Here is a 246,920-nt window from a genome sequence, read left to right as displayed (position 1 = left end):
TACTGTAAATGGACAGCACTCCCTCACCCTTTCCCTCAGGACAAATTCAGCATGTGAGAGTTGCTGCCTGGCTCGTCTCGGTCTCCACTGACCCAGCTTGGGATCCATCTTCCTGGTTCCATGTGGTCAGAGGTTGCCCTGCTCTTTGGAAAAGCACAACAAATGCCTTGTGCCACTTACCCTTCCTCTGGTGTCTAGCTGTTCTGCTGCTCTGAACTGGACTTGTAAATACCCTCAGAAAGTTAATGTATTTAAATGCTGAAGGAGAAAGTTTGATTTTGTGGCTTTGAGACAAAGCTTTTCTTGGAGAAGTATTTCTGTGCACTTCTACTGACAAACGTCTGTCAGCACTGGAGCAAAGTTTTCTCCACTGCTTTGTCTGCAGGGATAACTCGTAGATGTCTCCGTTGTCGTAACAACAGCTTGCTTTTCCCCGCAGCTCAGTTCAAGGCTTAGCTGTGTGCTCCTCCGTTAGGCTTGTCTTACACCCGACTCTGTTTCACTTCCCAAACTCTCCCCTTGTGGCACACAGAAGGGTTATTTGGTGAGCTATGAACTCGAGGAAGCCATGAAGCACAACTGCTGTTGTTCCCAAGGAGCGTCAGGTGTTCTGCAAATGGGGATGATTTGTGTGAGGAAGGAGAGGCTGGAGCAGGCACAAGCACGGTTCGTTGCCAGCTGTCACTGGGCAGCTCCTCGCTGCTCCCTCCTCAGTTCCTGCGCCTTGCGCACACAGTACTCTGCCCTTCTGGGAGCAAATTCCTATTTATAAGGGTGCCCTACTCATTCTCGCCCCCCGCTGATGTCCTGCGTGCCTGGGTCTGACTCCTCTGTCACTTCCCTGAGGTGGTGACTGTGTGGGCCAAGAGGGACCAGAGCTAAACCAGGGCAGGACCGTGTCCCTACCTCTCTTTACGTTGCATATAGCGGTAATTCCAGACCTGTCAGATCAGCCCTGTGGCTTTGTCTGAGTGCTGCACAGTTGCAAAACTGTTCTCTGAGCAATATAACAACAAGCTAATGCTGGCTTCTCTTCCTACAAAGCCAGCTCTCTCCTGTGACCCTCTCAGCAGTATTCCCAGGTACTCTGTGTGCCCAGAGTACGGCCAACATCCCCGTGCCACCTCCACCTCCTGCCCTGCTGTACCGAGCAGCAGGCGAGCCGGCTGGCTGCTGCCAGGAAGAAAGTGGGGGGCAGAGTTTGCCTCTTCCCCCAGGTGGGCACCAGTTTGGGTCCTGTTCCTGCCCAACCACCCGTTTCCACGAAACTTAGAGGAACTTAGCATCCCTGAAAACTCTGTCTCGACCAAATCTGATTAAATCAGCCCCAAAAAAGCTGGGTGTTGGAAAGGACTGGCAGATGGGAAAAAGCAGATATAATGCACATTAGTAAAGTCTGTTCCCTTAGGAACTGCAAGAGGTGATTCCTCAGTTTGAGGCAGGTGCAGGTATAGCGGCAGAGAAGCGTTGTCCCCTTGTCTGTTGATGGATGGACTTTCTGCCCCAGGCAGCAAGGTGTAGTTTGTGGCCTCTCCAACTTGCTGAGTGTCTGCCGGGAGCCACGGGCTTTCTGCTGGATTTATGGCTCTGCAGACAGTTAATGTCTGCCCCTATTTTTGCAGAATTATCTCTGTGGTTTCCCAGAAGAGGGTGGCCTGGGGCTTAATTCTGAATCCACCTCACACTGGCTAAGGGAGGAAGATTTGGTGGCTCTCCTGGAATGGTAGTGACAGGAGTCCAGGTGTCTGCTGAGGGCGCAGCCTCTGCCCATGTGGCTGACTGAGGCCGTGGGGCAGTGGGCTCCGCGTCCTCTTTGCTTCTCAGTGGTGCTCCTGGATGTTGGAAATGATCTGCTCTCTCTGAGTGTATCTGTGAAAGTCTGTTTTTGTTAGAGCAATAATCAAGACTTAAAAATAGAGCTAAGCATAGGTGATTGACTTATTTAACGTCTTGAGCTTGTCCTCGCATAGCTGGACAGGAGGCACTGCCCAGCGCAGGTGCGGTGCGGGTGGAAAGCTGGTAGTGCCCATCTCTTCCCATCCATCTGTCTGGGGTGCTGTAGATACCAGCTTCCTCCTCCCCTGCGGACACGCACTGAAGGTCCCTCGCTGGGATCAGCCTGGGTGTTTAGGCATGGCCCCTCTTCTCTCCGTCCGTGCCCCTCTCCTGTGGCAAAATCCGTTACTACGACAGGGTTCTGTTGCATTTAAATTTGCACAAAACAAATTTTGTTATGAAATTCCCTATTGCAGGGAAGACTTATTTATTTATTTCTCATGTTCCTTCCAAGTTTCTTCCAGTCTCTGCCTGATTCCATGACCAGCTTGTCAGACACTCTGGAGACGGACGTTCCCTCTCCTGGGAGGAGAATCCTCTCTTGGGTGTTCCTGTTTCCCTACAGGTAGCAAGTTCTGTGGGCAGCAGCGGATTGTTCCCTCCCACAGCGACTGTTCCCCTTCTGCAAGACCCAAGTGCAGTGAGGGGATGTTGCTGCTTTAATCGTAATCTCCGAAGGGTGATGTTCCTCAATGGCAGGCACTAAGATTTACTTAGTACTGCGGTCAGAGAAAGAAACTTGCTTCCATCGTGGTCTGGATGAAACGCTGAGAACTGATCAGTATTAAGATAAATATCCGTTAGTGTATTTGAATGTCTCTCCTGTTGGCATGACTGAGTAGCTGGCACCCACGCGATGTAGATGTGAGTGCTCGCTTTCATCTGTCTGGTGGCAAATTTAGGTGTATCTGGAAGCTTTTTTTTTTTTTTTTTTGTAGAAATGATGGCTAATTTTTTAAAATGAACGTAGAGGGTTCTTGGATGCTGCTGCCCTGGTGGAACGCCATTTCTTTTTCAGGATGTGCCCCAGTTGCAGGGAGATGCTGCTTTTTTGGTGCCTTTCTTGTCAGGATGATTCTTTTGGTTTCCAGAACACCCAGTGCATTTGCTCTAATAATCTTTCTCCCGATCCTCTGTCCTGGTGACTCTGCCCTCTCCCGGCCTTGTGACTTGGTGTCTCTCTGTTACGGTATGGCCTGACCTGCATTTACGCCCTGCCACACCTTGAGTTCTGCTCAGAGCACCCGAGGTACTGTCTTTTGCAAATTTGAATTAATAATTAATATAAAAAGCTTGAAAAAAAAAAAATCTGAATTTTGTTACATAGTGTAATAACTGTTTGTAGATACTGTTCTGAGATGTAGGAATCTATTGGTGATATAAGAGGTTTTGTCTGTAAATAATCAGTTTAGAGTCCAAATGATTTTAATAAAGAGAATTCTTACACAATAATTCAATAAATTTTAATATACAACCTGCGTGTCATGCTTGTGTTGCACAACGATGCAATTCCCCAGAATCTATTTGCCTCTTTTTTTCCTCTGAAGTGGAAACTGTGTGCTCCTGAGCACCAGGACCCAGGAGCTGTGCTGGGAGCGTGGGGCTTTTCCCTCCTGCCCCCTCCAGAGCCTGCGAGATATCAGCTGCATTTCTTCGAGATGACCTTGTGCCACCTTCCACTGATGGCTCCTGCATGGCTGTGCTTCTGCAGTTTCCAGAGCTCAAATACCGTCCCTGCCACAGGAGGGGGAACCTCCCTGCGCAGATGAGTGTCGCATCTCCTGCAGCAAGAGCCGGGCTGTAGCTGTGAGGGTATGGGAGTGGGGGGCAAAACTGTTCTGCGGCACGTTACAGCTCTGATTGTGGTTTTCTGTGGTGGGTAAGTGGGGAGTGGGTTACTTGAGAGACAGTTTATGTTGATGGCTGTTGTCTACCAGTGGTCCTAAATTAGCAAAACGACTTAATTCTTAGGCTAATAGCACAGTTCTTCCAAGTCATAAAGCTGGCTCCTGGCCCCTATCCCCTTCCCTTCCTTCACGAGCAGAGGTTTGGCTGCAGTCTGCTTCTCCCCCCTCTTATCTATGTAATGTCACTGCTTTAGTCTCCTTTTCTGTACGTGTGTATTCTTGCTGGCCTTTTAGGGGTTACAGATGGCTCATCCCCTGGGTGCTGCCCCTGTGCTGGCTCAGCACCCAGCCTGGTGCAGCCTCTGCCCCCTCCCTTGTTATTTTTAGTGGGGGGGAAGGCAGGTGAGAGGAGAGGGGCACATGCAAGGGGGGAGAAGCAGCTCCGGGAGGCCCCGACCTGGGTTTGGCAGCCTGGATCTGCAGCAGAGCTACTGCTAAGCAGCCTTAACCCCTCTCTTCAAGGCTGGGGCTCAGTCTCTGCAGCCTCCACAAGGAAACCTGAGCTGTACACCACCAGGGCCCCAGCGAGGGGGAGGCCAGGGCTCGCCTGCCCGGCTCTGGTGCGAGGCTGCAGTGTGTGGCGGCGGCGGTGGAGGAAGAAAAATGGGATTTTTATTGTGTGTGGCCATTTGCTCCTTGGTGCCGTGTGGGTGCAGGGATGCTCAGGTCCCACCGCGGTGGGGCAGGGCTGCAGGGAGGATGCTGCTGTCGTGCTCCCCATGGAAAGGGAATGGGGGATGTATGGTCGCCAGCCCCGCGCTGCGTCTGCCTTCGGCTGCATGTGGGCATTGCTGGGGGAGGCTGAGGTGGCTCAGGTCGGACAGTGTGGCACACGGGTGGGTTTGGGGGGCCTGTCCCCTCCGCCAGGCACAGGCTGGGGATGGCTGTGCTGGGCAGGTGATGGTGCCCCAGCAGCACAGCTGGGCCAAAAGTCCCACCAACACAGTGCTGGGAGCAGTGGGAAGTGCCAGGAAGCCCCATGGTTTCTGGGTCTGGGGACAGCGGAGCAGAGGGGAAGGATTTCTCCATTTCCATCTCAGTAGAGCTGTGAATTTCCCTCTATAAATAGTTGCTGTGGAGACTGTGGAGCTGCAGCAGGCTGACAGACCTGCTGCCAGGGAAGCCGGGGGGAGGCAGGGAGAGGCCAGCCGTAAAGTGAATCCACCGCAGCTGTCCTGGGTCTCCTGCTATCCCAAAGCCAAGGTTGTTCCCAGAAGGGGTGCTGTGATCCGATACCCTGCCCCACTCCTCACCACGTCCATCCAGTGATGCAGAAGAGTTTGGTCTGCTCAAGGACACCCCTCCCGGGCAGCACAGACTAAAAGGAGAGCAGGACCAGCTGGTATCTCACTTTGGGGAGCTGCAGAATGAGCCAGATGACAAAGGGAGCAGCGTGCCCTGCCTGCGAGCTGCTGCATGGTAAGTCTGCGCAGGGCCCCCGGGGCTCGGAGCCCCGTGCGCTAATGGGGTTGCTTTTCCACTGCATGTTGTAACTTGCAGGGATGCTGCACTCAGCCAGGGCTTGCCAGGTCCGTGTTCGTGCAGCAGATGAAGGTGTGTGTTGTTCTGGTGAGCTCTGTGTATCCAACAGTCCAGGCACTATAAGGCACAAGCAGAGGTGGGCAGCTCCGTACGCGATTCCGTGCAGGTCCGGTGGGGCTGTCCAGGGCCAGAGGCAAAGCACTGCTCCCTGCCTGTGGCTCTCACAGACCGGTATGTTTTTGGGCTGAAGTTCTCTGTCCTGGTCCAGACCTGCAGCAAGCCAGTAGTTCTGCACAATGTAGCTTTGAATAACAGTTGTTTTTAACGTAAATATGTCAAGCGATGAAGGACTTTAAAGCATTGTTTGTCCTTTATCACAAAGCTTAGAAAAGTACATTTCGCTCTCCTATACGAAGTTGCATAGCAACGCTCCTCATCCTGTGCCAGTGCATCCATCTAACTAGGGGGGGTGGAGGTAAAGTCCTGCACACCTAAGGATGGACCTGCCTCACCTCTGCAGCAAGAAGGATGCCAGGGCCTGTTGAGCTGCCCAGAAGTTCCATCAGCACTAGTGCTAGGATGTGTTTTACACTCTTAAGTCTGTCTTTGGGCCCTACTTTCCCACCAAAGTCTCCTATTACCATAAAAATTCACCTAGAAAAGATGCTGTTGAACTCCCATCTCCACACACTCTTGGGTTTTCCTTTGGTGAGCAACATCATAAAATCTAAGGCTGTTGCCCGCCTCTCAGATCAGCCCCTGCTGTCCTAATGGTGTGGGTCACAAGGGCTTGGGTAGATTTCGGTGGTGCAGGAGCTTGCGAGGTGACTGATACACTCAGTCAGTGCACAAATAAGGAAAATCTTGATTTCACCTCTGTTTCATAGCTAAGACGCTAGTAAGTATTTGCTGGGGAAAAAGTGCCCATGGTGATATGCAGCATCCTGGAGGTTTATGCCATGGTTAGAGGTGTGAAAGTATAAGGAGGGGAAGGGATTTTGAGCTCCTTTCAGACTGCAGTACGGCCTTGGGTGAATGGAACAAGGTCAGCTCTGGCAATTTGGGTTGTCCGTGACAGGATCGGGGTCTTGAGCCCAGTCTCACCCTTAATTAGACCCGTGCTGGGAGCTTGCTGGATGTCCAAAAGCAGGCTGCGTCTCTGGCTGCTGTGCTGGGAGAGGACTGTCAGCATGCGGAAAGAAACTTTAGTCTTTTGAGGAAGTCACACTTCTGTCTCAGCACCTGGAGGATGTTACTGTCTCAGAACATCTCCCCGTCACATGGCTCCCGCTGCCACCACCACTGCCAACCCACTATAACTATTTCTGAAAATCCTCCAGTGCAGATGAGCTCTTACCTTTAGAGATCTGATTTGAAGGATTTTAAAGGTCAATATTTCTACCCATGCTAGTGGTCTACTGGGATTATTATCCCCTGTCACGAGCTCTGGCAATGTGTGTTAACCTGAAGCTTCGGCCGTAGAGCAAGTGACACTTCCAAGTTACGAAAAGCTGTGTTGGGAGTACCCCAGCTTTGGCAGCTTACGTCTGTATTTCCATTAGCAACATGGGCTCTGGGCTGCTATTTCAGGTGACCGGTGCTGAAGCCAATACTACACCAGTGCAGCGAGGCGGGGGGACAGCAGTTGCATCAGTCTGTCTGCACTGTCTCCATGTTTGTACCGTGGGCTGTCATAGTAACAAACCCTGGGCACAGCCTCCCCCTCCGCCACAGCCTCTTGCTAGGGTGTCACGGGATGGTCAGTGATAAACCCGGGCTCTGGCCCAGGGCTGGGCTGCAGACAGATGTGCAGCACTGCAGTTCCCAAAATGCAGGTCTCCTTTGCACCCATCTGGAGCATGAAGCTCCTCCTGCCAGAAAAAAACAGGACTTGTCCCCTTCTCAGCCAGGATGGGGATGGGGAATGAGTGTTTCCCTGGCTGCGGCCACAGGAGGGGATCCCACAGTCACTGCTAAGCCCCTGAAAATCCACACGAGGCACAGGGAAACCCGAGACTCCCACCTGGCCCTGGCCCGGCTGCACACCGCCAGGATCACTGCCCATCCCCAGCCTGCCAGCTTTCCGTTTCTGAACTCTTAAAATAATCCCTGCCTCTGTGAAGTGCCAAAAGCATTTGTACCAGCCCGGCTCCAGGGGCTGACAAAGCAGATTGGAAGGAAGGGGGCGAGGGGAGAGCAGGGGTAGAAGAGGGAATGGGAGCCATGCAGCTCAATGTGTGCAGCATGCAGCGGAGGTATGGCTGCCCTGCAGTGCTCCAACTCTCTTTAAAGGAGTAATACGCTGAAGATCACACCACCCGATCCCCACGTCCCGGTTCCCCACTGCCTGCATCCCGTCGTGCCAGGATCTGCTGCGCCACTGAGCCATGGAGGAGCGGATGCAGGAGATGCCAGCAGCCCAGTGCACAGGTCAGTCCTTGAGCGTGCGGCTGCAGAGCCAAGATCATGCCAGGCTCTTCCCAGGTCAGAAGAGGCTGCCAGGACCTGTCTGGCTATTCCTCTGGGAGAACGGCTGTCCTCAGCTGCTCTTTCAGTCTAAAAGCATTTAGAGATGTCAGTAATGTCTTTTGGCGATGGTCCCCGCAGGAGGCCATCACCCTGTGAGGAAAGGAGATGTGTTCAACATGCGATACCAGGCTCTGCGCAAGCTGGGCTGCGGCACCTTTGCCACCGTCTGGCTGTGCCAGGACATGAGGTGAGGGGCTGACAAGCTTTTGGGGAGGTGGAAAGGGGTGGCTGATCTGCTGGGCAGGACCTGCCCCTCTTGCAGAAGCAGCAGAGCGCAGCTGCTTGCCCAGGAGCACATCAGCATCCCCCCAGCACAGGGTAAATCTGGCAGTGAGACTGGCGAGGTGCAATGAGCAGAGCTGGTCCACGGACACCAAAGAACATAAATGAGGCGGAATCAGCCCTTGCTCTGCATTTGCTCTTCTCGTTTAGACCCTGTAGTATCTGTGGTCTGCCTTTTTCTCTCTGGTCCCTTGCTGGTCCCTGGGGAAGCTGCACTGCCAGATGCCAGCAGCATCACCAGGAGGGATGCCCACGGGCCTGACGTGCTGCAGACCAAGGGCAAGGCTGCCTGCAGGAGGGCAGCACCCACCCATGGAGCCCAGGGCTGGGTGACTGGGAGAAAGGGAGGTGCTGCTGCTGGTCAGGGCTGCACTGCATTGGCTGTAAGCTGTAATTTGTTTCCCAGGAGGAAGAAACACGTAGCTGTGAAGGTTCTGAAAAGCAGGGAGAGCTTCTCTGAGGCTGCCCAGGATGAGGTCGCTCTCCTCCACTGTGTATGTATATTCTGAGGCTCTGTGGTTTGCTCCGTGGGGATGGCCACTGAGTTCAGGTCTAAGTATTAGTCTCATCATCCCTTCTCCCTCCAGGTCTCAGTCTGAGGAGCTAGATGGGGAACACAAAAAAACCCAAAAAAGTTAGCGTATTTGTAGAAATCGCCTTGGCTCAACGCTGGCCTCTGAAACAGGCAACTTCTCCTTCCTCCTGTCATACTGGGACAGGCTGGCTGTGTCCCACTTGCCCTGTCAGCCCATTTATTTCAGCCGAGACCAAAATCCAGTAAATAGGAGGAACCTGCAGAAGGATAAGGTGGATAATCAACAGAAAAAGGTGGTAATGTTCTTCAGCAGGAGATGGGAGTATGTCCACTGTATTTGTGTCGTTGCCAGCTCAGAGGCCATTGCTCTATCGCAGCACTGATACTGAAATAAAAAGAAATATCTGGAAAAAAAAAAAAGCAGGATATAGCAAAAATATAATAAACGTCTGAAGTCAGAAATCTTCCTCCTGCCTTTGCTAATGGATGTGGTAATTAGGTGCCTGTACCTGGGTCTCAGCTAGTTGACTTTGAAGATGGCTTGACCTGCTAGTTCTAGAAAGCTCATGGTTACAGTTCTTCGAGTTTGCCTAAATACAAAGTTACATCAGCTTTAGATGAATAAAAGCCGTTAAATTTTGCTTTTCAAATTAATCTGAAGCCTTTCTCCAACAGGTTTGAGAGGTTTAGTTCGCACCTGTAAATTTGTGGGCCCTATCCAAAGGGACCCGAGCCAGACTCAGTGATGCAAGAGGAAGTACCAACTGGCACTAATTTAAGTAATCAGAGGGCTGCTTTTCTACACATCCGCACAGTCCTGCATACAGACCAAGCCTTACCCTTGATTTATTACTAATTCTCTCTGAAAGACATGCCTTCCCATTCAGCAGAATGCAGCTGGTTCCCAGGGCTGTTCCCGCCAGCACAGGGTGGTCAGAGCCTGCAGAGCTGCCAGGAGAGGTGATCTGGTCTCCCCCGCTTCCAGGGCTGCTCACCTCTGTCATGCCAGCACAGACATCCTGGCGCTGGTGCAGGTGGATCTGGCAGCTGCGCTACGTCCCAAACCAAAATCCTGACAGTTATGGCTGTGAAAAGGGGAAAAAAAAAGAAAAAAAAAAAGTATGAATCCCTGTACCAGGATCAGTGCTCTGTGGGAGCAAACTCCTGACAGCAGTTGTGTGGTGCTGGGCAAGAGCCGGGTATCGTAGCACCCGTGCTTGGGCAGACCGGGGGTTCGCCCAGTCGAGCACCCTGGGCCAGCAGCAGATATCCAGACAGGTGTATGCATAAGCTGAGCACAGTGTGCTGCTCCCACTGAATGCTCCTCTGGCCTACAGCAGTTTCCAGCTGGACATTTCTTAGGCCAAGGGTGATGTGTGTGTCCAAAGAAGGGCAATGAAACTGGTGAGGGGTCTGGAGCACATGTCTTATGAGGAGAGGCTGATGGAACTGGGGTTCTTTAGCCTGGAGAAAAGGAGGCTCAGGGGAGACCTTATCGCTCACTACAACTATCTGAAAGGAGATTGATTGCAGAGAGGTGTGAGTCGACCTGTTCTGTTAAGTAACAGGTGATAGAACAAGAGGAAATGGCTTCAAGTTGTGCCAAGGGAAGTTTAGATTGGATATTAGGAAGAATTTCTTTACTAAGATGGTCACCAGGCATTGGAATGCATTACCCAGGGCAGTGGTGGAGTCCTCATCCCTGGAGGTATTTAAGAGTTGTGTAGATATAGTGCTGAGGGATATGGTTTAGTGGTGGGCTTGTCAGTGTTAGGTTAATGATTGGGCTAGACGATCTTACAGATCTTTTCCAATCTAGGAGATTCTGTGATTCTATGTCTGTGTGGGCAGTAATTCTCAGTAGATTTACCTTCAAGACACTTGCCCTGCTTTCCTGTGAACCCATGTAGGCTTCATCATCCTCAGCCCCCTGTGACAAGAACTGCCACCAATTACTTACATGCCGCATGAAGAACCTTCTCTGATGCTTTGTTTTTGTACCTCCCAAGTGCTAGGTTTGATGCCCCCTGGTTCTTCTAAGAAAGATCTGTGTTCACGCCCTCTGTCACCACTCCATATCTTATAGATCTCTGCAGTACTCGCCCATAGCCAACTCTTTTTCAGCCCAAAGAGACCTACTTTGCTGGGTTCCTGCAGACAAGGAAGCTGCTCTCTACCCCAGTAGGACAGGTAGCCTTTGAGTGCTGAAGACAACCACAAGGTCTCCGCCTCTCTGCAACCCCTTGCAAGAAATTGCTGAAGGGAAGGTGTGGGTTTTAAAAGGCGGTGTCCCAGCCTTCGACTCTGGGAACAGGGCTATCCCCGCCCCGAGGACAAGGAGCAGAAGCTGCAGAAGAGCAAAGGAAATGGACAGTCATTGCTTCTGGGAGCAGGGAGACATGGTCTTGGGGGAATCCCATTCCAGCACAAGCAGGAGTCCTTTCTGGGCCTGCAGGGTATAGAATAAGCAGCAGGAAGTGTGTTAGACACTATTAGCAGGATTCGTTTGAGTTATTTGGGCACTGTGAGGGTGCTGGTCCCATCTGGTCAAGAGCTAGACAAGATACAGAAACTCATTCCTCGATAACAGACTGCTTGTGTGTTTGCAGCCTGGTTTTCCTGATGCTGTTTTCCTGGGATTTGTCATGAAGTGCCAACTGCTGGAAGAGAAAGTCTGCAGAACAGGATAAAATGGGTGCAACATGTCCTTGTGCATATATATGTCTCTAATTGGAGCTTTCTTGGAATCCTCCCCCTCAGGTGAGCAGTATGAAGAAGAATGACCAGGCAGGAGAAAATATTGTCTGTTTGTTAGATGACTTCAGAATGATTGGAGAGAACGGCTTCCATATCCTTCTGCTGAGAATCCTGCAGCTCTGGGTCAGCAAAGCCTGGGCTTGCCTCGGAGAGTCGCAGGATGGTGTAAAAGTGAGCGCTGTGCTCCCGTGAGGAGGATGAGCAGGGCAGTATCTGGACCGGGGCACACAGAGGTAGCCGGAGGGGAGAGGGTGGACAAGGAGATATTTGGCTGCTCTGGTGAAGGGCAAAAGGCTGGTGGTAGCAGCTTCTCTCTGTTAGTTAATCCCTGACTCTTTCCTACATGTGTGCTTGGTATTTGAGGCGCTGGGTCCCTCCCTGCGATGTCTGATGGGGAACTACGCAGCCCAGGGACTGCCTTTGCCTTTTGTGAAGAAGTCTTTACAGCAGGTGAGAACTTAGCTGGAACTAGGCGAGGGCACCAAGGGACTGTTGGCTGGGGGACATGCCATAGTCTTCACCATGGGGTCATCAGCCATGAACTCCATGACTGCATCTGCAAAGAAAGGGACAATACAGAGTGAGTGCCCAAGGTGTGCTTTTTTTTTTAAGGAAAACAATAACTATTTCTTTTGGGTGTAAGAAGAAAAAATGTTAATTAAAATGCAGAGTGGGAAGTCATCACATTCCCATTAATCCAGGGGCACTGTGTGTTACTGCCCAAGCCTGCAGTCTCATCAGGTTTGGGAAGGAGTCAGGGCCACCACCATAGAGTCAGCAGCCTGCAGACCTGCACCGGGGATTCAGGGGTGGCACTTGTGTTCCCATCATCTGAGTAATCATTGAGTAAACTCTCCAGCAGTTCTGCTGCTGGCAGGAGTAGCAGGGGGACAAACAGCCTGCCATAGTTATGCTTCTAGTGGGCAAACCATGTGTATCTCTGCCCTGAGAAGTCCCCTCTGGCAGCAATGCCAGACCATTGCCATTCACCTCGGCATCCAGTCGCAGGTAGCACTGGCAGGTCCAGCAGCTTTCTGCACGGTGCCACCAAAGGCTGCTCGAGGTCTCCCTCGGCACTGATGTCTTTCCAGGGCTTTCTAAATTGCTGGTTCGGCTGGCTGGTCCTCCCCCCCGCTGAGGTTTTCCTGCTCAGAGCCTTTCCTTCCTTCATCCCCTGTAAGGATGTGGTGTGCAGATCAAACAGATCATGAAAACTGAGTTTCTTATGTGTTGGCTGGGAATAGCTAAGGAGTGGGAAAACTGAGTGAGGCCTCAGAATAGTTAAAATTACATTTTGCCTCTCATGCTGAGATTTATCAGAAGTCTGCACACTTGCCAAGATGAAGATTTGTTATCCTGATTCCTGTGCCCTTCTAGGGACACTAAGAAAGAAAACTGCTTACTCCTTCATCCTATTTTCTGGAATAGCCTCTTCTTCCTCGGAATAGCCTCTTTTTCCTCTAAAGAAGCTCCACTAACACCTGAATAAGTCACACAAAAGTGTAGTGGCGTTAATCTCTGTGCCCCATTTCACACCCAAGCCTTTCGCTTGATCCATTCCCGTATCTGCTTTAATTGTAAAATCTCAGAATTTGTTTTCCCCCTTCAGACCAGCACTGGGGCAGTATTTACTTCTGATTCATTCCAGTTTAGCTATTTAAATCTTTCCCCGTGTTTCACAGTTACCATTTAAGGTTGATATTTCCCTGGGGCTGCTGTTCATCCCAGAATAGAATTTGATAGTACAGAGAATATTTGCCAGCCCTTTATGACTGACCAGAGTGTTTAAAAAAATATATAAATCTCCCAGCAGCGTTTTCACTGTTATTGATTTCCGATAGCAGCTGTTTCTCTCTGGTAGGCGTTGTTTATCTCTCCCCTGTGACAGGCCAGACTCTCCCGGCTCCATCGTGAGCCATTCTTTCCCTACATGGCTCTCCTGCACTCCCCTGAAGTCCTCTCTACACGCACTTGCTCATCGTCTCTCCCTCCTCCTCTCTGGGTTCTGCTGCACCTCCTTGTCTTTCTTTGTACGATGGGACGCCCTCCTGTGCCATGTCACTGTATAACTGGACCCCAACATCCATTGGGGTGATAAGCAGCAGGAAGGCACGGTAGTCTGAGGACATAACAGCCATAGGAACAGGAGTATTTTTTCAGGAGAAAGTTCAGCTTTGTGGTGGTAATGCCTCCTCGGAGCCCTGTCCTGTTTCCATCTTCCTGGGCTCACCCATCCGTGCTGATATTTGTGTATTTTCACGCTGCCTTCTGCTTTGTGTCACCCCCAACTCCTCCAAACAGCCCCTTCCCTGCTGGGCTCCCCAGATCCATCTCGCTCAGGGTGCTGGGCACGTGGGGCTCCAGCGCCTGCTCCTCCTGCCCTGTGGTGTAATGAAACCCCTTGTGCCCGCTCCCACAGGGCCACCTTGATGTCACTGCTCTGCTGGCTGCACCTCCAGCTTAGTACAGGGCACTCACTACACAGAAACAATTTCTTGCAGATAGTTATCAATACCAGAACGTCGGCAGCTTGCATACCCACTGTGCCCGAGGGCTCCGACAGCTGCTGGGGCAGGGGAGGCGGTGGGGACCGTGGCGTTGCTGAGGTGACTTGCTGCCTGCTCACCCAGGTGCTGGCAGGGCTGCACTTCCTGCACAAGCGCTGCCGCATCATCCACGCAGACATCAAACCGGAGAACGTCTTGCTGTACGGACGCGACAAAAGCCTCCAAAGGCTTCTGCCCGATATGTTCGATTGTGGCCAGAGAACAGATTTGAGGCTAAAGGGACCAGGTGAGCACTCTGGGCCGGGGGAGGGGGGGTAACAACAAAAGAGACTTAGGATTTATTGCCAGGAGGGAAACGGGGTGGCAGCAGGTACAGACATCTTAGGAAAAGTTCCCATTTCCTGCAATGGCCACTGCAAAACAGTACAGCCAGCTTGTGCTGCTGAGAGGCCTCTCCTATCTCTGCTTAATGTAAATATCATGTTGAGTGGCTACAAGTTACTCAAGGCACCTGCAGACATGAGGTCTTGCAGGTAAGTTTGTGTGGACAACTGCGGGCATCTGTTAACAGCCCCACCACGACCTCGGAGCTCATTCTTACAGCTTTAGGTACGGGACAGTCCCCTTGTGTCTGGTGTTTTCAGCCACTGAAAGGTTTACATACAAATGGTTTGATCAGAAAGCTGTACAACACTTCTGCTCTTTATTTCCCATGTTTCTGAGGTTTGTGGGGAACTTGAATGTACTGCTAATCTTCAAGGCCTTCCGAGACATAATTTATTTGCAGGGAATGGTGCAAATACCAAGTAAGACGCAGGGCTGGAGAGTTTCTTGACAGATCAGCTCATGTCCCAGCCATGAGACCCTTTATATTCTCCTCACACAATGTTCTCCCACGATTGTTTCTCCCATGATGGTGCTGTTTTGCCTCTCAAACTCTGGGGCAATCGGGGAATGCTAAATTAGTGACTGCGTCTTGCTTGGAGCAGAAAGACACAGTATTAGGCATAGATTGACAGCTCACTGTAAAGCAGTAAACCAAAAATTACCCTTTTCTGGGGTGATATGAAAATGTAACCTTTGCGGTGCTTGCCAAGCAGGCTGTGTCCAAGGTTGGTGACAGCCAGGATTGCTGAAGGCTAAGGAGGCATTACAGATGTTTTGTCTGACTGGCACTGGGATGTTCTTTCCTCTGAGCCCACAGTAACCTCGGGGCTAGAGGAACCTTGCAGCAGGACAGGAGCACATAGTCACACTGCTCCACTCGAAGCTACGGTGCTCCCAAACATCCTCTCAGATTTTTGACTGCAGAGCAGCACTTCCTTCGTGTTTCCTCAAAAAAAAAAAAAAAGAGGTGGTGATAAAAAGCATTTTAGGAATTTTTAGGTTGAAAAATTTAAGGGCAGGCATACATCTCTCTCCTGTGGTGACGCACATCTGTTGGTTTGGGAAGACCCGATTTCTCTCTCCTCTCCACCTAGGTGGTGATCCTGGCAATCGATTGGAAGAATCTGATTTAATGGGCATAGAAGTGAAAATTGCAGATCTGGGCAGCGCCTGCTGGACAGTGAGTCTGCTCCGAATCTCAGTCCCATGACGATGCGGGATGCCATGTGCTTCTTTCCATCCCACCCTGGGTGTCTGTCCTTTTACAGCTGAACAGCTATTTCAGTATGCTGAAGAGATGCTGATTTTTTGGGGGGTGTGTGTGTGTTATATTCAGCACTCCCAGCTGAGCTGGGCCCTGCACTGCTGGAGACACCGTCAACTTTGGACGTTTCTTCAGCTTGCTGTTAGTCCCTACAATTAGAAATTCAAAACCGTGTTCTGTGTGAAATGTTGGGAAATAGTCACCCTGGTGTCACTGGGGCTGAGAACACGCCTGCTATGCCCTGCACAGAGTTTAGCACACATATGCAGTTCTGCCCCCCAGCATCCTCCTCACTGAGCGGAAAGCTCGTAACCACAAACATTGTCATTACCCGTTGACGGACACTAACCAAAGGGAGTTTGTTTCTGTTTCAGTACAAGCCTTTTTCCAAGGAGATACAGACCCAGCCATACCGTGCCCTGGAAGTGCTTCTTGGATTGGACTACGGCACTCCTGCAGATATCTGGAGCATGGGCTGCCTGGTAGGACAGGGGACAACCCTGTGTGTGCAGGGGAGGCGACTGACGCTAACAGGCCAGGGCAGTGTCCCCTCAGCACCCACCTCTACCTGCTGCATGGGGACCAAGACTTCCTTGCTGAGGAAGGGGCTGTTTGCACTCATTCACTTTGCATTGAAAGAATGCTGCTGATAAAGTTCACTCTTAATTAGTTTAAGCTATAAGGCAATTCACACTCCACGTATATTAACTCATAGGCTTGACTGAATCAGGCGCATATTGCTTTTCAAAGGTGCCTTTTCACCATGGCATGGATCAACACAGTGTGAAATTTCCGTACTTCAGGATCAGTTTTGTGTGATAGGAAGGGAAATTGGTACTATCAAAGTTAATGGGGGGAAAAAACCTTCAGGTCAGTTAGTGAATTAACAATGCTCCTCCATTTCTAGGCATTTGAAATGGCAACTGGTGAGCGTCTATTCGATCCTCAACCTGGGAAATACTTCTCCAGAGATGATGGTAGGGCTCCATCAGTTTTATTCATTTCACTGATGGAAGTGTCACAATCTCTGTATCTAGATGTGTTTTCCCTCCCTCTGTCTAGATCATGTCGCTCGTATTATTGAGCTCCTGGGAAGAATTCCTCCTCAAATTGCTTTCTCCTGGAACAAGTCAACAAAATTTTTCAGCAGACCAGGTAAGAATTGGAGAGAGGAAGTTTAGTCTCAAAACCTGACACACTCCTAACTCAGCTCACACAGAACCCCCCCAAAAGTTATGTTACACAATGCAAGCTACAAACAGGGACATAACGCAAGTGAAGGTTTCAAAGAGCAGTAACACTTCCTGCCCTGCCTACCTTTGCAATCCAGGAGCATTCCAGGGATGAATGCAAAATCCTGAAAAACAGTCATAGCAAACACCCAAGAGGGAAAACATTTCCATTCTTTCTCCTTTGGATTTGGAGAGAATGGAAATACAGACAGGAAACACCTACACTGCAGGAAGGCTGAAGAGAGTGCGTAACTGGCTGGATTTCACCCGTTCACTGGCAGAGAACAATGATGATCAGGAACAGGACACTCATATCCTTCCATCCTTCCAACGTGGCTGCTATATTTAGTCTTCTGACCCAACCATAACGTCTCTTCTGTTTTATTCTCCCCAATTCCTTTCCCTTTGACTCATTAGGTTTGAAATCCTTGTCTTTGACTTCAAGGCATCACATGACTCCATCCTTGCACAATTTAGTCTATCGTCCTCTTTCTCTGCTCTCACGCTCACCAGCCACTCAGCCTCAGCCTATCCACAATTCATTCAATATTGAGTGCTAGTACCACACTGTAGTTCAACACGCACCTCACTGCACGTTCACATCCTTTGCTCACACATATTCCTTCTATGGTGCTCAAAATAAGTCAAAACTAGTTCTTGTTCTGTATCCATTCCCCGTGTGAACCAAGCTGGCCTGACTACAGATGCTTAACCTGAATCGCTACATTTATACCACGTATTCCTGCGGACAAGGATAGCTTTTTGGTCAGTAGTGGCATTCTTCTAGGCCCCACGGAGCTAGAAGGCACAAAACAAATGAAACATTAGTGTCTTCGAGTGCCAGAGCTCGCAACGGCCTGATGCATTCTGGGTTGAATGCGCACAGGCACAGGGAACAAGCAGCAATGGCTTTAGCGTAGCTGCTTTGGGAACACTTCATTTGCTCTTGGCACATTCTCATCTAAGAAGTACTCAGCAATAGGGAAACTCCAAACACGAGCTTGGAAAGATGATTTCTGAGAAACGCCTGAGAGCCAAACCTGCAACGGGCACTGCAGGTGAAGCTTACAGAAAGGAAGACTCAAAGGAGAAGGAAAAAATCCTTCAGGATGCTTTGGATGAACTGTACAAGGCGAGGAGCGGCAGCCTCTCAGTCTTGCAGGTGTAATTAAGGTACTGTGCTTACACTGTCTTTGCCAGGCGCTCTTCTGCGGATCTCCAGGCTTTCCCCTCGCAGCCTCCCCACCATCCTGGCGGACAGACACAAGTGGACAAAAGACGCGGTTACTCCCTTCGCCACCTTCCTCCTGCCCGCGCTGCAGTACGCACCCGAGCGCCGCGCCACAGCCGCCCAGTGCCTGCAGCACGCCTGGCTCAGCGCCCCGTGACCGGCCCCGCGGGGAAGCGGGGACCGCCGACCCCGGAGCTCAGCGGGCCCCTCGAAGGCGCCCGTGCCCCGCCGCAGCGGCCAGGGCCGCCTTCCCGCGGGGGTGGCGGCGGCGGGCCCGTGCTGGGTGCCATGGCGAGGGGGGTGGGGGTGGTAGGGACAGGACTGCGCACAAGATGGCGGCGGGGCCGGGCGGCCCCTCAGGCGTTGGCGGCTCCTCCGCCTCCCGCGGCGCGGCACGGCACGGCCGCTCTCCCGCCGCCCCCGGTAGGCGGCACGGCCCTCCCGAGCGACCCCCGGAGCGGCCTCCAGCTGTGGTCCGCAGCTCCTCCCGCACTCGGGCTCCGTTCGCGCCTTCCTTAAGCGTCCTTTTACTTCGTCTAGTCCGCACGCGGCGTTAATTGGAAGCAGCAATTAACGTCCTACGGTCTCGAAGGCTGTTTCAGCGGCGAGTAAGGCCAGAGAGGGCCTCTCCGCGCCCGCCCGACCTGCCGCGCCCCTCCACCTCACGCAGCCATCCCCGCGCTCAGCGCCCCGCCGCCCTTTGTTTGGGGGCTCCGACGACGGAGAACCGGCCAGCTCCAGCCTCCACCGCTGCGCCGGCCCCTCTGCCCGCCGGTCCCGGCCCCTGAAGGGGCGCGGAATGCGGCAGCCCCGGCGCGTCCTGCCCCCCCCCGCCCCGCCCCGCCTCGCCTCAGGAGGGCCCTCCGGGCACGGGAAGGGGGGCGGGTGAGAGCAGCCGCCGGAGCACGGCAGTTTCGTGGCGCGGCACCCGCGCTCCGCCCGGCCTGAGGGGCCCGCGGCGGCGAGCTACCATCTCGCGCGCCCCATGACGGGACCCCAACCCTGCAGACACCCCCTCCCCCCGTGGAGCGGACGTGCCGAGCGGCAGGCCCCGCGCCCGCACCGCCGCGCATGCGCGGACGGGGGCTGGGTGGGTGTGCGTTCCCCCCTCATCTCCGGCCCGCGCACGCGCAGCGCAGCGGCGGCTGCCGCCCAGGAATCCCGGCCGCCCGCGCCGCCCCTTCTTTCTGCCACGTGTCCCGACGCGGGAGTTACCCCGCGGAGAGCGGCGCCTCGGCGGGGGCGGCCGCGGGCCCCGTCGAGCTCCGCCCCTCGGCACGTAGCGCGTCTGGGGCCGGCAGGTAGTGTCGCAGCCCGCCCGGCTGCAGCGCGTCGACTCTGGCGGCCACCTCCCGCCGACTGGCAGCTCCGCCCGCCAATGGGACGCCACGACCGTGGGGCGAGCGGCGGGGCAGGCGCGCGGTTGCCAATGCGGAGGGAGAGCGGGCGGGGCCGGGCGCCGAGACCACCAATGGTCAGCGTGGGTGGGCGGGGTGTTGGCGGCGGCGGGCGTCCCGGTGGGGCGGGGTGTAGCGCCGTGGCAGCCAACGGGAAGCGGGAGTAGGCGTGTCCGGGGCGCCCCTGGCGCCGGCGCCGGGGATCCCCGTGCGCCCAGTGCCGTTTCCGCCCGGCCTGAGGAGAAGCCGCCGCTACTGCTGCCAGGGGGAGGGGCTGGCGCCGCCGCTGCCGCCGCCGAGGGCTTGCTCCCGCCGGCTGCCCAGGAGACGCCGTGGCGCTGAGCCGGGCCTAGTGCCGCGCGGGGGCCCGGGGAACGGGCCGGCCAGGTAGGCGCGGGCGGGGACCGGCCGTGCCCGGTGGTGGGGCGGCTGGCGGGAGGGAATGTTGGGGCGGTCGCGGGGGGCTCCCGCAGCGGGCCGCGGCCCGCCGCTGCGCCCTATCCTGCGTCGGGGGCCTGGGCGTCAGGGCCCCGCTGTGGCGGTGGGGTAGTGACCCGAGAGGCCCGGCTTGACCCGACCCGACCCGGCGGGGCAAGCCCGGCCCGGCCGTGCGGGCCATCATGGCGGTCCCGGTTGGTGCGCTCCCGCCCGCGGCGGCCGAGCTCGGGCCGGCGGTGGCAGGCCGGTGCTGGGGCCGGGCCCGCCCGCGGGGCTTTGTCGGTGGAGGCGGTGGCCGGGGAAAGCCCCGCTGTAGGCTGGTCTGCTCCGCTCCCCTTTTTCCCCTCTTATTGTCTCGGGGGGCCTCGGGGGTCGTTGTCCGTCTCGGGGCAACCTCCTCCGGGCCGCCGCTGCCTGCCCCCGCCGCCGCTGCCCGCCCCGAGCCGCCGGCCCCTCCGGGCCTCGGGGGAGGCGGTGTTTGACCTGCATTTTCTGCTTTCTCATGGTGCCCGTGCAGCGTCTTCCCCCGTAACCCCCCGCTCCCGCCGCCGGGGGCTGCAGCGGGGATCCTCCTGCATTTCCCTGCCCGTCACGCGTGGCCGCCGCGGGGTGGGTTCCTGGCCGCCCTGCCCGGCCCCGCTCCGACCCCCCGCCGCCTTCTCTCCGACGGTACCGGCAAGGTCACTGTCGCCCGGCGGCTCGTCCTTGGGTGCCGGTGACCGGAGTTCACCGCCGGGTCGGGCGGGGAAGCGGCGGTGGGGGGGGGGGAAGGAGGCGAGGTGCGAGGCCGCGTGGGGCCCTGTGCAAGCGGGGAAATGGGTGTACTGGCGGTGCGGGGGGGGGGTGTCCCAGCCGCTTCTCGGCCCCGCGCTCCTCTCCCCGAAACTAGAATCCCTCGGGTGGGCTTTTTTTTTTTTTTTTTTTTGAGGGGGTTGTTCTGCGGGTCTGTAGAGGGCACGGGGTGCTGCAGGGCTGTGGTGGCGGCTGCGGGCTCTGGCCATGATGTAATGGGAGCGTTGAGGGTACAGCTGGGCTGGGGTGAGGGGCAAATACCTCTCCTGGTGTGAAGGATGTAGCTGGGGCTCGAAGAACTCTATGTTGGGTGTCTGATGGTGTGCTGGTACATCGTGGATTTCAGACGGTTCTCCCTCACCCTGACTGGGTGTTACTGCCAGAACCTAAACCCAGAAAAGGAATTTCCTATTTCTTCAGTAGAAATTGGAGATTCTCCCTTTTCACTTGTGTAGGAAACACTAGGATTTTTTTTTTCTCTTGTGGTTGACCCAGGAAGTCATCTTGTTGCCAGCCTTCTGGTTTTTTTTTATTTTTTTCTCTAGAGGTGCAGGGAGGAGGGTGTTGCTTTGCTCTGGATCCTGTGGGTAAGCGTTGAAGGCAGTGACAGCAGCTGCTGTTGGCTCTGGAGCTCTGGTTGCTATGAGAGAAGCTTCAGTAGACTTGGCTGCTATCTCCAGGGAAGGACAGCAGAGCAGCCTCCATTAGTGTGGTGGTGGAGAGATGGCTGGCTCACATTCAGCAAAAGGCTTTACTTTTTGGGCCGTTTCCACAGGTCCAAAGCAGAAGTGGGGGTATGTTTTGGTCTGGTGCGACAAAAACCTACAAGGTGGGTTTCATCGTTGTTCTTGATTTAATGCAATTGCATTAAAGTGTTGGCTGGAAACCGTGAGTTATCCTTTCCAGATATTTTGGTTCGTGTGAAAAGTAGGACAGCGAGAATTGATATGATCTTCCTGTTAACTGAAGGCTGCAGTCGTGTCTCTTTTGAACTCCAGTCTCCTTTCCAGCCAGTAACAGAGCCAGATGCTTTTCTTATTGTTTGTGTGTCTCCTTCCTCCCCTTCCATCGCCTGGGCCCCACTTGCCTTATTGACTGGAATTTCTGCTGTGTGCAGTGGGTGTGTGCAGCAGACACCAGCCTGCTAGTGCTGAGAAGGGATTTTCCATTCACAGACCAGGGAACAGTCAAAATAAAGGCTCGGCTCAACTTTGGGACTGCAAACAGAAAGCAGGGAGAGGAGTTTCCCTTTACTGCAGAGTAAAATATATCCTCTGCGCTTCTTAGGCTGTTGTATGTCAAAATGTATAGCAAATGCTGCTCTGCGGTGGAATAGTGGGGTGAAACCTCCTGTGAATAATGGGGAAGATTCCTCTTTCGGTTGACTCAAATGCTTGATGAAGGAACAGTTTGCAGGAGGCCATTTTTGACGTGACTATGTACTGTAGAATCTGCCAGCTTCTATCCCCACACTCACTCTACTTGACTGCAGTAGCTTTCTTCTTTCTTTTTTTTTTTTTTTAAAGGAAGAATGAGTGCTTTTCTTATCTGCTTAACTAACCATTTGGCACTGGCTGCTGTCTGTATGATATTATATTGTTGACTTGGAGCTATCTGTGTATTCCAGTGCATTTGTTAAAGATGAAACTGTTGGTTGAGGTACGCAGTGTGGGAAATAGGAATACGTTAGCATTAGAAAACAACTGCCATCTTCGTACACTAACACCTGTAATGGGGAGCCCCTTGCCCCTGGCCTGAGTTACCAAACTCAGAATTACTATGAGCTTGAAGCAAAAATTCCAGGACCAGAATAACGTGAGAGAGATTAAAATATGCTCTTAAATCCGCTTGACTGGCAGCAGTCCTGTGGTAGATGCCAAACTCCGAGTAGCTCTTATATTTGAGGATCTGTAGCACCCAAATTGTTTCACAAGGTGGAATGGGCGACTTTTAACCCACCTAAAATGCATCTATCACTGGGGCTGAATGTGGTATCTTCTGCCTAGCACAGAGTGACATGACAACAGTAATGGACTTAGGATTTTGTGAGTACACAAACTAGCTCCTCAGTTTAATAAAATACAGCAAGTGATCTTCATGGCCCCTTAGTCTTTGTTTGCAGCCTCTCAAACCAGGACAGTGTGTTATATTGGGGAATTAATCTGCTGCCTCGCATCCTGTTGAATAACTGGCACCGCTTTGACAAGGCCCTGGCTTTTCGTTATACTGTCATATCCCAAGTGACCTGAAAGTAATATATGTTAGCTAATGTCTGTGATTTCACCACCCCAAGGAGAGGCAGTGAAATCCCGTGTACGTTTTAATCCTTTTTTAGAAAGAGGACTTAGTTACAACCAGATCTTTTTTTGAAAAGTAATGTGTCAAAAGTTGAAAAAAAAACATAGGAAAGAGATGACATCGAACTGATATCTAAGAGTGTGCAAAAGCCTGTGCTCTTGGGGGGGGTGAGAGGTGGCATTTTTTTAATTCAAACTTCCAGGTGTGAAGCATGCAAGGGAGAAGCAAGTGTGTGATGTCCCAGCCATGTAATTTATGAGTCTGACCAGTCTATCCTTTCTCCCATTTTGGGTGATTAGACTTCTATAAACTTATTTTGAATGATGTGATGAGATAAAAATGTTTCTATCTATTCTGGCAATAGTAAAACAAACATAATGAGTGTTCAGAGGTTTGAAACTTCAAAAATCATTGTTCTCATAGCAATATTACTGTATTACAGATGCACATTTCTGTTTTTGTGTGTGTAACTCTGAAATCTTGCCAGTGAAATTTCATGTCATGTGCAGTATATAAGAAAGGTTGCAATAGGCAAAGTTTTTTTATGTATACAAGATGTAGTAGCGGTACCGGAGTTGAAAGCATTAAATGTCTGTTTAAATGTATAGCATGTGAGATATTAAATTTCAGTTGCCTCTATGAAACTTTAGCTGCTATTTGATTTAAAAATAAAGACTTTGTTGCGTTTTACTGGTCTGTATAGTTTTTTCTCCTCCAAATTAAAAAAATAAAAGCTATGGATGTTAAAGCTCTTACAGATTCTACACCCAGTCTTTGGCTTCCATGACTGACTTGTGGCAAGAGTTAGTGCACAGTAAGTTTGCACTTACATTGTTAGAGGCAGTTTTGTATAAATCTGGCTTAGCCTACACCTTTTGCTTATTTTGATCATGGAAAAAGCCCCAGACCATAATGCAGCAAGAGTTCAACATCTTGAAACTGTGGGAGCTATTTTTTTTCCACTTTTTCTCTTTTCTTAATTCTTTATTGAAGTTGCTGGGGGTTTCTTGGGGTTTGGGTTTTTTTGTTGTTTTTTTTTTTTTTTTTAGGGGTGGTGGTGGTGCTTTGTTGTTTGGATATTTTTTTTTCCACAGGATTTGCTATTTTTGTGGCAATTTTCCAGTATTCCTGTAGCAAATAAGCTGAGCGGCAGCCCCTGTCCCCGCTGAGCAGGGGGAATGTGCAGTGCTCCTGGCCTCCCCGCTGAGCTCACGCAGGGGTGGGACTTACTAAGCTGCTGAAATCGCAGCTAATGCCCACTGAGCATGCTGAGAAACAGTTTTTCAACTGCTCCTAGTTTAAAATTTTTTTCTTCTATAATTAGTAAAGATGCTTTTTGTCTCGGAGGATGATCTACACAACAAATCAGGAGATTCTTGTTCATCATCCCCCTTCCCCTCCAGCCGAGCTAGTGGTGAAGTATTATTTTCCTGTAACAAAAATAGCTAAAGGGATTTTTCCCTCACTTCAACTGTTGAGTCTGAACTTGAAAAGCTGTAGCCCAAAAGAAGAAATCTGGAGCAAATAATAGCCCTAATGCTAGTTTTTGTTGCCACAAGCCCTATAGGAGCGTCAGTGTTGTTTAAATTGTAAATCTGCAACTTTCTGATGCTTAAATCTAATTTAAATGCTTAAACAGTAGAACAAACAAATAATATTTTTAAATAATAAATTTGAGAAAGAAAAACTTTCTTGGTGAGTTTCATTTTCTTCCTACCAAACACACACAAACCCCAATTATTTTAATGAGCAATATGGGAAATACTCAGAAAAGGGTACTGATATGCTCAGACTTCAAGGTGAAAGAATGTGGGAGGACTTGTCAGCAGTTTGACTGGCAAGCTTTTTAGTGAGCAGAAGTAATTTCTTTTGTGGTCAGGAGTCTAATAGACCCACATTCACCAAACATGAAGAAAAAAGGGAGAAGGAAGAGGGAGGAACATAGAAGAGTGGCATTGAGAAATAGTCAGGAATTTGGCTTTTAGAGTGAAGTTTAGAAGTGATCTGTTGTTTATGCTAAAGTTTAATCCTTATAAACTTGATAACGTAGACAGGTCTTGCATTCCTTCTCAAGGGTCACAGAAGGGCTAAGTTTAGCAAAGGGGAGGTATCCCAAGCAGTCGGATCTATGCAGTTTTCAAGGCAGCAAACTTTTTTGCTTATTCATCCTGTTCTAAGGGAACTTAGTTGTTGTTTTTTTTTTTTTTTTTTTTTTCACTTACAAGCAGCCTTTTGAGACAGAATGTGAGTTAGTTTTAAAACCAAAATGCTTAAGCCCTAAAATATTTCAAAGTAATTTCAGAGTAGAAAGGTCATGGTGCTTTTGATGTGTTCATATTTAGACCATGATTACAATTGCAATCATACGCATTGACAAGAAGATATTGTCTGGATTTGGTAGCTGCTCATTTAGTGACTCAGGCTTATTCCTGTTGTCCTTATGGAGCTCATACCATGGTTTTCTTCGGCAGCCTTGCTGATTTACAGGACAAAACTTTTTCGGTGACCATGCCAGCAGCTCAGAAAACGGTTTGAAGTTCTGGTACTGAGAAGAATCCTCTTGACTTTGAAGTGAGCGGTTTGAAATGCAAGTTGTTGATAGGGAAGGAGTATGAGACCTGGTCATCAGACTTTTTAACAGAACGTGCCTGCTGATGGTGATTCAGTAAAAGAAAAAAAAAAAAGGCAGGATGCAGCTTGGAGTTTTAAGTTTGTTGGTGTCAGATAATGTGGTCTCTTGGTTTTGCATAGACTTTGAATCATGAAAATAAGTGGCAGAAGGATTTTTGAGGATTGAGTTGCATGGAAATATTTGGATAAGGAAGACTGGAGGAGGGAAAGACACAGCTTGCTTCTGGGAGCAGAATATGGGAGCTGCAGAGGTGATAACTGGTAGGAGGATGGGACCAGGAGGACTGAGACTTCTCATCACAGCTCCAGGTAGTGCAGAGAGCGGGAGCAGAGGAGTATTTTTCAGTGTGGCCCTGTTTCCCAGCTGTGCCTCTTCCCAAATTACGTCTTTCTGGCAATGCTCTAGGTCACTCTCTAGGACCGGTACCCCTTCAGGATGCCAATGTGGAAGCTGCTCCCAAGGAGCAATTCTCGAATGTTTTTATTGGAGGGAGTGAGGAGGTGAGAATGTATCCTTGCTTGTAGGCAGGAAGGAATACACTGGGAAAAGTTTGAGAACCAGTGATTTAGGAAACTGAAGTGCCCTGGGGGTTCAGCATGGAGCCCTTAAAATAGTTAGCGTGTCTCAACCTGAGTTGCAGTGTCAATTTATAGATACTTGGAAGAGTATATGAGCCTTTTGCATTCATGTGGTGTTTAACTAAAGACACTAGAACAAATTATTTCCTGTGTTTTGGTGGCATTAGGTTGGAATAACTTATAATCATGCTGCAAGAATGCTCTTGGTAATGTGGCTGTAGATTAACTTTTGCCACAGTAAAGATCTGGAAGCTTCCTGTATAAATACAGCTAAAGTGAACCTTTGAAGGAAAGACAACTGCTTGATCAAGTTAAGTAGGCTCTGCTTGACTGTAGAGGAGACTGGCTTTCTGATTCAAAGTTCTCTTGCAGTTTCATGAATTTCAAGGATGTTGGAGTTCAAGATGGCCTGGAGGTTAATAGGGAACAAAGATACTTGTAGGGTGAAAGTCAGGTTCTGAGCTTGCCACAAACTCGCTTTGTTGTGCAGTTCTTCTAATATCCACCTCAGGGTTTGCTCATATGTGGGAATTTGTGTGTTAAACTGGAATGGGTGTTTGTGAAGCACTGTATAGCGTTTGCACAACTTTGTTCAGGTTTTTGGTGCACACTAGTGATACGGTTCCATGGCAATTCAAGCTGACCTGATGTGCTGCTGCAACAGTCCTGCTCTTCTTCCCACCATTGCTTTTGCCTCTGTTCTGGCACATGCCTGCCCCAGTGGAGAACTATTCAGGAAGGCTACCATGAAGAAAACAAATGCATTTCATTTATGGAAGTAAGAGTTTTCTGCTGGCTTCTGCCTAAACTGCTCGACTGTGGGGTCAGCTTAGCACCAGTGCAGAAAGGGATGGGGAGGCTGCACTGAAGCTGTGCCAGCTGAAGTCAGCCTGAAACTATTGCAGAACTGCACCCTGCGAGTGAGGTTACTCAGGGTGAAGTTACACGAGACAGCTGAGTACATCCAACAGCTCTGCAGCTGAATGGGGGAAGTTTTGCTCCCCCTTCCTCTCCCACCCAACAGGGAGTTCTGCCTTTTCTGTTTGCCAGCTCTGGTTCTCGCTGGATCCCTTTTCTGAACTCCTCCCGCTTGCTAACCCAGCAGAAAGCTATGTTGGGGTTATTTGATGTTTTGGGTTTTGCTGGATTTTTTTTTTGCCAAGATAGTGAACTGAATTGGCTCACCAAGAGATTTGACAAGCATCCAGAGCCCTCACAAAATAAATAGGGGAGAGCGTATGGGTGGAAGCGCAGAGGGTGCGGTGGGGACTGGAGAAGGGGAGCAGGGTCTTCACCTTTCAATGGCAGCACACAGTGCTGCCAGCTCAGGCTGTCCCTTGGAACTTCACGCTCCTTTTAAAGGAGAGTGAGCCACCATCCACCATGTGGTGAGCAATCTGTGAAATAATGTGGGTTTTTGCCCTTGGTCACTGTGCATTGAGTGCTTTCTTTAGACAAACCTTTAGTCCCCTGCTTGAAAATTGGCAGTGCAGTCTTTCCTTCGTCTGCTCTCATTTGCTCAGGAAGTTGGTCAGATAGGAATTTTAATGTAGGCTTGATCTGTGATGGAGGAATGGTGTTATAACTTACACATGGTGCTTAACTTTCAAAATAGCAAATTCTTGTAGGTATACTTTTGTAGACAGTAAATACAGTAGAGAGCTGAAGTGATATCTCATTTTGGAAGATGGCAAAATGTTAATTAATGTGCAAGTATTCAAATCTGTGTAAATAAATGCACCATGCGATGTTCCTTATCTTTTTTTTAACTTGGTAATTAGAAAGTCTTCATTTTGCATTTACTTGCCAGTCATTATGACTTGTGAGATATCCAGGCATGCAGAAAATTATTAATTACTGAGGATACATTGTCAATCAAATTATAAAAAATATAGTAGTAAAAAAACCCCATAACATGAATTCCATCTAGCTTTGCTGAAAATATATAGAGACACAAGTGTGACTGGAACAATGCAAAAATTTAATTCAGCCAAGGCCGGTTGCAGCAGAAACCTGAATTCTATTTCTTTAATATGGAAAACTTGGTTATAACAGCATATATTTGAAATAGAGCAATTGTCTCTATTGAAAATCCCAGTGTGTGCTGCTCTGTGTGCTCCCTGTGAGTTGAGGCTTTTAGTTTCATACCTGGTGAGACTATTTGGTCTGGTAAAACTTGAGGCAGCATTTTGGCTATTTGAGTTTGAATAAAGTTCTTTCAACGCTAGCATGTCGTGACATCTCCAAATGCATACTGGTGTGCAAAAAAATCATGTTGGGCATGAGCAGTGTGTCTCATAAGCAAGAAATCTCATCTGTTGTGAGGGTAATTTTTTTTTTTTATTTAATGAAAATCTTCACAAATAGCCCCAAATCAATCACATTGCAATAAAGGAACTAAGCAGATTGAATTTGCTGTGTTATGCATCACGGCTGATAGCAGTTGTTCTGACTTTGCAGTGTGGTAGCTGATTACCTAGGCGAGCGGTAGGGTGGCACACATAGGTAGAGTTCCCGTGTACTTCATCTGAGCGGTTGTGTTCACTCCCTGCCCGTGCACCCAGGTAAGTGCTCAGGGTTGGGACACATCCTTTATCTGACAGTGGCTGGGCAGAAAGTGGGAAGTTTTACTAAGTAATAGATATTGTGTTTTGAGTTATGCCATACCAAACCTGTCTCTTTAGATAAGTGTCATGTCAGTACAAAGATCTCTGAGGTTAAAACAATGACTTGTGAGATATGTCAAGGAAATACCTTAATGCTACCTTGTGATGGTCCTGTTTGGAGAGGCTGTTCTTGGGTGGGAGACACTTGGATGCCAAAGTCCCAAGCTGATGGCATCCTTTATACACCTGTGGAAGCAGCCGTTAGTGCTGCTGGAAGAGTGGTGCTTGTTACCTTTCCAGCTTAGCTCCTGGAAACACATGGGGTAAGTCAGAGAAATTCAAGAAGCCAAGCACAGAAGTGCTTGCATCTGACAGCACAAGTCCACTGTTTGGTGGATTCTCTTTGGCTACTGTGGGTTCAGATACAGAATTTGTACAAAGATGAAAAATTCACAAACTGGAAAAAGACTTTCCCCACAAGGTGCCAGAGAATGTAAGAGTGAAATTAATGTGTCACCGTTCCTATTTCCTCCTGTATTTCTAAGTCTTACATACACAGATAGCAGTAATAAATTAATAAAGAATAACGTGCTAGTGTATTCTAAAAGCGAGACTATACATTGAAACCTGCAGTCATTAGTTAGGCCTTTCTTGGGCATAGCTTGAAACTGGTCAGCAGAAATTTGTTGAATCACACATGGAGAAGATGACCTTGAAGGAGCAGGGAGAATTAAATGGCATGTCCAAATGTTGATGTGACTTCTCTGGGTTTTGCAGAACTGTATGAAAATGTAACCAGGATCTTTTCAGTGAAATCCTTTGACTGAAAATTCCTCCTTCTTTTCAAACCGTGTCACACAGTGAAGATGGATGGGGGTGATTTAGGAGCAGGCTGTTCCTGTGAGCAAAGTTTGTAGCTTTCTGTTCTTCTTCCAGTGTGAGTTTAAGGCATCACTCCTTTACTGAGCGATAGTGAAGTAGGCTGTTCCCATGAGAGTTACTGTGTTGGGGTAACATTTGCAAGGAATTCTGATATTTTCAGTTTTACATGAAGAGAAGGTTGTGAGGGAGGAAATAAATGGCCTTGACACATATTTGAGAAATGATGGAAACTTTTCAGCATTTTGTAAAACAAAGTTACCTAAGTTGTTAAGAAAGTTGTTGCTGAAATGGTATGTGGGTTTAAAATATAAAAATTCATCTTGAACAATGGGACTTGCTACGGAGTTCTGTTAGTATTGAGAAGGTGTAATTTAGCTTAGGTTAAAATCTCTCTGGTTATATACATCATCCCTGCTTTTTGGGAGGCTGCTGCTTCTCACTCGGGATGTGTGCATGGGTCCTTAGCCTGTACCGGCCATGAATGAAATGAAATGAAATGAGTGAAATGGCTACCATGGTTTAAATTTTTTTTTTTCCACCCAAATGTTTAAGATGCAATTTTACCAGGACAGTTTGTCCCTAGTCCTTTTCTGGTTAATTCTATTGGTTTAGCTCTAGTTTTCATGTGTGTGGCTCAAAACACTGCATGTGACATCTCAGAAGTAGTATTCTGATTTTACTGATAGGAAAATTAAGGCACAGAAAAGAGATTAGCTTACATGGACATCTTATAGGCAGCGTTGAGGTAAAACATGGATTTTTTTTTTTTTTTTTTTTGACTCCTGGTCTAGTGGTGCAAATTGCTTCTCTTGGACTTTTTTAGGTAGCTGTCTCATCCGTGCCAGTCCTCACCTCTGCCCCGTGTCTGTATTCTTTAGTGCTGTGTTGCTTCTGCATATACCTTTGGTTTCTTTCAGTAAAGCAATCAGTGGCTTTAATACTGATGTTTATAGGTGTGGTGGGGAGTACATTGTGTAGTGGATACAGGTGAAAAAAATCTCATGTGTGAGTTGTTGATGGGGAAGTGTGGTACTATGAGCCAGGGTACTTTCCCTGCTTGTTTTCACTAGCATTGTAATGCTACAAGATAGTTTGGGTTAAGAACAATGTTGCTACTGATTTGTGGCCATCAGGACTGATAAACTATGTGAAGGGGCCTTCAGAGTATCTTGGCAAACTGTGTTTGATGCTTAGTGCACACAAAGTCTATCTGCATTATTCAGGAAGATAATTCCTGTCTGTGCTGTTTTCCTCCTGTGTTGAGATCATTCTCCTATCCAACTGTTACCCTGCTGAGGTCTTGATAGTTCTCAGTTTTTCCATAATGACAAAATCAAATTAGCCCTATGATGACTGATACATGCAAAATTCCTCTCGGTTAAAGCATGTTGCCCTGAATATTTTCTGGCTATTCTTTTCTTAGAATTCATCATCTTGTGTTTGAAAGGGAAAGGAGAAAAGATGCAGATTAGGAAACGCTGGTGTTTAAGGTACAGGGAGGAGCGCATAGCTTGCTTCTAGAATATAATCTGTCCAGCTGTGACTTAGTCATCTTCAGCCTTATATAAAATGCATCCAATCTAAATAGTTGAGCATCTCCCTCCTGAATGCGGCAAACCAGTCTTTTATGCTTATGTGAAGCTGTAACAGGCGCAAGCCATCTTCTTAGGAGTGCCTTCATACTTGTGAACCTGCAGCATCCATCATGCTGTCAAGCCTCATTTACTCATGTGATGGTTTTGTGCGTGGTGTTTTTTTTTATTTATTTATTTTTATTCTGATCCACATTTTTTCCAGGTTTAAAGAGGTTCCTTGCTGTTGGCAGGGAATACAGCACTGATAATCCCAGACAGAACAGCAAAGAACGTAACATGAGAACAAGAGTGACTCTCCTAAGTCAGACTGAAGGTTTTGTTCACCTTTGACACAGCCAAAAATTGATGCTTATGGAAGAATGTAAGATGAGAGGATCACAGGATCTTGGCTAATATCTCTAATTTCAGTGTAGTAGTTCATTCTGTTACATTAAATCCAGCCCTGTTCTCAGTCACTTTGATTTCATACAGCTATTCTTTAAGGAAAGGGGCATAGCTTTGACTATTTTGGCATGTTTTTGTATGGATAAATATATGTCCATGTTAATCCTTTGTTTACATAATTATGGAGGGTTTGGAGGGAGCAGGGAGATGCTTGTTCGTGACTGAAGTAAGAACTGGTAAGCTTTGTAGGAACTGGCCTGTGTGAGTTGAAAGATTCTGTGCTAGTTAAGGGGTGATGGACATCCTTACTTAGGTAGTCAAGGAAACAGGTGCTGTGAATGCATTGTTAAATAAACATTTTGATAAAGATAGGTGCTGATAAATCTTACCATTGTGAACATGGAAGATAACATTTAAAATTATATGGATACATTTGCCACTAATACATGTTTCATTAAACTGGGGAAGCTAGTATCTGAAGTCACCTGTGTATGCAGTGGAAGAACAGTTTCCTTTGGAGGTGTAGTTAGAGCTGGAGCTTCACTTGGGTAGTTTGAAGCATTCTTCAAAGGCTTTCAAGAAAGCGTTTGATGTAGCTTTAGCTTTAAAAAAAATATTTTACACTTTTTTCATAAAAACTACAAATGTACTGTGCTCACTGTGAAGTCTTAATGGCTTGAGTTGATGGTGCCTGGGGACCTCTAGACTGCAGTCTGTTGCATGTTTTTAAATTTCCCCCAAAGAATTGTGGAAATTCATATGCTGGTTTTTAGGCTGTGCTTGACAAACATGGTCTAGCCCGTTTGTAAGCTGCGATGCCAAGTGTAGAAATGACTAGGTGAGATTTTCCAGTCTTTGTTAGGTGGAAAGTCAGATCATCAGAAGGTTATTTTTGGCCTTAAAATGCATAGTTACACAAACACTTAGTGGCCCTGGAGAAGAAATGAGCAAAGCACTGAGCAACCTGATCCAAGTTGGCCCTGCTTTGGGAAGAGGAGGGGGTTTCAGTCAGTTAACCTTCAGGGGCCCTTTCCAGCCTGGATTATTCTGTGGAAGTTGGACTGGGTGTAGGAGGTGGGGGGGGCATGCCTGTTTTGGGTGGAGAGGGCAAGAGTTAGGAGGAAGAAGGCACGTTACTCTGACACTAGAAATGGTTGTGCTGGAGAAATTGCATTAGCAGTGGAGGTTTAAAGTATCTGGAATAGTAACTTGGAAAGGACACACCTAGCTGTATAGAAGGTTGTGAGATGAAATCAGCTTTTAATTTACTGCTCTATGGAATATTTTTATCTGGATAGCATAAAATATTTGATAAAGCTTCTGTCAGAGAGATGCTAGTGGGATAATAAAGTATGTTGGGGTAGCTCTGAATTGTTTTGCCACATTTCAACAAAAGATACGAATCCATCCAGTTGCAAGGTGATGCATTTGTTAGGAAAACTGCAAACCCACCTATACATTGTGGAACAGCATTTTGGAAAGCAGTAGCTCAAAGGGCTTTAAGGTCTTTACAGGTAGTTGCCTCTACATGGTACTTGGGCCAGTATTTTATTTAGAAGGATTAATGTTATTCTTGAGCATGGGGGGGGGGGGGGGGGGGGGGGGAAGTGGGGGAAAGGAATGTGAAGCAAAAATAAGTAATTTTAACACAGCAACGTTGAGACTGATACTGGAATTGAATTTTGGTTTCCATGCTTCAAGAAGAATGGCAGTGTATTTGGAGAGAATTCAAAGGACAGCTGCAGAAATGATCCAGGGACTGGAAAATAAACCTCATGATGCGAGGCTTAAAGGAGCTCAACTTACTCAGCTTATTGAAAAGACAATTGAGAGAGGACTTGATCTTTCTCTAAAAGGACTTGTGAGATTTGCTGACAAAGGCATAACAATATCAACTGAGGTTAGACAAATTCAGTCTTGAAGTACAGTTTCTTAGCAATGATAATAATTAAGCATTGGAAAGGTTTACAGGGAAGGGGAAAAGAGCCAATGTTCATCTTAGTCTTTTAAAATAGGCCCAACTAATTTCTTTCTGGAGAAAATATATTGGTTGGTTTTGTTTTGTTTTGTTTTTTTTTTTTTTTTTATGTTGATAATACTCCTTTCCTGACACTGGAGTTTAAGAATCTTTAAAGATTTCATACCATGATCAGTTGGCAGAAGTCCAGATAAATGCACTTGCAGTCAAAGCCAAGATCATGAAATGAAGATGAATTTAGAGGAGAAATAGTTAACCTGGTGCTTTAATACTGCCTTGCATAAGTCACATAAGATGTGAAAGGAACTCTGAAATTTAATGCTTTGCGGCTTGCATCGTTGGAACTCAGTTCTTTCCCATACTGCGTTGCTTCAGATGTTTAAGATATGGTTAAGGCTTTCTGAAAGCCTCTACAGAGGAACCCTGATGTAACTGTGTGCACTCACTGTATTCAGATGAGCGTTTCTGAATTCCAGTTGACCGCAGCAGAAGTCTGTAAATCTTTTTCATCCTTTTTTAGAAACAGTATTAAAAAAATTGCACAATGGCAATATGATTACAATTCCTCTGAGAGGCAGAGTAAGCACAAGCTCTCCTGGTAGGTTTCATTTTTAAGTTCATGTAGGATATTTGCTGTCTCGCAAGTTAACTGGATTTAGTCGGAAAGTTTATTTGTGTTTGAAACAATATTAAATAATTGTCAGAAGCAGTATTGTAATGGCACTTGTTTGCAGGTTTTCATGCCATCCAAATGAGAGTACTTCAGCAATTCTGCTCCTCCCTCACTTTGTAAATTCACCCTGGGAACCGAGTGACTCAGTTTGGTAATGGCTCCAGATTGTGCTACTTTTTATTTGCATTTGTCCATTCCACCACTCCCTCGATGGCCGCTGAGTTTCTGTATTTCCGTAGATTACCTTGTTCCAGATGCCTTTGCAGACATACAGAGCTCTTAAATTCCCTTCTGGTAGCTCTCAAGATCTGCTGCTTTGTGCAGGCAGAGCTCTGGTCAGCCCTGCCTGTGAGCACGCTCGTCCTCGCCTGCGCAGAGGAGGATGTGGAGCTACCTGGGCTGCTCTCGCCTCTTCTCCTGCGCGGCTGCATTCCTGCCTCTCCTCTCCTCCTCCGGGTCGGGCCAGGGAGGAGCTGCATCGCTCTCACCTCTGCAGCTGTGCAGTAAGGAAACACTGCTGTCTCCTGAGGAAGAAGAGGCAGCTCAAAACTCTGTGGCTTTTTGAACGTTGAGCCTATCGATTTGTCAGATAAATTGAGCTATTTCTGAGCTGAGAAATAGGTTGTCTAGCAACTGCAAGTTTCCTTGCTTAGGGCTAAAGGGATAGCAAACTGCAGAAACGTGTTGGGGCACTACACAGTGTAAAGCAAAGGCCTCCAGCTTCAAGATCTAGTGCAGCAATCCCTTGTCCAGACAGCCCTATCTGTCTTAACCTGCAGAAGCGACTTGCAGAGAGTGCTGCACACAAAAGAGGTTGTGAAGGCTTAGCAGAAAGAAATCTCCCCCCTTCCTTGCCTTCCCTCTCTGCTGTGTCATCACCCCCCTCTTCCCAGCATCGAGAGGCTGATGGAGGTGACCTAGCTGGTGGAGGAGGTTTGTCACCCTTTTCATTCAGCATGAGCAACTCTCACGTTTCAACCTTAGTTTCATCGTGTGGTTGTACATACCTGTGCTTACCTGTGTTTGCAACAGTCATGAAGATGTCCTCAATATATTACTCTGCTCATAATTCAACATTCAAACCCAGTGGCTGTGGTAGCAGATAGCATTTCATTATTGATGTGTTACAGAACCACTTGCTCAGCATCGTTTTCGTGTGAGCTCCACAACCCGCACTCTTGGCCAACTGTTTGATGTCAGTACTCCTGTGTTACCACCCACATGCAGTTAAGGTGGTTGATTACAGTGTTGTGCGCTTATAGAGAAGCTCTTCTCAAAGGAAGAAATTACTAATTTATCTGCAAGTCGCCAGAAATAAATCTGGTTTAAGGGACTTTTGTCTTTATTCAGTCACCAGTTTTAGGTGTTTGCTGATTTCTGGTCATCTGCATTTACTTTGAAAATGCGTTCAACTGGATTATCTGCTTTTCATCTTGTTAACAAAAAATGGGCTAGTCAAAAAGTGACCATGGCTCTCAGTGCTGTCTGTACCGCTGAGCTTTGCATTTCTTGCCAGCAATTATGGATGAAGCAGCTATTTGTGAGTTTCCTGAATAAGTGTCACACCTGTGGTGTGAGAGCAAGTCTTTGATTGTCATGTTTTACCAAAAACATATCAAAACAACTTATCAACTTACATTCCTTAAAGCTGGATGGTCCAATGTATTGTTGGCCGGTGGCTTATTCTGTAAATCTGACTACTGTAACATTGCAATTGAGTGAACATCCACTGTGCACAGAGGATCCGACGTGCAGAGCCGGAGCATGCCATGCTGATGTGTTGGTGGTACCTGCATTTTGGAATCAGCCAGTGCCAAAATACAATATAACATAAGATGCAAGTAAGCCAGAAAAGTGAATTGCAGTAAAGAACATCTCTTGAACATAATTCAGCAGCATCAAGCGGGTAGAAGCTCCAAAAAGGGAAATAAGACTTTTTGGCTGATGTATGCTGCCTTTGGGCCTTCATGATTGCTCTGCACCACTGTCCTACTGACTCTGTCTGCACCCTCACAGAGTTTGTGCTGGGAAAAGTAGATCTGCAGGAAATGTGTGAATTTTCTAGGGATCCCAGAACCATCTTAAATGACCAAGAGTGCCACTGGGCCCTGGTGCCTGGGAAGCGCCACGGTGGCGTTTCCTACAAAGACGTCCCTGAGAAGGGGATGGGGTAAGGCAGTGCAGCAGGCTGAACTTTGAAACCTGCCACAATGGTGGAACATTTGCTGAAATCCTTACTAACCGTGTCAAATGCACTGGATTTTAAAGCTTCTCAGTGATTACATAGCTCAATTAGTAAATGTATCCGACTGTCTCGCTGTGTGCGGTGCGGGTTGCAGGTGTTTTCGTAGCTGGGTTTCCCACTTGAGGTACGTCGGACAAGCCGGTGTTTGTTGGGATGCGGCACACAAGCATTACACAAGCCTAGAGTAGCTTCCTTACAATGCGGAGAAAAATGTATTTGCATGATCTCCAGCCCAGGTGCAAGGCTGCAAAACTTGCTGGTCACAAACCACAGAGGCCAGGCTGGAGCCAGGAGGGCACTCGGTGATGGTTTGATCGGGGGTGGGGGTGGGGGGAAAGGGTCAAAACGAGCCCTGTAATGGGAAGCAAGGCTGAACCTTTGCTTGGGAGCCGAGGCTCCATAATTGCCGCGCTGTGTGATGTTGCCATGGCTGCCCAGGCTGTCCCTGCGTGGTTTCCTGGTGTGTGAGAGCGGGGCCGAGGCTGCTGGCGAGCGGAGAGCTGCTGTACGTGTTTGGGGAGCTCAGGCGTGCGCTGGCAAGCCGCGGTGACGGGAGGATCCCCGCCCGGGAGATTTGAGGCTTTGAGCTCAGTCTCTTCCCCTGTCTCTTCCCTCCATCAGATCAGAGGGCGAGCTGTGATTTTTGCAGGACTTTTAAAACCCCATTTTACTTCTTTCTCTCTATCATAAGGTCCTTCATTCTGCCTGAAGCCATGGCCACGCCAGGAGCGAGGGGGCAACATGAAATGGAGGGTCCCAGGGGGCACAGAGGGAGGCCTGAGGGGGGGGATTTGCTGGGCCTGGATGAGCTCCGGCGTGTTTTGATCCGAGATTCTTTGGCTGCATTGCCATCTGCATAGCCTGTGAATAGTTTTCTCTGGCACAGACCTTGTTCCTCAGTGTTGCATCATCTCTGGGAGAAAGGCCAGGTCCGGAGCCCCAGCACAAAGGCTTTCTGAGGCTGATGAAGCTTGTTCTGTGTGCGGAGTGTCTCTCTCCTTCCTGTCGTCCTTTTCCACGGCATTCCTGGAGCAGCCTCCATCCGAGAGCCCCTTCGTCAACAGCTGCTTTATCTCCGCCGCTTCCTGCACACCTGGCTGATGCAACGTCTGCCTTGGAAGCCGCTGGTGGAGTCTCCTCTGGAGCTGGGTTGTTTGCCCTGGCTGGGAGTGGCCAGGCAGGCAGCCGTCATCACGTGGGGGCCTTAAATAGATGTATAAAGGACGTACAGCCAGACCTGCCAGGCAGAGAGTATTTAGTGGGATTACGGAGAAATCTTTTTTTTTTTTTCCCAATTCTAGGACTGGAGGTTGCAATCCCACTCCTGGCAACTTGTTTGTGGTTAGCCTGCCACTGGTTGGGACGCTGCTCCATGCCAGTAAATTCTGCTGATTCCCCTTATATATTCAGTGACTTCCCGTGACTCTGGACTGTCCGGATTCTCATGGGAACTGTAATTCTCTGGGTTTGGATTTGATCCTAGTTATAGCCCTTTATTGCTCTGTTTCCATCTGACCTTGCATGTGATACAGGCTTTTCTCTGAAATCCCTTCAAAACACAATTTCAAGGTCTCAAGGTGGTGGGGATTTTGGGGGGATGGGGTGTTGTGTGACAGCTTTTTTAATTTAGGGTTTGTCTACTTAGGAAAGTTTAATCGTTACACAGGTACAACCATTCATGTGAATACTGTTACATTCACAAGCAACAAAATCTAGAACAAAGAAACGCCCTGGTGTGCTAGGATTAAACCAGTGTCATTTACATTATTTAAATTAATCTTGAGTCTTATTTTAACCGTAGCCATTTTCTGGTGTAGGGAAGCCTCTGAAATTGAATCTGGAAACGTAGGATTTATATGGACAAGGTGTGGCAGACTGACAGTGGTGCTTTCCAGTATTGCTGTTCCTAGTTGTCTGCTCTTCCCTGTAGCAGAAATTTATTGCCCCTACAGCAGCATCTAAAAGGGAATATGTATTTTACCTGCTTCTGCTTTCAGTCCAGTCTTCTTGGCATCAGCTGCACTTGATGAGACATGGCAACGTTTCCTTCCTGCCAGCTGTTTTGGCGAAGGCTTAGAGGGTTCAGTCGCAGCAGTAACATCAGCTGCCACAGCTGGATTCACTGGAGTTTAGTTGTCAAGCCCTTAATCTCAAAATACTGATTCTGAACCTTTTTATTTGCAATTTTTTTTTTTTTGTGACATACAGACATTTGTCTGTTCTCCTTCACCCCGTGGGAAAAGAGTGACTGTCTCAGAGTATAGAACCAGCACAGCAATTGGGATGTGTTCCCCTCACTGCAGAATAGTTTTCCCCTGTGACTGTCCCAAATCAGAAGTTTGTAGAACTGAAAGAGGCATGTTTTTCTTCTTTCCTGTTTCATTTACTTTAGTAATTTTTCTATCATTGTTTCTGTGGGATCTCATGTTTAATTCTTCTTTCTTTTGTATTGCTGTATATCTTTCAGGAAATAATAGAAAACAGTATTTGCAAAAATAAGCATTCAGGGGGTCACCTTCCTTTCATTTTTGAAAATAACATTTTAAGTGCATCGGTGTTTGAAGAATTTGTCATCTTCACCAAGGACTTGTTATGTTGTGAGATAAAGGCAATGTAAAACAAGATTTTTGGCATAGAAGGGGGCCAGCAATTACTCTTTCTGAGTCTATGGGCTTTTTCTGAATTTCTCCACTATTACCATTATTCTTTGAGTTTTATTTTGATGATTAACATTTTTAAGGTTTTAGCATTTTTTATAGGTTGCTAGATTATCAAAGTATTGTCTTGTGAAGTTTTCTTGAAGATTTCCTCTGTTTATGGCCCTTCAAGTTGTGAAGACCTTGATATGAAGTTCTTGGTTGGGATAGTCCTTTTCCCTTTACATTGAGGTTGTTATTCCTTTAAAACATCATCTCTGTCGCTGTCCTGCTCAGCAGACTGTGTGTGCAGACCATGCAAATGCATCTAGGTCCCCTCTCATCAGTGTGGGGTGCAGGCAAAGTTTCCTGGTGTCTGCCTGCCACCTCTCCATAAACGTACCTCAGAATAATTTGGTCTACTGCAGATCACTGCTACTCTGTAATTTGCTTCCCCTTTCTAATTTGGCATGTATTTGTTTATGGAATTATCCTCATGTATGACTCTTCAACCAATTTCAAATCAATATAAATTAAACTTTCCAGTAATGTTTCGTGATGCAAATTAGACCTTTTAAGAAAGTCCAAACAAACCCTTGTCTGATGTCTCCACCTCCAGAGTCTATTGGACTGTAAAGAATGGTTGATTTGTCCAGCAGAAGGTATTTCTGGAAGCAAAGTCTTATCTGCCCTTCCTTTATCTCTTATTACATTTTTTCTTGTATTTGTTATCATAATACCTGAAATCCTTAGTGATTCCAAAAGAAAAACACAGGAGATTTTTCTTTTTTTTTTCTTTTTTTTTTTTTTTCTGCAAAACAAATTGGTTTTGAATAACTTCTTGACTGCTGAAGCAGCAGCAGAGTTTTGAGGTTCTTCTTTTTGCTTTCCTGAGTAATGTCTGCAGTCTTGGGTCAGTTGCTGAGAATATTTGACTGTGCATTTCATAATTTCTCTGCTTGATGGTTTAATTTCTTTCAGCTGCTCACTGTCATCATTTGTAGTCCTTTAGGGTGTAGTTTGCAGAGGAATTTAACGAAAATTGATGTTTTCTTCATCAGAAAAAGTGATGGAATCCCATGGATGGACATGATGAAAATTGCCTTAAAATAGCTTAAACCTAGTTCAAGTAAATTTAATCAAAAGATTTTTAGTTTCCAGCTGTTTACCAAGTTTTATCAAAATCAATTAACCTTGCTTGAACCTCAGTTTTAAAGGCGGTTCATGTAGCCTTCACTGAACTGCTTTGTCACGCTGACTTCAGCTAAGTAGGTGTATTCATAGATGTGTTGAGGTAGTTTCTAGTGCTTCCATAAGATACTTTAAAAATAATGGGAGTCGTTAATATGATTTCTTATCTTGTATGCAACAACTAGACTGATGCATAGACCCACAAATACCAAAAGCTGTTTGAAATCACCCGTGTGCTGAAACCAGCAGTCTCGCCTTCCCCTGATCCTTGACTCCATCTCGTGCAACATGATGAGCAGGATCAGGCCTCGCTGGGTTGCTGCTTTTTGACACGCTTAATTTTTAAAAGTTGTTGTTCTTGTTCTAAGAGCTTGTCGGTGCTTTGTCATGGTTCTCCAGTTCCCAGAGAGCAACATGAACTCTGAACCAAATGTACAAGTGTTTCTTTTTGCATATAGTTACTTCTGTATAAAACAGGAGAGAGTTTTAGGAAAGCTCTGACAGATAAATCTTTAACCATTGCATTATATTTGTCAATAATTTGGTTATCACGGTATGTGTATGTAGCTGGTAATGAATACTTGGTTGCCTGTTATTTTGATCCTTTCTGTTATAGACTAGGACTGAGTTCTCCCAGACCCGGTAGGATGGATGGATCGTACCTTGCTTTGTCAGTCAGCTAGCAGATGATCTATGGTACTAATGATAATACTAAATACTCGTATCAATTTCATTTTTTAAAACCGGCACAGTTGTTTCCTTGCTGCTTAGTGAAACCAGCTTGTTTTCAAAGCAGACCTAAGCATTTATATTGGTAGATCGTGGCACAATTCAAATACTTTTAGGAGTCTGTGTGTTTTAGAATAAGTTGGAACTAAATGACTTAAGGATTAGTCTGCTATGCCCCTGCCTCTGTGTAGGTGTCCTCGTGGAATAGTGCCTCTGAAATGCTGGGAATGCGATGCATTTTTGAGCTAGCCTTTTTAAACACAAAAACCCTTGATCCGGTTCTGTTTGCACTAAAGGTGCTTGCCCTTCTGTGAGGATCTGCCCTTGACATGAGGTTTATGGGTGTGCTGGAAAGAGTGGGCAATGCTTGCTTGGACTTCGGTGGACTGCACATGTATTTTGGGTGGCACTAGCTGATGAGACAGGACATTTTCAGTATGGTAATTGAAGCACTTCATGTTTACATTAGATGTCCCATAGATATTTGGCTATTCTGAAATTTACAGGGGAAAAGGTGAATGAATAGGATCCATAAGCCTGCTAACACTTTTTATACTGCTCCACTTGCAGAGAGGTTTGCTACTGATGCAAATGGCAATGTAAGTATGAACTGGTCAGAATTTGCTGGCTCTGTCCCAGACGAGGTTGATGGAGAGGATGCCAAGGAAGGCTGCATGGCAGAGCTGCTATTTCCAGTTTGACACCAGCTCTGGCCTATGGCAGCGTGAGATACAGGAGAAAAGCGTGCTTTGAATTTTATGACTGGTAATGGCTTGGGAGCATAAAGATATGCAGCTCATTATATATGGAGCTTGTCCTATATAGATGAACTGCAGGCCCGTTGCCAAATAGAAAGAGGAGGAAGGTGTGTATCATTTGGATGCTAGCAATCCTGGGTTGTCAAAAGTCTTGGGTCTGCATCCAGTTTTGGGAATTCAATAACTGCAGGTGTAAGGAGGGATAAAGGAAGCGCTTGTTTGTGCTTTGTTATCTGTGAACAAGAGATACGTGAGAAGTAGCTATTGTCAGTGCAGGCAGAGGGGATTTCCTTGTCCTCCCTCCCCTGGCACATGTTGAAATTGTATATAGTCAGAAGAGGCTTTTCTCAGTTTGTCCACGATGTGCTTTGTACCAGTGGTTACCTTCTTATTGTTCTCAGCAATGCATGAGACAATGGATGCACAACGTTAAAATATTTCAAGTCCTCTTTGGACACACTCACCGACCTGCACTGATATTGCGGAGAAACAGGCTGAATCTCTCTGTCCTCCCCCTGCTTGGTAACTGCTTTCACCTTCAGCCTGTGACCATGGGAGGATGCAGGGAGAGTGCTCTCCCCCACCTGGGATTGTCTAACACCACCCAAGCAGCACTGAGTGGTGGTGGAGCCAGGGCATCTGAATTTAGGTAACAAGTGCAGTTTGTGAGGCTGTGCCCAGGGTTTTCATCTGTGAGTGAATTTTTCTTGGCTCTTACAAATACTTTTGTAGAGTCTGTCACTATGTGTTGCACACCACGGGTGCCCAGAGGTGTCTGTGAGGCTAGGGCACTAGTGAAAATGGGAACAACTGCATCTTGAAGGAGGAAGCTCTAGCGAGCTGTTAGACTGACCATGCTTGGTTGTCCCTGTTAATACTGACTTTGAACACCACGAGTAATGAAAAAAGTTTCCAGCAGTAAATTTTCTGGATCTGCTTTATTTGTAACATGAACGGCAGTGGTTTTGAAAGTGAGCCAATGCAGCGCTGCGGCTGTTGCATCCTAAGCAGAGTTTTGAAAATTAAATTCACTGTTAAAGCAGGTGTTGCCTAACCTTCGCTTGGCCAGCTTAGATTTATTACAGTCCTTTCCATCAATACAGGATGTTACCTGAAATAATTGAATAGCATATATTTACATTTTAGCTAAGGCAACCACTTATGGTTTTGTCAGAAAGTGGGTGAGTCCCTTGGTGTGCTGAGTGAGAATTGGGGATCCCGGTGCTGGGGTGGCTGTGCGGGTGGATGCTCGTCTGGGCTGTTTTGATGATATTGGGGAAGACCAGGTGTCTTTATACTGGTATGACTGGTTAAGGAGGCAGGTGTGTAGATGCCAAACATGGGGAAAAAAATATATCTTTAAATCCTGCATTTTCAAAAGCAGTTAAATATTATTTACCTGTTGGGCCATGAAAATTTCTGTTTCCATTTGATTTCAAGAAGAATTGTATCACAAGGAAGATAGATTTGTGCTGTGGTCCAAAGCTCATCAAATTTTCATTAAGACTTTGAATTTTAGGAAAACTTCTTCCAGTGGCACTGGAGAGAACTTGGTGTGACTTTTCTCTGATACAGCTGTGTATTTTGGGGGGGAGGGGGGGGAGTAGGAAGGAGCTTGGGGATTGTATATACAGGAAATTAGCCAGTTCAATGGGTAAATGTTTTGATCTCATCCCCAGTATTTTCTGTGCCAGCTGTTTTGGGTGTTACCAGGCCAAGTTTCATGAAGGACCAGACTGTAATCTAGCCTGAAGGTAATGTGGTCTTGGACAGCACTTGAGATTCATCTCAGCAATTCATTTCGAATGTTACATTGTCAGAGTTGAAAGTACACATAAAACAGCAGCAACAAATAGCAAAATCTGAGCATGGTTGATGGTTGGGCAAGTACTGCTGCGTCAACACAAAAGCGACTGAACTGGAATTTGCCTTGTCTAACCTTTCTGTTTGGTATTTCATGTTTCTCCAGTAATCTCTTTCCCAAAAGTGGGAGTAACTGTTGTACTGCAACAGTCTGGTATTTGTACAGAGTTGATGGAAAGAGGGTTTCCTATGTGAAGTGGCTGAAAACTTGTCCCAGTTACCCCAGGACTGGCTGGATATCCTGTGATTTTCAAGTCCAGAAGCTGCACCTGAAGTTCTCCAGTTCTGCTGAGTCACAAGCAGGCAGGAGGCTGGAATTTGTCCTTATGAAATGTCAGGCTGCTGCCAGCTGGGTATGGTCATGGCAAAAGCAAGCGATTGAAGGCGGGGGGAAATCTAAGCAAGTATTTAAAAATATTAGGGGGGGGGGGAAGGTTTCTGTGTCCCTTAAAAGGGGGAAGGGTGCTTCAGACACTGAGAAACCTGTCCCATTTCTTTTAACTTTTTGCCAGAGCTTTATGTGGCTCGGTTAAAGCAGGGATGGATGTCTGGAGCTTTTAGCTGTATTTTAGCAGCATTTTGTCTCGTCTGGTGTCAGTGTTACAAGCATGAGAAAGGATAAATGAGACACTTCCTAAAGGTCCTTTTATCTTTCTTTTTATTTTCCCCAAAAATATACTCAAGGACACCTGGGCTGTCTTGGGTTTGAGCTGTGTGTGAGCTGAGTCCTGCCCGCTTTCCTTTTCATCTCCCACCTCCCCGCGAGACTGTTGCTTTGGGGCATAACAGGGAATTGCCACAGACCACTTGAAATCTTTACGTGCTACTTCTGTAATTTGCTGCATGCCGGTCATACTATCAGAAAGATTTCTCTTAGGGATGTATACAGAAGGAGGAAATTAGTTCCTTGTGCTAAGAGAAGTGGCCTGCCTTTTAAGACAGAAAAAGGCAATATCGTATGTGGCATTTAAAATTTTTGGCTCTCTCACTCTTCCTTCGTTTGCTCTTGTAGTGAGTGTGTGTTTTTGTGTTTCTGGGGGGGTTATGTGTCAAACAATGGCTGGACTATAGTGTCTAAAGTCAGTTCCCTGTGAGAAATTCACTACCCGCAGGAAAACTTGGCTCGCGGCCTCTCTGTAGCCCAGGAGGGTTTGCTGGCAGAGCCCCCGAGATGCCGGGGAGCATGTGACGGCCGGCTGCGAGCACAGGCTGCCTCATCTGTGCTGCCGGAGCCGGGGGAACACTATGGAAAGTTATTCAAGGCTGCCCTTAAAGTTTAACATCCAGAGAGGGCGGCTAAACCGTTGCTGTTTTCCTTTGGTTTTGTAGCTGCCTTTGCTGTGCTGAAATGCAGCCTTGCTCTGTACCATGGGGGGTTTCTCTAGAGCTGCGTAGAATAATAGGTCCTTTATGAACCTCTGTGTTATTGAGGTTATTTACATAACGAGGAGCTGATCCCGTTTTACCTCCGTCCGCCATCCGACCCTCAGAAGTTCGAGTTTATTGGCGATTTTGCTGGCTGCCTTAGCAAAATGCTGCAGTCAGCAGGGAAGGAGGAGCCTGGGCACGGGCTTCCCTGCCGGCCCCGGCACGGCCGGCGGCTGCGCCCCGCCATGCCGCCGTGACTCACCCCGGCTCCCCGCTCCGAGCCAATGGCCCCGCCGTCTTCCTCATCACAGCGGCCTATGCGCGAGCTCCCAGACGTCTGACGTGGCTCTGTCGCGGGGAGGTGTCAGCTGGGATTTCGGAAAGTCGGGGCCCGCTGCGTCAGGGCTTGCCAGACTGAGTAATCTGTGCAGAATCCAGGACAGGCCTCGCTTGCCGAGGGGAGGCCATCGGTGGTATGGGCATAGCCACTCTGCTGGTCACGCTCTCCTGTGCCGTGGGCCCAGTGCATGCAAATACAAGCAGATCTCAAGGGTGAGGTCTCAGCATAGTTTACCTCGGCTCTGTCTCGTTGTCCTCCCAGAAGGGGCTTTGCCTGCAACTTGGTTGGGGAAGGAGTTAGGAAATGCTGATGGAGGGCTGTGGGTGATAGGTGACAGCTGCTGCTTATATGCAGAAGGAGCTAATAGATTGCTTATCTGATAATTAGTTCTAAGTTTAGTTGGGGGAGGGGGGAACTGTCATTATCGGCTTTATGGCAGAGCAGCTTGTTGCATGACAATCCAAGACTAAAAAAAAAAACCAAACACCACCCCCCCCCCCAAACTACTACCAGCTACCTCTTCCCTGGCCCCACATATGAAAATGAAATAAAAATGATGCAGCGTGTCACTGATGGAAATCTATTTCTGCTTTTATTTTGCTGTGAAAGCCTTCTTTAGGAGGTATACAGGGAGACCTCATCCTGTAACGGAGATGCAATGCTTTTTTCTACCCTGGTAGGTTTCCCCATGTCCGTGACGTGTTGGCCGAGGCTCTGCGGCTCCTCTCCGCCCTCGGAGCGGCCAGTCGCTGCCCTCTGGACTCCGTGATCCCCGACGGGCGTCATGAGCATTGCAATCCCTCTGGGAGTCACCACACCAGATACGTCCTACTCCGACATGGCTGCAGGATCGGAGTGAGTGTTACCCCATGGAGGAGGAGAAGGAGGAGGGGAGGGTGTCAGAGGGCTGCCCTGGCGTGGGGCTGCCAGTGCTTTCTTCACTCAGGAGAAAGGGGGTGCTGCTCCACTGGCTGTGTGAGAGATGAATACAGAGACAGACTCTGAGTGTTTAACAAATGCAGTGTTATGGAAATTGGTAAGTTTGACACAGGAGACAGGGAAAAGGAGAATTCCACCAGTATGAGGCACTTAACCATGGGGTTTATATGAGCTTGGCTAGTAAGTATACACTGCAGTCCAGGCAATCGTGTATTTGCTGTACCCATGCTTGACGTTGGCAGGGTACAAGCCAGCTCCTTTTCCAAAAGCTGTGTTATATGAGGGGTCAGTGTGCTGAGCCTCCCTCTCAGTAGAGCTTACTAGCTCAGTCTCAGTACCGATCTTACATGACTGATTTCTGGCCCCTTTGGAGCTTGGCCAGAGATGTGAGACAGCACCAGCCTATGTAGACACCTTCATTTTGTTTGTGCCCCTGAGCAGGTTCCAAGAAGCACACCTCAGTGGGCAGTCTTTCAGGATCCCCACCACAAAAGCCTGTGCAGGGCTCTCGCCACAGTCCTGTCTCTGAGGCCGTTTCTTTTAAAGGACTTTACGATTCTGCTTCTGCAGGAGTCAGGAACATTTCAAATCCAGAAAATATTGCATTGTGATCTTTTCTCAAAACCCTTGTTAGAATGATGTCAGCTCAGATGAGTACTATGTGTTTGTCAGGGGTGAGAGGGAGGGCTCAAGTTATTTCTGTGTGCTTCTACCTCCTGCTTTCCTGCATCCTTCTTTTACAAAGGGCATTTTGGAGACAGATTTCCCCCATGTATTTTTTAAAGGTACCTACTGTGCAAATACCTGCATGTCAGACTGATCAGTGTAGAACAGATATTGCTTCAGCCTCTATTAATTTTGAGCTGTAAGAGCCGTGACTGCTAGGGTATGAATCATTGGTTTTCCCTTCCATCTTGCCCTGATTTGACTATGCACAGAGTTTGACTACACAGTTGCACTCTCTGCAAGACTGCTAATGCTCTGTCTGTCTTGGCGCTGGCTCCATTCTAGGCATTCTTCTTCATGATGCTTCATTCTGTCCTAAAGCCCATATTTTTACATGTTGTTTTTAAACAGGGAGTCAGAATCTAGTAAGTCACTCATCTGCAGTGGATATATGATCCTTCACTTTCCAAGGTTTAACGTTTAGTATTGCTTGTCACCATGCTTCTCCCACACCAGCTCTTTAAAGACTCAGCATGCAGGAATTTTAAACTGTTTATGACAGGAGAAAGAGTGCTAAATAGTTTACTCATGTACTAGGCACTTTGCTTTCAGAGCTGAGCATGGTAGAGAGGAGAGCCAGATATATCTATGCATGTCCCTTGTAACATTTAAATATCAAAAAGACTGTCTGTAAACCTTCTGCAAAGCATTTTCTTTTTCCCTGGTTGTAAGAAATTTGTAGGTCCAACTTGAGGCTAGGCTGGAGTGCTTTGAAAACAGGCTTTTGAAGATTTCTGAATTCGTTTCTCTGTCTTCTAAAAATTGGGAATGCCAGGACTTTATTCTTCAGGCTTTGGATTGATGCACTGTTACTTACTGCTGAAGTGTCCTTCATGAGTCTGTTCAAAGTTAAGGCTATCCTTCACTTCTCCTTTGAAACTCAACTAGTTTGATGCATGAAGTCTGGTGTACCTGAGCTTCTTGTCTCCTATAAGCGATTGATTTTGAAGATGTACATCATGAAGGCAGTGGGAAGCTAAAAGGAAAACTAGCTGGCCCTCTTCTCAGGCTGAGCTTTCACATCTTCCCTTGGCCTCTGATACAGAGGGGAGGTGAAAATGCTGAAGGGTGTTCGTGTTCATTTGAGGGTGACATGGAGTAGCTTTGCTGTGTTTATCTGACTGCATAATGGAAGTTGTTGAAGCTTCTTGGCGGGCTGCTGCTGAGGAAGCTTAGGCCCCAGCGTTGTTGCCCCTGGACACCGTTGCACCAACAATCTTGAAGTTTTATTGCTAATGTTTGTGGCAGCATTGCTGGTATTCCAGGCTGACTGTAGTTAGGAATGTGGGTGACTTGGACAGAGGACAGATCTGCTGCTTAGGCTCTTTTCCTTCTAATAATGTTTCTGAAAATATGGTTAAACCTGCATGGATTTAGCTCTGTACCAATCTGGAAGTCCTAAAGGACTGTTGCAAAGATACAGCAAATCTGAATTATGTGGGAAGCTCTACACAGTGTCTTTTATTAAGTATATCCTCTGAGAGGTATCATTACCTATATCTCCTGCTTTTGACAATTTAGCTGGTTGTAGTTACATTGAAAACAAACTGAATTTATCATGTCATGCGCCTAAATCCTGAGCTACAGAAGTGAAGTTTGCATAGTTTAAGGTCTTCTACTTCCTGCAGTTCTTTGTATAATAAGTTATTGCTCTTTTATGTTGCAAAGAGAGATCCACCTTACTCCAGAATAAGCCAGAAGCTCAGAAGGTTGGTGCCTTGGAAAGTATATCAGGTTTAGTGCCAGGGTGGGGCAAACTTCAGTGCAGCAGAGATTTACAGAGCTAATAGGAAGTCCAAAGGCCATAGGGGTTAGTGTTCTTGGGCGGTGCCTAAACACTGCCCCACGCGCGACCACTGGCCATTGGGGTTTGAGTACTGCCTGATTCACACTGACAATATAGGACGCACTGAGAATCCTTCAAGATCCCACCAGAGCAGTAGAGGTCCAAGGTAATGTCTTCCTTTCCTGTATTTTTCTTTTCTGCTTGTTCAGCTCCCTGCCAAAATTTTGAAGAAGATTTCAGCTGCAGACACAATTCAGTAATATTCTGCTGTATTCTGATACAGGCCCTGCTTCTAATCTGCACGGAGGTTAGCTGACTTGTATCTCCTGCTTGTAACAGACAGTGTGTTTCCTTGCTGGTATTCTGTCTGTAGCCTCATTATCTAATATTCCCTGCATTGAACTGCAGCTGTCCCTTCTCTGAGTAGGGTTTCTGCAGCTTTCTGCTAAGGGATATACCTTTCATTTTTAGCTGATTTTTTTCACCACCATGTGGTAGAAAAGTGCATTGTACCTCAGCAGCAAATTTCCTGGTCAGCACATTGCATACCATGTTGCTGCGTGGAAGGTGCAGGGTGAATCTGATTTGTCTGTGGCCGCTGTCAGACCAGGTCTTGAATTTTGTTGCCTCTTTGTAACAGGAATCTCCAACTCCTGGTCGTTGCTGTCAGGATAGCTGCAGGTTTCACGCAGACTTTATCACAGGATGTTGGACTTGGCTAACAATTAGTATCTGAGGGAGAGAGAAACAAGCACAGATACAGGAAAGCTGCTTAGCTGCTATTTGAAATAAGCTGTTGCAGAGATAACATGGCAGTACTGTTCAGTGGCTTTGAGATTAGGCTGGCTGAGTTCAGATGTGAATGCTGAACTAGACCCAACTTCCTCAACTATAAGGAAACTAAGCTTCTTACATGCTAATTATCTTTTTAACTTCCCAGATTGAGACCCAGTTTAATGAGTTATCCAGGGTGGCCCTTATTCAGTTGCTTCCCTGTGTTGAAAGCAGGTTCATCCTGTACAACTTCTGCACACATGATGCCTGGTGAAGTGCGTAATAACACCTCAATTTCAGGAAGTTTCTTCATTTTGAGCTCATGTGTTGTATAGAAAAGAGCAGTGAAATATTGGCACTAAAAAAAATGATGTTATATTGATGGGTTTTACTTCTGGCCCTTTCTGCAGCCCAGAGTCTGTGGAAGCTAGTCCAGCTGTCAGTGAGAAGAATGTGTACTCCAGCCACGGCTATGGGGCCACCCAGAAACACAGCTATCGCGGGCTGCCTTACGCAGTGAGTACTCTCTCTGCAGTGAATCAGCTCTTTACTGTCTACTTTACTCTTTTCTCCTTGTTCCATAGTTTTTTGTCTGGTAAGCCTTAGGAGTTTTGGCTTGTTTATTAGGGAACACTGAGTTACAGTTGAGTTCTGCCATACATTTTGCATTTGTGTGTTTATTGCTTGTGAAGTGTTGCATACTCTATAGTAAGCTTTATTAGTGTTCTAGGTGGTAGAGTTTTAACTGAATATGAATGAAGTGTGAATATATATGAATATATGATATTTTCCTGGTGGTAATTTTATGCCCCGTTTGGTTTATTGTGCACTATTTGTACTTGTTTCTACTGCGCAGATTTTCATATTGGTAACTTAGAACTATGAGAAACAAGGAACAGTCAGGAAGAGTGGGAGCGTGGCTTGAAACAATGGGATGAACAGGATGTCACAGAATCATTGATGTTGGAAGGGGCCTCTAGAGATCACATACTGCAACCCCCCTGCCGAAGCTGACTCTGCTTGGGCAGGTTGCCCAGGACTGTGTCCAGTTGGGTTTTGAATATCTTAACAGACAAACTCCACGACGTCTCTGGGCAACCAGTTCCAGTGTTTGACCACTGATGTCGTCTCGGAACGGTTAATGTTGAAATAGCCTAGTTGTTTTCATAGCTTTTGAATTTAATTCATTGGAGCAGAAGAAAACTATTTACATCTTTCAGAGCTATTGCTTTACCTTCTTGGTAGATTGAGGAATTCAGACTACTGTTTTACACCAGTTGTTAAATGATAACCTGGGAACTGTGGATTTGGGAGTTCAGTTTCTGGGCATCATATCTTCACGTTAAAAGTAGTACTGCAAATACTCGTTTTCAGGATCATAATTATGGAGCCCCTCCTCCTCCGACACCGCCAGCCTCTCCTCCTGTCCAGACCATTATACCTCGTGCAGAACTGAACGGCCTGCACTCACCTGATGAGGAGAACTCCGGGGACAGTGAGAGCTCCTCAGAAGGAGAATCAATTCCCACTTGGTGCCATTGCAGTGTCTCCCAAGATGGTTTCCTCCTCAAGTGTGAAAAGTGCAGGTAAGCTTTGGTGCAGTGCAGATCTGGACTGCTCCTCCTGTTGACTTCTTATACCAAACCGTGTCACGTTTGGGCTGTGGAACGGAGTTCCTTTTGCTAACTGGAGTGTTCTTTCCAGTGCTTTACCTAGTATTGACCCTCCTCCTTTGCGTTGTCAGCCTGACAAGTGTTGGTGGCACCAGGAGTGGAGATGAGGATGTTAAATCGATGTTCTTATCATCCTGGGCCCCACTGAGGGCACACATCTTGTGACATCCTGTTGAATTTCAAGTGACTTTGCTCCTACAAACCAGCTTCAATTGTGCATTCTCCTTTGGCAGAGGAATGAGCAGGGGGAAGGTGATCAGACTCCGCCGCCGGAAGCAGGACAACGTGTCAGGTGAGTTTGAGGTTGTAATTCTGATAATGGTGACTTTTGCTTTCTTTCTGCAAGACCTGTGTCTTTTGGCTGTTGTAATCATCTAACTGTGATCAGTGCCTACTAATGTTCTTTGCCTCCTAACCACTGGGATTTTCTTGTCTCCTTCTGCCTCACCTCAATTAGCTCTTGGGAAAATCAGATTATCTTGTGAACAGAAAAGGAAAATGTTCATCAGTGCTGTTCTGTGAGATATCAGGAGTTTGGGCGACCTGTTCCCAGTTTGGGTGGGAAAACTGAGGTGGTAGAGTTTTCTCAGGGAAGAGCTATGCAGGGTCATCAAGTCATCTTGATGAAAATGGGCATAAGGGTAACCTGTTCTCTCTGGGATGAATGAAAATGTTGCTAATGAAGCACTCCTCTTTGTAGGTGGGGACAGCAGTGCAACTGAGAGCTGGGATGAAGAACTATCTCCCTCTACAGTGCTGTACACAGCTACGCAGCACACCCCTACAAGCATCACTCTGACTGTCAACCGCGTCCGTAGAAGCAAACCTAAGAAGAGAAAGAGGAGTACAGAAAAAGCTCGCACTGCTCCAAAGGCCAAAAAGATCAAGGTATGTGGAGTGAGACAAAGTTGCTGTAGTTCCTGCTAAATGCTGTGGGATGTATTCTTGAGAGCAGGTTGACAAGCTGGCAGTAGACAAGAAACTTTTGTCCTGTAAGGAATTCCTCTTTCTGGTGTAATAATGGGATGCCTTGTATTTGTGACCTGCTGGAGTATGTGGCTGTTGGTTTAAAAATTACCCTACTGAAACTCCACCTTTGTTCCCCAATGCTGTCCATTCATGCTCAGAGCTTGGACTCGCATATTTTCCCTTCTGCTCCATTAGGATTTGGGGAAATAGCTGTTGGAGTCTTGTCTGTTTGTGGCAAAGGGGCAGTCTGTGAAGGGAATGAAAAAAGAGGGGAGCGTGGCATTTCTTAGCAGACTATGTTAAGGAATCTGGGCTGCAGAGCTTCTTGGCACTGTTCTCCAGGCACAGAGATAGTGCCTGTGTGGAAAACTATGTAGGTAGTGATGAACATTTGTTGAGGGATGACTTTACTGTCTTGTTTGTGAGGGTTTGGGAACTGAAGTAATTTTGGGTTGCTTATATTGGAATGCAAGTGTGTGAGCAGCTGGTTCTTTCCCATCATCTGCTAGTTTTACTATGTTTTTCCCCAGGTTAGGTTTCCCTTGAAGGTTCTTCTAGTAGGCACTGATTAAATAAAAAGACTGAGAGCAGGAGCCATGTGAGGTTTTTTTGTTGTGAATCAGCTTGATTCTGTTGCTGGCCCTTTCTTCTGTCAAAGCAAGTGAGGTTAGTCAGGGCAGTTTTGGTTTTGATCTTGAGATTTTTGCTAAGTATAAGGCGGGCCTTTTCATTTCAGAAATTGTGGTCATCAAGCTTTTCAGCAGTTTCCACTGGATTTGCATTGCGGAGCCTTTTTGTTCAAGTCCGTTGCTTCTTGTGTAGGTCTTCCTGTAATTCTTGCTGTCTTTTGTTAAGGGTTGGTCTGTTGGAGTAAGATCTAGTGCGGTTCTGGCTTGCTAATTCTGAGGAAAGGTTATATAATACTTTTTGGTTTTTCTCTCTCCTTGTTCGGGGGACAGGCGTTTCGAGAGGGCTCACGAAAGTCTCTGAGGATGAAGGTGAGTGGAACTGAGAAGCCTATACGATGGTGGTGGGTTTTTTTCCCTTTTAACTTTGTGCCTCTCTTGGTTTGCCTGGGGAATTTCTGGTTGTGGGACCAGCCTTGGAATTATCCCAAGCCTTACCATGCCCTGCCAGCAGGCCTATTCAAAAGGGTATCACAGGAATTTCACCTTGAACCTTGTTTTTGCTTCAGATAGCTCATCACTTTCTGTAAGCAAATGTTATCTAGTTCCAAGAGATATGACTGATTCATGACACCTGGGAGTGGGGTGTTTGATGTAAGGGATGTAGAACTGGTTGTGGCCACTCTTCTGTGAGGTCAGTTATCATTTGATTGCATCAAAGATATTTTAAGTTTGGGCATCAAAGTAGCACACAGGTTTAATGTTGTGTGTCCCTAGCAGTGTTGCCTTGTTTCTCTTAACATCCTCTTAATCTCCATAGTATGCAAGTGCCTTGAGAGGGTAAAAGATGCATGAAAATGCTTTTAATATATATAATGAAAACAAGGATTGTTCTTCAATGTCACATATGTGTCAGTCCCTTATGAAGCCAGTTAAGTTACTGACCTCTGGAATAGCATTTGTTGAATTACTTCAACTATTGTCAAGTAATGAATGAAGCTTATATTTTTTTTTCTACCGTTTTTTTTTTCCCCTCCATGACAAGATGGTATAAACAAATTACCTGATTTTGCCCTCTCTTCTTTACAGTGCTTAGGACTTGCAGTTTTAACCCTTTGGGTATTAGCTTATGCTTTACATTCAGTTTCTTCAAACCTTGGTGACCATTTAGCTAGAGGGTTCAGGGGTATTTTGGGATCAGTCACTGCAAAAATTAAAATGCAATCAGCATCATCTAGCATTATGTTGGACTTGAGTGTGTTGATTGTAGGGCAAGCCTACATGAGATTTATTTGCCTTTGTATGTTCTGTCCCTTTGCTTTTTTTATCTATCTAATTATTTTTCCAAAGTAACTTAAAAAAACTTTTTTCTGGCCATGTACTAGCTTAATTTGTATGTAACAGTGCCAAGTACCAGTTCTCAAGAGATCTTAGTCCTGCACAGAATTCTCCATAGATTCCTAAGTGGCATTGTTGTACAGTGTTTTGGAGGATGCAGGTTCTGAAAAAAGTGTCCTCATAACCAACGCTTTCTTAGCTTGGAATAGATTTGCTTTTTTTGTAGCATATCCGTATGCTCGGAGCACTGTGAGTAGGTTTTTCCTTTTCTATGCTAGCCATTCACCCTTTGCTGTTTGGTGCAGAATTCCCCTTCTGAAGCGCATGCCTTGGATGAAAACACAGCTGAAGGGTGGGAGAATCGAATCCGACTCTGGACAGATCAGTATGAAGAAGCTTTTACTAACCAGTACAGCGCTGATGTACAGAACTTGTTGGAGCGTCATCTAAACTCTAATAAAGAATATGTGGGCAAAACTGCTATGCTAGACACAATCAACAAAACAGAGTTGGCCTGCAATAATACTGTTATTGGGTCCCAGATGCAGGTAAGAGCCATTGTGACAGCAGTGGGGTAGGTCAGGTCTTCTGGTTTCTAGACATAAGGCGTGGGCACGGGTGAGCAATATCGTAGCTGGTCCTGTAATTTCAGACCAATAGGCACAGACTTAATATAAAAGGGAACAGAAGAGATGCCAGTACCATGACAGATTCAGAAACACTCACATTCAACCAAATCAGTGTTGCTAAGTTGGAGATATTTTGTACAGTTCTGTGATATGGTTCACAGGTATTTTACTATAAATACTTTTGGTCACTGAATGGCTCGAGGCAGAACCAGATCTATCACTTGCTGGAGATAGGAGATTTCCTGCTTTCCAGCTGAGTTTTCCTGTCTTTTTTTTTTTTTTTTTTTTTCTGGCTCATGTTGTGTGGAAAGCTATTTTAAGGAACCTTTCAACATTATTTCAGTATTTTGAATGACTGTTTGGACTCTGGTAACTTTCTAATGCTGCACAACTACAACTGATTTTAGGAAGCTGTCTCTCCCTAACTTGTCTCTTTTGAGATGTGCAGTGATTGGTGTCTTGCCAGCTTTATGGAGTGCATGTAGACAAGGAGAAACAGGAAAAGGATGTGTTTGTGTGGTGTATGTCCTACTTACTACTCTTATCAGCTGATGTTTCATCTGGTCCGTGTTTTATTGAACAGAGAGCAGCCTTCCCACTCAGTTCAGGCTTTGTGGGGCTTCCTTGTCCAGGAGAATGGAGATAGGTGCAACTGAAAAGGATGGGCTCCAAAACAGATGTGGGGCACCTCTTCTGTAGAAGGGGAGCAGAGTCAGAAACCTGAATATCAGGTATATGTTTGTGCTTGAATCATTCTTGTTTATATCAGCTGACTCACCACTCTGTGAAGTTCACGTGCTCCCTCCCACCTTTCCCTCTGCTTTCATGTAGGTGAAGCACATCAGGCAGAGCACAGATATTGCCAGTAAGGGAGAGTGCAGAAAGAGGACTTTGGACCCAACTTCCTTCCACTCTTGCCTCTAGTTCTGCAATAATAAGACTTCTGTGGGGGTTGGGGAGAAACACTTCTACTTGGCTATGTGAGTAGTCTTCCTAAAGAGAGCAACTGAGGAAATACAGGGAAGAAAAAGTTCTGCTTCTCTAGAAATCTTAATATTTTTCTGAGTCTAAATGTAAACTCATTTATCTCCTTCACATGAGTTTTAGGAAAAGTCCTGAAATAAGTAATAAAACAAATGCTGTTTCTTTTGATCACCTTCTTAGAGTACAGCAGGACAGATGATTCCGAAAGATATCATACATAAATGTGCTTGTTCTTGTCATGCTCTCTTGCCCTCTCCCTTCCCTGTACAGACATAGGTTTTCCCACAGGGAAAAGTGGCCAGCATTCCAAAGCAGAAGACTCCAAATGTGATATATCCCAAAGAAACACAAAGATAGAAAGTTGCAAAACTTCATAGAGAGCTTCAGTTACTCTAAACAAGCTGTAGGTAGGTACGTATCATTGCACATGCTGGGAACGTATAAAGGGACTTAGTGGCTTTGTAGTTCGTCTTGGATACTGAGGAAGGACCAGGTGGCTGTCCTAGGCTGCTGCTTGTCAGCCTTTATGTCCTTGTTTTCTCTGCTCAGCAGATAGCTGTGGAGAGTTGCGAGGAAGATATCCTGCACAGGTGTGGAGCGTGTGGTCTCTCATCCTAAGCTTTCTATTTTTGTTCCACTCATTTGTCTCATTTTTGTTAGACAAACTGAAAAAGCTTCTTGGTTTGCATCAGTTGTGTTTTAACTAGATATCATTACTGGACGTAAAAATAGCTTTTCTGGGAGATAAGGAAATTGGTACTTTGAGCTAGGAAAAAAATTAGGGAGGTTGTGTCAATATGCAGATAGCAGCTGTGTGTAGAAGATGGGTATCTTAACTGCTCTATTTGGCCATGAAGACTCTATAGAGAGGAGAAGGGAATAAAAATAAAATGTTTTATATGCCCTGTATACTCTCACAGTTGAGAGAGTTGTTTGGCTTGGGCAAACAATGATGCAAGTGTATACTTATCAAGAGAGAGAGAAGAAAGTGTGACATAAAAGCTTCCCCAAGCCAGGAGGAATAGGGAAAGATGGGTTAAGAGTTACACATTCAGGATACGGGATTTTGAACATTGGAATGTTTTCAATAAACCAGTTCTCAACTGTCCTAATGATGCAAAGGGACACTTATGAAAATATGAAGCTGTTCAGTGTCATGAATAAATTCATCTTCGTGCTGGCTACTGCCAGATGCTTGACAAACTGAAAGCTGTGAATCACTTTTCTGCCTGCTGTTGCCAAACGAAACCTAGGGTCAGTATTTGCCCTTTGTTGCCTCTGATAATTGCTGACTTGAGCTCAAAGCCCTGATTGATTTCACATTCTGAAGTGAAGAGCAAAAGGGCCTTTTTAAAATAAAGCCACTGAGTATTATGCAGATGTTGCTCTGCAAACATACCAGAACAGTTTTGTCTGATTAGCAGTCAGCAATCCCTAGCCTATGACACGAATAAAATCATTTGTTCTTTTCACACATGAAAGCATGGCAGCTAATCCTCTTCATATTTCTAAATTCAGAGAATGAAAACAAGCTGAGCTAGGGTCTTACCGGAAAAGCTATGAGATCATTCCTGTTTTACTAAACTCATATAGTTAAGTTTGACAGATGCAGAGCTTCTCTTTCCTTCATGGGCTCTCTTCTCCTCCCACCACCCCACCTTATCCCACCTGTGTTCCCCAAGCTGTTTTCCAGCATGAGGTGAACAGTAATACAAGTCAGTCATAGACCAAAGGTGAGACTGAAAGCTACCAGACATTACCTTGCATCTCTGAAAAATACTAAGAGAATTTGATAGAGTAGTAGAATACTTTAGGTTGGGAGGAACCACTAAAGGTTGTCTGGTCCAACCCTCCTGTGTAGGGCCAGCTTATATGAGAAACTGATTATAACCGCAAACAAGTGGTAGTATAGAAACAAAATTATTCACGCTTGTGTCTTAGGCCTAATTTACCTACTAACTTCAGATGCTTTCTCCTTATCTCCTTCTGTTACACACTGACAAATTTATTTATTCTCTGTTACCACAGTTGGATAGTACAAAGCGCATCCTATTATTTTAAATAATTTAGTCACTACTCTCAGCAATGTAAACAGTCTTATCCTACAGTTCACTTACGTCATGGGTTTGTTGATGAGAAATCAGGGCCAGTAGTGTGGCTTCTTAGTCTGGAAATAACATGCTTTTTTTATGCCAGTTCAGTAGATTTGGGGAATCCTCTCTGAGCTCCTGTCAGGACCTGAGATATGAAGAGATGAACAACACCCTGCAAGGCTTTTCGGTCTCCAACACATACATGCAGGTTTTTCCAATTGCTGGCACAGACAGGGTATGAAAAAGAGATATACCCCATAGGCAGGATAAATGTAGCACTGGATATATCTCTAAGAGGAGATCTGAAATAGCAAGACCATTATTTCCATCTGCATAGGTTTCAAATGAATATTTTTATAAAGCTATCTTTATCCTGGACCTGAGTGAGAGAAGTCAATAAATAGATCTTACTTCACTGGCTGATCCAAGATCTGCAGTATAATGCCATATTAAAATAACTAAAGTAATCTTCTTCCCAAAGAGGTTTAATTCACAGAGCATACAAGATCGCTATAAAAAAAAAAAAGGAAATATGTAGTTCAGTACTTTCATATGGTCTATATGCAGGGTTTCGTTTGGTTCCCAATGCTGAGTGCTGCCTTAAGGCATTAATTTTCTTTTCAAAAGGTTAGAACGTCATGCATTCTGTCATTGTCCAGACCAACCCTCTTAAGCTAGTGTGATTTTTATCTGTTTGAGCAGACTGCTCAGTAGCTGTTTCTAACAAGAGAGTTTTAACAGGAAAAGTTGGGAGCCTGCTTTTAATAAAATCTTGTGGTTTACTTCTGATTTAGATAGATAACTGTCATTATTACTGAAGTAAGAACACTTATGCCTCAATTCACTGTGGAAGAGTATCAAAACTGGGTCCTTATGAGCAATGAATAGCGTGCTTAGGAAAGAGCAGGCACAGCTCTTGTGGTGAGGCACACAATTTTTACTTGCAGAGAGGTTCAATCTGTTAAGCAAGAGAAGTACTTTGTTTTTATGGAAGAAGTCTTTCCTTGGCCCTAGTACTTATAATATCCCTTCCATTAATCCATAAAATGTGTCATATTTGGATGTCTGTCCTTAAAGAACGTTGTGGTTTCATATTGTCAAGTCACATTGTTGTGAAAATCCACTGTAATAGAACTGTAGACTTTAAATAAAGAAGATTCAGCAAATTGTCACTACTTAGTTAAAAATGTATTTCTTCATGTTAAGAAAAAAATAAAATAATCCACAGCACTAGTTGAGCAGGCAGATGAAGAGAAGTTTCTGGATGGATATAGAAACTGCCAGCTTAACTCTTTGGTCTGTTAGCTAGAATTTACCATCCTCTGCAGAAGGAAAACTTGTGTTTTTTCTCTGAATGTGTGACAACCCACAATTTAGGGAAGATTTGAATTATTCAGACTGTGAAAGTGACCATAATTGCAGAGCAGTTCCCTGTTAGCAGCAACTGACAGGTCTGGTTATGCCTCCTAGCTGCAAGACTGAAATACTTGGTCTGATAGATTTGTGAGATTTACTGTTGAAGGAAAGGAATAAATAATCTTTGCTTTTGATAAATATTATCAAGGTCATTGGTCATTACTAAACTGTTACAGAATAAGCAATATATTTGCCTGGCAGAGTTTCTGTGTATTGCTACTAGAGTAATTGTTCTTTTTATGTAGATAAAATTTCTTCATGAGTTAGAGGCCTTTGCTTTAAATTCTCATACTTTGCTCTGGTTTTTTTTTTTCACAGCTGCAGCTGGGAAGGGTGACTCGGGTTCAGAAGCACCGGAAGATCCTGAGGGCAGCAAGAGACTTGGCACTAGATACCCTTATAATTGAGTATCGAGGGAAGGTTATGTTACGACAGCAATTCGAGGTCAATGGGCATTTCTTCAAAAAGTAAGAGTACTATGAAGTGATTAATATGAGAGCGTCATGGCACAGAGAGACTAGCGTCTCCATGGGATAATGCACACTTACGGGGCCCTTGTCAGCTGTGCCATCCATAGAGATGTGAAATCCAAACATACACCCTCAGCTTGATGCTCTGCTTATGGACCAAAAACCTCTGAAGTAGACCTGTTAAACTGTGATAATGGAAGTGCATAAGTGTCCAGAGCAATAGCACAGATGGAAGCACTGCTTCCAGTGGAGTGAGGGATACCTGTTATAAGTGCCACGGGAATTGAGTATTTTGGGATTGAGATGTTCTGTTACTTCTCCAGGCCATATCCCTTTGTGCTGTTCTACTCCAAGTTCAATGGTGTTGAAATGTGTGTTGATGCCCGCACCTTTGGTAATGATGCCAGGTTCATCAGGCGTTCCTGCACTCCAAATGCAGAGGTAAATTCTCTCTTCACCGTCACCGTAATTGCAAATACATGTTTTACATAGGCTTAGTGCATTCCCTTTTTATGAATATTCAGACTTAAAATGCAGTAAATGGGGTAAATTGTCTGCGTCTCTTGCTTGTTTAATGGCTTATACTTGGAAGATGAGAAAGTTTGGGGACATGAGGTTTTTCTTTGGAAGGAAGAGGTTTCTTTTATGACTTTCCTTTGGCTGCAGAATGATGATTGGGGTAAGCAGGTGGTAGTAAGTGTACATGGAAAAGCACAGGATGAGATGAGCAGTGAAGCAGGCTTTTCCCTATGGAGAATTTAGGATAATTATTCATGTAATAGATAAGAGCTACTTTGCAGAAGGAGGCTTCCCTCTTGAAAGTAAGAAGTGCAACTTGTGGAGATGTTAGTTTCTCTCTACTTTGTTTAACAAGGTTCGTCATGTGATTGCTGATGGGATGATCCACCTGTGTATCTATGCTGTTGCCACCATTGCCAAGGACACAGAGGTTACCATCGCCTTTGACTATGAGTACAACATCTGGTGAGTCCTTCACCTCGCCCAGGAGCTCTCCACTGCCCTCCTGGACTGGACATCTTCCTCCAGCCCTTTCCTCGCATTCTACATTTTGCTCCGTTTTCTACTGAATTGCATTTTCCGGCTATTCTGTCCAGTTCTGCTGGCATATTCTCCAATAGAGGCCATAAGGTAGCCTGCTGTCCTTGCTTTGGCACGTGGTGAGATGTTTAGTAGGAGATGCATTGAATGTCTCTGTACAAGGGTTGAGAAATGAAGAGTGACACGAATTATGTTTGTGTTTTGGAGCAGCAACTATAAAGTGGACTGTGCGTGTCACAAGGGGAACCGGAATTGCCCTGTGCAGAAACGTAGCCCAAATGCTGCAGAACACCTACCTCCACCTGTTTTAGGCACACTGATCGGGGCAGAAACACGCCGGCGAAAAGCCCGTCGAAAGGAACTAGAAATGGAACAGCAGGGCATTGCATTGGATGAGAACAGCAGTCAACAAACAGAGGAAGTTCCTGAGGGACCTGCAGCAGTCAGTGACAATGAGGTAAAACCCCTGACACTTTGTTAAATGTATTTTTATCGTTCACTGATGCGGAATCTGATCTAATAGAGCACTGAGATCTTCAGAACAGAAACTGCAGGAGGGCTTTTTTAAACCTTTAGCACCTTAGATTACCATGGGAGTCATGATAACTTTAAAACAGTACTGGATTTTGTTTGACAAACTAAGTCTGGGCTTCTCTTTCAGGTGGCAGAGAAGGAGGAGAAACAAGAAGGGGAGAAGGAGGAGCCTGTAGATGAACAGGGAACCTTGGTGCACAACCGGCGGGCAAGTACCTTTCTCAGTCTGCATGTCATCCCCCTTAGAATTTACTTCATGCAGTGGCCAGCATGTTCAGTTGGTTATTTCACTTGTTTCAACACAAATTCCAACTGTCAGTAGTCTTGAGTAATTTGAATTAAAAAAAAGCAAAAAAAAAAAAAAAAGGAAAAAAAAACCACACAAAAAACCAGGTTAACTCCACATCACAGGATTTGTGTTAGGGTACTGTAGATTAGAAGGTACACAACAGATTTGTTTCCTGGTTGAAGGGTTTAACTGTTACTTTCAGGGCTATTCTACAGTATAAAACATACCATTAACGAGGCAATCAGCAACAGATTCAAAAAAGGTAATTGCACCCTTTTTATGTTCCTGCTGCCCTTCCTTATTGCTAGTACGAGAATTTATGGAGCCATATGATGAACCAGAACCTGATTCTAGTTAAAACTTGACCCATTTTTCTGGGTTAGGTTTGTTAACATATGTCTGTTCCCTCTTTGGTTTCACAAACTTGTTACCATGTGGGAAAAGGGGAGGATCAAGTAGCAAAAGTTGATTGAGGGGTAAACCACCAACAGCACTGTTTGGCACAAATTAAAAAAAAATCATTATGTTCTTTATTGGTAAATCCCTTTGTGCTCCCAAATCGTTGTTTTCTTAATCAGTCTTCTTGATCAAAATATTTCTTAGTGCTCATGGATCTTTGATAACACAGGGTCTTCTCAGCTGCCTTCTGTGCTGAGTAGAGCTGGTTGGTTGTTGGTTTTTTTTCTTGTGCTTTTTATGGCACCTGTGATTGCTTCCTGGATTAGAATGTTTTACGCATGTCAGTAGAGCTGTTCTGTCTCTACTTCATTCATTAATTTAATTGGGGGGAGTTGTTTAAAAAAGCCCAAACAAAACAAAAAACTAAATCAGCTTCACCCTTAAAACACCAAACCAACCAACCAACCAAAAACCCAAGGAAGAAAAAGTGCTCCCATCCTTCCTACCAGCCAACAAATTTATTGGAGCTAGGAGTTCCCTGTTTTTCCTTTGTTAGCCAAATACCTTAAGCACCCTTCTTTCTCTAGTTGGAGATAGGGATGTGTAAATTTCACAGAATCACAGAATTTTCAGAGTTGGAAGGGACCTCTAGAGATCATCTAGTCCAACTCCCCTGCTAAAGCAGGATTGCCCAGAGCACATTACTCAGGACTGCATCCAGGCGGATCTTGAAAATCTCCAGAGAAGGGGACTCCACAACCTCCCTGGGCAGCCTGTGCCAGTGCTCTGTCACCCTCACCGTAAAGAAGTGTTTCCGTGTATTTGAACAGAACTTCCTGTGTTCTAACTTGTGCCCATTTCCTTAGAATGCTTTAAATGTTAAGATAGTGCAGCATATTGGAGAGCTGAGGGCCACCCAGCAGAGAGATCCTTGGATTATCTCATGAATTTTTTTTTAGAACAGGCAAGATAAAGCAGTTTCTATTGAAATCTGAAAAAGAGCGTCATCCATCAGACTGGCCTTAAGCTTGGAGGAAAGATTTCATTTTAACACAGGGAAGCTGAACTCTCTCTGGGACAGTATAGTTCAAGAAGACTAAGTGAAGTGTTTCCCATGAGCCTGTAAGCCCTGTTCCTGTATGTTGCACCAGTTAATCTCCTTTAATGAGATTTGGTTTTCTATACTTGGCACCAGATAAATACCTGTATCTATAGTTTTCCCAGTATCTAATTTTTGTCTGTGTGTATTGGATATTTTTGAACAGAAAACTGTAAAGGCCAGGCTGCTGTAATTGAGTACTGCTGTGTGCTTCAAGATACTTTTTCCTCCGTGACAAGTCTCAGAAGGCACTTGACCCCACTTCTTAAAATTCACTTGATTCAGCCTGGGTTTTGCCGGTCACTGTAGCATTATTGTGCTGGGCCTTTTATGTGCATAATTACCAATTATTTCTGACACAGCTAGGTGATAAGATTTCCTGTTCTTTCTGTTTACCTAATAAACACCTTTGTTTTGCCCCTCTATTCTCGCATGTTCTGTTTTTCTTATCTACTATGTAAGCTGCTCAAACAAGAACTTTTATTTTTTAACTGGGTGATCTCCTAATATCAGGGAAGGAATGAATCTGGATCATTTTAGTCAGTTTATGTGGTGTGTTTTACTTGCTGCAAATTACTGATTCACTTACTTCTGTTGCCTCTGGCCTCTGTTTCCTTCTAATGTTTGGTCATTAGCAGTAGCTCTGTTTGTTTCCAAGTAATCTCTTCACTCTATTTATTCTTTCTTACGGCTTTTAGTTCTTAAAAATTATGCATTTCCTTGTGGCTATTTTATAAATATAACTCAGTGTTATCTAAGTGGTCCTATTTAAGAACAAAGTCTAGTTCTTCTAGTTACTCTATGAACACATGATTATGTTGTTGTTATTCTGGGAAATTTGCCATGTTGAAAAATGCAAATATCTGAAAAGAACTGCTTCTCTCTGTCCCCTTTCTGGCTCTTGTCATTGCTATTTGGCAGTTGTTCTCCTTCCTGTGCTGCATCCCATGTCTGTTCTTGCCTCCTCCACTGTATGTGCATAATTTGCAGTGCTGACATAAATTTACTCTTGTGTTCTAGTCACGGGAAGACAGGAAGGTAGAAGCCATCATGCACATGTTTGAAAACCTGGAAAAGAGAAAGAGGAGACGAGAGCAACCGTCAGACCGTAACAGCACTGATGCTGAAATCAACATAAATTCTGAAGCTCCTGAGCTGGAGGAGATAAAAACGGAGACTCCTGAAACTGAAGATGGAAGTTCAGCACTGAGTGCTGCTGCTCCAAATGTTTCTAACAGTAACAACAGTAGTGGGGTGAACACACGACGGTCTTCACAAGTAGTGGTAAGACGAAGATAGGCCTGTTTAATAGCTTGTACCAAGCTCAGATGCAGCATATCTGATCATAAGATCGTTCAGGTTGGAAGGAACTTCATGGGGTCTCTAATCCATTCTGTGTGAGGCAGGGTCAGCTGTGAGATCAGACCAGGTTGGCCAGGGTTTTACCCAGTCTTGTCTCAAATAACTCCAAGGGTGGAGATTGCACAGCCCCTCTGGGAAACCTCTTCCAATTCATGACTGTTCTCATGGTAAAAAAAAAAAAATGCCTTGTATCTGGTCTGAACCTCTCATTTCAGTGTATGTACATTGATGCACCACTGCATCTTCTTGGTGGCTTCAGTCTGGATGTAGGAAGACTGCTATTAGGTCCTCCTAAGTCTTCTCTTCTCTGGGCTGAATAAGTCCAGCTCCTTCACTGAATGGGCCCCTTCTGTATTGATGTGATCTTAAGTTGGATGTGCAACTGCAGTGATTGAGGAATTGTTTTGCTTTTTCTTTGTTTTTTTGGCCTGGTCTGCTTTGGATGCATGTGTTGCCATTATATGGCAGGGCCCAGATATTTGCCTGGAATGATACATGTCAGCTCAGATCAGGAGTAAAAGCAGTTACCTTGAGACAAGTGGCAAGTTTCATACTGCTGCTTTCTTCCTTTACACCAGGGCTCTGGTTGACCCCTTTAAGAACACAACAGACAAAATGATAATGTGCCAGCATTTTAGAAGGGTCCCCAAAGCCATCTTATGAGCCAATGCAAACAAGGTCCAACCAGATTTTGTGAGTCGGGTAGTGTCAATAAATCAATCTCAATCCTTGATCCTGTATGCAGAGAAAAGGAATACTCTTAGAGGTGCTTGGACTAATGACGGTTTATATTGTAGGATGCTGTCCCCGAAAAAACAGTTACTAAGCCAGCTCCAGCAAAACCCTCCAGGCCCCGACCAAAAAGTCGCTTCTCTCGATACCGGACCAGTTCAGCACAAAGACTGAGAAGGCAGAAACAAGCCAGTTCCCAGCAAGCTGAACTCACACAGTCTGTCCCAGAGGAAGGAAGCACTGCCAGCTTGGTAACTGCAACAGATGTCAGCAATGTAGAAGGTCCAGGAGAAGGCAGACAGTTGACAGGATCTGACCCAACTGCTATCCTGGCTGCAGGATCTCAGTCTAACCGAGCTGCAGTAAAGTACCCCAAAACTAAAAAGGTAAATATGTTTGAGTGTTAAAACTGGAAAGGGGAAAAAGAGGTTTTGTGTGGCCTTTGGGGAAAAGTTGGCTCAGGGGAAACAGTTCTTCAAAACAGTTGGAATTATGTGACTTTCTATGTACTATATTATTTGTTCTGTAGTGGCTAAGAGCCCTCATCATGGTTCAGAATCTAGCTGCTCGGCCCTGTACACACAAAGATCAAAAAAAGAAATTAGCTGATCTTTACAGCAAGTCTACATAGACCTTAGATACCAAGAGGGTGGTACAGGTGCAACAGGAAGGGTCTCACTTTTGGGTACGGCAAAGAGTCTAGAAAGAGGCAAATTATACAGTTTTGTGTATGTGGGGAAGAAGCTGCTTTCAGCATGAGGGGCCTTGGGAAAGAAGGGTTGGAGGGGCTTGGTACCATAAAGAATTGGGTGATAAAGGCTGAGTCCTGGGTGAGGGAAGCAAAAAGCAGGTATTTCAGTACTGGTGTGGAGGGTAATGAGAAGCTTGGGAGATGGCTGGCAAAGGCCATGAGGACAACAAGCTGTTTGTGTTGGTCCTGCAGGGGAATGAGGTTCTAATAGAAAGATGGGGAGAGCTGATGTGTTTGGATCTATGCACAGTAAGCTAGCAAAAGCCTTTGGCGGCAGTGTGCAAAAGTGGTTGTTAAAACTCCGATGGGGTAGCTGGCATTTAAAAACTAGATGCTGATAATTTGGAAAAGAGCACTGCATTTTGGGTCCAAAAGAAAGAATAAAGAAAGAATGTTTATTAGAAAAGGTTGGATGTATATGATCTCAAGAAGTTTTCTGCATATTCCCAGTGTCTTAGGAGCAAGGAGAAAAAGACTGTCAACCAAGAAAGTTGCCTTAAATCAGGCAGCATAGAGGTGTAGTGAGACTTGCTTAAAAAAAACAACAAAACCATCTCGAAATTCAGTGTGTTGCATCTTGTGTAGATAGTAAAACAAAGGTTCTCTTGTGTATACCAGCAAGAGAACAAAGAGAGAAAAGTGGAGCCATTATATAGTAAAGATTAGTTGGAATTTAAAAATAAATGTAGAATGGAGTAAAAATGTGTTAGGTGTGGGAATCTTTGGGATGGGGTGGAATGTCAGGCTGGGGGGTATTTGTTTAGGACAAAGCAGAAGAGATTAGCTTTCAGATTAGAGTTGAAGACCAAGAGGGAACCTGAGTGCGGACTGTAATGTACAAGCTGGGAGAAACTTGCAAGGGAAAGGAGGAAAATTTGCAGAAGCCAGCAGGCAGCTGCCACATACTGGGCATAAGTCAGCCATTAATACATTCCAGCTTGCAGCTAGAAATTAGTTTTGAACAAGGTGATCAAGTTTTGGAAGAACCTTCTAATAAGATTAACGGAGCATAAAATTGAGCTACTTCTGTAAAACTGGATTATCTGTTATTGTGCCTGCAACAGATGAGAATTGGGTTTGATGCAGAAAGTCCTGGCTCTTTTCCTTCATCTTGAGGAGGAGGGAGGTTTTAGAATGCGGGCTGACCTGAGCATCACTTCCCCATATGCCTTTGTGCCATATTGCCTTTCTTCTTCACTTATGCTAGCTGCATTGACATGTACATTTTCTCTTTCAGTATCTTGTTACCGAATGGCTGAATGACAAGGCAGAAAAGCAAGAGTGCCCTATTGAATGCCCTCTACGCATTACTACAGACCCAACAGTTTTGGCAACTACCCTAAATATGTTGCCCGGTCTCATCCACTCCCCACTAATTTGTACCACACCTAAACACTACATTCGTTTTGGTTCACCTTTCAACCCTGAGAGGCGTCGAAGGCCGTTTCTGTTGGATGGAATTTACAGCTCTTGTAAAAAGGTATGTTTGCTCATGTCTTACCTTCAGGGGCTATATACTCATCAACTACTTACTGGCACCCTTGTAAAGTTGTTGTGTCCTCTTTGAGCCTATTTCCATTTATTTCTGCTGAGCTGGCCTTGCTTGGTGTGTCAATGCAGTCTCCAGGCTATGTCTGCTGACCCTCTCCTAGCTGGGGTTCAGTCCTCATTCTTGCCTTTTACCATGGTAAAAGTCACTGTTCTGTGACTCTCCCTGTAGAAACATGTACTTTCAAATCTGCGGTGGCTGTTTTTTATCCAGCATAAGTGATTCAAGGAGTTTTTAACTGTTGCCCTTAGAATGTTTTACATTACTACTTCACAGTCAGAGGATGGTTGGCATTATGGGGATAGGACAGTGTAGCAAAAGACCTCAAGAATACAGTGCTTCAGTCAAGATCTATTGTCTTTGGCAAGCCTTTGTTGTTTAGCAAAGCTTTGAGTTTGGCTGTTCCCAAGAGCAAGCCCACAGCTCTTTGTTTGGGATCATAGACTGTCTATCTGCAACAGATACTTGTGGCTGTGCAGGAAGCCTGAACTGAGCCCAGCTGAGGATTTCATTCCTCCAGAGATGAGATGGTATGTGGCCAGTAGATACTAGCATTTACCCATCCACAGGGAAACAGTAGTTCAGGTTAGTTTGCTCTGTTAGATTTCTATCAGAATCCATCTTGCCTATCGTCTGTCAACTTTGCTCAGAGGCTCTTCCAGTTCCTATGCAATTACCTGAGAACAATTTTATGGGAATCCTTTCTGATCTTCCAGTCTTAGTAGCTTTCAAAGTCAGGTGCCATATCCTAGTTTCTTTGCCTTCTATTGAGGGAGTTTTTCAGAGAGAAGCTTTGCACTTTGTTTCTACCTTCAGCCAGTTTGTGTCGTGCACTAACAGGCACCTAAAAAAAAAAGCTAATGTCTCGCTTGGGTCTTTCCTTGGTAGGTAAAGCTCTTGATCATTTGTATGTACTCATGTGAACAAAACCATGTTTGTTTCCATATCCCTGAGCAATCTCTCCATGTGTCTTTAAGCTGAAAACTGCAAGGTTGGAGCTGTTTTTTTGAACGCTTAACAGTGACTTTGAGCTTCAGGGAACAGAGAAGAATCCAGAGCAGAACTGGCAGAGTTATTTCGAGTTCTCTGCTTGGTGCATTTGCTGTACAACTAGCCAGCAAGCTCACAATTCAGTGGAAACTGTTATCATGGAATAAGTCTTCCAATCTTTTGCTACCTTTGGCTATTTTCTAGTCGTATGATGATTCTCACTGCTGGAGAGGGAATGGACTAGTCTTGCTATGGACAACTTCCATTCAGTCCACATCTTCACTGAAGGTGTGTCCAAAACTGGATGTTGTGTTGCAGCTGGGGCATTTTCAGTGCAGAAAGTTGCTCCGTGTCTTGTAGCTTATACCCATTTTGTGCATCCCAGTATGATGCCTGAGTTTTCTTTGACGGGTTGATTTAGACTTGTGTTCACTTCGTGATTTACTGTGTTTGTTAGAACAATCCATTAGTTTTCTAGCCTGTAATTTTAGAAGTGATTGCTTCTGGCTTTATATGGTACTTTGTTCTAGCCTGTGCTGAGCTGTGTCCTGTTTTCCCCATCCGTTTCCCAATTTGGTAGGAAAGTCTTGAGTACTATCTTCTAGCATGTTCTTGTTTCTGCCAGGTTGGCATCATCTGAAAAATTAAGTACACTGCCTGTCCCATTATCTAAATAATAAAATACTGAAAGCTTCTGTGTCCAGAACAGATGTTGCAGAAAGTAATTTGTTAAATATCTACCTTTTGAAAGTAAATAATCGATAACTGTTCTAGTAAGAGTTTTCATCTACTTTGTAGGAGTTCCCCAGCTTTTTAATGAAAAATGCTTTCTAGCATTCAGTGTTTTTATCACTAACAGTCTGGAGATGTAGAAAAAGTCTGCTTCTCGTGTTCAGGAATGTTCAGAAAACTCTCACATAGAAGACCTCCTTTTCAGCCAGCTGAGGTCTGGAAGTGGTCCAGAACTTGATGACATTGCTCTCTCAAGACCTGATCTTTCTGTCTTGTCTGCTTCTGACTCCTCAGTCAGGAAGGTTGATTTATAAAGGCTGGTGAAATAGATCACATACTTTCTTGGATTGTCAGCGGGCCTTTCCTTCAACTACTGAGGACTGTGCCAGAAAACCTCAGCTGATGACCTCAGTTTGCATCCAAAGCATGCCAATATCTGAACCTCGCAAGGAAACTGAACCGTATAACATGCTCACATTAATCACACATTGTACAGTGACTTGGCTGTCAGATCAGTTGCCACATTTGAGGTAGTTGTGCTCCAACTGGCTGGCACTTCTCACTTTTCCTGGTGGCCGCAGTGGAATCCATTGAGATATATTTGAACAGAGAAGAAGCATCTGCTGTACAGTAGTGAAGGCCATCAAAATAGATCCTGTCACCTGCTCTTCATCCTCACAGTGAAGGTTTTTTTCCACTTTGAGGATTGTGGCCACAGAGTTTCTGATGTACTTTCGTGATAGCTTTGAGGAATCATAAGTCACATACGTGTATCTCTAATACCTATTGCTGGCATGCAGATGAACTGTGGATTACTGAAAGCTAAGCTTACAGTTTTAAACTTCTCTGGGAGAATAGAAGGCTGATAAAGTCAGCCCTCTGGGTAAACTACACAGATGCAAATTACTGTATTTATATTTTCAGCAGTTTGCTGTCATTTTGCTGAATCACCTGGGTGTTTTCCATTACAATATGGCAGTTATTTTTTATAGTAAAGTGAGCAAAGGTTTCCTGCCTGCCATCAGGAGTCAGCTTGTATCAAGATATAGGGCTAGCACACCCACTGCAGCAGCTGATTTGCTGAGACTTCAATTCATGTTCACTTGCATGAGATGTGAAACATTCTTTATTGTCCATGTTCAGAAGACCACTGTGACTTTAATCTCTTTTATTAGTAGCTGAAGAAAAGATTTGTCTTTATTATTCTCGTTTTAGCCCCCTTGAAAATTGCTGCTTGCACTGCTTGCATTTTATCAGATTTATTTTTTTTTTCTCTTTGTCTCTGGCAGCAAGCACAGTCCTGGAAGAATTGTTATGTGATTAAACTCAAACATGTCTCTGCTGGAATTATTAGAGCAGAATCTATGTTAACCTCTACTATGCCTTGGCGGAGCAGGGGGATAGTGTGTTTGTGCTCCTGGGCAGGAAACAGCTTTTTTTGCAAAAATGAAGGTTTTAAGATAGTTCATCATACCTATCTCCCTTTTCTTTTAATTAAGATTGCTTTTAGTAGTTTTTAGCTGCCCAGAGTTTGTGATTTTATTAATTTGTAATTTGTTTTTCACTTATCTCTCTGTTATTGCTGAAGACTGCTGATCCCCAGAATACATCTTATCAAGAGCACACAGTCAGCCCCATCACAGTAGGTGTTAGACTTGGCGCTAACAGCTGTGTTCTAACGGGTTTCTGTCTGAGCGCATGCAAAGGAGGTAATATCAGTGTTCTGAGCAGTCTGCCCTGCTGCATACAAGTGTAGGAGTTTTGAGTGCATCCTGCAAGATTACATAGAAAGTACTGGAGGGGTTGCACGTTTATGTAGTCTCGTTCTGTTTCAGCGCTGGATCAAACAAGCCCTGGAAGAGGGGATGACTCAGACCTCACCAGCTCCGCAAGAGAACAGAACCCAATGTCTATACCAAAGTAATGAGAGCAGCAGTTCTTCCAGCATCTGCAAAGATGACACAGGTAAGTGCTCAGCACCATCAGGGCAACGTGGGCGCTTGAGTGAAACTGGGGAAGCTGCTGAATAACAAAGGCAGCTGTACAGGATGACATCTTAATGGGTACTGATGCTTGATGGCACAGCTTTATGGCAGGTGAGAATGTTATTTTGCCATTCATTCAAATTCCAGCAGACCCATTCTAGCTGGAGCATGTGTAAAGTTTCAGATAATCACTTTATCTTGCATCATCAACCTCAGTGGCGTGTGATCATTTGTTCAATAGAGGGGAGAAAAAAAAGAGTACAATATCATCTCTTTTCAGCAGGATGCTGTTAGATGGACAACTAAATATCTGCTGACTATAGGAAGATATAGCAAAGTCTCACAGGCACGTATGTAATAAGCGAATGATTAAGTCTCAAAGATGGAGAAGCTAAAATCTGTGAGTAAAGCAGCAGAATGGTTAAATATTGTGTCTGAATCTTTCTACAGAGAAAGAGGGTGAAGATCTGCCCAGTCAGGGACCAGTTTTCCAAGACGACAGACAGGAAGCTAGACAACACAGAGATAATACAGAATTGATTATTGAAAAGTTAGATGAATAAGAAATGAACAGAGTGCCAGAACCAATAAATGCACGTCCCCGAGCAAGACCTGAAGAAGCAAACAACTGAACTGCAGAATTAACTGAACTTTTTTTTTTTTTTTTAAACTGAGCGTCAAAAAAAGATATTCCAAATAGGGGTAGGCCAGAGGGGAAGACATTAATCCTTTGTGGGAGTGAAATATGTCTAAACTGTATTGATGTAACCTATAGGAAACTATTAGGTTCAGGTATTGAAAACTGCGCTGTCTGTGGTTTGTTCAGAGTGGTGACAGTGACATGTCCTCTGACCCCTCTCCTCCACTGTCCTCTACTGTTTTTTATCCCATCCTGGCTTCCTTTCCCTTAGCTCCCTTTTGTGCTTATTTTCTTCTAGTTTAAATATTTCCTTTCCTTGTTCACTGTATGTTCCTGATTATGCATTATCCTGTTATAAGTATCTAGGCATGTCCCAAAACTGGTATTGAAGTACTTCAGAGGTACTTCAGTTTTAGGAATCTTTTGTAGTCATATTGGAGACTCATGGGCTCCATTTGGGCTGGGAGTAGGGGGAAGGGAGACAGTATGGGATGTGTACATGGTTAATGGTGCAGCCCTGTCCTCAGCTCAGTTTGTTTTTTCAGACTTGCTGAGTCCCCTGAAGAAGTGGAAGTCTCGCTATTTGATGGAGCAGAATGTTAAGAAGTTGCTGAGGCCGCTGTCTCCTGTCACCCCTCCACCTCCCATCCCTTCAGTTCCTGGTTCAGTGAGCCCACAGCTGGCTACACCCTGCTCATCGCTGCCAGGAGAGGAGGAGAGTCGCAATGGTTATGGCATGATGTTCTCACCAATTCCTTCTCTGGCTGCTAGTCGCTGCAATACTCCACTACAGTTTGAGGTAAATCCAGCGGGAGACTGGAAATGCAAGAAAAGGAAGAACTGGAATATTTTCACCAGAGATAGCACTAGGGACACCTTTCTTTTTGCGTATGTGGCTATATTCCTGAGCAGCATCATAGTGTCAGACTTAAAAGCACTGCTGTCTTTCTCCTCTACTCCACTTCTGGCCAAATGTCCTGCTCTATTAAATGTCAAACCTTGCTGCAGCCCAGCCTCCCCTCACTTCGTAGCTATCAGTAACAGTAGTCTAATTCTTTTCTCTGTTTCTCCATGGTAGCTCCCAAATTTTGCAGACTTTTCAGTCTCCAAAACAGTGCTCCACTTCTCAAAGGCTGTCTGACATCCTCGGCTCCTCTTTCCCTAAACAGCCTTTAGTAACCCCAACTATAGTAGAAATACTTTACATCAGCTTCCACCATATTCTTTGGTTTTCCTTTCCCTTGATTGGGTAGAAGGAAAATACCTTACACATTTGATTTCTCGATAGTTTCCTTTTGCAAAAATTTGCAGAAGGCCGTGTAGGTGCTTTCTGTTGCTCTAAGCTCTGTGGGAGAGTTATCAGCACCCATCCAGCTAGGACCTTCCACTTTGTGTTGCTGCTCTGTGCTTGTGAATAGGAATCATGCTGTTTCCAGTTTTAGTTTTATTTTCTAGTATGGCATATTTTCATTTAAAAAACAGAACTCTTCAGGCCAGCTGCTTGCACTCTGCCAGTTAAAACCATTGAAAAAATATATTGTGCAGTGACAGATTGCTCCATACTGTTTTGCAGGAATCCCTCATCTGTTTTGCAACAGGGCAAACAGTCCTTTGTGGTATTTTTAGTTTAGTGTGCTTTTGATTATTTTCTTTGACAGCCCTTTCTTGTAAGCTGTCTGAGAGGCAGATTTATAGAGGTTAGCAGGGAAGATTGTGGAGCATTGAGGAGAGAGATGAAAGACTGTTTCAGACACAGAGCTTGATTGGAACTGATCCTTAACCTTTGCTTTGGTTGAGATGGCAGATCAGGGCAGCATTGTCTTGGACCTCCATAGTCTAGAAACTCATTTCCAGTCCCACCTTAGTGTTAGTTATTTCTGTTGCCATGTGTAAGACATGGGGAGCCTGGATTTCGCTGGGCATCTATACCTTACTTGCCCTTTTTACACATTTTTTCCCCTCTAGTAAAAGAGTGTTAACAGCTTGGTAGACCATAGGCTTCTTTGTTCACACTCTTGTATTTCTCTCAATTCAGCTTATGAATAACATCTCTATTTTAGTGTCATGTCTGTTTCATTTAGTCACCATCAATTCTAACTTCAGCAAATACGTCTCACTGTGTATAAAGCTTTATACCTCAGTCCTGTGGCACTGTAGGAAGAGAACAGAAAGATCTTTTTCTAGTATAAAGTCTATGAAAGTTCACTATAGTGTTTGAGGGATCTTAGTTGCCTTTTGTTTGGGCACAATCAGGTTTTCCATTTCTCCCATGTCCTCATACTAAACACCATAAATGGTTTTCTCTATATTTCATGGTGCAAACCTGACAGCATCAGAAATATAAAGAATAAGATGTTTCTTAACATTTATGTGCTCTGTTTTGGCTACTGAGTTGTAGCATGAAGCACAGTAACTCAGTCCTGTCTCTGTGCTTCCAGGAACTTTAAAAACGACTTAACTGACAGAGTTGCCATCCAGGGTGGGGCCAGTTCCTGGGATAGATTTTGTTTAGACTAGCCGTTGCTAACCTCTGTGCTTTTTTTTTTAATTTATTTTTATTTTGATTCTTGACTTTCTAAGTAGATGAATAACAAGATGCTTTTCCCTCCTCTAGAACGTATCCTCCCCTGAGAGTTCCCCTGCGCATAGGCCTGAGTCCATGTCACCCGAGGTAGTTATCACACCATCTCAGTCGCATTTGAGTCCCGGAGCGTGTGTGCTTGTGTGTGTATCTGAGGACATGGTGGGAGGGGAGGGATGAGAAGTGCAGAGATGGTGGGGAATAAGGGTGGAGCATCAGTCACAATAAGGCTGAGGAGAGTTTTCAGGGTTATCACGAGAGCAAACGAATTTAAGACTGGAATTTATTATTCACTTGTTGACACTGGTGAGAAACAGGCAGTGTGAAGACCTGGTATGTCACAGCTACTGAGGTGAAGGCAAGAGGTCTGGCGACCCTGGAAATACCATAATCAACTTCAGCCCCTGGCCCAGCAGATAAGTGGTGTGTGATACTCATTCAATAGCAGCAGAATGACTATGGTGGAAGAAAAAACACTCACTAGAGGTTTGACTTATGAGGACACAGTGGGGCACCTGACCTGCTCTTCAGCCTTGATTTGTCACCTTGCAGACTTAAAATGTTGAGGACATGCCAGAAAGTAGTACTTTGTTTACCTACTGGCCTGTTGTAAAATGTGAGTTGGAACTACCTTGCTCAGAGGCTGTTTCATAATAGAAAATACACACTCCTCTCCAATGCGGCAGATTATTTGGAGCTGTAATACAGCAGAGGAAACATTCTCAGCAGCAGCAGTAGGGCAGAGCTGATGCCTGGTGCTGCTGTTTTTTTCCCTAAACACTATAGTCCTTCAGAAAGGATGAAATCATGTCAGTTATGCTCATTGTCTGAGATCCTGACATATTAACACGGTGAAGGAGACAATTATGCTGTTGCCCTGGAGGTTTTTTGGCACTTAAAGTAGATAAATGGATATACCATTGTGTCAGTGCCTAGTGCTCCAGAAACTGTGACAGTGCAAAGATGATACCATTATGGTTTTGTTAGAGAATGTAAAATGTAGAAATGCAATATAAATTAAATTAATGTACTATTGTTAGAGATTTCCAAAGCTCACAATAAGTGAAAACAAATGGCTTGGAGGTCCTGGGCATTTTATTGTTAGGAAGTTAGTAGTGGCTGACTTGGGACAGTCAAGAACTTGGCTAATAAAACAGCAAATGGACAGCAGATCTTTTCTGTTCTCTCCCCATAATGAACCTATGTGTTTACATCAACTTTGGGACATATGAGGCAATTGAAAATGCTTCTTCATTGACTACCCTGGGATAGTGCTGAGCCTTATCTTCTTGCTGCAGTAAGAGTGCTAAAGGGGAAAGGGCATCTCATACTGGACAGCTAAACTGACTATCACTTAGTCTCAGCCATTCCCCTGTAGAATGAGCAGAACAGTGCAGGAAAGGACCAGAGGGGTGATCAAAAAGGAACCAGAAAGCAGTAAGCTAGCATTGTACAGAGTACTTTCTGACTAAGTTTCTCTCCCCACCCTTGCCTGACCCTTTTCCTGACTTCCTACCCCGCTCCTATATCCTCCTTGGATTTTCCAGCTCTGCCTTCGATCTGACCTGGATTCGAAGGGTGGGTACCTGGATTCCGGTGCAAACACCTGCCCAGAACGACCATCACTGCTCAGCTTTGGATCCTCTGATCTGACTCCACAACCCTCCATAAACTCTACTTCAGAGATGAACTTCCCAGGGAAAAGTGGGGAAGCACAGATGCTGCTACGAAGCTCTGATCAGGCTTTTCGGACAGAGTTTAATTTAATGTATGCCTTCTCCCCATTGAACGCTATGCCACGTGTAGATGGATTGTTGCGGGGTTCTGCTCCTTTGGGAGAGAGGAAGCCAATGAATTCGGAAGGAGGATGCTGCAGCTCTCCTGCCGATGGATATTTCAGCAGACACGAGTCAGGGCTGCTTAAAGAGACAGTGCATGGATCCATGTCTCCCTGCAGCGAAAGGGCTTGTGAGGGCATCAGATCTGCTCCCCAGAATCCGCCACAAAGGAAGAAGGCAAGTATTCTTGTAAAGGAAACTCTTTAAGATTGTAGGAACCTGAGCAGGAACAGTCGGCACCATGGGAAAGACAGGGAGGGGAAAGACAGGGAGAGCAAAGAGAGCAGAATACAACTGAAATGTAGGCTGGACAAGTAATTCAGGCATCCAGTGCCTGGATGAAAACAGTCTAAAAGTTGTTAAAAGAGAGAGCTGCCCTTTAGGCAAGATTTTGATGTGGGGGGTGGATGCAAAAGACCATAATGAAAATACCTCTTCTGGGAGCACAGAATGGAGAGCGTGATGCTCTCGCAGTTTTCACAAACAGTTGTTAAACTGAGACAAGACACAGTGCAACTGTACTAATTGGCGGAAGTGTTCTTTATCAAGGGTCCTTACTAGGAAAGAAGGTCTAATGTTTCAAAAGAAATTAGAAGGGATTAGAATTTTTCCATTAATATGGAAACATTAACATTGCAACAAAAGTAGATGAAGGTTGTTACTTAAGTTTTAGCTCTTGAAACTAAACCCACAGGAATAATGTTTAAAGAAAGCAAATGTGTTTGGTTTTCTAATAGCAGACCAGTGACCCTCATGGGACTAAAACTGAGTGAAAATGATCAGAGGTTGCTGTGATAAAACTCATGGGACAAATAAACATACACTTGTGTAGATGGGTATCGGTGCCTTTTCTTGTACTTGGATATTTTTTTTTATACTGCCAGTGTGGTGACTCAGGTCACTTGTGTAAGTGTCCAGCTGGATGGAATGTCTGATTTCCATTCCATTTCTGGAGGGGTTTGATTTTTTCCTTTTGTTTTCTTTTAAAGTTACACTTACCTTAAAACCTTCACATGTTGAGTTACTTTTGGAAATACCCTGTTCAAAGCCTTCTATACAGGCTTTGAATCATAGTTAAGATCTTCAGCAGAGCTGCTTTCTGCAAGTACTTTATGGGGTCTGTGCCTCATAATAACTTTTAAGGGAAGATACAGTGAAAGGTAAGTTCTCAGTTGGAAATACTTGTGTATTTTTGGTTCTGCTGTCCCTTTGTTACAAGACTGCATTATCTGGGATCTTTTGGTCTGTGCCTTTGACGAATCTGAGACTGCTTTGCACAAAATACACTATACCTTTGCTAAAAGTAGTTTCTTTACGTCATAGTGCTGGAAGGTTGCAATACTGGCTGCTGAACCATCACAGCAGGAAACGACTTGAAGCAGGTTAAAATTCTGCGTCAGACTTTACCAAGTTTTTGGCATTAATGTAGCTGAAATGGTACAGGTGAACAGGACTGAAGATACCAGTTCTGTGAAAGAGGCTCTTATTCTCTGGTTTTGAGATGTACAGATTCTGATATACATTTTATATAAGGTCACAAACCAGAGAGAGGGAGCAAAGGATGTTGAGAGGAGGATACGGAGGCTTGATGCTTGAATATGCAAGCATATACTGAAGTAATGTGAAATTCCAGATTGTTAGAGAAGCAAACTAGCTGGATATGTCTGCTGAAGCACTGGTCATAAAATGTGGGTGAGCATGGCAGGTGATGAGTGATGTAAATTTGTACCGCTTAGCTCTTTTTCTAAAGTGCCTGCAGATTCAGGAAGATTTTATAATCCCAATATAGCTTTTGAAGTTTTATCTGCAAACCCAGAAAAATAGATTTTAAAAATGGCGCGTGGGCCTGTTCCTCCCCCTATCCTAGTCTGTTGCGTTCCCTGACTCATGACTGTATTTTTCTCTCCCAGGTGTCTCTACTAGAATATCGCAAGCGGAAACAAGAAGCCAAGGAGGGAGGCGATTCAGTGCGATGTACGGGGACTCCTACTCGACAGGGCAGCAGCGGTTCTGTGACTGACACAGATGGCAACAGCTTGCCAGGCTCCATAGTACGAACCCCATCTTCCCCACAGAGTGGCTTCTCCCCTTCTCATCCCTCCCTGTCTCATGTAGAGGACGTCAGCCCACCAGACTCGAGGGGGGCTAGTTCCTCAACATCACTCAGCAAATCCCAGGAGAACATCAGCAGTAGGTGGTGAGTGTTATCCTTCCAAGCAAGCCTGAGATTGCTCCACAGAGAAGGACCAAACTCTCTAGGGGGCATTTCCATAACAATAAGTGCAGTTGGATGGATTTTGTCGGGTCTCTTGGCATTGTTCTCTTCCGTAATTGCTGAACAACCGTGAAGGATACCAGCAGCCTTCTCAGCCTGCCCTTTAGTTCTTGATTTAGATATCACAAATCTGTCATGAAAGATATGAAGTTAAATAGTTGTCTCTCTCTTCTACCAGTTTCCTTTTAAGGTCTCATGTTTGAAGGTCTTACTTCTGCAATGAAAATTTAATCCAGGTCTTTTCTCTCTGAACCTCCACTCTGTTTGGACACGTATGATACAAAGTGAACTCCTGTTCAGAAGGAAAGCTAACAGAGCCCTCTGCAACTTTGCATTTGAGAAGCAGGGACAGTGAAACAACTCTGGCTTTCCTAATGCCTTGCTTATGTGGCTTGAAGAGCAGTTATCAGACTGCAGTCAGTGGCTTGCCAAAGGCATGGAAAACCCACCTTTATCGTGTTACCGTGAGAAGGTTTGATAAGGGGAAAGGCTGGTCTTCAAAAACTTTTGAACCTGATAGTAATGTCTGGTCCAAAAAATTAAGTACCACAGCACCGAAATGTTGTATTATAGTGTCAATGAAGCAATGGTTAGGGTGTTCTGCTGATTGGAGCTATGTAGTACACTGGCTCTGCTGCTTTATATGCAAGTGCTGTTCGTGCACACCACAGGCAAAAAGGCAATTAATTTCTTAATGCTGATTCTCCACATATGCATCTGTGTCACTGCTCATGTAATGGTGGGGGGGTGGCAAGGGAAGAGATGCTAAGCAATGCTGAAGGCAGTGAGAAGTTGAAATGTTGAAAGTGCTTGAGAAATACTGTTTTGGGTGAATTTGCAGGAGTAATAAGATCTGTTTCCTTCCCTTTTCCATCACTCTTCAAGCAGAGATTAATAGAAATAATTTGTCTCATACCTCTCTGACAGTACTCTGTCTACCAGATGACCTTCTGCCAGATGTTGGGACTAGCCACAGCTGAGGCAGTCAGCTGATGATTAGTTTGTAATCATTATTTTGTAACCAAATATTATTCTGTGCAAGTGTTGATATCCTGTGCCCTTCTCCTCCTGTGCGGCTTCCTTCTGCCTGCAAAAGGGTGAAAGAAAAACCTAGCTAAATGAAAAAAAACCTAGGGAGGGATGAGGGGTCAGTGTGGCAACCTTGCTCTGGTACCATGTTTTATGTTCTGTGAGCTCCATCTGCTGTACCTCAGCAGGTGCTCTGGCTTCAGTTTCTCACGTGGTTTCATGAGTAAGTATTGTGTGTGAATAAAGATCGTATTGTTACGGGACACTGGATATAGAGTTGAAACCATGCTGATACATTTTGAAATGGGATTAAGCAATTTGCTGCCTTTTAAATTCTTGTTCTTCTGTGTTTTAATGGGCAAGGCTAAAAAATGTACAGTCACCTACTTTTAAAAAATATATTAGGAAATGCATGTTACCGAGTTAAAGTTGTGACCCAATTTCATCTTTAACTCTGAGTGCTTACATTTCAGATACATTTCCAGACATTCACAATAATATAATATTAGGGACAGAAGAAAATGGTGGGAACTAAAATTACGTGCCTTAATTTTTAGTTGTCCAGATTTTTGCTGAATTCTACAATATTTGCCAATAGCTTTCATTTAAAAAAAAATAAGTTTCTGTCTCTTTCAGTTGCCAAGATACAGCCATCACAATGTAAACAGATGTGCTGCTGCCCAGTAAACCCAGCCTTGCAGAAAACTGTCTCCAGCAAAACAATAGCAGCAACGAAGGTGTGAATTCACCCCCTCACCCCATTCACCTCCATGAGGTGTGAACTCTGGCCCCTTCTCCCTTCTGCTTCATTGAGGGGTGAACTTCAATGTCTGGGCTATTTATTAAAAAAAGCACAGTTTTTAATATCTCTTTGAAAAGAAAAAAATAAATACAGAAATCTGTTAATATGATGTTAAGCTGCATACTTAGATGGTATGCAGTACATTAAATATTTTACTAAATATTTAAATTCAGGCATTTTTAAGGCGCGTGTTCTTCAGTGTCTAGGGTAAAGGCATTGTGAATCCCTGATCAGGGTGCTACTTATCTTATAGGTTGAAACTCCGATTTCTAAAGAGATTTGGATGGTCCTGTGCATGGTAGATTGAATATTGACCCAGGGGCTTGGGGTTTGTCTGTGACACAGTTTTTCTTCTACAGATTGGCTTTAGGAAAGCCACTTCACCTCTGTTTTTCACCCTCAGACCTAGACACTCGTAATATATAATGGAACAAGATCTAGCACCAATCTTGAGCAGAGAGTTTTCACATTACAAAATAAATGGGACAAAGTAGCATTAATGGGCAAAATGGCCAAGCTAGCTCTGCTCTGGGAGCATTGCATTGTCTGACTGTACTATCTTGACACTGTATTATCATAAAGGTATTGGGTTTGCCTCTTTTTAGTTTGAATAAAAGTAATTTATGCAAAATAACTGCATTTAGTTTTAAAGCAATACCAGGATTTTCAATATGCTGTTGAATCTCACAACATTCTTTCTGGGAGAAGGTGTCCTGTAATCAGGTGGTCTACTAAACTGGGTGTTTATACCATGTTTTTGATACTAGTAAAGATTTTTGTATTGCTGGGGGCAGTGCTGTCCTGGTAGCTGGTGACTGGCAGTCTAAAATCCCACAGAGGAGGCTCTTTACATTGCAAAAGCAGTTCAGAAGTTTATTCCTCATCTGTCAAGAGAGTTTGTGTCTCTGATCACTCCCTTCTATGGTAGGGGTTTGCATTTGCACATAACATCATACCAGTGTATTTAAGCAGAAACTAAACCTGTCCTGTGATTATACCAAGGACCCCACAGCCCCCTTGTGCATTGGTCACTTTGCTCTCAGCTGCATAATAGCAATCCTCAGCTGTTACCGGGTTTTTGTTGCAGGATGGTCCCAACGTCAGTGGAGAGGCTTCGAGAGGGCCGAGGCATACTTGAGAAGGTGCTGCGAAGTGGTGCAAAGGTAGCCCAGAGAACTGAATCCTCACCTACCTGTGACAGTGCTGTTGAGAGAGATGCAGGTAGGAAGATGAAACTTTTGAACACTTGGTTGGTGGGAAACAGTGGGCTCATAACTTTGCAAACTTGTCTATGAAGTTAGTTGTACCTTCATCTTTAACTATATCAATGCCTTCTGCAAGCCATACTTGTTGTTATTTAGATATTGCCTGAGCCTATATCCCTCTTCTTTTAGACCTGGAAGACCTCCAGGTTTCTGCAGGGTTTGGATTCAAGACTACCTGCATCTTGGCCCTGGCAGGGACAGCTTCTTTGTCCTTGGACCAATGGGCTAAGCAGCATTGCCTCAATTGCCCCTATGTACGGGTGACGAAAGTGCTATCATTTAATAATTCTAGTTGGCTGAACATCCAGATAAATGTGTTATCACACTAAAATGCAGGTATAGGCTTGAGGCAGTGCTAAGAACTAATTTAGCTTCCAAGCCTTACTTCAGCGCTTTTTGAAGTTACTTGATTCCTTGAGTTACGGTATTTGTCAGTTTTGTGAAATGCACCTTCTTACTGAGATGAATTAAGTTCCTTGTTGATGTTCCTTTCTTGTCCAAATAAAGTGTTGTCCTCACCAAGTAGCATGTGGGGTCAGTGACTATTTGTAACTTGAGCTGAAATTACGCCCTTCTCTTACCTATCTGTGGTCTGAAGGTGAGATGTGACTTTCTGTGAGATGAGCAGATCACTTCATCATTGCCTAATTTCTCAGCTGTGAAATTGAGTTATTTTTCTTTTATTTATTTTGCAGTCTCTGTTGAACATGGTTGGTTTTCCCTAACAGATAGTGCCCTCAGAACCCTTAATCTCACTTGGGACTTATAGCGATGGATCATCATATTTAAATAACTCTGTCCATGTGTTGCCATCAGTCCCTGCTTTCTCATAGCTGAGAACTGTTGTTAGAGACTCATGGCTGGTATGGGTAGAGCTTGTTGATGGTCAGTAATAGGGATGTGAATCTATGTGGAAGCCAGAACCAAGTCGTGTGTTATTTTAGCCATGGAAAGACTAGAGCCTCTAACCCAGACTAGCAGAGTGCTCTTTGGTTAATTCAGCAGCAACAGCAGCTTTTGCCTTAGGGGTATCTCATTTCTGAGCATTTTAGGGCAAGTAGCTATTTACTTCACTCCAAATGAGACTTTTTCCTCAGTTGCAGTTGCAGTTTCCTCAGGTGCAGTAAGGACCACTTTCTGAAAACTGGCCTCTCTTATGGGGTTTTGCTATCTTTGTACACCTAAGCACATCTCCTTTCAATGCCTTTTCTTCATGTAAGTCTTGAGAGGGAATCCTTTACCCTATCAAAAATTTCACTGGTTTCATGGGTCCCCACTGTTTCCTCTCTCTCATACCAGTGGAAGTGGCTTTCTCAGTTGTTTCTTTTAGAAGGGTAGGCAAAATCCAGACTCACAACAGGCCTTTTGCCCACTGTAACCTGTACAGCTCTGGCTTTTCAGCCTCACCCAAGGATTAGGCCAGAGTTAAGACTTTCAGCTACTTTGATCCATTCTTGCTTGTTACATAAAACCCATCCCACTCCAGGATGTGAAAACTTAATGCTCTAGCTGACAAAAGTCTTTTTGTCTCTTTCATCCTAGCGCAGCAAAATATTTTTTTCTGGCAATTTCTTCAGTAGCTTGTTTAGATTCTGTGAGCCACCTTACCTCCCCAAGTTGCTGCTCTGCTTCTTAGTGAAACAAGTGAGTGTCTGAGTCCCTGCCATTCCTGGTATCACCTGTAGGAGTTGTGAAGATACACGTTTACTTGGTGCTGTAACGGATAATAATATGAGGGGAACTAAAAAACCCAAACTCGGATGGTTTGCTAATGGGGCATGTAGGAATGAAATGGAATTTGGGTGCATGCCACACTTGAGAGAATTGCAGCTGCTTTCAGTTAAAGCTGTCACTTCATATATGCTCTCGGTTGACACAGGCCAGTACTGCCAAGAAAAGCAGTTCTTCTTTATGTCCTTACTTCTGCAGGTATTAAGAAATGAGGAAGGGAAATGTTGGCTTTATCTTTTAAGTTTACATAGAAAAAATTCAGGAAAGTTACAGTTTATTTAACCTTTGTAATTTAGAGTCTTTCAATAGTCTTGAACTTGTTGAGGTTTTTGCTGCGAACAGGCGCTGCCAGTAAATTGTGTAGCCCTGCTGGTGTGCCTGGCCTTTTAAGAAACAATTCCTTCCAGAAATCTTTAGATTTCATCTGATTCTCGTACTCCACTCCAGTTAATCACAGCGATCTCCTGGATTGAACAGTTAGTCTCTTCTGTGTGTGACTGCTTGACAAAACATGCCCCAAACTTCCAAGTTTTGCCTTTCTGCAGTGCAGTACTCGGAATGTCACCTACAGCAAACAGCTACTTGATGCATTGGATGTCATTTCAGAAAGGGAAGGTAGCACAGGACACATGCTGGAAGCTTCACTCCCCGGTCTCTGTGCAGGTCCTGTGCTCTGAGGAATGAGGCTTCTGAGCTTTGTCTGAGACAAGACAACTCCATCCAGATTCCTGTTCAGCTAAGCCAGCAACTGTGATGTAGCACACAGAGAGGACAACTGCAGCAAAGCCATGGGCACTGCTGACACTGGTGCTTGTGCCAGTGCATCTGGTGCAAAGCCAGACCTGTCTGGCAGAAGTACAGAGCAGGCTAAGGCAGCGTGTCCTATTTCATGGCTGAGATGCATCTGTCATATAAATTAGATACTAATACCAGTGCTGTTTCACCAAGGCATTTCAAAGGTGACTGCTGAGAATCCCAGAGATGCTGCAGCTAAACAGCTCTGTCTCATTAGACTGCAACATAACTCTGATGTGAAATTTTCTAGTCCCACCAGTTTCACTCCCTCCTAAAGAAAGCAGGATCGCCACCTGAACTCCATGGTTACTGTAGTAGCAACTGAACACCACACGTGGCAAAGTGGCTGGGTCACTTGCAGTACTTTTTGCCTATGCCAGTTCAGGTTCAGTTATTTCGTAGGACAAGAAGCTCGCCCACCCTCTAAGATCCAGGCGCTAGACAGGCTCCACCTGTTAAGAAGCAGCTTATTCCTCTTGATCTCTTACGTAGCTAAAGTGGATCAGTGTGTACTATGCTGCTGTTACCACTCAGACCTCAAAGCATTTTCATCATCTTGGCCTGTTTCTGAAACAGGCGTTTCTGAGGTCTAAGAGTAACTGGAGCAGCTCAATTGACTTGTAAAGTGTAATCCCCAAAACAGCAGCAGGGGTGCTGTCAGCCTTGGCAGCACGGGACCTCAGTCTTTGGCAGTGTCTGGATCTGCCTTTGAGGAAAACCTGCAGCAGGATCCTGCTGACAGCCATCTAAGAAGGGACAGTTTTACCTCCCTGGCTGTAACTGTAGCCAAGTGGATTCCTATGACCAAGGCTGAGTGGAGAATTGCTGAGCCCTTAGAAACTGTCTTCTGCCTCGCGTAATCCTTCTGAAGAGCCAAGGGAGCCCAGGCTGTGTCTGTGCAGGTGAGCTTTGTGCTAAACCAGGGAGAGCTGGGGCAAGGGAAGCAGCGGTTCCTAATGTGTGGCTGATTTATGCGTGTTAAGGTTTTTTCAGTTGCCTTGTGTTTGGATTCTTCAGCTTCTGAAACATTGATGGCTGGAGAAGCTGCTCGTCTCAACTGTAGCTGGATGGAGAACAAGGCGGGTGGGGTGTGTGCAAGTGTGTCATTTGAAAGGGAAGTAAGTGCTGTGGCCTCAGTCCAGAGGATGAGGTTTAACATCTTGCCTGTACCTTGCAGACACAGCAGAAGGAGACACTCCAGAAGCCCACAAAGGACCAGCAGTTTACAGTCCTTCTCGATACAGCTACCAGGTAAATTATTTCATATATTATCTGCCCATTCTGAAGTAAAACTTTTAACTGGATTAGGGGGGAAACTGGGTTTGGCTGCCAGTTATTCCTAATCCTGCTATACTAAGCACCTTTGGCATGAGAAGGAGGTAGGAAACAGGGAATTCAGTCTGACATACCTTCTTTTTTTTTTTTTTTCCCAACGACTCGTTCAGCTCCTGCAGTCTGACAGTCCCCAGGCAGAATCGCAGACCCTTCTCCAGCAGAGTTCCTCACCCTACAGAGGACACCTTACTCCCTCTCCTGGATACAGTTATCGAGCAGCAGCACAGAGGACAGCACACAGCCTCTCTCATGGTTCCTCAGAAACATCCCTCTCCTCCACCTCTTACTCCAGCCCTGCCCACTCGGTCTCCACAGACTCCTCCGCCCTGTTTGCAGGGAATTCGGGGTATTACAGCAGCCAGCAGCACTCTGGCAGTGTCAGTGGCAGCCTCCTGAAGAAGAGCTGCCCTGCTGCTGCCAGCCCAGCACAGCAGACGGCTGTGGACTCTCTTTCCTCCGAGTCAGGCTCCCAGCCCTGCACAGGCGCGTCGGGCTCCACCTCTGCTCCCCAAAGTGCTAGGTCACTACAGTCAGACTTGCGGACTATCAGTCTACCGAATTCTGGGCAGTCTGTTCTCTACCAGGGCTCCCGGGGGGCAGTGATTTCCAATGCACAACACTATCCACACCGTGGGGGAAGCAGTGTCCATCAGTACAGACTTCAGCAGCTTCAAGGTTCTGGAGTAAAGACTCAAACAGGACTTTCCTAGGGCTGTCTGGACTCCAGGAGGACAAAACTGCCCATAGGTCCTTCCAGTCACCTCTGGAAGTGGCTCCTGGGCCAGTGTTGGGAGCTTGCACCTGATGCTGGGGTGCCAGGGGTCAGAGGCTGAGGTCTGAAATGCACGGGTGAGATTTGTGAGCAGTATTGGCCTCTGGCCTTGTAGGAGAACGCAGATTTCTCTGAGGCAGAGACTGTAGCAAAGCTGTTCCCTGACGCATGGGTACATTGCAAAAAAAAAAAAAAAAAAAAAAGAAAAGAAAAAAAAAAAGCAAATGGTTCAAGTGCAATGACTGTGGTGCAGCCTCTGTCTCTTGTCCGTGCCCATGGCCATAGTCACTCATGCAGTACGGACATCTTTTTGAATATGAAAGCAGTTTAAAGAAAACATTGGGGGAAGTTGAACTCCAATCCCAAAGCTCTCTTTATAGGTCAGGTTCTCAGTGCGTTCCGGGGAGGGCTTTAATCCGTTACGATCATTCCAGTCACAAGCAGACGAGTGCACACAGCTGCCTTTGGGTCTGGGTCATGGCTGCCGCAGTCGGAGCTTTTTCCAGGAAAAGAGTCTCCGCAAATGTGAACTAGCATGGGGAGGGGGTTGGAGTGTGTGTGCCTGTTGCTGCAAAGGATCTGGGATGCACTGTCGCGTGCTGCTCTGACGGGGTGCGACCGCCACGTCTGTCGCAGGTCTGTGAACGGGAGCATTGCTGGGGCGGTGCTGCCACATGCTGCCGTGCTGGGGCAGGGGGTCTCTGGCTGCTGGTGTGCAGACACGCTGGGGGGTGACCAGGGGCCTGATTAAAGTGATGCTGCAGCGTGTGAGGGGCTGCCTGACTGAGGAGCAGGGGGAGCTGCAGAGAGATGGTGGTTAGGTGTTCGGTGGGGACCCCACTCTGTGCAGGATGGTTTTCCTAGGTGCCGTCACCCACCGAGTGTGGCAGCAAGGCCAGCCCAGACACAGTGCGCTGTCTGTTCAATTCCATACGATTGCCAGCTTCTTTCTCACTTGTTTACTGTAATATCGGGCGTGTTTTTATTTATCTAATTTTATATTCAGTTATAACCATAGTAGGTTAGCTAATATACGACAGTTGTCATCCCTGGTGCTGCAGTGGAACTTCTCCTTTCTCTTGGATAACATAATGCTGTGAGTCTGTCTCCCCTGTCTTTTCAGATGCACAGTCTTCTTCCTTTTTTTAGGACTGTTACAGGTTTCTCTAATTCACAATTGAAATCAGGTGTTTGTTCAACCTAGGGGAGACTTTTAAAATATTGAAACAAAGAGTAACTTTCTCACACTGTCTGGCTGTGAGCGTGTTGGGATGGAACTTGTCACCCCGCAGTTGGGTGTCTGTATACTGTATAAAATAGGTGTAAACTTCACTCGGCTTAGCCCTGGGGGTGCAGCCTCCCCGTCCCTGCTCTGAACAGCACGGGGCAGGCAGGCTCTGCCCTGCCGGGCAGCAGGAGGGAGCCGGGGGGGGGGGGCTCTGCCCAGAGGCTCCGGCACCTTTGGGCACAGCAGGGGGGCAGGAGGGAGGGACCCTGGAAAGCTCTTTGAAAGGTGGGGGCTGTAGCTTCTTACTCTAGTGGAGTTTTTACACCGTGCTGTAACATTTGAACTTTCACAAGAGATGTAATAATTTTGATAATAAAAATACTTAACTTGAAAACTGGTATTTTTGAAAGTCCCTTTGTGTTTCCTTACCACCTTCAGTGCTGGTGCCCAGGTCGTGGGACAGGGGTATGTGTGTGCATGTTCGTCTCTCTTTCCTCTCCCTGCAGGGTAAATGGAACTTAGCAGGAGCAGCCCTGCAGATGTCCCTTTTGCCGGCATTTCGGGTGAAGTCAGGGGCAGCTCCAGGAGCTGCAGTTCCTGAGAAAGGGGAAATTCCCCAAGCTTCCTGGCTGGGTCTGTGAGATTGTGGCTGCACTGCTGCTCTTCTCGTTCAAGCTCATTTGGGGAGGAGATGGTGTGGAGGTGTGGTGTGGAGGATGTCCCCTGCACTACTGCACTGCTTCAAAACCTGGTTTCTGGTGCATTCATGCCCGGGGCTTTTCATTTTCATACTGTTTGCCTTTTCCTTAGGAAGCCTGAGGTGGGCTGAGCCTGCAGCAGGGCCTACCTGGTGCCAAGTGCTGATCCTCAAAGCTGGTAAGTCCGAGGTGCCCAGCGCCTACGGTGTTTGACCACCCTTGGGGTGAAAACATTCCCCCTGCAACCTTGTGGGACTGTGTCTGTTGTGTCTCATCCCTGTGTGTCCCCCAGAAGAGTCTGACTCCTTCTCTATGCCTTCCCCCAAAGCAGCTGTGAAGCTGTGGGCACCAACATGTTCTCCCCTTCTCCCCTGGAGCCCCATCCCTCAGCCTCTCCTCTGTGCCGTGTGCCTGCAGGGGGCTCGCCTGGCCTGTGAGTGTGTCCCGTACAGGGGAGACCAAGCTGGCCAAAGCCCTCCAGATGGCCGAGAGGTCTCCAGGCTGCCCTCACACTCGCACAGCCTGGAAAGCTGTCCCCTTTCCTCTACCAGCACGTGCTGTTGCACTGACGAGCCACGTGAATTGTTTTTCCATCAAAACACAGGAATTTGCTGAATTTCAGGAGACTCCTACCAGCCTGTGTCAGCCTGTGAGCCAACAGACCTCCCGCAGTGCACTGTGGCTACAGGGAGGTCCATAGAGGGGCAGAAGGGGAGGGTTGAAACACTCCTAGTGATAGACAAGACCCCCCCACCCTACCTCCTGCCTTGCCACGGGGTGGGACAGACCTTTCCCTGGGGACTCTCGCTGGCCCATGCCCCCCTCGTGTGCCAGCCTGCGTGGATGGAGGCTCAGCCCTCCGGGGAGGGTGCAGGGGGGGTGTTCCCTACCCTCACTTCTCCAACCCGTGTAGCTGTGCCACCACTGGTGACCACACTGGGTCCTTCAACATCCTCCTTGCAAACCATCTCATCTTTATCAGCAGTGCTGGGAGGCGCCCATCCCAGTCCCCCACACCACAGGGCTCCGAGCTCGTCTGGTTTGAATTATATTTTTCAATAAGGTTTTGTGAAACACTGTATCAAACTTTGTACTAAAATACAGATATATTACAGCTACTGTATTCCTTTCTCCACTGATTTTCTTCGTTTGTTTTTTCCAATTCAGCCGGCAACAGCACTCGCAAGCTGGCAAGACCCCAGGCGCTGCGGGGTGCGGGGGGCTCCTGCTGGCCCCGCTCCAGGGAGGACACGGGCGCTGCCGGAGGGATGCGGGCACCACCGGGCTTGTGGCTGGCAGAGGCCGTTGGCAGAAGGAGCACCGGCACCCATGCCGTCCCAGGTGACTTTGGCTCCCGACAGGTGTTTCGGCATCGTTCCGTCCCTCACCGCCGCCCTGCAGGGCCTCGGGGCACGACTTACCGGCTCCCACCAGCCCCGGGTGTCCCGGCTGGCCGGTGGTTCCTGCAGAGCCCGTCATTGCCGTCTCCCCGCAGCCTCCACGTGCCGCAGCCCTGCCTGGATGCCTGCGGATGGGCAGCGGCTCCTCTGCCCAGGGCTGCCTGTCCTGGGGCCACAGTCCCGCTCTGCTCCCTGCGCCCAGCTTGGCCACGCTCCCCGGCCCGGTCCAGCCCTGTCAGGGCCCCCATGAGCCCCCGGCCCGTCGCTCCCCGGGTAGCTGGGTCCTGGCCCTGCAAACAGCCCCCGGCTACTTGCACTGAGATGCAGCCAGTGCTGAGGACTTTATTGCATTGCGAGGGCTGCGGCAACCCGAGCCCCCTGTGGACAGGACCTGGGGGAGCCCACACACACCGGTCCGGCCAGCAGAGCCACAGCCGGGCTGCGGCAGTCCGTGACAGGGAGGGTGCTGGGGGTGTCGGTGCCGGCTCCTGGGTGCTGTGTGTGCGCGCGATTGAGGATGGGTCGTGCTGGGAGGTTGCCGGGCTCAGCGCTGTCCCAGGCAGCTGCCACTGGCTCCCTATGGGCCATTGCCATGTGCCGGCGAGGTGCAGCCAGGGGACAGGGCCAGGATGCCAGGGTGGGCACAGAAGTGCCTGCGTTGTCCCCCCCCGGCCACACCGTGTTGCAGGGAGAGCTTTGCTGTCACCAGTGGAGATAAAGCACCGTATGGGGATGGGGAGGGAAGGCGTTTGGCAACAGCCTGCGGCTGGCTCAGGGAGGTGGATGGCAGGGGGTGTGTGGGGGTCCTCTTGCGCCCACCCGGGGAGGGTTTTGCATGTTCAGCTGCTCCCACTTACCAGGGCTTACATTCAGCGGTAGCACAAGTCGGGTGTCCCAACAGCTGGTGGCAGCGAGGCCCCTGCGGTCCCCACGCAGGGGGGGGAGCAAGCGGCAGCCTGCAGCCCCAGCCATGAGCCAGGAAACACCGCAGCCTGGGGCCAGGCTCCCGGGGTGGGGGCGAGGGGGTTCAAGTCACTTTACCCTGTTTAGAGAATATGAATTTACACGTAAAAGTAGGGGTTGGGCCCCATTCTGGCCACCAGGTCCCCCAGCTGTGGAGACAGGATCACGGAGCTGTACAAAATGGGAGCGGGGAGGGGGGGAATGGGGCCTGGAGCAGCCGGCGCAGGGCATCACTGGGCACGCATTCAGGTGGGATTTGGCAGGTCAGGAGTCCTGGGGATGTAGAAATCTGTTAAAAACTCTGAGACTGTTTTTCCCTCGAAACAAAACCGCAGTTGGACGCTGTTCTCAAATGAAGCGGGTTTGGGACATCCTCCCCTGGCGGCAGCCTGCGGGTGGTGGGGGGTGCGGAGCTGGCGGGGCGCGTGGGATGGCGATGCTGGCGTGGACATGGAGGCGGCCGTGGATGCGGCGGGTGGCTGGCACGTCCCCGGCGCGGGCAGTGGGGCCCGGGGTGTGGCGTGGGACGCTGCGTGGCCGCTGGCAGCAGACGAAGGGCAGGACAGGTAGGGAGCACCCAGGCTGCCAGCCGTGGGAAGAGGGTCCTGCTGCAGGCGCTCAGCCTTATATCCTCTGTGGGAAGAGCACAGAGGGTCGGGGCCGGTGTTGGGCAGGCCTCACTGCGCCATCGCATCAACAGCATATACCATGCACATGCCGGTTCCCATCCCTGCTGCCTCCCTTCCCCATTGCCCCGCACAGCCAGGGTCCCCCCATTCCATCCCATAAGGTGCCACCCAGCACAGTCACACCCAGACACGCTTGCACAGTCAGGGCTGAGGGACAGGACAGCGACACTCCACACTTACCGCAGTGCCGACAAAATCTGTGGAAATAGAAAAGAATGTGTCAGGCTGGGCAGAGGCCCAGCAGCCCACCCCGATCCTGCCTGGCCTGCCACACTTTGCAGGTGACAGTTAAGCCCACGGGACCCTTGCCCGGCCACAGGCTGCTGGGCTTTTCCCACCTGGGATCCCCCCCAGGGCCACGGTGCGGGGCTCTGGGACCCCCAATAGCATGGTACTCACCTTTGCTCTCTGTCTTGAGCTCCTCGTGCAGCAGGTCATTTTGCCGGTTGCCGAGGACGAAGGCCAGGAAGGAAAGGATGAGGGCGTTGAGGATGCCGATGATGGCCAGGATGTAAGCCCAGCGCACAGAGCAGTCGCCCAGGGAGTACTTCCCTGTCTTCTCCCCGCACATGTCCCGTATGGTCTCTGCATCCCAGCCATCGGGAAAGATCATGCAGCCCAGCACCAGGCAGAGCGCTGCGGGGGGGGAGAGGAGGGAGAAGCGTCAGAGGGGACTCAAGGGTGGCAGTGCCGGGTGCTGAGCCCCCCCAGTCAGTGCATGAGTGCAGCCTGTGTCTACCTTGGCCCTACAACAGCCAGGCAGCACGGCGGGTGACAGCCACCGCTGCCCCAGCAGCCTCAGGGGACTGCGTTTGCAAGTAGCTGCCCCAAACCTGGCCCATGCACAAATGGGGACATCAGGGGCTTGGTTTCTTTGAGCATCAACCACAGGATCGGTGGTTTCCCATGGGCTTTCCTCATCACCGCAGGCTCCCTATGCGTGGGCAGGAGCTACCGGCGCGCTACAGGCAGGGATGCTGTCTGCCAAGAGGGTCGTCGTCCCCAGGATCACCCACATCCAACCACCTCGCTGCTGTGCGAGCACTGCTCCCAGCAGGCTCGCTTACTCAGCGTGCCTCTGTCCCGCACACTCTGTGCTGAGCAGGGGGACATCAGGGAGCACCAGGATGAACTGGAAGGGAAATGCCAAGACAAAGCCTGTGACTGTCAAGGTAAGGAGGCAATGCTTTTTCTAACTACAGCCAGTACAAAAGCTCCTCACCCTATAGCAGCTGAGAAGCCTAAAAATAATGATGTTGTAGAGAAGCTGGGGTGTGCTTTGAGTATTTTTGTCCTGGGTTAGGAAAGAACTGAGAGGCTTATGCCCACATGAGTGACAAAGTGCCTCCCCGCCCCTTATTGCTGGAGGGACAGCAAACACCCTGCCAGGCATGAGTGCTGCGGTGGTGGTCTCGGGGTGCTGAGGTGCACTTTTAACTGCTCTCGGTAGGGAAGGGAAGTCCCAAGAGGCTGGTTCAGGGCATCACGCCGGGACTTGGCACAGCCCTTATGTCCTGATGAGCTGCGCCGACTGCTCTCCCTGGGAAAGGGCAGGGATCCCAAGGTGAGTCACCCTCGGCAGCCCGCACAGCACACCATACCACCTGCTGCTGCTGCCTGGTCTCTGCCTCCTCCATCCACATTACACATTTGCTTGGTAAAAGCATCTTTGCCAACAGCGGCGAGCTCTGCGAGCTGATTTATGACCATACACAGCCTGGTACCACAAGGCTGCAGAGAGCGGTGCATGTGTGAGGTGCTGGCAAGCTGGCATCTCCAGCACATCATCACCAGGGCTGCCCAGCCAAGCACGGCTGTGTCTGGGGGAACTCCCTGTCCACTGGGACCAGACCAACCCAAACCCATCCCTTCCGGAAGGAAACCTAGAATCAACACTGATGCAGTGTGCTGCACAATAAATGGTGAGCAGCAACCTGGCCTGCCTGTTACCCTGGGCACCTTCAAGCTAGATGCCATTTAATTCAGCCAAGTGCCTGAATTAAAGGTGAGGAGGAGCAACAGACCTATGCCAGGGACTCTCCCTGGGAAAGCAGAGATGCTGAGAGGGTTTTAGGACCCCACTGAGTTCCTGGTGCAGTGCAGCTGTAGGAAAAGCGAAGGCACTCTGTGGCCATCCCCAGCGAGGGGGTGGTTTTGCCCCTGCAGCACGGGTCAGGCTGACACGACCCAGCCTGGAAACAGGCATAGCAGTAACGGCTCTGCCGAAATCGGTGAGGAGGAGGAGGAAAGAACACTGTGAAGCCAGAGGAAAGCACAGCGAGCGGGAAGGAGAGCTCCCTAGCTGCCCAGGTGGGCAGCAGCCCTCAGCAACAGCCCCTCTCGGCCCAGAAGAGACAGCGCTGCAGAAGGCAAATTTAAGTTAAAAAAAAAATAATAATCAGGTGCCAATTTTACCTCCACCAGGAGGCTTGGGAGGGCTCCTGGCTTTTCTGCACGGCCCTCAGTCAGTCCTTTGCAGGAGCAGAAGAGCAGCCCTTGGGTCTTTCCCTGGACTCTGCAAGAATCGGCATTTCCTCTGCATTTCAAGCATTTGTCTGGGCTCCGGGTGGATCCGGCTGCCCGGGTGAAGCAGGAAATCACCAAGAGCTCATCACTCTGCAAACACCACAGCTGCATGGGCAAGGGTCCCCCAGAACATCAGCAGGTCCCAAACATGGCAGGACGGGGCAATGCCGCAGGAGGCAGTGGATTAATGTGGAGGACACACAAGACAGGGTTTAAGGCGAAAGCAGAGAGTGGCTCAAAGAGGTATGGGAAACACACACGCAGCACGTGAACCGCTGGTGTGGCGGGTTGTCTCAACACAGCCACGGCGGACAGATAGCGATGGCCACTGTCAGGACCACTGGGGCTGGCTCTAACCTGCGTCTGCTTGCCTGGTCGCTCCTGTCCCTGTGTGCCCACTCCGCACTGGCACTGGGGAGCTCAAGGAGCTCTGTCTGAGATCTCACAGTCCCTGTTTGCCAGAGAGGATTACACTATGAATTTACTACCAGGGCAAAGAAGCACTCCCAAGTCACTGCATGTACCCTCTGCTCTGCCCGAGGGCGACCGGCCTCTTCCCACGAGCAGGCAGGTCCTCCCCCAGCAAAGAGCAGCGCAGCATTCTCCTCTTTCCATCTGCCCTACATGTTCCCAGCAGCAAGCCAAGTCCTCTGCTCTGTCACATGCAATTCCCTTTTCTGTGTGTCCCCAGGCCGCCCGATGTCCTGGAAACACCTCCCGTGGCTGCAGCAAGGAGCGACACCGAAGTGCAGAGCAAGAACAAGGAGGGGATCCCCACATGGCCAACAGGCCTTGGCGCTGCCCTTTTCAACAAGCCCCTCGCCACAGGTCTGAGGGGTGCGAGGACGGGGCTCTGCCTGCCCGTCCCTCTGCCCACAGCACCGTTCTGCCAGCGCCTGCCTCCGAACACCCCGAGGTGCCTTGCAGCCCTGCAGGAAAACGTTTTTTGTTTAAAACAGCCTATTTCTACGCTTTGCAACCGCATGAAAAAACATCAAGTGATTACTCCTACAAGAGACACTATTAAAAAAGGAAAAAAATAACCCAACTCCCATCCATTTTGGTTTTAATTCCTGTTCTTCTGAGGGTGTGGTGCCAGTCTCCGGTGGCACTGAGGACAGCTAGCCGCTTCATCACACCCCACAGTTGCCATACCTCCCCCAGGCCCTGAGCTCCAACTCCCTGTACCAGAGTTTTCCCAGTTGGACTGACAGATTTGAGACTGGGCATTTCGGTGATCACCGGGGCAGGGTGTACACGGAGGGAGGATGACCCGGCTGTGGTTTGCAGGGCTGCCTGCGGGATCCTGCTGGGGCTCTGGCCCCGGGGGAACCAGCATTTCTCCACTCGGTTTCACAGCAGGTTCATGGCTTCCTGCTCCTTGGTGCTCCCTTGGTACAGTCCCCTAGAAACGCAATGGGCATCTCAAGGGCTTTTGATACCCCAGCAAAAGAAATTAATTGAAGGGAATTCAATGTTATGGCTCAGGCTGCAACACTGGAATGAGATTTTAGCAGAGGGTCCTCCTGGCAGGATAACATCCCCAAGTAGAAGGTGCTAATTTGGACCATCTGAGTTACCTGTGTGTTTGCTGAGCAGCCAGCGCCACCCCAGTCCCGTGCAGTTGTGCCTGCAGGATTCAAATCTGATTTTTTAACCACATTTGGTGTCTAGTTTAGTCTGCAGGTTTGGGTGAAGACTGACTTTTACTGTTCTCGCCTGCCATGTGTGGAAGGCGCTAAGGACATGCCCTAGAGCTGAGGCACACAGCCTTCCCCCGACCAGGGGCACTGCCACAGGACACATGAGGGACTGAAAACTGGAAAATGTGGGAGTAACTGGGGGGAAAACCAGCAACTGTTGGGTCCCAAAGGGGCGTGGAGACAGCGAGGTGTTTGGCCCCATGGGCAGTGGCTCGCCCTCCCTCGGGTTGAGCAAGCTGGCCATCCCCTGCCCTTGTCCACATTTCTCTCACCTTCACCGCAGCCGTGCCTCTCTACTGGGGGTATTTTGGTGACCCCTCCCAGCCCTCATATATACCTTGTGCCGAAGGGGAGGAAGCTTTCAGTGCTGTATCCTCCACTGTGCCCACAGCTGCTCACTGCAATGTGCAGCAGGGAGTACCTGCTGGAGATCCCCAGCATGGTGGCCCTGGGCACTGCACACCAGCCCCGAATCTCCAGGGAACAGGGATAGTGCTGTGACTTTGGGGTCTGGAGTGGCTGCTTCTCACTAGGAAACCTCCTGAGAGCTGAGCACCAAAAAGAGAGGGAACAAACACAGCCCCCCCCCTCCTAAAAATAGACGTCCTTCAAAAACAAATGAAAATTAAAGGCAGCATGCTCAGGACGGCTTGCACCGGCCATTTACACAGACAGGAGCTCCCTTACGGCATTTTGCTCCACAGGCTGTTTCTGAGCCAAAAAATCAGCGGGATTCAGAATAGAGTTACAAGTTTGTATGAATCAGAACTGACAGTTACTTTATCTGGAACAACAGTTATGGGATGTAAGCTCCAGGATGTAAGCGGCTCCGAAATGCCCAGCTCAGCCCCTCCTTGTGCATCGGCAGGCACATTAACAACTACGGCCGGAGGGTTACGCTGCCTTCCAAAGCTCGGGGCTGGCTGCCGCGGAGCACAAGGTGTGGGACAGACTTGAGGTCAGTGCTGCATCGCTGCTCCTGTCCCTGCTGCACGACAGGAGGGGCAAGGGAAGGAGAGGGCAAATCTTCAAGAATGCTTTTTGGGGGCCAGAAGCTGGTAATTCAGCAAATGCAAGGTTTTTTGCAGTGATGTCTTCTTTTTGCTGCAACTTGCAAGGTTGGCAGGTGGAAAATCATATCACCTGGAAGAATATTGACACTATTTCTCCCTTGGGCAGAGAAAGTAGCTGGCCCAGTTACGCTGCCTAGTTAGTTTGGAGCAGTGCTACCTCTCTCCCATTTTTTCATTAAGATTTTCAATGAATGACTTTTATATCCATGAAAACAATCTTTTTGAAAGCTCAAACTCTCTCCAAGAGGAGCTGGACTCTCCAGCAAGTCCCAGTCCGGAAGATGAGCCCATCCTGACGTGGCTCAGCAGAGCCACCGCATCACCACTGGCACCAGGGAGAGTTTCAGGGCTATGGTGTTTGCTCAGGCCAGACCCTGCTCTCCCTTAAGGCTGCAGCCACACCACCACACCGCACAGCTCAGCTGCGCTCAGCCCAGCCCAGCAGTTGACAACAGCCTGCCTAACCGCTGCTCTCCTAGGACATGCCGAAACGATGCCATGCAGCTGCACCACGTGAGGGGTCTCCACTCAGATGGTGGCATACACAGCTCAGGTGCAGAAGATGAAGCCACTGACCGAGGCTCTGACTCTGCTCCCAATTCATGCACTGGTGGGTGGGAAGAGCCCATCTGAGAGATGGGTGTACCTCCGAAGGGGGTGTCCCAAAGGAGCAAAGGGCTGAGATGGATATGTATTATCACATTCTCCATCAAGCAAGCTGCCTGGACACGGCATAATTAACTCCAAAGTGCCACTGATGAAGACGGATCCCAACCCTGTGGCCATTGACATGGCCTCGGGTGGAAAGGCACCCCATGTTGTGTGCTCATGCCTGGCCTAAGGGAGCTGGAAGGTCTCACCACACTGACGGCTGGACATGAACTGCAAGGAGTGGGACTAGTAGGGAAACACCTTCAAACGTCACCAGTCACTTTCTCTGTGCAAGAGGGACTGTGTGCTCAGCTGGCTGCCTCTTTTTTGACCCTCAGTAGACTGTAAGTACAAAACCAAGGGTCTGCCTGAAGCCTCCCTAAAAACAGAGCCCCAGACCCGCTCAGAGTGACTGTCCTCACAGGAGGCACGTGGGTGTGGTGCCACGCACAAGCAGACAGGGTCTCTTGCTCCAGCATTAGTGCCTGACACCAGGACAACTTTGTTCAAAGCTCGGAGTTAACTCACAGGTTGACCACATCTTACGTTACAGCAGAGAATTAGGGAATCGGAGGACATGCTCAGGCTCCTGGGCAGCCTCCTCAGTGTGTGGTGGTGTATTCCTGTGCTCTGGTTTCCAGCAGATGATGACTACATGGTTGCTGGAACAGAAGGCATCCCAGCCCAGCTGCTTTCATCTCGCTCCTGTACTTGCCCTACATGGAGGGCAGATGAGAGGGATCATCCACACAGCCCATTTCTCTTCAAGTAAGCATCATCCCATGGGACTTTCTGAAGGAGCTTCTCTGCTAATTTTGAGGACTGGGGTGGCACCAGGGTGCTGTCAGTTATACAGTTGCTGACATGCTCATGTTAAAGGCCCATTTCTGGTTTTATAACAGAAGGATTTAGCAAAATCTCCAGTTTTGCGTTACTGGGATTTTGAACAGGGCAGATGGCTACGTTTCTATTTGTGATAAAGCAGAGTCTCTCCTCTTAATTAGATCTAGTTTCCTCCTAGGGGGGCAGTGGCTTTTAAGCTGGGGCTTTCTGTGAAGCTCTAATTAAACCCTTCCTTGATTGTCGTCCACTAATTAGACATTGATGGTTGAAACTTTTTTATTTTTTCTGAAAGAGATACTGAATTCCTGATCCTCCACCTCTCCACCCCCCCCCCCCTTCCTGTTCTTGAGTTTTCTCTTCTCTGAAGAACCCTGTATTCTGCACCGGCCATGACGTAGAGACAGGGTGGACCCACCTCTGCCCCATTTCTTTGCCTTTCACCTTGTTTACCTGGTGACCATGAAACTTTAGGCCTCACTGTTGTTTCTGCCAGTGGTGCAAGTCCTCCTTCTGCTAAAACCTCACTCAGGCAGGAGGAACGCCTTTCCCTTCTCTGCTCCTCCAAGCCCTCTGCTCTGGCACAACCCCCTGACCTCCCAGGTGGGTGACTCTGAACCTTGCCACCACACTCTGCCAGAGCCTGCATTGGGGCCCATCCCTGCCCTACACATGGGATTTTGGCCCATGATGTCTTCTTCATAGGTCACAGCAGCTCCTTCTCCATGAGCAAAGCAACGCATCCACCTGCGGCTGCCTCTGACATGCCCAGGGAAGTTCAGTCCTGCTCAGCCTCCCCAGGTGTGGCTCCCTCTTGCCTGGACACACCACACCACCGGCTCTGTGTCCTGGTCCTCACTGATGGTGACACCAGCCTCTCCTGCAGGACAGAAGCTCTCTTGTTCTGCCCCACCTCAGGGCAGGGTAAACAGCCAGTCTGCGAATGCCGCCTCAGAATTTCCCTGACACAGAAAGGCCGTGTAGCCGCACTGCTTCGGGAGAGCTCCGAGCCAAGCCTGAGCTGGCTGGGGCCAGGAGAGCCGGCCCATGACTCCAGCAAGAGGCACTCAAGGTTCTCACAAGCGCAGTTGTGAGCAGTTTTGAGCAACACAAGTGTAGACACAAAGTGTGAGAAGGGACAAGTCCCAGGGCAGGGCAAGGGGTATCCGGAGGTGACAGCCGCAGGGTGCTGCCCCGGCCACCCCAGCCCTTAGCCAGGGCAGGACAGGAGGCACCAGGGCTGCCTGTGGTGCACTGCCCTCCGCCACACAGCTCCCTGTGTGGCAGCAGCACCAGCCAGGCGCTCCACGCCACTTGATTAAGCTGCTGACAATCGGCAGGATTTAGGCTCTGAGCTTGCCTTAAACCGGTAAATCTTTGGGAGAGGGAAAATTAAAGATGAAGGAATTTCCTGATAAGCCAAGGCAGCACCAGGTCTGGCTGTGGTCCTGATCTGGGTGAGAAGAGGTCAGGCTTTCCAGCCCAAACCAGCTGTAAGGGAGAGAGTCGGGCCAGCTGCAAGCCCCTAGCATGGGTGGGAGAGGCCTTTTCCCAGGGAGGGCAGACTGGGGTGCCTTCATTAGGAATATGGGGGGCTCTGGGTCCTTCTGATGGAAGCTCTGGGCCCATTCATACTTTCTATGCAGTGGGGAGTAGCACAAAGTCTTTCCACACATGGTAAGACTGGAGAGAGAAGGAAGTGAAGGGTCTTACTACCAGGGAAGCTCAGCATCTCTTCTCAGGGCCTTTCTCCCAAAAGGGCAGACCCTCTGTCAGGACAGCTTGAAGGTCTGCACACAAGAGGATACTTGGGAGCCTTATCAACAAACGCATCTGGTCCCCTTCTGGGGAAAAGTCTGGGTTATTGCATGGTGTCCTTTTGAGGAGTGAGTCTATGAAGGTGTTGGGGTACACCTATGGTCAGATTTCTTTTGTGGAGGGAGCAAAGGAAGCTCTATAAACAGGGCTACTTTGGGGGGTAATGAATGACTGGGCTTCAGTTCTGAGGAGACATCAAGGTAAATGTCCCTCTGTGGGAAGCGCTGTCCTCGGGATGTCTTTATGCAGAAAGCTGGGGAAGCTCTGTCCTCACAGCCCTTTCATGATGCTGGAGAAAGGGAGGGAGCCTGGGCACAACATCTTTTTAAGGGGGAACTGGAGGGTCTGTGCACAGGTCCTTTTCCAGGGCTGTGGGGGGTCCATGCATGGGTTCCTGCCACTGACGGGGTTCCCTCCGGGGCTGGGGGTTCTCCTACAGTGGGCATCCCCTGCGGGATGGGCTTGCTCAGGGATGTCCTTGGGGCTGGGTAGACAGGGAGACTGGGCCCCTCCACCCCCACTGGCTTGGAGGGAACTAATCCCTGATGTGGGGTGCCCTGGTGTGCTGGGTTCCTAGGGAGCTGGTCCCAGATGTCCCAGGGCATCCTTGGGGCTGGTCCCTGACTCTGTGGGACAGTTGTTGTTGTAGGGTGTCCCAAAGCTGGCCCCTGACTGGGGTGTACTGGGGTGCCCTGAGGCTGGTCCCTGGCCCAGGGTGTCCCAGGGCACTCCAAGGCCAGCCTCTGGCCCAGGATGCTCCAGGCTGTCCAGGAGCCCCAGGGCTGGTGCCTGTTCTGGGGTCTCCTGAGGTGGGTCCCTGATCCAGCTTTCCCACTGTGTCCCAGGGAGCCCTGTGGTTCCCTGGGGTCGGACCTTGCCTGGGCAGCCCCGTGTGCCAGCGCCCAAAGCTGGTGCCTGTTTCTGGTGCTCTGTCAGTGCTAGTGCCTGGCCTGGATGTCCCAGGAAGCTCTGGGTGTTCCAGGAAGCCCTGGGGCATCCTGGGGCCGGTTCCTGGCTGGCATGTCCCATGGCCCCGCAGTGCTTGTACCCAGCCCAGCTTCCTTGAGGAACCCTCTGGCGTTCCCTGCAGCCAACCTCTGCCCGGGGAGCCTTGGGTGTCTGTGCCCAGAGCTGGCACCTGTTTCTGGTGCTCTGTCAGTTTTAGTGTTGGGCCTGGGTGTTCCAGGAAGGCTTGGGGCGTCCTGAGGCTGGTTCCTGTCTGGGATATCCTATGGATCCGCAGTACTTGTACCCAGCCCAGCTTTCTTAGGCAACCCTGGTGTTCCCTGTGGCCAGGGACCCTGCTACCAGTGCCTGGGGAGCCCCTGGGGCCAGTGCTCATTGCTCGTACTCTATCAATGCTAGTGCCTGGCCAGGGTGTCCTGGGAATCCCTGGGGCTGGTTCCTGGAACTATGGTCCCCCACTGCTTCTACCTAACCCAGCTTCCTTGAGCAACCCTGCTGTCCCCTGTGACCAGGGGCCCTGCTACTAGCGCCTGAGGTTCCTGCGCCCGCGTTTGCCGCTGCCGTCCCGGCCAACCCCGCAGTTCCCCCTACACCCATCCCCCGCCCCGGAGGAGGCCCGTCGGGGGCCGATATGGCCGCGTAGAGGGGGGGGCCGGTGCCGGTTGGGTACCTGCCAGCAGCTGCATCCAGGCGCAGATCTTGTAGACGGTGGCGGTGTTGCAGAAGAAGAAGAGGGCGAAGCAGGTGATGCAGCCCAGCGTCAGCACCATGGAGAGCAGCACGAAGAAGGCCGCCGCCTGGAAGGCGCCCGAGGGGATGGTGCTGAAGTCGGTGAAGGAGCCGCGGCACGACAGCTCCCGGCCCGCCAGCCCGCTGCCCACGCAGTAGTGGAACAGCCCGAAGTAACCGGGCTTGGGCGTGTTGACGCTGTCGCCCACCCAGTAGGGCTGGATGAAGACCACCACGTTGATGATGGCGAAGCAGATGGTGAAGATGGCCCAGAGCACGCCGATGGCGCGCGAGTTCCGCACGTAGTTGTCATGGTAGAGCTTAGAGGCTTCCTGCGAGGGCAGCATCCTGCCGGCCGCCGGGCTGCCGGAGGGGGCGGGCGGGGAGAGGAGAGGGGGGAGGGAGGGAGGGGAGGGGGGGGGAAGGCCGCGACGGCGGGGAGCCCGCCCGGGCTGGGGTGGGGTGGGGGTGAGGGTAGGGGGGGGAACGGGACACCGCGGCCTAGGCGCGCCCGCGGGCTGCCGGCCCCTGCGCCACCCGCGCCGCCATCTTGGCTGCCGCCTCTGCGCCCCGCGCGCGCGCCCCCGGCCCCGCGCGAGCGCGGGCGCGCGCCTACCCCCCCCCCTCCCCCCTCTTTCCCCTTCCCCTTCCCTTCCCCTTCCCCTCCCCTACTGCCGAGCCGAGGGGATCGGGCCACTTCGGCCGCCTTCGGCTCCGCCCCGCCGAGGGCTCGGCCGGGCTCGGAACGAGGCTCGGCTCGGTTCGGAACGCGCTCGGCAGAGTTCGGCTCGGTTCGGGCCTCCTCGGCTGGGTTCGGCGCGGGTCGTTGAGGTGGGGCTGAGGCGGTGGCGGGCCCGCCGCCGTACCCCGCCCCCCTGGGGCAGCTCCCGCAGCAGCTGCAGGGGGCAGCGCCTGGGCACGGCCCCCCCTTGATGCCAAGCAGGTACAGGGCGTGTTTGGCCCACACGGGCCTGCAGGGAGGGCGTTCGTCCTCCCGGCCCCTCCGCGACCCCGGGGGAGACCTGCGGGTTGGCGGAGGAGCCCTCCCCGGGCGGGCAGCGCCCTCCCGACCTGCTTGGTGGGGCCGGAACAAGTAGGTTACCTCCAACGTGGGCTGCACAGGCGCTGGGAGCCGCAGGGCCCGATCCAGCACCTGCCGTGTGCCCCGACGGTGTGTATACGTGTGTGCCAGGTCAGGTGTCATGTGCTATCAGCCTGAGGCACGTGTATGCTGGCAGATGCCCTGCAAAATCCTCCTCCCCCTTGCTCTGGGAGCCTCATGCTGGCCCCAAAACACCGGCAGAGGCCAGACCGTCTTGGGCCAGCTTTCTTCTCAAGGCTGCTGAGATGCACCATGTTAGCTGCAGCTATTGCTGAACTCAGCTCTCATGGAATGCTCCAGAGGCCTCATTCACTTCCAAGTCTCGTCAAGGTTTGCAGCTGATTTGCAAATCAGACATATGCCGATGAAAAAAAGTGCTCTGTACTCTGCACGAGCAAAGGAGCTGTCTGCCCTGTGCCTCTGGCAGTGTAGCGGTGGTGCCCATTAACCCCAATACAAACACTACAAGCTGGCTCTGTGCCTGCGCGATGCTGCCGGCACCATCCCACTCCCATCCCAGGCACAGGAACCGCTGCTGTTCCCCAGCGCACTCGGCTGCACTGTGAGGCCCCTGTGACCCCTTATTTCGCAGCCGCCACTGCGACTGACTTTGTGTGTGCGGTCACACCCCGAGAGGGGCTTCTTGAATAACACCCCTTTCGGGGCTCTTTACGAAGAGCAAGCGCCGCGGTCAGATCCGCTCAGCGGTGCCCGCCAGCCTTCGCCCCATCTACTTTGCGGGCCTGAACGTGGTGTTAGCAAAGCCTCAGCCTCCCCCGGCTCCGGTGCTGAGGAGCACAGCCCGCCCCCGAGGGCCGCCCCACGCCTGCGGTGCCTTGGCCGTGCCCCAGCCCTTGCGCCGGGCTGCACTCGGCCCGGGGGCCATTCGCTGCCCGGTGCGGGAGGGCAGTACCAGGGGCCAGAGCAGAGCGGGACGCAGCGAGAGGAAGAGCGTCGCATTCCGATGACGCCAACGGGCGGACGGAAGAGGCGTGGCGCGTGCACGGCGGTGATTGGCCGGGTGGGCGGAAGCGGTAGCCGCGGACGGAAGCGGCGGGCGGGGCGGGGCCATGGGCTGGCGGCGGTGAGCGGCGCGGGCATGGCGGCGGCCCGCGGCTGCCCCCCGGCGGGCTCCGGGGACCGCGCCCTGGCCGAGTTGCTGCTGGAGTTCTCCCGGGCACAGTACCGCGCGAAGGACGGCGGCGGCGCCGCCGCTAAGGTGAGAGAACCGAGACCGGGGCTGGGGGGCCGGGGGGCCGGGGGCCGGTGGCCGGTGGCGGTGCGGCGGACGCTGACCGGTGGCTGTGCGCAGGTGGAGCGGATCGAGCGGCGGTGCCTGGAGCTCTTCGGTCGCGACTACCGGTACAGCGTGATCGCCAACACGCACGGCGAGGTCTGCGCCCACTACCCGCGGCACATCGTCCTCCTGGAGCGCGACGCTGGAGCCGGCCGCGACCCGTAAGGCTCCCGGTCCCGCCTCGCAGGACTGACAGCCGGGGGAGGCGGCTTCCCGTTTTGTCCCGGGGAGCTTCCGCGCCTGCCGGCTGCCTCTCTGGGGCTCCCGCCGGCTGGGGGAAGCCCCGCCATGCTGCGCTGCGGCTAATTATAGCCGGCGGTGTCAGCCGCTGCGTACGCCGCTCCCGGGGCAGCCCTCGCTGCTTGCCAGGGCTGCGCCACGCTGCTGAGCTCCCGCGGGACTCCTCTCGGTCTCTTGGGCTTCCTCCGTGAAAGCTGCTAAGCTCAGCCTGTAGCTTGGGGGATGCAAAGGAAATGGGGTGCTCCGGGGCAGCGCCGGCTCCGCTGTGTGCTGTCCTCGAGTAGATCCTAACAATCGCTGTGCTGCGGCTCGCCCAGAGACTCAAAGAGCTCATGGTTGGGGGTAGGACTTACAGCGCTCACCCTGTCTTCATGAAGTGCTGGTGGTCATGCTGGAAGGCCTCTGATAGGGGAGTTTTGGTCTGGAAAGCATTCTGGGGGGAGAACGGGGCTGGACAGATGAGGCAACCTTGACAGGAATAATCTGCCCCCACCATGGTACATGGGTCAGTGGGTGCTGAGGTTTAGTGAGTTAACGGGAAATGCTTGCTTGCAGTTTAGTGCAAGTGTAAGCCAACGCGTTGCTGGACTTTGACCACAAGCTCAGAATCACGTTGGTCTCGCTGATGGCCAAGCGTTAGCTGCTCCCTGTGGCTCTAATGACAGTCTCTCATTTTTTATTTTTTCTTCCAACAAAACATAATGTAACTTTGCAGTCTTAACTGGGTCCGTGACAGGAGTAACACATTCGAAAGGACAATGGTCACCAAGTTCCCCTTGCGTGTCCAGCTGTTTTGCCTGAGGAAGGCAAACCGTCAGCTGCTGCGCTGGCACACAGGCCAGGTGCTGTAGGAGGGGGTCTTTGGAAGACAGCCACAACTGACTGTCAGGTGGGACAATTCTGCTTAGTGGTTAGATCAGATTAGAAAAGATTAAACCCCTTGCTGCAAAAAAAGGGAAACTGAAGTCCAAAGCTGTAAATGTATCTAGGAGTGTCTTTAGGGAAGAGAAACTGAATGCTTCTGCTTTTCCTGTTCTTGTAAGAGCAAAGGATGCTTAACTTTTCTGATGAGTATTCAAAACAAGTGTACTTATACTCGGTGCCCCCTTTTCTTCTGAGACTTTTGCAAACCAGCAGTGGCAATTGACATTTTAAATATCCATTCTTTCCAAGTCTTGATTTGCTCTCCCAGGGAGTCACGGAAACAGGCTACCCTTCATCATGCCTCTCCTGATTTCTGGGTGATAATCTCTGTAAAAGCTGCTAAATAATTTTAGACAAATCCGGTTTTTAGTTGCATCATTGTACTCTATGCAATAATTACGAAATAGAGACTGTTGCACTTCTTGTGTTACAGAACACAAGAACCTCTTCCAGTGAATGGGATGCTCCCTCTAGGACCAAATGTCTTTGGCTGCTTTTCACCTTTCTTATGTTCTTAATCAGCTGGTAAGATCTCCTTGAAGTGTGCAGGATGCTTTACACCTCTGAGAATACCAAGGTTTTTTGGAAGCAGTTCTCGCTTATGTGAACTCTGTGCTGCCCCATCGTTTCTGCTGGTACAGCTGCTTCTGAAGCCATGGGGGGAAACAGCAAAAAGTGGATATTTTTAACCCAGATCGGTTTCTTGATCCTGTTCATTCTGTGGCTGGTCAGCTGGGGAAGAAGATGTTGCTTCATCATGCTTTGCAAACAGTACTCTGAAGCGCAGGCAGGTGCAGGATGAATTTGATGTGTATTTTCGGCTGACAATCAAGGTGCTGCATGCGAGGAGCCACAGAAAGTAGCAGGGCATGTCTGACAGCCGGGAACACCTTCCCCGTGCTTGGAGAACTCTGGTGGTCCCCCAGAAGGAGCAGGCAGATGCTGCAGGGAATGGAAACGGAGGGATGCACTCAGTTCTTTACTCACCATCTTAGAGTTACTGTGACTGCACTTAATGAAAATGCCTCATCTCAGGCACCAGCCACGTCTTTGGTTTCACCTGATGATCCAGTTATTTGTCTGCACTCCAAACAAATATGATCACAGTTGCACATAATCTAACAATGTAAGAGGAACACTTTAGTTCCAATGCTGTTCTGGCTCCCTAAAGAGAAGCATCTCTGCTTCAGGCCTGTATAAAATATATAGATGCCAGAACAGTTGCTTATGCTTACATGAAATGTTTCCCTTGCATTTAAAAAGTTGAATTCAGGTTTGGGGTGTGATTTGATGGAGAGGGCCGAGGGGATTAACACAGAGGCAAGGTTGCCCAGTAGTATCTTCTGGAAAACAAACTTCTGAAAAAACAGAACACACCTGAAAGTCCAAAAAAATAAGAAAGTTAAGATATATATCATTACTTCCATCTCATTCTCTACCTTGTCCCAGGCAGCCTTAATGATGTTCTTTCACACTGCTGTTGAAGAGTGCTCTGTTTTCCAAACCCTTTTCAGTAGATTTTACTCCTACCTATGCAGCATTTAGTTACTTCTCCCTGTTAAGAGTGTTGCACCTGTTCCTCAGAGCAGCCTTTCCCCTCACTACGGTAATCTCAGTACAATGTACCGTGTTTATTTCTAGCTCGTGTTTATCTCTAGCTTTACTGATGACGATTCTTGAGACAAGATCTGAGAGCCCTGTTTGTAGCCATGACGAATAGCAGAGCGGGTCTGTCTGGTGCATGTGCAGGCTTTCCAGGGAACAGGCATGGGAGCTTGGGAGAGGGGTTCATTCTTTCATATCCCCAATGGGGTGCTGGGCTTCCCACTCACCCCGTGTCCCAGGTTCCTGCCAAGCTGCTTGGGCTCATTGTGCAGTGCTGTGATATTTCTCCAGGGAAGTGCAGTTAGTGTGCTGAGAGGTGAAACCCGTCGGCTTGTCTCAGCTCCTGGGGAGGTGCTTCTCTTGTAATTTCTGATCTTCCAGGCATTTGATTTTTGCTGAATCCCATCGTCTGGACTTAGAAGCAGCACCATGGAGCTATTCTGGTAACACCGTATTAAAGTTCCTGTTTCCCTCTGTATTTGTTTTTACAAAGGAAACATAAAGACAGCTGGAGCAGAGTGTAAGATGTGTCTCTTAATTGCGTGCGTTCATTTAAAAACAACCCCACAACCAAATCTGTATGTCAGAATCTCTCAAAGCTTCAAATAGTTTGGTATTGGGAGTTATACACAAAGGTCTCTCTTCTCAAACTGCTCATAGGCCGTTCCTGCAGTGTGCGTTATTCGCACGCTCTGAGGAGGGAAGCATGCTGTAGAGCTCTTGGCTGTTTGCAGTGACAGCAATGAGCGGAGTTTGGGTTACGCTGATCAGGTGCCTGCACGCAATCTCCCGTACTACCGTGCAAAGTATATTGTGTTAGCATTTTCCTGTCTTTGCACTTAGCACCTTCGTGTCCACAACATTTAAAGAAGGTCAGCTTGGGTTCTTGCTCTTTAAATTCTGGTATATGCCAAAGCTCTTTGGAGCTGAACAGCCAAAATAGTTATGAATGTGTTATGAAACATTTATGAAAAATACTAAGCCTCGACTACTAATTCTGGGAGTTGAGTCCTTTTTAAAAAAAGAGTAGGATTAGAAGGTCTTGCTTGTTGTCTCCCTGGTTCCACCGGCACCACCTTGTATAATCTTTTCCACAAAAAGATCAATTTCCGTGTTATTAATAGATTATGTTTTTTAATCCTTCACAGAATGGCAGCTGCAGGTAGGTTGCTCTACACTCACTTATTCTGGTTTAGCAACTTTCTTTTAATTTCTAGCATAAAGGTATTAATTTGTTCTTAAGCCAGCATTGTCCTTTGCCTTTGATTTCTTCTTCTCTTCCATTGCTTAGTTCTCTCCTTCACCCTAATGCATATATTTTTGTGTCCTCACTTCATCTTCATCTGCTCTGCCAATCAATCCGTAGTGGTTTTTCTTGCAGCATAGACTCCTCTGGCCATCCTAATTATCTTGCTGTGCCTTTTCAGGTCACTAGAATCAGATGCCTTATCTCAGCTGAGATCTTGTGCTCTGCCCAGTAATGCTGGTACTTCTCCCTCCCACTGGAGAGTTTCCCGTGATCTTATTTGTCCCTTTTTTCAAACTTACCATATTGATAACATACGGGCATCCAGAGATCAACCAATTCATCTAGGCTCTTCTGTTGAACTCTGCTACTGGAAAGGGCTGACTGGAAGTTCTTGTTAATCATCTCTAAGTGGATCACCATGGAACTTTATATTTCCAGACTTCATCTGATTTCTGTTATGTCAGTCTGGATGCTTCTGCAATTCCTTGTGGAAACTCTAGTCCTCCCTGCATTGACTGTACCTCCTGAAGGTTTGTGTAGTTCAGAAGTCAGTTTGGATTCCTATCAAATGTAGACTGGTACTTGGACAAATTACAGCAATCTTAACTCATTTCCAAAATGTCTCCAACTGGGAACACATTTCTGTTTTAATTTTAACCAGAAAAACTAAACAAAATCTAGTTATGCAGATGCAGCTGACATTAGTCTAACAGCCCCGGTCAACCCACTAGCTGATTTACAGACAATTGTCTCATTAACCTGGCAACACACATGTTCGTGCTCAAGTGGCTGGAACTAGGGTTCGTTGAGTGTTCAAGCTTTGATTCTCTATTTTATCTATTTTTGCTTGCAAAAATATCACTCTGATAGTGAATTCAGTCTGATGGTAGTACTGAACTTTTTGATGGAAAGGTGGTGGTGAGGAACGCAGAATATACATTTTTGTAAACACTGGCTTACTCTCGTAGTCCTCCGTTAGTAATCCATGTTACTTTGTAGCAGACCATTCTGCCGCTACTCATATCCAGCTCCTGCAGATGCTCTCTGTCATGTACCATGCAGCTGGTCTTTCAAAATAAAGAAAAGGAGACAGAAAAGCATCCATACATGTTGTATAGCAGCAGAAGCAATTCTTAAAATAAGTGTCCTCTAGTTTACTAACTTGGGAGCTGGCTTCTAGGCAAAAGGGATGGGGATTACAGCCCAGGGTGTCTGTAGCAGCTTCGCTGAAAGACATGTGAGAAGATGATCTGTGTACTGAACTGAATCTCTGTCCACTAGGTTTGAGAGCCCTGTGCAGGTTGGCAAACTGCAGGACCTTATCAACCGAAGTAAGATGGCGAGGTGTAGAGGACGATTTGTTTGCCCAGTCATTCTGTACAAGGGAAAGGTAAAGCTTCATGGGTTGCCTGTCTAACTTAGAGAATTACCTTTCTCCCTGCTGTTTGAAGTGTGCAGCCACATCTTCAGTCGGTTGTCACCTTTCTGAATGCTATAAAAATCTGTTCTTAGGTACAAGCAGGCAGCCTGTAGTAGTAGGTAGCATTTGCTATCTAGGCTGCATAGGTCACCCCTGGGGGCTTGAGGCTATTTTACCCCACCATGTCATGAGCATTGCACCAAAGAGCTAACGTTTTCTCCTTATGTATGTTCCTTCTGAAAGACCAAGGATATTTGGTCTTTGAGAGGGGAAAGACAACTATTGTCACTTTCTGCTCCTTAGTCTTCCCAGCAGTGAGTTCCCTTTGAATAACTTTTTTCTCTAAAGAGAAGTTTCCTTTGTCTGTTCCCTGGAGAGGGAAGATTGCATAAATGGTCTTGTGAATGTGTGGGCTTGTCTGCAAGGGGATCTATAAGAAAGTGGAATTAGATTCTTTTTTGTGTGGATTACTTAAACTCTATTGAAGCCCTGTAGGAGTAGTCTCGTTTAGAATTTAAGTAGCTTAATTCAGTTTTCTTAGTTCAATTTAGAAATGCTGTATGAATAGCAAAATCATACCTGTGAGAGATTTTAATCTAGCTTGACTGAACCCATCGTGGTCTGAACCTGCTGACCTTTTTCTGCAGGCGTGAACTGCCTGGAGTCATACTGGGACCATCCGTAATCTTATCCACAGAAATGTGGGAATAAGGCTCAAGTAGGGCATTAACAGAGGATGGATGTTGCTAACTTGGCAGGAATTGACTGTATTAGTGAATTGGAGAACTGGAGATGAAAATGTGGTTTAAAGACTAGCTACAGATAAAGGCACTTGGGAGTTTGCTATGTTTGGAGAACTGTCTGGACCAGGGTTGCAGGGGAGACTGCTGAGAGGTGGTAGCTGTAGGTACGAACCATTTCTATATAATGCAACAGCAAATAGGCCAGAGACCTGATAAGGGAAAGACTCCTGGAGCATGCGTGGTTAATAACAAAATCTTCCTCCAGCATATTTGCAGATCAGCAACACTGGCCGGCTGGGGAGAGCTCTATGGGCGCACTGGCTACAACTATATCTTCTCAGGTGAGTGAGGGGCCATCTGGCCGGCTGCCTGGTTAGGCTGGGACCGTGTCCTAGACGCAAGACCAGGCTCTTCCTGAGAGCAGGTGCAGAGCTCTGGCATGGGCCCACTTGTATCAGGCACCACATAACAGGGCAAAGCCTGAAATCTCTCTGTTTCCAAGCACCATGCTACTGGACAGAGTGCCGTACCTTGTAAGAAGCAGCAGCAAAAGAACTTGAGGCTGAGGAATGGGTTATGAGAAGCATGTAGGCAAGTAAGGCAGCCCAATGGAGTCAGGCTACTGATCCCCAGACAATGGGGATGGGAATAATGGAATAAAGATGATAAGAACTTGCTATTGCTTGGCTAATCATTGGGAATGAAATCCTGCTACTGGTGAGATGTAGTGGACGCTAGGGAAAGCTATTTGGGGGAGTATTGGGTGTCTGTAGCATGGAAGCTGAAGCTTGGCTTAACAAAACACTGTGTAGCACTATTGGGGTGTCGTTCTGGCTGAGAGCCATGGGTTTGATCTACCTATGTCCTTTGCAATGACAAGGGAAAGGTGGGATACATTAGAAAATGGGCTGTTCGGGAAAAGAAAATGCAGGGAACTATTGAGAGCACTTATGTGTGGAGAGAGGGCACCAAACCATGACCTTTTCAGGCACGTGCATGTCTTGTCAGATTGGGGATTGAGTTGGTTTACTCAAATTTCGGTTCTTGATGCTTTCTTTGCAGGGGGTTCTGATGACGCTTGGGCAGATGCAGAAGACATTTCAGAGGAAGATTCTGCACTTAGGTTTGTATGCATCACTGAGATAGGGAAAAGGCAGTTTGGACCAAAGCCGACTGGCTCAGCCACTCAATTCTGCGCTTTGCTAGGCTGGGCTTTGGGTACAGGCTTGAGACCATCACCAAGCCTTACTTCCCTGGCTTTTGAAAAGAAGTCTTAAATGCTAATGGCTGACTGAACCCAGTGTAACTGAAGCCTGCTAATCTATTGCCAGAGGGAAGGGCTGGAGACAGGAATATATAGGGCCATTTAAATAGGTGTTTGAATTACACAGACATGTTTACTTCATCAAAAAGTAGATCTTCAGGCTGATGAAACTGTTCTGTGTCTTATGTGCATGTTGCAGAATGGAATGAGATGTGGGGAGGGACCCTAAGCACGAAGTTTGCAATATCAGTTCATTGCAGAGTCTGAGTCTGACTCTGACCTGTGGAGACAAGGCTTGTGCTACGCGGCTTATGGCTAGAGGTGGTTCAGGAAAGAACTGTGGCAGTATTGTGCAAAAAATCAGACTCAACATGGTCAGTGTTCCATGCTCATCTTGCTTTGCCTTGTTCTGTGTTGCAGGAATGCAGACTCCCAGCTGTTTGACAAGGTCAGAGGGCACGACATCAAGCTACTTCGATACCTGTCTGTCCGATATATCTGTGATCTGATGGTGGAAAACAAGAAGGTGAAGTTTGGCTTGAAGTGAGTCTGGTTTCGTTTGTTTTTCTGCAGGCTTTGGATTGCAGCTAGTAGCCTTTACACGGAATTGTTATTGGGCATGCACTCGGCAACCTGGGAGTAGTCCCTGGAAGAGTCCTACAGCAGGACCAGTTACTTGATGCTGTAAAGAGAACCCCAAGGCTTTAGGCCAGAGAAAGCTGTATCAATGGGCAAGACAACTGCTTTCATCTGTCTTCTGCAGTCTGAGTAGGTTTCCTCTGTAGAGCTTGTGGTGATGTGACAGGTCACCACTTCAGGAAAGGGGAGAGAGTAAAGGAGCCCTCTGGTTATGTATAGGAACAGATAGAAATATTTGTCCTTCCCAGAGGAAAGCTTTAGTATTTTGGGACTATACCTGTTTATTTGGATGTGTTGAGTAAGTGCTGTCCTTGCTCACTCCTGAGTCAACTTATTGTACAGGGACATGTGACAGGTAGCTTTTTGGGTGCTAGTGTCTCCATGAAAAATACTGTTCAAATGTCTGCTGTTTTCCTCTTGTCCTGTGCAGTGTGACGTCTTCTGAGAAGGTGGACAAAGCTCAACGTTATGCCGATTTCACGCTTCTCTCCATCCCATATCCAGGTACAGGACTGATGTCCAGAGGGACTCCCGAGGGACAGGTGACAATCCGTTTCTGGGGACTGGGAACTACCTGTGTGTGTATGTGTGGTGAAATCACTGTGGCTTGCTGAATGTTTCCTATCCTCACTCTGGAGAGAAGCTCTTTTAAACTGAGAACAGTGCGACGAATCTGGATGCTCTGGTGGTGTGAGTCAGTGTTAGGCACTCTTTGAGGTGGCAAAATAATTTCTCAGCTGTTCTAATGAACTCAAGTGCAGAGAAAAAGTCCCAGAGGCAGAGCTGGGGTTAAAATGGCCTTTGACACCCCCGCAACTCCAAACTACTGCTTGATGCAAATATATATCTTGCTCTCTGTTATATAAAACCCCAATTCTCAAGAGTATTTTCTAGTCCTAGTGTTCCAGAGCACCGCTGTAAGATATTCTCAGTGCTTGGCAGAGCTGTTAACCTGAGCCTGCAATGCACAACCGAGATGCAGACCACTCCAGCCCATCTCCCTGGCTATATTGGTCCCTGTGCCTAGCAACCGCTGCTGGGTCCCTTGCTGCACTCTTAAAAGATGAGCTGAATATTGCTGCCTGTCTGCTGGTGTCAGGCTGGGTGATAGGATTGGATGTGAGGCTGCTGTGCTTTAGGTCTGTCTGCAAGAAAGGACTCTTCTTTCTCCTCTGTGCACAAAGAAAGGGAGAGGAAGAAAAAAAAAACCCACAACAAAATTCTTATGGATGATCCAAACCCAAACTTTTCCTTGATTATTAATTGTTGCCCTTAAACATCTTTCCTTTTTTTTTTTTTTTTTTAAGGGGTGTTTTTCCTTTCACACAGAAATCGGTGACAATTCAAAGAAGCTACATTAATATTTCTGTCTGGTTTGCTGTGCAGATTACCAAGGCGTACAGAAATAAGAGTATTGCTGGTTTCTGTGGCATGTGCCATAGATATATGTTGCAGCTGTATGCCTCATCAAACTTAGACTGTGGGAGAGGCAGTATACAGAGGTCTTTTGAAGAGTTTGTAAAGACTGAGAAAGAAGTGATTCTATAGAGTTAAGTTGTGGAGTTGTTGGTTTATGGGGATCTGCATGTTGTATGCAATATTCAGTGATAGTTGTTCCTCTTCTGCCATCTGGGACAGCTGCTATCTTTTAGCAGCTCTTCACTGCCACGCTAGAGGTGAACCTTATAAAACTAGAAATTCTCCCCGCAGATGTTGCTCGATTTCAGCAGTGCTAGTCCAGAGGGAAATGTTGTTGTTCTATTAGATCTAAGGCATACACATCTAAGGATCAGCAGCCCCTCTAGTGACTGGCCAAGAGCCATGATGCATTCTTATTGATGTTCCCAGGTTTGCATAGAAAGAATTTCTATTTTGTAATTTGTCTCTAAAGTTATTCTGAGATCCTTTCGTCTTAGGTGAGCAAAGCAGTGTCCAGACATGACTGTCTAGGGTGAAGGACTTGTGTTAAAATTGTGTATCTGTAGAAGCTTTTGTGCTCTCCACTGCAGAAACCCTCTTTTCCATTTGACTGGTAGTTGCCAGTTGTAGATGCCAATACTTATTGCCATAATCCCCCATTCTTTGCTTTAAGCCATTGTTTAATTGGAGTTAAATCTCAACTGACAGATTGCTTCCTGACTGTGTTTTTGAGGGCTAGTCCTGTCATTGCACAAAGATATTTTTTTTTGCCATTGAAGTTATTTGTGACTTGCAAGTTAGGAATCATTGCCTGTGTTCAGTGCCTGGCACAGGGGTGTCTTCGTAATGTGGGCACCGTGGCGCTGCTGGGGCAAACATACTACGTTAGGACAGGTGTTTTGTAGCTTGCAGGCAGCTGCAGTGCTAATGGTGCTGCTCAGCTGTGACTAAGCAACTGCAGCTTGCAGTAGAGACTTCAAATAGTTGTTTGAGAAGGATGGAGCCAAAGGACAAACTTGAAGAGGGGAGGGCTTGGGGGAAACCTTGGAAGTGGTTATGTACCCGCTTCCTTCAGATAGGGCAATTCGCGTGTTTGAAAGAGACTGAAATGTGAGAGAAATCACAGCTGCCTCTGACAGAGCCCTTTCTTATTACCTGCAGCAGGATGCCCTGTGAAGGCTGGCTTTCCCCAGGGCTCTGCCAACACGTCCTTTTGCTGGTTCCTTCTCACTCAGTGTGCCAGGCTGGTGCCTTAGATCTGTGCAAAAGCCCTGGAAAGCATAGCTCCTTGGTGAAACATCTTGTTTGGGAAAGAATGAAATCAGTCCCTCAAACTCCACATTTGCTGCGTGTTTGGGGTTTGCCCTTTGCTCTGTGAGTTTGTTCACTGCTGAGCACTCTGGGTTGTTGCTGCTGGGAGACAATGCTGCACACTGTGCTGATGGTTACTGCTCTTCTCTTCCCGCAGGCACCAGTTTTGATTGGTTTGGTGCTCTGGAGGCCAGGGCTGCCAGCACTTCCAGTCCCCTGGGCACTTCAGTTTTTAGATATCAGTTAGCTGAATGGTTGTTCATTATTTCTTTTTCTTGCAGGCTGTGAATTTTTTAAGGAGTACAAAGATCGGGATTATACAGCTGAAGGTCTCATATTTAACTGGAAACAGGTACATAGATATTACAAAATGGAGAGCTGTGGGCTTTACTGGGCTTAAATCTTGCCTCAGAGTTCCTGAGCGATGTTGTGTATATCATGTTCTTATTTCTGATCACAAGGAGGAAACCAATAGGGCAAACAAAGCAAATAGTGAATGTACTAGATTACTCATTCATTGTAAAATTTCTATGTAAAATAAATGAATCGTTATCCTGAAGTTCAGGGTGCTTGACCTCTCATGGGAGGTATGGGTTGCTCCTGGTTTTGAATTTGCTATATTATTGATAGCCTCTGTTCTCAGTTCTGTCTTTGTATTCTGCCTCCTGCTGAGGGAGATGGTTGAGTGGAGCAGCCCTACAGTAATTCATAAACTTAACATGCCTTGTCCCTGACTTTCACTGTTGGGAGCACAGAAAAGTTCCTCTTGTCCACTAGTCATTCTAAGAGGCTATGAGTTAATTCTTACCACTGCAGTTTTTGCATTCAAAGATGCTTTGAGGTGCTTTCTTCTAGATATGCATTGTTTGGCATTTGTTTTTTCTGGAACTTACTGCCTTCAAGTCATGGCTTTTCTCTGACCAGTTGTGTTTGGGGTTTTTTTTCAGGATTATGTAGATGCTCCATTAAGTATCCCAGTCTCTCTGACCCAACCTCTGAATATTGATTGGAGTGAGTACCAGGTGAGCAAAGGAGGCATCTCTGTGGGAGGTCAGAGATTCACTCAAGAAGGGTCAGTAAAGATTTGAAGTATGACTTGCTCCTGTTGCAGTAATCTGCCTCACTTCATACCATCCCAGCAGGAGTGCGGCTGCAGACTTGATTGTTCAGAATAGCGGTGGAAATCCTCTACCCAAAAGCTTCCTGGCTTGGTGTGTCCTGAGGCAGCTGACTGTAACATCAAATCTTTTTCTGTAGCTTGCGTAAAGCATTCAATCCATTAGGGAGATATGTAGGTAACAAAGGTAAGGAACATGCCAGCAAATGGAAAGCGGTATTACTTGCTCACATGCCTGCAGTGGCAGACTTCCTTGGCTGTGGAGAATCTTGAGAGATCAGCCTTCCCTTATGTGAGCAGTAGCCAAGTGACTGCGCGCCTTTTTCATGGGTGTGTAAGGTACCTGTCCTACGAGAGGAAAGCCAAAAATCATAATTCACCATACTGTGCCAGCATTGCAAATGATAACTGAACTCTTATGTTTGCCCAAGTTTCAAGGTTTACCTTTGTTCATGCCAGGGACTATCATCTTATACTGCTGATTAGTGTGCTCCATTTCACACATCGGTGGACCCAGGTTTTGTGATGATTGACTGAGTGCGTGATGCTCCTATGCTCTGTGGCTGGAAGCACCGCAGAAGTAGTAGAGCTCCCTGTGCTGGGACAGTGTTTGTCAGTCAGTGATGTAAATAACGTTTAAGTGCCAGCATAAGCAGAATCATGGAAAAGTAGCTTGCAGTGTTGGGACCACAGCTTGTTTATGGCTAGAAACTTTCTCACCGGAAAACTGAGCAGCCAGTATTTTTATAAGGATATTAAAAATTGAAGAGGGTGTAATAAATAGATGCAGAAATGACTGGAGATGGTGCTTCACTTAAAGCTGAAGTTCTCAGTCTGGTTAGCTAATCACAAAGGTGATGGAGGGTTGACTTGATTAATGTCTAAGTACATTTGCAGGGAAAAAATACTAATTCGAAAGCACTTTTCAGTCTGGGGAAAAAAGCTGCACAGGAAGCAATGTCTACACTCTGAAATCAGACCTTCAAATAAGTAAAAGCAGCATGTTATTTTTGAGGATGATCTGTTGGAACATGCTGCTAAAGGAGCGATGAGCTGTCACCCCTAGCTGAGGTGCTTTTCCGGACAGGAATGTAGCCAAATGTGAGCTTCAGGCTGTATTTGGGGCAACTGAGCAAAACTTTGTGGTTTGTGGTATAGAGAGATCAGACTGGATGACTAGATGATTCCTTCTGGCATAAGCACAGAATGGGTTGACTTGGGCAGATGAGAGACTTTGGAAGTATATGTTTTTCTGCCCCAGGCTGAGTGTATTCCCCATCTCCCTACTCTTCAGTTGCTGTACAGGCTTCATGTCAGAGCAACATGTTCTTTGTCTGACAGTAGCCTTAAGTGTGGTTGCACGCACGTGTGCACACATGCAAGTGCACAGAAAGTGTTCTATTGCTGGTGGTCAGGTGTCACTTACACCACTAACACTGTCACAATGAAACCTGTGTCCCTCTCCTTGCCTTTTCCTTGGTAGTGCTATCCTATTTTCCTTGAGCTAGTTCTGTCTCTGATCAGACCACTGAAATTCCCTGCATCATCTCACAACACAGTGGTTGAGAGTGACATGCTTGAGCTTGTTCTGATGTTTTTCACCTGCATCTCTTGTGGTCCTGGAGCCCTTCTGTGGTGCTGCTGCTACTTGGGCGTTACTGCAGAAGTCCAGTGCCTGTCTGGAGCAGCTGGGAGTGGGTCAGGCCTCTACAGGCAGCTTGCTGGGGCCATTTCCCAGGGCCAGAATGTTTTGAGCAAAGTGCTTGGGTTGTGGGAATGGGCTGCTGATGTTGGCCTGCTCACCCCGTCATGCTACTTGCATCACATACACAGCTGGAACATGGCTGCTGAGCCATTTGGTAAAGTGCGCACATGCGGGGGGGCTGCAGAACTGAGTCAGTGCTCCGCAGGTGTTTGCTGGTTCACATTAGTCTCTCTGAGCATGGTCTGCTTGGAGCTTTGGGGCTGCAGGCAAGCAGGTTCTGTGCCAGCCATGCAGACAGGAGAGATGGCCTTTTATTTTATTTTTTTTTCTTTTTTTCCCTGCCTGGTCTGTTGTCCCAGAGTGCCTTGTGTAGAGGATGGGGGGCTTGATTGAGCACCAAGGGACCCTGTCACTCTGAGGAATGGCCACCAGGTTATTTCTGCTTTGCTCTTGTTCTGGATAGAGAAGCCAAGAGCATGGTGGACTCTGAACTGCAGAGCAGCCTTTTGCTGCGGGCAGACCCTTACCATCAACATTTCTCTTTCTGCAGAGCTGGGACCTTGTGCAACAGACACAGAACTACTTGAAGCTGCTGATCTCCATCATCAATAGTGATGGTAAGGCAAACTCCTTGCTCCCAGCAGTCTAACTGGAGCAGTCACTGTCCCCAGAAGAACAGGTGGTGGTATTAGTACAACTCTTTATAGAGAGCTTCACTTCTCTCCCTTCAAAATGGGGTGATTGTCCTAGTGTCTCAGGGCTCCAGCTCCCCTCTTAGAGAGGGACTTGCTGATCCCTTGAAGACCCTTTCTTCCCAAGAGTGGAGGGGTGTCTGAACACTGTACCTGAAGTTTTACTGCTTTAAAGCTGAAGGGAAGAAACATTTGTTCCTCTGCTTGTTGACTGTCTCTTATTTTACTGGACATCTGTGTTTTATGTCCTCAACCCAGGGTCTCATTAGGTGCCTATTTAAGAACCCCTTGCACCTTCTGTTGTCACAGCCACCCCAGCTCCTCAAAGTGGGTGTATTGCTTTATGTTGGCATCCTCTAAGCGCTGTGACTTTGTACTTAGCGCTGCTGGATAGATGGAGTCGTGGCAACTACATGGCCAACTACAGATCCTCCTGCAGTAGTTGTGTTGGGACACACTGCAAATTTTCTGGAGAGCATAGGAGTTGTGCCCTGTGTGTGCCTCTGCTCAATGTGTATCAGTAGGAAGGTTGGTGAGACTGAAAAAGTGTTCAGTTGGAGCAGGTTTCTCTCTGATGTGGGGATAGATAGTGATAGTGGGTTGCAGCTGAGTAAGTGTATGTTCTGGGTAGCAAAGTGATGTTCATACCTAGTGATTTTGTGTCCTGAGCAGCTGTCAGGACCAGGACAGCACATCAGCTGGGGCTGCTGACAACCCAGGACACTCTGAGCAATTTGTTGGCTGCCGTATTCAAGACAAAATGTCTTGTCTTGGTGGCTGAGCTCTGCTCTTGAGCCTGGGCTGTGGGGGTGGAGGGTAGCTTGTCTCTACAGATTTGCCATAAAGAAAAGTCATTGCTCTTGTTGCAACGTGTTTTTTTTTTTTTCTTCTCCTTCCTACCCCTGCCTGGAACAGATGACAGCGGGCTCCTGGTGCATTGTATATCTGGCTGGGATCGAACTCCTCTCTTCATCTCCTTATTGCGGCTCTCCTTATGGGCTGTGAGTACCTGCCTGACCTGCTCTGCTTCTGGGGGTGATTGCTTGGAGGGTGAGTGACTGTGTCACCAGGAAGTGGCGATGGAGCAGTTAGTGTTCCTTTTGACTATCTTGGCTTCAGAGATGGCATGGATTGGCTTTGATGTGGAGCCCAACATGCTGTCCTGTCATCAGGCACGGTGTTGCAGGCAGGTGGGCGTCTTGGGTCACCATGATGGTTTTCAATAGATCATGAATTCCTAGATCCCGATCCCCAGGGCTGTTGCCTGAAGGGTATTCTCATTTGCTTTGCAGGATGGGCTGATCCACACATCCCTGGAGCCATCTGAGATCCTTTACCTGACAGTGGCCTATGACTGGTTTCTCTTTGGGTAGGCACACTTTTACTTGCATGTGCATTGCTGCACAGCAGGCTCGAAGCCTTCAGGGGGTCATATTTGGTGTTTGCTCACAACCAAAGGTGTATGTTTGGGCAGCTCCCAGTGACCTGTGACAAGGCATGGGGACGATGCCTTTTTTTCCCTGGAGGCTCAGGCATCTGGCCATTCTTCACAGCTTGTGCTCTTCTGCTGATTCTGGCTTCCAGCATGTGACTGAGCTTCCCTTGCTCTCTTTCCAGGCACATGTTAGCCGATCGACTCAGTAAAGGAGAAGAGGTGAGTGTCTGGCCTGGGGCAGTGGCTGAGCACTGCTTTTTCTTCTCAGGGTACTTGTTTACAGTAGCAGCATTCCCTGCCCGCTTCTGGTAGTAGCGGTCTGACTGGGATCTAAAAAGATTGTTCAGGTGCTGCAAATAGGAGGTGGGAGTCTTGCCCCGTCACTTCCTGATGCATAAGTTGTGGGAATGCTTTTCTCTCAGGCTGCAGTTTTGGTTGGTGGGTGTCAGTGCTGCCCATTTCCCTGCTGTGCCATTAGTGTTCAGGCCCCTGGTGAAAGGGTGCTAGAGCTTGCTGTTCCGCTCAGGAATGAGAAGGGATGCTTAAGGCGTGTGACTCCTGGGAGCTTGAAAATAAAGCTGTGTAGTCTTGTGTGCACGTCCTGAGTGCCAGCTCTCCTGCCTGGGTGCTGCAGCTGCATGTGGTTTACGTGTCATCGTGGGCTCACGGAGCAGCTTGTGCTGCTTCCAGTGTGTGTATTTGACGGGGTGTGTCTGTGGGTGCACAGGTGGGTCTAGGAGGCAGTTAAGATTAGCGGAACTAATTCTGTTCAAATCTTTCACTATTTAACAGCAAAAAATGATTGCTCTGACAATAGTTGCAGTTCACTGCAATATCATTTTTGGATAGAGATCAAGAGGTTGGGAGTATGTCGAACTCTGTTGCTAATCTCCTGCTCCCTAGACTTTCACCTTATTAGAGAATCCCCTGCCTCCGAGCAGCATCACCACCCTGCAGAACGCAGAGCCAGGACCCTGGTGTGTTTTTCTCTATCAGGGGTCTAGGATCCCTGCGCTAGTGTCACTCTTCCCATTCATTCCTTCCCCAGAGCTCCCCTGGTTCACGCCTGGCAGCTCTGCTCTGCTCCCGTGCCTGCTTGGCCAAGGGTGGAGTCGGTAGCTGGAACAGGAGAGGGGGTGCATGGCTGCCTCTAGCACTCCCTGCTCCCCACTGCAGGAGGAGAAGGGCTCTGGTCTGTGCAAGTAGATGGGGTGGCAGCGGCACAGCGAGGTGAATGCCGCAGAACAGACTGTTGCGTGGCATGAGCTTGAGACCGCAGATGCTGCAGGTACTGCATGCTTCCAGATGTGATACAGCTGTGGTGCCAAGGTGGAGCATGTGGCTTTAACCCTGCTGGGTTTGCTGCTTACCCGGGTGTTTAAGCAGCTGTTGGGGGCCGTCTCTTTTCCATTCTGCACTGATGGCATAAGTAAATGCCGTGTGCTTGTGGCATGTGTGCAAGGCATTGATAAGGAGACTTGTCACACACCTTCCTTTCTGGGCCTCCCTGTGGCAGGGAACAGAGTGTCAGTTTAACGTGTAAGAGAAGGCCCAGGATGAGATGGTGGCAGCCCATGGCGTATTGGAGGCTGGTAGCTGCAGATTTCTTGCTACCTCCTTCCTGCCAGCACCTCCTCATCAAGATAAGAGGCTGCATGGAGCCTCGGGTTCATTCCTGAACCACTCTTCTCTCTCCCTTTGCTCAGATTTTCTTTTTCTGCTTCAATTTTCTGAAGCACATCACCTCTGAGGAGTTCTCTGCTGTGAAGTCGCAGAGGTAAGGAGCCTGTGCCTGCTGCTGCATGGGCTGCAGAGCCAGGGAGCTTGTTAGTGCTGTTCCTTTGGGGAGATGGAAGCCCTGGTGTCCTGGCCCAGTTTCTTTAATTTATTCTGCACTCTGAAGGCTGCAAAATGGGGCCGAGGCTTGTGAGGTGCCACGTTTTGCTCTGAAAAACTGTCCATGCTGAAATGTGCTCTCTGCTTAATGACTGTCCGTGGCTGCTTTAGCACGGGTGAACCCAGAGATGTGTGCGGCTCAAACAGGCTGCACAGCAAGCTCCATCAGGCACTGCTGGAAGGAGCGGGTTGGCTGTTTTTTAACAGTCCACTGAACGTTAACCCCTTCCTATTTCAGGAGGGACAGAAAGAAGCAAAGCCTACCCTGCAGGTTGTGAATAAGCACATGTCTGCCTGCAGCCTGTTGCCATTCTCTCAAAGCACAGGGTGGGTGGGCTGGGACTGTTAGGAGGGTCAGATACTGCACACCAGCCCCATCCCCTCCCCTCTGCCCCTGCACAGCTAACTGCCTGCTGCTCTGACCTGCTGTGTGCTACAGAGGTCTGGCTGTGGCTAGGCTCCATGCAGCCCTGAAGTGTGACCGAGGTAACTTTGTCTTTCCTTCCCCAGAAGAAAGAGTTTGCCACCTGGCTTCACCCTGGAAGAAATCTGCATGCTCAGTGAGTGCTGCTGCCATACTGGGTGCTGGTAATGGTTGATCGCTTGGGGGTTTGGGTTCCCAGTATCAAGGTGACTACAAATGGGTATGCTTCCCTTGGGACCTCGAAAGAATGTGGCCCCAGGGCACATGGGAAGTGTATTGTTTAAAGGGAGAGAAGGTGAGCAAGACCAAGCTGGCCTTCAGGTAGTTCTGTTTTCTTTTCTCTAGAGCAGAGAGACCGAGGCAGCACCACAAGCCTGAGCAGCGACTTCTCCCTGGGGATGGAAAGTTCTCCTGGAGCAGCTGGGAGCTTCACTTATGAAGCAGTGGAGCTGATGCCAGCAGGAGCACAGACTCAAGCAGCGTGGTGAGGACATAACCACTCAGTGGGCTGCAAAACAAAAATGACAGGCTCCAGGCATGGGAGAAAAGCTATTTCTCAAGTCCCTCACCCTCCAGGTCTGCTCTCTGTGGCATGGGTTCCTTACACTGGAGGGAGGAATTTGGCTGTCAGAGGCTTTGCTGCAACTTGTGCTACAGAACTTCTGCACCAAAAACTGGAGGCCACCAGATGTTAATGACTGTGTCAGGTTTTGGTGGGGATGCTCCTGAAGTTTATCCCCTGGTGAGAGTAAAGCAGCTTTGTTTCATTTTCACCAGCTTCACTGTTAAACTTCATCCAGAGAGGATTTCATTACTCTTAGAAGATGGTTCCAAACTACCAAAAAAATTACATTTGGCAGCAGCCTCCACAGTGAAAAGTGGAGACAAAGTTTAGCTGCCCTAAAATTAATCTTAATCAGTATATGAAACAGATTATACAGGGAAGTGTCTGCAGTTAGTGGAAGGTGGGTTGGGTGGCCAAGAATCCCCTCTAAGCTTTAGCCCCTCTAATAGCACAAGGTGTGGGAGCTGAAAGCAGGTTGCTGTCTGCAACACTGCTTAGAGATACTTCTTGGGGGCGAATATTAAATTCTTGGTGCTCCCTATTGATAGACGGTCACACAGGACTTGCCTGGGGATGGAGGTGGCTGTCTGGAAGTGGGGACTGGGGAAGGTGTCTGGCGACTCAGCTGCTCTGGGATGGGTGTTGTGCTTGCTTGAGGATTTTCTAGTGCTGTTTGGGGATTTTGGAACCTTTCTGGAGGGTTGCCCCTCTCAGTTTAATTTTTCTCTCCTCTCCCTCAGCACATGTGAAAACGCTATTTTATATTGCAATTATTTTAAATTAAATCTGGGTTGTGCTGGAGGCAGTTGAAGTCCTCTGGGACTGAGCCTGCAGCCATGCTAGTGGCAGCAGCCTTTCTAAAGCACATTGTGATTCAATTTATAAAATGCTGAAGAGGGGAAGAGAGAATCTTCCCGCAGAATCACAAAATGGAGATGGGGAGCACCGAACTGCGTTTGCCAAGTGAGCAGCACAGAGTCCTCTAACACACAACACTTGCCTATCCACAGCAAAGTGGCTGCAGCAAGTAGAGAACAACTTTCCACTTGCATGGCTACAGGGTGGTAAAGTGGAAGCATTTATGTTGCTCTGAGTGCTCAGGAGACATAGACTAGACCTTGCAGCATGAAACCAACACATGATCTTCATAAGATGTGAAGTGGCCAGAGCATGTTGGAAGAGATCTGCTGCACTTGTGTGTATCAGGGCTTGATTTTGTGATGTGTTTTCTAACTCTGGTTTGCTTTCATTCCTGTTGGAGATATCAGATTGTGTTGGGTTTAGCTGCTGCTACCACAGTGATGGTTTGGGCCCATGCTGTGGGCACGAGCTTGGGGAAAGGAAGGTTGTGAGCCTTGCCATGAGTGCGTAGTGAGGGCACTGGTCACGGATGTCTTGCTGCAGGCTGTTGTGGCTGTGTAGTCTGGAGAACAGGTAGGACTTGCTACAAACTGGACTGTGCAGAGTGTGAGGGGGGAGAGGAGGGGATGTGCTTCATTGTGTTGTCCTGAAAACAGGTGGCCTTGAGGTCTCCTTGCAGGGAGAGGCATTTGGTTTTTAGCTGTACAAGCCTGTTTCTGCAGGCTGTGCTTGGAGATGTTGGCAGCTATGATAACATGAGATGAATAATGCTTGAGAGAGGCTGTGGTGTGATGTTTGAGGGTGGACACACTTCAAGAAGTGAAGAGAGGATATCATGCTTCCCACTGTACAATGAGCCTGTCTTTAGCTGCACTTGCTGACAGTGCTTGAGATCTCAGTCAAAGCTGAGGTGTCCTTCCAGATTCCAGGAAGAACAGCATCTTTTTTTCTCCTTGGGTTTATTTGCTTTAGACTTTTCCTTTTTACTTGTGTACATAGAGAGGTCTTTGTCCAATTCACTGTAGTTCTGGAAGGAGAAAAATTCTTGATGCTCTTCCAGGAAAAAACAAAACAAAACAAAACAAAAAAAACCAAAAACAATATAAGAAAGAAAATCTTCTGAACGTGAAGCAGCAGTGATATGAATTAGTCCCTAATATGTGTGCCTGTTCCACATGTGGCTAGATGGTATTGTGAGCTTAGGCCTGATGCAGCAATGGACAGTGAATCCCACCTGTCTGAATGTGCTGGCAAGAAAAGAAGTCAGCACAGACAGGGAGAGGGCTGAAACGCACTTACATCTGGAGTGATTGTCAGCTCTGAGCACATGGTCAGAAGTGTGGTCAGTGGTGCCTGAAGGGAATTGCCTAAAAGGAAAATAATGCTGGTGATGTCCCTGTCACCCACATCAGCGTGCACAAACACCCACCTGGGCTGAGCTCCTCGGCTGATACACTCTGTAGAGTTTAGAGCAGATTGAAATGGTCTTCCCCTGCTGGGAGGCCCCTTGCTTGAGGCATTTTTACAGCTAGACTAAACAAAGCAATAGCTGTGTGTGTGTGGGCTGATACATTCTCCTGTCTCTGATTTTCAGGTCACATGGATGGTGATCTATAAAAGAATGGGCTAAGATGGGTTGAGCTCAGTGTACCACCCATGACTCATGGTTCCTTGGGAGGGAGGAGGGCAAGTTCTGTGGGAACAAGAGTTTGTAGCTGCTGGGGTAAAATCCAGCCTGCTGTGGAAAGGCTTCCTACTTGCAGTATGTGGGAAAGCCAGCGTCCTCACCCAAGTCCTCCATCCCACAGGAGGAAGAGTTGTGCATCGTCACCACAAGCCGTGCTCTGGAGCAGGGCACAGCAGGCTGAAGACAGGCTGCCTTCCACGGGGATGATCGAAGTCAAGTCCTCCAGCTCCTCCTCATCAACCCATTCTGATAACTTCCTGAGGATTGGAAGCAGCCCACTGGAAGTGCCCAGATCCAGGTGAGATGGGACAGAGTAGAGTATTTCTCAGCAAAGCAAGTGTCTGGTAAAGGGAGTGGAGGGCTGCACTTATGTGGCTTTGAGAACCCTGGAGCACATGGGTTGGTATCTACAGACAGGCCTCAGGTGGCCTGTTCGTCTCTAGCCCAAGCCTGACCTTGTGCAAAATGCTGGCCATTAAACACAGAAACTCCTGCCTCAGCCCATTTAGAGGAGTGAGGAACTGTGCCTGTAACAGCTAGGTGTCTGTTCTGCCTGTCCTCAGCGCATGCCTCAACTCCACAAGCTCTGGCATCTCTGCATCCTGCATGCTTGGAGCTCATAGCACTTTCTCTCTCTAATGCATCCACAGGGGTTTGAAATGGCTGTGTTGGGGGCGGGGAGGAAGCCTTTCAAACCAAGCAGACCTCACTCTGCGTCTGTCCTGTCCCCATTTCCATCTGCTGACCTTCCTGACACTGCAGGGTGGAAAAACTCTGGGTGCTAGTGGCAAGCAGAGATGGACTCTGCTGCGAGCAAGCTGTGAGCACTGTGCTGGGGCAAAGGATTTTGCCCGGAAGGCTGTGTGTTCCCGCTGTGCTACTGGGGAATGGGGACCCTGGACCTGGGCTTAATCTCATGCCATAACAAAGGATATTCTGGCACCCTTCTGGAGTCTGATGCTGTGGTAGGGCAAAGTAGAGCAGTGAGCTAGGCTAGGGAAGAAAGAACAGAGCCTGTGGAGCAAACACCATGTGTTTAGGCTGACAGGGGATAAAGAGGCTCTTAGATAAGAGGTTGCTGTTAAGAGCATCAAACGCTTGTGTAGTCTCCACAGGTTTTCCGATGAGGCTTTTTCTAGTGATTCCCTTCAGAAACAGCCATCAGCCAAATTTTAGTACTTTCATCACACATGCAAAATAAAATGACAAACAAGTAAACCATTGAAAATTTATAAGACTTTCTTACTGAGTTTCTTGATTCCAGAGAAGAATCTCTGTCTGACAGTTTTCATAAATGATGTGAACTGTTCTACCCTGTGAAAGAGATCAATAGGATGTTTCTGAGTTGTTGGTGGGGCCCACCTCTACATTCTCTGTAAGATGAAACAATTGTCCCAAGAAGAGGACGAAATATGGAAGAAAAAGCAGCTTGTCTTGGGGGCTGCTTTTGTCCACGACGGTAATGCCACAGTTCCTATGTGTGGTCTCCTGCCATTCCCAAGACCTGACAGGCTGTTCAGCGCTGGGCTGGCAGCAGGCTTGCAGCAGTGCTGTGGAAGAAGCTTCAACTGGACTCTGCTCTGCCTACTCTGGACAGAGTAGGCAGAGTAGCACTGCAAGAAGGGGTGGAGCACACAGGCCCTGGGATTTGCGTTCCAGGAGCTCAGAGTTTGTAAAGCCAGCAGTTATCTTTCCTCTGGGTGTGTCTGGATGAGATGTCTATAAGATTTTGGATTATTAGTGCCCAGTGGTGTCAGGTGTACAGAACAGGCACCCCAAGGGCTTGAGGCAGCAAGCAAGCACAGTGGGGAAATTTGTAACTGCCAGGCCAGAGTCCCTGGGGATGGCTTTTCCCTGTGCCCAATGAATAACCTGAGAAGGAGTTGGCAGTATTCTGTCATTGTAAGAGGCAAACGTTCTGTGAATTCCACTATAAACATTTCTTTCTGATGTTTATGATAGCTTCTACCATGGCACAAAGCCTTTATAACCCTTCAGCGCAGCTAAGTGTCACCAGCCCACCCCCAGTCCCTGTTAACTTTTGTGAACAAGGCAGCGTGAAGGGCTGGGCTGTGGAAAAAAAAGTGCATGAGGGGGGAACCAGGGATAGAAGGAGAGCAAACCCCTTGCACAGCCTGAAACCAAGAGGACAGGAAAAGAGAATTAATTGTGAGGCCAAAACAGTGAAGTCAGCTGCACGCAAAGATAGTTAGCCTGCTACACTCGTGCTGGCTGGAGACTGTACATCTGTATGCTCTCCATCTCTGGTGCCACCTGGATTTTCTCTGCTCCTCTTGGTGTTCAGGCTGGAGGAAATAAGCCAAGAGACCCTGCAGGGAATGGGTGGAATTGCCAAGGCAACGGTCAAATCAAGCTTCTCTTTCAAACCAAGTCTTCTGGCACATTTATGCTCCTTTGCCTCCTAGTCCATTGCCAAATCAGCCAGACCGTGGTCTGTGCCCTGTCTGCCTTCCCTGCGGTAACACTGCTGAGGACTCAAGCAATGCGTTGCCTTGTCAGATGATGACATGGCTTGCACTTTTTGGGGCCTCAACATGGTACATTTTGTCTCCAGAGATCCACTTGGCTTTGGTCTCCCTGCTCGGACCATGTTAGTCTGAATTTGTCTGGTGAGCTCCATGCAGGTAATGGATATGACAGTACCTTCAGCCACCATTTTCCATCCTGAAGGAAAGGAGGAGTCCTGTCTTGGGTGGAGGAGTGCGTCTGTGATAGAAGGAAGAGGTAAATTCTCTCCCTTCACCCCCTGAAAAAGGTGGGACAAGAATGGAAAGGCTGGAGCACAGAGACTGATCATGGTGCCAAAAATACCTTTATCTCTATGGTGCTGCTGGAAGGTTAGCACTCAAGGCTCTTAAGATGAAGAAACTACTGTATTTGACTTCCTAATCTTCTGGTTGTGTGGCCATAGCAACAAAACACTTAACCACTGCAGCAGCAATTGAGGAAAAATGGTTGCTTGTGAAATGCCAGCAGGCACCCTTCAGGTAGTTCACGTAAACAGCCCAGTCCGTGCACTGGCAGGCAGGGGAGCTCCAGAGGGAACGGGGAGGCAAGCCAGCAGAGAGAGATGAGCAGGGCCTGGGAGGGGAACTGGGGTGTCCTAAAGGAAAGAGTCACAAATGCCAACTCAGCTGGTGGGAGCCAAGCCCCTCTCCTGGACAGGCCGTGTCAGCAGTCTGCTGCTTCCATCGCCTCACCAGCCCATCTTCTGAGTCCTGCTCTGATACAGAGGTCCTGGGTACCCATAAATCCTGGGATGGTTCTTGTTAGGCAAAGCAATACAAAGGCAAAGTCCTAGCAGTTTTTCTAGCTTATCCCAACGTGATGGTAAGATCACATCTGCTGAGGGCAAACATGCATGAAGACACTGCATAGATTATTTGCAGAGTAGAACAAGGTGCTGCTTGTTCTACAAACAGAGCTCTGAGCATGGCAGATAGCATGCATTGACTGGAAATCCCTGTGTGCGAGTGGGTAGCAGCTTGCAAACTATCTTCTGTGTTTGCATTTGACACTATTAGTCTAAGTGTCCCATGACACTGCAGAAAAGCCCTGTATCTGTGTCAGGGATTTAGCGTGTGTGCACATTGCACTAATGTGGATTAGCATCTGGATAATCTTTGGTTGAATGTGCTTTTGCTAAGTCAATTAAACAAAACCCAAAGTACTGAGATCTGAAAAGTCGAGATCTGCAGGAGTTAAATCAGGGAGGATCTGCTTTGGTCAACAGCCACAGAGAACACTTACTTAAAGGGCTGAGACGGTTCAGCTGTGGGTCTAGAGTGCAGTGAACACAGAGAGGGACAGAGAAGCTGCTGTCCCTTGGCTTTGGGTGTTTTGTTGATAGTGATAAGACTGCATGCGCACTATGTGTCTTGCTCCTTACAGCCACCTGGCTTGGAAGCTGTATCTGCGATATGACAACTTGGGATAGTGACCGCAGCAGGGCAGGAATTGTTTACGGGAATGTTTTCTGGCATTATTGCATGACTATGCCACAAAATGGGCTTGCCGGCTGACACATGACTGTGCTGCAATCAAAAACGGTTGTGCTCGCAGAGGACTGGCTGCTCAGGCTGTTACGGCACTAACACAGCCTGTAGATAGCTGCCTGGGATTCAGCCAGGGCTCTCAGTGCAGCTCTCTGCCAAGTACTCCTTGCCAACATTTCCCACGCAAAGGTGGGAAGGGCTGCCCTTTACTCCAGGTTGCCACAGTCTGCCTGTGCGTACGGTACCTACTTAACACTTCAATTTGAGGCACAGACCATATGCTGGCAAATGAGCTGCTTCCCAAATGGTCCTAGGTGTGTAGAAATATGGCAGGTAAGCGGGGGCAGCACAGGGCAGGATGAGAGCCTAGCTGTTGGCACTTGGCACTCGTCTCAGTTACATATTAAGAAAGGGAAGGGTACCTGACTGTTGCTCTGCCTCCGGTATTGGCTCTCCTCTGGTAGGCGAGTGTCCGTGTGCTCTGAAATACTCTGTCTTGTGCAGCATGTTGCATGGGAAGCGCTGACCTAATTAAAAGGAACTGTTCCAGGCTGGGAGTTGCCAGTTTATGGCCTGCTAGAGGTCCCTCCTTGTGTGAAGGAACAGCTTGCAGCTCATCTCTGTTTTGATAATCTAATTTTGTTAATCTTGCACTTTTGAGGGAGTTTCTTCCCACTCGTGGACGTGAAGAGGTGGGTGTGTGAAGCTCACTTTCGTTCTCTTTCTGTCTGCCATTAGATGTCTGTGGCAGAGACAGCAACTTGAAAACTTGCTCTATCTCATCTTCCCTAACCATGTCAGCTATGCTGTAGCTGTCCGGCTGCTTCCCAAGACCCTCCGCGCTGTCCTCACAGCTAGCCAGCCTCTGGCACGACTGTAAAGTGTTGCAAACATGCTGTTTTCACAGGCTTGGGGACTGGTCCTGGTGTCCCAGCAGCCCCAACTTGCTCTGGAGGCCTCACTGAAGCCCTTTTTGGGCCTCTGCAGCAAGACTTTATAAGGAGCCTTCAGGGGGAGAAATAGCAGGAAGACTTTCACCCCTAGCATTGACTGGATTGCACTAGGATACAGTCACCCTAAAGATCTGGTCTTGGTCTCAAGCCAAGCTCAGCTTTGAAGAAGCTCTGCTGCCCTTGCAGTGCAAACACAAGATTTTCCATGCTATGCCTTTCTCGCCTGTCTCACCCAGCCTTGGCCCCTGCTGTCTCTCAAGGCTGTTCAAGATGCTTGTTGGTTGTGACACTTTCTCGGGAGCCTCCCTTGAGAAGGCGTTGGGGATAGAGGGTAAAGTCTGCCACAATATCCTAGCTCAGCTGGCTAGGCTCAGATATCTAAGCCAGGAGAGAGATGACCTGGACTCATTGCAGAGTCAATCAGTTTATTTAATTAATCGACAAGTGTTTATTCGCTGCCTGGAGGCAAGACACAGAATTGGCCATCTTGAACTCCTAGATTCCTGTGCTATTAGGTTAGATGTAACTTGACTAAGTTTGCACAGTTCCTTGACAGGGTCAGGGACTCCAGGAAGACTTAGAGGGCTAAAGAGCCACTGAGAGTCAGTCTTGCGGGAGGTACACGATGCTCTTATCAGCCTGTCCAAGAAAGGATTCAAGAGGTGACTTGATCCACCTCCAAGAGGTGGTGTAAGATCAGTCTAATCTTAGCTCACAAGCATGGAAGATGACCAGCAGCTGGAAGCTGAGTCCACACACCCAAAGCAGGAAACAATTTTCTGCTCACCTTCTTTAGCATGGACTTATCTGACTGGTTTGCTTGATGATACTGGGCAGAGGGACATTTTTCTGGCCCTGGGGCCCTGGATCATGTTTTACTCCTTTGCTTACCATGTGGGCAATGTCTCCTGGTCAGGGTCCTGATACTACTCTCCCTTTGCAAGAAATGCAGAGCTCTGCTCAGTTCTCTTCACCTTCACTTGGGAGACCTTGCCATAACTCAAGCCCTCCTCTGCCATCCAGACTTGCCCTCTTGAAAACCTTTGTTTCTGCCTGGCCCCAAACCTATCCTCTGTTCAGCAACTCATTACTGTTCTGGCAGAATCATGTCCCTGTCTACTTTTCAGCCCAAGATCATTGCCCAGGGACCTCTTTACTGCTTTAGCTCAAATTCTTGTCACTGTGTGTGACACTTCTGTTTTTCCTGTCTGGCTGTGCCATACTCTCAGGGCTCTTCTTCCCTCTGCACTGAGGCATTGTTCCTCTATGCTTCTCCCTGGCCTCCTGCACTGTTCCCACTGTGCTTCCAGCATGGCAACATACTCTGGGCCCAAACGCTCTGCCTGCTCTCCTCCAGCATGCTGACTTCCTTGGCTTTATCTTCCAAAGGCAAGGAGAGGTGTAGATGTCACTGAACAGCTGCTCCCTTTCCCTTACAAATTCCTTGCATCCCAGGGAAGGTTATCCCCATCTGATCTCCAAAAGGTCTTTCTAAGAGTATATGCTGCAGTTTGAACGAAATGCCCTCGTTCTGACTACAGTGTTACGTGCTCTGGGAAAGCCAGCTTTTGGCAAGAAGAGGTTCTCCCAATACTTAACACTCGCAGCACCTCTCTAAACCTCACTCCTCAGTTCATCGAGCAGCCAGAGAACAGGAGCTATACACGGCAGGTGAAGCTCTGCTCTTCCCATTTTCTGCTGTGATGCCTTTCCAGACCCTGAACTTCCAAACAATGGCATTACCTGCAAATGGCAGCTGTGGGAACATCAGCACTGTGATGGGAAGCTGACAGGCAAGGAGCTGTGTGACTTCCCCTTCTCCGCTTGTGCAGCCAGCTCAGGACGTTTCAGATTTCTCAAACTTGGCCGTATTGATCAGACTAGTTAAACGGCAGGCTTGGAATTAAATCGAGATTGCAAATAGGTTTCCTGTTGTGCATCTCCCCCCACCCTTGCCTTCCAGTCTCGCTGAGGTCCTTCTTGCTGTGGGAGATCCTGTCTTTCTGGCTGTTCTCCTGGTCTCTTGGGGAGCAGCTGCAGTGCACCACTGCTATTCTTAGCTGTGAAGACAGCGTGCAAGTACCTGGCCCAGCAGAGCTGGAGCTGGTGCACTGCTATCTGCCCAGCAGATCTCAGATAAATTATCCAGAAGATCTTGGTAGTGTGTAATTGAGTAGCTCTGCCACAGGCTGTGCTTCCAGCTATGTATGCTCTGCTGTGCAGCAGGGCACAGTAATTGCTTGCTCCCCAGAAACCAAGAGCTCTGTGTTCGTCTCAAGTGATTGTGCCCTCTTCTCTCAGATTTTGGAAGGACTCCTCAGATTCACTTACCAGATTTCATGCTTCCTCCTTTCCTGGTGGGAGGTTGCATACATCAAACAATTATCCTCCCTTGGCTATTTTTCCTATCCTAAAGATGTTTTGCCACCTGATTTCTGGTGCAGTCCATTCTTCTAACACAGGAATTAAAAGGTCTTCAGATGCTGGGGGGAGGCCCTGGGGACATCTTGAGCAGTGACTGGCTCTGTTCAGATCTGGTGTTAATGCTTCAGGAGGAGTGATCTGCTTTATAACAGCTACCGGACCAAGGATCTTCCTCGGCACTAACCAAGTCACAAGCTTGATTCTCTGTCAGGCCTTGCCGCTGCCGCGGGATGTGCTAACAGCTACAACAAGCAACCAGAGGGATGTCCCTTGTACAGCACGATGTCCACATCTGTGAGGGATTTGGGGCAGGACGTGCCGTTGCATCTCGCTGACGGCTTTCACAGTTCTGCATGGCCATCTGCTTCTTGCTGGCTCTGTCCTGTCCGGCTCCCGGTGCGCTCCTGCTGCTTTGTCGGCCCCGGCCAGCTTGGCTCTCCCCTTGCTTTCAAAGGAAAGGCTTGGCCTGGGGCCCAGCCAGAGCTGCGTGTTGCACCCTGGTCCCCGAGTGTCAAAGCTGCTGGCACAGGCGCCGCTGGCAGTCAGCCTGGCAGGTCCCTGGCACCAGCGGTAGTGAAAGGCATGTGGCTGAATGACCTGACTGATCGCGCCGTCTCCCTCTCTCTCTGCCCCAGATCGGCGGACCATTCTCTGCCCGGATCTTCCGTTTCCACAGACTTTGGCAGCTGGCAGATGGTGACAGGGTGTGGCAGTATTCGCGAGCAGGCAATCCTGAGCGCAGACGCCTCTCTCCCTTGCAGCTTCCCGGATGAGTTCCCTAGCACTTGCCTGTAAGTGTGTTAAACGCAGGATCTCTCCTTGGGTCTCTCGGCTGGTGGCGAGCACTGGAACTTTATCACCCTGGCACTTTCGAAGAAGCCTGGGAGCCCATAACAAGCTGTCCTGTCTTCTCTTCTTTGATGCTTTCCATCCACAAATGCAGTCACTGAGCGCTCTTTGCTTTTGCTGAACTCAGAAAGAAACTGGCATCTTCTCTGCCTAATGACAGGGGGGGCACTTTGCTTTCTGTACGAAGAAGAGGCTTTTCTCTCTTCCCTGAAGACACTGAACTTGGGCATAATTGAGTGCATTTGAGGATGCATGCTTGTCAGGACAGGACTGGTAACCCAGATTTTCTTGCTTTTGGATCTTGCTCGTCTCCATCTCCCCGCTGGGGTCAGATCCTTGCTGCAATAAGAGAGAGGCTTTCCTTCTATCACCCTAATTTTTGTCTGACCACACACAGCCTCATTTGCAAGTGCTGCGTCTGGCCAGCGCGGCGCAGCAGACACCCTGCATCCTGCTGCATCCTGCCATGTAGAATGGCTGGGAGGCAAATGTTCCTCCCCATATAGAAAGCTGCCTCTGTGGAAGCTTGAAAGACAGGAGATGCGCTTTAATTGCTGTTAGAGGAGAACCTTGGCTTGTGCCTTCAGGCTGCAAATTCTCAATCAAGAAACTGAAATGGCAGATCAGGGGCTGCCGCTAGCTAGCTGTGCTGGAGTTGCACTGCCAAACGCTTGCGGTCCCTTACTGAGATCCGAGTACGTGTTTTGGAGGCAGAGGGCAAGTGCTGTGAAAACCAACATCTCCTGTGAGACAGGCTAGCTGCCCTGGCTCACCTTCTGCGGCTGTGTGCTGTGCTGCTGAGCAGAGCAGCTGCCCCAAAATTATGGTGCAGCTACAAGAGCCATGAATTGGCAGATCAAAAAATCAGGAGAGATGTCAGACATGGCCTGGCTGGGATTTGCTCTCCTCCTTTCATGAGGACACGCTGAGCTGCTCCTGCAGTTGGTTGGAGATGGGTGAGGGAGCAGAAGGGACTGAAGGATGGGCATCTGAATTAATGACTGCTTTACCGTCCCCGAAACCTGGCTGTGCTTGGTGGCTGCTGATCACCAGCAAGTTGTTACTGCCCTTGGAGTTGGATCTAATGTCAAAATAGGGAGTTCGGTAGAGAAATGTGGTTTGAAGTTAAGCTCTGAGTTGGCCTATGCTGAGACCGTAGGCTTATGCGATTTGGAGTCCGGCTGCTTGAGACCAGCAGGTTCAAAAGGAAGGGAAGAGCGGTGGTGCTTTTCCCTTGGGTGTGCAGCAGATGCTGTGAGTGCTTTGCCTTTTTCATTGGAGCTGTGGGGGGCTCGGGGGCTCGGGGACACTTGACTGTGGGTGCTGGGACCAGGCACTGTTTGGAAGGGATGAAGAGTTCCCAAGGATGTTGTGTTGAGCTTGACCCAGGGTCTCCACTCTCTCTCTGCTCTGCATCAGCTCTCTTTGCTCAGGAGCCCATTGTGGTTCTATCCTAGTTTTTCGCAGCCCAGCACAGTATGAGTTTTTGAAAATTAAATTCCATTTAAGTTCCCACTTTACATCTCAGCTGGCAGCAGCTCGGTGAAGGTACGCTTTTTACAGCCTACTTCTTGTGCTTGTGTGGGGCTTGTCAGGGCTTACTTCGAGGTGGGGCTTTGACAGCCTCCTCTCATCCTGCACCCCAAGCTGCAGACGAGCGGGCAGGCTGTAGGAAGTGTAGCAGGGCAGAGCGCCATGGATTTGGCAAGGAAGCACGACCTGCCTCCCTGGTTGAACTGCTCGGAGCAAAACAGTGCAGCCGGTGTGCAGGGCTTGGTGTGGGGCCGTGGCTAGCTGCTTGACCCTGCGCCTTGGGGTGTCTCACTCCATGAAAGAAGCCTAAACATTTAAAAAATACAAAATCTGCCCCGTAAGGAGGTGCAAGAGGCAGAAGACGCAGGACGTAACTGCTGCACGCCCTCGCTTACCTCTGCGTGTGACATTTAAGATCAGTGTACTCGGGTGCAAGGAAGTCCTGCTTTCATGTAGCTTATTTTTAATGCTAGCAGGTTTGCGAGTTCCACGTCCTAATTAGGTTGCCAAAAAAGCATCTTTTTAATGTGTTTAGATATGTTGCCTTTTTCCTTCGCCCTCTGGCTTCTCTTTATTATCAGACACTGTAAACAGCGGCCTGGTTGGCTGCCTCGGCATCGCTTGCTGTTTATAGGCCTCCCACCATATCCTCTTGCTGCTGTTTCCGGATCGAAGCTGTTGGCTGTGGGTGGTTAACACTTCCATTCAAATGAGCTGTGCCAATTTATAGCCAGCCCAGGCGCTGGAGAGATTAAAGAGAATTTTTTATGGAGAAGGTTCGCACTGTGCCCTTGGAGTGACCTTTGAGGAATGTCTTGTTCTCTCTGGGAACCACCGGCACGTCGCAGAAGCACCGCAGCAAGGACCAATTCAGGCCGAAGCGCTTGGAACAGCTGCCTCTGAACCTTAGTCTTGCTTTCCCCTGCTCCCTCGGTGGAAATACCGCCTTCCCTCTGCTCTCTTCCCCCCATCCCTAACCAGGTGCGTGGATCAGCTGGAGAGGAGAGCAGGTCCCAGGGGAAGCCATGCCCTACTCTGGCGGCAGCCCTCCTGCTTGCAGAGAGCAGCCGTGCCGGGGAGCAGAAGTAAAACACCGCTCAGCTCTCCTCTTTCCACGGCTGGAGCGCTCCTTGGGGCTTTTGTCACCTTGCCTGCCCCCTCTTATCCCCCCCTTCACTAAAGCTGTCTGTGCTGGCACAACCGTGAGAGGCTGAGGCCGGTGGAGGCGAGGGACAGTCACAAATAGGTCAGAAGCAACTGACCAGGCACGGCACATGTGGACAGGCTCCATCTGGGAATGCTATGCGAGGAGGGGAGGGAGCTGGCGCAGGGGCTGACGTCAGCCAGTACCCGCTTGGCGAAAGCAGCGCTTTCTGTATGAACCACGGCCTTGTAAGCAGCGTGGTGGTGGGAGAAACTGGGGGGGGGGGGGGGTTGGTGAAGGAGAAGACCCAGGGGAGAGCAGGAGGATGGGGCTGCGAGAGGCTCAATGGGAGGGGGTTGGATTAGGTTGGGTTGAGTTGAGTTGGACAAAGTGGCAGCAGCACCAGCTGCTGTAGCCGGAGTCTTTTGGGGGCTGGTGCTGCCTCTGCCACTGGAGACATCTGAGCACCATGGCTCTGCAGGTGCTGTGGGCAGAGCCCCAGCCCTGCTGCCAGCCTCCTGCCCCACATCATGAGCGAGACCTGGGATGGGCAGAGAGGTGGCTGCAGTCCCTGACCTACCCCTGCTCTCTCCTAGGCTGGTGTCGGCGAGCGACCGCGAGTCCCGGCTGGAAGAAGTGCGTTCTGCCTTCCTGGCCAGCTACAGCCGGACCATCGGCCTGAAGGCCGTGCCCCCCAGCCCTTCGGGGGCCATCGGCGGCCTTCTCGAGCAGTTCGTGCGGGGCGTGGGACTGAGAGGCAGCAGCACGCTCTGAGCACAGTGTTCCTGGACCGCTGGCTGGAGAACTGGGACCTTGCGGGTCCCCCTGGCCGAGCCGGGACCCTCTTCCCGGTGCGGGCACCTGCGGCACCCAGCCGCCTGCTGCTGCCCACCCCTGCCTGGGGCTGGGGGAGCATGGGGGGGGGGGTCCGACGAGCCTCTGCAGTAAAGACACCCGAGCTGTGCCCTCTCCTGCCTCCTCTCTGGGCTGCGGCGGGGGGAGGCGGGCAGCGGGGCCGGTCCGGGGGGCGGCAGCGGCGGTGGCGCGGAGGAGCCGGGCGGCGGGAGCCGCTCCGCCGGGGGCGCCGCTCGCTATAAATAGCCCGGCCCACGCTCCGGGAGCGGCGGCACCGAAATAGCACCGAGCCGGGACCGTGGAGCCGGGTGGGAGCCCCCGGCGGGGCGGGAGTCGGGGCTGAGCCTCCACCGCACCGGGTTGGGGAGCGGAGCGGAGCGGAGCTGAGGCCGCAACCCCCGACGGGAGGTCCCGGTGGGGCTGAGCCCCCGCAGGGTCGGGACGCCGTCCCGGGGCTGAGCTCCCGCCGCCCCATAGCCGGTCCCCGGGGTCGGGCCGGTCCCCGGTGCCGAGCCCCGTGGTGCCCGGGGCGGCGCTGCCGGCGGGGCCGGGGCCGCCGTGCCCGTGCCCGTGCCCGTGCCGTGCCGTGCCGTGCCGTGTCGTACCGTGCCCGCCCCCGGGCGCGCCCGCCTCGGCGGCGCGGGAGGAGGCGGCGCGGAGCAGCGGCGGCGCCCGGGCGGGGATGGCGTCTCCGGGAGCGCTGGAACCGGCGGCCGGCAGCGTGCCGGGAACCAAGGTGGAGCTCACCGTGTCCTGCCGGTGAGCTGGGAATGGGGCGGGGGAGCGGGCGGGGACCGGCGCCCGGACACGGGTGGGTGCGAAACGAGCGGGGATGCGCCGCGGGGTGCCGGTGTCCCGCAGCAGCCGCTGCCTGCCGGTCAGTCCCCGGCCCCGGGGAGGTGGGCTGCGGGTCCCCCCTCGCTCCTCGGGCACCGCTCAGTGCCACGGCATGTTCCCAACACCCCTCTGCCCGGCTGCCCCTCGTGGGGAGAGGTTCCCGTCCCTTCTGCGGGGTCCCGGGGGATGCTGGCACCGGGCACGGCTCCACGGCGCTGCTGCTCGGGGGGACCCGCTGCCCTCACCCAGGGCTGGGGCACAGGACAGACCCGCTTGGGGTGATGCTGATAGGTCGTGGGGTGCCGGTGCTGGCTGCAGGCAGGCTGCCCGGCTCTGCCCGGCTCCGTGAGCCCCGTGGGAGGCAGCAGGACCAGGAGTGGGGTCAGCCTTTGGCCCACGGCGGGATGGGGGCTGCAGGAGGGGTGCTGCTCAGTGCCTCCAGCTCCTGGCGGGGTCCACGGGGCAAACGGCGGCTGCTGAGCCTGTCTGTCGGGGACTAAATATAGGCTGGCAGAGAGTACCACTGCCCTTGCTGCCCACAGCCTGGGGGTCCTGCCCACAGGGACTGGCAGCAGCAGCTGCCTCCTGGGCAGCATCACCCCCCATGCTGGGGGGGTCGGGGAAGGCCTGCAGGCAGTCCCACAAAGCCCCCTGCCCAGCTGGGCAGCTCTGGCAAGTCCCCAAACCCTGCAAACTCCACCCTGGGCCAGGGGCTGCCATGCTCCCTCCCTGCGGCTGAGCTCCTGCCCTCCCTGCCAGCCTCTCTGGGCAGCAGGCAGAGCGGCAGCAGGGCTGTGGGGCCTGGCAACTCCGGGCAGGGGCTGGGGTTTGGTCCTGGAGATGGCCCAGGGCAGGGGCAGGCTTCAGCTTCATGGCTCCCCAAGGGCTCAGCCCTATCCAAGGCTGCTGGGGGAGCCCTGGGGCCTCCCCCTGTACCCCCATCCCTGTGTGCTGGGGCCAGGGGAACTGGCTGAGCACCGCAGCCCCCAGCCGTGCCCCAGTCTACCCTGTGCGGCCACCCCCAGGGATGCGGGAAGGATCCCAGCCGAGCCCATCATAGCCCCCGGCACTTTCCGGTGTCACACCGTGCAAAGGACGACGATCAATCGTTCTGCCGGCAGCTGCATCGGGGGTGCAGAGCTGGTCTCCTTTCTTCTCACTTCTGTGCCCCGCCATTAGCTGTGCTCCTGCTGCTGGGGTGCGGCGGGCACTCAGCCGTTGCCGGCAGCACGGGGGAAGGTTTCATCCTCTAAATGGGTTCCCTGTCATGTTCAATCATCGTCAGCACTGGAGACACTGCTCCTTGCTCGCCCTACTGTCCCGCTGAACCTCGTGGTGGGAGTCAGCGCGTTGGCCCAGGGTGCTGGTATGGCTTTCTGGCATGGTGCCAGCCCATGATCAGGGGAGAGGACACAGGGACCCACTGCAGGGTTGGGTGGGTGGCACCCAGGGTAGCTCACACCTGCATCTATCCCCCCAGGAACCTGCTGGACATGGACACCTTCTCCAAGTCCGACCCAGGTGGGTGGCGGGTCCGGGCAGGGGGCATTGCATGGCATGGCACAGCACGGCACGGCAGCCCAGCTCTGCTCCTCTCTCCGCAGTGGTGGTCCTCTTCGTGCAGGGCTCGGGGAGCAGTGAGTGGAAGGAGGTGAGCACAGCTCCTCTCACCAGGTCCCTGGGGATGCTCCCAGCCCTGTGCCAGGGGCGCTGCCACCCCCCGTGCCCCTGCTCATGGCTAATCCCTGGCTGAGTTAAACAGGCCCATATGGCCACCCGCATCCACGCTAATGATCCCTCCATGTCCACGCTAATGATCCAGCCCCGCCAGCAGTGCTAATCCCCCCACCAGGATTAGCGCCAGGGCAGCTGTGATGGGGAGGGGTACCAGGGAGGGGGGGGCCACCCTCACCCCTCTCTCTGCAGTTTGGGCGTACCGAGGTGATCGACAACACCCTGAACCCTGACTTCGTCCGCAAATTCGTCCTTGACTACTACTTCGAGGAGAAGCAAAACCTCCGCTTTGACGTGTGAGTGGGGTGGCCAAGGGGAGGGCTCAGCCCCAGCTAGGGTTGGAACAAAGTGCCAAGTCAGTAGTAAATCATGATAATAAATAAGGATAATAAATAGCAATAATAAATAAGGATACAACAGTGAAAAGCACAGACGGGTGGGGGAAGCAGGGCTGTGTGCCGGGGCACCCCCATGGGCACCGGCTCAGGGCTCTGCTCTCCCATCACCAGCTACAACGTGGACTCCAAGAGCTGCTCCGTTTTAAAGCAGGTGAGCGCAGCCCATGCCGGGGGGACACACGGTGATGCCCTGGTGTGACGCTGCAGTGGGGCACCCCAAGGCCGTGCCCCATGTGGGTGCTGTCAGGGGGGACAGGTGCCACCGGCCTCGGGGGGCTCTAACCCACTCTCCATCTCTCTGTGCTCCATGGGGACTGGCAGAAGGTAGGTGCCCACCACACACCAACCCCACAGGGGTGCCTGGTGGGGCAGGGTGCAGGATGGGGCCAGGACGCACCACGGGGGTGGCTTCGGGGGTGCAGAATGGGTGTGGGGTGGCCTGAGGGGCACAGGATGGGTTCAGGGCACATGGGGTGGCTCTGGGGGGGCACAAGATGGGTTCAGGGCTGTGAGATGGCCCTGGTGGCACAGGATGGGTCCAGAGCATATGGAGTGGGCACCTGGGATGGTCCTGGAGCTGCAGGATGTCCTTGGAGGGGGGGGGGGGGGGGGGGCTCTTGGGGCATAGGGTGGGTCCAGGGTACTTGGTGTGGCCAGAGGGCAGGGTGGCCTCAGGTCCCGTGGGTGCACTGGGAGGGTGAGGAGGGGGTGTGGGTGGTGGGGGGCTGTGGCAGGAGCCCCCGGGGTCTCATGGCGCTGTGCTCGGGGCGCAGGACTTCCTGGGGCAGGCGTTCGTGGCGCTGGGGGAGGTGATTGGGTCCCAGCGGGGCCGCCTGGAGAGACCCCTCACGTGAGTCACACCTCATGGCGGGGCAAGGGGGGGGGTACCGCATCATGTCCCCAGCCACCCACCCCATGAGACTCCACCCCTGCATGTCCCCTACTGGGGACACTGGCCACACTGCCAAGTGCCAGCTGTGGGGCATAAGCCCCAGCCCCGACCCCATCTCCTGCCCCTGTCCTGTCCTCCATGTCCCCAAGGTGACATGGCACCTCTGGTCCCAGGGGGGTCCCGGGGAAGCGGTGTGGGACCATCCTGCTGCTGGCCGAGGAACTGAGCAACTGCCGCGTAAGTGTCTGTGTCCTGGCAGCAGCGAGGCAGGGGCTGCATGACCCCCACAGCACGAGTGGCTGCTGGGGCTGGGGGCGAGGAGGCAGCTGGTGGTGACCGTCCCTGTCTGCAGGACATTGTCACGATGCAGCTGTGCGCCAACAAGCTGGACAAGAAGGACTTCTTTGGAAAATCTGACCCCTTCCTCGTCTTCTACCGCAGCAACGAGGACGGCACGTGAGCACGGGGGCCTGGTGGGGCAGGCAGGGCGCCAGTGTCACCGTACGGCGCACCCTGACCCTGCCCTGTCCCCGCAGCTTCACCATCTGCCATAAGACGGAGGTGGTGAAGAACACACTCAACCCGGTGTGGCAGCCCTTCACCATCCCTGTGCGCGCCCTCTGCAATGGCGACTACGACCGGTACAGGGACAGGGAGTGGGGTAGTGTGCAGTGGGGATGGTGATAGGGGTGGCTGTGGGGCCAGAGCATCTCCTTCACGGGTTTGGCCCCACAGCAGCAGGCAGCTCAGAATTGAGTCCTTGTTGGTTTTTTTTCCTCTTTTGCAACCCAAATTACATAAAGGCATCCCCCTCCTTTCCAGGGTCCCTGCCGTGACCCAAATTTCCCACTTCCCTCCCAGCAAAGATGTGGGCCGGGCAGGCGGGACGGCTCTGCCAGCGGCAGGCAGGCAGGGTGCTGGCTGCTGGGGCTCTGCAGGGCTGGGTGTCCCCAAGCCAGGGCAGGCAGGGAGGGCCATACCAGCCAGGCTGGTGGCTCACCTTCTGCCCATCTTTGCTTTCAGGACAGTGAAGATAGACGTGTATGATTGGGACCGGGATGGGAGGTGAGGCTGTGCCCATGGGATGGAGGGGGACATCGGGTTGCCATCCCTGCTTCCCAGGGTGTCCCTCACCGGGGCGCCTGGATGTGACAACCCGATGCTCCCGCAGCCATGACTTCATTGGGGAGTTTGCCACCAGCTACCGGGAGCTCTCCCGAGCGCAGAGCCAGTTCACAGTGTATGAGGTAGGGAGGGGGGACACGGCAGAGATCTGGGGGGCACCCCACACCGGGGCTGACCCACCCCTGCGCCTGCAGGTGCTGAACCCCAGGAAGAAATGCAAGAAGAAGAAATACGTCAACTCTGGCACTGTGAGTGAGGTTGGGGCACTCCTGGGGCTCCTGCCCGTGGAGGGCAGGTCTGACCCCCTCCCTGTGCCAGCCAAGGAGGGGGGGTCTGGGTCTGATCCCCCATGCCCACAGGTGACGCTGCTCTCCTTCTCCGTCGAGTCTGAGTTTACCTTTGTTGACTACATCCGGGGCGGGTGAGTAGGGGGCTGGGTGCCCCTGGCTCCCCGAGACCCCCCACGGGCAAGGGTCTCAGGGCGAGGACAGTGATGACGGTGCAGGTGCAGCCTTGGGGTGATGAAGGGGTGGTGGGGCTGGGGAGGGGGGGGCAGGTGATGGGTCCTGGGGGGGTGAGGACACACAACACCGTGGGACTAGAAGACGGCATCCCCGTGCCATGGGGCTGGCAGCCTCCCTCACTCTCCCCCCCAAGGACACAGCTGAATTTCACCGTGGCCATTGACTTCACGGCCTCCAACGGTGAGTGCAGCTGCTGCAGGGGGGTGTCCCAAGCGGCACGGCTGTGGGGCTGGCCACGGGGCATGTGCTGATGGGCGCTGTGCCACAGGGATGCCGTCACAGCCCACCTCGCTGCACTATGCGAGCCCCTACCAGCTGAGCGCCTACGCCCTGGCGCTGAAGGCAGTGGGGGAGATCATCCAGGACTACGACAGCGACAAGCTCTTCCCTGCTTATGGCTTCGGCGCCAAAATCCCACCCGACGGCAAGATCTCCCACCAGTTTCCCCTGGTGCGCCCCGGGGTGGGGGGAACACCTCGCCATAGGGCAGGGCTGAGGGTGGTCCCAAATCTCTCGGCTGTGGGGCGGGGCTGGCTGTGGGGTGCCCACAGCAGCTTGGTGGGGAGGGGAAGCACCATGGCTGCGTACTGCCTCAGCATCCCACAGCTTAGGGGAACAGTGGGAGCTGTGGTCCCCTTCCAAGCACCCATCCCTGTCCTGCAGAACAACAACGCGGACAACCCCAGCTGTGCTGGCATTGAGGGTGTGCTGGAGTCCTACCTCCAGAGCCTGCGCACTGTCCAGCTCTATGGTCCCACCAACTTTGCCCCCGTCATCAACCAGGTGGCCGGGTGAGCACCAGAGGACTCTGTCCCCTTTGCCATCCCCAAATGCCACCAGACCCACAGAAGGGCTGGCTGCCCCACACCGGTGGGGCTGCTGGAGGGACCCTGTCTCTTGTCCCCATAGAGCGGCCGCGCAGGTGACTGATGGCTCACAGTACCACGTCCTCCTCATCATCACTGATGGCGTCATCTCCGACATGCTGCAGACCAAGGAGGCCATTGTCACTGTGAGTGCACCCCCACTGCTGTGAGTTCACCCCATGCTGTGTGCTGTCCCAGCTGCCACCCTGCCTCTGCTCTACAGGCTTCCGCCTTGCCCATGTCCATCATCATCGTGGGAGTGGGTCCGGCTGAGTTTGAGGGTGAGTTGGGGCTTGGGGACACTAGGGAAGGGGGACAGAAACACCATCCCCAGTGGCCAGCCCACCGAGGCTTGGTGACACCGGCTGTCACCCTGCAGCCATGGAGGAGCTGGACGGTGATGAGGTGCGGTTGTCCTCCCGGGGACGCTACGCCGAGAGGGACATCGTGCAGGTAACACCAGCATTGAATCTGTCCCACCACAGGCAAGAGATGCTTAGCCCCTCGCTGACCCCCGCAGCCACAGGGTTGTTTCCAACCAGGCTGCAAATTTCTTTCCTTTCGGAAGTTTGTGCCGTTTCGGGATTACGTGGATGACTCAGGAAACCAGGTGCTGAGCATGGCCCGCCTGGCCAAGGATGTGCTGGCTGAGATCCCCGAGCAGCTGCTCTCCTACATGAAGACCCGCGACATCAAGCCTCGCCAAGCAGACCCACAGTAGCTCCTCTGTGGGCCATGGGGACGGCCGGTGGGGCGAGCACACGCGTCACTTCTTCAGCGGGGCTGGGCTGCAGAGACGTGGCCCCACCAAGGGTGATACCCGCCTGCTGTGGCCGGTGAATACGGCTGGGACCCTCCTGGCAGCGAGACCCTGGGGCTGGACATCCCCGGCAGCGATGCCCCGGCACAGCGGGGCTGGCTCGGACTGTACCGTGCTGCGGCAGGGCCGGTGCCAGGGCACAGGCTATGGGGGGCCACGGTGTATGTCCCCCCGCCTCGGGAGGGCAGCCTGGAGGAGGGATGCATGCCGGGGGTCCCAGCCCCGCCATCTCCTTGGGGCAGGGGCCCTCACCCCGCTCCTGCCTGCGCCCTGCTCCTGCCTGCGCCCCGCTCCTGCCCGCGCCCCGGTCCTCCGGCTCTGCTGCCCCACAGGCGGGGGGTGCCACAAGGGCTGAGCCCCATAGCTATGGGGTGCCACAGCCGGGGGGGGGGGGGGGGGGGGGGGGGCGTGGCGGCTCGGCGGGAGGGCAGATGGGCTCTGTACCGCGTTACCGGCTATAAATAAACTGCTCCAACCGGGTCTGGTGCCGTGCTGGGGCCGGTGGGGGGGGGGCGGGGCGGGGCGGGGCCGGGCCGCCGGGCGGGGCCTGTGATTCGCGGCGGCAGATTCGCCTCAATCGGCGCGGCGCGGTGCGGTGCGGCCTGGTCCTCGCCGGCCTTTCCAGGGCTTCTCCCGGGGCCTCCCCGCTCCCTCGCCGCCTCCGGCGCCATCATCCCACACGCGCACACTCCACTCCCCTCGCCCGGCTCGGCCGTGCCGAAAGTGCGGTTGCTAAGGGCGGCGCGGCGCTTTTACCCAGCGGCCGCCCCGCGCCAGGCGCCGCCGCAGCCTCCATTGTTGCGGCCCGGCCCGGGCCCGCCGCCGCTGCCGCCACCGCCGCCGCCGCCCATGGAGCCGCCACCCGCGCCCGCCCGTTGAGTGCGGCCCCGGTGCCGGTGAGCGCGGCCGGAGGGAGGGAGGGAAGAGGAGAGGAGGGCGGGCCACCGCCGGGGCCTGGGGAGGGGGCGGCGGGGCGGGGGGCCCGGCCTGGCCTGGCCTGGCCTGGCCTCAACCCCCCTCCTCGGCCCCCCTCAGCCCCGCTCGGGCGGGCGACGCCATGGGCGTAGACTTCGATGTGAAGACCTTCTGCCACAACCTGCGGGCCACCAAACCCCCCTACGAGTGTCCGGTGGGCACCTGCCGCAAGATCTACAAGAGCTACAGTGGGATCGAGTACCATCTCTACCACTATGACCACGACAACCCCCCCCCGCCCCAGCACACCCCCCTGCGCAAGCACAAGAAGAAGGGGCGGCAGGCCCGTGCTGCCAACAAGCAGTCACCCAACCCTTCCGAGACCTCCCAGTCGCCGGGCCGAGAGGTGATGACCTATGCCCAGGCCCAACGCATGGTGGAGGTGGACCTGCATGGCCGCGTCCATCGCATCAGCATCTTTGATAACCTCGACGTGGTGTCTGAGGATGAGGAGGTTCCCGAGGAGGTGCCCGAGAATGGGAGCAATAAGGAGAACACAGAGACCCAGAGCGTCCCGCCCAAATCTGGCAAGCACAAGAACAAGGAGAAGCGCAAAGACTCCAACCACCATCACCACAACGCCTCGGCCGGCACCACCCCCAAGCTCCCTGAGGTGGTGTACCGGGAGCTGGAGCAGGACACCCCGGATGCCCCACCTCGCCCCACCTCTTACTACAGGTATTGTCTGTGGCCAGGACACAAGGAAGCTCCCAGGCAGCCCTAGCTCGTGCCCTGGGTCTGGAGGCAGAATTGGCCCCGCTCTGTGCAGGCGGCTTGTCTCTGGCTCGTGGAAATGGCCTCTGTCTGCCTCTCCCGGGTCCTGCGGAGCTGGCCATCCTATGGCTTCAGGCTCTCAGAGCTCTATCTAGCATCACAGCCCGGTTTTGAGGCATCTTTGCACCTGCAGAGCGCTCGGTCACTGCTGGCAGTTGTATTGCTGTGCTCTTTCCTTGCTGGGGCAGCAGGTACAGTTATAACAAAAACTGTACCTGCTCTTCAGAGGTATGTTGTGATAGCTTTAAAGCCCCCCAGCACCAAGGTGTACCCATAATGATGTGTCTGTTTGTGTGTTTAATGTGTCTTGGTTATCCTACGGTTTTCCCATGTGTGATTTGGTGAGTGCAGTGGCCCAAAGTAATACCTCAAGCAGGGAGCTAATGCTCAGCCAAAGTAAGACTTGTGTGGCCATCCCTGCCATCCTAGTTGCCACGTGCCCTGAGAAACCAGCACCGCATTCCAGGGACAGGGTAACAATGTTATTTTGTGTCAGGGTGTTGGAAAAGAAACCTCCCCTTAAGGTGTCTGCAATGCCACTTGCTGCAATGGCAGGGGGTGGTTGTCGTCAGTTGCTGGAGCAGTAGCTTCAGGGTTAGAGCTCTTTCCTCTCTAAGTAACATCCCCTTGCCTGCAACTGGGAGTGAAAGAGAAGAGGGCACAGCCACCCTTGCTAGAATTAATGAAACGTGGTGCTTCCATGTCTGGTTGCTGTTGAGTCTTGGGCATGAGGCTGCTGTCTCCAGAGCATTGGCACCTGCTTGGTGGCTCATGCGGGCTCCCATCTTGCGCTGATAAGTCTCCAAGGCCTTGCCCATTAGACAAGTGTTATTTTGTGTGTTGTGCCTAATGTGCTGTTGTGCTGCTCAGGGTGCAGCAGCACCTCCTGCTTCTGCATGTTTCTGCCTTGTCACTCTTTTTTTATTTTGACTTACAGCTTGGCTGTAGCGTTTAAACATTCCCTCAGCCTTGGCCTGCAGGAGTTAGGGTTCAGCAGCTCTGAGCTCCCACCAGCTGTGCTCTCACCCTCCCACGCTGTCCTTCCAGGTACATCGAGAAGTCGGCAGAGGAGCTGGATGAGGAGGTGGAGTACGACATGGACGAGGAAGATTACATCTGGCTGGACATCATGAACGAGCGGCGGAAGACCGAAGGCGTGAGTCCCATTCCCCAGGAGATATTTGAGTACCTGATGGACCGGCTGGAGAAGGAGTCCTACTTTGAGAGCCACAACAAGGGGGATCCAAATGCCTTGGTGGACGAGGATGCCGTCTGTTGCATCTGCAACGACGGGGAGTGCCAGAACAGCAATGTCATCCTTTTCTGTGACATGTGTAACCTGGCTGTGCATCAGGAGTGCTACGGGGTACCCTACATCCCAGAGGGACAGTGGCTCTGCAGACGGTGCCTGCAGTCACCCTCGCGAGCTGTGGACTGTGCCCTCTGCCCGAACAAGGGAGGGGCCTTCAAGCAGACGGACGATGGGCGCTGGGCACATGTGGTCTGTGCCCTCTGGATCCCTGAGGTATGCTTTGCTAACACTGTCTTCCTGGAGCCCATCGACAGCATCGAGCACATCCCGCCCGCGCGCTGGAAGCTGACCTGTTACATTTGCAAGCAGCGCGGCTCCGGGGCTTGCATCCAGTGTCACAAAGCCAACTGCTACACTGCCTTCCACGTCACCTGTGCCCAGCAGGCCGGGCTGTACATGAAGATGGAGCCTGTCCGGGAGACAGGGGCCAACGGTACCTCCTTCAGCGTGCGCAAAACTGCCTACTGTGACATCCACACGCCGCCAGGCTCTGTGCGCAGACTTCCCGCTCTCTCCCACAGCGAGGGGGAAGAGGAGGACGAGGAAGAGGAGGAGGAGGGGAAAGGCTGGAGCTCCGAGAAAGTGAAAAAAGCAAAGGCTAAGTCTAGGATCAAGATGAAGAAAGCGCGGAAGATCCTGGCAGAGAAACGAGCCGCGGCGCCTGTAGTTTCTGTGCCCTGCATCCCCCCGCACAGGTATGACCCACCACCCTCTCTCAGATATGGAGAAACTCTCTGTTGTGCCCCACTTTCAGCATGAGCGTTATCTTGTTCCTCTTCTTAGCTTTTCGCACAGGTACTTTTTGCTTTGTTCTTGCAGAGGGCTGTTGGTGGTTTCCTCTGGGGGTCCTGCAGAGAGGCAGGGCGATGCACTGCCCTGCAAACGCGTCTGGGCCCTCAGTGGGGCAGGAAATAGCTGCTGTTAGTTTAACGGCAGAGAATGAACTTGGCTGGACACATCAGGAAGCAGCTGGGGGTTCGCAGTGCTCATTTCCTGTTGTGCTGACCTCAGGCACCAGACTAAACTGGGGAGGGAGGAGGAGGCTGTTCTCCTTTCTGCCGAGGTTTGTTTTCTCCCGGGGCTGTGCTGGGGAAAAGAGGGAAGCGTGGGAGCGATTCAGGCCTAGGAAATGGGCTAGCCCTGGGGGTTGTTTTGGCTCTGGAGCAGAGAGGTCTCATATCGGGATCCTTGTGCCCTGCTGAGCACAGATCATCCATCCCAGCAACCGCTTACCCCTTGCTGGGCTTCCTCAGTGTTCTGTGCCAGTTGCAGGCAGCAACTCTGCCTCAGTGCTGCCTGTTGGAACAGGGCTGGGCAGCAGTGATGCACAGGAAGCCTCTGCACAACTGCCTGTGAGGGGTGGCTGGGGAGGACCAGCACTCCCACCTGCCAAGGGACATGATTGTCATGAGGCTGGCTTCACAGCACAAGGGCAGCGTAGGTGCTGTCAAGAAGATACTCGAGGCCTTGCCAGGGATTGTACCAACTCTGAGGGCTCACGGGAAGGCGCAAATGCCTGGTAGTTACAGGTGTAATCGCCATGCGTCTCGCTCTGGTCTGATCATTGGGCTGGCGCGCAAATCCTGAAACATGAGCATCTAAGAGCCTTGCCAAAATATGTCAGTGTAGTTGATGGCTCTGTGTGTCCTCGGCAGCGTGCAAAAGCACATAGAAGCATCTTTGAATGGGTTTGGATCTTGCTGTCACCCTGCAGCAGGCATTGTATGGTCGAAGTGCAGGTTGGGCATGAAAGCATTTGCCTTTGTGGTTGCCAGCCACCATCCCTGAGCTGCTGAGCTGTCCTCCTCCCCGCAGCGGGACCTGTGCCAGGAGTGTAACCCTGTGAAGCCCCAGCACTGTCCCTGCTGGCCCATCGAGCATGGCTGTAACATTAAGCATGGCTGTGACAGTGCAGGGACATGGGACTGCCACTTCCCTGCAGACCCTCGAAACTGTCAGGGCTCCTGTGCAGTCAGAGGGGACCACGCAGAAGCCATGGGTTTTGCTCTCTGGGCAGCGTTCCGGTGACTTGTGGAGGCAGATCTCTGCTACACGGTTGCTGGCTTTTTGCCACAGTCTGTTCGTGTCCCAACCTTATGTTATTGCTCACTCGGGGCTTGCTCTGTAGCCAGAGCCTCTTTTCTCATATGCAGACGTGTTGGCAGGCGGTTTGTAGGCTCTTGCTGCTATCATTGTGCTTGCAGTGAAACCCACACTGAGCTAGAAGCTGTTAACCTCTCCCCAGGCCTTCCTGTTGGGATTAATTATTCTTCAAGGGCTGTTGCCAGAATGCCAAATGTCTTCCTGTGGGAGCTGTGCTTGGCTGGCGATGGCACATGAGGCTGCTCTCTCCAGCCTCTTCAGCTGAGGCTGATGCAGGTCGGGTCATCCCCCATGAAGAGCTGTCGCTTGGAAACCTGGAGATGCTGGGAGCTTGTCCCTTTGGCTCCCTGCTAGCACGGCATCTCTGTCCGGCTTTGCTGAATGAAGCTGTCTCAGCCTCTCCAGGCTTCCTGCCATTGTAAAGTAGGAAAATCCCTTCTGTGGTGTTTTGAACTGTTAAGGGTAGACCTTCATGAGCTCAGATAGGAGCTCTGTTATGCTCATGCCTCTTGTTTGCTCATCAAGCTTTGCCAGGTTTAGTCGAGTTATGGGGTCCTTGGGGCTTGAGTTTGCCTGGTAATGTTTGGCCAGGGCCTTTGTCACCATGGGTGGCCCTCAGACGGGTAAGTAATGGTTTTGGGATAGCAGTGCCAAATGCTCGTGGTCTTGGGGACTGTGGGAGCTGTTAGAAGTCCAGCCCCTGATGTGGCTGTGTTGCACCCTGACCTAGCAGAGCCTGCCCCAGGCGCTTGCCTGAAATTTGGCAGGAGGTAGAAAGGAAAAGTCTGTTTTGGAGCAGCCAGGCTGGATGTTTCCAGGCATCCTCTGTTGTGGCTGTCTCAGGGGTGCTGCTGCCCTGCATGACTTGGCGTTACAGAAATTCCTGCCACAGGAAAGGTGTTGTCCACCCAAGGAGCTGCTCAGCTGCTCTCAGGTGGCCTTGCTGCTATGTCCCCCAGCCAGGGCTTCCCCTGAAGCAGCCAGGCTTGCCTTGTTGATGGAGTCTGTGGTTCCTCTCCCTTCTTCAGGCTCAGTAAGATTACAAACCGTTTAACCATCCAGAGGAAGAGCCAGTTCATGCAGAGACTGCACAGCTACTGGACTTTGAAGAGACAGTCCCGCAATGGTGTCCCTCTGCTCCGCCGCCTTCAGACACACTTGCAGTCACAAAGAAACTGCGACCAGGTAAGGGCTGCTCGTTGGGGTGCTGCGGGGCATCCCAGGTGTGCACGTGTGTGCTTCCTGCGCCTTTGGAGCTGTGGGCTCAAAGCCGTTGCTGCATGCTGTGCCTGCAGGTGCAGAAGGGGGGGCCAGGGGTACAATCTCCCAGGTGAGGAAAGGGCAGCCCCAGCTGCTTTTGCTGCTTCACCTTCTCCTCTGCTCTCGGTGGAGATTTGCCAGGCAGCAACGCTTTTGGCAGCCTGCCACAGGAAGGGAATCCTGCCGTCTCATGCTGCTGCACAGAAGTTAGCTCCCTCCTCGTGCCTGTGTTTTGCCGGTGGCAATGGCAAAGCTGTCAGAAAAGGCTCTAGTCTGAGGCTGCTGTGTCAGCAACTGTTGAGAGAGGTGGCCGGAGATCTCCAGAAACAGTCTGGAAGGAACCAAGACCTTGCTTCCAGTTTCTGAAACCGATCCAGGAGCGCTCCCTGTGGGTGCTGCTTCCAGCCCGCTGTCTGCCTCAGCCCTTAGTCAGCGCTTCACAGATGTGAAGTCTCTGGTGCCAGAAAGGAAGATTTTTCTTTTGGCTGCCCATCTGAGCTCTAAAATCTTTCTTTCTGAGCCCTTTGAAGACTGTGACCGGGCAGGGGTTTCTCCTGCCTTTGCCTCCTCTCATTTTTATTTGCTGGAGAAGAGTTGAGGCTGCTTCTGCTCATCTTTGGCTATGGCAGAATAAAAGTCGGCATTCTTTGGTGGTGCAGAAGCAAAAGCAAGCAGAGCTCTGTTCCCTTTTTGCCCTGTTGCCCTTTGCTGGAGCTCTGAGCAGCTACACAGACCCTGGTATTGTTGATCTGTGCTCTTAGGCAGCTGCAGGCAGGCAGTTGTGTTAGGAAGAGTATTTCCAGAGGCTTAGGACGTCCGCCTCCTGGCATCCTGAGGGCTTGGTGACCAAGGAGCAGGTATTCAGCCCTAGCCAGAGGTGGGACTGTTTCTGAGTCACCCACCTAGGTTACAACAAGGGAACCGGGACCTTCGTGCCAGGGAAGAGCCCCGGCCCATGGTCAGGAAGGTGGAGATGGGAACACATCTCCTGTCAGCTCATGGTCTCTGATGTTCCCGCAGAGAGACACTGAGGATAAGAACTGGGCCCTGAAGGAGCAGCTGAAGTCATGGCAGCGCCTCCGCCATGACCTAGAGCGTGCACGCTTGCTGGTGGAGCTGATACGCAAGCGGGAGAAGCTCAAGAGAGAGACGGTAACGATTGTTTGCCCCTCCTTGGGGAGCTGCTGGGGTGGGCATGAGCATGGGCTCTTTAGAGTGCTGAAGGGCGTGTGCCTGGGTCCCCTCGGCCGTGCTGCGCCCTGCCCCAGCAGCTCTGAGCAAAGGTGGCTGCTCTGCAAGGCTGAGGTGGGACGCGCAGGTGCTGGAGCTGGTGTTACACCTCTGCTCCCCAGAGATGGGGGTGAGGTACAGTCCCTGCCCCTCGCACAAGGAGAGGTGTCACTGTCCTTCAGGACTGCACTGCTGCTCCCTGGGGACTGTCCCTGCTGCTTGGCTGCTGGGCAGGGGGCTCAGCCCTGCTCTGTTCCTCTGTTTCAGATCAAAGTGCAGCAGGTGGCACTGGAAATGCAGCTGACCCCCTTCCTCATCCTCCTCCGCAAGACACTCGAGCAGCTGCAGGAGAAAGACACAGGCAACATCTTCAGCGAGCCGGTCCCTCTGTCTGAGGTAACAGAAATCTACGAAGTAAGAACCCCCTCCCCCAGATTTCTACTTCACTCAAACTTGCCCCTTGCTTGTGCCAAGGGCTGCCCAGGGTGCTCTCTGGTCTGGAAGCTCCCCTGGGCAGCCTGGTGCTGGCTTGCACCATTCACCCAAGGGGGGTGTGCAGCAATGCCTCTCCTGGCTGAGCTGAGTGCAGAACAGCTGAGCTGGTGCCAGCCAGGAGTACAGCACTTGGCTCTTCCTCTGTGCGTGTCGCTGGTGACTCCCCAGTGTCTGTGCGTGGTTGGGGATTCCTGCTGGGAAAGGCAAAATGCCAGCCTTTGGCAGGCAGCACACTCTTACCTGTCCTCTCATGAAGGTCTCTGCTAGGTGACAGACTGAGCACAGTACAGAAATGGGTTTGACCTGAGACACTCACTGCTGCGGGCAAGGGAAATGGTCCTGATACCATTATTGAGTCCCCACCTGGAGAGGTGGGGAAAGGCCATGCCAGCTCTGCACAGCTCTGGCAGCAGGTCAGCACAGAGGTGTTTTGGCAGAATTTGGGGAGGAAGGCTGTGCGGTCCCCACCTGCAGCTATTGCTGCTGCCTGGACAGTTCTGTTTTACCTGTCTGCACTTACCCTCACCCCCAGGGGCTGTGCTTGCAGCATCCTCCCCTGGGGAATGCCGTGTAGTGTTCTGGATCCCAGCTGCCTGCAGACAGGAGGAGAGGATGGGATGCTGGCATGTGCGCTGGAGCCGTAAAAACGCTTCAGAGTGCGTATTTGCTCTAACATGTTGAGTACAGCACATGGGCTCCCTAGTCCGGAGGCGTTATAGTTCCTCAAGCTGCAAAAGCAGACGGTATTCCCCGATGTGCATTTAGGCAGAACACAGGGAGGCGATACCTGATTCCTCTAATGACTGTTTTCTTGGAGCAGGTATTGCTAACTGATGGCTCCTGGGCTCTTAGCTCTGTTTCTTTCCTCATGCAGGTCCCAGACTACCTGGATCACATCAAGAAGCCAATGGATTTTCAGACAATGAAACAAAACCTGGAAGCCTATCGCTATCTGAATTTTGATGACTTTGAGGAGGATTTCAACCTCATTATCAACAACTGTTTGAAATACAATGCCAAAGACACAATCTTCTACCGGGCAGCCATCCGTCTGCGGGAGCAGGGAGGTGCCGTCCTCCGGCAGGCTCGCCGGCAGGCGGAGAAGATGGGCATTGACTTTGAGACAGGCATGCACTTCCCCCATTGCGTAACGGTGGAAGAGGCTCAGGTCCAAGACATCGAGGACGGTGGGTACTCATCCCCTGTCCTGGGGTACAAGGGCTACTCAGAGGTAGAGCCTGGGCAGTCAAAGCACCTGGGGGTCTGGTAGAGCTGCCTCCCATGGGATGTTCAGTCACACCTGGGCTTTGTCTGGCTGATCCCTGGAGAGGTGGGGGCTTTGCTAGCCAGGTACCTATCAGCCCCATTAGATTGGTTCTAGGCAGTGGCTTGTCTGCGTGTCCTGCCAGTCCCTTGGTCCCTCGTCCTCCTCTTGGTCAGAGCAGGGGGCTGCCTGGGACATGGCCTCCCTGGCTGGCATCAGGGATACTGTCACTCGCCCTGTCCCCAGCACTGGCTGTGAGCTGCTGAGGCTCCTGCTGTGCTGCCTGGCTAGAAGGACTGACTCCCCCTGGTCAGAGCTGTGTGCTTCTCTCCCCAGCTGCAGGCTTCGTTGGCTGCTGCACAGCTCCTGATACCCATCAGCCAGGTCTTACTGGCCCCGTTGTTGTACTTCTGTTTGTCTCTGCTGAGCAGTGGGGAGCACCACGAGAACAGCTTGTCAGAGGATACATTCAGGGTTCCCCTCTCCTGGCTCCAGCACGGGATGGGCTCAGTCAGGGGAACTTCCCTGCTCTGTAATGCTTCAGGATCCCTTTGACTCTTGTTTTTCCTGTTACAACCCCCTTTCTTTTTCCTGCTGTCTCCTTGCCCCAGCCCATGGGAACCTTGGTATTCTCCAAGCTGCTGATCAGCCTGCCTTCCCCAGCAGTCCCAACTGGCTTGCTTCCCACAGGGCTCCTTCTCCAGGTCCATTAGGGTAACTTGCCATGTTCACAAGTGTTTGGTAACTTGTCAGCTACTTCCCTCCTGCGGGGAACTTGGATTGCCCCATGCCCTTTCACATAGAGGAGCTCCAAAGAGTTCCTGATTTCCTTCATCCGTCTGCTCCCCTTTGCCCCCCCAGAAGATGTGCGGCTGCTGCTCTCAGAGAATCAGAAGCACCTGCCCTTGGAGGAGCAGCTGAAGATCCTGCTGGAACGGTTGGATGAGGTCAACGCTGGCAAGCAGAGCATAGGACGGTCCCGCCGGGCCAAGATGATCAAGAAGGAGATCACAGTCCTACGGCGTAAACTTGCTCACCCACGGGACCTGGGCCGAGATGGGCTGGAGCGGCACAGCTCCTCTGCCAGGGGAGTCCTGCAGTCGCACAACCCCTGTGAGAAGGACCTGCAGACAGACAGCGCTGCAGAAGAAAGCAGCAGCCAGGAGACTGGCAAAGGTACTGGTCCCTTCAGAATACTTCCAGTTTGGGGGAGCGGTGAAGAACCGCCTGTGGATAGGCTTGACTCGGGGAAAGGCTGCCCTGCCAGGTACCTCCTGAGGCAGGAGGGCCATGTGGGCAGCTCCCCACGCACACCTCACTCTTCACTTCTCCTGAGGAGTGGGACAGGTGGCCTCTGGGGGGGCAGTCCCTTATCTCCTGTTCCCCTGCAGGGGTCCCTCATTTCTCGTAGGGGTGGGTGCAGACTACAATGTCTGTGCCTCCCCAAGCTCCCTCCTGGTGTGCCCACCTGAGGATGGTGCTCTGCCTGGGTAGTGTGTAGTGAGCTGTGCCTGCCAAGCAGGGGGCGTTGGCAGCTGAAGGAGGCCACCTCCTGCATCAGGAACAGCCACAGCCTGGTGTGTGTTTGCCTCTGGGGAGGGTTGGCAGGTTGCTGGTATTCACAGCTGCGGTCAGCGTTCACCCAATGAGCTCACCTCCCACGTGGCTGAGGAACTGGATGTCGATCCAGAGACTGAGAGTCCCAGCTGTGTGATGTAGGGCATGAGATGGATTGTTTCCTCCTGCCAGCTCTGCCACACTGCTCGGTTTCTCTAGAGGCATTACGAAGCAGGCTGCCTTTGGTGTCCCTTCCTGCGTGGGGGCACAGCAGGGAGTTGGAGCAGCACTGACTGCCGAGCTCCAGACGCCCTCCTGGGGCTGGGAGCCGAATGTAGGCCAACCGCCAGCTCCCTGCTCTCCTGGACAGAGATGCTGAGCTGGGCTCTGTGGGGAGCACAGCCAAAGCTCCAGGCAGAGCTGCCAGGTGTCACTGGGAGTTTGCCATCTCTGTATCTCAGTCCTGCTCCACTAAGCACTGGAAAAAGAGGGCTCTTCCGCAAGCAGGGAGCATTTTAGGGCCTTTGTCTTTCAAGAGTGCAGTGGAGCTTAGCTGCTGCATGTCACGGGAAAAGTTTATTCCTGCTTCCTTCCTGTTCCTGACTTCTGTTTCTGTGAGGTTGCTGCCTGGGAGAAAGGAGTGTGTCCCTGGATGGTGGAGTGTTCTTTAATGTCCCCATCTAGCTTTTACTGTCAGCAGACTGGATAGTTTGACCCTGAGGGCACAGGCATGGCAAAGGTCAGGATGGTGGATCTTCTGAAATAACGTTCCTGAGAAATGAAGCTGTTCATTGCTGGTGCTACTGCGTGGTCCCTGCCAGGTCCCACGGGCTGCAGCCAATGCTTTCTCTCTCTTCCAGGTTTGGGTCCCAATTCTTCTTCCACCCCAGCACACGAAGTTGGCAGGAGAACCTCAGTGCTCTTCTCCAAGAAGAACCCTAAAACTGCAGGCCCTCCAAAACGTCCAGGACGCCCCCCGAAGAATAGAGACAGCCAGATCACTCCAGGGCATGGGAACAGCCCCATCGGGCCCCCCCAGCTCCCAATAATGGGGTCCTCCCAGCGGCAGAGGAAGCGAGGGCGAAGCCCACGCCCTAGCTCCAGCTCAGACAGTGACAGTGATAAGTCCACCGAAGATGCTCCCATGGGTGGGTGTGGTAGCTCCCCCTGCACAGCTGGGTGGCCACGGCCCCACCTGGAGTGTGTGGTAGGGTCCCCCGTGGTTGTAATGCTCTTCTGGTGGGGTGTTTTGCAGACCTGCCAGCCAACGGTTTCAGCAGCGGCAACCAGCCAGTGAAGAAGAGCTTCCTGGTGTACCGCAATGACTGCAATCTTCCCCGGAGCAGCTCCGACTCAGAATCCAGCAGCAGCAGCAGCAGCAGTGCTGCCTCAGACCGTACCAGGTACCATCCCTGGCCTGGCTCTGATGTCACTGGTGCTGCCTGGGGTGGTAGTGGGTGGCTCTCTGCTAGACAAAGAGCATGTTTGACAGTACCTATCTCATTCACCCTCCTGTGGCCTGGCTGCTGGTAGCAAAACCCTAGAAAACTGTGGGGTTTGTTTCTTTTTTTTTTTTAATGTAAAATCTGAAGGTGTGAGTGTGCAGCAAAGGGCTAGTAGGGAGCATGAACCGGGGAATTCCCTCCTGGCACAGCAGCTGCTCCAGCGTCAGCCCTTCCACAGCCAGCTCCAGCAGGTTCCTGCCTGTGGCCCTGATCTGGAGCAGCGCACAATTTCTGCATCCTCCCAGGTGAAACTGGGTGAGGGTCTGGCTGATGCCCTGGCAGAAGCACCATCCTACCTTTTTTCCTGTTGCCTTTGCTGAGTCCATCCCAGTGCCAAGGCTGGCGGTTGGAGCCCATGAGTCCTGGTGTCCTGCCACACTGGCCCTGTTGAAAGCAGTTTCTGAAAGCTTAATGAGGCTCCTACCAACAGCTCTGCTCCCTCTCTCCACAGCACAACGCCCTCCAAGCAGGGCAGAGGGAAGCCCTCCTTCTCCCGAGTGAACTTCCCAGAGGACAGCAGTGAGGACACGTCAGGGACCGAGAACGAGTCCTACTCCGTGGGCACGGGGCGAGGTGTGGGGCACAGCAGTAAGTACTGTGCAGCTGTGAGCCCAGCTGGTGCTGGTGCTTGGGGGGAACCACAGCTGACTCCCTTCTCCTCTCTCCTTTGGCACAGTGGTGCGCAAAGGCATGGGACGTGGTGCAGGGTGGCTGTCTGAGGACGAGGATTCCTCCCTGGATGCCCTGGACCTGGTGTGGGCCAAGTGCCGGGGGTACCCCTCCTACCCGGCACTGGTGAGTACTGCCGGTCACGTGCTCCTGCCTGGTGTTGGGGCTTCCAAGACCCACATCCCCCTCCGCAGAGCACCATGCAGGGTCCCTGTTCCCCTCTCAGCCCCTTCCCCTGCTCTTTCGGCAGATCATCGACCCCAAGATGCCACGGGAAGGCATGTTCCACCACGGCGTCCCCATCCCTGTGCCCCCCTTGGAGGTGCTGAAGCTGGGGGAGCAGATGACTCAGGAAGCACGCGAGCACCTCTACCTTGTCCTCTTCTTCGACAACAAGCGCACTTGGTAAGGCCGGGGCGCCGGGGGCTTTGGGGGGGGGTTGTCCAGAGACGATTGTAACCCTCAAACGAGGTGGCCCCCCGCTCCCTGCAGGCAGTGGTTGCCCCGGACGAAGCTGGTGCCTCTGGGGGTGAACCAGGACCTGGACAAGGAGAAGATGCTGGAGGGCCGCAAGTCCAACATCCGCAAGTCGGTGCAGATCGCCTACCACCGCGCCATGCAGCACCGCAACAAGGTGCAGGGCGAGCAGAGCAGCGACTCCAGCGAGAGCGACTGAGCCGGCCGCTCCCCCCGCCGAATCTCAGGGCAAACGGGGCTCGGGGAACCCCCACATCCGTGCAGCTGGTCTGCACCCACCAGGGAGGGGGGGGACCGGGAGAGGGCAGGGGAGGGGGGGGCGGTCTCACGTTCCCGGTGCCCCCTCCCTCAGCCCGCCGCTCCCCGGGATCGTCTGGCCGCCGGGGCGGCCACCCCCACCCCCCCACCCCGTGCTGCCCCCCCCAGCCCCCGGCCGGCCCCCGCGCTCGGACGTTGTTTGTATTTATTTTGAAGGAAGAAAAAAAAAATCTATTGATTCTTAGAAAATAAACCTCCGCTGCGGAGCCGCGGCCGCTGCGGACGGGGGGCGGGCATGTGCGGGCGCCGGTGGGCTGTGCTTCCGGGCGGCGGGCGGAAGTCGGGGCAGAGCGTCGCTGTCGCGCGGCGGGAAAGGGGGTGGGCGCTCTATGGTAGAGGAGCGGGGTGTCATGGCGGCGGCGGGCCCGAGGGGCTGGGGCAGGGGGGCTGGTGGTGCCTGACCACGCCACGGCCGTGGGGTAGGAGCCCCCATGAAGCTGCGGGACGCCCCGTCCGCTTGCCCGTCCCTGTGGCGCTCCCTCCCCTGCCCGCCGGCCGAGCTGCGCCTGGACCTGGTGCTGTCGTCGGGACAGACGTTCCGGTGAGCCCACTGAGGGGTCCCGGCCCCCGCCATGGCCCGGCCCGGCCGGGTCAGGGCCGGCCCCGACCTCTCGGTGTGCGGCAGGTGGTGGGAGAGCAGCCCCGGGGCCTGGACGGGTGTGCTGGCGGAGCGCGTCTGGACGCTGAGGCAGGAGCAGGACCGGCTGTGGTACACGGTGTACGGGGAGGGGGAGGACGGGCCTCCCCGTGAGGCGTCGAAGCCCGACGGTGCCGAGACGGACGAGATCCTGCGCGACTACTTCCAGCTGGACGTGGGGCTGCCGGCTTTGTACCGCTCCTGGGGGGCGGCCGACCCCCTCTTCCGCAAGGTGGCTGATGACTTCCCAGGTGAGGTAGCCCCATGGGGCCACAGGGGACGGCCACAGTGCCTGCCTGGCATCCCCTCACCGCATCCTACCAGGCGTGCGGGTGCTGCGGCAGGACCCCATTGAGTGCCTTCTCTCCTTCATCTGCACCTCCAACAACCACATCTCCCGCATCACCACCATGATCGAGCGCCTCTGCCAAGCCTTTGGCCGCCGCCTCTGCTGCCTTGATGCCCGGCCCGTCCATGCCTTCCCTTCCCTTTCATCGCTCGCAGGTCTGCCATCACCCTGATGCTGCCATTGGCACCCCACCATGGCCTCGCCTGTGTCTACCCGCGTCCCCCCGCTGTCTCCCCACAGGCGCTGACGCTGAGGCCCGGCTGCGGGCGCTGGGCTTCGGATACCGGGCCAAGTTTGTCAGTGGGAGCGCACGGGCCATCACTGAGGGGCTTGGTGCCGAGGGGCTGCGCCGGCTGCGCACTGTGCCCTATGCGGAGGCCAGGAGGGTGCTGTGCGCCCTGCCCGGTGTGGGCACCAAGGTGGGTGCCAGGAGGGGGGGGATGGGAAGCGGTGCTGGCGGCAGGGGCTAACGGTGCTGCCTGGTGGCAGGTCGCTGACTGCGTCTGCCTGATGGCCCTGGACAAGGCGGAGGCAGTGCCAGTGGACACCCACGTCTGGCGCATTGCACGACAGCGCTACGGCGCAGCACTGGGTGGCAGAAGCCTGACCCCCCGGACCCACCAGGAGATCGGTGAGGGCAGGGCTAGACCCTGACATGGGACCAATGGGGATGGGGACAGTGCCCCCGGTGCTGGGACTCACCCTCTCTCTGCAGGTGACTTCTTCCGTGGGCTGTGGGGTGCGCGTGCCGGCTGGGCACAGGCGGTGAGTAACCCCCTCCTGGGCACCCTGGGGCTCAGCCTTCACCCCCTGCCCCTGGCTTGGTCATGCCCACACTATGGCCTCTCTCCATACCAGGTCCTCTTCTGCGCCGACCTCCGCAAGGGCCAGGAGCCATCTGGTAGCCGGGACAGGACCAGGGGGAACCAAGGCCGGGACAGATGTGGGCACAGCCCTCTCTAGGGATACCCCAGGAGGGACAGAACCCCCTGGGTCAGTGGCTGGGGGGAGGTTACTGTGCCTGCTTCCAGCCTGGAATGTGCAGGGGTGTGGGCAGCTGCCTGTCCCCTTGCTTGGGGCAAGCCACTGCCTGGGGCAGCAAGGCGGGAGGAGGGGGCATCAGGGCTGTGTTCAGCCCCCACTCCAGGGCAGAGCGGAGCCGAGCCAAGCAGTGTTGGCCTCTTGCTTTTATTACAAGCAATAAAATAGAAACATCCATTTGGAAAATTCTCCTTGAACATGCTGGGGGGTGTGGGACGGTGCCAGGCAGGCGTGGAGGGAGGGGATGGACGGAGGGAGGGAAGGAGGGAGGGAGCTCAGGACGCAGCCCTGAGCCTGGGGGGGTCCTGGGGGCTGCCCCTGCCCCATTGCAGAGCTCTGCTTCAAGCCTGTGGTGGGGGGCAGCCCCACACGCCTGGGGCTGGGAGACTGGGTGAGGAGGGCAGGGTGTCCCCATACTGTCTCCCTTCCTGCTCCGGCACTGCAGGTCCCCCCCACCCCACACTGCGCCCACAGGAGGGCTGGACTCTCCCCCGGTCCCCTCCCCAGCCCCCCCGGGATGCGGCCGTGCGGGGCTGTGCTCAGTCTGGCGGGAGGCGTTGAGCTCTGCTCATGGGTGGGCGCCCACAGTCTGACCCTGCGGGGAGGAGTGGAGTGAGAGCCTGGTGGCAGACCCAGGGGGGTGCAGAACAGGCACTGGGGGGGGTGTCAGGGCTCACCGTTGCTGGTGCCCCCCCCCAGCCGCTCGCCGGGGCTGGTGGGAGTCGTCTGCCCAGGGCCCTCTTGGCTGGTTCCCAGCTGCAGCTTCCGCATGTGTCTTACCACCGCCGTGGCGTTGAAGGCTTGCTGCCAACCCCACAGTGTCCATCACCCAGCATGGTGTGCCCAGGGGGGGCCCCTACACCACCCCTCCCGACACTCCCCGCATCACCCCATGCTCACCTTCCACTTGCTCTTGGCAAAGTTCTTCTTGATCTGCTCACTCACTGACTGGTGGATGTTCTTGTCCAGGGCTGTGTCCCCAGCAATCCTGTGGTGGGAAGGGGTCAGCAGGGGTCCCTCCTGCCCCACGGTTGCCCTGGGGCGAGCTGGGGGCAGGGAGATGGTGGCAGTCCTCCCCCTTACCATGGATGCTGCAGGGCTTGCTCACAGGTGAAGCGCTTGCTGGGGTCCTTCTCCATCAGGTGCTGGATGAAGTCCTTGGCTGGGACGGGGCATGGAGCAGCGTGAGCACCTGTACCTGCTGTCCCCACCCCAGCTACCATGACACCACGACGGTGGTCCCAGCTCACCCGAGTCTGAGATGTCATCCCAGTACGGCGAGTCGAACTCGTACTCGGCCCGCAGGATCTGCTCAAAGAGCTTGGCATCGTTCTCGTCATAGAAAGGCGGGTAACCGCAAAGCCTGGAGTGGTGGCAGGGAGGGGGACGCTTGCCTCGGGTGGCCTGGGGGGGGCAAGCCCCCGTGGAGGGGAGGGGGGCAGAAGGGGGGGTACGTACAAGATGTAGGCAATGACCCCGATGGACCAGCAATCCACCGCCTTGCTGTAGGGCTTCTGCGCCAGCACCTCAGGGGCTGGGGGGGACAGCAGGGGTGAGGGGGGACTGCGACCCTGCACCCGGGGTGGTGGCAGCCCCCAGGAGGCACTCACCCACATAGCCGGGAGTGCCACAAGCCGTGGACATGACGCTGCCACAGCCCTCAATCTTTGACAGCCCGAAGTCGCTGATCATGATCTTGGAGTCCTCGTCCAGGCTGTAATAGAGCAGGTTCTCGGGCTGTGGGGAGGGGGGGGGGTCAGGGAGGGTTGATAATGGAGTGCCCTCCCCGCCACCGTGATGGGGGGCTTTGTGTGTGTGTGTGTGTCCACTGTTCACCTTCAGGTCACGGTGGACGATGCCCATGTCGTGCAAGTACTTGACAGCATCGAGGATCTGCCGGATCAGGGCGCTGGCGTCCCGCTCTGTGTAGAAACCCTTCTCCACGATGCGGTCAAAGAGCTCTCCCCCTGAGACCCTGCAGGGTCGGGCAGCGCCAGTCAGCACAGCCCCCCCAGACACCCCTGGCCCCCCCGACGTCACTCACAGCTGCATGATGAGGTAGAGGTGGGTGCCACTCTCGTAGATGTCATCCAAGGCCACGATGTTGGGGTGCTTGATCCTGCAGGGAGGAGGTACGAGGTGGGTGAGGGGGCTCCCTGCTGCCCCCCACCTTGGCCCCCACTGGACAGGCGGCAGCCGGGCTCGGCCCCGTGGGGCATCACGCGGTGCCGGCTATTTTGGGCGCTGCTGATAACACCCGGCGATGGGTGCTGGCAGCAGGGAGCCGTGCCAGGTGCCGGGGGGATGGCACAGAGCGGGACCCCCACCCTCGCCCCAGGACAGCCCCTCCCTACTTGTGGAGGACGGCAATCTCATTCTCGATGCTGGTCTCCTTCCCCTCCAGCGCCTTCTTGGCGATGCACTTGATGGCCACCAGCTTCTGCGTCGCCTTCTCCTCTGCCAGGACCACCTCGGAGAAGGCCCCCCTGGGGTGGGGGGGCGGCAAGGGGTGAGCTGGGCAGGGAGTGCTGCCAGCCGGAGCTGCCAATGCCATGCCACAATTGCCATGGCAACAGGCAGAAAGTCCAGCTATTTATAGGAGAAAAGCGAGCGGGAGCCGCCCGCCTGGATGGCCGGACATGGGCCCTGCCGGGATGGGATGCCTCGCATTTCCCGACATGGCTGCACTATCCCCTTATCAGACAGGATAACACCGTGGTGCTGCCAGCAGCCAGGGCTGAGCCGTGCCGAGGACGAGCCCCCAGGTAGGTTTTGGCAGCCCCATGTCATCCACGGTGCCCAGGTGGGGCAGGTGGCAGGCAGCGTGCTTGTGCTTTGCCGGGCCCTAAGCCTTGCCGTAATTAACCCGCTAATCCAACCTAAGAGCCTTACGGTGCTTCAGGCACCACCGGGCACCCCTCTGCCAGCCAGTGGACCACCATCAGGCACCCTCGGCACGGTGTCCGGCACAGCGGCACAGGGAGAGCTGCCGGCATGGGGAACTGGCCAGCACCGGGGAGGGGGGGTGGCAGGCAGGGCAGGCAGCACCGCAAACCTCTGCTTGTACCAGGCAGTGCGGGCTCTTGTGTGCCAGCCCAGCGGTGGCCCCCACCTTGGGCCAATATTTGAGCTGGCAGCGTTCCACGTGGCGGGTTTGGCAAAGCCAGAGGGGGATGCCGGATCTGGCACTGCGAGTGGGTTGTCACCGGTGTCTCGTCCCCCACCCACCCCCAGCCTGTGACTCACGTGCCCAGGACCTCTCGGAAGTCGTAGATGCGCCGAATGTCCTCTGTCCTCTTCTTCCAGCTGGGCCCATCCTGCCCCAGCGGCATGGTGCCCCGTGGGGCCACCCACTCCCACCTGTGACACGAGTGGGGACAGGGTGTCAGCATGTTTGGGCGGGGGGAGGGAATGCCATGGGGCGAGGGGACATTGGGACACAGGGTGCCAAAAGAAGGTGGCCGATGGTTGTCATCACGGGGTGATGGGGACAAGTTCAGTGCCTTTGCTCCAGCGCCACGGCCAGGCACCCCCACGCAGGAATCTTGGCGTGGTGTGTCCCACGAGGGACACACGCTGGGCCCCTCCCGTTGCCCGCCCGCCCCGCGCCCGCCCCACGGGGGCGGGCGCGGGGCGGGCGGGCAACGGGAGGGGCAGACGCACGCGCGTGGGTGCGGGGGGGGTGTCCCCATCCACGGCTCCCGTACGCGTCCCAGCTGGCACAGCCGCGCCGGGCGGGACACGCGTGGAAGCAGGGCTGGGGCCCCCGGGTAGTGCAAGCCTAGACCGAAGCCGGTTGGGCTTTCGCGTGGGTACCGTCTCCGCGCGTGGGCACGCCGCCCCCGCCCCGCCCCGCCCTTACCGACGGCGCTGTGGCGGCCCCGGGCCCCGCGCGGAGCAGCGGCGACTCCTCTCGGCGCGGCGGCGGCGCCGCCGGACAGCCCTGACGTCACGGGGAGGGGCGGGGCCACGCCCGGCCACCGCCAATGGGAGGCCGGGCGGGGCACGGCCGCGCGTGGGTGGGTGGCGGCCACGCGTGAGCGCGGGGCGCGTGGACACGCAGGAGGGGCGACGGACGGGAGCCACGCGTGGTGTATTTGGGGGGGGAGTGCGTGCATTGTGAGGATGCGAGTGAGTCCCTTGGGGACACGAATAGACACGAGTGGGGCGCCACCACAGTGGGCTGCAAGGCAGCCCACTGGCACTCTACCACTCCCACCCGCCGCCCAGATCAGGGACCCTCTCAGGTCCCCCCAGCCCGGACCCACCCACCCCTGCCCCACGGCAGGGCTGCCCCCCCCACCCCCCCACGGCGCCCCCAAGGCCACCACACTACCGCCTGCACCGGGCTGCCTTTATTGCCCGCACACGGCAGCAGAAACCACCGGTACACGTAGAGCCCGACCGCCGCCACGATCTGTGTGTCCACATCCCCCCCATGCCCCCCCAGCCCACCCTGTGTGGGCCGGGATTCCCCCCCCCTGCCCCGGGGCCGTGGGGAGGGGACAGGGGACCGTGGGAGCCGTACCGCAGCAGCCACCACATCCGCCCTCCCCGCAGTAGCCTGGCTGATGTCACCCTCCCAGAATAACAGCAGGAGCGTGGTGGGGGGGACAACACAGGAGCGGAAGCTGCCAGCCACAGGGGTGGCGGGTGTTCCTAGGAGGGACCTGGGCATCTCTGTGGGGTTCCCAGCCTGGATCGGTGACAGCTCCGTGCAGGGAGGGGACAGCAGCTGGGACTGTCACCTGGGTGGGGAGGCCAAGCAGGCCCTGGGTGAGTGTGGGTCTGTGCCCCCTCTGTCCCACGCTGGCAGGGCAAGTGCAGGCAGGGCACAGGCATGCCAGCAACCTGCGGGTGACAGGGACACGGCCACCACCCCTGACTGCCAAGGTCCTTGGCCCCTGCTACCCATCCAGCAGCTTGAGGATGCTCTCCCGCTCCTTCAGGGTCTTCCAGGCCTGGTCCTTCTCCTTCTTGGTGGGCGTGCGCTTCTTCTGCCGGGCAGCCATGATCTTGCGGAAGGCATCCATCACTTCGTTGTCAGCCATGCGGACACGCTGCCGCAGCTCCTGCCGGTGCAGCTCCTCCTTGGCCAGCCTGGGGGGGGACACAGATGGGGGTGTCAGTCCCCGCTGGGCAGCCTCCTGCCCACACCCATCCCTGCCCACACTCACCGCAGCAGTTCGTGCTTCTTGGCACGGTTGTGTGCGCTGAGGGCCTTCAGCTCAGCCTGCCTCTTGCGCAGCTCGGCCAGCACCTCGTCCTCCGAGTCCTCAGCCGGCCGGTCCTCCGACTCCAGCAGGCCCTGGGCCACTAGCTCCTCCTTGATCCGCCCCTCCAGCGACTTGGTGTGGGGGACACTGCCAGGGCGAAGAGTGGCTGCTGCCCACCACACACCCTTTGCTGACCCTGACTTGCCAGGGCAAAGAAGCCACCAGTCTGTTTGGCATCCCACGGGACAGCACCGAGCTCCGGGGCCACCTCAGCCACTCACCTGAAGGGCTTGTTCTGGCTGCGGGGAGACGTGCCGGCACCATCAGCTCCCGAGTCCTTGCCAGCAATCTCAGGAATGGAAGAGTCCTCGACGGGTGAGATGATGTTCTCCTAGTGACGGGAGCAGGAGGGAAGGGTCACTATGCAGGGCTATGGTGGTGCTGCCCCATGGGGCCAGGCCACAGCACAGCCCCACGGTGTCCACTCACCTCCACGAGGGCCTGCAGGAGACGCTGGGTCAGGGGTCCGAAGGGACAGCCATCCTCTGGCTGCTCGTGCTGGGCCTCCGACTTCTTCAGCAGAGCATCAACATCTGGGAGGAAGCAGGAAGGGGAAAAAAACAACCCCAAACACACAGAGGTGAGCAGTGGGGCAGGGCAGCCTCTACCCCAGGGGCGCGGGGCCGGGGCCCAGCTCTGCAGTGCATGGGTGCTCACAGCCCCTCCAGGTGCTTGTAGCCCCTCTGGACCCTTCACGTTGTGCAGAGGTGGGTGGGGATAGAGGTACCTTTGGTGTCCAACTCGGTCAGTGGCCCCAGGACGCCTTTCTTCTTGTCAGCAGCAGCCGCTGCGCGGGCTCCATCCTTCTGCTCCTCCAGCAGGTCCTCCTGGGCCCAGCGCTGGGAGTAATGCTTCCCCAGTGGCGGGATCTGTAGGAGCAGGGCTCAGCACAGCTCTCTGAGCCCCCCGCCTCGCCTCCCACCCAGTGCCACAGCATCATCCCCAGGTGGGAACGCTCACCATGAGGTGTGGGAGGGGACGGAGCCATCGAGGGCTGGGGGGGATCAGGGAGAAAGGGTAGGGGACAGGGCAAGGGGGGGTCCAGGTGGGGTCCAGAGTTTTTCACCTTGTAATGCTCAGCCTCATCCTCTGGTGGCTTGAGCAGCTCCTCCAGGACTCTGACTTCCTCATTGGTGAGATCAGCACAGTATGGCTCCACCGATGCCCAGAACCTGCGAGGATGGATGAATTGTGAGGGAGAGCTGCAGCAGAGACCACAGGAGCTGACACACTCCCCCATTACCCAGGATACCTCTTCCCTTGGGCTGGAGGCAGCCCTTGCACCAAGTGCTACAAGGAAGGAGACTGATGATCCCAATGCCCCCCAACACCCACACACCTGTTTGGAGCATCATTTTTGGGAATGCGGGGCACATCAATGGGATCATCCTGGAACTCGTATTCCTGGATCTTGGGCTGCAGGTTCTTCGACTTGGGCCGGCCAGGGCCAGGCCCAGTCCCGTGGCCCCCTTTGCCCTCCAACTTCTGCTTCTTGGGCTTCCCGTGTTTGACAGAGGTGCCCACATCGTGGTCCTTGCTCAGCTTCAGGAACCGCCGGTCGCCCTTCTTGTCCTGCCAGTCCGTCAGGATCTGGAAAAGAGTGATGCCTTGTCGGGTCCCGCACCTGGTGGTGGGTAGGGATGGACCAGAGGCAGCCCCTTGGCGGTAAGGAGCGGGACAGGGAGCCACTCTACGGCTGTGGTCCTGGCACCTGGGTCTCAGCCTCCAGGACACGGAGACGGCGGCTGGCAGAGGAAAGCAGCGTCTCCAGCTCCAGCTGCAGTGTGTCCAGCTCCTCGATGCCGATGCCGTCGTCCTCCGAGCGGGCTAGCACGGCCGTGTACCGGGGGCACACCTTCACGTGGTCCACCGACTTGAAGTCGTGGAACTGAAGCGGGCAGTCCTTCAGCTCACTCATGGTGGCGGGGATCAGGCACCGGAGGGGGGCTATGGGGGAACCGAGGTGGGGCACGGGGGGCTATGGGGGAACCGGGGAGTTATGGCAGAACTGGGGATGGGTGAAGCTGAGAGGAAAAGGAGTGGAGCAGGGGGCCACGGAGAGCAGAAGGGCACCGGGGCGCTGAGGGGAACCGGTGGGGATCACTGGAGCGCTGGGGGGAACCTGGGGGGGATCACCGGGGCACTGAAGGGAACCGGGGGGTTATCACCGAGGCGCTGAGGGGAACCGGGGGGGATCACCGGGAGGATGAGGGGAATAAGGCAGGGGGCGGCACCGGGGCGCTGAGGAGGCGGCGGGAGGCCCGGAGGGCGGAGGGGCGCCGGGGGGGCAGCGGGTGCCGCAGGCGGGCGGCGCCGCGGGGCCGGGCCGGGCCTAGGCCGTTCACCCCTTCCGGCCCCGGTACGCGGCGGGCGCCCCGCCCCGCGCTTCCCCATTGGCCCAGTCGCGCCCAGCGCCCGCCGCTCATTGGTCCGGCCCGCCCTCCATCTATCTTCCCTAATATGGAAGAGCTGCTAGGAGCGTACCAAGCGTGGCGGCGCGCGGGGGGATTCCGTGCGGGATCCCTCCACTGCCTCAGGGTGCCGCCGCCTCGGCCGCTCCTCAGTGCCGCTGGATCCCAGCTCTATGCCTTGGCGAGGCTACTCCGCCGCCGCCTGGGCCCTGGACGCTAGGCGGGAGCCTTCCGCTGTCCCCCTTCCGCCGCAGTGGGAGGTCCCGCGCATCCCGGAAGAAGGGACCGGCCACTTCCGCCTGCCGGGACCGGACCGCAGCTGCCACCATGGTAGGGCGGGGGGCACCGGGCCGGGTCGGCGGGGTGGCGGGCGGGGATGAGGGGGCCGGTGGGGTGGCGGGGTGAGCGGGATCGGGGGGGCTGCGCGTCGGAGGCGGGGCCTAGGCGGCGGGGCGCGGGTCCGGAGCGCTGACCCGGAGCTCTAATGCCGACTCCGCCGCCGTGTCCCCGCAGACCGCCACGCTGCGCCCGTACCTGAACGCGGTGCGCGCCACGCTGCAGGCCGCGCTGTGCCTGGAGAACTTCTCCTCGCAGGTGGTGGAGCGGCACAACAAGCCCGAGGTGGAAGTCAGGTACGGGGGCGGGAGGGGGGGAGGAAGGGTATCGGTGGAGCCCCGCTCCCTGCTGCCGTGCTGGCGGTACCTGCCGGTTCGCTGGGCAGCCCGGGTGCAGCTGGGCAGACCTCTGCACCCGTCATCTGCTGCCCCTTAGTCGCAGGGCTGGTGCCGGCAGGGAGCCGAGGAGCTGCAGGGAAGAGGGGGATCTAGCGTGGGATCCACCTTGGGGATGTACAACCAGCGTGTATCAGTGTGAAGCAAAACCTCCACAGCTCTGTGATCCCTGCGGCTCCCCACTTGTGCGCTCCCCTTCTGACCAGTAGATGCTTCTTTCTGAGTCAGTCCTGCCCTTCCTCTGCTCACAGGAGCAGCAAAGAGCTGCTGTTGCAGCCGGTGATCATCAGCAGGAACGAGAAGGAGAAGGTCCTCATCGAGGGCTCCATTAACTCCGTGCGCGTCAGCATTGCAGTGAAGCAGGTGAGGTGGGGGCCGCAGGCAGTGGGCCGGCAGCTCATGCCTGGCGTGGGGGAAGCCTCACTTCCCTTTCCTCTCCCCAGGCCGACGAGATCGAGAAGATCTTGTGCCACAAATTCATGCGCTTCATGATGATGAGGGCTGAGAACTTCTTCATCCTGCGCAGGAAGCCCGTGGAGGTGAGGTGGAAGGGAGGGGACAGAGCAGCTGCTGGCACTAGGATGGGGCTCCAGTGTTGAACTGGGATGTGAGGTCACATGGTGGGTGGTCTGGATGCTCATCCCCAGGGCGCTTCTCTCTTCCCCAGGGCTACGACATCAGCTTCTTGATCACAAACTTCCACACAGAGCAGATGTACAAGCACAAACTGGTGGACTTTGTCATCCACTTTATGGAGGAAATTGACAAGGAGATCAGCGAGATGAAGCTCTCTGTCAATGCCAGGGCCCGCATCGTGGCAGAGGAGTTCCTTAAGAATGTGAGGTTCTGAACCGGGAGGAGATGGGTCCCTTATTTCAGGAGCAGGGTGTGGGGCTCAAAGCCAGGGTGACCCTTGTGCCTAGAGCCTGTCTGCCCCATCTGTGGGGATGGTGGTGACACTCTGCCCAAAGAACCTCTTGGGGACTGGGGGGAGGATGCCCAGGGGGTGGATGATGCTCAGAGGTGCTCGCACCCCTTTTGTTTGTGAAGTGCCAGCTTTGAGACCCCCAGAGTGCGGTCAGGGGTGGCCAACAGCTATGGGGGACATGGCCCTTTCAATGGCTGCAGTGATGGGACATCCAGTCCCAGGGGGAGGCAGCAGGAGAAGCTGAGGCTGGACCTCCGTGAGCAGCAGCCGCCCTCCGCCTCCCTCCCCAATGATAGGGAGGGTGGTCAGGGCTGGAGGAGCACCCGTGGGCAGGGACTGACGGCCGCGTGTCTTCTCGTCTTTCAGTTTTAGGCCGTGGTGCAGGACCCCGTGGCTCCCCAGTGCTTGTGCCCGCTGGGCACCGTGCCTGCGTCTGCTCCCGTTCCCCCCGCGGACCCTGGCCGGGCCGGGCGGCCGTGCTGGGAGCAGCCCCCGCTTGCAGCAGAGCGGCCCCGCTCGCTGCCACTGTCTCGTCTCGTTTTTTAAACGGTCTCGTTTGCTGTAACCGCCGCCTCCGCCTCCTCCCTCCCTCCCGCCACCACCGACGGGGCCTGCGGCACCGGGGGCGGGGGGGGGAAGGCGGGGGGAAAGGGCTGTGGGCGGGGCCTGGATGGAGGGGGCGGGGCCTGACGGGTCGACATGGCAACGGCAAACAGCTGGGGCGGCCCCGACGGTGCGGGCAGGGCCGGGGGTGGGAAGGGGGGCAGTCTGGGGGGGGGGTTATGGAAGGGTTTGAAGGGGGGGCTGTGGGGTGCCAAGGGAGTTGGGGGGAGTTTCTCTGGGTGTGGGGCACAAAAGGGTTTGTAGGGGAGAATATGGGCACAGGGGCATGCATGCATGGCGTGGGGGGTCTGGTGTTTGTCCCCCCTTCGGGGCAGTGGAACCAGTGCGGTGGTCGGGCCCGGGGCTCTGCTGTCACAGCAGTGCTGGGGTTGGGGGGCTGTGTCCTGCAATAGACCACCACCTCAACACCCAGCAGAGCGAGGGGACAGGGGACCTTCTTGGCCCCTGGGGGAAGCAGAGCCACCCGCACCACCTCTTGCCCTCAGGCTGCAGTGGGACAGTGCCCCAGGGAGAGCAGTACCACGGGGACACAGCCCCCTGGCCGGGGGTAGCACTTGGCTCAGGTGCTGCTGCCAGAATAGGTGACATCCTGGCTGTCCCCCAGCCTGCCAGGCTGGGGACAAGGGCACAGCAGGGGGTGCACAGTGCAGCCAGGACACCAGCATGAGGCTTGGTGGGTCAGTGGATGCTGCGGCAGGGACACTCGGCTCGTTCAGGCAGAGGCAGGCAGGTAGGCATCTTCTCCCCCTCCCTGCCCACCCCGTGGGGCTGGGGACATGGGGCCAGTGGGCTCAGCCAGGGCTGGCCTCATAGGGCAGGCAGTACCCGGCCACCCTGACAGCCACCGCCACCCCTCGCTCAACCCCAAGCAGCTCAAGAGGGCCAGGCTGCATGTGGAGAGGGCCATCAAGGTGAGGGGCCTGAACCCTCCCCCGTGGTACATACCCACATTTATTGCATTTATGGCTCAGAGGGGAGAGCTGAGCCTGAGGGATGGGGACAGGCTGAGCTCTGGTCCCTCCCCAGGAGAAGAAGATCTTCATGGTGCAGGGCCCCTACCCTGTCATCCGCAGCTTGCTGCGGGCACGGGGCTGGGTGGAGAGGAAGCTCCCTGGCGCAGGTAAGGCGGGCAGCCAGCCGGAGCAGCATCATGTCAGCCAGGAGAAGCAGCTGCAGCAGGAGGAAGGTGCTGGTGCTGAGGAGGGGGAGGCAGTGCTGGACCCGCAGCCAGGGTCGGCAGGCTGTGGGGCAGGGCCTTCCCAGGGGACCTCAGAGCCCCCGCACTCCCCATGGCCACCCGATGAGGAGGAGGAGGAGCGATGGGATGAGGACCCTGACGGCTTCCACAACCTCATGGTTAGCTGGGGGGGGGCTGAGCTGTGCCACAGCCCCCAGCACCCTTCCCCCAGGACCCCTGCACACAGGGCACAGCCTGGGGCAGGGGGTGAGGGTGGGATGGGTGGGGGTCCATGCCTCACCCCAGTCCCCTCCCTCCTGCAGTCCCGGATGGTGCGGGACCAGGTGCCATACTTCATCTGGACCAACCGCTGTGGTGCTGTTGACTGTCGGCTGCTGCGGCAGGACCAGGTGGTGAACCACTATGCCCGGGTGGGCGCCTTCACCACCAAGGTGGGAGACTGGAGCCCCCGGGGGGAGGGGAGATGCAACAGGGGTAGGAGGGGGTCCAGCAGGGGCTGTCACCCTTCTGTAAACAGGAGGGGCTGTGCCTCAACCTGCGAAGCCTGCCCTGGTTTGACCAAGCCGACCCTGACACCTTCTTCCCCCGGTGCTACCGGCTGGGGACCACGGACGAGCGGCAAGCCTTCATTGGTGAGCTTGGGTCAGCACAATCCCCTGGGGCTGTCACCCTCCTGTTCCCCCTGCAGTGCTCCCAGTGCCACCCCTGTGTCCTGTTTGGGACTGGGCAGGGATGATGTCGACACCCCACACCCCCCGCAGACGATTTCCACCTGACAGCAGCTCGCAGCCTGCTCAAAGTGGCCCTGGAGAGGGCTGGGGATGTGCTGGCGGGGACAGAGCAGTGCCCAAAATCTGATGAGGGGCAAGGTGAGTGTGAGGAATTTGGCCTGGGAGGAAGGGGACAGGGAGTTTGGGGTCAGGGACATGCCTGGGGGCTGAGCCTCTGCTCAGGGCTGTGGCTTGGGACCCCCTGCTCCCTCCTGCCAGCCCACCCTGTGGATGTTCTGCCCATCCCTGTGCACCATGGCCCCAAGGGTGGCACAGCAGGTTCCCAGGAGCCATGTCCCTCACCCCATGCCATCCACAGCAGGGCCAGGGCCCCCCTTGCCCCCCCATCTGGTGGAAGAGGCCCTGCAGGTCTGCAGGCAGCACCTGAGCAGCCTGGGGCACCAGGACATTGACAGGGACCCCCCATCTGCGCACATGATGGGCACTGACTGGGACCACTTCCTGCAGGGCTACTACCGTGTGGTGCAGTGAGTGCTGAGTGGGATGGGGGGGACACCGTGGTGGGGATGGATGGTGCTGACCCCCCCCCCCATGTCCCTCCTGCAGCGAGGGGGCCAGGCTGGCGCTGAGCAGGGCGCAGCAGGAGCAGTGCCGGGCCCTGCTGCAGCACCTGGCCAGGCAGCTGCCCCAGTTTGGCATGGAGGGTGACTGCAACATCTGGATCCTCAAACCTGGTGCCAAATCCCGTGGCAGGGGTAAGGCTGGGGGGAGCTGGGGGGGGGGGGTGGCACAGGCTCCCCACCACGGAAGGGTTACACCGTCATTGCGTTCCCCCAGGCATTGTCTGTGCGGCGCGGCTGGAGAAGGTGCTGCAGCTGGTGGGGGGCTGTGCGGCGCCCTCGGCACGGATGGGTGAGTGGGTGGTGCAGAAGTATGTGGAGCGGCCACTGCTCATCTTTGGTACTAAATTTGACATCCGTCAATGGTTCCTGGTGACGGACTGGAACCCGCTGACCATCTGGTTTTACCGAGAGAGCTACCTGCGCTTCTGCTCCCGGCCCTTCTCCCTGCGCCACCTGGACCCGTGAGTGCCCCCCACCCTGGCGCCCCTCAACCCAGCACCCCAGCACCCCACTGACCCAGCCCTGCTCTCCCTGCCCCAGCGCCCGGCACCTCTGCAACGTCTCCATCCAGAAGCAGTACAGGCTGGCGCAGGGCCGGCACCCCCAGCTGCCCCCCGACCAGACCTGGTCCTGCCAGCAGCTCCAGGCGTACCTGGCACAGGTGGGGCGGGCAGGTGCCTGGGACCAGGTGATGGTGCCCGGCATGAAGGCAGCGGTGGTGGGTGCCCTACGCAGCGCCCAGGACCTGGTGGAGTCCCGCAAGGGCAGCTTTGAGCTCTACGGGGCCGATTTCATCTTTGGGGAGGACTGCCAGCCATGGCTGCTGGAGATCAACGCCAGCCCCACCATGGCCCCCTCCTCGGCGGTGACCCGCCGGCTGTGTGCCAGCGTCCAGCGGGACACGCTGCGTGTGGTGATCGACTACAGGGACAACCCTGCCTGCCCCACGGGTGCCTTTGAGCTCATCTATAAGGAGGTGGGCTGGGGGGCTATAGGGCAGGTACCCCCCCAGGCACCCCGAGCCCCCACTCCCTACCATGTTCCCTTGCAGGCGGCTGTGCCCGTGCCTCCATACGTGGGGCTGAAGTTGATGGTGGAAGGCTGCTCCCTCAGGAAGCCCCGGCCGGCACGGCACCGATCCTGTGGCAAGCCCCCCACCACTGTGCCCAGTGCCCTCCAGCACCCCATGCCCCCCAGCACCCGGAGCAAAGACACCAAGGTCCCCCAGCTGAAAGCAGCACGGGGGAAGACAGCTCCTCTGGGGCGACAGAGCCACTGCTGCCCCCCTGGCTCTGCCCCCCCGGCACCACTGCAGCCCCCGGGCTGCTGTGCCAGGAGCCAGGGGCTGCTGCCGCTCAGACACCCCCTTGGGCAGCCCCAGGCAGCTCTGCCCCAGCTGGATGTCCGTCCCCTGGCCCAGGTGCCCATCTCGCCTCGCCGTGGAGCCCCTGGCCACCCCTGGGGTCCCACTGGGGGGGCCCCCTCCTCCCCTCCTGGTGGGGTGCTGCACCCACCCAGGCTGGCACCCAGTGCCTGGCCACTGTTCCCCTGCCTGGGGCAGACAAGCTCCGCAGCGAGGAGAAGGCACACGATGGCTCCCAGGGGGATGCAGAATAGCTGTGATGCTGGAAGACACCCAGGAGGGGACAGCACCCTGCCCATCATCCCAGCTGGAGCAACACCAACACGGCAGCACCCAGCTCCCTCCCACCCCAGTTGGAGTCCATTGCTGGGTGGGGGCACCCGTCCCACCCCCCCCGGGGGCTGCAAAACACGTCTGTGACAGGGAGCCCAGCTCTGTTCCTCTGTGTGTGTGTGTGGGGTGCGGGCACAGACACAGCTGTACCCGGGATGGGGACTGCAGGCAAGAACCGGGGCTGCCACAGCACCTCCTCATTTGGGGGCAGCGAGTGGGCAGGAAAAGACACCCTGGCGCCTGCCTGCCTGCAGTCGCGCCTGCCAGAAAGAGCCATGGCGGTGGTGACACCAGCTCTGCTCAGGATGGATGGGGGGGGGCTGGTGCCCCCACCAATGTCATGGGGACAAGGTGGGGGACATGTCCTGTGTACGCCAGGAAAAGAAACGGGTGCTGAGCCACACCAGTGAGGATTTAATGGGGTGGCAGAGGGAGAGCAGGTTGGGGTGGGGGGAGTCAGGGCTCCTGGTGCCCAGGCAGCCCCAGGCGGCGCAGGGTGCGCAGGAAGGTGGGTGGCGGGGGGGCGCAGAGCAGGCCCTGGGGTAGCACCAGCTGCTGCAGGTGGAGGTGAAGCGGGAGGCGGCGGAGCTGTTGCGGGGAGAGCCCCAGCCGGGACTGCAGCTCCTCGTTCAGCACCTGCAATGGGGCAGGGGGGGAGCAGCTCAGGGGGGTCCCTGGGCCAGTGTTGAGCCCCCCCCAGCACCCACTCCAGCCATTTACCTGTGTGCAGGTGGGGGCAGCCTCGGGGGGCAGGAGGAAGGGCACCCCCAGCACCCTGCCCACACGGGACAAGTGCTCGTGGTCACCCAGGGCCGGGCACAGCAGCAGTGTCAGGTGCACCGGGAGCTGCTCCGGGAAGGCTGGGGAGGCATGGGGAGGGTGGTGGGACCACACCAGCGGGAGGAAGGGGGTATACAGGGTGGAGGGATGCTGGGGGGCACTCACATGTCCTGGGCTGGAGCTGGAGGAGAGCAAAGCCCCCCGTGGCGCCCAGCACCCGGTAGCGCGTCAGGGTGTGCTTCACCTCCTTCCTGGCCAGGCTGCGGCGCCCTGGGGCCAGCACCGGCACCACCTGCAGCAGCACAGCCCTCAGCACCCCTTCCGGGGCACCCCTTCCAGGGCACCCCCAAGCCCTCAGCACCCCTCCCGGGACACCCCCTGTGCCCCCAGCCCCCTGGCACCTCCTTACCACGGTGGTGTCACCCTGCCGCTGCCAGCACAGCCCAGTGCGGATCTCACCCTCTGTCTCTGCCGGGACCCCTACGGTGACGGCACTGTGGGGAGAGGGGGTGAGGAGGGGACGGCCACCCCCCCCCCCCCACTGTGGCGAGGGGCCGGAGACTCACCGGTATGTGGCAGGATATTGGCCTCTCCGGTGGGCATCGGTGAAGAACTGCTGGATCTGCTCGGTGGTGCGGTGGCAGCTGGACAGGAGGACGAGGCCAGAACAATTCCTGCGGGATATAGCAGCTCTGAGCCCTGAGGGGGGTGGGGTGGCGGGTGGCACCCCCTGAACTTCCCCGCCGGGACCCCCCAACCATACCTGGCAGGAGCCTTCACCACATGGAGCTCTGCGGGGAGCCCCAGGCGCCGCCTCAGCGCCGGCAGCAGTGCCACCAGGCTCAGCTCCCCGGGGCGCCCTGGGGAGAGGGGGGAGGTCAGTGCCTGTTGGGCACCCCCCCAGCCGGACCCCCCCTCCCATCCCACACTCACCCAGGACGGGCAGGCCGGGAGGTTTGCTCAGCGCCAGCAGGGCTCCTGGCGAGGGGACACCTGGTCAGGATGCGGCGCCCCGTTGTCCCCCCTCCCAGTACCCTCCTTCCCCCCCCCCCCCCCCCCCCCAGTACCTTCCCGGTGCACCACGGAGGCCTCCAGCAGCCCCAGCGTCTCCTCGGGTCCCAGCGGCCGCCCCAAACTGCGGGGGATGGAGTGGATGTGGTGCACGGGTGGGATCCCCCCCGGCGGTGGAAAACCCCCCTCCCCCCTCCGGCGGGACCCCCCCGTGGCCACCTATCCCGCACCCCACCCTGCGTGTCCCCACAGCCCCACGCCCCTAAGCGTGTCCCCAAATCTGACTCCACACCCATCCCCCTGCCCCTCCCACGCGTGCCCCTGCATCCACTGCCACTCCGCACCCACACGTGCACCCTCGCACCTGTCCCCGCGCCCCCCCATGATCCCCCAGCCCTTCTGTGCTCACGCGTGTGCAACCCCACGTGTGCCCCTCCTCCCACACGCACCCCATAACCTCTCTGCACCCACGGGTGTGCACCCCCACGTGCCCCCCGAACCCATGGGCACACGCGTGCATGGCCCCGCGCTCCCACGAACACGCAGCCCCCCGCGCCTCGCTGACCCCGCGGCGCGTGCTCCGTGCCCCACGCGCGCTAGGACGCGCGCGGCTGCGCCCCCGCCCGCCATGGCGGCACTGCGCCTGCGCAGAGGCGGGGCCGAGGTGGGGAAGCACCTCCGCCGTGGCCATAGAGTTGAGCCTCCAGGGCGTGCAGAGCGGCCGACTGGGCATTCAGAGCCGGTGGCCGCGGCCATAGATAGACGGAAGTGCGGGCAGAGCGTCCCGCTGGCAGGTGGGGCGCGGCGTGGTGCGGCGGGTCGGGGGCCCCGGGGGTGTCAGCTGTGGGAGTGCCTGGCGGCCTGTCCCAGGGGGTCGGGCGCGGGCAGGGCACTCACGGGCAGGGGGTCCCGGGGCTGTCTTACAGGCGGAGGGAGGCCCGGGGGGCTGGAGCCGGGGCTGCCCCGGGGCAGTGGGAGGCGGAGGGCCGCTCCCGCCTCACGCCGTACCTCCCCAGGCTAGCACCATGGCCTCCCGCGGGGGTCCCCGCGCCGCCGGCACTGACGGCAGCGACTTCCAGCACCGGGAGCGCGTGGCCTCGCACTACCAGATGAGGTGGGTGTCCCACCGCTGCGGGGCCCGGCGGCCTCCCCTGGGGCTCCGGGGCCCGGGTGGGGGGGGAGTCCCCTCCGGCAGGCCCTGACAGCCCCGTGCTCTCTCCCCAGCGTGTCCCTCAAGTCGGAGATCAAGAAGCTGATCTACACGCACGTGGGCATCTGGCTGCTGCTGCTGGCCCAGATGTGTGTGGGGCATCTCAAGCTGCTGCCCCACGACCAGGTGGCCATGCCCTACCAGTGGGAGTACCCCTACCTGCTCAGCATCCTGCCCTCCCTCCTGGGCCTCCTCTCCTTCCCCCGCAACAACATCAGCTACCTGGTGCTCTCCATGATCAGCACCGGCCTCTTCTCTGTAGCGCCCCTCATCTATGGGGCCATGGAGATGTTCCCCATGGCGCAGCAGCTCTACCGTCACGGCAAAGCTTACCGCTTCATCTTCGGCTTCTCGGCCGTCTCTGTCATGTACCTGGTGGTGGTGGTGGCCGCCCAGGTGCATGGCTGGCAGCTCTACTACAGCAAGAAGCTGCTGGACTCCTGGTTCACCAGCACGCAGGAGAAGAAGAAGAAATGAGCGGGGATGGGTGGGCTCTGAGAGGGATGGGAGCCCCACAGCCGGGCCCCGTGGGGCGGTGCTGGCGCAGCTCCGGTGGGTGGGGGTCCACAGGGACCAACGTGCGTGTCTGAGCCACACCACGGTTCCGGGCTCAGCACACGGGCGTGTGGGGGGGTATGACAGACCCCGGGACTGGGGCAGCTCCCGGGCCTTGGAAGGTCGCTGCTGCCGCCCCCTCCACCCCGCCTTTGCTCCGCGTGTTGCGCTATGGAAATAAAATACTTTCCACGGTCCCACGCGTGTCTGCGCCGCAGGAAGCGCCGCCCGGCCGCGGGGGGGAGGGAGGTGGCGGGGCCGCGCGTGCCGGCGGAGGAATGCGGCGGGGCCGGCCCGGGGCGGGGCGGGGAGCGGCGGCGGCTCGGCCATGGGGCGCTCGGTGCTGTTCGCTGCTGCCGCCGCGCTGCTGCTGCTGCTGCTTCCCGGGGCCGGGACCGCCGTCACCCGCCTCCGGGTCTCCGCCAACTTCGTGAGCACCGGGGAGGGGGGCGGTGGGGACCGGGCGGGGAGGGAGGGGGAGCGCGGGCGGCGCCGCGCTTACCCCTGTCTGTTTGCTTGCAGGAGTGCCGGGCCACCGGTGAGTAGCTGCGGGGCCGGGGCTCCCCCTGCCCGGGGCTCCCGGGTCCTGCGGGGTGCGGCGGGATGGCGAGACTCCCACCCCTGCCCGCGGCTACCGGGTCCTGCAGGGCGAGGGGGGCTCCGGGGTGAGGGGCTCCCCTCTGCCCGGGGCTCCTGGTCCCTGGGCTCCCCCCTTCCGAGGACTCCCGGTCGCCGGGGCTCCCGGTGTGCAGAGCTCCCCCCACCTGAGACTTTCAGTCTCCGGGTCTCCCCCTTCCCGGGGGCTTCCCCCCGTTCCGAGGACTCGCCGTCCCGGGGGCTCCCTGTACCGGCGGTCAGTGGGACCCCCGGCGCACGGCCGCCTCTCTCTGCTCTTCCCCCCCCCCCCCCCCGCCAGCCGACAGCACGCTGAGCCGTCCCCGCTGCCGCCGCCCGGCCCGGCCCGGGCCCCCGCCACTGAAGCCGCCCGCCCTGGCGCTGAGCAGGGCCCGCCTGTGCCTGCCCTCGCAGCCCTGCCAGCCCTGCCTGCGGGTGCGCCTGGCCCTCCCCGCCGCAGGTACGGGCAGGGGCGGCGGGGCCGGACCCCCTCTCCCCTCCCTGGGGTAGAAGGGGTGGAGGGTAGGGGGGAAGGGGCTCGTCCTCCCACCCGTGTCAGTGCCCCACACTGGTTTCTCGCAGGGCTCGGTGGTGTCCGTGGGCTGCAGCTCAACTTCCTGGAGCTGGGTTCCAACCGTGCCGGCTGGCTGCAGGTGTGGCGGCGGCACCAGGCGCTGGGCAGCTCGCCGGTGAGTCCTGGGTGCAGCGTGGGGCTGGACACCAGGGTTGCACATCCCACTCATCCCCTCGCTCCCCGCAGTGGCAGGTGCAGTTCGACTGCTTCCCGGCTGAGAGTGGGCGGCAGGTCCTCGTCTCCCTCCGCACCATCCCTGACCGAGGCTTGGCCATCAGCCGCAGCCACCTGATCACCGCCGAGCCACCCGGTGAGGCTGGGAGGGACCCCGAGGAGTGTCCCGGGGGGATCCCTGTGCTGGCTGACACCCTCCTCCCACCTGCTCCACAGGACCTGTCTTCACCCATGCTTGGGTCCCCGAGGTGCGGGCCATCGAGGTGTGGGTGCCCGAGGGCCCTGCCCTGATGGTGCGGCTGTGCCACCAGCTGGTCCTGGAGTGCGAGGAACTCCCCCGGCCCTTCCACCAGCAGGTAACGACTCTGCCCGCCCCCCAGCCATCCCCATCCCGGGCTGGGGTCTACGTTCGCTGCCAGCTGATGCTGCCTCCGTGCCTGCAGGTGCTGGTGCCAGGGGGCCACCACGTCTCACTGCCTTATGAGTTCCTGGTGCCTTGCCTGTGCATTGAGGTGTGTCACCGTCCCCTGTGGTCATTGGGCCACTCTCCCTGCCTGTCCCTGCTCATGCAGCAAGGACAGGTAGGGGAGGTGGGGGCACATCCTGTCCTGACTGCCCTGCTCTGCTCCCCCAGGCCTCCTACTCACTCCACGACAGCCCACGCAGCAAGCACTGCCCCTTCCGTGACCAGCCAGCTGTCTGTGAGTGCCTGCGGGGAGGGGAGCTGGGTTCCAGGGGTCCCCCCAGCTGTCCACCCACCCCACTGATGCACTGCTCTGCAGATGGCCCCGAGCTGTGGTCCTCGGTGCGCTTCCACGACTACAGTGCCAGTAGCAAGGACCAGATGGCGATGGTCCTGAGCACCAGCTGTCCCCTGCGCCCCCGGGCCACCCTATGCTGGAGGGAGGTGGCGGATGAGACTGCTCCCTGCCATGACATCCCCAACTCCACGGCCAGCGAGGAGGAGCAGGTGAGGGGTCCTAGCTTTGGGGTGCTGCGAGGCACCAGCCCAGAGGTATGCAGGGCTGTGCCCCTGGCTGGGGCACCCGCTGGACCCCAGGGTCCCCCGAGGGTGGTGGGCAGGTGCTGGGGTGTCTGTAAGCTGTGCGAGTTGGGGACAGTGACACACTCTCTGCCCATACCAGGCATACATACTGGACAAGGTGGATGTGCACCCCCAGCTCTGCTTTCGGGTAAGCCTCTGCAGGCAGGTGGGCACTGCCTGGGGAGGGGCTGGGGGCAGCGGTGGGCAATGGCAGCTCACCTGGCCCCTCCACTGATCCCCGCTCCCCCTAGTTCTCCTATGGAAACAGCAGCCACGTGGAGTGTCCCCACCAGCAAGGTGAGCCTCGCAGGTGGGGGGCATCCCTGGGCTGAGCACAGCCCTGCCCCAGGGTCCCTCGCACCCCTCATCCCATCAGGCATCCTGTGAGCTCCCTCTCTCTCTCTGGTGGCTGCAGAGACTGCCTGGAACGTCTCCGTGAGTGCCCGGGGGCTGCAGCTGCGCCTGCACCTCACCTCCAGCATCCCTGCGGCCTTCAGTGCAGCCCTCTGCCAGCACCGGGGTGGGCAGTGTGAGCCTGAGGCCCCCCTCTACACCGTCACACAGGTGGGCAGCACAGGGCTGGGGGGGACAAAGCAAGGGGACTGAGCCACACTGACCCTGCCCTTGTGCTTTGCAGCTGGAGGGCTCTGCCCCGGGGGAGCTGGCGCTGCTGCTGCCGGTACAGGTCCTGGGCAGCTGTGTGCTGGTAAGGTGACCCCCGCGGTGGCAACCGTACCACGGGGGGGACCCCAGCCTGGCGCCCCCTCACTCAGCCCCTTTTCCAGGTTTGGCGCTCAGATGTGCGTTTTGCTCGGAAGCAGCTGCTCTGTCCTGATGGTGAGTGAGGGTCTCAAGGGGCTGTAGGGGGCGGTGGGCATGGGCAGATGACCCCCCTCACCACCCCTCTCCCAGTCTCCCGCAGGCACTTTGGGCTGCTGGGGCTGGCACTGGCACTAGGACTGGTGGTGACTGTGCTGCTCTTCAACTGCCGTGGCACCTGGAGGCCATCTGCTGGTGAGGGGCACCCTGGGGGGCTGTGGGATGGAGAGACTGGGACATGTGGCCATGGGGCTGGGGTGCTGGGGGATGACAGCTCCCTGGGCTGCAGAGGGTTTCAGGGTGGTGCGTGGTGGTGCAGGGCGGTGGATGCTTGGATGCTGGAGTGCCCTTGGGGGATGCCAGGGGGGCTCGGGGTAAGGCTGTTACCGCTGTCCCCTCTGTCCCACAGGTGCCCCAGGAGGGCGCCCGGTGCTGCTGCTGTACTCACCGGACTCGGAGGAGCACCTGGGGCTGGTGTGTGCCCTGGCTGAGCGGCTGCGCGCAGGGCTGGGTTGTGATGTACACCTGGACCTGTGGGAAGCAGGGTGTGTGGGGCAGACGGGCGCCCTGCCCTGGCTTTATGCCCAACGGGGCCATGTGGGTCGCCAGCGCGGCACCGTCCTCCTCCTCTGGAGCCGGGGCAGCACCCGGCTCTTCCACCGGTGGCGGATTGGGGCGGCTGGCGGGGTCCCTGGGGACGCCCATGACATCTTTGGGGCAGCCATGGCCTGCTTGCATGGGGAGCTGGGGGCGGCGGGCCACGGTGGTGGCTGGGTGCTGGCCTACTTCAGCCGGCTCTGCAGCCCCTGCGATGTCCCCCGGCCCCTCCGGCCCCTGCCCACCTACCGCCTGCCCCGGCAGCTGCCTGGGCTGCTGGGTGCCCTGCGGGGCAGTCCCCCGGTCCCCCGCCGCTGTCGCCGGGGCAGGGTGGAGGGTCTCCTGCACCGGCTGCTGGAGGTGGGGGCTGGCGAGGGCAGCCCCCCACCCCAGGACCCCGGGGCGGCTGCTGGCACTTGAGCGCCCGTGCCGGGGCTGAGCTGGGCTGAGCAGGGCCGGGGGCAGCCCCCCGGTGAGGGCAGGGGGCCCTGTCATGGAGGTGCGGGGCTCGGCTGAGCGTGCCGACAGCGGCGGCAGGAGGGGTGCCGTGGGGTGCCGGTGGGGTGCCCCAGGCAAGGCTCCGGCCATGGGACGTGCGGCAGGGGCCGGGAGCGGAGGTGCTGCCCCGGGCAGGGGCGGCTTTATTTCCACACAGGGACCTCCTCCGCCGGAGAGCCGGGACCCGGGGACGCCCCTCGGGACGCCGTGACCGGGTGAGGGGCCGGAGCGGCGCTGGAAGAAGCTGGGCGGCGGCGGCGGGGGGACTCCGTGCCCAGCCCGGTGCCGGCTGCTCGCTCCCCCGCCGCCAGCGGGAACTTGTTGCGGCGGGAGCAATAAAGGCACCGTTTCACCCTGTCCCACCGTTCGTCTGGTGTGCCCGGTGCTCGGCCGGTTACCCCACCGCGGGGGCTGGTCTTGTGCCCGAGCCATGGGGTCGCCCCCGGTCCCCGCGGGGCGCCGAACCGTCCGGGGCGCGGAGGCGGTCCGTGGGTCGGTGCGGGAACGGGAACGGGAGCGGGGAGGCCCCACCCCGGGGCGGTCGCCGGCGCCGCGCTAGGACCCGGGTGTCCGGGATCGGAGCAGGAAGAGGGAGCCGGCGGCGGCGGTGGGGCCCGTGGAGCCGGGAGCGGGGCCGTCGGGAGTGGACGGCGTGGGGCCGGGGCACCCCACGGCCCCGGCCCCGCCATGCGCACGCTGGGGTGGCGGCGGCGGCTGCTGCTGCTGCTGCTGCTGGCGGAGACAGCGGGTGGGCGCGGGGCCCCCCACGACACCCTGGCCTGCTCCCAGGTGGGTCGGTGTTGCCGGCACGTGGGCCAGCGGGCACCCTGGAACGGCCACCGGCCTCACCCCAGTCTCCCCCCAGGGCCTCGCCTGCCGCCTCCTGGGTAAGTGCCACCGCCTCTGCCATGGCCCTTCGTCCCCCCCGGGGCGTGGGACCCCACACCCATAGCCGCCCTCTGTCTCCCCCCAGATGCTGACGTGCTGTGTGGGACAGAGCTGCCGGGGCTTGGCCACGGGCTGGCCCTGGCTCGGCTGCAGCTGAAGCCGGCGCTGCGCTGCAGCGGGCCCATGGCCTGCTCGCCCTGCCTGGAGGTGCGCCTGCGCCTGGCCCTGCCGCCTGGCACTGGCGAGCCCCGACAGCCCGTGCCGTCAGGCATCCCTGGGGCGGAGGACAGCGATGAGGGGGGACGGTGGTCACTGGTGGATGGGGCTGCCTCGTCCCAGCCCAACGTCACCGGGCTGCTGCTGCTCTCTGGGCACACATACGCCTCCTCCCGCTGTGTGGCCGTGGAGGTCTGGGCAACCCTGGCCCCGGACCTGCCTGGGCGATCCCTGGTACGTAGATGTGGGGTGCCAGGGATGAGTGTCCCCACCACCTGCAGTCCCCTGGCACTGTGGTGCATGAGGATGTGGGTGCTGGCACTGGCACATCTCTGTGGCAACAGTGGCCCTGTTCCCTGTGCCCCGGGGACGTGGGTGCTGGGTGGTGCCAGTGCCTCGCCGCAGCGCGGTGGTGGTTTTCCTGCCCAGGGCTGGGTGACCTTCCGGTGCTTCGAGGCGCCTCTGGGCTCCGAGCTCCACGTCACGGCGTATGTCAACTCGCGCGGCCCCCGGAGGCTAAGCCAGTGGCAGCGGGTGCCAGGTGAGCCCGCGGTGTGCCCTGCTGCGGCGGCCACTGTCCCCCCTGCCTGCTGACACCCTATCCCCGCAGACTGCTCATGGCCCGCGGCACAGGCTGCTGTCCCCCAGTGCCAAGGTAGGTGCTGGTGTTCCCCAGCCATGGCAGTGCGTCCCCTGTGAAGCGGTGGGTGGTGGATGCTGGGGGAGTGGGTGACCCCCAGAGTGCCATGCCCTGTGTCAGGGTGCTGGGCAGGTGGTGCTTGGTGCCAGGTGCCCTGAGCCACCTCTGGTGCAGTGCCCAGGATGGAGGTGTTGCCAGGGCCGAAGGAGGTGGTTGTGCAGGTGCAGGGGGCCGCGGCAGGGCACAGCTACACGCTGCGGCTCTACCACAACCAGAGCCATGGTGCCGTTGGGTCGGGGCGTGCGGTGACTGCGGTGAGTATAAACCCCTTCCCCACTCCCTGCCTTGGCCAGGCCCCGGCCACTACCCCCCCCTTTGCCCCCCGGGAAGCCATGTCTCTGTTACAGGCAGGGTGTCAGGAGAGGGTTCCCCGGGAGTGGGTCCCCTGGGAGCGGGTCCCCCTGGGCTGGGTGACCCCACCAGGGTGTGATTTGCCACGGGGTGACCCACGTCTGGTTCCTGGCGGCAGAGCGGCCCCATGAACTACAGCCTGCCAGCCGACGAGGTGCTGCCCTGCCTCTGCCTGCAGGTGGGCATCCATCCGGGCACCACAGGGGTGGCAGGGCTGCCGCCAAAGCAGAGGAGCTTCGGGCACGGCATGGCCCCTTCTGGCATCCTAAGGGGGCCAGCTGGGTGACAGTCACAGCCTGGGCACCCCAAATCCTTTTGTTCCTCTCTCTCTTTCCCCTTTAGGTCTGGCCGGAGACCCATGACCCGCCGAGGGCCACCCTGTGCCCCTTCTCCCATGGTACCTGTGCCACGGGGCTGGGATGCAGCGGTGGGGGCTGGGATGCAAGGGGCACTGCATGGGGGTGACATCCCTTTCCTGGTGCCACCACAGATGCTGAGGCTTGGGAGCGGCTGTGGGCACGCAGCCAGCTGGTCCTGCACACCGAGGGGCGGGCGCTGACCTGTTCCCTCTCGGCCCCCTGCGACCTCCCGGCCGAGCTGGTGCCCTGCTGGCAGCCGGAGCCCACTGGACCCTGCCAAGCCCTGCCTGGCCTGCAGCAGCCCGCTGTGGGGCAGGTGAGTAGGTCTCTGTGGGGCACTGGGGGCACGGGGGGGGATGTGGGTAGCACTGACGGAGCGTCCTTCCTGCCCACAGGGACCCCAGGAGTTTGGGGGGCTGCGGCCACACCCCAACCTCTGTGTGCAGGTAGGATATCCCCCTGCCCCCCCCCCAATTGCCCCACAGGCAGCCCCATAGCTGCCCCACAGCTGCCCCCCAGCACTGCTAACCCGCTCTCTGGGGCAGGTGTGGAGCAGTGGGCAGGTCCGGCTGACCCAGTGCCTGCGGGACGGTGAGTACTGCCAGGGCATGAGGGCAGGGACAACCTGGGGGTTGGGCTGGGGGGTGACAACCTCCCTCCCCCCCAGCCTCCCTTCGCCACCCCCTCCAGCCCTCTGTCCCATCCCCAGGAGCACTGCCTGGCCGTGCCGATGACCTCCTGCTGCTGGACCGTGGGGGGAACGCCTCGCTGTGTGCCCTGGAGAGGGGTGCCTGCACATCCCTCGCCAGCTTTGCCAGCATGGTAAGGGGCAGGGACCCCAGTGTCCCAGCAGTGGTGCTACTGGTGGCACAGCCGGCTCACCCCCTGCCACTGTTGCAGGGAGCCGGGCGCCCTGGGCTGCTGGAGCAGGAGCTGCAGCGGGACGTGGTGGCGGGGCAGTGCAGGCAGGTCAGTGTGGGCAGCCAGCGGGCAGCGGGCATGGGTCAGGCAGTGTGTGATGTGTCCCCATCCCTGCAGATCTGGCACCCTGAGAATGGCACCGGGGTCGCGCTCTGGGCCTGTCCCCTGCACAAGTGTGAGTGTCCCCGGCCGTTCCTGGGGAGAGGAGGGGGGTCAGTGCGGGGCTGAGGGAGGCCCCTGCGGAGCCACTGGGGAGGCACTGGGGACCCTCAGTGGGTGCTGGGGACCCTCAGCAGGCGCTGACCCCTGCCCTGCAGACCTGCGTGCCCGCTGGGCGCTGGCGTGGATGGGGGTGCTGCTGGGGGCTGCCTGCCTCTTGCTCCTGCTCCTGCTGAAGAAGGAGGACGTAAAAGGTGAGCGGTGCCCATCTGGGGGCCATGCCTGGTCTGGGACCTCCCCCCGGGACCCTCCCTCACTGCCTCTCCTCCCCACAGGCTGGCTGAAGTCTCTGAGGGCTGACTATGGCTCTGAGGGTGAGTGTGGGGCGAGCCTAGGTTTTGGGGGGGGCAGAGGGCAGGGATGTCCATCCCCTTCCCACAGGGGACAGGGGGGTGGGGGTGTGTGTCTCTGCCTGCTTCCCATTGTGGCTGTCCCTTAGGGTGGGTATGGGGATGCTGCAGGGCTCGGGGGACAGATCAGGAGGTGGGTCCCCCATATGGGGTGGTCCCAGCCTGTTTTCCACCATGGCTGTCCCTTAGGTTGGGTAGGGGGGGGTCAGGGAACAGAGCATGGGATAGGTCCCCTATTGGGCGGGTACCAGCCTGCCTCCCACCATGGCTACCCCATAGGGTGGGCATGGGGTGCCTGGGAGGAAGGGGGGGTGTTCAGGCGCTGATGGTACCACCCAGGCCCACTGCGAGGCCAGCGGGCGCTGCTGGTGCACGCAGCGGAGCCGGCGGCAGAGCGAGCAGCGTGCGCCTTGACGGCAGCCCTGCGCCCACTGGGGCTGACGGTGGTGGCAGCACCGGGAGGTGGTAGCGGGGTAGCGGCATGGGGGCCGCTGCCCTGGCTACATGCACAGCACCGGCGGGCACTGCATGACGGTGACACCATCATCCTCCTCCTCTCCCCGGCGGCTGTGGCTGCTGCACGCTGGTGGGACACCAGGGCCAGGGATGTGCCGGGGGCCGGGGCTGCTTTCAGCAGCCCCGGCCCCCGGCACATCCCTGGCCCCGATGACGTCCCTGGCCCTGATGATGTCCCCACCGTAGCACCCTGTGAGGCATTTGCAGCGGCTCTGTCCTGCACCATGCCGGCTCTGGCAGCGGGCAACGGGCGCTATGTGGTGGCCCGGCTCGAGGCCTTGGTGCCGGCGGTGCCGCCAGTGTTGCAGGCAGCCCCGGCTTTCGCGCTGCCCAGCGAGATGGGGGGTTTCCTGCGGGCGCTGGCGGGACCAGGTCGACGGCGGGGCCGGTGGCCGGAGCCCTACGTGGCGGCGGTGGCCGAGGGGCTGCGGCGGGCACTGGGGGAATAAAGTGGTGACGGTGCCGTTGCTGAGTGTGAATCCAGCACTGTGGTGTGTTGGGGGGGGGCATAGGGACTGGGATGGATTGGTGAGGGGTGATGGGGAGGTAAGGTGGGGTTTGGGGGCAGGAGGGGGGGTCTGGGCTGGCTGCGGGTTGAAGGGCAGCCGGGCTGGTTTGGTTGGAGGGTAGATGGGCCAGTTTAGGAGGGTTTGGGGCGGGGGGCGACTGGACCAGTTCGAGGGGGAAGAGGAGGAACTGGGCTAGTTTCGGGGGATGACAGGGATCTGGACCAGTTTGGCTGGAGGGAGTGACCTGGACTGGTTTGGCTGGGGGTTGGGGTGGGTAGGGAGCAGCCCAGTCGAGTCGGGGGTCGAGGGGCTCGTCCAGGCCAGTCGGGAGCGGGACCAGCGCGCCCCGGGGAGCCGCTCCGCGCAGCGTCGCCGACCCGGCCCTTCTGCGCTCCCCCTCCCGGCCGGGTGCCCTTGGCCTCGGTCCCTTTAAGGCGCAGGGAGGCGGGGCCCGACGGGCGGCGCGGGTTGGCTGGGAGAGGGGGGTGGGCGGTGGCGAGCGGGCGGCCATTGGCCGGGGCGGCCGCGCTGAGTCAGCGGGCGCGGCCCACGTGGTGCGGGCGGGGCGGGGCGGGGCGGAGGATGGGGCCGCGGGCCGCGCTGCCGCCGCTGCCGGCCCGGCGGGGGGGGGCCGGGCTGCGGGGGGCCCTGCTGGGGGCCGCCCTCCTCGGGGGGCTCCTGCTGGCGGCCGCCCGCGCCCACCCGGACCCGGACCGGGACGGGGACGGGGCTGAGCCCTGCCGAGCCTGCCGCGGCCTCGCCGACAGCTTCAGCAGGGTGCGGTGGGAACACGGGGGGGACACGGGGGGGATGGGGGCCGTGGCGTGGGGGGAGACATGGGGCCTGGGGAGGGGATATGGGGGGGGGGGTGATGGGGTGACACGGCCCCTGTTGCGGTAGGAGCTGTGGGCGCAGGGGTCAGTGGCGTGGGAGGCCCATGGGTGACAGGCATGGGGGGACACGGCCTGCAGTGTGGGGGGTGGCCTGGTGCAGGGTGACAGTCTGGGGGTGACATGCGAGGAGGGACAAAGGGGGTTCTGGGTGGGGTGATGTGGCCAGGGGGAGCACGGGGGGGGCAGGAGGTGACAGGTCTGCAGAGTGAGGGGTGGCCTGGGGGGACACAGCATCCCTCAAGAGTGGAGGGGGTCCTGGGTGGCACAGCGGCTGGGCTCTGTGGAAGGGAGAGGGTGGCGGGACCCTGGAGGTCACTGAGGGGAGGAGGGTGGCACGGCCCAGGGGTGATCCTATGGGGGAGGGGGGGGTCATTGGGGGGGTCCCACGCCTGCACTGCCCCCCCACCTGCCCAGGGCCTGGAACGGACAGAGCACGAGGGCTTCGGTGGGGGCAACACGGCCTGGGAGGAGGAGAAGCTGGCCAAGTACCAGTACAGGTGGGTGCCCCCCAGCTGGGAAGGGGTCTGGGGGGGTCTAGCTACTCCCCACACTGACACCCCTGTCCCCACAGTGAGACCCGTCTGCTGGAGGTGCTGGAGGGCGTCTGTGCCCCCTCGGACTTCACCTGCCACCAGCTGCTGGAGCGGAGCGAGGAGCACGTGGAGCAGTGGTGGTTCCATGAGTGAGTCTGGGGATGGGGACATGGGGGGACAGGTGGATGGCAGGGGGCTGAGCACTGTGTCTCCCCCCTCCCCAGGCGGCAGCAGCACCCTGACTTCTTCCAATGGCTGTGCATGGACAGGCTGGCGCTCTGCTGCCCGCCTGGCACCTATGGCCCCGACTGCCGGCGTGAGTAGCTATGGCATGAGTGGGGTGCTGGTGGGGTGCTGGCGGTGCTGCCCGGGCTGGAGGGTCCCCTGCCCACGCCATCTCCTGTGTGGGCTGCCAGCCAGCTGGTCTCTCCCTGCACAGCCTGCGCCGGTGGGCCCCAGCAGCCATGCAGCGGCAATGGGCGATGCGATGGTGATGGCACACGCCGCGGCACCGGCCTGTGCGTCTGCAGTCCAGGCTATGGTGGCCCCTTCTGTGCTGAGTGTGGTGATGGCTACTATGAGGCCTCACGGAACAAAAGCCACCTGGTGTGTGCTGGTAAGTTGGGGTCTGGCCTGGCGAGGAGGGGGGCTGCGCAGCCGGGGGGCTGCGCGGCCGGGGGTCTGCCCTGGTACTGCCCTGGCACTGGGTGCAGGTGGCTCCCCCCTGCCTGTGCCCATGCCCACTCTCCCCTGCCTGCAGAGTGCTACCGGGCATGTGGGCGCTGCACGGGGCCGGAGGACTCCAGCTGCCTTCGCTGCAAGAGGGGCTGGGTGCTGCACGAGCACCGCTGCATCGGTGAGGGCCGCAGTGGGACTGGGGGGACAGCAGGCAAGCTCAGAGACACAGCGGGCTGTGTCCCAGGAGCCGGGACTCAGTGGGACTGTCATCCCTCTCCTCTCCCCCAGACATTGACGAGTGCGGCACGGAGATGGCGCACTGCCGAGCCAACCAGTTCTGCGTCAACACCGAGGGCTCCTACGAGTGCCGAGGTCAGGTGGAGGTGGGGGGGTTTCCGTGCAGGCTGGTGCTGGCTGGGCTCGGAGGGGACTCTGGTGGTGACGCCAGCTCTTCTCCCCATGGCAGACTGCTCCACGGCCTGCATCGGCTGCATGGGTGCTGGGCCGGCTCGCTGCAAGAAATGCAACAAGGGCTACTGGCGGGATGGAGCCAAGTGCCTGGGTGAGTGGCTCTTGCGGGATAGCGGGGGCAGCTCTGCCCCCTCCCTGCTGCCTGAGCCCTGCCTGAGCCCTGCTTCCCCCCGCAGACGTGGACGAGTGTGCCAGCGCCGAGGAGCCGGTGTGCACAGGGGTGCAGGAGGTGTGTGAGAACACGGAGGGCAGCTACCGCTGCGTCTGTGCCCACGGCCACGTCCGGCGGGATGGGCACTGCGTGGAGGACAAGCCCCCCGGTATGGCCTGTCGAGGTGGGGGGCACGGGCTGCGGGCAGGCAGTGTGTGTGGGGGTGGGCAGCTCTGCCTATTCGTCCATTGTCCCCCATGAGTGCTGTTCTTGCAGATGCCCCAGAGAAGGGCTTCTTTGATGACGTGACGGAGGACGAGGTGGTGGTGCTGCAGCAGATGTTCTTTGGCGTGATGATCTGCGCCCTCGCCACTTTGGCCGCCAAAGGCGACATGGTCTTCACTGCCATCTTCATTGGTGCTGTGGCTGCCATGGCTGGATACTGGCTCTCAGACCGCAGCGACCGCGTCCTCGATGGCTTCATGAAGGGCAGATAGCTCTGGGGCTGCTGGGCGTGGGCAGGGGGGACAGGCTCAGCCTGGGGTGCAGGGTACCCCCCCCAAGTAGGGGCTGGCTGCCAAGGCCGGATCCTGTGCACGGCGCTGTGCCCTGCATGTGTCCCCCAGTCCCCCATTAGCATAGGGTCTTGCCTTCCCCCTGCAGAAGGAGCTGGGGGTGCCTGGTCCCCGGGGGTTTCCTGCACAGCCCCTTCTGGCCAGTCTGGTGATGCTGAGCAGTACAGCACTGCGGGGGGGGTGGGTACAGCATGCTGCCCTCAGCCCCTCGTGCTCTGGAGGAGAGACCTGGCACTGTGGGGTGCTCTGGCACTGCTGTGTGCTGGGGCAGTGATGCTGGCAGAGCTCAGCCCTGCTGCCTGCCCAGCAAGTGTCCTCCAAGCTGGGGGCTACCGGCCCTGCAGGACCTTGTGTCCCCCCCCGCCTCCCCGGTGAGACCATTCCCCGTGGGGCAGTCGGGGGCTGGGTCCCTCCTCTGCCCTGAGATGTGGGGCTGGGAGAGGTGCCTCCTGTCCCCCGCCAACTCCTCCCCCCCATGTCCCTGGGCAGAGCCCATCTGTCCCATCCAGGCTGGGGTGGGCTGGGAGCTCCCGTGGGGCAGGGGCTCTCCCGGGGTGCCGTGCTGGCGGAGGGGGCCCTGCTGGATGCATGAGTGTGGCCGTTGCATTTGTCCGTGGTTTGTCTGTCGGGGTGTGCCCATCTGTCCGTGTGTCCATATCTCAGGAAATAAAGCTCTGCACACCCAGCCCGGCTGCTTGGGATGGGGTTGGGGGGCTACGGGTGCTGCTGCCCACCGCCACCTCCATACGCCAACAGGGCCACCTCCTCCCAACATAAACTTTATTTCTCTGGTTTGGCACAAACGGAGCTGGTCTGGCCCAGCTCCCTCCTCCTTCCCGGCCCTGCAGGGGTGCAGGATCAGGCCCCCGGACCCTCATCTGGGCTCATCCCCCTGCACCCCCCCAGTCTCTGCCTGCTCTTGCGTCTCCCTGGCTCAGAGCTCAATGGTGTCACTGGAGAGGCTGCGGGCGTCCGCTGTCTTGCCAAGGGCTGGGAAGCTGCGGGGGCCCTCTCGCTCCCAGCTGGGGGGAACAGCAGGCACCAGGAGGGGGGCACGGCTAGGTGCCTCATCCAGGGGCAGGCTGTCGGGTGAGGAGAGCCCATGGCGCCAGGGGTTCCAGCTGATCTTCAGTGAGCTGCTCTCCAGTGAGCTGGCTGAGGCGGTGACGGTGATGGTGACAGTGCCGGGGGGCTGCCGGGGGCCGGGCAGCTCCGTCAGCGAGCTGCACCGCACCATACGCCCCAGGCCGGGGGTCTCGGCAGGGGCCAGGGAGCTGTGCAGTGAGGTGCCGGAGCCACGGCGGGCTTGGCCGAAGAGGCTGTCGTGCAGGAGGTGCCGGCGGCAGAGCGCCTGGTCGATGCTGCGGCGCAGGTCAATGGGGGACGGCGGGCGGAAGGCCAGCTCCCCCAGCGAGGGGGATGAGCCCTGCTCAAAGGTGGCACAGGAGCGGGCGGCCAACACATTGGGGCACTTGGGGCTGAGCCCCGGCATCCCGGTGGTGCCAGCAGCGGCCGCCCAGGCCTCATTGCTGTCCTTGAGTGCCCGCAGGGGAAGCTGCTCCGCCGGGTTGCGAATGAGGCTCTTGGAGATGTCGTTGGTGGGTGCCCGCTCTGGGCCGCTGGTGCCACCAGTGCTGCCGCCAGCCCAGTCGTAGCAGTTGTTGGGATACTCAGGCGCCTCGGCTTTGCGGCTGGCACAGAAGTACCGCAGCGCCTTGGACCAGCAGGAGTGGCTGGCGGGACTGCGCCGGCGGCACCGGCAGCACAGCGGCTCAGCAGCGGCCACCAGCAGTGCCAGCGCTGTGCCCAGCTCGCCGACCCGCAGCCAGAGCTGTGCCGCCCAGCCGGGCTGGGAGAAGCGCCCAGGGACGCCCAGGACCCCCCGTAGCCACAGGGTGCTGTAGACCTGCAGCCCGCAGACCGGCAGCCCTGCTGCCGCTGCCGCCAGCAGCGCCCAGGCCCCCTGCCGCAGCACCGCCCCCCCCCCACCCCCTGCCACTTCCCGGGGTGCCCGCAGCACCCGCCAGCACCCCCAGAGTCCCCCCAGCAGCAGCAGGGCCCCGGCCCCACAGCCCAGCACTTGCAGCCCCAGCCCGGCGGTGGGGCCCAGCCGGGGTGGGAGAAGGTCGGCGGCCCCCAGCATCCCGCTCTGTAGGGCGATGGTGGCCCCCAGGGTCGGCAGCCCCTGTAGCCGGGCTGGCAGCAGCCGGAGCTGGGCCAGGCGCTGGAGCCGCTGGAGCAGGAGGGCGAAGGCGCCAAGCAGCAAGGGGAAAGGGGCCGTGCTGAGCAGCAGCAGCGCCCGGGGGGGCAGGCGGCCCCGTGCCCCGTAGGGGTCCAGCAGCAGGAAGGTGGCCCGCAGCAGGCAGGCGGCCAGCAGCAGCCCATGGGCCCCTAAAAGATGGGGTAGGTGGGGGGGACGCAGGGCAGCCACCCCTGCCAGACCAGCCAGGCAGCCCAGTGCCAGCAGCAGGAAGATGGCAGCCACCCCGTAGATGTGGGTCTCCCAGGCGAAGCCCAGCCGGCGTTGCAACTCGGCCCACCTCAGCCCAGTCCCGTTGGCCCCCGGTGCTGGGGAGGGATGGCTGGGCTGTGGTTGTGGCGTGGATGGACGCCGGGGGGCTGTCTGCGGCGTCACCCCTGCCTGCCGCCATGTGGCCGAGGGGGATGCGGTGCCGTGGGTGGGGGGCTGTGTCCCCGGGGTGTCTGCGGGTGGGAAGGAGGGGGACGGTCAGTGGGGATCTGGGGGTGGATGGACAGCCCTCACGCACACGGCTCAGTGATACCCAGCCCCCCGGGGAGGTGGGGGATGCCCTGTGTCAGCCAGGGCTGTGCCCACCAGTACTTTCTGGGGGTCTCCAACAGGACTTGTGGTGCAGGGGGTGGCATGGACCCAGGCATGTCCCTGACCCCCCCACCAGAGAAGATCCCACCCACTGGGCACTTAACACTAATCTTAGGAGTAGATTAGGGCTGTCGCCGGGCACAATCCTGATTGAAGGTGTCACCGCGTCCCAGCTGGGTGGCCCAAGATAGCTGCCATCCCCCCCGCCAGCCTTGACGCCCCAGGGATGGGCTCCCACAGCATCCCCACTGGGGACCGACTGGATGGGCTCAGCCGCGGCCCTGCATCACCTGAGTGCCTGGTCCTGGGTGTCCCTGTGGTGGGATGTGCTGTCGGCCGTGGTGCAGCCTCAGTGACATTCGGGGCGCTCGCGGGCCCCACGGCACCACGGACCCGCTGTGGGGAGCCGACGTCCTCCTCAGGCAGCAGCTCTGCGAGAGAGGGCAGAGCAAGGTGCTAGCACCTGCAGGGGCTCAGTCCCCACCAAGGAGCACCCCCATGCTGTGATGGGTCCTACCTGTGCCAGGGGGACCCATGCTGGAGGCAGGCAGTGATGCAGGGCCAGTGCTGAGGGCAGTCCCGGGGGTGGGCTGGGGTCTCCGATGCTCCATCAGCCCAGGGTCTGTATGAGGGGCCATGTCTCTGGGGCTGGTGGTGGCACGGCTGAGTGGGGCCCTCCGGGTGCTGCGCTGGTGGACCGGGATCATCCGAGTCCAGGGCTCGGCCAGCCCCCAGGATGGTGCTGCGGGGTGCAGCTGTGGGGCAGAGCTGGGCAGGGCCGGGGAGGGGCTGGGGGGCCCACCCAGGTCCCCCTGTCTGCCCTCCGGCTGTGCGGAGCCAGGGCTGGCGTGAGGACCTTGGGCTGGCCCTGTGCCTGTGGGGTGGGGGACAGGGACAGTGTCTAGCAGGACTGGCTGGCTGCTGGCTGGAGCAAGCTGTGTACCCCAAGGGAGGCCGGGGCCCACCATGGGTTCCTCAGCCACTGGCTGTCCCCCTGCATGGGTGTCTGCTGTCCCCATCCCTGTCCCTGCTGATGGCATGGGGGTGAGGGCGATGGTGGACATGGTCGGCTGAGGGCTGGGGGTGCTGGCTGGCCCGGTGGCACTCTGCCTGGCCGGGGATGGTCCCTGTCCTGCCCAGGGAGGCCCTGGGGAGCCCGACCCCGTGTCCATGGGCACCTCGGGGGCCGGTGTCCCCAGAACAGAACCGTGGGGAAGCCAGGTCCCCTCCTGGGGGCTGTCTTGGCCTTTGGCCTCGTGTCCTCGCCAGGTGATGAGCGGCTCCTCCGCCGTGGCAGGGGCTGCACCGCTGTCCTGCCAGGCCCTGGTGCCAGTGCCTGCCATAGTGGTTTCTGTCTCCAGGGATGCCCCGGTGGCATCCCTCGCCTGCAGTGGTGGGGGCCAGCGCATGGGGCTGCCACTCTCCCAGCGCTCACTCCCAGGGGCCCCAGCGCCGCTCGGCTCCCCCGATGCTTCCCAGGCGGGGGACTGGCCCAGCCACTGCTGTCCCCAGGCAGGGCTATGCAGGGGGTCCCTGCCTTGCTGCAGGGTCCCACCTGGGGACAGCCCCGCCATCAGTGTTCCCTGGGCCCCGGTGGGGACCCCAGCGGACAGGAGCAGCCCCCAGGTGACGAGCCGTGTTGCAGCCATGGTGAGCAGCCAGTTGGTCCTGCAGAGATGGGGGGGCTCGGTGAGCCAGGACCCACAGCGGCTACCCGAGCGGGCTCACGCCACCAACTGTGGGGCTGCTGTGCCCACGGCAACCCACTGCCCGGGAGAGAGCCAGCGGCTGGGCTGTCCCTGGGCCCTGTTCCCAGCTGTCCCCATTCACCGTGTCTCTGCTGCCAGTGGCCCCATTCCCAGGCTTCCCCTTCCCCGTGTCCCCAGTGCTGGCAGTCCCCATCCGGGTGTCCCAGTCCCTGGTGCTCCCCGTGCTGGTGGTCCCCATGTGGGTGCCCCCAGTGCTGGCGGTGCCCATCCCGGTGTCCCCGGTACTGGTGGTCCTTAAAGCTTAGTGGTCCCTGCCCCTAGCATCCCCGGTGTCTCCTTCCCAGTGTCCCCATCACCGGTCTCCCCCTCCCCAGTGTTCCCTCCCCGGTGTCCCCGCTGCCGGCGGCCCCGCTCCGGCGCACACCGTTCACCTTGGCGCGTCCCCGGCTGCATCCCAGCGGGGGATGCCCAGTCCGGCGCACCCCGCCGCCACCGCCCACGCGACACAGCCCCGCCGGGCCGGGTCCGGGAACGGGTCCGGGACCGCCCGGCTGCGACGGCGGCGGCCCTGCTGTGCGTGTGCGGAAACCGGCGGGGCTGCGCTGCGCTGCGGGGCCCGGGCCGCGGCCGGTGCGGGATCAGAGCGGGGCCGGTACGGCCGCCGCCGCATTCCGCGGACCCCGCCTGGAGCGCGCCGGGCCGGCCCCCCGCTGCTCGGTGCTCGGTGCCCGGTGCCCGGTGCCCGGGCCGCGGTGTGGCCAGCCCCCTCCCGCCGCCCGCCGCAGCCCGGGAGGTCCCGATGCCGGAGCCGGCCGCAGCCCCCCCGCTGACCTGCCGGTGCCGGAGCCGGTGCCGGTGCCGGTGCCGGTGCCGGAGCCGGTGCCGGAGCCGGTGCGGGCGGGCCGGGCTCTGCGGTGGAGCGGGCGGCGGCGGCGGCGGCAGCCGGTCACGCGCCGCCCCGAGCCGCGGGCACCCGCGCGGGAACCCGCCCGGCACCGGGAGGCGGGGGGGGCGCGGGGCGCTCGGGCACGGCTGGGGCCGCCGTGCGGGGACGGGACCCATGGGGACGGGCACAGGGGCGGGGCGGGTGCCGTGGGGGCTCAGCTGGGGTGGGCTCCGCTGCGGCAGGTCCCCCGTGGGGCGGGTCACCCGGGGCGTGGCCTCGTGGGGAGCACCAGGGCAGGTCCCCACGGGGCAGGAGGCAGCGGGGCAGCAGAGGGGATGCTGCCTGCGGGGCAGGCAGGGCAGGCAGCCCACCCCCTCGGGAGCAGGCAGCCCCCAATGTGGGGCTGTTGCCAAGCCCGGTCCCACCACGGCCATGGGGCTGTGGGCACCCGCCCAGCAGGGTCACCGGGAAGGTCCGTGGGTGGCCCTGGTACCCTTCTGCCCCATGTCTGTCCCACACCTGCCCCACACCTCCTGCCCACCCTGCACGGGGCAGGCAGCCCCCCCGGCAGCCACTGGGCTATGGGCCCCTGCCAAGGTGCAGGTAATTAATCAGCTAATTGTCCTGCTGGAGAACTGCCAGCCCTGTCAGGGCTTGAGCTGGCATTGGCATGGCCACGGTGTCACAAAGTCACACCGGCTCAGCCTTGGCAAACCCCTGTCACCGCCATTGCCTTCCTCTTGCCCAGGCCAGGGGGAACATGTGACACCTCAGGTCCCCATGGCAGCACCATGCTGGCAGCAGCACATGGTGCTCCCCTCTTGCTCCCTGCCACCTCTCCATCCCTGCAGCATCCCGCCCGGGCTGGACTCACCACGGGCGCATGGGGCGTTTCGGGGCCCTGGTCCACCCCTCTGTGCTGCCAGGCTCAGTGCAGGCAGTGGGGCCAGGGGGGCTGCGGCAGCCAGCTGAGCACAGGGGTCGGGGAATTTGGGCAATGCCGGCGTGTCGGCCCCCACAAAGCAGGCAGGGCAGGCAGCTAATCTGGGGATTAGCACAGGGGAGGCCGCATGGGGGGAGAGCCAGGCAGAAACAGAGCCCAGAGGGGCGGCCGGTGAGCCCGCACTGCACTGAGCACTGCCAGCACCGGGCACCACCACGGCAGGTGGGTGTCACCCTGTGGACAGGGTGGCTGTGGTGCCGAGCATGCGTCAGGGCCATGGGGAAGGGCCGGCTGTGCCCCATACACTGTAGTCATTGGGGTGCCTTGAACACGAGGCACGGGTGCAGCAGCCACCTCCACCTCCCCGGTGCCGTCAGCGGTTTCCTCCTCTGCCAAGTGACTCACTGGCAGATGAAAAGATGAGCGTGCTGCTCCCTGCCACCACAGCGGCTGCCTCCACACCCACCTGCACAGCCAGGGATGCCAGGCAGAGGATGCAGCCTGCGCTCTCACACCCCTGTGCCCATGGCTGCCTGGGTTTCACTGGCTTCTGGCCAGTCTGCCCCCTTCTCCCAGGCTGTCCCCCAAGGAAGAAGGATGAAACCCCAGTTTAGGAGGAAACTGCCCCAATTAAGTGCTCACAAACAGCCTGGAGCCCAGCTTTGTGTTTTCATGACCACTGTGCGTGTTTTACGGTGCTGCCCCATGCCCTCCACAGTCCCCCTTGGCTGTGCTGCCAGGGGGACCACCCCCGGCATCTTCCCTGGGGACCTTTGGTGAAGGGTGGGACGGGACCCCACAAGCACAGGTGCCGGCAGTGCCACAGCAGCAAACGCCAGGAGAAGCCACACACAGAGGGCCTGGCTGTGTGGCGGGTTCCGGCAGTGAGCCAGAGACAGCGAGCTCGGTGTCCCTGTGTGCTGGAAGTACAGGCTGGGAGACAGGACCTGCTCCGCTGGGATGCAAGCGTGGTGCCTGTGGGAAGGCTGCTGTGTCCCGCAGGAGTGTGGTGGCTCTGGGCTGTGGCTGTGGCAGCCCTGGCCCCCCAGGGCACAGCTGGCAGCACACACACTTCCATTTTTGTCTGGTGAGGCTGGGAGAAGAGTCGCCATCGTCACAGCCATATTGGGACAAATATTCTCGCTGTGAGGAAAAACCCTGGAGGAGCCCCTGAGTGGGAACGGGTGTGGGGCTGGTCTGTGGGGGGCTGGGGTGGCACTCTGGGGCTTCCCCTGCTCCCTCAGGGAGGTGGCTGGTGTGGGGGGAAGCGCTGCTGGCTGCCATTGCCGTTACACCTCCTCCCTCTGGGGATTTTATTTGTGACGCTGCTGTGTGCTATCATGTGTGTGGGGTGGGGAGCTGCGGGGGTCCCCAGGGTAGCCCTAAATGGCACCCCACGGCACAGGCGCTCCATCCTCGGCGTGCCGGGGCTCAGCACAGGGGCTTGCAGCAGACACCTCCAGAGGTCCCTCCAAGCTCAGCCATGCGCTGCCGAGCTGGCGGAGACACAGCCGGGGTGAGCGTCTAGGCCGGGGGGCTGCTGTGCCCGTCCTCACTGACCCTGAACTGAGGGGGGTGGTGAGACCCATGGAGCAGGGTTTGTCCAGTAAAGGCCCTGCTGGGGATGCTGGGGATGCTGGGCAGGCAGGTACAGGAGGGCAATGCAATATGAATGGCTGCTGTTGCTGGCAGCCGTCACCCGGCCCCTCCACTGACCTGGGGGGGTCCAAACGCTCTGGGGGCTCCCCACGCCTGCCCTTGCCTCCTTCTCCTTGCTAATTAACGTCACTGAACTGATGTTAAACTGGAAGGGTGGAGGTTTCCTTATTTAAACATCAGAGAGGAGCTGAAAAAACGAATCCTCCCGGTTCCAAGATCCAGGGGAGTTAAACAGCTGAAGAGCAGCCACCTGCTCACCCGCTGAAACAGGATCGTGCCTCTCCTGAAAAAAACAATATAAAGACACCGGACTTTTATGAAGACACAATGAGTTTATTAAAGCCAGGAAAAAGGGATACCAGTCTTCCCCCTCTAGACGACAAAGCTGGACTGGTTGGATTTGTGGCAATAGACCTGTTTTGCCAACACCGAGATGCTTCGTTTGCCCATAACATCACAAATCAAAAATCAAATATGATACAAATATCTGAAGCAGTGGAAGTTGCTGATAGTCAGAGCTGGGTACCCTGGAAAGAGTTGCTCTGCGGGAATTGGGGCTGCCAAACAATCTCGCTGCGGTGTAACACCGGATTAGATGAGCAGGCTGGTCTTTTCTGAATTGACAATTTTGGAACAACTCCTCACTAGAGTGGTGCAGGTTTCTAAAGGATGAGAAATATCCATCAGTGACTTCATTGGCTGAATTTGAACGTCACATCTTTTGGCTTCTGTTTGAGAACGCCTGCCCTTGGAAAGTCTGTTGGAGAATTGCTTCATTAGCCAAGAGATAAAAGAGACAAATAAAGTAGAAACTAAATAATTTCCTGAATTTTCTGAAACCAAGAAATTTCAGCCTAAAGGAAGAAATGCAATAGTCAATAAACCTGAGAAGTTGAGACTTTGCTTTCTCCAGCTAAGCGTGTCCTTGTCCAAAGCTCACAAACAACTCCTGAGACAAACTTGAACCTTATTGAAATCAACCAGAACAACAGTACTACTGCCCAGGGAGCAAAAAAGCTGAACTTTTAGACATACAAAACCAACACAGGGACTGTGAGTGACAAACGGAGTAAAGCCTCTGGCCACAGAGATATTATTACATCTATCCAGTTGAAAAGTCAAGTAGATGTCAGTGCTAAATCTGTTTGAGCTGCATGTCTGTGCTCTGCCAGCCCTCTCCTCCCCGGTGAATGTCTCGGCAGACTCCGCAGGTACTTTTCTGCTGTGTAAATATGACGTCAATTGGAGCCTGTGGCATCTCTGCCAGCAGTGGGGAGGTAAAGGTAAAGAGATCCCATCAGCTTTCCAAGCTATAGGAAGGCTTCCCTCCCAATCCCACGTAGTCCCTTACAATATATCGAAGTGGACAATAACACTTTGAAGCATCCAGGCATGAGCCTTATCTCTGACTAAGCAGGTAACACACCGAGAGGAATAAACTGCGACTGAGATGGCCAAGCCTGCGCTGAGGACTCCAAACACAAAACAAAAACCCTTAATCAGAATAATCGCTATCAAAAACTAAAGAGCAACAGGCCGTATTCTGCTGAGCCAGCGTATTGTCAGGATGTGGTTTCTTGGAGCCTGCAGGTCTTGGGAGACTGAAGCTGCTCACCTGTTTTTCACCTGTTGTGCTACACAGGGAAAATATATTATCCTGGGGAGAGGAATCCCAGAAATTCCTTTTTATACTGGAGACATTCACTCTTTTTTTCATTTCCAAACTTCTCTTTCTTTTGTCTGCAAGCTGTTGCAGGCCTTTATTGGAGCATGGTACTGGTGGGAAATTCTTTGTCAGCCTTGGCTGAGCGCTGCTGAGGACCTGCTGATGGGGAGCTGCAGAAACTGGGTTACAGCTTCCTAAATTGAGAGCAACTGTGTATCTGGGAAAGCAATTTTTTCTGGAGCTTTCCAACTCAATAATCCCATTTGCCTTCTTTTGCTTCAGCCCACCATCAGCACATCGAGAGAGCTCGCCTTTTCTCACAGCAGGGCACATTTTCTTCCTCCCCATTGCCTTATTCCAGGGGATCCTTCCTGGCCTCTGCTTTGCTTTGTTTCCTACGGCTGCGTTCTCCACCTCACAGTCTGTGGGCCAGTTATTGTCTCTTCGCCCAGGCATATCTTTTCTTACAGAAGGGTGGCAAACTTGAGACTGCCTCTGTTGTGATGGTGTCACGGGTTCAAATCCTCTGGTGCCTCTCCTGACCGCCTTCCTCAGTGGAGTTGGTAAAGGCACCTCCTGTGGTACAGGACAGTATTTCTTCTGACTATCCCCCCAAAAGTGACTGTTAGCACAGCACACGCATGGATGGTTAGCACAGCTCTGCGTTTCCAAACTGTCTTTCACCTCCTGGAAAGAGTTTTTTTCTCTGCTACATGCCGCTGTAGCAATGGGGCTGACTTTCCCTCCTGAAGCTGCATTTAGGTCACCCTGTGGTGTGCCATCCCCAGTGACCTGCTTCCTCACAGGGGAGTCTCCGTGTTGCTCCGCCACTGCCATGCAGGGGGGCTGAGACTGACCCGAGGAGCTGCAAACCCTCCTGCCTCGGCAGCACGGCCAGCACATGTTCTCCTTGTCCAGAGCACAGACCTGGCATGGGCCAGGGGAGGTCTGGGAAGAGTTATCTGCCATGTGAGGGGGGAGCTTGACACTAGAAATGAATGTGTGCAGCTCAGCTAAAGCGTTAGGAAGCTTCAGGAAGCCTAGTTCTTCACACAGCTTCAGGTGCTGATCCCTCAGCTGGGCTGGCAGCGACCCCAGATCTTCCTTCAGCGACTGGACACTGGATTTCACATCCGAAATCTCCACATCTTTCTGGGGAAGCAGCAAGCAGAGCAGGAGCAGTAAGCAACACATTAAAAAGTGCAATAATAGTATTCAAACAAGAAACTTCAGGTACTATGTGTCAGCTAGACCCCTTACATTGGGTATCGACTCAAAGATCAGCAATTCTTATCTCCCTGTGTAATATGTGTTCTCAAACAGTCCCACAAAAGTGAGAGGTTTGGGACTGGGGCATATCCCTAACAGACTGGGAGCCCCCTCACCCAGGAGCACTGCCTTCTCACACACTGGCGTGACGCATTTGTCAAAAGCAATTCCTGCAGCAGGGCCTTTGGAGAAATCAGACCTGTCCTGGAGCTCTCTGACAGTTCATTCTTTTGCCTCTGACACCCATTTGTTCTTTTTTCACCTCTTTTTTCCTCTCCCTGGAAAACCATCCATCTGAAGGGACAAGGCACTGCACTTCTGTGAGATGCTTTCCCCTTGCAGGCACGCACTGCACCACCTCTTCCAGTGAAAGCACGTGCCAGCATGAGGAAGCAGTGCTCCATTGTGGCCTGTCACAACAGGGGACTGTTGGGATCCCCTCTTATTGACCAGGGTTTCATGAGCATTTACAGCACTGTTAGCCAGTGCTTCGGTAAGCATCAGTCAGTATCTAGCCTAGAATCAGCATTTTAATATGTCTTTCCCCCTTCATTATAACAGGAGCAGTCTACTTTATAATCCACCATTTGAAGTCAATTTAATATTCAGTTAATATTTTGAAGAAGTGGGAGAAATTCAGAATGAGGATTCAGAATAAAAGATTAATTTCTGCACTTACGGCTGCAAGTCTTCTCTCCATCTCCAGCAGCGCCTGCTCCATTTGGCTTTTATCTGTCAGAGCTTTCAGCACCGAGCCACAGTGACTTTGAAGAGCGTCTTGCACTAAACAGGGAAATCAATAAAAAACACATTTTGTCTTTCATTTGTAAATGTGAATAAAGTACTATCAATACTATTGCTACTTCCTCCATGGCTTGGCATGAAATACTTCACTGTGCTGTGCAACCATAGTGATTCACCCGCTGAGATCTCCCCGTGCCCCAAGCAATGAACAATAGGGTAGATGTTTAATGCAAAGCACTTGAAATTTATAAGATGCTGTGTATAGGCCAAACCTCATTTACTGTGCTCTATTAATACAGCAGCTGGAGATGAAAGGCTACATGAACCTACAAAACTTGGTTGGCTCAATGCAAGGAAGGCTGAGGCTCAGTCGCCTGCCAACTGCACAACAGGCAAGGCCACAGGAGGGAGACCCCAATATAGCTCACCTACCCCAGTATAACCAACCCTCTTCTGTAACCAGCTGATGGCAAATGGGAGCTTGAACATGTGATGGGAAGAATAGTATTGCTCATAACAGCAAGGAGATGCAAGAGGTTCACGGCTAAGTGCAACCAGAGAGTTACGTGACAGAAATGCACAGGAGGCTGGTAACCTAAGAAAAGTTGCCTGAAGGGACAGTGGGAAATTACAGAGTGTGCAAAGAATTGGGATTTCCAGTTGCTGGGCACAGGAAGAGATGGGGTCAGAAACAGTCTGAACTAGGTAGCTGCGCCCAGCGTTGGGCAGCTCCAGCTGGAACACCAGAAGGTAGCAGGGGCCCCATCAGTGTCCTGTGGGGGCATGGACTCCCTGGAAGGGTTTTAAATTGGAGCAAGATGCTCTTGTTTTCAGTCAGTCTTGCCAAAAAACTGATTAAAAAATAGGGATTTGTGTTGTTTGATCACGCAATAATATAACTCCCCCCATGCAGCTGCAATTATTCTTACAGGAATCACTGCTGTGCCTAATACACTATTAGCATGAGAACACAGTTTGCAGCGTATGTGGACATGAAAAATCCTTAGAAATCTTATGGAAGTCTTCCTTTAAAATTGTAAATTAGGATGGAGAGAAAGAGCTGTTCGCTAAACATTTCTTTCCTGTGAACAGCGCAGGAAGGTGTGTACAGGTAGTGTGGCTGGGGTGGAATGTTGGCTGGTTGGAACAAAACAGGATGCAAAGCACTCCTGCTAAAAGAAAGCATTGCCAAGCCAATGGGCTGGGATAACTGAAACTCTGGAGTCCTGGACTAGCACTGCACACCTGAGAAAAATCAGAATAAAGCCTACATTTCAACAAGTGGCTACAAGAGCTCTGTAATTAATTAATCCCCTTTTGCTACAGATCCAATGTGTTTGATTGACTTTGAAGTCAGTGGAGCTGAGAGCCCAGCTGAAGCTATTCCTGCGTGCAGAGCATTTATCTCAGCTCTTCAGTGCAGCACCTCCTGCCCCAGTGCAGTGTGTTCACAGGCTGCAGAGCCGCAGAGTGCTCCGGATCTCTCCTCCTGCCTGGCTATTTTCATTTAAGCTTTCAGGGACTTAATTGTCTCTGTGAGCTGTGCCCTTCTGTCAAACTCTAGATGGAATTGGTCAAAGAGTTAAAAACTATTAGGGAGAGGCAGGCAGAAACTGATTGTACAGGCTTTGTTTCTGTAAAAAAACAGGGACATTTAAAAAAGATACATTTGGGAAGGAAGAAAGGAATGAGACCTGAGCAATTATGGGCTTACTAGTTTGTTCTAATATTGTGCAAGGTTTTAGAATAGACCTTAAGGGAAAGAGTACTCAAAGACATGGAGGGAAATGGAATAAAATGGAACAAGATTTTATAAAAGGCGGATTGTGCCTGACTAATGTAATACACTAGGATAAGATAGGTGACTTCTTAGACAAAGGCAAAGCAGTGGGCTTTCTGTAGATTCAAACAAAGCTTTTCAGTAGAAGTTGTCATGTAATAAGAAAAAAACTGACAAATAATAAGTGGACAAGCCTCAATTAAAGGGAAAACATCAGCTCCTGAGAGGGCTGGCCTGAGGGGACAAGGTGGATCTGGAAGGTGCCCCTCAAAGCCTGCTCATGAGCCACAGCTGCTTAAAATCTGCCATAGTCACCTGGGTGCAAAAGCCAGTGGGCATTTAGGTAATTAGCAGGTGACACAAAGACGCAAATGCCAGCACCCGGGGCAGTGTGGCATGTGATAGTGTGCAGGCTCTGGCTGACAGGAACTGCTGTGCACCCTGGGGTGGCTGGAAACCTGCGTGCAGTCCCGGCTGCCTATGTGCAAGGGAAAAAAAAAAAAAAAGAGATTGGTCTGGGACACGTGCAGAGAAAAGCTACAAGATAATTAAGTGCTTAAATGATAATCTCCTCTTATGAAAGGAGATTGAAAGCGTTTGGCTTATTCAGCCACACAAACCAGAGGTGTCTGGTGGCACAGGGCTGGAGGTGCTCCTGCAGTGTAGCAGGGCTGCCGCTCCAGGGATGGGGTGCCTGCCAGGAGCTGCCTCCTGGCAGCAGGGAGCCCCTGTGCCAGGCTGTATGATTAACTTTATTTGCCTTCCTCGGAAGAAGTGATGCTTGGGCACAGTGCACACTGCTGTAATTTGGGAGAAGGAACCCTGCAGTGGCCTTGTTCATGTGTCTTCCTCACGCATCAAGTTAAACCACCTCCCAGACCCAGGTTCAGGGGGTATTTCTCCATTTTTGCAGGATGCTCATCACCACACGACTTTACCTTGTTCTCTGTAGGAGCATGGCTGATTTCTGAGGATCATCTGGACATATTTCAACTAATAAGCTGTAGTTGCAGGCAATTTGGTTGTCCCTGCTCTCTCACTGTCATTTTTAAGCTTTTAGTCTTTTGCTCTGACAGATTTAGACTTTTTTACAAATCACCAGGGGAAAGCTGTGGCTTGCAGAATGGGTTTGTAACGGTGGAGGGAATGTTTGAGGGGGCCTTTTAGACTTTGTATCTCCCTGGTTAGTCCTAAGGGCTACCTGCAATCCAAGAGCAAGTTTTTGGGAGCCTGTCAGCCCCCTCCTGGCCTGCAAGCCTATAAAGAGGAAGAAAGCAGCAGCGACTGAAGGAGGAAACTCCTTTCATGTCACTTCATCACTTTCCATCTCTACATAGTGAGGATATAGGAAGGCCAGCATCAACAAGCTTACCTCGGCTTGCTGCTCTTCCCCATATGCTTAATTTTAGTTCAGAATTATTTTTAAAACTTTTGATTTCCCTAGTCTGTCTGTTCTTCTCCAACATGGTATCCTCAGTCTAAAAATAGCACTGCATCCACTGGGCTTGTGATCTGCACATACGTTTGACTCAGCACAGCACGCTGCAGGCAAGCAACCAACAGCCAGTCTTTTGAATGTGTTTAATTTCTACGTGTAGGAGTATTCTGCAGAAAAAGTCCCCTCAGTACAGGGGAGGGGCACTCTTCTTCCCCCTCTGGCTTCCATACCAGAGGAGTGTTCAGACTTGTCAAACGCTATTAAATAAAATAAAAATGAGTGTTAATCTAGACTTAAAAAAATAGGCATTGAGATGGCCAAACTAGATCAGACCAAGGACCCTGTTAGTCAAGTCTCTTGTCTTTGAAAATGATCAAGAATGGCTGCTTCAGAGAAAGTTTTCTTCAAATAAACCCCACAGCAGATAGTTATTGAATAACTTGATCACAGAGAGAAAATCATTACTTGGTTAATGGGTGGCTTATGCACAGACTTGTGCCTCTCTGGGTATTTTACTCTAAACAAACCATTTTTTTACAACCTGGAACATCACTGTGTTTTGATTTTCTGTGCTATTGTCTTCAGATGTTACTAATTTACATTAATAACATATGGAATGTGAAATCTGGCATGAGACAAAAGGCTGTAGGACCTCAGGTTAGGTCTGCCACCCTGTACTTCAGAGGGTTCCCCACAAATCAGCCTGCACTCAGGTGCAGCTGCATTTCCAACAGCTGAAAACCACAGTCTGAGCAGCCGAAGGAGGGAGCGTCAGCCTCCCAGCCTAGGAATATATTAAATAGCAACTGCTTCTGATGCCTATCTATCATTGTCTATGCAACTTGTCCTGAGATTGGCACTGACAGTGCAGAGGCTTTAAATAACACTTTGGAGAGAGGTTGGTTCCCCTGCACCCGGGTTCAGTAGGGGAAATAGGAGGTGGTATAAACCTGGTGAGAGATGAGCAGGGAAGACATCTATGGAGCTCAGCAGAGCACTGTGTTTTCTCCCTGGGCAGTAACTGTGCTGTGCCAGTGGGTGAGACATTTGGGCTGTCACTGCTGCATCCTGCTCGGACATAACCTGAGTAGTCGGCTGGCAGGTTTAGCCTTGGTCCCCTTCCACAGCACAGCAGAAGACACTTGCATCAGGGGCTGTGGGATGAGCTGCCCCCTGTCTCAGCCTGCTCTATGGCAGAGAGTGCCCTAAGCCCTGAAGTGTGGCATTGAAGGGTTTCAGTATTCACCAAGACAGCCACACATCCTCTCGCCATCCATGCTGAGGCGTTTTGGAGTCTGGTTAAGTCCCTCATCTCAACAACTTTCATTGCCATTCACTACACAGTGAGTGAGCAGATGCATGGGAAAGGCATTTCCTTTATTGGTTTTAAACCTTTTGACTTTTCAATCCATACAGAACATGAGGGAGTCTGGACTGGGTGTCCCAGTCTGGACCATCCTGTTCACAGAAAACAAGCTCAAATCCTACCATTATAAACACAGCAACTACTGGGCCTTGGGAGTCTCAAAGGAAGACATGTTTGAAAACTGCCCACTAGGCACTGGATTTTGTCAGAGAATTGCATCAGCTCGTACCTCTGTAAGGGACATATTTCATGTTATTTTGTCACCCTTGCTGGCAGGAGCATCAGAGGATTGCCTGTGGTATGCTGGCTGGGAATATGCTTCTCATTTGCAGTGAAGTCAAGGTGATGCGGAGGATATGGCTGTTATGAGCGGTCACAGCTGGAACTACCAGATACCAGAAAAGCAAAGCAGATCAGAGAGGGCTGAGCTGTGAAAAATCAGGATTTGTATAAAAAAAAATAAAAGTTTTGATAGAAATGTAGGTATGTAAATGAAAAATTATAAAAAGAAATTAGTTTCAGGAGCAGAAACCAGAAGGAAAGAGCAAATGATGAGTCCACCAAAGAAACTCTATACAAGGTGGAAGAACTGAGGACATAGGGTCTGCTTATCTCTACATCCGTGTTGCACACCACACCAAGACGTGAGCAAGGAACAGAGCAGCTGTGCCTTTGTGGAAGCTGCTCAGGCAAATCTTTCATCTCCAGTGCCAGACACAGCTCTATCCACTGTGTGCAAGCACATATGGACAAACACTCAAAAGAGAACATTTTTTTTTTTTTTTTAATCTTACTGCATAGAGCGTGCCAGCCCAACAGCATTTAGAAATGCTTTGGAAATAGATTTTGAAAAATATTTTCTGTTTTGTTCTCGCTCAGTGGCTAAGTAGACTGTGCCAAATGTGCTTGCTACCCACTGCTCTAAATGAAGCCTGTGATACTCCTTATAAGCTTTTTAAGAAGACAGACTTGATTTCAAGTTACCCCTTCCTTTACTTTTCAGAGCTGTTTGAATGTCCTGGTGTACTACTTCTCTCCTTGAAGAGAGCCTCCTCATCTTCTGCATTCCTCTCCTACGTGTGAAATCCTCCACTGCCAATGATTTACCATGTCTCTACTATGTCACCCACATCCCGAGGTTCTGTCTCATCAGCCACTGGCATTCAGTGCTTTATCAGCTCTGAATTTAGCTCTTTATCACCTGAGTTTAGGAATTGTATACCAGTTTTTCAAGGGAATTGCCTCAATTGGGATCTTTTCAAGGCACTAGTGCAGGTATTTATTTAGTTGGAACTTAATTATCCATCACTGTGATACCAGTCAAATGGCAGTGTTTATCAGCAATTAACCAGTGACAGATGAACCCTCCCAGAAATATAAAAAGAACAACATTGTGGAGTGTGTGATGATTTTCATTATATATTCAACATTCTGCAGTGTGATACATTACAGAAAGTGCCAATTTTTCTTTTCAATTGCTTTGAAAATCTAGCAGCAGGCACCTCTGGGAGGTTTCTCATTTCATTCAAGGCACATTTATTTAAAATGGGTATGGAGAATAAACAGGACAGCTGAGCAAATGGTATGGAATGAAGAGGGGGAATCGTGAACAATAGATTTGATTTTCAGTGCCATGACAACAATTTCTGTGCACAAGATATATGAAATTAGGCAAAGTCCTGCTGCAGAGTGGACAAGTTGAGGCATTGAAGCAATTAGTACATAGGCAAATTCGTAACAGGGAGCTGCTTGTTCTGGCCAAAGCAGACGCATTCTTGCTTACATTTAGATCCCACCAAGAGCACTTGCCAAGCACAGCAAGGGAGTGTTCTTAGTATAACGACACTGGTATTTCAAACGTACAGGATACCAAGGCCTCGAGCAGAATGCACCAGACTCCACTCTTTTTGCCCAAGAGGGCTGTGTTGACTTAAAGGGTATCTGTCAAACCTGTGCTTTGTCAAAGCCACATTTTACTGCACAGTGAATATTATAGTGCTTTTCTGAAGGCCTGCTGCCTTGAACTCACAAGGTATAGCTGACTTCACATTTCTTGCATGCATTGAAGCTGGCCTCTTGTTCTTGCAAAGAGCAGGACAAGCACTGAGCAGAGTCCTGACAGGGTGTTGATAAAAAATCATGCCAGCATTAAAAATTAATGCACTCGCAAAGGCTTAGATCTAAGCCAAATTAGAAACAATTTCTCTGAAGCACTTTCCCTCAGTGAAGACTGCAGTGACTAGCCACTTCAGAGACAGAGCTGTTCAAAAGTATTTTACATTATTGGCTTTTTTGGGAGTCCACCTTTTTATCATGGCAATAGTGTGCTTCACTATGTGCTTCTTACTTAAGAAAAGAGCAGTACTAGTTTTTCTCACATCTAAAATATAATCACTTCAAGCACAGAGGATTGATGGAAGACTTCAAACTAACATGTGAAAATCTGGGAAGCCCTAAAAACTGAAACTGGATATTCAGGATAAAAATATCCAAGTTATTTTTACTGTGTATTCTTTATTACTCTAGACATAGTCTAAAAATGTTCATACTCCAGGCAGAACACAAAAACATAGAGATGCATTTATCTACACGTGCATGGTGTCTAACACACAACACCTAAGTTCTTTGACACAGCACAAGAGAGCAGAGAAAAGGAGAATATAACAGAGTAAGAATGGGAAAATAGACAGGTCCATACCACGGTTAAGTCTTATTTGCTCTTCTCTCTTAGGAAGAGCTGCTTTGAGTGGCATGACTTGCCTAGTTCACCCCAGCTTGGAGACAACACGCTGACATTCAGCAGTTTGACTGTGCCCTCTGCTGTTAACAGAAATACAGAAAGGACTTACGTGTCTTGGAAATGGTTTCCAGGTGAACCAAAATGAATTTGTTTCTTGAATCAAACATTTCTCCAAACTTGTCCAAGCATGCTTGCAGCTGCAAAAACAAAGGTAAATGAGAAAATTAATACATTGCCCTTTCTTTGTTTGCAAAACCACAGCTCCAAGTGCCACAGAATGACCGCTGCAAGTCATGGAATGAAACAGCCTGAGAATGGTTATTTATCTGTCGCTTGAAACAATTTGTCTAGCTGTTGATTGTAACTCCAAAGGAGATCTGGAATGGCTCAAAAAGCTCATGAAATGTTGCAGACATCTTAACAGATTTCAAAATAGAGATACTTTTCTGTAAAATAGCATTAATAATAACAATCAAGTTCATTATTAAAATGGGAGAGAAGAGTCCTTTGCCTTCAGAGAGTATTTCACATTGTATTTACTTGTTTGTGAGAGCAGACTACTTTCTTCAGGCATAAGGAAAGAGAATTGATATTTGCAGACAGCCATTATAGCCTATTCCTGCTCCCGAGCCTCAGAGAAATTCCACTGCTGACTCTGAGGTAAGGTCCTAAAGATCTTGACCCTAAGGACAGTCCACAAAGAATGCTATATGCGAAAAAATTGACAATTGTTGGTTTAAAGTATTTGAGTGCTCAAGGCAAATGTGTAATAATTCAAATATCAGCACAGTAAATGAGAGAAGGTGAATGTTCTGTAGCATTGTGAACTGTTTATTATTTTGTACTCTGAATTTGAATTAACTTACCCCTTGGAGCCTGTCTTTGATACTGGAAATAAAGGTGCTTAAAACCTCGCTAAAATAAAAGGAAAAAAAAGGAAAAGTACAAAACAGACATGTTAGTTACTGAAATAGACAGGAATTGAAAAGATCACAGTAAACTTGAGACATGAAACACTGCAAGGTATAGTGTAGTGTGAAAGGCAAGCATAGAAAGGCTTACTTCAGGGGGCGTAACCCTTTGAAGTCACCTTACTTGTTTAAGGAAAGCATATACACCCACATATATATCATATAAATTAAATATTTTTTAACTCTCCCCTTTTTTGGCCTAGTATTTGTGCCGCTCTCAAAAGTTTTAGTTGGCATTCACACAACTCTCCATTAGCTGCTGGGGTGTTACCACCGCTTTATCTGCTCCGGAAGGACCCAGCCTTGGCAGAGGTGACGTGCCAGTTGCTGGGATACATGAGTATTGTATTTGGACCAAAATAACTGGGGGAAAAATATGGGAAAAGTTTCAACATCAACAAAGCTCAAGCCAGGAAGAACAAATACTGCAGATCCTTTTCTCCCGAGATTACGCCTGTGGTTTCTGTTATCCATCCTTTTAAGCTGAACGAGCCTATCAGGAATCAGGATATATTCATGATTAACCTATCAAACCAAAATACAAGGAAGGTTGCTAAGCAAAGTGATAACCTATTTCCTCTCTGAAGATTTGGGTCATTTTAAATCAGTCATTTAGTGATCCAAATTGCAACAACCAAAAAGGTGGAGGGCCAGGTAGAGTCTAGTTATGAAAATTAGGCAGGGCTTCTGAAATCTTTTTAGCCTTATGGAAAGGAAGATATTCATTTTATTGGTCAAACTTGCAGGGGATACAATTGATAAATTATACGTTTATCTTTGTAAGGATAATAAAGCTATTTCTATAAACAGGCTTCTAATCTGGGAGCGAGTCTGGAATGTAGGAAGAAGCATAACTCATTTAAAGATGAAATGAAGGATAATTAAGAATTCTGCCTAAACATTTAAAACTATTTGCTCATTTCTCATAATTCACTTACAAACCCCCTCCTCTTCTCTAATAGACACTAGAGAATCAAATTCTGCATTATCAGAAGCATAGTGCCCATTGCAGAGGAGAAAGAGATACTCAACCTGATTTGATCAAAGGCTTTTAACAAAAATGTGTTTCACTTTGGATGTTACATTACAAAATGTACAGAGCTAAGGATTATTTATAGTTGCACTGGGGAGTTTGCCATCTTTCATTTTTGAGCTTGAAAGTGTTAGCTTGTTCCTTGAAGTCCTTTAGGACCTACATATACATTTAATTCTTGACATCTGACAAAGAGCAGATGCAAATTACATTAGCAAATTATACTTGTCTGTCACCAAAACCAAAATACATAAAAATCTTGTGTACAAGTAAAATTCTAGAGATACATGCAGATTTATAAAGGTGTAATCATTGCATCTTCCACTGCACACATGTATACTTGGCAATCTCCCCATCTGTCCTAAATGTACAAAGGGCGTCCTCAGAGCCCTTTTGATCAGTCCCAACACAGTCTATAATATTTTGAGAAATTTGGGCTTTCACAGAGAATCGATACAGAAAAAAAAAAGCCTTGCTGATCAGGTAAAGAAGGACAAAGGTAAATTCAGGTTAGAGTTTTGTTGTTCCATGTGGCTTATGCCTGAGTGTGTTACATAAATCACATTGCAAATAAACCCTATTCTCTTGTCCTGTGACTTTTTGCAATCAGAGATTATCTAAAACCTGAAAATATACTTTTCTTGGAGAAATATGTCATGTATGACTTTCAAGAGGGGAAGAAGGAGCTGCAGGGAGTGATAACCACCAGCACAGAAAAAAATTCCAATGGATGTCTACGTACCGATCATATTTGTCCTTTATTTTGTTCTTATTCACTTCAAAATTTTCAAAGACACTTTTCACTCTTCCTGCACCAACATTAAGTGAACCTTTTTCTTTTGCATCTTCATCAAATAACTGTGGCTTTGTCTGGTATTTGGTAAAAACACTGGGCTCACTCTGTTGCGCAAAAGAAAGAAAAATGTTGCAGTATAAAAATAGTCAGAACATTAATTACCAAAAAACATTTTTGTACCAAGTGCTTTGCAGACAGAGATCACAGTGATTGGACGTGACAGATCAGATTGGACAAGGAGATTAAGAATTTCATGAGATTATGGCTCACTTAGTGTGCCTAGTTAGATCAACTCCCTGTGGAACTGAGACCTAGTCTAAATTTCTCCAAATTCAGGCTTTTCTCTCATCTTGAGTATTTTCAGTTGGTTGCGATCATCAGGTGTGCAGATTTTTTTCCTGTATGCTCATCATAGAGTCTATGAATTAATTTCAGTGTTCTTGGAATTGTGGAAAAGTTAAAGATGCCAGTGAGAACTCCCTATACACCAATCTAAAGAAAATCCTATTGAAGTTCCTGGGGGATGACATCATTTGCTGCCAACTAGCAACATCACCAGACTGTAGATCAGTTTTCCACATACTTCAATATACATTTCAGAGCAAGAAATTTAATATTAATATGAAAGCTGTAAAGACCTTCTTCACTCTACAGACTTTCCAGACACTGTGTGACCGCAATGGAAATGCCTTTTCTGTAAAACGTAAGAAAATGCAAAGTCCTTTAAATTGTCTTCTTTCATTGTGAAGAGTGAATTTCCTTTTTTGTGTCTAAAGAAAAGCTGCTGCAGTTAATGGACAAGATCTCCGCCAAAATGCAGAGGACAGCAGATAGGATCTGGAACTGAAGGACAGCCTAGGGCCACCGAGCTGGCATGACTGCTCTTTCCTAATCTTTGCTCTCAGGTGTCTTTATTCGGATACAGTGCTATCTGTTAGTGGTGCAGGAACTATTTTAGCGAGGCTGGTAACATCAGAAACCATGTGCTGTAGAAAGATTTTGAGCATAGAGGCTCTTCATCCAAAATCATTCAAGCATCTGCCATAACAACAATACAGCAAGGTAATTTTCAGTCAATGAAAGTAAATACTGAACACCTCTGTCATTCTTGCAGAAAGCTAATGAACAGAAGCACAATATTTTTCACAGAAGAAGTAGATGGAATATTTTACCTTAGCTAGGTGATCTAAGGACATAGAGAATAATTTCAAAGACATTGAGAATAATTGCATATTATTCAGTAACTAAAAAACATGATTAAAGAACATAATACCTATCCCAATAATAATTGTTAGCAATCTGTTACAAATATTAAGTTTTCAGCCAACCAGGCTGCTGTTTTGTCTAGTCACAGCAAATATACATATGGATCAAAAGATAACTTGATTTCAGCAGTTACTAATATTTGCAAATGTTACCACCTGATTTCAGCGTTTTCCATTAACTTTGAATGGTGGCTGTGTGCCTGCACAGGGCTGAATGAGAGTGAGACTCACATCCTGGGAGTTGTGCTGTCCCAGCTGCGTGCCCAGCTCCAGTGGCGCTGCTGCCGACTGCACATTCTCTGGGCAGAACTGGGAGCCGAAGAGCAGTTGAGAATCGCTCAAACTTGAGTAGTCGCTAGGAGCGCTGCTCCGGATGGAAAACTTATTGGGCCTGAAATGTGGTAGAGCGGGTTGTGAATTAGTCTTGAGCAATTAAAAAGCCAAACAGAATTCCCTACATTACCTGCTGGAACTGTTCAAGCATGTCCCATCCCAACATGTTCCTTTTCACTCTCCACTCAGAGGGTACCATTCCTATATCTGCATAATGTTTAACAGTGTATGATTTTGCTATGCAAAGCCAACTAGCTTATCTTAAACTGCCGCATCCATACAAACGCAGTGTGGTAGCTCTGCATTCACCTCACAGGGGTGATGGTGTTTCTCCAGCATGTCCCGCAGGCAGAAGACCAAAAGCAGGACTGGCCAGCTAACTCACTTCATCCTACCTGCCTAGTCAGTCAGTCTGCGTTAGTTTAAGGGACACCTTGGGGTTTGCTCCTAGCAATTGCCGGGTCTCTCCCTTTTCACTACTCTGGATAACAATTTCTGTTGTAACTCTGATGCTGCTTGGCTTATTTGGAAGTCAGTTCCAAAAGAGTAAACCTTTTGGACTGATAGTTGACATTTCTTGAGCATTTATTCTTCAGATGCCATAAGTCTGACACACTGGAACAACAAATAAATAGGTAGCATATGGCTGGACAAACTGATCTGAATTGTTAGAAATATTTCAAACATAATAACATGCTACTCAAAAGTTCTGTTCTTTCCCCTGAGCATCACCCAAATAAACCTTTTCCAGCTAGCCTTGATGTTGTGCTATGTTGCTCTGATTCTACTCCTCTTCAGAGACACAGCTTCTACCACTTTATGGACTGGGATCATTGGCATAGTACCAGCTTCCCTCAGCCAAGGGTTGCCCCGCACAGCTGCACCACTTCTCATTCTGTCAGACACTGGCTTTGATTTTTTGCTAGCAAAGATACAGACTTTTTCCATTTTTTACATGATCTCTATTCCATTGCTCCACGTCCACAAGGTCTGATGGAGTGCTTAGGCTAGGTCCAAACATAAGAAAAGCTGGACCAGGTTTATACTCTCAGTTCTTGCTGTTTTTTAAGCTACCAAAATGGAGAGATATATTGCTTGTCTTTGGAGCTGGAAATTACAGATTGAAATTAATGAGAGAGACTCTTGCTCAGGGTTTTCCTTCCATATCAAATCATGTAAGTAAAGGAGAAGGAACAGGAGGCTAATTCATGCATATAACAAAAGATGATCACCCCAACATTTATTAGCAGTGACGTGTTTGGTTAATCTCCAGTTTTGGAAAGAGCTCAAACATTACACGCACAACAGGGAAGGGATTTAGTAGCAGTACTTGAACTGCTCAGTCTCCTTCTTCATTATATAGTGGTGTCAGTGACAATATCGTATTAATACTTTTGGCTTTGAGCTCATGGAGTACACTGAGCTGCAGGCAAAAATAGATGAGGTATGGGTTTCTGGATTCTCAAGAAGCCCGATAAATCTGTCTGAATTCAAAAATTCTCCCTTGATCTGTCTCTGGACCCCAAATCTACTAAGAAAGAAATCTGAATACAACTTTTACTAGCACAACTTCTTGTTTCCATCTCAGCTAAGCTTTGCAAAAAAAATTTCTTAATCTAGAGCCAGCATGTCAAGAAGAGATGTGAGCACACAGCCTGCCATGACCCCACATGGGCAGGATCCCTGCTTGCAATGTGAGTATCACATCCTCTGCACCAGTTTTCTAAATCCTCCTGTCTTATAGACAAAAAATTCTCCCTCTTAGTTTAAGGAAGGGTTTTTATAATCCCTAAATGCTTTACTGTCCTGTCAAACCCACTTTAACAGTGTCTGGTACAACTGGTGAATATCACATCCTATAACCTACTAATTTTCATAGTCCCTTCACATTACTTAATGGCTGAAATACAAGATCCCTATAACAGAGTTTTATGACCGGTATTTTGAGTTTTGAGCTGAGAGGACTTTATGAGCCAAGTGACCTCCCAGGCTCACTGTGCACTGACACTACAACCAAAGGCAGCTGTCGGCTGCTCTGGAGCCTAATTTTTCTGTTTTAAGTCCACTATCTCAGCAGTTGGTTTAGGAACAATGGCATTTCTGCAGATTAGGGGGGGGAATGAAACAGATGTCTCTTTTGAATACACTTATTCCCCTGAGCACCGCATTTCTTTCTCCCTTGCTTAACACTGCCGGCAATTAATTTACTAACAAGACCATCTGGGCAAGATACCAGCCTGGCCACACTTGGCCCAGGCCTATCTGTGACAGCAAGATCAGACAACCATGATCAGATCTGTGATCAGATCTATGATCAGACAACCACAGCTCTTCTAAACACCTGACCATTCCCTTCAGGATGCCTGAGCTGCAGGGATGCATGCTCCATCCTAAATATAAACCCTTCCTTATAAACAGCGAGGACACATCCTAATATTTAATCCCGGTTAGAATTCCCTCCTAGGTGATGCAATAGTTTATCTCAGGAGAACTTTTAGCTTTCTGCTAACACAACCCATTCCCCAAATTGTCCATGCATTTTGTGTCCATAGTGTTCCTATGGTATTTGCACTAGTATGTGCATCCAAAGCAAAACCGAGTTTAGATACATGGATAAGTGCCATTGTAAGTCCTTGTCAGGTCCAAAAAATGCTAAATCATCTTCTGCTGACCAATGGAACGGTTTCTTTTTCCCACCTAACTTTATGCAAGGTATTGCAATATTGGCAACTTCAACCCTGTCTGTAATATGAGCGTGATCTAAAAAATCTCCAGTCCTCTGCGTATCTGGGGAGTCAGCTAGTTCTTTGCAGTCTCAGTTTCCCTGTTGTCAGTGGCAATTCCCTCTCTACAGGAGAAGTTAGATCTTTTGGGAGCCTCTTTCATTTTTCTAAGTTCCAATTCCACTTCCAACTATTTTAGCACAACCATATGCAAATGTTCACCTTTCATTCAAAGGTTTTGCCTTGCCCCCAAACAGCTGTCAGATACAACACACCAAGAGAAACACAGCATGCAATAAATACCCTCGTCTTGTGTTTCCTGGATGTTTCTGGGGCATTGACGAGCTAAAAATTCATAATTATAAATTGTTGTAGGCCTTGTTGGTCTTTTTAAAAATTGGTAATTTTTACTCTGTTATTTGGATCCATCCTTACGCGCCAATACCAAAGCTTAAGAGTCAGTTGGAAAAGCAAACTGAATCTTCTACAATTTGCAAAGTAACATTTATCCACAGTGCTGCTGTAAGTGATTTTATTTGGTTCTGTCATCCACACTGAAACTGTGCCAACATCCCTCTTCTTCCCAAGCACTGTGGGTGAAGCTCACTTACGCCTTCCTGACATCTCTCTTCAAAGTGCAGTAAAGCCTCTTTCCCAAAGAAGGTGTCTCTTTCTCCTGGTAGTAATCTTGAGTAGGATCAGTGCCATAAAGTTCCTCTTCTCCTGATTTCTCTCCAGAAAATCTCCCAGCCCTAAATGCTTGCATCACAACAAATCCAATTGAAATTCTGGGAGCTTCTGTTCACCTGCTTTTCCTCCTGCCTTTAGTCTGTATCTATAGGAACTGTCTCTAGCTCTGCTATGCTGCTCTTGTCATCACTATTTGCTGCCTGCCAATGTGTTCAGCAAACAAGCAAGGATCAGTGTTGGCTTTGGGTGCAGAGGAACTTCAGCGTCCAGGGGCCTGGAGGAGTTTAAATCAAGGAGTTCTAGCTGCTATTGCAGCTTCCAGCCATTTGCCATCTCTTCACTGGGAACGGCCACAGCATAAAATTATTTTTCTGCTTTCTGTCCTCTGGAACAGCATGACCTGCATGCTGCAAATCATTTCCACCATATCCTAAAAGGAATTTCTACAGATTTTGGCACTGGCCCTAATGCATTAACCACAATGAAATCCCTCTCAGTTATTCAGCTCAAACACTGCCTCCAATTTCCAGATTTCAGGCTCAAAGTCCTTCCGGTCTTGCTTTAATTCCTCAAGGTCATTTTCACTCTCTATGAGCCACTCTATTATTCATTCGGCTGTGATTCAATACTGCCCAGACGTTCCTGACCTTGGACACCATGTTTGCCCTTTGTCCTGAGCCGGTTGCCGGTCACAGTGGCTCACAGGGCCTTTTTCTTAGGAGGAGATTGGGATTTCCATGGATCAGCCCTACTTACACGAAACATATCCCTGACCACATCAAGAATTGGACATCTGGAGAGAAGGGGTTTTTGTCCCCCCTAGTCTGAAGCCATCTTCCAGCCTGCACTTACAGCCCCAGTTTCTCGTTCCTCCAAGGCTCCAAGGCTTTTTATGGCTGTTCTCTCAGTCTTTGTCCTGGCAGTCTCCTCCATTTTCTGCTTATTCTGGGACCTTAAGGATGACTTCAAAATATGTCACCCTGCTATGTGGGATGGAATTTCATGGGATAATGGATTGGTTAATGGTTGTTAAATTTGGAAGCTTTTTCTCAACATCAGAAATAAGCCATAAAGAGTAATGGCCCAAATTTGCCTTAACTTACAGCATCCGTTTTGAAAGCCTCTTTAATATTTTCATCATATATTGGCCTTACATTCTCTCCGGCAGGCTTTCTGTTTCTGATGTTTTTGGAAGTAGGTATATTAGTAGCTTTTATGCCTTTAGCAAGTTACTGCTTTTCTTGTGGAACAAGAAAATTCTTATAACTTCAATTTAAAATCATAATATATTGGTTTCTATTTTTTCTATTTTTGATTGTCTTTCATTTCTTGAAGGATGTCTTCTCATTTTCAGTAGTCGTCTTTACCGTGCCAGTCCAGTACTGGTCCTTCTTGCATCTGCTCTGAGAGCAGGTACGCATTTGTTCTGAGGTTCAACACGAAGTCTAAATAATCTCTACATCTCAGGCAAGCATTTAACCCTTTTGCCTGTCCAGTCTATATTCTTTTAAAAGAGCTTCCTTATTACTACATCAGTGTCTTTTATTTTGAAAATAAACAGTAGTGTATTTTTAGGCTTCTGTTCCTCCAGGAGAGATGTTGACTCCTGTTCACCACTGTCACTTTCATGGTAGCACTACAAGAGTAATACCCTGAACACTCAGGACCGAGGCAACATGCATCTCTTCCCGGGGGACTTCCCTGGCTGAGGCAGGTATTTATGGTGTCTGAAAATGTACTTTCAGTATCATGCCCCAGTGATGCTTATCCAGTCAATAAAAGGCTGATCGAAGCATCGCTGCTTTTGCGACTGCTGTTCTCACATCCTCTGTGATCTTTCTTCACCTGCCCTTCTGGCTGGGCAGGCAGCAGTGCTGCTCTAACATGGCACTTTCCCTAATGAAGTCTGGCATTTCAATCCACAAAAACTGTGTTGTTTGTTGATACACTTAATTTAAGTCTAAGTTTTCTCCACCGTATAGCCATCATTCTATCCACATGATCCCCTCCCACATTCTTAAATAATTGACACCCTGGTATTAGTGTCCAAGTAGATAATCTGCCTGCTCCTGCATTTCTAGGATCTCTATTATGTCAAGTCATACATAAACCCAGGAAAAACAGAGACTTTGGTTCCTCCACCCTATTTCTCAGGCTGCTAGTGGTTACAAAGAAGCATGTATACATATGACAGATAGATAATGAATAAAACCCAGAGCGATCTTTGGTTTCTGCAGAACCGCTGCCATGAGGGTATTGTGTCACTGGAGCTCTGCATTTCTTAGGAACCTGGTGGCATCTGCTCGTCAGAAGTAACACCCTGACTCAAGCTCACAGCATGATTCATACCTTGCCTAGATTATATGCTGATTTTATGTTTCATTTTTAAAGCTCCCCGAAAGACAGTATTCTGGGGATTATACAGCATACTCTGCTGAGGTGAGAAAGGTTTCTAGTAACAGAAGTGAGCTAGGAAAAAGTAATCAACACCTTTTCCCCCTGTTTCAAATACACACACATGCACACACTCCCACGAGTACATTTTTTTTTTTAGAAAAAGTTCTCCTCCTGAGAACCCCTTCTTAACTCCAAAAATGCAGCTGCATTTTCAGTAACATTTTATGCCCTATTTGACCCTTTTGAACTCACTTGCAAAAAATGTGGAATGCTGAGGAGTGGGTGTTAAAATCTTGTCTGTATTTTCTTCCTGCATTAACAAATGAGTTAAAAGGGAAGACTTTGTAGCTGACAGGATACTTGGGAGGAGGAAGGAATTCAAGTGATCCCTTTCCAAACAGGCACCTGTACTTATTCCGCTCATTTCCTTTCCTATTGCATGAGTCCAAAGAATGATTTATATATTAAAAATAATGCTTTATATATAATAAAAAAATATAAGTATATATTATTATATAGAATATTATGTAATTTTTAATATATTCCCTATATTTCCCATACTTAGACTCCAGAAAGAAAGGCACAGGTTTTCAAATTACTTAGAAGGAACTTATGGAAAACAAAATTAAAAACAAAGAAATCTGCAGGTACCAAGATGACAATAGAATTATGCAATGCATGTTTATAAAGACAAAACCATGACAGATATAAACATGTTTTTCCCTGAATTGGCTCCCCTTTGACCCCCACATCTGTGCAAAATTCAATTAATTCATATATATATGACAAGTATTTTTATAATGAGCAAGGAAACTACTATTACATTTTCACTATCATCCATCATTGAGGTAACATCAGGCCAAAGAGACAGTATGACTAAAACTGGGAATTTGAACAACAGTTACTTATGTAAGTGGGTTATTTAACTAACAGAGGCTCAGAGGACCAAACTCATCTATTAGTTTCTCCAGGGTCAAACAAGGGATAAACCTTGCTCTGTTTTTTAGCTATGTGATGCAAAAAGTGGTGCTCTGCTGTAAAAAAATGCAGCCTGTCTTATGTATTTGCTCTCCAGATGTTTACATCCAAACAATATTTGCTGTATCACTATATATTGTAAATGTGGGGAGCTCTAGCTGCTCTGACTTCTGCTGGGAAGAAAAATTAAGCCATGCGTATAAATGCAGGATATGGGATAATTTTAGAATTACATAATGTGTAACAATATTGCAAATCACAATTCATTTTATCTACCCACTGCACAAGGCAAGAGCGAACATTTAACTTATCTAATTAGACGTAGATAGGCCACAGGACTTCCCCGAATAAACCAGAGCACAGCTTTCAGCTGATGCTGGTTTTCAAATTCCCAGCCATGGTGGATCTATCATGGTGTTGGGCAGGCTGGAAGCAATGCAGGCACAAACAGGATCACGGAGTGGGATAATTAACCATCATTAACCAGACCGTAATTAACCACAGAGCTGTGTTTCACCCTATCACTATCAAACACCTAAAGTGTTTAATTTTATAGACAATTTCCTCACGATCTTTCATCCCCACCCCACAGCCCAAGCTCACCCAGTGGCTGTCGGCGTGCTCAACATCTCCTTGATATTCCAGACGTTAAAATTCATGTTTTTTTCACAGCTGACACCCTCGCTGGAAGCTCCTGGCCCTCACCCTGGCCCTGGCACGCATGGCCTCTCCTACCCCGTGGCATCCATGGTGCCATGCTCCCCTGCAGGGAGAAGGAACATGGAGAGAGTGGGATAAGCCCCCCTCAGGGTGGGGGGACCATCCCCTTGTGCCCCCTCACCAAGAGGAGAGCCGGGGGGGGCCACGGCCCTGCAGGCCGAGGGCAAGCCTGGCCGACATGGCTGCCCCAGGGCTGGGCCCAGTGGCTCTCCCTCCATCCCTGGATCTCACCCCTGGGGCCTGGTGGTCCCTGGATCCCAGGATCGGACCCAGCTCCAGGCTCTCCCCAGGCCACCCACGGCAGGCACCCAGCTGGAGCCCAAGCACTAGGAGCCATCATGGGGCAGAGGGGGAGGAGGAGGCCAGGGGTCCCACACAAGCAGGGCGGCCATGGCACCCACGTACTTCACGTCCAGAGGCTGTGTGGTCTCTGGTGTACATACCTCTCACAGAAATGCACAGCGATTTAATTTCACCCATTAGAAGTATGACAAAAATAACCCATCGTCTAAACACTCCCTGGAGAAAGATTCTCAAATATGGTTTTACTGGAATTTTTTTTCCTTGTACTTCTGTAGCCTCCATCTTCAGGAATGGAAAACGGGCGTGCTTACATGCCTATTTCTTTCTCCTTTAATTCAAAACAATTTCAATACTGGTTAAAATGCTTGGTTGCTGGTTCTGAAGATACTCCATAAGCACTAAACCACTGTAGAAATAAGGTTGATATAAATTCATGGATAGATTAGGAGGGCGAATCATATTCCCCTTTATGCTCTTTTGGCTTTAGTATTAAAGGCAGCCTGGAGCTCAGAGGAGTCAAAATAATGGTTTTCTTGATGTATATATCTGGTTTCCTAATCAAATCCTGCAGAAATAAAGCTTTCACTTAAAAAGAAAAATAATATCTGGACTTTTACCCACAAAAAAACTTCTTGGAGTGACTCTGTTACATTGTTTTTGCTTGTCACTACAGCACTAGGGCTGGTATAAATAGCTTGGATTTATCACGGCATCTTGTTAACTCTCAGCTGTACGATTTAGCCTCTAACAGGTTGATTTTCTAGCACCGGAGCAGGGAATCACAGCCTGAATCGTGTTCCTGCTTCAGGGATGGGATAATGGCCGGGCTGTCCAAGGCAACGGTGGGCTGGAACGTAAACCTTCCTCCAGAGAGCCGTGCTGACGGGAACATTAATGTCTATTGCGTCTGTTGAGTAAATAAAAGCCTTGTTCTGCTCCTGAACTGCCTACAGCTCCGTCGTACAGCCCAGTGTATGGGGCTGCTGCCAAGAGCCTTGCTGTGCGTCCAGGTCTGATATGGCCCTGCATCATAAATGGTGATTTTCCATAATTTTATTGCTTGTAATTGGAAAGTTGGCACAGAACTCCCTTCAGAAGAGACTGCAGAGCCCTGTACTCCTTTACAGCACTTCTACTGCCCTTAGGAAAGGATTTGCTGGTGCTTTGCACACCGGCGATAAGACTTGGCACGTTATTTGAGGTTATTATACGGAGCTATTCCTATTTCTGGTGTGGATGGAGCTTTCTGGTCTAAGTGTCTACCAAGTTTGTGTAATATGATAAATGAGATTTTTATATTTCCATCTCTCCTGACAACGGAAAGAAATTTCTATAAGGAAACATATTTTTTTAATTATAGGTCTGACAGCTACCTCCAGTTCCAGTCTCCCCCCTCCATAACATGCTCTGGGGAGATTAGCCACATTGCCAGGCGCTGGCTCGTAGCTCTCCTTATATCTGAAGTAACAGACTGTGCTTCTAGTGTTAGGGAGTGTGGCCAGATACTTGAAGCCTTTCATTTAGTAAAAATTAGCAGAAGCTGCCAGGAGATAGACAGCAATATACTTGATACATCCCTCAAAGTTTTTTTTCCTTCATAGCACATTTCATTAGAAACTCACGGGAACTCTTCAGTTAATAACGTGTCAGTCTTCAACAGTGGTCAGGTCCACCATCCCTTTGCCTGAAGATCTTTCCATCCACCCCAAGATGTCCTTAGCCATCATCCTGGCTGGTGTCCTCCCTTCATTTGGATGGAATCCTGGTCCTGCATTCAAAAGCGGAGATAGAAAAGAATGAAAAATCCACACTTTTGGGAGAGATCATGGATTTCTGTTCACCTTGGGTGGAACAACCAAGCCAAACAGTGCTGCTTTGGGTTGATGGGCCAGGCAATTGCATACAAGATGCCAGCTGCTGCTGAGAAAGGGGCAAACCTCTTGTGGGACAGGGACCACTGGCCACACTGGGCTGGGCACCAGAGCTGCCAGAAACACCACCACAGCAGGGACACGCAACAGCGAGAGGCTCCTGAGCCACGGCTTTCCCCTCCAGCATCTCCTGGCTCTCGCCTTAAATTTGGTAAAAGCAGCACTGAGTGCCCCATCAGCTGCAGAGAAAGCTGCAAAGTTGGCATGCAGGGATGTCAAGTTGCTGGTGACTCAGTGTCTGATTTATCTTGTCCATGCGATGCTCCTGCGGGAAAAGCTTATTAATCAGGGCTGCATTTCCAATGCAGCTCTGCGATTTAGGGTTCCCTGTGACTAAAGTTCTGGTGAGAGTCAAGTTATGTACCTCAGTGGCTTCTGGAAGGGGCTGGCAGGCTGAGGGGAGGTACCCCAGCCCACAGCTGCACTGAGGGGTCTGTCACCTCCCAGGACCTCGGGAAGGAAAAAGCCCACTGGGGCAGAGCATGGGCTGGGGAGTGCTGGGAAAATGGGGTACTGTTGCAATATCCAGAGGAGGAGGCTGGAACCATGTCATGCTCAGAGGAGGTGGTCCCTCTATCCAGCCCCCCCCGGCACAGCATGAGCTGCTGTCCTTCTCCGGCTGCTGGCACATCCCCCCCAGCCGCCGAGGTACGGCTCAATCACTAGTTCGGGGCTCCCTGTTGATGCTGGCTCTGGCACAGCGGTGGTTTCTATGGCAACTCCAGAGGCAGATGCAGGAATGGCTTCAGCCAAGGTACTGCCAGCCCAGGTATCCCAGGATGTTCCTCCCAAAACACAGACAAACGGCCACATGGCATGTCAGGACAGACCCCACGGTCACCACGCCAGGTGTGCAGCGGAGGCTATGGGCCAACACCACCAAAAACATCTTGCAAATACTCTTCCCTACATCACTTCCAACTTTCCTCACACTGCAATGCCACTGCCAGACTGTGCAGCCTGCCCCAGCAGTGTGCTGAAGGCTGCCCATGCTTTGCCAGGATTTCACCTCCTGTCTGTCTGGCCTTGCTACCCATCTAAGGATCGTGCCGACTGTCTTCTCCAAAAGGTCAGGTATCCGCGCTTGATATTTACCCAGACCTGCGAGATCTTTCCAATGTTGCATCAGTGAGAGATTGAATCCCTCGCCTGCGTCTGCAACCGCCGCTCTGTGCTTTTGGGTGCGTGACTCTACACGGAGCCAAGACCAATGAGGCTCAGGCGAGCTCACAGCACAGGACAATTGGAGGGTCACCCCCCACTGGTCTCGCTGTGCACTCCTAAATGTCACCCACAGATACCACTGGTATGGAGCTTCCCTTTCCTTCCCAGTGCCAGTAAGCAGGAGATGTGGTGTTCCTGCCTGGGAGAGCTGGACACAGCTGGATCCGGCTCTCTCAGGCACCAGACATGTTCCATTCTTTGAGACAGGGTTGTGGTGCTGGATGGGGCCCAGGAGCCCCAGCATCATTAGGAATCTTACCTTATTTCTCAGCACTGTGGCAGCCCTTGCCATTCCCTGCCTGCTCTTGCACCTCGGCTTTTTCCAACAAGGCCCCTCTCCTGCTGCTGCCTTCACCCCTGCAGCCCCTTTGCCCAGAGGAGAGGCCGAGCAGGAGTAAGGCTGTGCCAAGGCAGACCAGCCACTGATCTGCGCTCCCTCTCCAAAAGGAGAGCTGGGTCCCTACATTGCATTGCTCCGCTTATGCTGGCAGTGGGGAAAGGAGTGAGACCCATCCCTGCCCCACAGCGTGGGGCCCCACTTGGGGAAGGGATGGCCAGGCTTTGCCTTGGGAGGGGTTTTTCCCGACAGGCTGCGGCACATCCCTGCCCAGAGCAGCATAACCAGGGACAACACGACTCCATCAGGATAAAATACCACGTCTTTCATTTATTTGAGGTGCTACATCACCTCCTAGGCACTGAGCTACAGGGCACCTCTGTGCTACATGAGACATCGACTGGGTCTACGACGACACAGCACTCACTGCTACACACATGGCACGGACACGCCGTGGCACGGATGGGGCCGGATAGGGCAGTGCGGCCAGCGACAGTCCTGCCACCGCCGCTCCCTCTGTGCCACCAGCTGCAGCCACTCCCACCAGGCAGGATTTTGCCCTGGGCTCCATTGCCACAGTGGTGTAGGAGCCAAGAGGGTTTTCCAAAGCATGGTGAGAAACCATAGCTGCTCTGGTGTCCAGCATCACAGCACGGCGGCTCCCCGGAGCTGGGTCACCCGCACGCATGGGCATGTGCACACCCTGTCCCAGTCTTCAGGCACTTGGTGCTCAGCCGGGGCCCCACTCAGGGCACCTCGCGCAGGCACAGAGCCTCAACGGCGCCACTGGGGCCCTGGGCCACCCCACCAATGACAAAGAGCAGGCTGGGCGCTGAGCAGCTGGAGCAGGAGCAGCGGCCGGTGGGCATGGGTGGCAGCGGCTCCCACTTCTTCCGCGAGAGGCTGAACCCTTCCACCGAGTCCAGCGGGCAGGACTGGTTCCCTGTGGGAGACAGGACAGCATCAGCCCCCCCCCAGCCCTCCCCACACCCCAGGCTCTGTCTTTCCCCCTTCACATGCATTTGATGCCCCAGCCGGAGCCCCCAGAGGAAGCCAGTCCCCAAGCCATGGGCTGCGGGGCCTCTGCAATTCCAGAGGCAATTATCAGGGGCACAAGAGAATTAGCGGTATGCCCACAGGGAGGGCTGCTGGCACCGATGCTGCACTGCAGGCTCAGCCCCCGCACCAGCACCCCACGGCCATCACCAACGAATAAAGGAGGGCAGCTCCAGACCTGGCAGGGCTCACAAGCAACTCCACACCGCAGGGATCCAGCCAGCACTGCTCACCATCCCCATCACCTCCCCCTGCCCTACAGCAGGAGGTCCGTCTCACCCGGGTGAGCTTTGCGGTGTCTGACAGCCCTCACTGCAGAGCTGGGGGTGCTGCGGCCAGCAGGCTCCCCAGCACCCCTCCCCACTGCTGAGTGACAGCACTAACCTTTCCCCAGCTCTCTCGGGAGAGGGATGCGGTGCTGTAGCCCTGCATGGCAAGGCTGAGACGGAATGGGCTGTGCAAGCCCAGCACACTGCACATGAGCTGGGAAAAGCCTGGCTGGGGTTGAAAGGGGCAAGAGGCTCAGTGGGGGAAGACTGTGGGGCAGGGCAGTTGGGTTCCCCCAGCACTTGGGGGGCACAGAAGGGACACAGTGAGCAGAGCTAAGGCCACGTGGCTGTGGAAGGTGTTGCAGTACCACCACAGTTTTGCACAGCTGACCTCCCCACCACCACACAGGTCATTGATGTGCCACAAAGGACTGGGACAGGAACATGCCTCCCCCCGGCATTACCGAGGCCACCCATGGCCACCACTCTTCCTCCCAGGCAGCCGGCCACAAAGTCAGCTCTCTTCTCCCTCATGCGGATGGCACGGCTTGGCTTGCTCCATGCACCTGGGGGCAAGACGGTGTGAGCATCGCCCTCTGGGGCTCCTCTCTGCACACCAAGGCTAGCACACCCCCAGGCTAATGCTCCCCTGGGCCAGGGAGCACAGGGAAGGACTCGCCATGGGTCCAAGGGGCTGATGCTCAGAGCCTGGATGAACTTTGTCCCTTGGGCATGGACACCCCCCACCAAGACCCAGGGAGGCACCCCAGACCCAGAGGGAATGATCCCACTGTACCCAAGGACACTTAACTCACCTTGTGCGGGGTCAAACATCTCCACAGTGTTGACAAAGTGGGGACGGGAGTAGAAGTTGTGGGGCCCCGGCTGCTGCAGCCCCCCCAGGCTGAAGACAACGCTGTCGGCCATGGCGCAGGCGGCAAAGGCGCGGCGGCTGGGCACGCTGGGGTAGCGTGTCCAGCTCCTTGTCTCCAGGTCAAAGGCCTCGAAGGCAGTGACTGGCAGCTTGCCCTGCCGCCCCCCTGTGCACAGACCAGATGCTGTAGCTGCCAATGCCCCAAGCCATCACTGTCGGTGGGCTCAGCAAGCGGTACGGGTACTGCTGGCTGCAGTGCTGGGGTAGGAGGGCAGCATGGAGCCACCCTGGAGTGCACGAGGTCACTCCCTGATCCAGGGAGGAAGCTGAGGGAGAGGGCAGGGACATGGGGGGATGCTTGGCTTGCCCCAGCAGCACCTACCCAGGACGAAGATCTTGTTGCCCTGCAGGAAGGCGGAGGCCCCATAGCAGGGGGTGGGCATGGACGGCAGGGGCTGCCAGTGGTCCTTCGCCGGCTCATAGACACGGACCAGCGCCTGGGGAGAGGTGTCTGCACCCATTCCCCCCAGCGCATAGACAGCCCCATCTGCAAAAGAGGCAGCAGTGAGGTTAAGGGGGCTGTGGGCAGCACGTGGGGCTGAGAGTGCCCCCGTGCCCTCAGGGCAGGTAGCACGGGTGCTGCCGAGACCCACGGCCAGCTGCTGCTCCAGGGTGGCCAGAAGATGGTGAGTGTGGCCAGGCCTGAGTCTGGCAATGCCCCGACCCTGCTGGGACCCCCTCACCCCTATCTCCGTCCCATCCATCAGGCACAGAGCAGAGCACAAGGCCATCAGCTCTAATTATTCTCGGCAGTACCATCTCCCTGGAGACACCATGGCAACACAGCCATGCTGCCAAATCCTGTTCTTGCTCCCGGTGTGGCCGGCACCCCTGCCTGCTCCCACTGCTGCCCTGCTGGCCCCTCTGCCCTGCCCACCCCACTGCAGCCCAGGGCCAGGCCATGGTGTCCCCAGCCAGGGAACAGACGTGGGCACCACATATGGCACCAACCCCAGCCCCCAGCCTGTGGGCTATCGGGCTGTGCCACGGCTCAAAGGCTGCTCAGCAAAGTTTTGGGCAGGAATCACAACGTGTTCGACACAGAGCACACTGAGCTGGGCTGCAGCAGGGCGCTTGGCCACCTCTCTGCACAGCTCCCAGCCAGGGCAGCTGGGGAAGGCTCTCTGTGCCCAGAAGGGCTCCACATCGCCCAGCCCTGGGCTGCAACAGGGCTGGAGCATTACACTGCTGTTAAGTGGCAAGTTCAGCTGCTGAGTGAGCGCCTCATGCTGCATGCCAAGCAGCAGTGAGATTCAACTCCCACCCGAGCATAGCATCCCTGACTCCTGCATCACTGCTTCTCTGGATGGTAGAGCTACCCGCAGCCAAGCCCCATCCCCATCCCTCACCTCTCTGCACAGCTGAGATGCCCATGGAGGGCTGAGCCAGCGCCGCCTTCTTCTCCCACTTGCCCTCATCCACATGGTAGACCTCGACAGAGGCGAGGGGACTCTGCGCTGCGTCCACGCCACCCACCACTAGGATCTGCTTGCCCAGGGCGAGGGCAGCAGCGCCGGCCCGCGGTGTAGGCAGCGGTGGGAGGGTGGTCCAGCGCTGGGCTGGGAGGTCGAGCACCTCGGCGGCACCCAGGGCTCTCCCACCAGCCCCACAGCCACCCAGCACGAAGAGCTGCCCATCGCGGTGCGCGGCACTGCAGTACACGCGCTGCGTGGGCATGGCAGGGAAGGCAGCCCACGCAAAGGCGCCTGTGCCCGCCGCCATGGGCCGGCTCAGCCACCCCGGGTGTCCCCGGGCCCCGGCCCTGCTGTGTCACCCATCCGGCCCGGCTTGGTGCTGGCCCGGCTCTGCCCTCCGCCTCCTGGGGGGAGAGCACCCAAGTCAGCATCTGCGCCCCCTCTGGCCCCAGTGAGCCCCCCCCCCCCCCCCCAGGGCTCCCCACCTACACCCACTGGGGCTCCCACTCCCTGGGGCTCCCAGTGCACAACCCGCACCCACCGAGGCTCCCACTCCCTATGGTTCCCGGTGCACAGCCCGCACCCACTCGCACTCCCACCCCCCAGGGCTCTCCGCCTGCACCCACCGGGGCTCCTGCTCTCCGGGGCTCCCGGCTCATAACCCGCACCCACCGGGGCTCCCGGTGCACTGCCCATACCCCCGCCAAGGCTCCCGCTTCCCGGGGTTCCCGGTTCAGAGTCCGCCCCCCGCCGAGGCTTCTGCTCTCGGCGTGCAGCCCGCACCCACCGGACCGCTGCTCTCCGCGGCTCCCACTGTACAGCCTGCAGCCCCCGGGGCTCCCTGGGCTCCCGCCCGCAGCCCGCACCCCCCGGACCGCCACTCCGCTGGATCCGGGTTCCCCGCACCGCCCCGCCGCCGGGAGCGGGGCAGGGACCGCGGCCGCGCTCACCTCTTCGTCCGCGCCGCTGCTCTCCGCGCCGCCGCTCCGCTCCGCGCCGGGCCCGCCCGCTGCTGGTGGGGGCGGCGCCGCGCCCGCCTCGGCGCCCCCCCCCTCCCCCCCCCGCCGGGCCCCGCTCCCCTCCGCCCGGTCCTCCCGGGGCTCTCGGTGCCGCCGGCCCCGCCGTGCCCCTGCCCTTGCCCCATTCACCCCGCCGGGAAGAGGGGCCAGAGAGACCCCTCGGCGGCAGCCAACGATGGTGACTCCAGCTCTGCGCTCCCTGGCACCAGGCTGAGGGAGCTGAGAAGCCACAGTCCAGTCCTGAAGAGGACCCCCTGCCCATCACTACCACAGGGCTGCTGGGGACAGAGCATGAGCTTGGCCCCACTCTGAGCACGACCATGCTGGGGTCTCTCAGCAGCGTCAGGAAGGTGCACACTGGTCCCAAACCCTCACCTTCGTCCCCACTTGGCTGAGCCCTGAAAATTGAACATGCCAGGAAAGGCACTTTCCACCTGACAGCACAGGCAGAACCGAGGGCAGGCAGGAAACTCACAACAGAAACAAGCTAGAAAGGTTTGCTTTAAAAACAGGCAGAAGTGACATGGCATCGCTAGCTCTGCTGGGGAGAACACCACGGCACAAACGGCACTCAGGTGTGCCACCAGTAACACTGCCCTTACCGTGGCACCAGCCACCGGTACGGGAGCGGGAAGGAAGGCATGAACACTGTGTGGCTGCCTGCATTGCCCCTGCCCTGCCAGCCAGGCAGGCAGCTCCCTGCAGCGCTGCTGAGGAAAGGAAAGCCATTTCCTCCAGGGATCCCATCACATAAGCTCGCAGGATGCTTGTGCTTGGGCATGGAGGCTCCTGGTAGGACTGAGCAGGCATGTCATGCATTGGAGAGAGAGGGGACAGCTCGAAGCAGGAGCACAGCCTGCAGCTTTGCCTGTGCACAGCAAGAAGCAGGGGATGTCGCATTCCAGAGCCCCTCGGCCCCAGGAGGTGGCATCACTGTCCATCCAGCTGCTGGCTCAGCGCATCCTTCTTCGTGCTGGCCAGGTAGTGGTCATAGTTCTCCTCACATCTCCTCACGCAGCGCAGGAAATAGTCCTCGTCTGCAATGGCCTCCAGCAGGTCAGTCTGCACCAGGCAAATGTCGTAGAGCTCCGAGGTGGGTACACGCCTGAGGCTGCTGCTGCTCCGCTCTGAAAACACCTGCGGGGAGAGAGCAGCACACAGAAGCACTTGCATCCTCCACGGGCAGCAATGCCATGGCTATACCCAACAGGAACACAGAGCCTGGTGGCACATATCCTGTGGTGCACCCTGCCCTTGTCCTTAGCCAGGCACCCTCACACTGGCCATGGGTCAGTAGCAGAGGGCAGGGGCTCCCATCTCCACTCCACTGGTAGAAGATGAAGTTTCTCCGGACTTCCCCTCCCTCCCACACCAGCTCATCACACATGTGGCTGGGCCTCCCCTAAGGAACAGGCAACACCACACAGCTGGAAGAAAATGGCCCTGTGGAACAGCTAACCCTGAGGAAAACCTCTGCCAACAGCTCTTCCTTTGGCTGCCACAGCCAGGAGGGGACACACAGGAGGGAATAAGGACTTCACCTTCTGATCTTAACCATGGCTCTGCCTAAGCCCACCTGGCTATGTGTTTCTCTCCCAGTGCTGCTCTGTCACCACCACTGACACAGGGACAGCCCTGCAGGGCTGGTGACGCAAGAGAAGGGGAAGCTGGTGTCCAACCTACTGATCCTGGCTGTAGAACAGCAAAGTCCTAGCAGTGGGGATGAGTCCTGCTGGTGTGATGCTTGGCTGCCACCCAGACCCCCAGCGAGGTCTGCTGCCGTGATAACCTGATCCCACCTGACTGATCGAGTGTGGGGAGACCTGGGGCTGGCTGCACGGCTGCCCCAAGACAAGCCAAGCAGCCCGACTGACCAGCCATGCTGGCTACAGATGGCAAAGGAGGAACTTCTTGATCAGAGAAACAGCCTGAAGCTGAAATGCAGCGCGTGGAGCTGTGTTAGCCACACTCAGGCTGCTGCAAACATGCAAGCAGCAGCTGCCACACACAGGAGCCTCAGGCTCTCAGCAGAGCCATCTGCATTAATTCCCCTGAATCAGGCACAGCACAGACTGAAGCGTATTCCTGACAGGTCCGCTCTGGGCAGCCACAACTCCTGCCACCAGCTACAAATCCATGAGCTGGGAGAGCTTGTATGGAAGGGAATATCTGACGAGCATCCCATCCCTCGCCACTCCCCAGCTGCCTGGCAAACGCCGCTGACTGTTCACCGGCTGCTGCAGGTTTCCCCCCCGGCCCTGTCTCCTCCCAGATGGAAACGGGCAGGGGTTCAGACTCACACATGGAGCTGCAGCTCCTGTTTGAGCATCAAGAGTTGTCCAACTTCTAGGCACATTTCTGTCTGCATAAACATCCCCTTTTCCAAGCGTGCTCCACCACAAACACTGCCCCTTCAATTCAGTGTCACAGACAAGCCGTGACCACACGCCGAGGCTGGCTGGCCTGCTGCTGCCAGGAGCAGGGCTGACTCACTCCGGCAGAGCAGTGGCACTCAGCAGCAAGCACAGGCAGCCAGCACCTGCTGTTCTCGATCTTCAAAAAAGGCAAGAAGGAGGACCCAGGGAACTACAGACCAGTTAGTCTCACCTCTGTCCCTGGGAAGGTAATGGAGCGACTCATTCTGGATGTCATCTCCAAACACGTTGAGGAACAGGAAGTTATTGGAAGTGGTCAACATGGATTTACCAAGGGTAAATCGTGCTTGACCAATCTGATAGCTTTCTATGATGTTATAACTGGTTGGCTGGATGAGGGGAGAGTCGTAGATGTCATCTACCTTGACTTTAGCAAGGCTTTTGACACCGTCTCCCATAACATCCTCATTAGGAAGCTGAGGAAGTATGGGCTAGATGAGGTGACAGTGAGGTGGATTGAGAGTTCTGAGGGACAGAACTCAGAGGGTTGTGATCAGCAGCACAGAGTCTAGTTGGAGGCCTGTAACCAGTGGTGTCCCCCAGGGGTCAATACTTGGTCCAATCTTGTTTAATATATTCATTAATGACCTGGATGAAGGGACAGAGTGTATCCTCAGCAAGTTTGCTGATGATACCAAACTGGGTGGGGTGGCTGACACCCCAGAGGGCCGTGCTGCCATCCAGCGTGACCTGGACAGGCTGGAGAGCTGGGCAGAGAAGAACCTAATGAGTTTCAACAAAAGCAAGTGCAAGGTCCTGCACCTGGGGAGGAAGAATGCTAGGCACCAGTATAGGTTAGGGGCGGACCTGCTGGGAAGTAGCTCGGAGGAGAAGGATCTGGGGGTAGTGGTAGACAGTAAATTATCCATGGCCCAGCAATGTGCCCTTGTCGCCAAAAAGGCCAATGGAATCCTGGGCTGCATAGGGAAGAGTGTGGCCAGTAGGTTGAAGGAGGTCATTCTCCCCCTCTACTCTGCACAACTGGAATACTGTGTCCAGTTTTGGGCTCCCCAGTTCAAGAGGGACAGGGAACTGCTGGAGCGAGTCCAGCGAAGGGCAACTAAGATGATTAAGGGATTGGAGCATTTCACTTATGAGGAAAGGCTGAGAGAGCTGGGACTCTTTAGCCTGGAGAAGAGAAGGCTGAGGGGAGACCTTATTATGGCGTACAAGTATCTCAAGGGTGGGTTGAAGGAGGATGGAGCCAGGCTCTTTTCAATGGTTCCCAGTAACAGGACGAGGGGTAATGGGCACAAGTTAGAACACAGGAAGTTCTGTTCAAATACATGGAAACACTTCTTTACGGTGAGGGTGACAGAGCACTGGAACAGGCTGCCCAGGCAGGTAGTGGAGCCCCCTTCTCTGGAGATTTTCAAGACACGTCTGGATGCAGTCCTGAGTAATGTGCTCTAGGCAATCCTGCTTTAGCAGGGGAGTTGGACTAGATGATCTCTAGAGGTCCCTTCCAACTCTGAAAATCCCATGATTCCCTGCTGATGGCCCATCTCACTGTCCCCACGGGCAGCCCCGCGCATCGCTGCCACTGATGCTTATACAAAGGGGACAAAACATGCCTGACCTCTCTGGGAACAACCTGCAGCGCTGGTAGCTGATGCCAGAGGGGACCTCAGCCGCTTACCTGGGGATGAACAATGGTGTCTGCATCATCCAGCCGGATGTTGTCATCGATGAAGATGTGGTGAACATTGGGATCGTGAGGGTCAATCCACAGGGGCTTCCCACCCCGGGAAGAGAACTGATTTCTGGCCCACCTGAAACAGCAAGTGGGACAAGGAGCAGTCAGGGGAGGGAGAGGGCGGCAACTCTCCGGTAAAGGCAGGAAAGGCTGCACTGCACACTCAGGGCAACTCTGTGAGCCAGGTAAGAAGGAAGGAGACCGACCTGTCCCTCTGCCCGCTGCCACCTTCCAGGAAAGAGGCATTTTGCAGTGAGATGAAAAATCAAGGGGTGTTTGGAGAAAAGCAGGAGGTACCCCAAGGGATGGGGACCTGAAGGAAGATGCAAGAGCCCCATCAGGCTGTACACTGGCAAAGTGAGGAGCATGTAAGTGATAGGGGCCCCAACAATGTAAAGACCTCAAAACTAGGAGCTATCCCAGACCAGAAGTTTGGAGAATCACAGGAGAGAAGAAAATGCCCAATCCACTTCCTCGGTGCCTTATTTCTCACCAGTCAAAGTGGTCTTGGAAGCCTCCAATTCCCTCCAAAGAGCTGAAGTAGTTGTACAGCTTTCTTACGCCTTCCTGGCTGGCCAACCGCTCTGCTCCCCTTGTCAGCACCACCCCTCTCTTGCTACAGCGTATCTGGCCAGGAGTGAGGTCCACAGGGAGCTGCAGGACCACAGAAAGCAGGAGAGGAAAGGTTTCCAAAACAGACAGGTTGTTTCGTGCACTGGCAGAGACAACAAGCAGCAGGGTGGAGACTCCCCACCACCGCAGTGTGGAAGGACAGCACTGGGGAGAAGACAAGAAGAGGCCTGGAACCCCCCCAGCCAAAAATCATCCCCTCCCCTGGGATGGAAAGGAATGGCCTCCTAGCTGCACACTGCCCCCGTTTCAATCTCTGTTCCCCATCAATGCTCCAAGGAACATACAAAGCAGCTGCTGAAGCTCGTTCCCAGTGTTCCTGCCCAGTGTGCTGCCTGGGGCAGAGCATGGCTGAGCCAGGGAGCCCTGCTCTGCTGCAGTGGCCCCTCTCTGGGAGAAAGGATGCTCTGCCAAACCCAGGATAACCCGAGAGGAGACCTTTCCCACCCAGGATCCACATGCACACACAGGATCTCCACACATGTGCTCTCTGGTAGCTAAGAGCTTCGTCCTGAGAAACTGGCTGTGTTTCCTCTCCACAGAAGCTTTTAGATGGCCGAATGACTCGAGAGGAGCCTGACATGGGGGAGTTCCATGCAGGCCGCCTGCCCTTCTTGGGGTGCCACTCACCGCCACATCCCGTAGGGTAGGGAACTGGGGGTGCTGCCCGGCCAGGGCGCAGCAGACAGCCTGGAGGGTGCGGGGCAGGTCGGTACCAAAAGTCCTGAAGACAACAGCGAAGGCTCTCTCCTCCCGGTGCAGGGCGTCCAGGAGGCGGAAGAAGGCAGGCAGGATGAGGTGGTAGCTCTTGCTGGCCTCCCCCTGGACCGAGAAGACATCGTGCGGCCGGCCCGGCCACTCTAGCAGCCGCAGGTGGCGGGCGTGGAGGCTGCCGAAGCACCGGCCCGGGCCCGCCTCGGTGAAGGCGGGGTCCCGGCCGTGGTGGCTGTAGTAGCTGAGCGCGCCGGGGCAGGGGGGCTGCAGAGAGGGGCGGTCGCTTGCCCACTGCCACTCGCCTGCAAGAGAGGAGGGTGCTCAGCCGCCGCCGCCGCCCGCTCGGCCCCCGCGGCCCCGGTGCTCACCGGCGGCGCTGGCGCGGCCCCAGGTGACGGTGCTGAGGAAGGTGTTGAGGGCCGCCCGCGGGCCCTGCCCCGACACGGCGTCCGCCGCCACCACCGTGTTGTTCAGGTCCACATGCAGCACTAACCGCCGCTGCCGCCGCCCGGTCCCGCCGCTCATCGCCTCGGAACCGGCCCCGGCCGCGCCGCCGTTACCTCGAAACGGCGCCGCTTCAGCCCGCGCGGCTTCCGCCGGCCGGCGCCCCCTGCCGGACCGGAGCCGCGCCGCCCGCCACCGGCGCCTCGGCCACTGTCGCCATGGAGACCGCGAACGCGGCGGGGGCGGAGATGGGGCTGAGGGGGGCGTGGCCGAACCTGCTCCGTGAGGGTGGGCGTGGCCCCGGTCCACGGACGGGGCCGGAAGCGGAAGTGGGAGGTGCTTCCGGCGCTCCGCGGGCGGCCATGTTGGAGCGGCGGTCGCAGCGCAACGGCGGGTGCGGGTCTGGCGACGGCCGGTAGGTTGGGGCCGGCGGTGCCCGGGCCCCGCGCTCCCGGGCGAGGGCGCTGCCGAGCCGCCCGGCGGGGCGGCCTCTGGGCTCTGGAGGCGGAGCCGCGGCGCTGAGGGCCCCGCCCCCCCGGGCCCGACAGCCGGCGCGGGGCCGAGCGGGGCGGCCGCACCCGCTGTCTGCATCAATCACTTCCCCGCAGCTCCGTAGAGGGGACACCGGCACCGGGCGGCTCTCCCCGCCTCGGGGCCCCTCTGCTCGGCGGGCGGAGGGCTCCCGCCGGCCCCTCTTTACCGAGACGGGCCTGGGGAGGGGATGTGCGAGGGACGGGCGCTCGGGAAGGGGCATCTCCTCCACCGAGGGGTGGGCCAGGAGGAGAGGCTGAGCCGGGGGTTTGCCCGCCCCGGCGGTCCCTGCCGAGCCCTCCTTGGGTCACCACATCAGCCTCTCTCTCCCCAGGCTGTGTCCTGCCAGCAGCCGGCTTGCCCATCCGATGCACACGGATAAGCACGACAGAGCCCTTCCCTTGAGCACTGTGCCCGGACAGCCAGGCCTGGCATTGCTCGAACATTTCGTGAGGGTCCTGCTGGCGTTTTGCATCCCTGCATGGAGTGCTGTGGGCCTGTGGCACTTGAGCGAGGGCACATCCCCTGCTAATGTTTGTAGTGAACAAATTTGCTGTTGGGTGGACAGACTGTCTGGGCATGCCTGCTTATGGCTAGCTTTCACTACTACTACAACTTGCACTGCACAAAACAAGACTGAGCGAATTGATGATGAGATGTCCTGTCCCTGCTGAGATATTACAGCCTCTCCGTTCAACATCAGAATGTCCCTTAAGGTGTCCCAGCTGTTCCTGGGCTTCCTGCAGCCTGAAGTTCTCAGCAGAAGATGATCGATCCATTTAGCAGCCTGTTGAGCGCACGTTCTTAGTTGTGTTTCTCCCTCTCTACCAGCTTGGGATTAAGCTTTACATCCTTGCTGGCTTCACTGTGCCTGCTACCACCTGTTCGCTTTGGAGGTGGCAAATCTCACCGCTGGCCAATGACACCAGCCATGGCTGTTGGAACACTCCCCTGCCTGCCTCCCCTCCTCCGTGGGAGATCCCCAGCCTGTCGCAGAGCAACTGCATTATCCTCCTCCAAATCCCTCTTCTGCCGTGACGTCTGCAGAACACTTGACTGAGATTAGTCTGTCATGTGGAGGCTCTTACCCCCCACCCCCCCCCCCGCTGACCTGTGCTTCCCCTTCTGTGGCAGCTTTTTGGCTTGTGTCTCTCCCCTGCTTGTGCAGCCAGCAGTCCAGGGCCGGCACTCCCAGGCTCCAGGGTTGCAGTGAAACTAGAGTTCTGGGAGGAACTTTGGACATGAGTAATTCTTCGCTCTGTCTGCTCAGGCCCTAACTTTTACATCACAGCTTTCTTGCCTGTTCACTGCCCTCTCCTATAGTGTCTCCAACACCTTCTGCACTTCCCTGAAAAGGATTTTTCAGGGAAAAACCTTATTATTTTGAGAGGTATCAATGAAGCTAATGCTTTTATAACAGCATGAGAGGATCAGAGTTCTACTGGGTACATCACAAAGTCCTACATGGACTGCTCTTCAGAGCCTATTTTTTTTATTTAAAGTAATAAATAGTGCTTTTGTCCTGGGCAGACAGCTGTGTAGTGCCCTGAGCATGATCAAAGCGTTGTTCCTCAGGCCATTGTACGCTTGGCCATGGTGATGTGTGTTTCCTTCATGCCGCCCTGCTTGAATTTCCTGCTTCCTCCTCGCTTGGCAGCGAGTGCCCTTGGATCAACACCAGTTTGCTGTGACAGCAAGTTGCAGACCGTTGTTCAAACAAGAGAACAGCAAGGAGCGGTGTTGCCTTGCCACAGCATTCGGCATCAATGAAGCGCAACTGAAATAGCCTCCAGCTCTGCTGTCAGGTCTTTGGGAGGGTGCTAGCTTTGGCAGGGACTCAGAATCAATTTTTGAGCAGAATCAATTAGAAAGCTGGAAAATTGAATGTGATTCTGGGGTAGATTTGAGGTGCTCAGGCTGCTTAGTGTTGAGATGGCTCTATTGTGTGCAGGGAGAGGAATCAATGAAGGGCTGCTTTACCAAGGGAAAAATGAGATCTGGTTACCCAAAGCTGGGGTGTGTCAAACTCAAACTGGAAACAAGCTGCGGATTTCACTGAGAAATTGGAACCCTTCAGCTTGGGATGAGTTGGTTGGGGTTGCCTGAAATCTTTGTTTAGGTTTGAGGATATTTCTGCAAGAGATGTTTTAGTCTTACTTCGGAGATAGATCAGTGACAGGATATTCTTGATGTTGCTTTAACTTGGGTTATTCCCAGAATCTGACCCAACGTTTGTGAGTAGCCACGCCTAAGCTTAATGGTTTCAGGTCCCTGCTTAAAAATGCAAGGTGATTTCAGTTGCTGTAAGCTAACTATCTTCTCTGTCTTTTGAGGTGTCAAGGGTTGTTTTTCCAGTAATTTGGACCTTTTTGAAGTGCCCACTTGCCTAATGCCATGAATATTGCAGTGAACAATGTGGAAGAAAAAGCTGTCCATTCCTGGTCAAGAATTTCCTCTGCAGGACAGAAAGTGCTGGAGGAAGCCCTCCGAGTTTTCAACCCGATGTCCAAGGATCTTTCGGACACAGAGACCCAGCTGGTGGCCTTCATTCAGAGCCTGAAGGAGGAGGGCTACCAGCCCACAATTCTGAGGAGTAAGGATGTGTATGGGTACAGCTCGTGCACAGCAGACACACCTAGTCAGACAAAAGAGAGCACCCCGCACAACTGCACCAACGCCGCCGAGTCCGCTAAGAGTCTGGCTAGAAACACCACAGCCATGGCAAAGTTGTCTGCTTCGCCCACCAGCGTTTCGGTGAACTCATCAAAAGTCTCCACTCAGCCTGTCTCTAAAGGGGATTCCACAAATATCCTGTTGAGCTCCTTGAAGCAGACGAGATCTGGCACGTCCAAGGCTGCAGCAGTAGGCTTCCCTACAAACATGTATCCTGATGTGTATCCAGCCATGAGACTGTCAGTGGTTCTGGAAGCTCTGGTGCCACTGAAAACCACCGCATCCTGTTTGGAGCCCAAATACACACAAGGGCGTCTAGGGATCTCTCACTCAGACCTTAAACTCCTCAAGGCTTCAAATCCGCCGAGGCAGTTTTCTTCAGGCAAGACCACTAAAATAACAGAAGGTAAGGGGTACAAGCGTTTGATAAAGAAAACACCGGATTCTGCCACCCTCGCTTTAAATCTTCTGAAGGGACCAAAGGGTGGAGTGCTGCAGGAGAGCAATGCTTGCAAAGCCTCGGGAGTTCTCAATGGGAGAGTCACAGGCAGCTCGTCCCAAGGCTGCACCACAACACCGCAGTCCAAGACCTTGAAAATCAAAGGTAAGGAAGCTCTGGTGGGGAAAACAGAGTGGAAGGACAGCAGCGCTTACCGGGAGAGTGTTGGGCAGAAGAAGAGAAGAGCTACGGAGGCAAGAGAAGCACCACAGAGGAAAAAAGCAAATACCGTTCCTGTCCGAAATAAATCTCGACGGCCTCAGAGCACTTTGAACCTGCTGAAATTTCGGACCATCAAGGTGGGCAACTCTTCCTCTGACGATGAAGTGAGGAGGAGAGCACAGAAGATTCTTAGGGTCAACCTGTCCCCCGTCATCCGAATCCAGCCCTTGTCCCACTCTCACAATGTCCCCTGAGTTTCTTCACTTTGTCACTCTTTTTGTAAGTAAGTAAATATGAGCTTGGCACCAGAGTGTGGAGAAGTTTAAGAATAACTCTGGGTTTTTGGTACTTGGTGACGATATGTCAACTAACCTGCAGACGGCGCAGCCTGCTCTTGCGCTGTTTCTGCCTGTCTACCACTGCTATGCAGAACTGACTGCAGAAATACAAACCCCCTGTTTTGGAACGCGGGATGGTGACTCTCGCCTGCAGCGAGCTGAGCAGGCTGGAGGGCTCGCTTCCTATGGGCACTCTTCTGACGGGGCAGGCTGCACTCTCGTGCAGGGGAGAATGCGGGACTTTCTCATGACATTGATGCACTGTGATATTGCTCTTTTTCAAGCTGTACATTTACTGGGTTTATTTTGATCAAATTTTATAACTTTATTATCTATATATCTATATATCCATATATGTGCATATGGCCCAGGAACTGTGGGAAGATGCACTTCCTCCATCCCTCTGGGATTGGGTTCGATAGCTTTTGTTCCCCCGCCCCTTCAGCCAGTCCTTTGTTGAGAGGTGCCAGGATTTCATTGTGATTCAGTGTTGTGACAGTCTGTTCTGGGCTCTCTTGAGCAGCTCAAAGGCAGGCACAGTTATAGCCACTTGTTTGTCTCCAGAAATGCCCAGCAATTTGGAGATTTACCAGCTGATAGTTGACTGTAGTTTTAATCAGACTTTTGGTATTACCTCTGCATAAGAGCGGGGGAGTGTTACAGGGCTGTTGCCTGCAAGTCTGCCTGATGTCTCTAGGTGCCTCCTCCGTTCATTGGTAGCAGAATCTCTGAACTCAAGGTAGGGTTTGCTTCCAAAGGGCCATTCCTCCTCAGCACCCAGTGTTGCTCTGCTCTCCTGTACCCCAGGTGCAGACCTAGAACAGGAACTGTGATGGTAAGAGCCGAAGGGCTGGAGTCGTTCACAGGAATTGTGTAAAGTGTCCTGCTTACCATGTTAACTGCTTTGCTGTTGCTGGATGTTTCAGGAGCCGGTTCTAGGAGCCAGTAGGGAAGACACAGGTTGTGTTTGAATGTATTAGATACATCCTGTCCCAGAGCTCAGTGGGGTATTTGAACCTGAATTAAAGCAGAAAAGCAAAAGAGTTGAGAGGATATATGCCAGCATGTGAATGTAGAGAGCTTCTTTCTGTTGGTTTGTGGGGGTGAGGCAGTAGGAGGGGAGATCGGGACTGTGTTGTGAAGGGTGACAGCTTTGCTGTGCCGCCTGGGATGTTGTGAGAAGGTGCGTGGCAGGTGTGAAAGCTCCCAGAGCACAGGTTCTGCCGTCCCCAGGAGGCACTGCGGAACTGCTGCGGGCGGCTGTCAGCCTTCCTGCGACGGGGGCACGCTGTCAGATGTGAACACAGACTGCTCTCCACAGGGAAGGATCCGCGAGCTCCAGGAGAAAAACCGCGTTGGAGCGGTACGTGCTGCTGCTGTCACTTGGGAGGGACAGTCTTCAATGAGACGATCTGCGTTGGGATACTGCAAAAGCAGAACCTGGCTGCTCAGGGAGAGGGAGCAGCATTGGGCCAGGCATGGCCTCGGCTCTGTACATTACTGTACATTCAGATCTCTGCAGCAGCGGACCAGTAATCCACTCATTTTCTCACCAGCTCAAAATACCAGTTGTCTGACCTAGTAATCTCTGTGGACATTGGCTGAAGGGTTGGGCTCCCCAGGGAAGCCCCAGCTCCTTACGTTTCAGCCCCTCCTTAGCACCTGGCTGGATTTCAGCACTTTGTAAAAGGGGTCAGTCTCTGATCCCCAGCTCAGAGAGGAAAACCGTGGCACGGAGAGGGGAGAGGAGGTTCATGAGGGAGTGAGAGGGCAGGGAAGCTGAGTGTCCTGAGCCACAGCAGGAGTCCTCCACCCTCGCCCAGGTGGAGGTTCTCTCTCAGGAGGATGATTGCAGGTTCTGAATCACACACTCAGTTCTGTGTGGTTTTACTGTGTGTATCTGAGTTGCTGTCAGAGATAATAACTTGCAGTGTTTGAGACTGACCTGTGAATGCCGCTGGTTGGCTGCAGAGGAGGAGGAAATATTTTCTTCTGCTTCTGTGTTTTAAAACGCCGTGGCAGTGAGTTCCCTGTCCTGACATGGTGCTGGATGAACAAGGACCCTTCATCACTGTTAACTGGCCAAAAATTGCTTTGTCCCTTTTGTTCCCACTCCTTCAGACCTTTCTCGTTCCCACGCTCTCAAATGCCAGGTCTTGAAGTCTTGCACTGGAGTTTCTCTTTTTGGCTGTTTCCCGAGGAGGACTCTGAACTCCTGCCTGCGGTATCGCTGTCTGACAGGCTGCTCAGCAGCTTCCCCTGTTCCCAGCCCCTTATAAGGGCACCAAGAGCTGTCTCTGGAGCCTCTTCATGCAGTGCAGACATCCCAACTGAGTGCCTGGCCTCTGGCGGGAAAAACAACCATGCATCAACAAGGGTGAATTTGGGTTGAGGTTGCTTTTCCTCCAGCCTGAGCAGGAAGCTGAGCACCTGAGGACAGCTTATCAGGCCCCATCCCTCCTTTTCACTGTGTTTCTTCCCCCAGCTGCACTGCTGCCTGCCTCCCCACTCCTCTCCATCACCTTTTGTCTTTCACAGCTTGGGTCTTTGCCAATCAAGGTCTTGGCTTGTACTTGTTGCTTAACACATCCAGCAGAACATACTGCTTTAGTGCTGCCATGCCTTTCCTGGCACCAAGCTGAGTTCTGTGAATGCTTGGTGGCAACAGCTCACCCAGTGTCCTTCCCAGGCCACCAGCAAGAGGTCTCCTGCTCTGCAGGGACAGATGAGCATTAGAAATGCCTCTGTGTTACTGAGGCTTCTGCCAGGGAAGCGAGCACCCCATATTTCTGTGCTCAGGGACTTGCCTGTCATGAGTCCAGTCTCTGCCAGCTCTTCTGCACATCTCTACCAGACTGCAGGGCCCCTGGGCTACTGGGCAGCGCTGGAGCTCAATTCTCTGCCCTCCTGATGTGTCCTCTTCCCCCTCGCCCGTGATTTGGAAACTTGGCTGGAAAGATTGCAGCTTGTTATTCACTTTACAGCCCCTGGTGCCTGTCATCCAGTGCTGGCAGATGGGGTGCCCGAAGCCTGTGGGTGGTTGGCTCTGCTGTCCTTCATCTCATGGCTGGGTGCCGGTGCTTCTGGCGTCCTGGGCCTTTGACACTGATGTGCAGGGGGCTACAGAAGGGGCTGTGCTATAGGCGCTGCTGTCTGGTGTTTAGGGAAGATAAAGGGTTTGATCAAACCAGACCTGCCTAAGACCTGATCTAACCAGAGATCTCCCTCCAGAGATCCCCTCCACCCCATGTTATTCTGTGGCAGCAGAGTAACACTTGTCTTCCAGGGACCTGTGCAGCAGTAAAAGGCAGGGCACATAGAAATGCATTGCCTGGAGTGCTGTGGTCTCTGCTGAGCGTGCTCTGTGCAGGTTGTTCAGACCTGTTTCTGTGTTAGTCACTTTGAATTCATCCAAGTGCCTAACCTGGCCTATGCTGTTCCTGGGCACCATGACAGCCGAGAGCTTTGGAGACTCTTAGGAATGCTTTTACCACATGGATTTGTGCCACTGTCACTTTGAGAAATGATTCAGCCAGCGGTCAAAGGGCTGTTCTTCCGACTGAGTCTGTGGAAATCATTTCTCCTTTTATTCAGCTGCCAAGAAGCGAGAGTTTATGCTTCGCCTCCACCAGACAAGGTCCTTGAGCTTCCTGCATGCTTCAGATGTCCGTCAGCGAGGTCCGTGGGGAGAGCAGCTTGTCCAGCAGGCAGCTGAAGGGGAAGCTGACATCAGATACCAGTTGAAATCACATTGTTAATTGGTAGAAATGTTTTGAAGTTCATGTCCACTGTGATCAGATTTCACCTTCTGCCTCTACTTTCAGTTGGAGAAGCTTCTCCTTGGCCTCTTCCCTGCAAGCCATGTAGCGTGGTGCCCCTGCTTCCAAACTGTTTGCCTCTCCCCCGCAGAGCCAGCTGCCATAGCAGTCCATGTACAGAATTTCTTAAGCACTTTTTCTGCAGAATAAGAAGGGATTATTTTGTTACTCCTGTTTTGTAGCCCACTAGTGGTATTTCAGTGTGGGAAGGAGGTGTGCTCTGTGGAGTGTTGTGAGCACTCACCTAACTGGATACTTCTCAGACCAGGGCATCCGCTGCCTAGCCTGCAGTGCTTGTGCTCACAGGGCCAGGGGGCAGTGGGCTGAGACCCCTCACTGCCTGGTGTTTCCTTGCACAGAGTTCAGCCAGTTGCCAGCTAAGAGCATTGCAGGGAAGTCGGGAGCAGAACAGCACGGGTGGGTGATGCTGCGCACCCAGCTCCGCAGCCCTACTCCGCAGCTGCCCCTGCTCTGCCATGTGTCCTCCAGGCTGCCTTCACACACCAGCAGTACGTCTCCACTGGTGGAGGTGGTGGAAGTCCCCCGGCTCCAGCTATGGCAGGAGAGGCTGCGGGGGGGTCTTGGGTTTTGGACTTGAGCATAGAATTTGGGCCCTTGCAGTTGTGACTTGTGCTGTGTTGATGGCCAGAACTTGCCCAAGTGCGTGGGGGGTGCAGCCACTCCAGCTGCTCTCCCCCTTGGGTCCAAGTTCCCTGCTGGGAACTGGGCCTTTGGCCATGGCACAAGGGATGCATGGGGATGGAGAGCAGGCTTGTCTCAGCTGCAGCTGGACAGTGGGAGGCAAGCTGGGCAGCTTCCCGGGAAGGAGGGCAGGTTTAGGTGGGAGGATCCTTGTTTTGGCTGTGGTTGGCAGGGTCGGTGCTGAGCTGTGCGGAGCACCTGCTGCTCAAGCAGGTTTGTTGGTTTGTGTGGAAGTGACAGTTTCTCTTTCAGTCTTCAGAGTGGCACTGGCCCATTTGCTGCTGTGGTCAGATGGGGATGGCTCCTGGAAGCCTCCTGGAAGCTGAGGTGGCATGAGGAGAGGACAGCTGTTCTGGGGCACCTCACACTTTCTCGACAGTGCTGCGTCCCTTGGCATTGCAAGCTGGGTGGGCTGGCACCATCCATGGAGAGGGTAGCAGGGCAGGTTGCTCCCAGGCCCTCATGTTTGGGGCTCTGTGCTAGAGAGCACCCTGCTTGTGTTGCCTTCTCCTCACAGCCTGCTCCTGCCTGGAGCTGGGTGCTGTTAGGAAGGTGCCAGGTGCCTCACTGGCTGGTGGAGCAGAGACCTTGTCCCAGAAGGCAGGAGAGCCAGCCCTTGTCACTGGATCAGCCCTGAGTGTCGAGTGAACCCTGTTTGTAGATGGGACTGTGCTAGCACTTGCAGCTTGGCCGGCTGCTGCCTCCAAAGCCATGGTGCTGAGGCCAGACCCCGCAGTTTGCTTAGGAAGACTGAGGAGGTCTGGTGAAAATAGTATGTGGGATTAGGGGAAACCAAAGATGCCAGCAGCACCTGGCCGGCCACCTTCTGCTTCTGAAATCTGTGAACAGAGAAGCCAGGTCTGTGGCGTACCGTAGCAGTCTCCGCTCTGTCCCTGCCTGGCTGACGGAGCCTGCCCTGCCCTGTCTGGCAGTGCTATGCAGGCACTGGTGCTGCAGGCTCTGGGGCACCGGTGAGGGGGTGCCCTTTTGGAGCAGGTACCCCTCCTAATCCCTTGGTTTCCATCCTTCATCAGTCCCACAAACTGGCCCTGTTTGGGTGGCCACGGGGAAGATAAGCTGCTCCCGGGCTTGCAGAGCCCCCCCCCCCCCCCCCCCCCGCGTGCTGACTTGTACCCCCTGGACGCCCTCAAAGGAAGTGTAGGAATTCCTCTGGTGAGCATCCGAAATACCTTCCCCTGCGGGGACAATTAGGCCTTGTCCCAGGGAGTCCCTTAAAGGCCTTATTATCGTCTGGGACTCTCTCCTTGTTGTCTTAATTAGCCCTTTCCATTCCTGTTGCTACAGGCAGCCCCTGTGAGAGTCTGGTGATTCCCACAGACACAGTCAGACATGTGGTGCTGTTTTTAAAGAGAAGGTGCTGCAAAGCTACTCCCAGAAATACCTCCCCTCCTGCCCCTGCTCCGCGACGCTGCCCAGGCCTGGGAGGGGACGAAATGAGTGTCGGCAGGGAAGGCACAGTGTGTGACGCCGTTCCTTCCTCCTCGTTCCTGGTGCAGCCCTCCTGAGAAATAGCATTTCCCATGTTTCCCAAGCAGAGGCACAGCAGCCGCTGTGGGGCTCTGGGTGGGTACTGCCCGGCCCCTCACACTTGTCTCTGCCAACCATCATCTCTAAGAGAGCCGTCTCCACGCCACAGCGCGACCAACCTGCTCCGGCTGGAACCGTTGCCTCTGGCTCAGCTGTGGGCATCCTGGTGTTCGGGGATCCCGAGCGACTGCTGGGTAGCAGCAGCTGCAGCCCGCGGGAGGGCGAGTAACAAACTTTTGTATGATGAATTTACAACAACTGACCATCTTGTTCTTGAGTGAACTTTTTACTGTTTCATTTGTTTGTGTAGAATGTTTCCGAAGCTATATTAATATTTAATGTTTAATATGAGGCTGGGCTGCTCCACACTCAGTGTTGTATATTTTGGAATGGCATTGTTTAGTGAAAAGACAGCATTATTATTATTCTGCTCTTCGGAGGGAATGGGACAAAAATAAGACTGTCTTTTTTCTTAAATGAAGTGAACTTTTTGTTATGAAGTCTTAGCAGGTGTCCAGCCCTTCAGTAAAATGGTGCTCAGAACCACCCAGTGTGTCCAGCTTTTTTTTGGGCCCCGCCAGACTGCTCCTCCCTGGGCTCCTGCTCCCGGCCCTGTGTGAGCTCCATGGAATGGTGTCTTCCATGTGCCTGGCTGCTGCGTGTGGCACCCGCAGCTGGAGACCGCCACCACCTCTTCTCCCCAGGTCCCCCCAATGAGGTTTGAGGTTACCCAAGCCCAATAATGGAATACCTG

The 246,920-nt window shown here is 53.0% G+C and overlaps 20 protein-coding genes and 2 long non-coding RNA genes across 26 annotated transcripts; 14 read left to right on the top strand and 8 right to left on the bottom strand.

Moving 5' to 3' along the window:
• Positions 1–7,612: 7,612 nt before the first annotated feature.
• LOC309675588 (SRSF protein kinase 3-like) lies at positions 7,613–18,106 on the top strand (the record flags this gene model as incomplete). Its single annotated transcript, XM_082487914.1, has 11 exons — positions 7,613–7,709; positions 7,833–7,941; positions 8,443–8,530; positions 11,332–11,421; positions 11,650–11,778; positions 13,959–14,121; positions 15,317–15,402; positions 15,861–15,968; positions 16,394–16,463; positions 16,549–16,641; positions 17,919–18,106. The coding sequence occupies 11 exons, from the start codon at positions 7,613–7,615 to the stop codon at positions 18,104–18,106; spliced, it is 1,221 nt and encodes a 406-aa protein (XP_082344040.1).
• Positions 18,107–19,523: 1,417 nt separating this feature from the next.
• SETD5 (SET domain containing 5) lies at positions 19,524–87,921 on the top strand. The gene is made up of 24 exons (XM_082487775.1): positions 19,524–19,733; positions 46,013–46,187; positions 49,968–50,073; positions 50,932–51,143; positions 51,464–51,522; positions 51,931–52,118; positions 53,159–53,197; positions 54,469–54,711; positions 59,604–59,752; positions 60,079–60,196; positions 60,630–60,739; positions 61,025–61,271; positions 61,476–61,556; positions 64,156–64,419; positions 65,295–65,615; positions 67,218–67,460; positions 71,087–71,216; positions 72,422–72,675; positions 74,491–74,547; positions 76,005–76,472; positions 78,206–78,492; positions 81,489–81,622; positions 85,370–85,443; positions 85,638–87,921. The coding sequence occupies exons 2-24, from the start codon at positions 46,117–46,119 to the stop codon at positions 86,235–86,237; spliced, it is 4,455 nt and encodes a 1,484-aa protein (XP_082343901.1). The 5' UTR covers positions 19,524–19,733; positions 46,013–46,116; the 3' UTR covers positions 86,238–87,921.
• A 2,765-nt stretch (positions 87,922–90,686) lies between these two features.
• On the bottom strand, positions 90,687–101,930 carry LHFPL4 (LHFPL tetraspan subfamily member 4; the record flags this gene model as incomplete). The annotated part of the gene is made up of 4 exons (XM_082487913.1): positions 90,687–90,737; positions 91,458–91,474; positions 91,677–91,913; positions 101,525–101,930. The coding sequence occupies 4 exons, from the start codon at positions 101,928–101,930 to the stop codon at positions 90,687–90,689; spliced, it is 711 nt and encodes a 236-aa protein (XP_082344039.1).
• LOC309675463 lies at positions 92,430–94,527 on the top strand. The gene is made up of 3 exons (XR_014269501.1): positions 92,430–92,449; positions 92,728–92,841; positions 94,495–94,527. It is a non-coding gene; the product is annotated as an uncharacterized lncRNA (long non-coding RNA).
• A 7,393-nt stretch (positions 101,931–109,323) lies between the features above and the next one.
• MTMR14 (myotubularin related protein 14) lies at positions 109,324–137,057 on the top strand. 2 transcript variants are annotated; one of them, XM_082487757.1, is made up of 17 exons: positions 109,324–109,390; positions 110,429–110,504; positions 111,226–111,286; positions 111,848–111,970; positions 112,497–112,570; positions 115,078–115,148; positions 115,744–115,818; positions 118,169–118,235; positions 119,226–119,311; positions 119,603–119,679; positions 119,928–119,964; positions 121,452–121,522; positions 122,152–122,201; positions 122,411–122,549; positions 125,300–125,476; positions 133,207–133,362; positions 136,694–137,057. In XM_082487757.1, the coding sequence occupies exons 1-17, from the start codon at positions 109,337–109,339 to the stop codon at positions 136,869–136,871; spliced, it is 1,572 nt and encodes a 523-aa protein (XP_082343883.1). In that variant the 5' UTR covers positions 109,324–109,336; the 3' UTR covers positions 136,872–137,057. The 2 variants fall into 2 exon arrangements, with proteins under 2 accessions (XP_082343883.1, XP_082343884.1); XM_082487758.1 differs by lacking the exon at positions 133,207–133,362.
• A 577-nt stretch (positions 137,058–137,634) lies between these two features.
• On the top strand, positions 137,635–144,049 carry CPNE9 (copine family member 9; the record flags this gene model as incomplete). Its single annotated transcript, XM_082487759.1, is given in 21 exon segments — positions 137,635–137,711; positions 139,270–139,310; positions 139,394–139,440; positions 139,716–139,819; positions 140,033–140,072; positions 140,695–140,771; positions 140,987–141,050; positions 141,166–141,269; positions 141,350–141,454; positions 141,837–141,878; positions 141,985–142,060; positions 142,133–142,186; positions 142,298–142,359; positions 142,596–142,642; positions 142,731–142,912; positions 143,126–143,253; positions 143,372–143,474; positions 143,552–143,609; positions 143,708–143,781; positions 143,871–143,888; positions 143,891–144,049. Coding segments are annotated over 21 exon segments (1,662 nt in total).
• A 1,047-nt stretch (positions 144,050–145,096) lies between these two features.
• Positions 145,097–158,159, top strand: BRPF1 (bromodomain and PHD finger containing 1). 2 transcript variants are annotated; one of them, XM_082487777.1, is made up of 13 exons: positions 145,097–145,801; positions 146,945–147,904; positions 150,341–150,497; positions 151,593–151,724; positions 152,070–152,198; positions 153,172–153,484; positions 154,423–154,737; positions 155,979–156,266; positions 156,374–156,521; positions 157,075–157,211; positions 157,300–157,418; positions 157,543–157,697; positions 157,785–158,159. In XM_082487777.1, exons 1-13 carry the CDS (start codon positions 145,206–145,208, stop codon positions 157,966–157,968), a joined length of 3,633 nt encoding a protein of 1,210 aa, XP_082343903.1. In that variant the 5' UTR covers positions 145,097–145,205; the 3' UTR covers positions 157,969–158,159. The 2 variants fall into 2 exon arrangements, with proteins under 2 accessions (XP_082343903.1, XP_082343902.1); XM_082487776.1 differs by having other exon boundaries at positions 151,512–151,724; positions 152,070–152,216.
• A 221-nt stretch (positions 158,160–158,380) lies between these two features.
• Positions 158,381–160,563, top strand: OGG1 (8-oxoguanine DNA glycosylase). Its single transcript, XM_082487769.1, has 7 exons — positions 158,381–158,628; positions 158,713–158,975; positions 159,049–159,228; positions 159,314–159,492; positions 159,563–159,704; positions 159,789–159,838; positions 159,932–160,563. The coding sequence occupies exons 1-7, from the start codon at positions 158,519–158,521 to the stop codon at positions 160,034–160,036; spliced, it is 1,029 nt and encodes a 342-aa protein (XP_082343895.1). The 5' UTR covers positions 158,381–158,518; the 3' UTR covers positions 160,037–160,563.
• On the bottom strand, positions 160,246–164,043 carry CAMK1 (calcium/calmodulin dependent protein kinase I). The gene is made up of 13 exons (XM_082487763.1): positions 163,977–164,043; positions 163,361–163,474; positions 162,469–162,600; positions 162,159–162,233; positions 161,951–162,089; positions 161,725–161,851; positions 161,573–161,648; positions 161,365–161,477; positions 161,198–161,276; positions 161,015–161,102; positions 160,792–160,918; positions 160,670–160,709; positions 160,246–160,385 (listed from the first exon to the last, which is right to left on the bottom strand). Exons 2-13 carry the CDS (start codon positions 163,444–163,446, stop codon positions 160,265–160,267), a joined length of 1,203 nt encoding a protein of 400 aa, XP_082343889.1. The 5' UTR covers positions 163,447–163,474; positions 163,977–164,043; the 3' UTR covers positions 160,246–160,264.
• Positions 164,044–164,606: 563 nt separating this feature from the next.
• TADA3 (transcriptional adaptor 3) lies at positions 164,607–167,896 on the bottom strand. Its single transcript, XM_082487761.1, has 9 exons — positions 167,875–167,896; positions 167,102–167,368; positions 166,730–166,980; positions 166,457–166,562; positions 166,118–166,259; positions 165,820–165,923; positions 165,612–165,721; positions 165,292–165,477; positions 164,607–165,214 (listed from the first exon to the last, which is right to left on the bottom strand). Exons 2-9 carry the CDS (start codon positions 167,306–167,308, stop codon positions 165,022–165,024), a joined length of 1,299 nt encoding a protein of 432 aa, XP_082343887.1. The 5' UTR covers positions 167,309–167,368; positions 167,875–167,896; the 3' UTR covers positions 164,607–165,021.
• Positions 167,897–168,089: 193 nt separating this feature from the next.
• LOC309675453 (actin-related protein 2/3 complex subunit 4) lies at positions 168,090–170,025 on the top strand. Its single transcript, XM_082487772.1, has 6 exons — positions 168,090–168,131; positions 168,315–168,433; positions 168,784–168,895; positions 168,976–169,071; positions 169,200–169,370; positions 169,827–170,025. The coding sequence occupies exons 1-6, from the start codon at positions 168,129–168,131 to the stop codon at positions 169,830–169,832; spliced, it is 507 nt and encodes a 168-aa protein (XP_082343898.1). The 5' UTR covers positions 168,090–168,128; the 3' UTR covers positions 169,833–170,025.
• A 646-nt stretch (positions 170,026–170,671) lies between these two features.
• Positions 170,672–174,503, top strand: LOC309675459 (tubulin monoglycylase TTLL3-like). Its single transcript, XM_082487778.1, has 11 exons — positions 170,672–170,869; positions 170,926–170,995; positions 171,111–171,440; positions 171,585–171,713; positions 171,800–171,914; positions 172,044–172,151; positions 172,372–172,540; positions 172,620–172,768; positions 172,851–173,097; positions 173,177–173,612; positions 173,688–174,503. Exons 1-11 carry the CDS (start codon positions 170,748–170,750, stop codon positions 174,417–174,419), a joined length of 2,607 nt encoding a protein of 868 aa, XP_082343904.1. The 5' UTR covers positions 170,672–170,747; the 3' UTR covers positions 174,420–174,503.
• A 236-nt stretch (positions 174,504–174,739) lies between these two features.
• RPUSD3 (RNA pseudouridine synthase D3) lies at positions 174,740–176,753 on the bottom strand (the record flags this gene model as incomplete). The annotated part of the gene is made up of 9 exons (XM_082487770.1): positions 174,740–174,968; positions 175,053–175,192; positions 175,278–175,404; positions 175,522–175,606; positions 175,679–175,786; positions 175,876–175,972; positions 176,046–176,090; positions 176,180–176,247; positions 176,689–176,753. The coding sequence occupies 9 exons, from the start codon at positions 176,751–176,753 to the stop codon at positions 174,789–174,791; spliced, it is 915 nt and encodes a 304-aa protein (XP_082343896.1). The 3' UTR covers positions 174,740–174,788.
• Positions 176,754–176,926: 173 nt separating this feature from the next.
• On the top strand, positions 176,927–178,115 carry JAGN1 (jagunal homolog 1). Its single transcript, XM_082487771.1, has 2 exons — positions 176,927–177,237; positions 177,348–178,115. The coding sequence occupies exons 1-2, from the start codon at positions 177,149–177,151 to the stop codon at positions 177,808–177,810; spliced, it is 552 nt and encodes a 183-aa protein (XP_082343897.1). The 5' UTR covers positions 176,927–177,148; the 3' UTR covers positions 177,811–178,115.
• Positions 178,116–178,216: 101 nt separating this feature from the next.
• IL17RE (interleukin 17 receptor E) lies at positions 178,217–182,635 on the top strand (the record flags this gene model as incomplete). The annotated part of the gene is made up of 15 exons (XM_082487912.1): positions 178,217–178,318; positions 178,411–178,426; positions 178,805–178,963; positions 179,086–179,192; positions 179,264–179,387; positions 179,468–179,607; positions 179,695–179,763; positions 179,886–180,221; positions 180,397–180,444; positions 180,548–180,593; positions 180,712–180,860; positions 180,934–181,002; positions 181,082–181,133; positions 181,209–181,310; positions 181,525–182,635. 15 exons carry the CDS (start codon positions 178,217–178,219, stop codon positions 182,130–182,132), a joined length of 2,127 nt encoding a protein of 708 aa, XP_082344038.1. The 3' UTR covers positions 182,133–182,635.
• A 238-nt stretch (positions 182,636–182,873) lies between these two features.
• Positions 182,874–187,191, top strand: IL17RC (interleukin 17 receptor C). 2 transcript variants are annotated; one of them, XM_082487752.1, is made up of 17 exons: positions 182,874–182,999; positions 183,076–183,097; positions 183,184–183,548; positions 183,744–183,855; positions 183,925–183,969; positions 184,129–184,268; positions 184,484–184,543; positions 184,708–184,762; positions 184,856–185,040; positions 185,120–185,170; positions 185,270–185,315; positions 185,434–185,546; positions 185,625–185,693; positions 185,763–185,820; positions 185,963–186,058; positions 186,140–186,178; positions 186,554–187,191. In XM_082487752.1, the coding sequence occupies exons 1-17, from the start codon at positions 182,898–182,900 to the stop codon at positions 187,177–187,179; spliced, it is 2,184 nt and encodes a 727-aa protein (XP_082343878.1). In that variant the 5' UTR covers positions 182,874–182,897; the 3' UTR covers positions 187,180–187,191. The 2 variants fall into 2 exon arrangements, with proteins under 2 accessions (XP_082343878.1, XP_082343877.1); XM_082487751.1 differs by having other exon boundaries at positions 185,392–185,546.
• Positions 187,192–187,821: 630 nt separating this feature from the next.
• On the top strand, positions 187,822–191,219 carry CRELD1 (cysteine rich with EGF like domains 1; the record flags this gene model as incomplete). Its single annotated transcript, XM_082487760.1, has 10 exons — positions 187,822–188,016; positions 188,547–188,629; positions 188,704–188,814; positions 188,890–188,981; positions 189,105–189,281; positions 189,426–189,521; positions 189,632–189,715; positions 189,810–189,905; positions 189,991–190,134; positions 190,242–191,219. The coding sequence occupies 10 exons, from the start codon at positions 187,822–187,824 to the stop codon at positions 190,460–190,462; spliced, it is 1,299 nt and encodes a 432-aa protein (XP_082343886.1). The 3' UTR covers positions 190,463–191,219.
• A 255-nt stretch (positions 191,220–191,474) lies between these two features.
• On the bottom strand, positions 191,475–195,031 carry PRRT3 (proline rich transmembrane protein 3; the record flags this gene model as incomplete). The annotated part of the gene is made up of 3 exons (XM_082487749.1): positions 191,475–193,243; positions 193,673–193,813; positions 193,900–195,031. 3 exons carry the CDS (start codon positions 195,029–195,031, stop codon positions 191,475–191,477), a joined length of 3,042 nt encoding a protein of 1,013 aa, XP_082343875.1.
• Positions 195,032–200,074: 5,043 nt separating this feature from the next.
• Positions 200,075–221,427, bottom strand: IHO1 (interactor of HORMAD1 1; the record flags this gene model as incomplete). Its single annotated transcript, XM_082487911.1, has 7 exons — positions 200,075–201,397; positions 202,194–202,297; positions 209,692–209,779; positions 210,449–210,497; positions 212,329–212,486; positions 213,879–214,038; positions 221,372–221,427. 7 exons carry the CDS (start codon positions 221,425–221,427, stop codon positions 200,075–200,077), a joined length of 1,938 nt encoding a protein of 645 aa, XP_082344037.1.
• Positions 221,428–225,599: 4,172 nt separating this feature from the next.
• On the bottom strand, positions 225,600–229,933 carry KLHDC8B (kelch domain containing 8B). The gene is made up of 6 exons (XM_082487767.1): positions 229,908–229,933; positions 228,892–229,361; positions 227,865–228,029; positions 227,424–227,648; positions 227,073–227,174; positions 225,600–226,226 (listed from the first exon to the last, which is right to left on the bottom strand). The coding sequence occupies exons 2-6, from the start codon at positions 229,262–229,264 to the stop codon at positions 226,030–226,032; spliced, it is 1,062 nt and encodes a 353-aa protein (XP_082343893.1). The 5' UTR covers positions 229,265–229,361; positions 229,908–229,933; the 3' UTR covers positions 225,600–226,029.
• A 676-nt stretch (positions 229,934–230,609) lies between these two features.
• On the bottom strand, positions 230,610–234,614 carry LOC309675462. The gene is made up of 3 exons (XR_014269500.1): positions 234,601–234,614; positions 234,051–234,183; positions 230,610–231,113 (listed from the first exon to the last, which is right to left on the bottom strand). It is a non-coding gene; the product is annotated as an uncharacterized lncRNA (long non-coding RNA).
• Positions 234,615–236,272: 1,658 nt separating this feature from the next.
• On the top strand, positions 236,273–243,087 carry CCDC71 (coiled-coil domain containing 71). Of its 2 annotated transcripts, XM_082487764.1 has the most exons (3): positions 236,295–236,310; positions 236,761–236,875; positions 238,760–243,087. In XM_082487764.1, the coding sequence occupies exon 3, from the start codon at positions 238,821–238,823 to the stop codon at positions 240,012–240,014; it is 1,194 nt and encodes a 397-aa protein (XP_082343890.1). In that variant the 5' UTR covers positions 236,295–236,310; positions 236,761–236,875; positions 238,760–238,820; the 3' UTR covers positions 240,015–243,087. The 2 variants fall into 2 exon arrangements, with proteins under 2 accessions (XP_082343891.1, XP_082343890.1); XM_082487765.1 differs by lacking the exon at positions 236,761–236,875 and having other exon boundaries at positions 236,273–236,310.
• Positions 243,088–246,920: the final 3,833 nt, after the last annotated feature.

Source organism: Vanellus vanellus (assembly GCF_965231255.1).
Source record: "Vanellus vanellus genome assembly, chromosome: 9".
Lineage (NCBI taxonomy): Eukaryota > Metazoa > Chordata > Aves > Charadriiformes > Charadriidae > Vanellus > Vanellus vanellus.
This window is presented reverse-complemented; position numbering and strand designations above follow the sequence as displayed.

Coding starts and splice junctions, on each gene's coding strand:
- LOC309675459 (XM_082487778.1), top strand. CDS start 170,748: ATGAGGCTTGGTGGGTCAGTGGATGCTGCGGCAGGGACACTCGGCTCG. Junction 171,441..171,584: donor ACGGCTTCCACAACCTCATG/GTTAGCTGGGGG, acceptor TCCCTCCTGCAG/TCCCGGATGGTGCGGGACCA. Junction 171,714..171,799: donor TGGGCGCCTTCACCACCAAG/GTGGGAGACTGG, acceptor TTCTGTAAACAG/GAGGGGCTGTGCCTCAACCT.
- TADA3 (XM_082487761.1), bottom strand. CDS start 167,308: ATGAGTGAGCTGAAGGACTGCCCGCTTCAGTTCCACGACTTCAAGTCG. Junction 166,981..167,101: donor TCCTGGAGGCTGAGACCCAG/GTGCCAGGACCA, acceptor ACTCTTTTCCAG/ATCCTGACGGACTGGCAGGA. Junction 165,478..165,611: donor AGCCAGAACAAGCCCTTCAG/GTGAGTGGCTGA, acceptor TCGCCCTGGCAG/TGTCCCCCACACCAAGTCGC.
- MTMR14 (XM_082487757.1), top strand. CDS start 109,337: ATGGCGAGGTGTAGAGGACGATTTGTTTGCCCAGTCATTCTGTACAAG. Junction 119,312..119,602: donor TGCGGCTCTCCTTATGGGCT/GTGAGTACCTGC, acceptor TTTGCTTTGCAG/GATGGGCTGATCCACACATC. Junction 121,523..122,151: donor TCTGCTGTGAAGTCGCAGAG/GTAAGGAGCCTG, acceptor TTCCTTCCCCAG/AAGAAAGAGTTTGCCACCTG.
- LOC309675453 (XM_082487772.1), top strand. Junction 168,434..168,783: donor AAGCCCGAGGTGGAAGTCAG/GTACGGGGGCGG, acceptor CTCTGCTCACAG/GAGCAGCAAAGAGCTGCTGT. Junction 169,072..169,199: donor TGCGCAGGAAGCCCGTGGAG/GTGAGGTGGAAG, acceptor TCTCTTCCCCAG/GGCTACGACATCAGCTTCTT.
- OGG1 (XM_082487769.1), top strand. CDS start 158,519: ATGAAGCTGCGGGACGCCCCGTCCGCTTGCCCGTCCCTGTGGCGCTCC. Junction 158,976..159,048: donor GGTGGCTGATGACTTCCCAG/GTGAGGTAGCCC, acceptor GCATCCTACCAG/GCGTGCGGGTGCTGCGGCAG. Junction 159,229..159,313: donor TTCCCTTTCATCGCTCGCAG/GTCTGCCATCAC, acceptor GTCTCCCCACAG/GCGCTGACGCTGAGGCCCGG.
- IL17RC (XM_082487751.1), top strand. CDS start 182,898: ATGCGCACGCTGGGGTGGCGGCGGCGGCTGCTGCTGCTGCTGCTGCTG. Junction 183,000..183,075: donor ACACCCTGGCCTGCTCCCAG/GTGGGTCGGTGT, acceptor GTCTCCCCCCAG/GGCCTCGCCTGCCGCCTCCT. Junction 186,059..186,139: donor GAAGAAGGAGGACGTAAAAG/GTGAGCGGTGCC, acceptor TCCTCCCCACAG/GCTGGCTGAAGTCTCTGAGG.
- CCDC71 (XM_082487765.1), top strand. CDS start 238,821: ATGAATATTGCAGTGAACAATGTGGAAGAAAAAGCTGTCCATTCCTGG.
- BRPF1 (XM_082487776.1), top strand. CDS start 145,206: ATGGGCGTAGACTTCGATGTGAAGACCTTCTGCCACAACCTGCGGGCC. Junction 145,802..146,944: donor CGCCCCACCTCTTACTACAG/GTATTGTCTGTG, acceptor CTGTCCTTCCAG/GTACATCGAGAAGTCGGCAG. Junction 157,212..157,299: donor GCGAGGTGTGGGGCACAGCA/GTAAGTACTGTG, acceptor CCTTTGGCACAG/TGGTGCGCAAAGGCATGGGA.
- CAMK1 (XM_082487763.1), bottom strand. CDS start 163,446: ATGCCGCTGGGGCAGGATGGGCCCAGCTGGAAGAAGAGGACAGAGGAC. Junction 162,601..163,360: donor TTCCGAGAGGTCCTGGGCAC/GTGAGTCACAGG, acceptor CCCCCACCCCAG/GGGGGCCTTCTCCGAGGTGG. Junction 160,919..161,014: donor TTGCCAAGAGCAAGTGGAAG/GTGAGCATGGGG, acceptor TGGGGTTGGCAG/CAAGCCTTCAACGCCACGGC.
- KLHDC8B (XM_082487767.1), bottom strand. CDS start 229,264: ATGGCGGCGGGCACAGGCGCCTTTGCGTGGGCTGCCTTCCCTGCCATG. Junction 228,030..228,891: donor CATCTCAGCTGTGCAGAGAG/GTGAGGGATGGG, acceptor CCTCTTTTGCAG/ATGGGGCTGTCTATGCGCTG. Junction 227,175..227,423: donor GATGTTTGACCCCGCACAAG/GTGAGTTAAGTG, acceptor TCTTGCCCCCAG/GTGCATGGAGCAAGCCAAGC.
- SETD5 (XM_082487775.1), top strand. CDS start 46,117: ATGAGCATTGCAATCCCTCTGGGAGTCACCACACCAGATACGTCCTAC. Junction 61,557..64,155: donor CCTTGGTGCACAACCGGCGG/GCAAGTACCTTT, acceptor CTTGTGTTCTAG/TCACGGGAAGACAGGAAGGT. Junction 65,616..67,217: donor AGTACCCCAAAACTAAAAAG/GTAAATATGTTT, acceptor TTTCTCTTTCAG/TATCTTGTTACCGAATGGCT.
- JAGN1 (XM_082487771.1), top strand. CDS start 177,149: ATGGCCTCCCGCGGGGGTCCCCGCGCCGCCGGCACTGACGGCAGCGAC. Junction 177,238..177,347: donor GCCTCGCACTACCAGATGAG/GTGGGTGTCCCA, acceptor CTCTCTCCCCAG/CGTGTCCCTCAAGTCGGAGA.